This window comes from Corvus moneduloides, chromosome Z, assembly GCF_009650955.1.
Source record: "Corvus moneduloides isolate bCorMon1 chromosome Z, bCorMon1.pri, whole genome shotgun sequence".
Taxonomy (NCBI): domain Eukaryota; kingdom Metazoa; phylum Chordata; class Aves; order Passeriformes; family Corvidae; genus Corvus; species Corvus moneduloides.
Window position 1 is genome coordinate 23,791,492 of NC_045511.1, and position 276,469 is coordinate 24,067,960.

General features: G+C 38.6%; 4 protein-coding genes across 10 annotated transcripts; 3 read left to right on the forward strand and 1 right to left on the reverse strand.

The window, feature by feature from the left end:
• Positions 1-1,269: 1,269 nt before the first annotated feature.
• Positions 1,270-17,589, reverse strand: LOC116437845 (betaine--homocysteine S-methyltransferase 1). The gene is made up of 8 exons (XM_032096107.1): positions 17,498-17,589; positions 13,742-13,874; positions 9,776-9,894; positions 8,428-8,619; positions 7,683-7,830; positions 6,619-6,801; positions 2,755-2,983; positions 1,270-2,271 (listed from the first exon to the last, which is right to left on the reverse strand). The coding sequence occupies exons 1-8, from the start codon at positions 17,534-17,536 to the stop codon at positions 2,097-2,099; spliced, it is 1,218 nt and encodes a 405-aa protein (XP_031951998.1). The 5' UTR covers positions 17,537-17,589; the 3' UTR covers positions 1,270-2,096.
• Positions 17,569-58,743, forward strand: DMGDH (dimethylglycine dehydrogenase). The gene is given in 19 exon segments (XM_032096108.1): positions 17,569-17,604; positions 17,606-17,647; positions 17,649-17,725; positions 17,770-18,048; positions 19,903-20,068; positions 26,291-26,389; positions 27,659-27,823; positions 28,274-28,478; positions 34,823-35,071; positions 36,294-36,492; positions 39,858-40,027; positions 40,198-40,351; positions 41,230-41,395; positions 43,860-43,990; positions 45,400-45,617; positions 46,501-46,658; positions 47,754-47,813; positions 57,176-57,310; positions 57,979-58,743. Coding segments are annotated over 19 exon segments (2,925 nt in total). The 3' UTR covers positions 58,195-58,743.
• Positions 58,744-63,907: 5,164 nt separating this feature from the next.
• ARSB (arylsulfatase B) lies at positions 63,908-140,672 on the forward strand. Its single transcript, XM_032096609.1, has 8 exons — positions 63,908-64,192; positions 66,956-67,142; positions 69,372-69,562; positions 70,126-70,333; positions 95,465-95,708; positions 103,889-103,959; positions 127,692-127,820; positions 128,366-140,672. The coding sequence occupies exons 1-8, from the start codon at positions 63,908-63,910 to the stop codon at positions 128,629-128,631; spliced, it is 1,581 nt and encodes a 526-aa protein (XP_031952500.1). The 3' UTR covers positions 128,632-140,672.
• Positions 140,673-153,337: 12,665 nt separating this feature from the next.
• On the forward strand, positions 153,338-274,457 carry LHFPL2 (LHFPL tetraspan subfamily member 2). 7 transcript variants are annotated; one of them, XM_032096611.1, is made up of 5 exons: positions 153,338-153,533; positions 215,055-215,107; positions 223,951-224,100; positions 256,135-256,913; positions 270,020-274,457. In XM_032096611.1, exons 4-5 carry the CDS (start codon positions 256,484-256,486, stop codon positions 270,274-270,276), a joined length of 687 nt encoding a protein of 228 aa, XP_031952502.1. In that variant the 5' UTR covers positions 153,338-153,533; positions 215,055-215,107; positions 223,951-224,100; positions 256,135-256,483; the 3' UTR covers positions 270,277-274,457. The 7 variants fall into 7 exon arrangements, with proteins under 7 accessions (XP_031952502.1, XP_031952503.1, XP_031952504.1 ...); XM_032096612.1 differs by having other exon boundaries at positions 223,951-224,003; XM_032096613.1 differs by lacking the exon at positions 223,951-224,100.
• Positions 274,458-276,469: the final 2,012 nt, after the last annotated feature.

Consider the following 276,469-nt stretch of genomic DNA (forward strand, 5'->3'; position numbering starts at 1 on the left):
AAAGCACCCTGAACTTGTTGTCAGCCCACTGGCAATTCCTTTATAAGCCCAGCCTGTGATATGAATAAAACAGGGAATGTTTGTTTCACCCACCTTTGGCCAGCTCTCATTTTCCGTGTCTTCAAATGGCCTTTAAATATTTCTCATCATAGTGTGTTAAAATTAATCTTTTTCAAACTGGGTATCAAAAATTCAAAATAATATCTTCATAAATACCAGGTTCTTCAGTATTCTGTGTTGTGAAGTAATCCATTTCAATACAAATTTTTGCACATTATGACGGTTTCCAAAAAATCAGCCCAGCTACTTATATATTATATAGTTAGTGTATGATGGTCAAGCTGCATTCTATGCCACAAGAAGTCCCTAAACAGGTAATGATTGTTCAAAACACTTCTTTTCCAGTTGTAGCCTGTGTTTTAAGCCACCTAATCGTGTATGTTCTTAATGCTACATGCATTTTGGTGATCATCAAAGATCTGCTCTTCCTGTTTTACAGATTTTGCAATATTCCACTCTCTACAGAGGTAATGTTGAAAAGCATTTAGGAAGCAAAGGAGTTTATAAAGCGCATAAAGCATACTTACATGGATGCTTTCCAAATAATCTGCATTTTAAAATATCTACTATCTTGATTTGTCAACTTTTGGCTTTCAGGCAAAATTTCTAGCTAGCAAGTATTTTAATATGATATAAGCCTAGGGAAGGAAGGCTTATACCTGTCTGCCAATAACAGTCTGAAAAGGATACCTGAAGTTTCCCGTTGAAGTGTTGCATATTTGTTTCCTGAACTGCAGAATACCAACATGGATAGAAATAAGGAAATAGGCATATACATAAAAAGTAGTCAAACTAAATCTTTCAACACTAACTGTGAGAATGAGATTTTCATAAAGGTAGTTTACTTAATGTAGGATGGGTGGAAATTCATTCTAGAGAGAAATCTAAGTTGTGTAGTATTTCACAAAAATAAATGATGGAAATGTGTCCTTTATAAGTTCCAATATAGTGTTTTCCTATGAAAACCCTTCTCAACAGATCAGTGTACAAATTCCATGGGTTTTCTTAACTTGAATGGATTGATCTATTTCCTAACAGAGTTTTTTATTTATTAAAGCTAAGATTGTAGAGTGAATCAATCAGCTTAAAAAAAAAAAAAAAGGCATGTTGTACTACTCTTTTAAACAGGAGTTATATCTTAGAAACCTGTTTTTTTGCTATTTTAAGATAACCAAGTAATTAAAAAGAAATTTCCAGAAATCAGCTGCATCATTTGAAAATTGGCTTTTTACTGGGGTACAATAATTCTTTTTGAGGTCTTATGATTTAAGGTGTGAAGATAATACAATAATATTTCGTTATATTATTTTTAATTTATTTGACTTTTTTTTTTAATTGCAGAGTAATTTCTTAAGCCTTTCAGTCTCCAGAAGAGTAAATCTTCTGTACATGGTACCTTAAGACAAAAACTGAGTTACCTACCTGCCATTTTTCTTTTCTAAAAGTTCTCTGAACCTTTCCCCCCGCATATAAGACATTCCTGCAAGATCTCATTTTCCTTATGGTTTGATTGCAACTGCAAGATGTATTTTTCAGTTTACTTTTATTCTCTTGAAACCAAGAAAGTGACTACAAATAATTGGTGGCTTGTGTGTTCCTGCACTAGTTCTCAATAAATCTGGATGTCTGAGAAAGCTCCTGTAATACCAAACTGAAAACAGACTTGGAAGTTGAAGTCCATTGACACTGTATTTATAGATAGCTTTTTCTTTTTTCACAGGTGGGTTGAGCCAATTATGACTTTCCAAGTATTTCTGTTGTCTACCCAATTAATGGCACCTAGCTAACCAGAAGCTCAATTATTATGAGAATTCAAAATTACTTTTGACTGTGTATTGTTTAAACTATTTGTCTAGAGAAAGATTTTATTGTCAAAGTAAGACATATTTACTATGTAATCACATTCTTTCTGCATTTTGTCTCTTTCACTACATTTTAACTGATAAATCAACACAGTACTCATCTTCACAGATTTTCTGAAGCATGAGATGGTCAGTAGATAAATCATTGTAAGATTTACACAATTGCACAATTGATTAGAACTTCTTTTTCTGGAAAAGCTCCTTCAACTGTTGTTCAGTTGTTGCTTCTTTCTGTTGCATCAGCTCCTTGGCTCCTTTGGTCACTCCCCAGCCATCTGGCTTTGACATGGAAGGACAATATGGCCTGCCTGAAGCAGGCTTCAGATTCTCCCAGTATTCTTTTCTTGCCCTAAATAAAGAAATAAAAATTCAGGGTTTTTTTCCAGCACCTCAAAATATTGAAGGAAATGTGGCTTAAATAACAATTGCAAAGGGTCATCTAACTTGTAAAGATTGACATTATACATAGATACAGAAGTATGAATGAAAATATGCAATTAAATACTACATGCTTTAAAAGTATCTTTAAAAGTATCTTTCCACCTTTGAAAGGAATACTGTAAGCCAGCCACAAACTGGTTTACAAGACTCTGTCAGTTTTTCCTTTTCATTTTCATGAATTACATTCACAGATCCTCTACTTCTCCTTCACCCTTTTCCCTGCTCCTAGGTCAGCTTTAATTCTTTGAAATTATTAAAAATAAACCACATCATTGTAAACATAGAATGTTTACAGTGATATTTAGATGCCCACATCAGCTAAGCGTGTGCCCTGTGGAGCATTGTAAGCCTTTGCAAAAGGTGTGCTGGCTTCCAGGTCAGATATACGTACCTTGCTCTGACCCAGGGTTTGGTATGCATGCTCAGGTTATCACCCCAGCTACCATGTTTCTCAGAAGCTTCCGGCAAAAATCCCCTTTCAGGAGCCAACTCCTCAGCTATCGCTCGAATATGATATGGCTCAAATCCACAGCAGCCTCCAATGTAACGAATTCCTAAGTCATAGGCCTTTCTTGCATATTTCTGAATGTCCCATCTGGTTACAATTCTTGGCTCCAGACCTGCAAAGACATTAGTATCTTAAGTTTCCACCATGGTCCATTCCATTTTTATCCATTTTTTAGTAAGAAATCATGTTGTTGAAACACTTGCACACTGTTTGCAAAAGTGGTTGTAGGTGTAGATGTACGTGTTTGAACTGACTGACCTAGGATCAGGGATTCAAACTTTCACAAGGCTAGCTTTCAGGTTCTGCAGTGCTGGTAAGCACTGTTGGCTTTGCAAAACAGCACCTAGTATCTTCTAAGGCTGACCACATGCTTTCCATTCTGCCAGAGTTCTTAGCTGAAGAATTGGAATACTTTCAATGTTATGGCTGTATTTCCTAATAAACAATAAATACCTGGGAAATCTGATTACCACACACTAATCTGTGATAGGAGAAGGTATCAGCCTACCTGCAGAGGAATAATCCTGCTCATTATTCATCAGAAATGCTTATTACACTTTTTGTCTACGATCAGATACTGGCAGCCAGTTGTTTCAGCTGGGATCTTTAGCTATTTCTTAGTCCATCCCTTAGTCATAATTCCAGTCATGAGCAGCTTGCTGCCTCAAACCACCTCATTCCTTGTGGAAAGTTCTGTGTGTAGGTTAAGTTAGAATGCAATCTTTATTTTGAACCCTTCTCTCTGCTGCAGGTTGTGTTGAGCATTGTGATGGAGTAACAAGAGCTGAGAGAGTAGACTTGTGGAAGAAAAGGAATAGGAAGTGTAAACAGCAAAGAAAAGCACACCTCAAAGAGCTGGAGGCACAAGAGTGGCATAACTGGAAAGAAAAGAACAGGGACTGAAGAAGAAACTTTAAGAAATAAAAATACAGAAATAAAAGAATAAAAATCTTCCCACTTCTTAATGCACATGCACATCTGAAGGACATGAACCAGCATGATTATCAGGCAAGTGCAGCATCATGTCTGTACACTGAACACTCTGCTGGGCAAAGCAGCTGTGTTTGAGGTAGTAAGGCTCCAGCAACACAAAGACGAAGTAGGATTGAAGAATGTTACTATGTTCTGTCCCAAAAATGCCTAACATGCAAGAAGTTGATACAAAGCAGATATACTGTAAGTCCATTGTGTAGTTAAGAAACAGGATCAAAAATTAAAAAGCAGAAGGAAGACAATTAAATATTCTTAAACAGAAAATTATCGGTGTCAGAGGGAAAGACAGGACAAAGGAAAAGTAGGTGGACTAATATTGCATGGAAAACTTAGATTAAGCGTTTTAGAAAGCTGTTCAAATAAAAACAAGCTTTTGTACAGTGCTGCAGATATGACAGAAAGCACCAGAAGCACAAATTCATTATTTCCTTTTCTTCCATATATCATTAAAAAGCTAATGCAAAATTTATGCAAATTATCAACAGTAAGAATGCATCATTGTGCACTCAACTTAGACCTGTACAAGCAACTCTGTTCAGGGGAACAGTATAGATTGTTTCCCTGTCTTCTCTATCTCCCTGTCACAATCATGTGACCTGATGAATGAATTCATCTGATGGCAGATGAAGTGGCTAAGCCCCTGTCCATCATATTTGAAAACTTGTGAAAGTCCAGTGAAGTTCCCAGTGACTGGAGAAGGGAAAGCATAACCCATACTCTAAAAAAGGCAAAAAAGGAAAAGCCAGAGAAATACAGACCAGTCAGTCTTAAAATGCCCAGAAAAACCATGGATCAAATCCCCTGGAAACTGTGCTAAGGCACACAGAAAATAAGGATGTGATTGGTAGCAGCCAACATGGCGTTACTGAGGGCAAATCCTGCCTAAAAATTTGGCGGCCTCCTATGAGGGGGTTACAGCATTGGTGGAGAAGGGAAGATCAACTGCTGTTACTACCTTCCTGGACTTCTGCAAAGCATTTGATACTGTCCCACACAACATCCTTGTCTCTGAAGTGGAGAGACACCTTCCCAAAACCAACTAACATTTTATTTTCCATGTCTGTCAGTGCAACTTGGCTTTTTTTCTTGGCTTTATTCAGAATGAAATATCTCTAAGTTAACAGTTTTTGATGAGAAGAATTGTAACCTGCTCCTAGATTTGCCCCCTCGATATATCTGCTTTTGAGATAGTTAAGTATGCTCTCACTGACCAGGACATTTCTTTCTAAAATATTGTCCTTATTTAACTGGTGACATTTCAGAGAAATTGCAATAACACAGAAGAGAACACATATAAAAATAAATACTTCTGCCATCTAGATGCTGGAGTTTGTCAATACAACACACCTAACACTTTCCCAAAAACTTAGATCTTGTTGCCCTACACAGAGTTTATGTACTCTTCAGATACCTAAATATCTCTTTTGTTATTGCCTTCATGAAAATGGAGTAATTTGGTCGGTTTAACAATGATTTACCAAATAGATTATCTGCTGTCAAGCAATCGATTGGTGCTTCTGGGTTTTGAAAACACTCACAGAGCCAGACTTCATCAATTAATTATTCATGGCAATTCTGAATGCTGAGATGTCATACAGATTGCTTATAGCACACAAGCCAAGAACCATAACAAACTAAAGAGTGAATCCTTCCATTCACTTGATTGCCTACTGCATCTGTTTGATTTCTTTTTTTTCTGCTTGCAATCAGAGGAGCTATATGAAGGAATGAATAGGATAAATGAGTTCCTAACATTTTTAAACATCAGATATTTCCAGGACTCAGACGTCTTATTACCATTTAATGAATGCCTCAGGCTTATTCTTTATTCTCTTTCCTTCATTTATGTAAAGAGAGGAATCTAAAGGAAAACAACAAGCTTCCTGAAAATCACATATACTTCACAATTTTTTTGCTGCAAATTCAAATTGTGAATGTTTTAATACCATTTATTCTGATCTTGAAAAGAAGGGTGTATGATATCTGAAAATGAAAGAATTTTCTAATCAGCCTTAAAATGTTTAAGCTGATTTTGCCCTTATGTTAAAGGGATCCTTTACCTCTCACGTGAAAATAAGCACTAAATAGAGAAGCCTTATATACATATTAAATGGCTGAATCTTTCAGTTTTTGTAGAGTTTCCCCTGAGCATACATGTGATAGACTTCTTCTCCAAACTGCTAATTTGTTAGCAATGTTAAAGTCCCCTTTCTGCTTTCTCTCTAATCTCATGTACATTAGACAGCCACACTTACAATACTGAACTACTATGAGTGCAGTAATAATGTTCCTATATCCATTGTACTGCATTGTACATTAAATCCTTACATGGGTAAGCATAGGCCTTGTGGGATAGATGTCACAACCCAGAATAATGGTGTTTTTTTAGTACTTTTGCTGCTGTTCTTTGGACTGTTTACAGCTGTCCTGAACAAGGTTCTATAGCATGAGAAAGAACATTTTAAAAATAAATTTAGGTTGTGGCATTTTAAGTCTTTTCATCATAATTACACATTGAGTCACATGCTCTGATACTACCGAAGTATTCTCACTATGTGGATGATCTTTACTCCAATATTATATTTTAACCTGTCTGGAAAATGCCAGACAGGATAACTAGGACTCATCATACTGAATAAAAGGACACCTTGCAGTTCCAGCTGTACTATAATCTGGGGGGAAAAAAAAGCCAGGAACAATCAATAAAACAAAACCAACCAACCACCACCAACAAAAAAGATACTCTTGTCTTACCAAAGGGAAATTCCGGAAGATCAATAAAGCCCTGCTTTCCACAATCAGGTGTATGGAAAGCAAGTGGCTGGGACATCAGGTGGGCTTTCAGTTTAGCAGCCTGCAAGCCCTCTTTCATCAGCCTCACAGTTTCAAGAGAAGTTTCTGGATCAAAATGGCAGTTGACTCCAACTATAGAAGCACCTAGGAGGAGGAAAGTAACTTCAAGTCACAGCTCTCCAGGAAGTGGGAGATGAAAGTACTTAGCAACAGCACTCTAGAAGCAGTGCTATCCATCTTTACATCAGTGTTATGAAAACTAGGCAGCTGTGCTAGAGCCAGGCACACACAACCTCCTGAGGTTGATCATTCCATTTACATCTCAGCTGCACCCTTCTTTACCTTCCTAATGATGAATCACATCTTCTACCCTCTTACAGATGTTTTTTCTTACCAGTGTTTAATCAGTGAAGTCTGATTATGTATAGTCACACACGCAAATAAGTAGCAGGTTCTTAACACAAGTTCTACCTTTGGATTTCAACTGTAACTCAAAAAGGAAAAGAGAAGTTTGGAATAGATACGTAAACCCGTGTACCTTCACTCATCATGCCCTTGATTAATTTCTTCTGCCCTTCCCCTTGTCCTGTAGAAAATAGCCTTTTATAGGCAAAATTATTAATTTTTTCACCATCTTAATTCTCTCATCCTGAGCATGAACTGTGTGCAAAAACACTTCAGAAAAACATAAGCAGAGAATCAAAGGTGGCTTTGTGCTTGTGATTCTAGAATTTGGGGACAGGTCTGTAATGAAATTTGAGTAGGTTTAGGATTTTGCTGTATTCAGTATCAGTTGTGTCTGGCTATTGCTCCCACCCATTGCATACTGGTTATCAAGGATCTCATAGCTATATTTCCACATAATTTTTACTAGTAAAGTACATATAAAAACTTTTCTACAGAGTTAAAACTCATCAGATATGACTGGGAAGCTACCTCCTTGAGATATACATCTATTTATTTCAATGACTAAGGACTTTACTTTGTTCCATACTTTTAAAGGACACATTAAAGCAGATTCTTACCAGCCTTTACCAGCTGGACAGCACATTGTCCAGGGGACACTCCATGCATGTCTCCTTCTGGACCAATGCACATCGTAGCTGCAACTGGCTTTCCAGATTCTTTTAGAACTTCAACTGCCCAGACAGCCTCTTCAACATGTTCAAAATACTGAAAGAAATTAAAACTAGGCTATTTTGTTTCTCAGCAACGAAATATAAAAATATAAATCCAGACCCCAAATCCACCATCAATACAATAATTTTATTCTTTTCTGAATACTAACATATTCTTTTCTTTATACTAACATAATTCAATTGAGTTTACTGGCCACACAATTTAAAAAGGATTTCTAAAAGTGAATAAAAATAAATTAAAAATAATGATACTTTTGTTTCAGAATAAGAATGCCCATACCGGAGGTTAATCAAGGATTAACTGAAGAACTATTGTCAACTAGAGAAGTCATTTTAGGTTGCTTTCCACATATGGGAAGAAATAGGGATTAGTCAAGATCCCATTTACATTTCTTCTTTGTATCAGCACAGAATTTTACTTGACTGAGGTAGAAATTGAAGTTTCAAAGTCCTATTCTAGAGTACCTGTAGATGTTGGTGTACATCTAGAAAAATATCTGATACCATTGGGATACAAGCACAGCAGAAAATTTTAAAGGAGGTAGCAACATGTAGTTATAGACCCTAAATAGACATCTTCAAAGTTAATAGTGTGCCAGTTGAAGGCATGCGCTTATTTTTACAAATTTACCTCTGCAATTAGAAAGTCCACGTTCTTCTTCATAAAGACATCCAGTTGCTGTCGAAAGGCTGCTTTAACCTCTGTTTTATCCTTGCAGCTTAAGTAAGATGGTGTTTGACTGACTCCTCCAGCCACTAAAGCATCACCTTCATTAGCCACTTCTCTTGCAATGTCACAAGCAGCTTCATTAACTTTTTGGCACTGTGTGAATATAGATTCTGTTAGTTTTATCTTACAGAGGTATGCATGTAATTTCAGAGCACTATAAGGACAAAAATAGTCAAAAGTCAGAATGGTTTTTGTATTTTTTTACAATTTAAATTAAATTTAATTAAAATTAAATGGATTTTAAAGTAATATTGATTTGGAAGATATGTTTCTTTCAAACAGTAAAAAACAGGAAGGAAACTAATTTCTTGCCTCCTCTAAGTTATCATATTATCAAATACTACAAAATACATTACCTTTAATAGATCTTACACAAATAGCCTATAAAAAGCAAGTATTTGGTGTGAAGTGGAATTTCCTTTGCCTCTTAGAAAATGAGTTATTTACACCTAAGCATATACTTTCATTCTGAAAATTGTGGATGGAAAACAAAATATATGGGAATTACAATATTTTTTTAAAATGTATTTTAGTGTACTGATAAAGACCAGAAAAACCACTCAATGCCAAACCATCTAGTCTCAAAGGAACTATATAAAAATGTTTGGCCAGGAATTCCACCGGACCTTAGGCCTACATCTAGTAAACACGCCCAGCATCCGAAAATTCCTTTGTGTAGGGGGTAACAAAACACCAACATTGTACTTCTGTTGATGTAACAAATTACCTTCACATGAGGGAAGGGGAATATTGACTACAGTGTGTAGCTCCAATTCTTTTAGTTGCTACTCAATGAATATATGGCTCTAAGAAACATTTTGTTCTCATTAGCCACTCATTATTCTCTAGGATTCTTCACCATTTTTGCAGCTGAGTCATATCTCTGGAAGTTAAAGCACTTCTGTTTTTTCACTACTTGCTCTCTGTGCATGTAGTACTCCCTATAATCTTTGTATCAAAACTCCGGTAAACCCATCTCCTCAGATAAAAATATAGAAAAAATACTATGTGGTCATTCTCTTTCCTCTCTTCATCCTTGCCCCATTTTGTCTTTGATTTTTGTTTTGGTTTGGGTTTTTTTGTCACATCACCTTGCCTTTCTTGCTATTCCAAACTCTGTAATTGCATCGTCTCATTCTCTGGTCCTCAAAATAGCCAAAACTCTTATGACAAACTCGATAATGTTTCTGCCAAACCTTTTGAAATTAATCAACTTATTTTGTATCTCCATCAAAACTGTTTTACTCACACTTATTTTCTCAGCTACATAATTTCCCCTGTTCTCTAGTTTGTCCTCACTGGCATAAAAGGTGAAGGTCTGCAGAACATTGGCTCCAGCTCTGAGGAATTCCCGGTGAAGCTGACGAACTGCAAATTAAGATACAAAGTTATTACTGTGTTATCCTAAAATCCAATGTTTATTGATGAAATGTTACTGTAAAATAAGTGGCAATGTGTTTACTAGAAAACCCATTATGAGAAATTAGAAGCAGTACCCCAGTCTGCATAGAATTTCTTTCTTCTCACTCTCAAAACATTAGGTAGAAATTTTTCTCCTTAGTTCTTCTCTGCTAAGAATGACTGAAGATTTCCATTTAGTTTATCTACAGATTAATTTTTGCCTGCCACCTTGCCTATCCTCTCTTTTCTGCAGTCCTTCAGATCTCCCTGATATAGACCTTTATAGAGATTTTATAGCGATTTAGGAAGGGATAGCAAACATCTAACAAAAGAACATGAAAGCATAGCAAGGAACACCAGACAAAAGGTTCTTCAAATGAAAAAGCTGCCTTTTCTTAGCTTCTATACTATGAAGAAGAAAACAAGACAGTATCATGGCAATAAATTTAGGGACAAGATGATACTTATATGGAAGAATACAGTGTTTCATTGCCTCCTCTATTTTGCATTTTTGAGTTTTCTCCCCTGACAAAACTTTAAAAGAGCCTAGTCAGCCAAAACCAAAGCTCTATTTTGCTAAATACACCCTTAATTAGAAGATTTGTTGCTCCCGAAAAGTGACTCACATCAGAGAGTTAATTCTTTCTGTATGTCTGCACATGATGATTTTACTTCATAGACAACACTCTTTTTAAAGGAAAGGCTACCATTACTTTTAATAGACAAATTTCTTACATTAGGGCTTTGGGAAAGGGCTCTGTAATGGTAGTTGTGCCTTTCTGGCTGTAAGCAGTGCACTGCAATCACCACAGCAGGAACAGAATAGGAACTGTCAATTGATTTTATTATATACCCACAGAATAATAATTACAATAATTTCTGGAATGCTACTGGTCATGTAAAACAGAGTGAAATGCTCAGCAGCTTATAGCAAATACAGGAATAATTTATTCCCTAGGTACTGTACACAAGACACTTATTACCTAAACACACAATAACACAGCACTTTCTGTGGCAGAAGTTTATAAAAGTTTTCCTGAAATCCTAGTTTATCAAAACTCATTTGTCCACAGACACACTTTGTGTCACTAAGAAAATGTGCAAGTTTGTCATGACAATAAAAGTACTCCCTTATGCTGCAACACAGCTTTCTACACCAGAGAAGCTCAAGTAGCATTTTGTGTTGCTAGAATCAACCTGCATACATGCAAGATGTCTGCTTTCAGTGAAGGATCAATGTAGTGTCTCTTGCTTTTCTCTACTGGTACAGTATTTAATTTCTACTTGCAGTTGTGGGTAACTGCACAATGCTTCTCTTCTTACTACACAGGTGATTTAACACAGTGCTTCTTTGCCCAGCAGGCACAAAAATCTTTCCAGGAACATAGATTATAGTAGAGCTATGGTTCAAAAAGACCATGGAATCTGCCTGAACTCCTGGGATCAAATTTCATTTTCACAAAAATTTGTAGTGCAGGGAGTATTCTTTTACCTACATCATAGCAACAGGCTACTGATCCCAAATAAAAGGGCTGTCTCTGTATGTTTCTAATGTTCTGCAATTTTTATCCTCCTGAATGAGGAAGCATTAATGAAAACTGGTCAGGAAATAAGAAAAGGAAAAGAAGATCTACAAATATTTTCACAAATGCTCTATGACATTTGGATAGTAGACCATTCCTAGAAAAATGCCTGGGATTTGTGTGAACAGGGATGGTGATATAAGTACGAAAATGAAATACAATCTAACACGTATGATTAAGGAACTTCACACCCCAAAATACCAAGTATTTGAATAGGAGACATGGGTTAGCCTTTGAGGGAAACAATAGTGTTGTATCAGCCTGAATCTCATTCAACCTCAGGCAAATAGGTTTTACCAGTAGAATACATTGTTGCTTTTATCAAACTCACAGCACTATGCACTATCAAAACCCCAAACCACTCTGTAATTTACTTGTGTGACTTCCAGCATGTTAATGAAACTGTGTTTTCCTTCAGCATTTGAGAAGTGGGGATAACACTCACATATGAGGCTAAAACATTATTAATAATTTGATGCATTTTAGGAGACAGGTGTATAACACCAATTTTTCAATTAAATCCATCATGAGTTGGACATTTCATAAAAGACGCAGACATAAGCTGTGAGGAGATAGGGGCAATAAGCACCCATACATATGGCTTACTACAGAGCAATACAGAGCAATACCTGATCTGTCTCAGAAAGAAAATTTAGATCTCCTAATTTCTAAAATTATCAGTCTGGCAAATCTTCTCTTTGGTAATACAGTTAATGGCCTCAAACTCTCTTTTTTTTCTTTTAGTACTTGCTGCCTTCTCAGAACTTCCTTCCTTTTCCTCTCCTTATAAAGACAAGAAGCTGTGGTAGTTGTATGGTTTTTATACCCGCTGCCTCAGCCAGTTGCTCCTTGTGTTCTTTTACATCTGCTTTCAAAGTAACATGACCCTTGAGCAAGCAGGAGCAAAAAGCAGTAATGGAGGGAAAACAGCCCCACTGCACAAAAAGAAATGAACGCATTTACCCTGAAGGGTGTATTTATAAATAGCCTATAAGAGACGTGCAGAATGTCAAGGGCTTTTGAGGTGAAAAAAATAACAAGCAAAGGGGAAATAAAGAGCATGGGACAAGTGCTGTGAGTTGTAAGATGGAACATGCAGGGGCAGACAAAGGTAGACATGGAAAGAAATAGAGAGATGATGGAATGTCTCTTTGGGAGATGAGTCAACAAATTAGGTCATCAAACCTTAAACCTTTGCTGGAGCTCTGCATTATCTAAAGCTGCCTATAACCCTACATTAGGGATGCAAAGTGACACAAAAGTGACATTTGAAGGCTAAGAAGGATTAGGCTGAAGAAATAGGTAAAGTATACAAAATGAGGCAACAGAGAGAACTAAGATAGCTCTCCTTTCCCTCCTCTTCCTTCTTCTCCTGTATAGAAGAAAAAGACTAATTTGGAATGGCAAACACTTAGAACAAAGAAATTTTTTTCCCCAGGATATTCTGAATTGGCTTGTGGGATTAACTGCACATCATATTACTAGGGCAAATGCTTTCTTGTAATGAAGCATACATAAATGGATAATACCATCTGCTTCTGCACTATTTATGCTAAACACTATAATCTACACTGGAAGGCATAGAATGGTTGGTCATTTTTTCTCTGTCCACTTTAAGAGAGTTACTCCGTTAAATGTTTGCTGCAATTTTCAGATTCCTATCAGGTTTATAATTCCCCATTTTACAGTGGAGCCAGAAACATTTAATACTCCCATTATGATGTTTATTAAAAACTGCCATTTCTCTGAAAGAATTAATAAAAAAACTAATTTTGTTTATAAGATAAATTAATTACTAGAACAAAACAGATACTTAACTGCAGAATTCTTTTTCATGAGATATTTTAAATGACAAGCTTTAAATGATCAGCTCAAGGACAGACTGAACAAATCCATAACAGAGAAACCACTGAATGTTATTAAACACAAATATAACCACAACTGCATCAAAAAGTCCCTGGGATGCAAGTTATTGAAAACTGAGAGAGCATTCTGAAGAGGTATCACTAGATGTTTGCACTATTCATATTCTTACCCAGCCAACTTCCTTTGGCCAGTGTTAGTGCAAGTCCAAGGGGTAAGATGAGCAGGTTTTAGGCTGTTCTTAATATAATGCTACAGTGTCAAGAGACATTTGTATTTAAAAACCTACTGCAAGTTCCTATATATTTATTATTTAGCCAACCATGTTTACATTCACTACAGGAGTATCATTTCCCAGTAGAACTGACCTGCTTCTGGGTGTTCTACAGTTGCTTCAGGAGTCCAAGGCCCAGCTTTTACATATCCCCTCTTTTCAAGAGCAAAGACAAATCCCCCATCTCCAATCACAATTTCTCCAGCATCCAAGCGTTCTAGAATATCCTGGAGTAAGCAGGAGGGTAGGTTAATGATTACAGTTCTTCAGTTTGGTGGCCTTCCTTTGTCTTTGTTGCCACTTTCTGTATTTGCAAGGCAGACATAAATATCTGTGAGCTAGCAGAAATACTTTTGCCACAATAATAAAAAGTAATAAACTTCCTTCTTGAAATTCTAATTAAAGAATGGTAGGTGTGCTCTTTTGCAGCATAAGGCTTTAATATGTACATATATATTATGTGTAAGACTTCTCATTAGTCAATTATGTTGTATTCCAGAGATGTTGTATTCCAGAGATATTGTTCCCAGAACTTTAAGTCAATGGTCCAGTTCCATTCCTATAAAAATAAAATGCCATCTTAAATTCTCCTGTAAAATACATGGGAAACTTCTTAAAATGAAACACTAGTACCACTGATCTGTTTAGTAGCTCATCTACACTTTAGCTTCCAATGCCACCTTGACAGAACCTTACCATAGCACAAGCAGCTTGTGACACCAGATGGCACAACAGGCATCACAGAAAACTAAGCATGCAACAGTTTCCTACTAAACAAAAGGCATCTCAGAAAGCTGACTTGAATTTTCTGACAGTCTTTTCACAGGCCTGGGTTTGCTTACCCAGATTTACAAAAGAAAGAAAATCTTGTTCGTTCTGTACAGCCCTGAAGTGTTTTAGAGTGCCAAGTTAGAAACCTTACAGCACCCTGTGATTAACTGTGCTTCTGCCTTGAACTCCACATTAATGCAAGGAAAGTGTGGGTACGGGATAAGAATTAATCAAAGGTAAGACTGAACTTTCCATCCATAGTTTTCTTGATGGCATTGGCATTTCAATAGAAGAAATTTGAGGGAGTAGGAAAAAGAAAAGCTTTATGGACATAGAGTTGAGGGTGATTTTCATGCTGAGTGGAAGGTTTTTTTAACAATTAACCTTCAAACTTTACTAATTATCTTTCTTGATAATTTCCTATTCATTAATACAATTATCTCACGCCATATATCCAGCAAAGACAAAAGCTTATGACATCTGAGCACCATCCATTAGGCAGAATGAGAGTATGCCTTTCCAACAGTAAGGAGCACTGTGCCAGCTGTGCCAGTTTCAGTACCAAGCACAGCAATGTGAGGCCCCTTGGAGGCTGCAAAGCCTGGCTGAGAGCATCACCTACTTTGGCTGAGGCAGTGACATTGCAGCAAAATGGCAGGACTTGTCTGTACCATGCTGCTGGGCAGAGCTTTGCCAAGTGTTGGCCTGCAAATCTCTGCATCAGATTCCTTTGCACTCTATGGACTTGCCAAAATATTGACCCAATTAACTTTAACAAAGTGTGCGAGTTTTTATCTTTGTTTCCACAGAATCAGAGAGAAACAATTTTAGTGTAAATGTCAGGAGATTTTGTAAAGACTGTGCTTGCAATAAATGAACTTTCATTTGTAACAGAATGCCTCAAATGGCACCAGAGAAAAGCTCACTGGCTGAGTCCCTGCTTCCTCTGTCTGCCAAAGAATCTTTTGTAGGTGAAGCCTGCTCCAGAAATTTAATATGCAGAGAACAGGCATGCAGAGGAAAAAAAATCTTTAACATACAGGCAGCCTCAGCTGTTGCTTGTAAACTGGACATTAAGTAATAGACAAAATTGACATAATATATAGGTATTATATTTATTTTTGTACTATGTAGGTATTTAAATGTACTACAACAGAACTTTCTTTTAACAAGTCACTTCTAGGGTTTAACAGCAGTTTTTCTTCACAGTTCTGGGGTTTTTTGAAGTACATTTTGGTATAATCTTCACTTTTGACACACAGAAGTAACATAAGCCATGTTTGAATAGACCATGCCACCTGAATATATTGTGATATATTAAGCCTAGCATCAGGGTATCTAATGGCAGGAGAGATAAATACAAAGCACAAAATACTTAATAAAAACTTAGTTTGTCAGTTTATGCTGGATTCAAATGGAAATAACTTTTTTGCAAACTTTATTATAGGTCTGACATCTTCTCTTCATACATTTTTACTTTATTTACTTTGCAAAATACCACCGATTAAACCAGCATACAGCTAAGTGAAGTTCAGCATCAACACTGTTTTATTCAGAGACCTACACCCGTGTGCTCATGTCTAATCCAGATCAAAATTGTACTGTCAGGTGATCTGGTAGGAGACAAATCTGGTATTAAATTACAAGAAACAGTATGTGTAAAAAGCTATCCAATGCTTTTTTGAGCCGCCATTTCGCTGCTTTACATTTGCTACTATGAATGAAGTTGCACCACATAGTACATACACCTATATATGGAGAGCATGAGTGCAAATGCCTATATGAAGATATTCCTACTACCATCTTTAGGAGTGTAACTGTACTGTGTAACTGAAAAGCCTGCTTGATCCACCTGTAACCTACCTTTTCATCAGTGGAGAGAAAGCAAATCTCGAAACAACCATTCAGATCTCAAACCCCCAAGAGAAGTCCACTGTTTGTAGGGGGAATTTAAGACAGTTTTCTTCTGCTAGGTGTTGAAATTAGGTGGTATGTGTCAAAATATGTAAAGCAGAACAAATACCCCTCACCTTTTTCCTTTCTAACAAATCTACCTGGAAGACCCAGGAAGAGCTCATAGACTTCTTCCCATATCTTCCTGCTCTTTTGCTCTAGACTTATACACTACACATAAAAATGAGTAAAACCCATTCTGAGCAAGATGTGCCCTATTAATAGCAATAGCGTCCTTTAAACAAAAGACAGAATATGTGATTCTGCTGACCTTCTCAAGCAGCAGTGCAGGGTACCAGTTCTGATGTATGTCAGAGAGTACAACTTAGATATTGCTCATAGCTTTGCCTTAATGGCCTGAATGGCTGGTGCTTGGATAACTTTTTATACTGGCTTATTTCTTTAACTAAATGGGGGAACAGTGGCCATACATACACTGGAGTCTGGGTTGATATTATAAACACCGTTGCATCCAGTCATATTAATCAAGGGGTGAGCAATCTGGATCTTTTAAATAGAGTGGTCAGGATGCTGGAGACAGAAATCTTATCCAATAACAGCTTATCCTTAAAATATTTAAGATTTTAGTTTGCAGTGTGTTGCAAGTCCTGCTTAATTTGAGTATTGCATAATATTAAGCTAAATGGTTTTATACTCCACTGACTCCACTCTGTGTTCAGAGAAACAAAGATTCTCTGGGCTGTGACTGCGTTAAGATCAATCTAATTTATCTATCTCATATACCCAAATATCTTTAACGTCTCGATGCTGAACAGGTAAAATTATTTTTATGGCTTTATTTTAAGTTTTCACAAGGTCACCTTACCTGCAGAGATACCGAGTACCTTAGTAGGAGGTTAACCGGCGCGGTCGCGGGTCGTGCCAGTCAAGCAGCAGCTCCCCTGGAGAGCCCGCGGACAAGATCCCGCGGAGGCGGGAGAGGTGACCGGGAGCTCTGCCCTGTGCCAGGCTCCCGGCGCGGGGCTGCTCCCCCGCACTGCCCTGTCCCGCCGAGGCAGCGCCCGCCTGTGGCGGACGGCGGGGGGGACCGCGGCGGAGGCACCGCTCCGGTGCCCACGGGGAGCAGCGGCCGGGTCTGCGCGAGGGAGGGAGACGGGAGATTTACCCTTTTGCCTTGTTTCGCGGTCTTCCTGATCGGCAGCATCTTCCTCGCCCAAGGACGCTGGCTGCCCGGCTATGCCCCGACGGGTCGACGCGAAGCTCAGCTCGACGGGCTCTCCGGCTGCACGTTTATAGCCCGAGGAGGAGGCGGGACGCTGTGGGCAGCGCTGCGGGCGGCACCCCCGCCCGGCCCGGTCGCTGACCCCGCGGGGCGCATCGGCTCGGCGGGGGTGCCCCGCGCCCTGCCGCCGCCCCCGCCCGGCTCGAGGTCCGGAGGCGGCCGGTTGCCCCCCGGGCTGCCCCCCCGGCTGCCCCCTGCGCCAAGGGGCGGTCCGGCGCCCTCCTCCGGGAGGGCCGGGCTCGGCGGCGCAGGGACGGGACGGGACGGGACGGGACGGGACGCTGCGGAGAGCGGCGCGGAGCTAGCGCTCTCCATCCCTGCTGCGTGTGTAGGATGAGCGCGGTGCTGCGGGGAGCCCTGCGGCGGCTGCGGCCCCCGCGCCGGCCCGGGACCCTCGGTGCGGCTGCCCAGCGGCCCCTCGGCGCCCAGGGGCGGTGAGTGCGGGCCGGGCCGGGCGGAGGACGCGGGCAGAGGGGCTGGTCGCGGTAGCAGCCTTCCGCGCGTGGCTCCGCGCCGCCCGAAGGCGCGGCCCCCGGGCTGCTGCTGTCGGGGATGCGCAGAAAAGGCGATGGTGAGGGGAGCCAGCTCCGGCTCCCGGCCTGCAGCGGTCCACCATCGGCCGGACGGACCACCTGTGGCCAGCAGGTGCCTCCCTGCTCCGTGCATTGCTACGCCAAAGCCAGAACTAGCCCGGGGCGCACTGCTGACCTGGTGTAGAGAGGTCCCTTCTGTTGTTTTCTGGGCCATACCGATGAGCAAATAATGACCGGTTTTAACTGGCATCAACATCTGGGTGAACTGTGTAGTGCACCCCGGATTCTTGCCAGACTCCTGGGCAGGGGTTTGAAAAAGCCTGAAAGGCAGGTGAGGAGATATCAAATCCACAGCAAAATGAAGAATGAGGAAAGTCCTTATGCTTGACCTTGATTACCACGTGCCTCAAAATTCAGTAGAGGAGCTGGAGTAAGTGTTACACCTGGCTGTTAAACAGCTTACTGTTAACTTCAAAAATTAATAAGTAATCAGAAAAAAGAACGCGTGCAAGTATGTGGTGTACTAAAGACAGAAAACCTGTGGTGTCCTGTGCTCCCATTTATTTTACTTTTTATTTGTCACCACCTAGTATATAAATGTGGTGCATATTCCTCCTGCAGTAGCATTTAAAATGTCATAAGATCTCCATTCATGAAACATAAAACTAGTAGCTTTTATTTCCGAGTGGAAGAGGTAGAAGACTAGTTATACATTAGAAAGTCTGTTGCCAGAAAAGTTGAAAATGTACAAGGAGAGGAGAGATAAATTGAGCATTGATTAACTGTCATGAAGGGAAAGATACTGTGGTTTCACGGTAGTCAGTACTGCTACTGTAATAGTATGTCCTACCTTGTATCACATAAAAAAAAATTACTTTTTAAAAATTTTTGATAAATTTCCACATGTAGCTTGCTGTGGATGAGGCAGTAGAGAGGAGGATCAGCTGACTTGAAGGAGAATAGGGCTGCCTATGGCAGCAGTTCTGGTTTATGCTGGCCTTAAGTAGTTATGAGAGTACAGCGTGGCGTAGCAGGTGTGAGCCATTGACAAAAACGTGTTTCTATAATGTTTTGTGTTAAGCAAAGTAGGACATGTCAGCTCTGGGATTGGCTTAGTTGTTTAGACCATGGTGCAAGTAACACCAAGGTTGTTAATTCAATCTCTGCATGGGCCATTCAGTTAACAGTTGGACTCAATGATCATTGTGGGTACCTTCTAACTCAGAATATTCTGTGAATCTGTGAACATGTAAAATAAACAGAACATGAAAGTAAGTACCAAGCTTAATTCTTCGTGAATATGTACACTGGTGCAGTCTACTAACATTGGTTTTAGAAATTTATTAAGAAGCCTTACTGAATAGACTTTTTTAAAGACTTTTTGTTGCACATACTACACAGCACTTCGGAAAAGTCAGGTTTTGACACTGTCATTTTAGGCATCAGCTTCTTTTTGAGAAATAGGATCTACGTATAAAGGTATATTGGATAAATAATATTTAAAGTTGCAAGTGGAAGCAAACTTGTTCTGTTGCTGTTTTCTTTTTTTTATTACTATTGTTTACCTATTTGACCCTCAAAGAGCATATACTTTAAAAGTGGGTATGAGTGAACAGGTTAGGTTTTAAGCCAGGTGTGTAAACTCCCAAGCAGAAACCCACTTGTATTATGGTTGAAGCAATAAACAAAAGAGATGGGGAAAAGTGCAATTGCCTTTTTGTAACTGTCTGTAATATTATTTTATTTCTTTTTCAGTAAAGAAACCTCATCTCCTTCCTTAGGGAAAGACAGAGCAGACACGGTGGTCATCGGAGGTGGTTGTGTTGGTGTGAGTCTAGCCTATCACTTGGCTAAAGCTGGCTTGAAGGATGTTGTTCTGCTAGAAAAATCTGAGCTCACTGCTGGATCTACCTGGCATGCAGTAAGAAATGTTTTGTTCATCTCTCAAATTAACAGCAGTTTGTGTATATAATGGTGGTGGAAATTTCAGTACTTTTTTATTCCCCAGCTTTCTTTCCTGCTGGCATTACATAAAATCTTGGAGGAACAAAGGTAACAAATGTACACTGTGAGTTTCTTAAGCCTGAATATATCAGCATTCTAAGGAAAAGAACTAAAAAGGCATGCATGTAATAATGTCAGGGTAGCAGCACCTCCTTTAATAATGCTAAGCACATGGTCATAGTGGTGCACAATATGCATTTATGTAATTATGTATTTTCTCAATCTATATCTGGAGTAGATAATGTAACAAAAATAAATAAAGCTTGCTACAATAATACAATAATAGATGCTTTTTCCATTCATTTCCAGCTATTCTTAACTGAAATTGGGAGGTTGTTATCCATGTGTATAGCAACACAAAAGAGCAGAAACCCAGAAGTTTGATGTCTCTTGATCTACTCTGTTAATACAATAGAATATTTATGCAATACTCTACCTTTCAGGGACAAATTAAGGAGGATGACTCAGATGTATTATATTTTATTTGTATTCTCGTATTTCTCCCAGAGGAGGAAGTCTGAAGTCTGAAATGCTTCATCTTAGTGTAGATGTTTTGTGTGTTGGGGGCTTTTTGAAGGAACAATAGTAAATAATGAAATTAAAAAAAAATCACTGCCCGCAGCGTATAAGTCATATACTTCATTTTACTTGCTTTTTAATAAACAAAGCAAAAGAGAACATGCTGTATGTAGTAAGAAGAAGCAACATTCAGTAATTGCGTATCTTTTAGACAGTCATACAACAGTCCAGCAAACAGAGCAACACCACGCAAAGTGTCAGGCATCTTGTATTGAATCATAACTACAAAATACTCAAAGAGTACTTTGACGTAAGTACAGGAGTGAGGCACAGACTGAATTCTATTTAAATGCATACACAAAACAATATCTTTGTAAAAAACAATAAAAAATCCCCTAGTTTAGTAAGGAACCAGAATCACGAATGGGGTGTTGTTACTGAACGTTTCCTTTGTTCTTGTTGTTACACTTGCTCACCCTAACTTACTGCTCATAATAGTGTCAACCCTGCCTTCAGTACTTTTGCTCACACTTAGTGAGTGCAGCATTGGAGCCCTGAGTGAGACTCAGTTTCAAAGGTAAGGAGGGACCTGGAACTCAGCAGAGAAAATGCCTGCACTACCACAATTGAGAGGGCTGCCTCATGACACCTGTTAGAACAGAATTTGATGCGATTAACATAGCAAGACACCTAGTCATGGGCCATGTTAAAATGGATAACTTCATGATATACTGTCTCTTTTCATTAAACTCAGTATTAGAGGACTTCATCTGAAGATGAAAAAGATGATAAATCTGTTTCAGATAATTAGAAAGATCAAAACCGTGACCATCAGTCACAATTACATATATCTTGTTATACCAGATACTGTGTTTTTCTCACAGTGATACAGTACTAGATACAGATGACGCAGATACTGTTAAGACGTGAAATGGCATGTAGCACATTGTCTGCAGCCACAATGTTGAAAGTCTAGTTCAGATGTTGATGTTGCTGCGCTATACCACATTTTACCTCTTTCACCGTCCAGGAAGTCCTGCCAGAGCTCAGGACCATGTTTCAGATAGATCGTATTCCTGCTGATGTTGCTGCCAAAACTTTCTTTCACTTCTCAGGTCTGAGATAAATTTGGCTAAGTTTCGTGTGTGCTATTAAAACAGCACAAGTATCCACATTTTTATGTTACCAGTTATGAAAAGGTATAACAGAGCAAGTTATTATATGTTATGTTACACTTTTTCTTGCAACATGCAATTGATTTTGCTGCTGACAGTAAAGCACAGCACAAGACAAATAATGACTTGTTACAATTTGGTCAAACTTGCAAGAAGAATTTAGTATATAACAGTGTTGATAATATTTTCCTCCAGAAAGCTAATTTAATAATGGCATTAGTATAAAATCTGACACTGATTGAAATAGAACAAAACTGATACATAAGCATTTCAACATTTAAAAATTTCAACTATAAAAATGCTTTAAAGCATTTGTTTCAGTTCTCACAGCAAAGTGGCCATTCTTTAAATTATTTTTCCAGATCATGTTTACCTACAATAATAAAATCTCTTAGAAAAATAGAGTAAAGCCTAGAGAAAATCTCTTCAACTGCAAGAATGGTTGACTTTGAAATTCAGGAAAACATGTAGACACATTGGGAAGCCAGCTGGGCCAGAGTGAGTTCATGACTGAGTTCCAGAAAAAAACATGGTATACTGGAGATAGAGCGGGAAAAAGCTGAAAATGGGGCAATTTAGAAAAGTTACCTGAGCATGTGAAGAGGATGTTAGGAAAGCCAAAGCTCAGCTATATTTAAGATTTGTAAGGAAAATTTGGCAACAAGAACTGCTTCTACTGCCGCATTAATAGTAAAAGACTGAAAAATGAAAATAAGTAACTGTTGCTGAATGAGGTGAGTAATTCAGTCAGAGTGTACACTAATAAGGCCTCAGTGCCTTCTTGTCTCAGTTTTCTCTGACAGGGTTTCTCAGGCCTCAGGGTTAAAGGAGAAGAGTAACTACTGGCAGTGGATGAGGACCAAACCAGGGATTACTGGAGTTATTTGGCACATGCTCATACATAGGACCAGACAGGCTGCATCCAATAATACTGCTGATTCATTGCAAGGCTGCAGATGTATCACATTTGAAAGACTGTTGAAATTGGTGGAGGTGCCAAAGATTTTGAGAAGGGCGTATGTATGACTCTAAAAAGCCAAAGGACTGAATGGAGGAGCTAAAGGCCAGCTACCCATGGTTCAGTTCTTCAGAAAATCATGGAATGAGTCCCAGGTCCATAAAGGAGAAAAAATGTAATTTGGAACAAGATAAATTTGCCAAGAATAAATCACGTCAGATCGAATCTGATTGCTGTCTGTTATAAAATCATTGAATTCTTAGACAAAGGGAGATCAGTGGATATCACTTATAGATTTCAGCAAGACTTTAGACACCCTCTCCTATACTATCCATGTACTTACCTGAAGATGTTATGGTCTGTATGGCTGGACAACTAGAAAGTTAAAAGACTTTTTGCATGGCTGGGCTTAGAGGGTGCTGATGAATGGGTTATACTCTAAGCAAAGCCTGGAAATAAGTGGAGTGTTACAGGAATCTGTCCTGGGACCCATCTTTATCAGTAATTTGGAGTAGGTGATGAAGTACATGCTCATCCAAGTTTAAAGTTTACACCAAACTGACAGGAGTAGTCAATGCACTCAAGGGCAGGGCAGCCATGCTGAGGGATCTAGGCAGGCTGAAAGGATGAAAGGACAGTTTTATGGAATTTAACAAGGCCAAATGCAAAGTTCCATACTTAGCTAGGAAAGTAGAGCAGCCTCTGTCTTGGAAGACTCTCAGAGGCCAGGCTGGAAAAAATCTTGAGCGATGTGGTCTGATCTTGTAGCTGCCCCTGCTTTGAATATGAAATTTAAGAGAGATCTCCTGAGGACTCATCCAATCTTTTTGTTTCATTATAATTATAATTATTTTATTATTTTAATTTTTATATCGTGAAATCAGGTTATAGTTGTCTCCCAGCTGCACTCTTGAAATCAGAAACATTTGTTAGCTCAACCCAAAAGGCATCAAATGCTTTTAAAATTCTTTTCTTCACTTAAAAGTGTAAGAGATTGAAGTATTTATTAATTCCTGCAATTAAATACTCTTGAATATATATGGGCTTGTAGCTAAATTGCAAGTGATTTGTGGCTCATTTAGTTCAAAATGACTACATTAATAGTGACCACTAAAATGGAATTTCCTTACATCTGGAAGATACATTACTACATTTAGAAGAATAACAGAAGGCCAGAAAATGTTTACATTGCATAAATAAAAGAATACAGTAAAAGCAATATGAGGTAACAAGGTTTGCAGGTAGAAGTAAATTAATTACTCCTAGGCATTGTACATGGCTAAAGAAATTTAGATATTTCAAGGCTTATTTATTTCTTCATTCTGTACAGACTGAAAACAGTCCCTTAGAATGTATTTTTTGAGAAACAAACAAGTTTTAGCTAAAAATTCTTCAGTGAAACAGCCCTGGGGTTTAGTCTAAGGTAAGTAAAATAAATGTATTCACAATGTGAAGGCACACATATCAAAAGAGATAAAAATCACATTTAGTCAAATATCTGATCTTCAGCTGTGTCCTGTATGATGCTAATGATCCCATATGATAATAAGAAAAGAACAAGGAATATTTTTTCCAGACTATTAATTTAGTCCAGGGACTTCCTGAAAACAACATGCCTGCTTTGTGCTTGATGGGGCCCTTACTATGTATGAATCTCCCTCCTACAGGTTTGTGTGATCACTTCTTAAAATAAGACTGTTGAGGTAATGAGCATTGCCAAACATACTTAGAGTCAAATTTGTGAATAGAATATAGATAAAACTGGAAAATACGGTACTGACAAATGATTAATTTAACACTCTTTTCCATTGGATTATCTGGGCATTTCAGTAATCTAGTGCGCTATGATGTTGTAGATAAATTGAGATATCAGAAAGATAAAATTTGTAAGAACAAAGGTAGGAACAGCTTTCAACACCATGTCTAGCATCAAGACAAACAATCAGTAATGCCAGACAGTAATGACCCTTTTGCTACGAAGATACTGAGTACCTGTCATGTCAGTGAATATGATCTATGTTTTTTGATTGAAATAGTATTTTAGTGTAAGCTATTTGCTAAGGACAATTTGAAGCTAACTTTCTGAAGAAAAAGACAGTGTCTGAGATGTGAATCTGCACAAAGAAAGATGGGACAGAAGAGGTCATGTTTTGAAAGAATGAGGATGTGTGACCTAATTAATACCATATATATTAATATAATTATAGAGAATTGTAACATTTAATAGCTTTCTAGCACAGTCAAATTAGTTGGAATTAAAATATATCTTTAAAGACCACTAAATCTTGCTTTTGTTATTCATATGTTTGCAGGTATTCCACTAGCTTTAAAACACAGAACAGAGCTGATGCTTTAAAATTAAGGGTATTTAATGTTTATACATACTGGGCGACTTAGAAGGAAACAACCAAAACTTTGCAATGTGTGTCACTTTTTACCTATGAATTTCCTGATGTATTTTTTTTTCAGAATGGCAGTGAACTCAAAAGGTGGGCTCCAGTGTCCAGCTCCCATAATGGAAGCAGCCTTAATCTATGAATAAGATCTATTTTAGTTAGTACAAAATGCACTATGTGTATAAAATATTTAAATCCGTGCAGTTATCTTGAACACCTAGGGTAATTTTATATTTCTGCTGTCTCACTTGAAGAAGGGTTTTAGTGAGTTGACAAGTTCAGGACATACAAAGGCTTATGCTTAACTTCAGTAACGCACTTTAATTCTGTTTTTTTAAGGGCTAAATGTCTACAATTATGAATGTCATTAGGTTGGTGCAGCCATCTCTGTTGTAGGCAGGTGAATAGTTTCCTTAAATATTGGAGAGGCTGTAATAACTTCTTGATTTTACCTTTGCATGAATCTGAAAGAACTTGACAGATTTCTGAAGTCAAACCTAGTAAAGTGATGCACAAAATATATACAATAATTTCTTACACTACTTCTAAAATGCAACAATTGCTCTTTAACTGACACATGAGACAACTGTTGAGAATAGAAGAATATCATCTTCCTCTGCCCCCTGCTGCATACACCCCAGGAATGCAATAACTCTTGTGAAGATCTGGTCTTTCTGAAGATTTGGTTTCTTTCCTATCTCCATTTGTAAGAAGGAAAAGACCATACTACAGGACATTTAGAGTTAGTAATTTGATTTAGTTGATCAGAAATGAAGTTTGCATGTCTTTCAAAACATTTGAAGCTGTCAACTGTATAATTCAAGGAAGAAAGGGAATTATAGGAGAGAACAACTGCAACAGTATCATGGGTGGGCAAATTTGATGAGAAAAGACAGATGGAAAAACACCTGTGCAAAAACCAAAAATGGCATAAGTAGGGAAAGGACTTTATTTTTAATTTTGTAGCAGTTGGCTCTATCCACGTGTTGTTTTTCTTTATGGTATCTTGGCAGTTCCTTTTTAAATGACTCTTGGAAGGCAGGAAAGAACACTGCATTTCTAATCTATGTTGTTCCTATTTCTTATCTGAGGCTGGTTTAACTACTTATTTTCATCCTGGAATAAACCTGAAGAAAATCCATGCTTACAGCATCAAACTCTATGAGAAGCTGGAAGAAGAGACTGGACAGGTAATCCCCTTAACCTTTGAAGTGTTAATTCAGAGCAATACCAACTGCAGTAATAGTCTTACAAAAAAGTGTAGTTGATGAGGGTGTGAAGTAGGAGTATGTCCCTTTTTATTGAAATACATTCCTCTGCATGCCTAGTCACTACATTTTGTAGATAGTTTCCCAGATCCCTCTACAATTTAGGAAAATGGTGCTCATAAAACATCTCAAGACACAGCAGAGGGTCTGCAACTTTAACTTGATAAAGGAGCTAAAATAGCATCAGAAACCTGGAATGAATGGATTGATTATGATACATTCCTGCCTTAAATATGTCCGCTTAAAAATTCATGTGGTATGATGCTGTCTGTACTTGAGAAGATTGCTGCAATTCTTCCAGTCCCTTTCAGAGATGTATTTTTATTTAGTGACTTAAGGAACGGATATGCAGAGAAACACAGGGGTCATCTTTTTCATCTGGCATCTTGCAGCCATGTAGATTTAATTTACTAAACTTGTGCTTGCTTTGGATGGCAGCAGAAGTTGAATTAACCTCACTGTACTAGTCTACGAATTTTATATTCTTTTTAATATTTGTCATATATATGTATGACAGATATTTTTTGTATTTGTCATAAAATGCTTTTTTCTTCTTTCTGCTACTCAGCTAGATAAGGTGCCACATCAGATTATCATTGTGAGTTCCAGTAAAAGACTTATTCAGCGCTATTATTGTCCTGTGAGGTAACATAGAAAGGTGAAGAAAAGTAAGCATTCAGTGTCCAGCTCTGCAAGGATGTTTAATTTATTAAAAAGACAAAAAAGGCGAGTGGTATTTCATTGTGTTTATAAAGGCACTTAGTTAAATATATTCTGCAACATGTCAATAGGAAATTATGCAGATGATAGACTTTAAAATGAAGTATATTATACATACTTATTTTTGAGATGTGTCTGATTCTGGTTTTGAAAGTGAGTGAGTGCATATATCAAATATTAATTAGTTGTTAGTAAAAATGAATGTCTCATGGCATTCAATAGATGCTTCTTGCAACTGTTTTGAAGATAGTCTGCATTAACTTAGGAAGTTAATTTGGTAACTTCTTGAAAATTTGTTTTCTCTAGGAGTCTGTATCTAAGGCCTGTTTCTTCAAGGACCCCTAGCTTACTTGCATTTTTTTCAGTGATGTTAGTGGAAAAATTCCTGTAGAGTTCCCTTAGCACAGGAAAATACAAATATGGCAATCAGTAAAGGTTCTTTCAGTAATTTGCTGTTTCTCTTCGATTTAGCCTGTGGGGTTTCATCAGCCTGGCAGTATCAGAATTGCTTCAACCCCTACTAGGGTGGATGAATTCAAATACCAAATGACTCGTGCTGGTTGGCACCCAACAGAGCAATATCTAATCACACCTGAGAAAGTGCAAGAGCTATTTCCCTTATTGAACATGGATAAGGTAAAGAATCCAGTTTTATGAAATGTAACTTCCAATGCAATTAAATATTAGTCTATCAGATATATACATGGATGATCTCCTTTCTTTATACAAATTGTACAACAGATTGTTGTTTTTCAATGAAAAACAGATGTATCATAGCCTAAAGACAGAATGTTGTGAATTTTTAGTGCATACTGTACGTTAGAGTACATACTATTATTTACTATGTCTATAATACTGTAATATTAAAGCATTGCAACCTTTGCATGGGAGATCTGAGCAATTTTACTTGCATAGGCCATTGTTAAGTTGTGTAGAGGCTGATATTATCATATATTTTGAAAATTTTTTTTGACTTCTTAAAGTTTATTGTATTCAAGGAAGAAAGAAAGAACGTGTTTTTTAAAAATCAATCTAATTTTGGTAAATTTTACTTTCTTTCATTTGGGGTATTTTACCTCCACTTAGGTGTTAGCTGGCCTGTATAACCCTGGAGATGGTCACATTGATCCGTATTCTCTAACTATGGCCTTGGCTGCAGGAGCCAGAAAATACGGTGCTCAATTAAATTATCCTGTCCAAGTAACTAATCTGAACTCCCGATCAGATGGGACATGGGAAGTTGAAACTCCACTTGGAATAATTCAAGCAAAGAGAATTGTGAATACTGCAGGTAGGATTTAATATAAGCATTTGAGTGCTTTTCAGATTTACGAACTAGCTGACACAAAGCACCTGTACTGAATTGTGTGGCCTACATGTATAAGGAATATATATGTTTTTGAACATTCACTTGGTTTGTGATTTGCACATATTTCTTCACAGTATCGTGAAAATATAGCTCTTATATTAATTGCCCTTGAATGGGCTTTAAAAATATTTACTATGATTTGTCTCCAGCAGATAGTAATCAGACTGCCTTGTTAGGTTTTAGTAGTAAGAGACCTTGACTGGTCTACAGTAAGTTGTGTAGAAGAGAATCTACTGTCTAGAGTCACAGAATCGTAGAATATCCTGAGTTGTAAAAGACCCACAAGGATCATTGAGTCCAACAGGATATCCCCAAGAGTCACACTATGTGCTTGAGAGTGTTGTTCAAATGCTTTTTGAACTGTGGCAGGCTTGGTGCTGTGACCACTTCCCTGGGGAGCCTGTTCCAGTGTGCAATATGTGAACAGTCCATGCAGTCCTCTAAAATGTAATGAAACATACCTAGGGAGGGAGATGGAATGTACGAATGAAGTAGAAATATCTTCATTGTTTCTTCGAAGAAACTGAGGATTTGACCTTGCCTATCATACTGTTATCTTTGTCTAAGATTTAGCTCTATCCACATATCCTTGAAACTGAAGATTTTTTGTTGTCCTTTGAGTCATATTTTAAACACGTGCTTGGCTTAACATTTTTTGCATGTAATAAGAATTGCCTAACTCAAAGGAGCTTGTATTTACATATGCGAATGTTATTCTTCGTGTTAAAGAAACCAAACAGATGTTTCTGCTTCAAAGAGCTTTTGGTCAAGTGTCCTTTGGATCTGTGTTTATTTTCCTAAGCAACTTACTAGGTCTAGAAACCTGTATTCAATCTGAACTTATTCACTTATTTTTATGCTGCTTTGTACAAGCATAGAAAAATATATTAGTGGTGAAATGATTGGCAGGTCTTCTATGAAGCATGCTTACTGCTTCCTAGTAGAAGATTTTCTGTTTTCAATTACTTGAAAACATGTTGAATATTTACCATATAGATTAAAGTTTTGCTGACTCTGCCTCAAAATGGATCGTATCTGCATTTTTAGGGCATTAGTCCTGCATACCTCCCATCGCAGTGAATAATCAGGCTTCAGTTGCAGGCTGTGATGTCTCAAGTTGACTTTCTCCCTCAGATGGGACAAGTGAACCGAGAGCAAGAATATGTCTTTATAATTCTTTTCTGCATATTTGTGGTGGAACACGAAAAAAAAATAAAAGCACCTATTTCTAGTGCAAGGCAGATAAAATGAGGAAGTTAAGCGAGACAGGGATTCTTCTTGTTGGTGGGAGCAATACTGTGATTGACAATTGGAATTATGAGGGAATTGGACTGGAAGGGGAGTAGGTTGGGAGAGCAAAATGCCTTGGAAAGATTTCTGGAGGTGTTTAGGAGCCCTGGCAGCAAGTGGAATAGTTACATGCTACAGGACTGGCTGAATGAGGAAGCTCAAACCGGAAGGCAACGGCAGCAGTGGGGATAACACCAGGGACATAGTGGGAAGGTATCTGATATGTTTCATTAAGGAAACTGGAGCTAGGAGCTTTTCAGACAAAATGATTAGTAAGGATACTCAAGGAATAACCATTCTCACATACTCATGTATGTGAAACTGAGTGGAAAATGGAGCTGTTTAAGCATGAAAGACTGGTGTAATATGTAATAGCAAGGGAGGGGTAGATGGGAGTGGATCTGAAGGAAGAGAAGGCTGCTGGGGCAGAACTTGACAAATGAGGGAGACTGAGTAGCCACATGGTGACAAAATAGCTAAAGAAGGATGTAAGGACTGGAATAAGAGTAGTGTTCGAGATAGCAGAAAAAAAGAGAGAAATTGAGAGAGAGTGGGATAAAATGGCTGGACTGTCAGGGGATGTGCTTTACAGGTCTTTCTTTCAGAGTCTGGATATAGACAGCCCTGTGTTAAATCATTCCAGGCTTTCAGTAGAGACCTACTGGAAAACCCATTGAAAAGTGCACTTTCTTATTTTATGCCTTCCATACATAGGTTATCACCTGCTATTGCTATATGCCTCACTAAAATAACAAGGATCTGAGGCTCTAAGCTGGCTCATGAGTCCCACATAATGAATTTTGGAGAGAAAGAGGAGTTTAGTATGCTTTTTAGATGGCAATCTACCACATAAATAGGGAAACCAAATTTAAAAAATTTATATAGATCACAAAATCAGGCACTTGGAAAATGAGAGGTGTCAATATTTGATTGCCTTTGGACTGCCAGTTAATAGCTTTCAGGCATGAATTATGGAACAGCATTCAATTACAAAATCACAAGCTCTCTTACAAATATGATCCTTATGTCATTTGTTACACAGTGTGGATATATTGGTCTGGAAGTGATCCAAGATTATGAAATGGAAAGGCAGCTCTCTTGGCAATCAGACTTATTTAGGCCACAAACTTCTAGACACTCATTATTCCTAACTACTGGCTCTGCATCATATTGATGAAGTATCACAGACATAGTAATTTTCTTACATTTTTGTGGTGTAGTTATCTTTCTTTGGCTAATATATCAAGTTGATATTAGGCAGGGCATTCTGGTAAATGCTTTTCAGAACTTATTTGTAAATACTAGAATGCACCCTTGTGAACTTCTCATAATTTTTTTTTTTATTATTTAATAAGTTATTAAATCAACAATATATTTACATAATTTTCCTGTGTAGTTAACTGTTCAGCAAAATGAATATTTGAAGCACATACTGCTTAACATTCTAACTAATGATGTAAAATCAATACTGTATAACACCTCTTATAAATGTTTTCTCAGATAACATTCATTCTTTTTCTCAGCCTTGCCTCATTCCACTATGATCATGACTTGTATAATTTTAGGCTCATGTTGCAGAGAAAAATACATCAGAAGGTTCTTTACATTCCCTCTCCCGCTCCCTGCCTCACCCTGCAACTGACATCTGCTGCAGAACTGGAACAAACTAGTTTCAACCAATCTTTAGCTGTTGCTTATGTGAGATTTCCGTTTTAGAAGAAAGCAGATGCCTAATAAATAATCCCTGTCATGAAGTAACTATGCTGAGCCTGCTGAAATTATTTGCAGCCTATTTAAAATGGAATGTTTGATTAAAGCCTGCAAAAATAGTGAATTTGATTTATATATACAGAGTGGATGGGTGTATATAAGCATGTATTTTCAGACATGTACGAGCTGTATATACAACCATTTATATGTAAGTAGTGGTAGAAGATTGTCTTTTTCAAAACTAAGAAATAGTCAGATTACATACTTCAGCAGATATGCTAAGTAATACTAACACGAAATAGTTCAGCATCAGATGTTTGCAGTGTCTACAATTTAATCTTCTCAAATATCCTAGAGATATAATGTATGCCTTCATTTATCTCTACTATGTCTGATAGGACTTGACATCTGCTTCCAATTAGAATTTTGTTTCAGAAAATGTATTCTTCCTTTTGCCATATTTTTGTTCAAAAACCTTAAACAAATAAACTGTAATATTTTTCTTTTAGTATATGTCACCTTTTGATATTTTAAGCAATTAAAAAAGCAATTACTCTAAGTGTGACTTTTTTTAGAAGTACAGTACCGGAGATTTTATTTTAAACAAACTTAAACTATTCGTCTCTTACTTAAAAACATTTTAAAATTAGCTGTGTTTGTAATGTTATTCTGCAAATCTAATTGCTAAGAAATTTCTTCTTATTAAGAAAGAAACAAGGCTAAGTTTCAAAGACCTAATTTTCTGCTACTTCACCTTTTCCTCTCCTCTGTGGATCATTAGCTGACCTTACCTTAAAATAGTTTTATTCATAGGCGACATGGAAATGCCTAAATCAAAAGAAGTTCTCTAAAGACTTTTAGCCACGTGTGTTGTGTGTAATGAAGGAAACCCTTGCATAAGTGCTAGAAATGCTGATTCATTCAATTGTTTTCATTGTCTTCTGTATAGGAGAATATAAGTCATGTTTCAGTAGCCTTAAAGGATGTTTTTGATCACTCAATCTATATGATTATGGCATGATCATCCCTCTACCAATTTAACTGGCATAACAAGTGTTCTGGCAATTAGTCTTGTCCAAATGGTGAGGTGCCATAAAGAAGCAAAATGATAACTGCAACAGGTGCTGGTTTCTAGCATTGACAGGACAGGGGCTTTTAGCCGAACAGATCTCTTGAAAGTGATGCTGGATTTCCTCTGCTGCTTTGCCTTGGCTGGCTGTCAGTAATTGTTAAATGAGCCACCGCAGAAAACATTTTCCTTGGAAAAACTGTGGATGTTAGACCCTGAGGCTGGTTTGTAATATAAGAGACTGACAGCCATCCTGGCATGTGGGAATGGCACAAGGCCAGCACAGCCCAATTCAACTTTCCTAATTGTCCTGGCTTTACGCCATGCCAGAGGTGAGAGAATGTATTCCCCAGCCGGCTGCTCCCCATAGGACAGGGAGCCAAGCAGGGTAACTGCAGCTGGGGTCAGCCTGCAGTCCAGGCCTCCAGATGGACTTGTGGAGATGAGGCACAGCCAGATCTGTAGTGATGAAGCCCAGCTGAGGCCACAGTCAGAAACAGGCCTGGTGACGCTAATCGAGGTCAAATGGTGACCAGTAATCAACAGGCAGACTGTAGAGTTGAGACTGAGCTGAGGTCAAGCTGAGAAGTAGTCCACGAATCAAGGTCTGGATCAATGTATTCCATGGCCAGGCACAGGCATGGTTGTGACAGAGCTGTAAACAGGCACACGATCAAACCAGCTCAGACAGGTTCTAAAGGACCTGAGCTGACTTGGAATGGGACTCCTGTGCCCATGGGTATGGGTGGAAGTCCCAGCTGAAGCTATTCAGGATCATTTATACCTTTTGGTGCCCCCAGGGCACTGAGAAACTTTGACCAGGTCTTGGTGAGTATGTAATTGAAGAGAGAGGTAGGAGAATTTGGTTAAGACAAGTAAGCAGCAAAAAGAAAGAAAAGTTGCACATTAAGCTGGGCAGCATGAAGTGTATGTCCCAGGAGAAGGGACAGCTGTGTTAGGTAGAAAATCTTGCTGGAGATATTTTGTCTTAAGCAGTTTGGAGTCAGCTGGTTACACAGGAACCAGGCTGACCTGCCTTCTTTTGCTTGGTGTTGTATGGCACATAGCCTTTTACCTGGAAAGCCCTGCTACCTCTTCTTTGTCTTTCATTTTGTCTTCCTCCAACCCTCACTACCAGACTCCCCTGAAAATCTTATTTCATTGGATTTTCCCCTTTCACTCCCACACTTGAGACATCTGCTTCTTGATCTAAAAGTCCGGAGAGTGGGCCTGAGGGATATTCAAAGCATCTTAGAGCAGCAGCCATTCCAGCCAGTTGTACCTGTCTGATTCCCAAGTCTGTTATGTTCCAGCCTCACAGCAGATGTAAGCCATGATGCAGAGCCCAAACCAGTGCTTGGCAGTTAAGTGGCTTCCACTCTCTTCTTTCTGACACAGGTGCCTCACTAAGTGAATGTGCCTCACCAGCTTAACCTTAATAGAGGAGAATTAGGTCTTCATGGTAGGCATGAAGGATCTTGAGCCAGTTTCGGAGGCAGGGAAATTGTTGCTTGCATTTTCTGGTCACACTCTGTATCAGAACTTCTAATTGGATAGCTGTGGGAGAGCACACTTGACTATTCACCAATACAAACATAATAATGAATTGATTGCTGTGTGAGAGACATAATTAATGCAAGTCACATGATGCATGTGAAAGAGGAGAGAAACTCCAATTCTTGAGGTCAGCTGCCTGAAAAGTACTGCCTTAGTCTGTTGGGGTGTTAGGACTTGACTACTGTCTTGGTAAAGCATACTAGTTCATTTGGTTGATAGTAAGAGACTTGGTTAACACTTATGATGTGAATTAATTTATTCTGGTTTTTAAGTGTCTCTAACTTTGCTAGGAGTACCTTGCAGACCTACTTTGCTGAAATAAGCCATGGAGTTTGTGGGACTGTTAATTAAATTATCCTCTGAACTTTTAGAAGCCTAATTTATAATTTACCAATCATATTTTTAATATGTGTATACTATAATAATATATAGTAGTATAATTAGGGAAAAAGGCCATGGAATTATGGAGGGAAAAATATACTAGATAATATGAAAAGTAAAGTGAAAATTAGAAGTATGGGGAAAAAACTTGTCATACATAAAAGCACAATGTTTACTGGAAATACTTTACTGACATTTTCCATTCACTGAAATTAGAGCTTGAATATTTTTATTTTGGTTTTGTTTTCTTCTTCTCTAGGCTTCTGGGCCCGTGACATAGGCAAGATGATTGGCCTGCAGCACCCTCTCATACCTGTTCATCATCAGTATGTTGTGACATCAACTATCTCTGAAGTGAAAGCCCTAAAAACAGAATTGCCCGTGATTCGTGACTTAGAAGGGTCATATTATCTAAGGCAAGAAAGGGATGGTCTTTTATTTGGTCCATATGAAAGTGAGGAGAAGATGAAACTGCAGGAGTCATGGGTAACAAATGGAGTCCCACCAGGTGATTAAGAACATTACATCTTTAAACATAACAAGCACTAGCACACATTAAAATGTGCAGAAATCCCAGGCTGTCATGCTGCCTTATGTGATGGAAAATACAAAATATTTGCAGTGCATGATTGTAGTGCAAAAACTTTTTCCAAGGATAGTTGTAACTCTAATAATAAAAGATAATAAAAATACAAATGTAACAGAAGAAAAGCCTACTACAATGTAGTTTTAGCCTACTTCCTGAAGTGATGTTGTGTGTTGTGATTAGAGGCAGTCACCAAATCTGTGATATATAGCCCTTTTTGCCTGAACAGAGATTTTTCTAAGTTACAATTCTCTCCAGCATGCTGACAGGGGCTCTTTATTGTTACCCCAGAGATAATGTGGTTGTCAAATAGAAACAGCAAAGGAATATTCTTAGACAAAATGCTGTGCTTGGATATAAGTGCAACAGAGCTGTAGGTATGTCTAGAAGACAAAAATACCCTATGTCATACAGCTGCTTGCGCAAAAACGTTAGAAATTGTTGTGTTGTATCCAGGCTCCAGCTTTCCATTGACTTCCAGACAGAAAGTTATACTAAGTCATTATTGTTGCTGTTATTAAAAAACACAACATTTCCTAAGGTAGGGCAGTTAACGTGGTTCAGTTTTGGATAGCCCTGTCACAGCTTCCTGAACTTACTGTCTCCAGTAGCATCAAGTGCCTCTACAGAATAATCAGAATGGTCAGCCATGCTTAGAGCCCAGACTGAGGGGTGAAATATACCCAGAAATTCATATGGTTTCATGGAAATCATAAGCAGATACAGGAAGTTATCTTTTTTCCCCTCGTCAAATTACTGGCATATTGAGAAAAATACGTGGGCCTTATTAATGTAGAAGAAAGCTTCTATGTGTCTTCACTTCCTTTCTACTTCATTGTTGAATTGTCATGACCTTAGGGTTAAACAAATATGTATAAAGGATAGTATAATTGCAGTGACAAATAAACTTGATCCTGCAGGTAACTAGGGTTTAATGCACACCATTTTTCCTGTGTAGGATGGCAAAGGCCTGAACATATGCACTGATTATTCCCATAAAACTTTTATGTATATATAGATACCATAACTGTATTGAAAATGTATGTGTTCTCTGTGTAAGTAAGTATATATAATAAGAATATTGAAAATGTATGTGTTCTCTGTGTAAGTAAGTATATATAATAAGAGTCAAATATTTGTGCAGGTTTTGGAAAAGAACTCTTTGAGTCTGATTTAGACAGAATAATGGAGCATATTGAGGCTGCTATGGAAATGGTCCCCATTTTGAGAAAAGCGGACATCATAAACACAATTGCAGGTCCTATCACCTATTCTCCAGACATTCTTCCTATGGTGGGACCGCATCAGGGTGTCAGAAATTACTGGGTAGCTATTGGTTTTGGGTGAGTAAGTTCTTTGCAACAACTTTTGTCTGTCATATTGTTAAAATGGTAGTCAGCTCAAGCTTTGTGCATTTTTATGGGCTTGGGAGTTGTTTTGCACATATTTTTTGTTAAATGTAATTGGAACTAGTCTTAATAACCACAACCTGTATCATGTAAGCTCATCCTTCTCTCTTACTTCACTAGTCTCAGTAATTTTTTGTTTCCTCCTTTTAATCCGGAGGCCAATATCTGTGACATTTTTTGAAGCAACAAGAAATGGTAGTACTTTGTACTTTCTGTGCAGCAACTTAAAGTCACAAAAGTACTGAGTTTGAAAGTATACTTTCCAGTTAATTTTACTTCTTGCTTTGAATTACACTGTATTTAACAGTTGTTTGTTGCATGTAAAACTGGTTTCACTGAAGTGGGACAAAAATGAATGTGCAATATAGAGTTTTGTGTGAAGACTTGAAAGTGTATCAAATAGAAGACATTCCAGCATAGCATGTGACTGACTGCTCTAGTGATACAAATCCAGTGTATCTGACTGTTGAAAGTAGAGCAGAAAAATTACATTGCAGAGTATCGGAGGAAAGCAAGTAAAGAGGGCAGTGCAACAATAGAAATAACTGGTTTACTGATGTCGTTCTCCCACCTGGTATGGTGTTTTTCTTGAACGTGATTTACATCGTATTTATTATGGCTACACTGGAGTCAGTGGTGAAACACCCACATCTCTTTAATTGTCTTAGTTTGACCATTGATTCAGGATGGATAGAATGAACCAAATACAATTCCAAGCACGTTATTGAACACATTCTGTGTACATTGTTTTTCCAATTGCCTAATTTGCTGTTCAAAATCCAGCTCAGCTCTTTCCAGTTTTCTTTCATTCCAAACCAAACAAACCCTCAGATCATAAGATAAGGCAGTATCACTAACGTGCTTTCTGAGGCCCTCAAAATAAAAAAGCTTGGTAATTTTGCAATGATTCATTGTGAAAGGTATTCACCTTTGCTGCTTGGATTTAAAAAAAAATAATGTTATCTTTCAGTAACATTTGCAGAACTTATAGTTACAAAAGCGGTTTGCCTAGACCTTGTTCACCAAAAAGACTGTTTAAGTTCGTTGCTCTGTGGCTAGACTTTGGAGCATGTTTTTCTTTGTTGGTGTCAGTGGGAGCAGAATCAAATTCCATGTATAAAAAAACTGAAGACTAGTGTTACATGTTTAATTTTCTTTAAACAACTTGTTCTGGGAGTTTGATTAATCTCAAAATGTTTAGACACAGGTCACAGTTATGTGGCTGTCATTGGATTACTTTGTCTGCTTTTCAGGGACTTTTGACTCTCTGTTCTATGCTTCTGGGTCACTGCAGTGTTTCTACCAGTGTTGTAATTTTTTGTGTGCATTAGCAAATCCTTATCTCACAGTCAACTAGCAGGGACATTGTGACAGAGGACTTAGTGCTTTTAGATTAGAGGATTTTTATTATCTAAAATTAGCAGCTTGCTAGGCATTTTAACATGCAAAGAAGTTAAGTATAGTTCGCAGAGTTTGTAGTGCTATTTATTATTAAGGTTGCTCAATGCTTCTCATTTTTAGTTACTTATAGCTTTGAAAATATTAACAAGAGTAGTCTAGGATTTTATTCAGAAAACTTTAATTCAAAGCAGTGAAACCATTCCATAACCCGGGACAAAGACTCCAGAAAAGGGACCACAGTGTGCCGAAACTCAGATTTCCTAGGAATAGGAACGGAATGACTTGAAAGTGGGTAAGAAGGAATAGGAATGGAATGACTTGAAAGTGGATAAGAAGCAACGACTCATAAGTAAGACGCAGGAATGTGACAGGGACAATGGGAAGTTAATCTGTCAGGGATCGAAAGGAGAGAAGAAAAACTGGAGAAAAACAGTACATGTTCATTAAGGAAATTTTCTCTACATCATAAAAAGGCTGAGATTCCTACACTGTATCACTCTTTACAGCTACTTGTAATATCCTATCCCTGAAAAACATATTTCATTCTTGTGCAGCAGAATTGCAGTGGTTGTATTTACACAATCAGCTCCCTCTTGTCAGAGGTAAAGAGGGATTTGGGCACCCTGTGTAATGTAAAATCTTTGATAATGTAGGCCCAGCTAAGAGCACCAAAATCAATGGGTTGCTCAGTCAGTGCTGCAAAACTCTGCAGAATGCAGAGACCTCTCAGTCCAGTAGCAGGGCTGTACCTGTAGTAGCTGGGCAGCCTCCCCTGCACTCTCTTGCTCCTGGGGTTACCCTGTCATCAGCTCAGCAGTCCTCAGCTGAAGCTAGAAGTCCTCATTGTGTTTGGTTTGTCACTACTCACAATCACGCAGCGATCTCTTTGCTGTTCTCCTTTGCTTTTGGCTGCAGTGAAGGGCGCAGGCAGACTTGAACTGGCTAAGATTTCTTCTGGAGCTGTACTTGAAGGCATCATAAGCTTTCATGGTACCAAAACTTATACCCATGAATAACTAAAAGTTGCTTAATTGAATTAACACCAGCAACAGCTAACTCTTCTGTAGTGGCAGTTTACAAACACTCATCCTTCCTGCATCCACTGCACTGACAGAAGTTTGCGCTGAGTCTGAAGATTTGTGCTGAACTGCACTGTAGTGACTGTAGTTGGCAGAATTATTTCATGTACTCAATTTTTTATGTTTCTATTTTATTTAGATAAATAATTAAATAATGGATAAGATACCCTGTCAAAGTAATATCATTGATATTACGGATTCATTCTTCTTATGCATATGCATTAGAATTAAATGATTACTTCTTTTTTTTTTTCTTGGTGAGGTCCTTGCCTATTTTAACTGAAGAAATAGAATTCAGATTGCAAAGTTGATGACCAGGAATTTAAGTTGGTTTTAGCTTCATTATTCTGCATGAGTGTGTATGGTTTAATTGCTGCATGTTAATCTAAACTTGATTTGGAGCAACTGTTTCTTCAAGGATTTTTCTGTTGTGCTCATGGGAGCATTTCACAAACAACTAAGAATTAATTTTCACATCTCCTAGATGGAAAGATATTTTGGCAATTTTTTTTGAAGACATGGTGATATCATAGATGTATCAAAAAAAGTTTTAAATCATTTGGTAGTAATGATTATTTGTCATTAAACTGCAACTGCTGTACATTACCAATGACATTCTGCTGCTGATAGTGGAGATGTAGAAATATCCACTAATACAGTATTTAATCTTTGAAAATAAGACAAAACAGAGCAAATTTTTAAAAAAGCTTTTAAAATTTAAAATACTTTGAGGTCCATGTTGGTAGTATATGTTAGTACTGATTTTAAAAAGCAAAACATAAAAGACTTGTCAGTGCAGGATTTTTTCCTGTCTTTAAGGTATGGCATTATACATGCTGGTGGTATAGGAAAGTACCTCAGTGACTGGATCCTTGAGGGGGAACCTCCATTTGACCTGATAGAAGTAGATCCAAACCGCTATGGAAAGTGGACCACTACAGAATACACAGCAGCCAAAGCAAAAGAATCTTATGGCTTTAATAACATTGGTAAGAAGATATATTTTTAAATACATTTATGTCCTGAAGATGAATTGCAGCAAAGCCTCTATCTAGATTTCTCTGTTTATAGATGTGTTTTCTATCTTGGATGATGATCTTAGTATGCTATAGCTTTTGGTGATTTTTGTTTTGTTTTGTTTTTTTTTTTCTCACTCTAGTTGGTTACCCTAAAGAAGAAAGATTTGCTGGGAGACCAACAGAGAGAACCAGTGGGCTGTACGATTTGCTAAAGTCAAAATGTTCAATGGGATTTCATGCAGGATGGGAGCAACCTCATTGGTTCTACAAACCTGGAGATGAGACTGGATACAAGTAAATGAAAGACTACTTTTTTTTTCTCCCCTGAAAAATTTGCATGATAGCAACAGGCAGGCAATTTAAATTAAATGAGAAGCATGCATTTATCATTAATTTCAGGAACAGGTATCTATTAGATTGATGTTCCATTCTTGCTTTTTCCATTGTTTAGAATACATTTTATTCTGATAATGCAGACATTTCAAAACACACATGAAGGTATCTTGTAACTGTTCTAGGTTTGAGATACCAGGAAGCAACCTAGCTCAAGGAAGAGCTTGGAAAACAACTTGTTCATTATAAACGTGTGTTTTTCTCCATCTCTTACTATTTGACCAGCAGCACAGTATAATATTTTCTTGAAAAAGTTCATTCTTCTCTGTGTAAGTGTCTGGTGAGGAGGAGCCCTATCTTCTTTTGGTATTTTTTTCCCTTCTCTATGTCTGCCCACCTTGCCTGCATCAGGGAGTTTCCAGCAAATAAATATTTTCTATGGGGATATTGGAGCCTAATCTAAATGAGGCTCATAAAGGAATAAAGAGACACATTTTTCTGTTCAGAAATAAAGCCTTTGAGACCTTAAACTTACATAAATGATTCATCAACAAAGTATGCTTAAATTTACTCATGACAGACTTATTCTAACACTTGAACAGTTCAGTTTATTATACAAAGTGGCTGATATAGTATCAACCCATATCTTTCTGTGTTGTTAAAGGATTTTAATTATTAAGCTGTGTTAAACTAAGGAAAATATTGGGTAAGGTACCTACAATTAGAAAGTCTATCTCTTTTGGATGATTATTAAACTGAAAAAACTGAAGACTACATTTTGCTGAAAAGAGCACAAAATTTCTAAATTGTGTTTTATGTGTCTAAATGCTCTGTTTCAGACCCAGTTTTCGGCGCACAAATTGGTTTGACCCTGTGGGTCGTGAATATAAACAGGTTATGGAAAAAGTTGGTGTGATTGACCTGTCACCATTTGGCAAGTTTAAAGTAAAAGGCACAGATTCTGTTAAGCTACTTGATCATCTATTTGCAAATGTTGTTCCAAAGGTAAATGGGACAGTGGTAACTGTTGTAATCTAGAACTTAGACAAGATCTGTTTCAGATATGGAAAATGAAGCATAATATTATTCCCGTATATCTCAGATACCAAATACACAGATCCTTTGGAGAAGTTTCTGTGTCAGACGTATTGCACTCAGTTAAGAGCACACAAGTGGAGTTTATACTAGGGTACTACCTAGTACCTAGTAGTAGTTTATACACAGAAGTACCTTTTGGCAGAGATCATTGAATCAGAATGGATGAGGTTCGAAGGGACCTCTGGATATCATCTCGTCCAACCCGCTGTTGGACAAGCATCACATGGAACTCGTTGCTAGGAGTTTGTTCAGATGGCTTTTGAGTTAACTGGGCAACTGGTTCCTATGCTTAGCCACTTTATAGTAAAAAAAAGTTTCCTTATGCTCAGACAACCTCCTGTGTTTCAAATCTTCTCCTAAAAAGTGCAAGTGAATCTTACATGGAATTTTTTTACAGTAGAATAGCTTGGCAGCTGCCTGCCTAAATTGTGGCAGCTCGAGCAGCAGAGCGGAACAGTGGAAGGGGCTCTGACCATAGCTGAATGAATTCCCAAGGGAGCAGCTATGTTGGCTTTTTTAAAATGCAACCTATTGTTTTCCTCCACTCATATTGACTCTGCTTTACAGCTGGCTGCCTGGTGCAGGCGGGGTTGCAAATATTCAGGAGATTCTTCTTTCACCTCACATGTATCGTTTCTTCACGAGACGGCTGTTCCTAGATCCTCAGAGTATGATCCTGTTCTCAAAAATGGCATACCATGACAAACTACCCCGGGTTTCTCATTCTTGGTCTTAAAGTTTTGGTAGGGCTCCATGAATCCTTTTTATTTCCTGCTTTGTGAACCACTCTTCTGTAGTGTCTAACTTTAGAGATACACCCCAGCAAGTGACCCTGCGGTTCCAGGATGACTTGGGGTTGGTCGTTTCAGCACAGAATTTCTCTAAGTACTTGCAGTAGGTGATGGTTTTTGTTGCTTCAGACACCAAAGAGAGAAAACATAGGGAAACAACAAGTACACTGAGACTGTAGTTTTGAAGATAGAGAAGCTCTTCTGAAAGGTTAAAGTCAACTGAATGGGAAGGCACAAGATTGATATCCTAGGAGAAAGAAGAACTTGAATTGCCATGTAGTCATTTTTTACTGTATTAATTTTGTGATAACAATATAAATTGAAAGTTTGTCTTCAGTCTAGCTTGGGGTAGAGGCAGAGTAACTGCGTAATCAGTGGACATGGATAACACTTGCTGAATATATTTATGTGGTACAGGGAAATCCAGATTAAATAGGAAATTATGAGAACAGCCAAGTGCTTTCTATGGAGTTTAATCAGCTATGGTAAGGGAAAGTTAGGGGGCAAAGCAGAAGGTGCAGTTTATGAGTCCACTTAAAAATCCAGCCTTCGTAACAGTTGTTACTTAAGCTGCCTGATTTTTAGTACCATTCATGCTTGCCTCCATCATAAAATAATCCAGTGGAGTTACCAGAGATATACTTGTATTGCAACTGGACTGAGTGTGACCAGCATCAGGTCCTGAAAATTCAACTATATGCCTGTAATATGCCAGTAACTATGGCATAATTAATTAATGTAGTAAGACCTGAAAAATAATCTTAATATCAGAAATATTTTTCAGGTCTCTCTTCATTGTATGGAATCTGGCCACTGACAGGGTTATTCACAAGGTTCTGTGAAAGTAAAATGAAATAAAAGAGACTAAATTCTGCATCTGAAACCAGGCCAGCACAACAGCCATGGCACATTCATATTTCTGTTTCTATGGATGATATATGTATGAACATGTGTGTGTTTTATGGTCACTGCTAAGTAACTGTTACCTGAAATTTTGTCTCTAGGGACTTTTGTCTCTGATTCAAATGTGCAGAGATATAGATTCATAGTCAGCAACTACAAAAAACAGAAAAGCATATATAAATCAGGGCCACAAAAGCATAAGCCAGCTCAGTATTTCTCCCTTTATAGTAAGGGGAAAAGCGTATTTTATTCTCTTGGGACCTGAAAACCTTATTGACAGGATTGAAAAAGAATATTCATGTCAATTACATGGAGAATTTTTTATTTAGATGAAGGAAACAAACTAAAGTTGATTGAATTTGAATTGAAAATGCATTCTGAAAACAAATGTAGCTTAAGACTGCCTTGTGTAATGCATAATTAAGAAATATTTATAAAGGTCTTGATTTATCTTATTTTTAAAATTTCCATTTTTTCTATAAAGGAAGAAGTGAAGTTTGTACTCCAAAGCTTAAGATTGGCCAGCTGTGTATCTCTCCACTCCTATTCTGGCATAGCAGAGCAAACATTAAAAAATTGTTTTTTCAAATAAAGAAAAATAACCGTGTATTTAATGACGTTTAAGAATTCAAAGGTTTTATTTTGCATTCTTAATAATCACAAATTTTACTCTGTAGGTGGGTTCCACAAATATAAGCCATATGTTAACACCCAGAGGAAAAGTTTATGCTGAGCTAACCGTGTCTCAACTGTATCCTGGAGAATTCATGCTTGTAACTGGGTCAGGGTCAGAACTCCATGATCTGAGGTTAGTGTATTTTTTAATGCAGTAAGTACATAGTGCTATACAGTCACATTAGTACAGAAACATTTTTACTGAGTTCCAAATTCTCAATTATTACTCAACAACTTTTTCACAAAGTTCACGAGAGTTCTACTTCTTTATTGATTTTAGTTTCTTAGAAAGTTGGTTGACTTGAATTCCGAAGTATAAGCACTTGGATATTGGATTATCGCTGATGTAAAAAGATGGAGAACTTGCTAACAGTTATGTAATATACTTTGTTGGAGGCAGTTCTTGTTTTGTTGTTGAACCTGTTTTTCTTTGGCATTGTATGATGTAACACAGCACGGCTGTTCCTTTCTAGTGCGTTCTCTTACGCAAAAAAAAGAAAATTGGCTCTTAACAGGGATGACCCCAGAGGCACTGACCTGGCCCATACAGACAGGCAGTGCGGTCTTTGTGATACTGTGGTACTGTCTTCTGCTTTGGGCTCTGGGGTCACAGAGTGAAACAACAGAAAGAAAGAAAAAAGTAGAAGCAGTTGCAGGATGACTTCACAAAATAACTTTTCATAGATGAGCATTGGAATTGACATTTCTAGTGCTCGTCTTTACTGGAGGCTGCTGGCAAATCAGTTAATCAAAATGAATCAACACATTAAAGACTGAAATTCACTACCCTAACTGGCAAAGAATAATGTACTGTTTCATAGCAGCCTCACAGTAATCAGTAGGAACATTGCCACATTCAGGAAACAAATGGCAGAGCCAGATCTAATGTATTTAATTCTACAGATTTTCGGCAGTCCTGTTTGGTACTTGCTAGGCCTGAGATCTTATAATGCTGCTGAACAATGTAGTACTCTGTAAGATTTTTGAATATACCCATTTTATTTATTTTCTGAGCTTCCTGAAAGATAATTTGCAGCTGTTGTTTTGGATTAAATCCAAACTGAACTCGCTGCCAATACTTTAAATGTTGTATTCAGGAAGGAACAAACCTGCTTGTACATTTCTGTTGTCACAGCAATTTATTTAGAGACTTCCTATGTTCATCGTGTTTATTCCTTACTCTTTTTGTATCTTGACATTTTATTAACAGATTCTGGATCCAAAACCAAATCAGTCGTCATTGTAGGAGATCACTTATTTCTCTTACCTTAAAAATACTGTTCTACCCATTTAAATGCTGTTCTTTCCTGGCTGTATCTCAGATGCCTGTGTTCCTGTATCAGTGTCTCACCAGAAAACTCTTTTTAACATCAAGGTTGGATTTGTCTATCTAATGTAGCACATAGTTTTTTTGGTTTTGAGAGTGTGGGACTGGGAGCTGCTAGGGAAATGAACACTAACAATAAACAACTCCTAGTAAAATCTTACTAAATTCATTTTTTTCAAAAGAAGTGTAACATCGGTGTTGTGTTTTATGTTCAGATGGATAGAAGAGAAAGTAACAAGAGATGGATACAAAGTTGAAATAGAAAACATGACAGATGAGATGGGAGTACTTAGTGTAGCAGGTCCGTATGCACGGCAGGTCCTCCAGAAACTGACAAATGAAGATCTCAGTGACACTTCGTTTAAGTTTCTCCAGTGTAGACATCTGAAACTTTCCAATATTGCTGTTACTGCCATTAGGATATCTTACACAGGTAAGCAATAGAAAAAACATACACTTAAGAAAAGAGACAATGAATAAAATAATAAATGTCACTAAAATTATGTTGAAATCTAAGTCTCATCATGTATTCATAAGAAGTAGGTTTGTTACACTTTACATATAAGTATGGGTGGAATCACAGTACATTGATTTTCAAATGTGATATGGTCAGGGTCTGTGCTGAGTTTTCCCAAGACCTTTTTCTCTAGAAATACCCTATAGTGTAAATATTGATTTTGCAAAACAAAAGGCCAGTTCTGATAACCTCTTCAGTATTTGCTGCAAAACCAGCGTCAAGAATTGGTTTTGGTTTACTGTATATTAGTGTTTGTAATGTGCCTTGAAAATGTAATGCTGTAGTGCTTAATGTTTGGCTTTCCCAGTTACTTTTTACTTTTATTTCTTTTTACATCCATTTGGAGTGTAATAGACTGAATTCAGAGCATTCTGAAGCAGCTGAAGTCTTCGTAATTCATATTCTCTTTCTGTTGTGCTAAATACGTTACAATACACTCATTCTTATTTACATTCAGTTACATTTGCTGTTCACTTGCCAAGTCATCATCTGTTTATAATGTCCTTAATTTATCATTGTGACTTTGTTACATGACCTTTTCTTATCAGTTATTTTGATGGTTTTTTTACCCACAGTTTTCAGTTAACAGTTTAAATTTGAATAATAGTACCACTGCTTAAATGTAGGGAACAAATCCTCTGGTAGTTCTTGCTGGGAATTAGATTTGCTATATGATAGAATTGACTCTTCAGTGTGAATTAAGACAGCATTGACTCTCACTTTTGACCAAGGAAAGGAGTGTATTTATTAGGATCATTTAACTGAGCTGATAAAAATAATAATCTTGTTTGTGTAACAGGTGAATTGGGCTGGGAGCTCTACCATAGAAAGGAAGATTCTGTACCTCTTTACAGTGCAATCATGGAAGCTGGCCAAAAAGAGGGAATTGATAACTTTGGAACATATGCTCTAAATGCTTTAAGGCTGGAAAAAGGTTTCCGAGCCTGGGGAGCAGAGGTCAGGAAATAGAACTTCCTTATTATTCTTTCTGGAGGTTTGGGGTTTTTTGGAGGGGGCGAGTGTTGTGTTAGTGGGGTTGTTTATTTAATTTTTTTATTTTCTTGTGACTATGCAGCTTTTAGTCATAGTTAGCATAGCTGTTATTTGTACCAGTTTCTCAGTTTAGCATTAAAAGAAAATTTTCCTCAAGCAGGAAAAGCTGCTATAATTTTTACTGGTGATTTTCTAAAGACAACTGGGGTAGCCCATTGCATTGCTGGCAAAGAAACACTTATTTTGATTCACGGATGGTTTTCCCTCTTGTGTATAACAAAATTATGAGTGTTTTGCTGAGCTCTAGTGTTTTAAAATCAAAGGTTTGGCTGACAGGTTCTCAAAATGTTTTATTTCTGTAATAACTATGTCATGAGAGGCAAATTCTTTTTGCTTCAAAATGTATTTGGAACTTTTTCATTTCCCATTACCTTGTTCCTGCAGAATTTGCTCACTCATAATAAAGAATTACTCAGGGGGCCTAGGGAATTTTGGGGGAAATCAGTATAATTTCATTTTACATGAAACTTTTCCTTTGGAAATGAAAGAACTCAAGAGGTTGAAATGGTGGGAATTTAGGGGTCCTTTTGGTTTGCCATGTGCTAATTATTTTCATTCTTTCTTCAAGTGCTGCCTAACGAATTATTCTCCCTGCACCTCATGGGGAGGTGGTGAATGAAATTTGCTTTGTGTTTTATTTCCCTCTCCAGCTAAGCCACTCGGCTGTATTGTAAATGGTGTGCATACCTCAGTTACTCAGTCTTCTGAGGTTCCATTCTGCTTTGATGAAAAATCCTATTTCTTACTGAAATGTGTTTACTTTCCATATGGAAACTTAGATGACTGGTTTACACATCCATATGTTACATTGAGCGTGATAGTAGATACACTGAATCCCATATTGGAAGCTTGCTGGGTATTCAGACAGAAGTTGTGCATAGTGGAAGACTTTGACACAGGAGTAAATAGAAGGATGTATAAAATGAATAAATAAACCCCCCAAGCCAAGAGCTATGATGGTCCATCATGTATGGATGGTGAATTTGTATCTTTTAACAGATGAACTGTGACACTAATCCCTTGGAAGCTGGACTGGAATATTTTGTAAAGCTAAACAAGGTATGTCTTATTATTTTCAAAATGCTCTATTATGTCCAAGCTTATTCTTTAAGTGTTTGAACATGAAAAATGCCATTAGCTGGAAAGCAAAATAGATTTAGTAAATGAATGACACAACTATAATTATAATTACTTTATAAGTACCAACTTGTTTTAAAAAATCTTTCCCCATGTTTCTTGCTAACAAAATTATACATTAGATCAAGAAGTTGCAAATGCTAAATGTTGTCTATGTGATAAATAACTCTTTGTGATTTATTTTCAGAGAGAAATTTTAGTCATGTACTTTTTTAAACGTATAGTATATATATATATTTATATGTACATATATATATATACAGAAGTTGAACGAACCTGTTCATATTGTGAAAATATTCTACCTGTTTGTTCTTGTTAAAGCAGATATCTCTAGGATTTTTTTCCCTGGCTACCACTCTGGTACAACAATTACTGAAAAAACTATAATTTTTAGAACTGCTAGGGACAACTGATAACAGTAAGTTAAATATAAGTTAAACTAGTATATTGGTTAAAAGAATAATTAGTTGTTCTTGGAATTTTTGAAGAGGTCCTCTGCTCATAACTTGTTTTCACCTGATTTGAAGGCTAGAGAATGGAGCTAGTTGAATTTAACTGTGCAGTAAAAAAGAAAAGAAAGATGTTACTCTATCTCCTTTGATCAGCAAGCTCACTTTTCTTGTATTAATATTTTAGGAATTCAAATTCTGTTTTAGTCCAATAGATACAATAAATTGCTTGTATTTCTCTTTCCTGGTCCAAATGAATCACAAACCAAATGTCTAAACTCTGTCAAATAGAGACCTTTCCATGAAATACGATGAAATCATGTCCTGTGCGGATCTAAAGCCATCTGCTGCTATCTCCATCAACTCAAACAGCAGTTGGCTGCACAATGGATCTGAAATTTCTATCATGAAAATTCTGGTCCTAGAGATTTCAAGTGAGGTACCCTAAGTGATGGGTTATTTCTGACTTAATCTTTTGCTTCAATTTTTAATCTGTAAATTAAAGTATATGAGCGAGATGAAGAAGAAAATACGTTTGCAAAACATTTAAACTTGACAATGTTGTAATGTGATACAGTGACAAACTGTTATTATTTTTGCTTCTTTTATACCTGAAATGGTAATAAATTAGATAATAAATAGTCCTTGATATTTTTGCCATGTTATGTGGAGGCGCTGTAGAACTGATAAGAATCCCAAACTTTTAAGTTACAGCTCCACATAAAAAGCAAATCCTAAACTTTGCATAGGAAAGAATTATGGAAGCATGTTAAACTTAAAAGGATGCTTTTATATTATGAGACAACTTCACCAACCATAACAGGACGGTCCCAGGAAGGTGGTTTTCCTCTCACTGTTGAACCTGTCTATAGAAGGTAAATTTCTTCAACCTATGCAGGAGTGAGGCAGGGTGCTCCCAAGGATGTCAATGGCACTTCCTACATGTAGTGGAGTTACAGCTCTCTCTGCTGGGTAGTACAGTTTTGCCTTAATCAGAGGAAGTGACACATGCAAGGGAAATGCAGAATTTTATAGATTAGGATTAAGCTGCGTTTACCAATCAAGGCCTTTTCATTTTGAGGAGAGATTAGCAGGATTGCAAGGAATCAAGATAAAAGAAAAAATGTTACTATTACTTGTTTTTCTTTCCACTTCCTTTTGATACATCTGTTTGTTTTCCTTTTTTTCTCCCCCCCTTTCCTTCAGTGTAAATAGGAAAGCAGCCATAAGGAGGGAAAGCTGTTGCTTGCCAAGATATCCATGCAGATCATATGAAGGCATTAATGTGCAGGAAGCACTTGATTCTTTACTGCTCTGCACACTTCTCCTCATGGTTGAAATGCAGGGTTGGAGCAGTTCTCCAGAGCAGATACTCACATTGTAGACAAATGGGCATGAATGAATATCCTGCAGAAATGCAGGGTGTCAGCCTGAAACATTTGCCAGTTTTGCTAAACTAATGTGAAAAAGGAAATAATCAATGTTTTTTTATTGACTCAGATGAGGGCAGTTGTGACTGTATGTTGACGCTTCAGAGGTACCTGAGCTAATTCAGCTATTGGAAGCACTCTAAACACTGCAGCATGAAAAGCAGTGTGAGATTATTTACTCTGCTTCTTGGCAGTTTGAGTCCCAGTTCCATGCCTCTGGTTTTATTGCACCATTCTTTACAGGCCGCCGTGACTGAACACAAGCAAAATACTCCTTTGTTATCTGTTTCTATTGTTGTGGAAACTTTCCCCTCAAAAAGGGGCAAACGAGATAAAAACTACAAGCAATATATACTTAAATACTTCTTTTTGACATTTTGGTCTGTTCGGCTCCTCACAAGGATCATTCCTTTAAGCATGCGCCCCCAGCTGGGGAAAGTGCTGATTTCTGTGTAAATTAGAACCAAAAGGCACTGTTGAGTTAATTACTAGAGTGCTTCTTACTGTGCAACAAACAGCTGAAATAGCTCACAAAACTGTTGTGAAAAGACTTCAGCATCAGTGAATCTTGAGTGGTATGTCACAGAAAATGAAAACACTTTCTAAACAGATTAAAATGAATGAAGAGCCAGATGCCAGTGAAGGTAATACGATCAAAAAGAATTTTAATTTCTACAAGAGGACATTCAAATATCTGGGGAATATATATGAAGCAATGTAAAGTCCCCATAAAATCCTGGTAGTCTCTATGTTTAGAAAGCTTGGTATATAGATCATCTTCATGTACAAAAAGACTAGTAATTTTTTTGTGATGTATCATAGGAAAAACTTAAAAGCTTAAGCTGACTTTATTTTTCCTCACAGGGTATTAAATTATGACATGGCAATAAGTAAATCCATTTCAGCAGGGTTTCTGTGGCAACTTTCATTTTGTCAGTAAGTCTGAGGCATTGTTCTAGGTGGTTTCCTCTAGACTCTGCTTGATAATCCCTTTTCACTAATGTTAGTGTTAGTTGCTTCCTGCACAGATGATCAGGATGGGCTGCAGTTAAACTAAAGTGGAGGGACACTAACAGGATTAATTTATAATTTAGAGTATGAAATGCTTTCATAACTTCCCAACAAAATCCTGTCCAGTTTAGCAATGGGATTTTTAAAAATATCTGTTGTCTTTCTTCTGGCTGTTCAATTACATTTAGTAAGTTAGATAAATTGTTAGATAGCCTCATCTCATTAATAAGCACTCTGCTACTAAATATTCAATAGAGTCCTAATGTTAGTTACTGTGCCAGGAAATACACAGAATATCTTTTAAGAAGAAAATATGCAATTCTTTTTGGTCCACATCCAAGAATACTGTTCTGCACATTTGCACTTTCTCAGGTTTTTGAGTGCTCAAAGATGTAGCATATCACCTCTGAATGCTTAAAACAGCCTTATTTTCCTCCTGACTGCAATGGACCAGAAACCCTGTGAAACTTGATGTTAAAGGCCTTCATACCAGCTCACAGAAATTAATTTTTTTCAGAAGGATTTTTCTTGTGAATCCAATAATGACAACATTCCTGAAGAGCTCAAAGTCCGCAGTTGGCTGTTTGTGGGTTTGTGCTTGTGTTGCTATATCCAAGACTGCCATCTCCTGGTCACACTCTCTGCAGCAGCAGACTTGGGAACAGCACCGAAGCTTGGGAAGGGAGTGCAGTAGATGAAGGAAAGCCTTTGGAACTCTGCTCTAGGGTGCTCTTATAGACCAGGATCCGAGTAGTTAACCCATATTTCGTTTGTTTCCGCCAGGAGAAACTACTGCTTGCCAAGGCAGTGTTTCTTTGCCTCAGGCCTCTTCATGTACTGGGGCAGGTTTTTTGTTCTCAGTTCCAAACTTCTTTCCAGATTTTTCTATATACAGAATATTTTTTTTTCTTTTCTCCTTTCCTTGTACACTTATCACTAATTGCATTTCATCTCCTCCAACCCTGCTCAGTAACTGCCTGAATGTCCTTTTGAAAGCACACCTCTCAGGCTACAAGTGCTACCTCTTTTTCTCACCTTGACATCGGTGGTTTTTACTATGGCACCTGTTAGACACATGAGAATTTAATTGCTTTGGTATGCATTATGAATAGAAGTTTTGTCACGCCCGTCAGCTTCTTATAGGTGAGTGAATGACAAGATCCAGTCCTTGAGTATTGACCTAACCTCCAACATAACAATACGTAAGATATTATCTATCAGGAAACTAGGATGAGCAGTTCTAAGGATGTGTCTCCACCCTTTTATTCCTTTGATATCAGGTTTAGACTTACAGTTTTATGCCCTCCATTTTCTAGTCATTTGTTTCCGTCCTGGCCACTCTGCCAAAACTGTCCCTCAGTTGTTTAAGTCCAACTCGTGTTCCCATGGTCTTGGTGTGGAACAGCCTCAGCTTCAAGAATGCCTGTATCTCCCCCTGATTGCCATTGTCTGCCCTTGCTTCACTTCTCCAGCTTGCATCCCTTCGTTCTGAGAGGAATGACTACAACAGTGGTCACTGACCCCACTCCATAACCTGGAATAAGGTTGTGTTTCATGCCAGCTTTACTCCACACAAGAAAGGGAAGAGGAGGAAGAAAGAACAGAGGCTTTACTGAAGAAGGGATAGGGATAGGAAAAAGGATGGAGTGATGGATAGGAAATTTGGGATGGGGCATAGTATTTCCCCCTCCCACTTTCAATCCCCATTTATTATGCCTATAACATATTAATTGAGTGTACTTTTCCACCTAAATCCTGTCCCCATTCAAATTTAAGTTTAGGAGTGGAACCATATTCTATCATTACTTCATTTGGTGTCCAGAGGGTCAAAAACCAGAAGATTTATTCCATAAATTTACAGCTGAGGAAACATGTTAGAAAGGGTCTGCAAAGATTTTGTTATATGTATAAAATGCACATCTAGGTGACTCCCTGTCTGCTTATTGGGCCATGTAAAGGAATAAGCACGCACTAAGATAGGGATTTTGAGCCAAAATAATTCAGTAATTCATCAGTTGTTTGTATCATACCAATTTCCTACAGCTGACTGCATACAAGAAAGGCTTAGGTAGATTGAATGAAAGATGCATTGGTGCAGGTGCCATACATACAGACTGGCCATCTCCCTTACAAAACTCTTTTGTGCTGTGTAAGCTGTAGCTTTGATTTTCTACAGAAAAAGAAACTTGTCAAATATTTGCTGTCTGAGAAGAAAAATTGTCTTCATTTGTCAGGCTGGTGAGGCAGATATAATTTGGAGTGTTAACCTGAAATAATTAAAAAGCATCTAGCTAAGAAAATTTTCAAAATACTGTATAGAGGCTGTCTCCAGTGTGTTGTAACGTTATGGTTATAGCAGATCACAGCAGCTGTGCTGCCTTACTCAGTTGGGTGACTCTGTGTTCATAATTTGGTTCTATGCCCATAGTCCTAAGTGGTATACTGAATAAATTACAACCGTTCCTTGTTGAGAGAGTTGTATGTCTTCACTGCAAGTTGCTGTTGAACAAATACAGCATATTTCTTTTTAGATACTTCGACTTTATTCTGATAAACGGCACAGTCTAAAATTTTTTGACAGGTCTGTAGATAATTTCTATGCCTTTGCTTCCCTTAACTAGAAGAGGTTTTTACAGAGGATTGGAATTAGGATTGGGGTGCCATTGAAAGCCAGGTATATTTGAAACACAGTAAGTTAAACTCTTCCAGGTATTTCACTGTGAAAAAAGTCTCCTCATTGGTTATTGTCCTCTAAACTCTTTTTAAAAAACAGTGGGTTTATCTTGTGCTATCAAACACATGGCAACTAACACGAAGTAAAACCTGATAAGAAGGGTAAGGAAAATACATATATACAGCATGTTAATAGATGAAAATCAGTGGTATACCTTTAGCTATGTGCTATTTTAAAAATTTAGCTGATTTGTCTTTGTGATAGGATTTTCCATTTTAATATGTGTGTTATCTAACACACAAGTAAAAAGGAACAGCACATCTTTTTATCTGGTGAGCTGCACTCAAATTAAATGAAGCTAAGCAGTAGATATTGTCTTTATCTTTGGTGTCTAAGAACTGTTATTTTATGTGAAAACCATTACATCTGCCAAAACTTAATGTTTTGGGAACTCATGCCAAGACAATGGAATGTCTTCTGTATTTTAAGCTTAGCTTTGTAGGACTGTCTTTACTTCAACTAGTATAAACATTTTACATTTTTCCTACATGTCAAGTCTTTTTTTTTTAAACTCTGACAGTGAAGAGCAGCTTTAAATTTTGTATTTGTTCAAGGTTGGAATTGTTTAGTGTTTTCATTTATTTCTTCTCTTTTTCTTCTCGTTTTTGGGTTTGTTTTGGTTTTGTTTCTTTTAATATATATTCATTTATTGGATTATACTGGTTTAAATACGATGTTTCTTTTAATATATATTCATTTATTGGATTATACTGGTTTAAATACGATTTTTTTGCATTATATTTTGCATGACAAAATAAAACAAATGGAAGCAATATGCAAACTGACTGTTTTTCTCCTAGAAAGAGGAAGCAGTCGTTACCAAAATAGCCAGACTGAGGTTGAATGCGTCAGCTTCCAAATCCTGTCTTGATTGGAATGCACATACACTTAAAAAGAAAAAATGAATAATGGTGGAAATATATTAGTGTGCAATTGACATGGGTACCCAAGAACTATAAAAGAAGTAAACTGAATTAGTTGCATTCCTATTGTTGGAATTTAAGAAGGTGCTTTAAATATTTAAATATAAATATATATATATAAATAGATAGAGATATCTCTATCTATAGATATCTATACATATCTATAGATATAGATATATATCTCTATCTACAGATATCTATATATATCTATATACAGATATATATTTATCTATATCTATATCTATCTATCTATATCTATATCTACAGATGCCCTTTTTTTGCAGTCGTGCGTTATATATACACATGTATTTTCACACATACATTTTTAAGCATGTTCACACAGTGTTCCAGTATGTATGTATACGTGTTTATGTATCTATACATGTAGATCCACACATTTTTGCAGTGAATATAACTATAACTAACTATAACTGTAACTATAACTATATATATATATATATATATGAGAGGTGTATATTTTGATGAGTTTGAATTCTAGGTTACATCCTGGTTATTTTTCCAAGCCATCATTCTAATAAGACTAGAATATTCTTAACTTCAATGAATAGAAAATAACAAAGAACAAGCCCTTTACATTAAATCCCCGTATGCATCTTCAGTTAGCATAATAGCTATGTAGTGGTTTAATCCAGGTGGCCAAAAGCTCAGCCCAGTTAAAATTAATTGGGAAAGAATTAAATTTTGTATCTGTAACCAACAGGCAAAAAATGTCCACATTTAGACATATTCTAAAGCCTGCTAGCTGCTTGCTCTAGTGGTTTCCATACCTAGAATATATAAAGTTGCGTTTGAATACTTGTGTTTAGTTCCTCACAAGTTGTGTTCTATGCGGGTAAATACCTGATATTACATTTGCATGAATAGGAAGGAATTGATTCAGTGCTAAGTATCCCTGTGGAATGTTTCCTTCTTGGTATTTCTCTTTGTTATGCAAAGCATTTTAGTCTGTGAGTCATGCTGTGGTATACAGTCTTATTTGCACTTCTAATTGTAGGTATCCTACAGTTGCCGATATCATGTAGTAGAAAAGTGAGAGGGAACTACCAGTAGATGGTTATTGTCTGGTTTGAGATCTTTCCTTTATATTTTGTGCAGCATCTTGACATTATATTCTAAAATGAATCCTCACAGTTTTTTTTCTGATCTGAGCTGTGTTTCATGCCTTCTTTCCCCAAAGGGTGCCAGCTCTGATCCTTATGTACAGTATCTGCTTTATCCCCAGTTGAATCACCTTTATTTGCAGACTAACTGCTCCTTAACTGATTCATAAGCTGCTTTTCACAACTGCTTACAGAGCCTAGCCTTTCATGGTGCAAAATCTCTTCATCACTTCAGTAATTTCTTCTGAGCCTACAAACAGATTTATGTGAACCTGAAGAACTACAAGAACACGTGAACTAACAGTATAATATCTATTCCATGTACATGTTGCTTGTAATTCTCACAATGCAATAATTCTTTATTGACATTAAAGAACAGAAACAGTATTTTTGAAGACTTTAACAATATTTCATTTATTTTCCCTTAAACACTCATCAAATTAATATAATAACTGCTTCAGACCTAAGATCAACTGCCTTAAGATGGCTTTCACTGCTAGTGAATCAAAAGCTGAAAAGCTAGAGGACTTTGTAATTTCTGTTATGTTTCTGCCCATGGGGCAGGCTGGTGGGTGTCTGGTAATTTAGCTGAATACAGTTCTTTTGTTCTGTCTGATCTATGCCGTAGTAGCAAAAATGGACATTATGAAGAATTTCTTCATAGAAAGGGTTGTTAAGCATTGGAAGGGCCTGCCCAGGGAGGTGATGGACTCACCATCCCTGGAGATGTTCAAGAAACAACTGGACATGACACTTAGTGCTATGCTGTAGTTGACAAGGCAGTGATTGGTCAAAGAGCTTAGAGATCCTTTCCAACCTAAATGAGTCTGTGATAGAATCAGGCTAGTGGAATCAGCTCAATGGGATCAGATACAGTAAATACTGTCCTACATACCCTTGAGGGTTCAGAGAATTGCCAATGACTACCTCCATACTCGTCATACATTTGTGCAGTCTTCTTCTGGAAAAGAAGACTCTGAATGAGAATCTGCTTGTACTTTCTAAGCAGGCTGAAAAGGGGAACTCCAAACAATAGTAGTATTCTTTACAAAACATGCTGCATTATCCCACAAAATGGTAGATATGGGAAAAAACCATACCTACCTTAAAACAAGAATATGGAGTAAACTGCCAGCTGTGCAGCCTGGCAGAGACACTAAAATGAAATACTGACAGGTTACTGTCATAAGTTGATGATGGCACCAAAAGGCAGTGAGTTGACAGAGCAAGGCCCAGGCTGTAGGATCTGAGTATTGGAATTCATTTCTTGTCATAGTCACTGAAATGATGCACAATCTTCTGGCTTACAACCCTAACTGAGCAGGTAGTCTTGTAACACAGCTCACTACAAACATGTTTCTACTACGTTGGAATTATGGATATTAAAGGCTGAGATCTAGGAAAACTAATATATGAATAAAGTTACCAAGATATACCAGTATAAAAATACCAAGATACAAGATATACTATCTGCCAAAGATTTGATTTCATCTGTATTTCATACAAAATACTTAAGTGACAGGCAAATACATTGAGATACATTTAGATATTTATATCTCTAAAAATTTTGGAGAACCCAAATAAACATATATCATCATTATCTTGTATTATTTCAGGCAGCAGACTTTACAGGAAAACAAGCACTGAAGCAGATTAAAGAAAAGGGGCTCAAACGACGACTGGTATATCTCATCCTGGAAACAGATAATGTTGATCCAGAGGGAAACGAAAGTGTGTGGCACAATGGCAAGGCAAGGAAGGACTGTAGTTCATGTTACAAAAAATCAGTCTTAATTCTCCATGAACAGAATCTTTGTGTTTCAAGTGTGAATGCGTTATTTCTATTTTACTGGCACAGAACTATTTGAAGCTATGATAACCACTCTAATCTTCAAGCAAAAGTAAAGACTACCTAAATACCTACAGAGAAGATGTGAAATGATATCGAGTCTCTGAAACTAGGGTTGGAACAGAGACAAAGTATTGTCATCCGTTCTCTTTTCTGCAAGTTCACCATTGTCCTAAGAACACTTTCAATACCTAAAGTAAATGAAACAATAGTAAAGTTTGGGGCTCCACACCTCAGCACAGATAATGTGTTGAAATAGTCACTAGCAGTTACATTGTTATAGATAATAAACATATGCAAGTGTATTGTATATGTTTCAGTGACAACTTAACTGAACATAAAAAGAATAGGCTATTTTTTCAAGGAGCAAAATATTCCCAGTTTCAGATGGTGTTATTCTCTGTTGAGAATATTATTAACTGCACGACACACCTGAAACTTGCTTGATATCTGAAGTGTATAAACAAAACGTGAGACGTCTAGTTGTTTGGGTTGTTGGTTGGGGTTTAATTTTCAGAAAATCTTGCTGTGTCTTGAAAATAAATACAACTGGTTTGGGGTTTTTTTCAGGTTATTGGCAATACCACATCTGGATGTTTCAGTTACGGAGCTCAGCAGAGTCTAGCTTTTGCATATGTTCCCATGGAACTCAGCAAAGTTGGACAGAAATTGGAAGTTGAACTTTTAGGTAAAAATTATCCAGCAACCATTATACAAGAGCCACTGGTGCTGACTGAACCAACGAGAATGCGCCTTCAGAGAAAGGGTGAAAGTCCCAAAATATAAACACAGATGAAGATACAGAAAATTGTGCAGTAGAAAATAGTACCATTAATATGCATAAAATTACGATAATTAAATTACTTAGATTTGCAAATTACTAAATACAAGATCTTCAATGCCATACATGAGTGAGAAATTCCACGGCGTTACGTCCTACTTCCTTGTATGCGCTGTTCACATTAGAGAGCTGAGCAGAGTTATGAACCACTGTGTGCTCTGTTTCCCAGCAGCAAGCACTTGTGAGCAGAAAGTGGCAGAGAATGAGTACATCATTGATTCGGCTCGCTCCCACATTGGCTGTCAGATCTGCATTAATCCATACGAGAAAGGTGCTCTTGATAGTGTCCAATAGCAAATTACTCCCCCTCCCTCACACTAACAGTTCCTCCTTTGCCTGCCCTCGAGGTAAAGTAGCTTATCCTGCCTACTTTACAACATGAATAGCAAACTTAACATAAAATCATATTACTAGTTCTACACAGACTGCTTCATAAAGAATTGAAAGACATCCCACCATTAAAATAATAAAGGCATTATTAAAGGCAAACTGAATTCCTGGCATTTTTTCTCTGCGTGTCAGCCTGGCAGAAATTCTCACAGAAGACCAAAATCTAGTTCTTCTCAATGAAACAGTTGTAGGAAGCCCATTTTTCACTGCTTTACATAAATCCTCTGGCAGATTACATGTAATATCCTACAACAAACAGTAGGTTATAATTTGATTTCTGAACAAAGCTTAAATTACAGATTTACTGTATTAAATCTGAAGAGCTAGACTGGTGCCAAAGACGGTCACTTTTTCTTTACTGGTAATTATAGATTGAAGCAACAGTAAGAGCCATATATTATTACACAGAAATATTAACAATGAAAAAATACAATTAAAGTCAGAGCAAAGGAGCTTTATTGAGTGTTAAATATTCAATAACCCAAGTAAGCAGGATTGGGAGTGTGTATGATGGGAACACACTAAATTAATAAAACAGTCCTCTGGAATTCAATAATATGCTCAACAATTCTTCTGAATAACAATGTTAAAATTTCCAACTTAGTAATGCTCTCCTTTAAGCTATAGATAAATGTTTTCAAAGTATGTATGAGTCATGTCCAAAATGCACTTTCTTCGAGGGAGTTGGTGCTTCTAAATCTTCAGCAAAGAAGCAAATGTAGAAATAGTATATACCAGGAGAAACATAATTTGAGTAATGAACACTCACTCTTGATAAAGTAAGCTGACATTACATTGTGCTGTTTCAAATATCTTTTACAAAGCAGGTCAAAATTAAATACATGAGCTTTGCCAGTTTGCAGGTAGTACTATCTTGAATGAAAAATCCATTCAGAAATTATTCTCTGTTATACTTTCATGAGTGATTCGGTTCTATTATGCTGAACCATCAGATTGTTACTTTTTCTAAAGATAACATTATTTGTAATGAGGTGCTTAACCACTGTGTCTCTGAAAGTTAGGAAATCTGAAGATGCCAAATGGTTTTGCTTAGACTATGGAGGAAAAGAGCTATGCTTAGGAACACAGTTTTGAATTTCAGTATTTTCCAAGATTATGCAAATTCACTAGACACCACATCCTGGAGTGTAGTGCAACAGTTACTCTGAGACAGATTCACCTATACTTTCCTAATTAGCTTTGCTGTGCCAAAAGTGTTCCAACAATGCCTCTGTATCCCAGCCTGACAGTTACAATCAGGTTTGTAACTCCTTTTCTGACTCAGAAGAAAGATTAATACATCAACCAGATCAATCTGACTGCAGAAGGGACAGGCTTTCTGCAGCCTGAGCAAAGAGTAATGAATAGCAGATATAATTCCTACAGCCAAGTGAACTCAGAAGCTGTACCCTCCGTGAGCTTGTACTGCATTTCCAGCTGTAACCTCCCAACCCCATTACTCCATGTAGCTGATGCAGACCTCTCTCATTTTACAGTGTACTATTACACAGGCCCATACACTGATTTCTTTGTGGGTTTCTCACTGACAGCTCTTGTCACCCAAGTCTCACCAAGATCAAGCTTTGTCCAATTAGTGGAAGCTGTATGAGGAGTGGCTGAGGTCACAGCTTCCTCCTGAGGGACAGATACTGATCTCTTCTCTGTGGTAACTGGTGACAGAACCCAAGGGAACGGCCTGAAGCCTAGCTGGGGCAGGTTTAGGCTGGATATTAGGAAAAGGTTCTTCACCCATAGGGTTTTTGGGCACTGGAGCAGGTTCCTCAGGGAAATGGTCATGGCAACAAATTTGTCAGAGTTCAACGAGTGTTTGGACAACGCTTTCAGGCATGGAGTGTGATTCTTGGGGTTGTCCTGTGCAGGACCAGGAGTTGGCCTCAATGAGTCTTGTGGGTCCTTTCCAATTCAGCATATTCCATGATTCTAAGTTTCATTTAACTTCAAGATTTAGATAAGCTAACAATGTGTCATGATGTTTCTGGGACAAGGCAATATAAAGTTTATTTGCTGCAGCCAACTTACAAGACTAAAACAACTTCACTGACCACATATAAGGCAAATGGAGTATCTTGTTGCTCTCTGTTACTTCTGAAGAATGTCTGTGCTTTCTCTTTAGCAATGAATTCAGGAGCAGAGACATCAGATTTAGTTTTAAGCAAGGACAGCCAAGAATTAGAAGTGCTGTAGCTGATAGCCATGTTTGAAAGTGCTTCCTAGTTGACCTGGCTTCTTTTTTACTGCTCTGATACCCAAGTCAGCTTATTGATTATTCATCAGAACAGTTCAACATTGCATTCTGCACAGCACAGATAAATGAAACAATATCAAGACAAAGCTTTACAAATCGTGCCCACATAGAGGTTCACATACATAAGTCAAATTTTTAAGGTTATTTTTTAAAAAAAGTACCTAAACCTGAAGAAATGGGGAAATGTTCAGCAGCTATCGTAGTTTCCTGTCACTTCTTCTTTTCATTACAGATTGAGCTATGGTGTTGCCTAAACTTGTGCCAAGACGCAGCAAGAGGAAGTGAATAGAAGCAAGAATGTTTAAGTAGCACATCTGAGTTTCGAGAGAGCTTCTAACCAATCAAACAGAAATACCAGTGTAGAAAGACTGGCAGAGGCTACTTTACAGTCTTTCTCAACCTCATTAGCTAACAGAGGAGAAACAACTGCAATGAGGTGAAAAAATGACAGTTGGTCATCTAGGAAATTTTCTGAAATTCTCAGATCAGGTTATGTAAAAAGCAGTTTTCTCTGACACATTTTTTGTCATTTTCCTATATTTTTCCATCTCCAGAGTTTTTGCACACCAGAGTAGATGTTACTATTACCATTTGAATTTTTCTTCCTGGTGTGCATGTGCTATGTCAAAAAGTGTCCAATTCATGCTTTGTATGGCATGATAAATCCACACTGATACTGTAACCTTGTGTGTCACTCTAATGACTTCTTTACTCACTGATCCCAAAACAACATCCAAATTATTCAACCCCAAATTCAGAAAAGATAAACTGAAACATAAGAGACTGAGCATAGACCATTTCCTGGATTTATTCTTTTGATTCAAGAGAATACTGTCTGAGATAGTTTGTTCTGATTGGGATTCCAATTCCCTCAACTAGTAATAAAATAAAATTAAATTAACCCCCAAAATATTAGAAAATATGACAGGCAGAAATATCCAGACTGTGACTGTGCAGTATCTGCAGTATATATTCAAGACAGTTCAATTTAATGTTTTAACTATGGTCAGGCAACGAGATTATCCAGTTCTAGTGGAGCAGGATAACCAGTAACTCTTGACACTTCTCTACAAGGAAATATGAATTCAGCTACACTTGAACACTGTGATAACTTTGGAAGTATGAAAGGTGAAATGAAAGAATTTATGAATTATAGAAATTATGAACTTTGTTTCAAAATGTCCAGTTTCACCTGCACTGTGCAGATTTTTGAAGTACTTATTTTGAGAGAACAAAAAGGGTTTCTGTGGGAATGTGCTAACATTTGAATGAAACTTACCTGTAATAAAGACATGGAAGAAGTTAGAAAAATAAAGCGGTTCAGTGAGACATTTGAGACTGGTCATGGGATCTGAACCACAAAAAAACATAAATCAGAACTTTGCAGCTTTTGAACAGTGTGAATCACATTTCAAAAAAGAAAATACTACTCATAGTCACATACCAGTTTGTCAGTGATCCTGGAATTTACTTCAGAGAAAACTGACTTTAGGATAGTACTGTTGCTTCTTGTTCCAGTACTGACTGCAGACTGTAGTACATTCTCATTGTACAAAAAAAGCTGACATCACTCATCATAGCTGTTGTTTTCAAACCAGCAGGGAAATCTGTGGGATTTAAAAAAACCCAGCTTGGTAGCTTCATAGGCTTATCCACTAGACTTCAGTCATACAAACAGGAACTTTCTTTCTACAGAGACTTGTCAGGAAATAGTCAGGAGTCTAGTATACTCAATATTTGACTTTCTAACCAAGAAAAACAACTTTTAATGTGGACTGTTCTTTCACCTGTTACCAAATGGCTACATAAATTTGGGAATACACATATTTACCATTCCAGCTAAATGGGAAACATATGGGTATTTGTTCTTCCACTGGACATTGAAATACATGTGTATTCCATGGATGGACAAAATTGACCAGAGTTGACAGCTATTTCTGTCCTTTCACTCTCTTAGATGTTACATCAAGATTGTAACTAAGGTAGTGGTTGTTTGCAATATTGCTTTTGACGATTACATGGTTTGAAGAAACAACCCTGTTGACATTGCTATTTCTGTTTCTGTGTTACTTCACTTCCTTCTTATACTGTAACAGTCACAAGCATCATTTTACAGCCAGACCTCTATCTAGGCTTCTCATCCGAATGGGCAAAATGGAGAGAAAAAAGCACTGGGTTGCTCATGATTTTGCAGGGGGTTGGGGGCTGAAAAGGGAGGGAAGACACACAGGTCTCTCTCTTGTGTGTGTGTGTGTGTGTGTGTGTGTGTGTGCATGTGTGCGTGCTAGCAGCTGATGCTGACTGGAGAGTTTCTCCAACAGGAATAACTGCTGTTTCGCTCAGCTCAGCTGCATCTTCAGAGATGGTGGAAATTGTTTTTTCCCAGGCTGTCCTGCACATTGGCCAGCAGCAAGGCCATGTGTGTGTTGCAGCTGCCTCACTGTGCTTACATACAGAATAAGCTCTGTAGGCAGTACTGAAGATGGATGAGCTGCTGTGAAGGCAGAAGTATCAGTCCAGTTAATTTTACCACAATGCACTCTGTCCTGTCCTCATATGTTGTACTGACTTCCTTGAAACCATAGATGACTTGAGACACAGGCTTGCACATAGTTCCCTGGTGCCCCTGGGAAAGGCTCCAGGGTTTAAACCGGGTGTTTAATGTAGGAGTTGGAGAAAGACAAAATTAGAAGGGACCGCCAGCATCAGCGGGTTGCATACCTTGTCAACACCGGCAACACCTTAACGGCTTTTTTAAACTAATACCAAAACCCATGGGCGTAAAGCTGCACCACTGTCACCCTCGGCACGTGCTGCGACCCCCACCGCTGCGGGGACACAGCGGCATCCGAGCCCTCCCCTGCTCTGCCCCGGCACCGCCCCGGCACCGCCCCGGCACCGCCCCGGCACCGCCCCGGCACCGCCCCGGCACCGCCCCGTTCGCTCGGCGGGCGGAGCGCCGGCTGCGGGGCGGCCCCCGCGGCCCAGTTCCTGCTGGCGGGATGGCGCGGCGGGCGGGTGCGCTGTGGCCGTCTTTCGGCCGGCTGCTGTGCCTGTCCCTGTGCCTGCGTCTGCCCCTGCCCCTGTGCCTGGCGCGCCCTCCCGCCCCGCACCTCGTGCTGGTGCTGGCCGACGACCTGGGCTGGGGCGACGTGGGCTGGCACGGCTCTGCCATCCGCACGCCGCGGCTGGACGCGCTGGGCGCGGGCGGCGTGCGGCTGGAGCGCTACTACACCCAGCCGCTCTGCACGCCGTCCCGCAGCCAGCTCCTCTCGGGCCGCTACCAGGTAGGGCGGGCGCTCCACCCTCCCGCGCTACCGGGGATGCTGCGGCTGCTCCCTGCTTTTTTCTGGCCGTACCCCGTGTCGCTGGGGCTCCCTGGGTCTCTGTGCAGCTGCGCAGGGGAGAGGGCTGCGCTGTGGGTAACAGCTGCTCGGAAACGCAAACTTCGCTTTGTCTGCGAGCTCGGGAGTAAACTGAACATGGAATCAGTGCAGATCGTTCTGTGCCAGAAAAGCCGAGGTGCTCTCTGTGCTTCGGTTGTGTTAACAGGCACGGCAGCCTGTCGTGGGAGATATCCCTGCCCTAGTCATCTGACTCTTGGATATTTTTTCCACTGGACAGACGCACGGTCGAGACGCAGGCAGAAGCAGATCAGCACCATTTGTTCAGTTTTTGCAACATGTTTTCCAGTGCAGCGCTTAAATGCGTCACAAGCTGTACATTCACCTCCACCTGGTAGGAGGTGTAGATGTTCTGCTCCTCGATGGAGTACGCACAGCGTGATCATTAGTCTGGGTGACCAGATAGTTGGTACTCATTATTTAATTTTTTTTTTTTCCCCAGTTGCACAGGTATAAGATTTGGGTGTTATAATACTGGTATACTTCTACCTGTTCCCATCCTTTTTTGTGATTTTTGCAAAAACATGGGGAGTGGGGGGCAGGAAGAGCAGCATGGACAGAAGGAAGAAACTCACAAAGGGTTAAGTGTGTTTCAGAAACTTCCCCTCTCTCTCAAGAAGTCCTTCACATCCATGTTAACCGTAGTGATTTGCCAAAGAGACTGCTCTGAATAAAAGAAAATAAATGTCAATCCTGTATTAGTGGGTGCTCTCCCTTACCACAGGCAGGTTTTTCTCAGTGACACTTTTTCCAAGCAACATTTGTCCTGTTCCTGGAAACTCCCAAGAATTGAGTAATGATGAAAAGGAAGAAGCAATTTGCATTATCTTTACCAACTCTTTAAGTGTTCTGTTCAATAACCTAGAATACTTTTTTGTAGTGACTATTTTTAAAATACAGTTCATAATCTGAATGTGCTTTCTAAGACATGGGCCTCTGCTGCATCACATCTTAAAAGTGGACATTGAAAGTATCTATAGGTCAGTCTGGATTTAAATTCATCCCGTACATCTGGCTTGATAATTTAATGGTCTTTGTGATGAGTAAAATAATATTAGAAAATGGAAGTAATCTTTTTTTTTTTTTAATAGAGGATACCTTCTGTGCAGCAATAATTATGCAGTAAATAATTATATTATGCAGAAAATATGAGGGATTTTTTAAAAAATTGTTTTACCCATGGATATGATTAACAGTTGCTAAGAGACTTGAGAAAGTAACCTAAATCTGGTCGTCTCTGGAGGTGGAATTTTGGTAGCCACCTTGCAATCTGTATGAAAGAAAAGCAATAATACTGGTCTAAGATAGCTATATATTTTTAAATTATTGCTTCCTTCTCCTTTTTCTCATTTTCCAGATACAGTGCAAGAAATTACAATGCTTTGCTAGTTTGTGTCCTTCTGTATATTAATAATGTTTTCTGTAGTACAGCATTTAAAAATATTTTAAATATAGTTTTGTATATAATATAAAATTTATACTAAAATTTAATTTTTGGAACCTCCTTGTTCATAGAAAATGAGTAACTTGTAGGCCCTTTAGAAAAGGGCCTCCTTGCCCACTTGCCTAAGATTGGGGCTTATTTGTTTTAAAAGTCAGTTCAGAGAGTTGCTAAAGCAATGCTTTGAAAGCTAATCGTGCAGCTTGCTACACTGGTGTGCTTAGTGGAGTCATAAAATCTGGTGTCATCTGCTCCAGGGGGTCTTGGAGGCTTTGTGCTTTGACACACACACAGATTGCTAGAAACACTTAATATATAAACGAGATATTTGTACTTGTATACGTATGTTTGCAGGCCTAAGGTTTAGGGTATTGCCTTTTTGATTGTGGAGAAGACAGGGAAGTTGACAAAAGTCAGCTTATAGTATCAGTAACTGAGGAGGTTCCTTACATCCGACATCATATACTACTCGAAGTATTGTTGTCAGTCATGGTTTTGTAAAGAGATACGAAATTCACCACTTAGTGAGACTGGAAACTATTAAACTATTAAATGTCTGTTAATAAGAATTATTAAATGTCAGATCTAGGCAGTGTAAAGCTTGTGTCATCCTCATATCCAAATGCTTTTTATAGTGCTTGTACTCATTTAAAGCATGCAAATAAATATATAAATGTATATATAATATCCTTTTAGAAGAGTAATAGAAAAATAGTTTTCTTTTATTAGCCTTTCCTCCAGTGACTGTTCTCTGATACAGGCAAAAGCTTGGTAGCTTCACCTGCCATATGTGGTTTTGCCCATTTCAATCCCATTTAAAATTTCCCCCTCCATGTTGAGATGTCCTTAGCCTTCAAACAGACCGTAATGGTAATTCTTCCCTATTAGATTTCTAGCTAAAAGCATAAAAGGCTTTGGGTTTGTTTGTTTTGAGGTTGGCTTGTTTTGGGGCTTTTTAAAATTGTGCTTGATTTATGCCTGGGAAGATGTTAACTCTTGCAGTGCCATTTTCTTGTTTTCCTCCATGCAACTCCTGCCTTCCACCTGCAGCTTCCTCATCATCTTCAGTGCTACATCAGTAAAATGAAGAGCCCCTAAAACTAATGCTAACCTCTGATGCAGCTGTGTTTCTTTTTGGGCCTGCTTGTAAAATTCACCCATGGGGTGCACTGTAAGTGATCTCTCATGCTTCTTTTCTTTGCTAGATCCACACAGGCTTACAACACCAGATAATTTGGCCATGCCAGCCCAGCTGTCTGCCACTGGATGAGAAACTCCTCCCAGAGCTACTTCAAGAGGCGGGATATGTTACTCACATGGTGGGGAAGTGGCATTTAGGGATGTACAGAAAAGAATGCCTTCCAACCCGCAGAGGATTTGACACTTACTTTGGTAATGGTTTGATTTAACGTGGGCAATAAATGCAGTGTTAAAAAGGATGCCCCATTCTCGTAAGAACAGCAGATTTACTGTTAGTTTATAAGCAAAGCCATACCTGCGTGTGCATATTTCTGAATTATCACTGCTTAAAAAAATGATGATGCCTTAAATGTATGCTCAAGCTTTACAACTTATTGGGGAAAGTATTGGAATTACTGTGCCTCCAAGTAAGGTATTTCTCTCTTGCCATCTTGCCTCATCTCTTCCTCCTTCCCAGACTTACTTCTATTCCAAATTCTCTGTCTCCTACCTACAGCAGCCCAGGGGAATAGGGAATGGGGGCTACAGCCAGTTTGCGTAGCTTTGGTTTTCCAGAGCTGGTAATGAGATGGCGTGAAAGCCTCTATAAAGTAGTACCCAAAAACTCACAAGTTAGGAAGTCAAACTCTCAGACTAAACAATAGATTGTCCAAGTATGAGTGCATTACTTGCAGAGCAACTTGCAGCTACTCACTGTTTATTGTTCCTCGTGTGGTTTGGGCTCGTCCCAGTGTCAATTCCACATTTACTAGTTTTGCACAAGTGTCATGGCTGTTACGTTACTTGGGCTGTCTGCTCTGCATCTCATTCTGCACAGCTCAAAGAGGTCCATCTCCACTTGGTTGTTCTTAAGCCAATTTCCTTGAATGATGAATTTCAAAACAGTTCATTTCAATGCAGAAGTCTGTGTTGCTCTTGTCTAACCTCAGGCTTAGGTGAAGAGTGTAACTGTGTTACGTGTGTGCTTTTTATAAACTATGTTGGTCCAAACGTTAGGTGGGAAAAACTGTTCCCTTGGCTAGTCTGTCTCTTTTCCTTCTTCAGGGAGCTGATGGCCATGGTTTCACAATGGAATTAAGCTAATATGTGGTTAGAATATAACAGCTCATTTCTTAAACTCTTGTGCTTCCTCTCATCCGTTCATGGGAACTTGGGATCTTTTTGATGGCATAGGTGTGGATAGGCTGCTGTTACTTGTGAAATCTCACCCTGGGACTGAGCAGGCTCCTAATGCAGGAGCCTGAGGACAGGCTGGCTCTGGGTATGGTTGTTGGGTGGCCAATGTGACATTATTTTTCAGAGGATATAGCAGGATATAGCTTTTTAATCTCTTACAGTGTTCATGTGATTCCAGTAGGCATCGATTATGATTAGGGTCTTGATTCTGTGGCACACTTGATGCAGAGTCTCCCCTAGTGGGCATTCAAAATGGAAAAAATGCAACATGTGCCTCTGAGTACATTGATGTAAGCAGTCTGCACATAAAATCAGTTCATCTTTTGAAAGAATACCCATTTTTTCCTCCTAAAAATATAGTAGCCATTTATATTGTATTTAAGACAACTTCATTATTCTTTTACATTTGTTTTTGCAGAAATAAATAGCTGAAGCTGCTGAATAAAAATTCAAGTAAAGCTCTTCTGTCTTGGATTTTTGTCCCAAGTTTTTGTTTGCCGAACATAAGACTGTATTTTTTTCAGATTGATCTATTTTTTTCAGGATATTGGGGGAAAATTTTAAAATCTAATTTCAAGTGTAATTTTTGAGATTCAAGTCATTTGGAAAAGTTTTATCTGTGATTGCTAAAGCACGAGGGCTCTCAGTGCTTAACAGGGTAGCCCTAGGTAGGACCAAATCTACACATGTAGAATTTTTACTTCGTTCTTTTTGGATATCTCTAAATGATAGTGTCTTTCCTTCACCAGCTGGTGTCAGCAGTGGATCAGAAATTACCTTACAGCAGACCTCATGATTCATACTTGGGTGTTTATGAATAAGTGAATTTTAAAAATTCCAAACTTTCTAATAGAGATGGAAATCTTATGTCAAAATACAAACATACAAAATCGTAGCACCAAAAATCAGACTAGCACACGGCTAGATCCCTGCCTTTGGTCTCAGTGCATTAGTTTAATGCTAATGGATATCAAAGTATAAATAAGTCATTGAACTGCTTTCAAAATGTTTAATTTCTTTTGAAATTACTACTTGCATTAGCAATGAAAATCCTATGAGATATTAAATGTGGAGCTACTCAGACCTGTCAGGGGTGTCACTGTAGGTGGTCCAGGGTTGAACTAGTGTTTTAGCTTAAAACCATTAATGTTTTGATATTTATGTTTGACTTTTCTCCTCCTCCTGATGTATGTGTTTATGTGACACGATGTTGGCCTGCTCATTTGACATCTTTTCCTGTTCTAGGCTATCTCCTGGGCAGTGAGGATTATTATACTCATGACCGCTGCGTCCTCATCAAAGCAAGGAATGTGACGCGCTGTGCTCTGGACTTCCGAGATGGAGAAGAAGTTGCAACTGGATTTAAAAATGTGTACTCCACAAATTTGTTCACAGAAAGAGCTATAGATCTTATAGCCAGTCACAAAACTGAGAAGGTACAGTCAACAGCTGCTACTCTGATAACTTCAACATTAAAGAATGTTTTAAAAAATGTTAATGAAATATTAGTAGAGAAAGCTGTGTTTGGACTGTAATTCGGGGCTATTCAGTAAGTGCATAGAGCTAAATGTGAGAAGTAGCATTTGTAAAACTTGTCTTGTCTGCTGCCAAAATCAGTTTTGTCTGCATGGTCCTGGCCTGCTACTCTTCTCCATTTTTTTTATTATATTACAATTAATAATTTTTTAGAAATGGTTTAGCAAGTAGTTTGCACTTCTAAAAAGAGAAGGGAAGTTTAAGGGGAGAAGTTTAGTAGAAAGAAGTTGTCAGCAACTGTGTTATGTGGAAAAGCGACACCTGATGTTTTTCCACAGCTTTTCAAAAGTAATTTTTCGAACTTTCTTAGTTTATGTGCAGGGATTAGAAGATGTAGAAGTGTTAGAAGAAATCAAAATACACTACCTGCGCTGTTGATAAATCAGGTCTGCTTTTGCTGCAGTAAATTTTGCACTTACTACTTTATGTTCAACTAATTTCCATTCTGTCCCTTCCACCCCAGCCCCTCTTTCTCTATCTCGCCTTTCAGTCTGTGCATGAACCTCTCGAGGTCCCTGAAGAATACATGAAACCATATTCTTCCATAAAAGATGTAAAGAGGCGCCAGTATGCAGGGATGGTGACTCTTATGGATGAAGCAGTAGGAAATCTTACTGATGCTCTGAAAGCATACGGTCTTTGGGACAACACAGTTTTTGTTTTCTCTACTGGTAAGTTCCTTTAACTATTCTTTCAGTAATAACTTTGCTACAGCATCTGACAAGCTGACTACAGAGACATCTGGCCCCTCTGTCTTTCCTCCAGATATTTTTTAACTACAGAAGAGTGATGAAAGTTGAGCAGGACTTTGAGTCAGACAGCAGTTTCTTTCCCTGCTCTTAGGGCTTTCTCAAGCTTGACAAAAACAACTCTGAAGTAGTGTTTGTGCTGGTGGGGGATGCTCCTGGTGGAGTAAAAACAGCTTTGTAAAATCTGAGGAGGGCAGTGGAGTTAGAAGCATCTTACTTGACACTGCAGTTACTGTCGGAATCTGTCAGAATTGAATCCTTGCTGCGAGCTGTCTACAAATTTATTTGTTCTGAAGCTGTCTGTCCAGTCTGTGAATTGCCATGCGTTGCATGAAGCACAAACAGCCAGACAGCAAGCAGCTTGAAGCCAAAACTCTTTCTTTCTCTTGCTTTAAGGTGACATGTAATTTTTGTCTTTCTTGAAATATTTTCACTAGCATCTTACTCCCATGAAAGAAAGGTCTGTTAATAAAACAGCTGAAAATATGATGAGCAGTCTAGTCAGACAAATTACAGTCTAAGTTTTTGTATGTACAGGCACATGATTTGGTTTCTAGGTTATTAGAGTAATGCAAATAATACGTTGCAAAGCAGTCCCCTTTGTTTCCGAATTAAGAATGAAACAGAACCATTTTGAAATACAGCTGCTTGGCTGGGTTTCAGGAACATATTTGCTCTTGTCTGGTTGAAAGTGGGAAGTAGCCTTTCAATGCATACAGTTGTTCTTTTGTCCACACTTTACATATTAGGGCAGTCAAAATGGCAAATTAATTTTCTGTGAACACTTCAAAAAACAACAAAAACAACTAAAACAAACAAACAAAACCAAAACAAAGAACCAACCAAAATTTGATGAAAATGCACTGATATGTTTTGAGTTTAGCAGCTGCTTCCTATAGCACTCGGAATCTTGGAATTTCATTTTGAGTCCAGACCTGTTTGCCTTATGATGTTACATTTGTGTCCAGGTTTTGGCTCTAGCAGGATTCGATAACTCTTCTATGCCTGTTTCTGGTTGCAATGTTTTTATATTTAGAACTGTAAGTAAGCAAAGACATATGGAAAATGGTACCAGTATTTATTCCATATGGAAAAAATCCAGTCTTTGCTGATGGGGTCTTGGTAGAGTTATTTCAGTAATGTTTGTTCAGTACATTGTGGAATAAAACTAAATACATCTGAGCTAGAATTACAAGGTATGAGTGAATTAAAAAGACAAATTTGTTTTTTTCATTTATGAAGCATTTATTTTTCTGAACAGTGACAGTCTACCCTGTTCTTTAACAGTGATTATTTTACAATCAGTTGCAAGTATGTTTCAACAAGAGCCAAACAATCAGGAGAATCAAGTGTCTGCCCTATCAAATGGGACATATTTTGAGTTAATTGACAGTTTAAACTTCCAGGAGTTAAATTTAATATGACTAAAATGCGTAGAAATTGGACTAAGATCAGGCAGGACAGGAGCCAGTGATTTGGTTTTTTTCAGTGTTCTCTCTTTATTTCACGCAATTATTCTTCACAGACATAAAACATTGCATGCAATAAGGAAACAGTTTCAAAAACCAAATGTTGTAACCATAAAACATTTTAAAAAGGCCAAAAAAGGAAAAAAAGTGCCAAATTATTCAGTTTTTCTATATTTTGCTTAGTGCTTTTGCAGATGGTGTGTTTCAGAATGGACATTAGAGCATGGTTTAAAAGAAACATATGAGGGTCTGCAGTTGAGCATCACATGCAGAGAGCTGTGCTGCGTGAGATCTGCCTACACAGCTTTCAAGTCCTTTGGAACTGGGAGTCCTGATGTGCACTGGAAGCTGCAATATGAGCATATGATTATAGTATGATTTCTCTCCAGCTCTTGAGGACATGTCTGCTTGAAGAAGTCCCTCTCCCTGCCCCAAGTGCGGTTCTGGAACTAGGAGACCCTCTTTTTGCTTGGTGGGACACAGCAGGGGACACACACTTTTCTTTATGATCAGGAACTCTTGTCAAAGAAAGTTCTTCCTGTTTTGTGGGAGTAAGAATCAATTCAAGGATTTCAATGAGTACTGCAAGGGAGAATCTAGGGAATGATAAAGTTTATCCATAACTTTAATGAGAATGTTAAAGACACAAAATCATCATACTTGCCTAGAGATGGAAGATGCACCAGCATTTGGCGGTGCTGGTGGGTGAGAGGCTGGACATGACCCAGCCATGGGCACTCACAGCCCAGAGAGCCAAACGTGTCCTGGGCTGCATCCAAAGCAGCGCGGCCAGCAGGGCCAGGGAGGGGATTCTGCCCCTCTGCTCTGCTCTGCTGGGACCCCACCTGCAGTGCTGCATCCAGCTCTGAGGTCCCAGCACAGGAAGGACAGGGACCTGTTGGAGCAAGTCCAGGGCAGGGCCACAGATATTATCAGAGAGCTGGAGCACCATTGCTATTAGGACAGGCCCAGAGCGTTGGGATTGTTCAGCCTGGAGAAGAGAAGGCTCTGAAGAGACCTTACTGCAGCCTTTCAGTACTTAAAGTAGGCTTATAAAAAATATGAGGACAGAGTTTTTAACACGACCTGTTGTGACAGGACAAAAGGTGATAGTTTTAAACTGAAGTAGAACAGATTCAGATATTAGATATAAGGAAGATGTTTTTCATAATGAGGTTGGTGAAATACTGGGACAGATTGCCCAGAGAGGTGGTGGGTGTCCCATCTGTGGAAACATCCAAGGTCAGGTTGGATGGGGCACTAAATAACCTGGTCTAGTCAAAGACATCTGTGCTCATTGTAGGAGGGTTGGACTAGATGACTTTTAAAGGTCCTTTCAAAGGCAAATCATTCTAAGAGAAAAATTTTGTTAGCTATGTGGTTTGATAAAGGTGTTGTCGAAAGTCTGTAGAGCAAAAAGAAAACATTGCTTTTATGGTACATTTTACTAGATTCATTACTATTTCCTTTTTAGTTGCAGCCAAAATTCACCTTCCATGTTTGCATCTCTCTGTGCTTTTAAGGTCCTGCCCAAAGAATAATTTACAGATGGTCATTTAATATTTTGTGCTATAGCAAGTAGCATTGCATCAAACATGGTCTTCTGACTACTTCACTGTGAAGTGTTGACCTCAAACTGTAGATCTCTTTTTAGTGGGTGCAAATTGAAAGACTGTAGAATATGATGTAATCTTTGATCTTGTGGTAGGTTTTTTTTTATTATACTCTTTCATGTTTCTTTCTATTTGTTATGGCTTAAGAGGGATTGCCTTGCAAACATGCCAGTTGAAAAATGGAGATACTGCACATTTTGAAAGAGTGTTGTGAAATGTGTAGAAGAACTTCAGTTCCTCTTTAAAGTGGTCTGATGGAGATACCAGGGTAAAAATGTAACTTCATTATGTTTGATCATTAGCAAAATCTGACTCCATCAGTACGTCCTGTAAATCAACCCTCTGGTGTCTTTTTGAACAGATAAACAGGCTATTTCTACAAGTAAGTAAGAAAAAAGTGAGCAGGTTCGATGGTATGTGGTGTATCAAGTAGTAGCTTGAAAAGTCTTGAGTGGCTTGATATGAAATAGAATTTGCTTTTATGGAGTACTTTTTATACTGCTGATACAAGTAAGTCTGTGATCTGGTAAGATCTGGTGAGATCATTGATGAAAATGAAATCATTGCTTTTTTAAGCAAAACAGATGAAAATGAATGCAGCAGTGGTAGGTACCCATGGCCTTTTATCCACTTGAAATCAAAGAGAATGAGAGATAGGGTATATTTTTATTTTTAGCAATCATAGGAGTCTGTAACTTCCAATGTCCCTGAACAGGACCTCAATTTAAAATAAAGGTCATGAAAAGCATTAAAGGGTACAAATTTGCTTCAAAACTATTAACATGGGCTTAGAGTCCAAATTTTGCTTCAAATACAGAACTGCGATTTGAGGTAAGAAGTGGAGATTTGCTCTGAGTAAAATGTGATTACAGTTTCTGCAAGGTATTAAAATAAATTTTGGTGTAAATTTGCCAACATTAAAGCAAAGGAATATGACCCGTAATTTCAGTTCTGTATTAAAGCTACTATCCTTTGCTTCATTTAACTTTCAGCTTTTTATTAAACTAAACCACTGTGGAGCAACACTCCTTTCTTCCAGTATTTCTCTCTGTTTTAAAATGTGGATTAGCACTGTAGTGCCCGGTAGTTGCCATAAGAGGGCTTTGGAAAGCAAAACACGTGGAACTTTTCAATCCTTGGTTTATATTGCTAAGGGAAAACCACATAAATCCTTTCCATAATGGAGCATGTGACAGTGATGACTGTTTTCACTCCAAAAGATGGTCTTTTATCATTGTAGAATGATGATTAATAAGAGCACAGATTGTTTTGGACATCCTTACTGATGTTTGTACCGTTTGTATCATACCCCTAGGTTTTTTTTTCCCCCAAAATGTCATATTACCTTTTTTTTTTTTTTTTTTTTTGCATTCCAGCCAGCATATTGTGGCTTTTGGCTAATGAAATACTGGAATTCTTCTTTCCCTATTTCCAGTGCCTTCTTTGAGACTACGCATCTGACTTTCACTGAGTCCTTATGGGCATTTTTTTATCTTCTTGATATCTTTGATCACAAATGAACTCCTGCTCCTTCACTTTTGCTTGTAAGGGACTTCAGAGAGCCTTCTAATTGCAGATTGGCTGAGCCAGCTGAAGGACAGATTGGCTAGAGCAGTTATTCTCTGTGTGATGTCAGAGTGCTAATTTTGATGGTTGTGCTCTCAGATTTGTATATTACAGTCCTAAAGACTTGTTTTAATTGGTCTTTCAGAGGTTTCTGAGAGGTTTGGTGTGTTGCCAGTGAGGAAGATGTCTCGGCATCTATTGGCTGATCATCTGCTGCTTCCTGAGTGGGAATAAACACTGGTGCCTTAGCTGCAAGCACCTTTTGTCACACTAGTTTTTTGACTGTATCTATTCCCAAATATTATTTTTCTGTTTCTTATTTATTTAATCTCATTTTTATACAGGCAAAAGTTCTGACAGATCACTGTACTTGTATTGGTTAGAATTGTTACATGTCAATGACAGTGAAAGGTGCATGTGGTTGGTGTTTTGTACTCCAGTGCTGGCTTTTATTATTTTTTTTTCAGGTTTTTTCCATGTTAAAGTGTGGGTGATAAAATTTTTTAGAAATAAAAATACACCTTCTCTGTCGTATGATGCAGGTAATAGTAATGAGACTCGATTTTTAAGAATATGTTATCAAAGGTGGAAATGTTGTAGTGGAAATGGATTTAAAATCAATACTGAAAGATGTTGATAGTCAATATATTGACTCCCTCCCTGTCATTTTAAAATCCTATGAAAACTCAGAATGTTTTGTAGGAAATGTTTATTTATCTTCCTTTCCGTCTAGCATTAATCCCTCCTCACCCACCCGGCTTTTTCCATGCAAAACCTAACACTCCAAAGCCAAGTTCCTGAACAGGGAGTGACCTTGTGCCAGAGACATTTGCTTCTTCTTTGTCTTCGTGTTTAAAAACTCCATCATAAGTTGAATCTTGATTTTTTCTTCCTGTTTTTAGTGAATGCCAGTGCTTGAAGTGAAGTTCATTTGTAAATGAAACTTGGAAGTGAATTTTGCCCAGAATTTTGCAAGCTGGCCAGTTTTGTGTAAAGCTTTGATTTAAGCATGTTAATAGCTTTGATAGTAATTTTTTTCTTAGAATGAGATGATTGCTGAAAACAGCCCATTTCATATATTAACAATAATGTTTAATAATCTCCCACAGCTCCCAAAAGGTTGCCTTAAACTATGATTACTATTAAACGATACCAGTTTGTTCTCCATAATAGTGTTTGGGAAGCCTTTATTCTTTGTGTCAGAATTTTCTGCACCCAAAAAGTGGTCAGGTTCAGTTCTCCTGTCAGTGGGACAAATCCAAAGTTTTCCTGACAGTGTCTTGTCTAACTTGCTCACTGCAGACATATGAACAGCGTGTCAGGTTTTTTCTGTTGGTTTTGGGTTAAAATTTTCTTCCATGTTTCTGTCGTGTCTAGTGATGTGTGGCGTGTGCTAGTGTAGACCTTGACACAGCAGGGTCTGTAACTACTGAGACCTGTTTAATTACTGAGACTGCTCACAATGAAAGCACTCGACTGAAACTGTCTGTGCTAGGATTGCTGCTATCGTGAAAGCTGTACTGGAAAGCAAAAAAAAAAGAAAAAAAAGAAAATTTCAATGGGATGAAAAAGGGCATTGTTCATGCAGCTTTTGTAGGGTTGAGTCTGTAACTGCTGGAAGCTTGTGTATATCAAATGCATTTCTTTCTCCCATGAGATCAGTTTTCTTTTTTTTTTTTTCCAATTTTGAAGAAGTCAAGAAAATAAAGAGACAGTTCTGGTGAGTTGCAAAAAAACATAGAGGTTGATTTATATGAGCACAACTCGATAAAAGTTACTCTGTAAATGCTCAGTAAAGTTGTTCAGCAAATGGTGCTCTGATGCAGGAGAGGTATTATATTCCCTGATGGAAAAGAAAACCCCTATGGTTGTATTTAGAGCACAACAAGAACTACATTAGCAGAATTTGATGTTAGAAGGTCTAGTTTTCTATCGTCCCTCTAATTGAAAGGCTTTCAGCATTGCTTCTATGTCACATACACAAATAAATCTGTATCAAGCACTGAAATATAATAATGTATCAGCACTCTGAAGACAAAGTGGCATTTCTGCCATTGAACATTGAACCTTCAAGGTTATTCTTTCTGCTTTGAGTATACAACATCAGACTGAAGTATACAAGAGATGTTTTTTTGTTAGCTGGTCTTACCAAGTGATTTTGGTTCATTTTGTTGGAAATATGTGTTTTGTATTAGCCATCAGAGGGAGTGTGATTGGTCTTCTATCACACTTGTGGCACGACTGAAAAATGCAGCTACACATGGATCTTCCAGATGCAATGTGGGGAAGCAGGGAAGAACATGAGTTCAACTTAAGGGCAAAGTTATTCTCTAATTCATGCTGCGAGTCTCCTATCCAAAGTGTAGTCTCTGTTGTGTGTTCTGTACTCTTTTTTTTCTAATGAAACCTCAATGGGAGTTCTGCACTTGGAACATGTACAGAGTAAGCATTATTTATGCTCTGAAGATCAGAGGGGAGAAATTTTCTCCAAATGTGATCCTTTACCACTATTATTGACCGTGCTCTCTGTTTAACTGTGACTCACAACCATGAGCTTAAATCACACAAAGGAAGGTCTCTGAAGTCCTGTTCTGTGACCTAGACTTTCAGCAAGAATGTTGGAGGTCAAAAATGAGATGCATTTACAGAGCTGTGCATTGATGCTGGCTAATGTTTGCTCATATTGTGTCTGGCACTAGTAAGTGCTGTTTAATTCCCTTTCACATATGCAAAATTCACGCACAAAACTAAAAAAAGGTCAAAATAAACCCAACCAAAGCAAGCGCTAGCTGCCTGCTTGTTTTGTTGATATTGGCAACTGATTGTAGTTTACATTCAAAATTGTGTGCGAGTATTAGGCATGACCTATCAGTAGACGAGTAGACTTGTCTCCTGTTTATGTACCTCACTCCATTTTTAAATAGCATAATACATGTAATACATATTAAATGATGCATGGTGGTATCATGTCTGCTAAATAAAGGGTTTTAAATTGTTGAATCGCTCTTGCTTGTAGTTCCCATTCGTTGCTCTTTACCATTGTAAACTATTTGCTGCCCCCGTAATTTCAATAGTGTTTAAAACAAAATCGTACAAAGTCCAGATTTGCATTATGGAATGGAGATGTCAACACTTAATGTAAATGAAACTGTAGGAATTTGGCTCTTCTGCAGTATCCCCATCTGAAATAGGCGACAGGAGGAAAGGCCTTGGAATGGGGGTTTTGTCATACTTTCTATCTTTTTCACTGTCTGAGGTTGTTAACATGTTACTCCTTTTGTTTATTTTTAGTTGTATACTTCAAAATCTAATTTGTAGAAATATTGAAGGTAATGTGAGTTATTTTATTGACATGTTCTGTTTTCAGCAATACCAAGACAGTAACATTGTAAATTGGCTTCTTAAACTCTGTAAGTTACATATGAAATAATTTCGTAGTTAACTTTTAATATACTTTCCAGTTCTGATTCACTTGGATGGACCCTCATACTGACCTCCATGTGGTTCTGATTAAGTTTAAGAACATGATTGTTCCTAAAGCCCCAGCCCTTCAAAGGAGCATGAGATACATAACATGTAAAAAATATTTACAGAACTAAACTGCGGACAAATTGAATATGCCATCTTACTTCTGCCATCCTTTTCTGTATTTGTTACACTCATTATTGTTTAGTTGTAAATTAAGGGGACCTACATGGCTGCTAGTGTTCAAGGTTGAGTTGAATTTTATTTTTAAAATGCAGTATTACAATATCAGAGAGAAAAATTAAAATCTCAGTATTGGAAAAAAAAGCCAGAGTTTAATGAAGGAATCAAAGAAGCAATCTCATCTGTTGTCTAGTTTAGTGGCTTGTACACTTTTGGAACAGTGAGACAAAGATGATTGAAAAACCTGTCCTCAACCCATTATCCCTTGTAATTCATCATCTGTTAAGGGAATTGTGCTGCCTAGCTGGTGGTGGTACAGGGGTAGAATTGCTGTAAGATTCAGGATTAGAAGTGTGTTTTTGTTGTTGCTGTTTATGGTTTGTAAAACCTCTGAATGCATTAGCACAACAGAAGAAGGGGGAAAATGTCCCAAACTCATGAGAGTTTGAGTTTCTTTTTAAGCTTTGATCATTCTGAGCTGAGGTGTTGCACAGTGGAAATGTATGAGAAATGTGAGGAAAGGAGGAAATTAATTTTTTGGAATTAAGGAATTTAGTCTTCCATATTTTATTGGGACCTGGTGAGTATGGGTTTCTGTCCGTGTTCCTGATTGCCCATCTTAGTCTTCCAAATTGTGAAATGTCTTTTCCTGTGGGAAAGAAAGAGACTGTCTTCTAATTGGACTCTAGGAGTGGGCCCCTGCAGTGAGCAGAGGCATCTTCAACTAGATCAGGTTGCTCAGAGCTTTGTCTCCAGTCTGGCCTTGAATGTTTCCACAGATGGGACATCCACCACCTCTCTGAGCAGCCTGCCCCAGAGTTTCACCACCCTCATAATAAAAAATGTCTTCCTTATATCCAATCTAAATCTACTCTCTTTTAGTTTTAAAATCATCACCTCTTGTCCTGTCACAGCAGGCCATGGTTAAATGCCTGTTCCCACCTTTCTTCTAAACCCTCATAAAGTACTGGATGTTGCTCTAACATCTCCATGCAACCTTCTCTTCTCCAGACTGAACAGTTCCAACTTTCTCAGCCTTTCCTCATAGGGGATGTGCTCCAGTCATCTTATCAACTTCATGGCCTCCTCTGGACTCGCTCCAACATCTCCATGTCCTTCCCGTGCTGGGACCCCAGAGCTGGATGCAGCACTGCAGGTGGGGTCCCAGCAGAGCAGAGCAGAGGGGCAGAATCCCCTCCCTGGCCCTGCTGGCTGCGCTGCTTTGGATGCAGCCCAGGACACGTTTGGCTCTCTGGGCTGTGAGTGCCCATGGCTGGGTCATGTCCAGCCTCTCAGCCACCAGCACCCCCAAGTCCTTCTGGGCAGGGCTGCTCTGATCTGTCCATCCCCCAGCCTGTGCTGATACCAGGGTTGCTCTGACCCAGGTGCAGCACCTTGCACTTGGCCTTGTTAAACCTCATGAGATTCCCATGGGCCCTCTTCTACAGTTTGTCCAGGTCCCTCTGGAAGAGACTGCATCCCTCAAGTGTGTCAGCTGTGCCAGTCAGCTGAGTGTTGTCTGCAAATTTGCCAAGGGGGACTTGGTTCCACTGTCTGGATGTAGATCAGTGATGAATGGTGTCCCTCAGGGCTCTGTATGGGGACCAGTACTGATTAACAACCAGACATTGAGACATTGACCAATTCTCTGAATGTGACCATCCAGCCAATACATGATGCTCTGAGTGGCCCGCCCATCAAATCCATCTCTTCAGTTTGGAGAGAAGGATGTTCTGGGGGACTGTGTCAAAAGCTTTACAGAAGTCCAGATAAAGAACATCTGTAGCTTTTCCCTTGTCCAGTGGTGTTGTCACTTTGTTTAGAAGGCCATTTGGTTTATCACACAGGATTTGCCCTTCCTGCAGCCGTGCTGGCTGTCTCAAATCACCTCCCTGTCCTCCATGTGCCTTAGCACAGCCTCCAGGAGGATCTGTTCCATAATCTCCTAGGCACAGAGGTGAGGCTGACAGGCCAGTAGTTCCCAGGGTCCTCCTTTCTTCCCTTCTTAAAGATGAATACCATGTTTTCTATTTTCCAGTCACCTGGGACTTGCCCTGAGTGCCATGACTTTTCAAATGTCGTGGAGAGTGGGTTGGCAATGTTATCAGTCTCAGGACTCTGGGATGCATCTTGTCAGGTTCCATAGATTTATGTAAATTCCAGTTCCTCAGCTGGTCATGAACCTGATCTTCTCTCACAGTTCCTCCCCCAATCCCTTTTTTGTGGTCCATCTACTCAAGAGGTGTGAGAAAAGAGACTGCCAGTGAACACTGAGGCAAAGAAGTTGTTGAGTTCCTCACCCTTCTCTCATTCTTTGTTACCAGTTTGTCAGTCATATCCATTGCAGGGTTAAACTTACCCTGAGCTTTCTCTCCTGTCTGTAAAGCCGTTGTTGTTCTTTGCATCCCTTACCAAGGGATGCACAGCTCCAGCCATACCTTGATATATGCCTTGGACTGCATTCCTATACTCTTCCCAAAATACCTGTTCCTACTTCCACATTGTGGAATGCACTGCCTGTGCATTTTCTTCTTGCCCCGTAGTTTTACCAGCAGGTTGACTCAGCCATTGCCTGCCTTCCCTGATTTCTTATGCCTGGGGTTCGGGAGCTTTTGACCTCTATGGAAAATGTCCTTAAAGATCTGTCAGCTGTGTTCTGCTCTCTTCTCCTTGAGGGCGCTTCCTCAGGGGGTCCTACTGACCTTCTTGAAGAGCTGGAAGTTTGCTTCCCTAAAATTCAGGGTCCTGTCTTCACTCTTTGCCTGACCCATATCTCTCAGGACTGAGAACTTTACCAGTACATTATATTACAGAAGACCATACAAAAATATCAAAATGGAATTTCTTAGTTTTTTACAATTTTGTACTTCAGTATTTCTTCCATAGTTGTATAATAGAACTAAAGCAAATAGACTGAAGTTTGATATTTTATATAAATATATTTTTAGGTTTCATTTGTAACTGATAAATATTGTTTGAAACAGCACAGAACTGTCTGACACAAAGCTTTCATATTTATTTAGAAATATTGCTTCTCCAAGGGACTTTGTCAATCAGTGACAGCCCTGTAGAAGCACAGGGAAAATCAATCATTGATTCACTTGGGAAAGAAGCATGTAATGTTGTCTGGTCTGGGTTAAGAATTTGGAAGAAGTTGCAGGTGTTGTAAAACGGCCTTAGTCAAATGAGTAGTATCTGAAAAAGGTTATTTGAATCCCTGCTGAGATATTCTGGATCTGTTTTCCTTCCCTGCTTTTTCATTTTTTCATACATGTTAATATACACTATGGTTTAGTTAGTATATCTGTTTCATATATTTATGAATATTCCAAAGTATGCTGCTAGGCTAAAGTCTACAAAAGCATCTAAGAACTTCCAAGTAAAAGCTCTGTACAACTGTCCTTTCTTTCACTTTTCATTATTTCATGTTTTTCTTAAACATAGAATATAACGGATCAATGTTTGTGGGCAATACCAATTCAGTGTGCATTAAAAGAGTAAGATTTTCCCTCTCTGCCTTAATTAATGGGAGAATAAAACCAGCAGAATTTACTTAGGTGGTCAGAACATAAATGTACTGAATGCAAAGGAAGCCATACATTTTACAGATTTTTGAGTTAAAAATACCAGAAGAAACACTGAAATCCATAAGCATGTTATTAGGCAGTGGTTGCTAAGATGCACACAGGTGTATCAGATCATGTAAATGTCTGATGTGAAAATGGCTAGGAGAGCTCTTACCATAGTGTTCACTGCAGTTTTTTTCCTCCATTAGTACTAATGCTGGAACAAATAAGCTAATTTCCCCTCCTTTTGGAAGGTTCCTTGTTTGTTTTTTTCAGTTCTTTACAGCTTGGTCTTAATCATTCTTCTGCTTTCTCTATACCTCTTTATGCCCTTTTGAAATCTCTGTGTTTCTCTAGACACCTCCACATGCCTCCTATGACTGGAATATCTGTCTCTGAAAATACAGCATCTATCTTTACATTTCTCTTTAAGCAGGAAGAAACAGCCCTGTTTTTATCTGAACTTTGAGCACTGCTGCCGTGTGGAATGCTGCCTATGCTTGCTCTTACCTTTGACCTCCAATTGTGTTTTCTCAAGTTAAAATGCAGCCAGAGCTTTGTGTATGCTGAAGTGAGCTGACCCTGAATTCTGTATTAAGATTCCAGAGTTGCTTGAACTGGTTGGGAGAACCAGAAGTCTGCAGCAGTAATTTCACTTATATTTTAGAGTAAATGGCTTTAACCTACAACATGTAAAACCAAATAATGCAGCAAATGTAGTGTAGGTTTTTCAATACTGACTTCTTGTATTGTAGATGGTCCCCATGTTTAGGCTATGCGAAAGATTATTACTGATCAGTGCAGAGAGCTGGATGTATTGAAGCATTGTACTGCTTCTGGTGTCTTGCAAGAGTGTACTTTATCAAATCAACAATGAAATAGCATATGCTGACATCTGGTATGCAGAATTTAATGAGAGTTTTAATAGTTATACCTCTTTAAGTCTGCTTTACGTCTACTTCTTTCTATTTGCACTGAAGTATTGTAACAGGTTTTACAATCAAATAAGCATTTGTAACAAGTGGATATAAAGAAAGACATCCTCTGCATGTTTTTTTTCTGTTAAGTCCAAATTTTTTCAACAGTATTCTTCTGTTACTCATGGGGGTTAAAAACAAAAGGTGCACTCCATTACTTTTCTCTGTAAAGTTGTACATAGTTGCAGTTCTGACTGCAGAGGATATGAATTGATACCTGCCTACTTGAATGTATCACACATTCTGCTGCCATCAAGGTGTGTTCCAGTGATTTCAAAGGATTGAAAAAGCAAAGATTTTGTTTAAAACAATTTAGTAATTACATTTTACTGGCCTCAAATGGTTTGCATTGACTAGGAGAGAGAAACTACTGCTGACCATCCGTTACAGTTCATTAGAAAGTCGAAGGTACCAGGAAGAATACAATGGCAAAAAAAAACCCAAACCCAACAACAACAAAAAAAAACAACCAAAAAAAAAAAAACCCAACCAAAAAAAACCCACCCACCTAAAAGGAAAAATGCATGCCTCAGGAGGAAGAATAGCTGTGTAGACAGTGATGCTGATGTGTGGGGCTAAGGTTAGGGGTTTTTTTCTGCCCACAGGTGCCTCCTTTCACAGGTGATTGCCCCTGAGGTCTCTCAGCTGCTCAGGACCTGCATGTGGCTTCCTGTGGTTCCCTCCAAGTGACCTTGGGTAGCTTAAACATTTTAAACAGTTACAGTGGTTTCGATTTATTAATCTAGATAATTTTGACAAAACTGTGTGAAGAGTAAACATAATCATAACAGCCTCTTTTAGGGATTGTTGACCTCTTGTGTGATCTGAGAGGTTTTAATTACCTCGATTCTTTGGATTAGTTTGGTCAGAGCCTTCCTGTAGCCTAAGGCAAATGAGAAGATAAGCTTTGGGAAAACATGGACCTAAAGACCTTGCCTAGTTTAATGGGTCACGTATTCCATAATCCTGAGAGAAATCTGAAGTAGGATTTAGTAAAACTCCCCTGCTAAAGTGGGAGTAGAGGGAAAATGTGACTTCTGGACTCACATATATGAGTCAAGTAGTGGTTTTTCATGAGGGCAGAAGTCCTTTGCGAGGAAGATAAACCTGCAGCTGTAAATGTGGAGATTAGGGGAGCTCACCACTTAAGATTCCACCATCAACTCTAGTCACCCCACGTTTGCAGTGACCTACCCCTTTGACTGAATACTTCTTAATGCAGGGTTGGACTAAGCAGGCTGAGGAAGGATCATGTGGGTGGTTTGGTCAATGATATAAATGAGATGATAAATTCTGATTGTTGGTGGCATCAGGGATATCAAGCAATAGTGGAGAAATTCATTTGGCAAACACAGGTTGAATCACAAAGTAGATGTGCTTTATGGCTTTAATATCACTAAATTAGATAAGAAATTTGCAGAGGGAAGAAGGCAAGATGTCTTCTGAGAATGGTAGGATTAGCCTGTTTCTGAAGTATGGGTGTACTGTGAATCATTTGACCATCCAGGGCTAAAGTTCTGTTTGTAATGAAATACTGTCTTTGAGCAGAGGACTCTGTTAGTGCATTACGGGGTTTTCTGCTTCTTTCCCGCTTTCAGGAATGGAAAAGGAAATAAAAAAATTAACCTATAAAGGATAAAGTTTCCAGGGTAAATGTTCTAGGGAATCATCTTTAGGCACAAACCCATTAAAACTATAATGCCCACAAAGAGCAAAATATGCAATTTGACTGTTCCTTTGAAGTCTACAGTTGTTTCTGTTGCACATATAAGCAACTCCACTTTAAAATCTCTCAGAGTTATAGTGTATAATTGAATGTGGTCTGTACGGCTAGATGTTGCCAAGAGGAGAGATTTCACAATTTCAGGATTCAGGAAATATGATCAAAAGTGGCCAAAAGTTCAAGGACGATGATATTGGAGAAAGGCGGGAACTTGCCAAGAGGAAATTGCTGGTGACCTTACTGAACTAGCATGGTGCAGGCAGATTGCAGAGGTTTAAACATGGGATTACTTAAAGAGGGCATGTTTTGGCATGTAGCTGGGGGTAAAAAATCACAAAGTTGGAATAAAATAATCATTAATGAGTTAAAAGTTCTGTATTTAAGTGTTCCTTCTTGTCACTCACTTGAATTGGTGTGCCAAAATGAAGGAGGGGAGAGTATTAGGCACAACACTAAACACTAGGTTTCTTTCTGTTTTTATGAGAGCAGAGGTTCAGTTTTGTCCAGCTTAACATCCTTTTCTTAGGTTCAGCAGTATGTTATTCAGCCATTGTTACTTGTAACCAAGCAAAGGTGTTAAAGAAATAAATAACAAGCAAAAAATTATTCTGAAACACTCATTCAGCAAATAGGTTATCTGTCATTTCCCTGCCTGGAAAACATAATCCGCTGCTAAAAAACAGATTTATGCAAACTGGTTAAAAACACTACTTAGATTATTAAAGAGAACAGATATTATTTATTTAAACTTCCATTACTTTCCATTATGTGTGTTTCTCTGTCACCATATTAACTTTAAAAATAACCCCTTTCCTCCCCTGTAGTCTTTGTTGCATTCAGCAAAAGCTGGGGTGGCTGTTGGGAATGCCTTAGACAATGCTGGATGTACCTACGCAAGACTGTTGCATTTCCACCTTGTTAATTAACTTACCTGTTTCCTTTCATCTTAACCTCTAGGGGAATGAAACACCCTACAGCAAACAAAACAGTTACAACTGATAACAAAACAATTAGCCTTTTTCATCCCCCCTGTGAGACCAGTGTTCTAAAGAATATTATTTTCTTTACTCTTTGGAGTAAAGATTTTAAGTTTTTGTGGTTTATGTGCTTGGTGTGAGAATTAGCTTACGGACACATATTTCTTCCTAAGGTGCATGCTGCACTTTTTTAAAATGTCCCCTGCGTTAAGTAATAACTGAAGACTTTTGTTTCGTTTTTGTATTTTTATGCCAGCAGGTATGTGTTTGTTTCTGGTAGTGAACTCAGTCAATATATTCTGGGTATAGCTAGGGCCCCAAGTGATTAAGAACTCAAATAAAAGTGATGTAAAAAACAGATGTAAATCTGTCCAATGGCCGGAATCAAGTCATTGTTTGCACTGTGTAAAACCATTACATGTGTCTAAACTTAAGAAGAAAGAAAAGACATCTGGCTTATAGAGGGTGAAATATAAAAGTGGTAGACACACAGGAGGGGTTGGGTTACCACTCGATGACCAAGGATCGGCTGTAATATTCCTTACATGAAGTAGTGGCCCTGCCACTCCTGCTTTTAAGAGTGGACTTCTAAATTCCTTGCAGTGAGGTTTCCGCTGTTCCTGGCCTGCTTGGAGAGTTTTGTCATGGGGCAGTTTTCCCTGTCTGCAGGTGGTAGTGTTGGAAGGTGCCCATCTGCACCACCTTCCTGTGTGCAGGCTTGGTTGGACTGTGTGCAGCCCTCTTCTTCCTCCCCAGCCTTTCTCCCAAAACCTTTCCCAGCTGTATCCTGATGTGCTAAACTGCTTAAATTAACTCCAGATTGCTCTGTTTATTGTCTGCCAGAGGAGTGACAGAAGGCAATCAGAGCAGCTTCCTCTCAAATAAACTCCAAAAAAGAGGGGATACAGGATATTAGGATGGAAAATATGGGTTCTGGGAAGAACCCTGAGGCTCTAATGCCTGTATATTAGATCATTTGTCTCTGCTGTTTGCATTTTAATTCTAAGTTTTGGCAACTTCATATCCCTGGAAGTGGGTTTTTGGATTGTTTTTTCTTTTTTCTTTTTCTTTTTTTGCTTTCAAAAGAAAACAAAATGGGTGTTAGGTCAAAGTAGTCATTTTTTCCTTCCCCCTCAAATGACACTGGAGAAAAGTGAAATAATGATTCCCTGAGGTTGTCAGCCTCCTTGCAGGCCATGTGCACCTCAGTGCCTCTGCTTCATGTGAAGTCAGTGACCTCTTTTCTTGTATATGACTCTGATCAGCAATAAATGTAAAACTAGTTTTCCACCAGCTGCTCTCTTCACGGTTGGGATAGCATCCTCTTTTCTTACCTTACAGCTTGAAGCCTAAAATACAGATGTAGCAGGTCTGAGGTCAGATATTTTCCATATATCTGAAGGTGTGGATGCATTGGTTTTGTCTGGTCGCTGCTTAAAAGGAGTATCTGTAAGCACAGTTAACAGCAGCCCTCTTCCTGCTTTTTTCCTTCCAAAAGCTGATATAAATGTGCCTCCTAATATCCATAATATTATTTGGATAATAGCACTACGTTTGTTCTAAGAGTCATGCTGTTTCCAGAAGCAGAGGAAGAAACCCAAATGTATTCAAAATAAACTTCCGAATGCTTTTACTGAATAAAAGCACCTAGGTGCTGCCAGCTATTGGACAGTCTCTGCACTAAGAAAATTTAATGCATAAAATTCAGTGCTTTGCAGCATACTTTTGGTCATATGTCAGCCCTATCCTGTCCTCCTGTTATTATTGTCTGTCTACCATATGGACATATCTCTTCTGTTTGGTAGGGAGAGAGGGGGGATGCACTTGGAAACTAAACATCCTTCTGAGTTATTTATTTTAAATGCAATGAGGGAATGTATAGGAGGGATTCTGTTCCATTTAGCAAAGAGAAACCACCTTAGTTTCACTCTTCACAAAGTCATTAATGTATTAATCAGAAGCAAGAAACTGGAATGGGGGTTATAATTGACCCCATTTTCCCTTCAAACTTTTTATGCATATATTTCATGCTAAGTGACATACAGTTCATGGCTTTAGGGTGTTAGCAGCCTTTAGTTTCAGGAGTAGCAGAAGCTTAAAAGGTTTTTTCTCCTTATTTTGAAGATGCTTTAATTTGATAATATATTGAAATACCCTGCATTAGAAAATAAATTGAAGTTGTTTTTTTCTTCTGGTCTGTACTCACTTTAAAAATAGTGTGGCTTTAGACAAGGCTTTCAAGCAGAGTTTGGCATGGTTTACATATCAGACAGATGTGTGCTAGATCAGCTTACTGCAGGGGCCCTTGAGAAATCAAAGAGCATGGGAGTTTTCTCTTGCAACTTCTGATAGATTCATCAATTCAAAAAAGACTAGGAGCTAAATAACAGGTGGAAAACAGTAAAAAGAGCTGGGGCATGCCGATGTTGTACTGGAGGTACGTAAGGACTATTTGGCAAGTGTTTTGTAACTGTTTTCAGGCAAAAGGAGACCTGGGTGTTGGTAGCCAGGAGCCAGAAATGTTTTACTAGATCTTTAGAGACTCTAATGGTTGGTTAAAGTTATCATGAGTACATAACAAATACTGAACTGATTTATAATATCTAATTGTATTTATATAATCCCAGATACTTAAAGTTTTCTTGTTTCTTTGCCCTTGCACATTTATTATTTCTAATTATTTATTTGGGCTGTGTTCTGAATAGGATAGAAAACTGTTTTCATAGTCAAAGATTTCAAAGATTTTCTTGGCACACAGCACTTCATTGCACTTGATTTCTCTCTTTTTTTTTTTTTTTTCTTTTGTTGACTGATTCCTAATCAGTCAAATTGTAAATGTTGGTTGGTTATTTCTTTCTCTGTGGATATATGAGTTAGATGCATACAGATGTATTAAATTTTGGATAGCTATTTTAAAAAACAAATGTAGGTATCCAAGAAGTATTTAAGTTTGTAAACCTCATTAACATAATACATTTGACATGTTTAATTTTGTATGTGAGTGTGTGTGTGATATCAAGCACTTTTGGTCCTCTGTTACTTACTGCTAAAATTTGTTCATGCAAAATTTATTGTGCTCTGAGGTATACAGAGAAAAACAGTTCAGAAATACTTACCCTATTGGATTGCTGTGCTGAAAGGATCTTTTTCTCTTAAGACTGTTCCTTTTCTTGTAGGAATTAATTAATTGCTATTGTATTTTCTAAAGTTATTGTCATAAAGATTTTCCATATCACTCTTTGTTCTATAAATGCCAAAACCAGTTGTAAAATTTACCTTGAGGATTGAGATTATTAGGACATATACTTAGATTTACAGTTCTGATACTGTAATCAAGGTTGTGTAATATGTATCACAAACTTAAACATACATCATCTCAGCAGAATGAAAGGTGTAGACTAAATAGAAGTTAAGGCAGTTTATGCAAATGATGCATATGTTTGTGAGGTATTCCTACTATCTAAAACAAGTAGTCAGCAAGAGTTATTTTTTTTTCCCCTTGCTAAGGAGACTTACAGGTAGCTCTTTATTACTTGAACTAAGAAAATGCAAACTAAAGGGAACCACTGGAGTGAAAACTGCTTAATAACAGCACCAAATACAGTCCTGAATGAATCTTTGGAGAAATTCCAGGAAGCTCTCTCGGAAGAGCTTGTCTAGAACAATTTGCCAGGCACGTCAATGGGACTGTGGGGTGTAGCTCAGTTGTGGTTGAAAGAAGAATGCAGCAACCTGAGTGGTCACAAGGGAAACAAAAAAAGTATGCTCTGGTAGGAAGAAAAATAAAATTCACTTTTCTGTAGTGTAGTTGAAACAAGGCCTGGTCTGTTGGAACAAAATAGGTAGCTGTACAAGAAGGCACATTGTTTCTTTTGGAAAAAAAAAGAACCAAAAAGTTTTAATGTACTATTTACCATTTTTAATCTACACACTTAAGCCCTATCTAAGACTTGACAAAAAGAACCAGCAAGGAAAATCTTTAGATGAAGACTAATTTCTGGCCTATTTGCCAGAAAATAGTACTTCTAAACCATTGATGTGAGGCAGGATTGTGATCAAAACCTGCTAAGATAGTGTGAGCAGGCAGTAGAAGTCAGGAGAAAGTTGATTGGTCCACATGTCCACATGATGGAGAAGCTAGGGTGTTGTCCATGCTGTACTTAGGTGGCCTTTGGAAACTTCTATTATAGTGTTTTGCCCACTACCCAAAAAATAAAACGTAAGGGTCTCTTTATAGCTTTTTTAATAAGTTTTTCGTTCCACTGCATAGACAAGAACTTTTTTTTTTTTTTTTTTAATGCGAACAACTGGGGGAGATTCAGCTTGCTTTCTTACAGAGCTGGCCTTACACAGTATTACAGTACTTGTTTCCATTTAATTTCTTTTCCTAAAAATAATTTTTAAGCCCAATGATCAGTCTAAACTGAATTTCTCAGAGAAGTGGGCTCTGATGCTTGAAGTTTTAACAAATCTATTAATGCTATTAGTATTGCCCCCGAGTTTGGTAACTACTGTGGATTTGTCTTGGCAATGAATGCATGCAGGCAAGAGATATTTATGATCCTGGGAAGGACATTTGTCAGAGTTTGTTCTTAAATCAACACCTTTGCCTTTTTATAGTTTTCTACTGTCTAGTGAGGTATAAATCCCAAATGAAGCTTTCCCCAGAGTTGTGAGCATCTATTTCCAATGTAGATTTTCTTCATAGTACAAAGCAGACTGTTGCTTCAGTTCCAGGGTAATTCTGTAAGAAAGTGAGTCTATGCAAAGATGTAAATCCATGCTTCATTAATTATTGCACTCAGAATTGTTTTATTGCTGTTTTTTATTGTCCATCTCTTCTTTAAAGAATTCTTAGTCATTAAACTGCTTACTAGTTGCATGCATCCTACATCACTCTATATATACACTGCGCTATTCAAAATGTTTGGCAGCTGGCAACTCTTCAGAGTAGTATTTGGGAGAAACAGAAGGGCCTCTCTGTTTAGTTTTGTTTATTGATTCCTTTAAAAACTCCTGCAAAACATCTCTTACAGTTTAGAAATTACGGCTTTAGCAAATTAAGCTCTTTCACATGTATGTGACAATAAATATTAGTTAAAAAAGCAGATGTTTGTGGGAAGAACATTTGCCTTCATTTTTAAAGTTGTATTGTATACACAAGACACACAAGCTTTACTTTGCATCTATTTTTCTTATGTTTAAAGGTTTTTATTAAATAAATGTTTTAAAATAATTCTTCGTCTTAATTATTTTTAATAAGAGAACCACAGTAGTTCTAAAGACAATCACCCACGTTTTAAGAACTGGTTATATTCTCTGACTTTCTGTGTCAAAAAATATATCCTATTTTCACCCAAATTGTTTTGAGATGGAGGTACTTTGCAATGTTCTTTTTTTTTTCAGCTTGTTCCATCAAGACTGATGTCAGCTTTGATGGAAACTACCTTTTAAAGCAGCCAGGATGCTTCTGTTGTTCTCCTTTATTCTCTTGTTTTGTCATTTACCCAGCATATATGTGCTGTGCATTTTTTCATTTTTGCTGGTAGCACCTGCTACAAATTCTGTTTCAGCCCATTCTTCTATTAGTGAGACTATCTCTTTCCCACATTTTCCTTTGTTGCCACAAATTTCACCTTGTAGAAGAAAATTCCATGAGAATGGAAATAAAGCATCTAGGTACACCCCTTCTTAAAATAAGACATAATAAGAGTGATTAATGATGTGAGAAAATAAGGGTAGCTAAACATCTCTCAAAGCAAGCCAAGCCAGGCAAGCAACAAAGCCCTTTAAAAATGTGTGATGCTTCCATTCAAGAAAGCAAACAAAGCTGCATAAGTTAGCTAGGTAATGCTTATGCCAATGGGCATAATTTCTAGATACAGCCTTATTCTCTCCCCTTTCATCCTTTCTTTGGGGACAAGAGCTGGTTAATTTTATGATTTTTTAATACACCTAGTATGTTGTGGGTACTGCTGTAGTCTAAATTATATGGATATAATTGCAAAAATTATTCTTACAGATGAGGAACATATGCTCACTACATCTTCCACACTATTTCAGTATTTTTAATGAAAATCGTATTTGATTTTTGTCTCCAGCAAAGAGAGAATGAAGTAGCATGCCTGGGGGAGGCTTCTGTTTTAAGCTGAAGTAGCAAGGCTGAAACTTTGATATTGAGCAGTGTTACAAACCAGGGCCACAAGGTGTAGGTAGCTTGGTTCCAAAAGCTTTGTTCTGGAGACTGTCTTCTGACATTAGGTATTAGGATAAATCATGCAGAGAAACAGTTACAAAAATATATGATAAATAGTTCAGAAAATATTGTTTTGAAATGGGTTTAGAATTGGATATGAAGCCAGTGTAGAATATGAAGGAACAATGACTCCATTTGTCTCATACCTAAGTGGATTTTAATTGTGTGTTTTAACTACTGGGAGTTTCCACATGGACTTTGGAATTTGTTCCATGTTTGACATACTTGGGTAAAATAGCATAAGGAGTTAGTGAGGAATAACTTACTTGGGAGAACATGAGAATGGTTGTACTTCCACAGATGAAGGATCTGTCTAGCCAGGCACCCCCTCACTATGGCAATTCTTGGTGGCATGTGTCTAGGAAACTTTTGTGAAAACTTGCAAATCTTCAGCAGTTTGTGGCTGAAAAAACTCCTGAGACTGAGGTGATGTGTTTTCACGTGGGAGCTATAAATTACTTTTTTGTCTTTAACTTCCTCAGTGGCTTTCTGAACCCATGCAGGCTTTTAGCATCAATGTATACATCCACAGCTCTTGACTTAGAGGAAATGTAGCTGAACACGCACATACACAGCTGGTGCCCATCTTCTTTCTTGCTGTCCAGACATAGTCCTGAAGGTAAAACCAACCAGAATAGCAGTTACAGTCCTGAGTGGACTTTCTGCCAGGTCTGTACTCCATGAAATCAGTGGCTTCTTGTTTATTCCCTCTCTCCCTTTATTATTTAGTGGTTAGCTAAATATTTTATTGATAGAGATTCCATTATGGTCTTTCATTGTTAGTTAACCAACTCCTCTTTAACAAATTGTTGGTATTTGAAGTCCCCAATAACGTTTCAGACCATGTGGAAGGTGTTGTGTACATACGAACTGCTGGTGACACATCAGTTATGTTCTGCCTACCTAGAAAGGAAACAAACTTCAATAATCAAAACAGAAACCATCCTTTTCCCTCCTTCAACACTTTTGTGGTAATTCAGTAAAGAAATTATGCAGGAAGGACCACTTGAACATGAATTCCTGAGGAAGGAAAAAGTGGTGTTCTAGTAATGTGAGAATGAGAAGTCAAATGAGGGGGATGAGCCTTGTTTCATATGCCAGTTTTTTTTTCATTTGCATATCAGATCAGCTATCAAAACAAGATTTTTTTTCCCCTTTCTTTTAAACTTGGGGTGCTATGTCTGAATGCTGATACAAGACACAAGTTCTTTCAGGATGTGTGTTAGATAGACTCCTTGTATCAGGGAATTTAATGTGTAATAAAACTGGCAGAATGTGAATGTCTTTACAGAAAGCAAGGAAAAAGTATCATAAGGATGTGACTGTAACTCGAGAAGTGCACACTTCCCTCTCTCTATTCTTCAGAAATACCACCTACTTCTATAATTTCCTTGTTGCTTTGTTGCTGATAATCAGGAATTAAAAAAACCCTCATGTGCTGCTATTAAACTGATATGGATAGTGAGTAGTCTGTGGTACAAAGGAGGTATGTAACATATTTAAGTTCTGATTTCTCTGCATGTCCAAACTGTGCTGTAATACAGTGTAGATAAGATGCCTTTTATTCTAAAGACACCAAAGGTTAAAAGCTGCTGAAAGCTCTGTCCCTTGAGTATCTCTGACAGGAATTCCTGTTTACATTATGAGTAGAAGGAATTGTTGAAACTGATTTTTTTTTTTTGTTGTTGTAACCAGCAACTGTTTTAAGTTCTCAGATCTCAGAGCTCAACACTGTTGTGTGAGAAATGATGATAGAGCTCTTGATTCATTTCCTTTTAATCCAAAAATGCAGGACACCTGGGCATCCCAACTGGAAGCTAGTTGGGCCACAGGACATTTAACTCTTTTCAGATAATTCTGTTTTTGCCAAGTGCTTCATTTAGCTTAGGCTTGACGTTTCAAAGTCTTCACGAATATCCCTGGTTTATTCCTTTGTAGAACAAAAATGGTCTTCTGTGTGAAGCAGAAAGATGTGGGGGTTACATTGATCCCTAATTAAACACAGAGTCACACACAGAATAAGCTGAATTGCAAGGGATTTGGAAGGGACCCACAAGGACCATTGACTCCAGCCTCTGGCCCTGCACAGGACCATCCCCAAGGATCACACCATGTGCCCAAGGGTATTGTCCAAATGCTTCTTGAACTCTTGCCAACCAGAAAGAAGATAATTTTGTTCTGGTTACAGTAAAGTTCTTCTGTAAGGTGTTGGACTTCTTGTTTCTACCCTCAAATTCATGTTTTTTAATCAGAAAATACAGTATGAACATGTCAAATTACACTGAATGTCAGTTCAGCAATTACTATTTGAAATAATTTTAACCTCATTAAAATAGAGGATAATTATGCTTAACAGAATTGCCAGCAATGACTCTTCTGAGAACATTTCAGTAGGTTTGAACAAGAACAATTGTGTAACAGTACTGAAAGTAACTTCAGAGGATCATGACTGTTAACTTCAAGGATCTGGGTTTTATTCTAAGCATGGAAGCTTGGTCAGAGAGTTAAAAAGAAAAGAATTCCATGAGCTATCTGTAATTCACATAGATATTTCTGTAGTCAGGATTCAATTTTTTCTGTAGCCATCTTATACACTATTCTCACCAAACAATAAATTCAATTTCTGAATCACTTCAGTTATGTTAACTAGTTTCAATTCATTTTATTAGGGCTATCTCCTTCTGCCTGAGAAACGCAGTTTTGTCTAACCTTATATATCAATGTTGCTGCCTAAAAATTTGGAAAAAAACCTGCTTTTAAACTAGGTGTGCAAGTATTGTCCTGAGACTGGAGTAACAGGTTTCCATTTTAAGGATACTGTACTGCCTTGGAAACCAGTGTATTCTGAGTACTAATAATGGCATTGATAGCAAATCTTCTTGTGGTCTTTAAATTAGTTGAAACTAAATTTTTGAAGACTTTGGTTCTGGAAGCTTTGGATACCTAATGGTACTTTGAATCACAGTCAGAAGACGTTCTTAGCACAGTCTTTCTCAATTGTTGTCTTCTAGTATGGTATTGTTTCTGCCTAGCAGTAACTTTTCACTGATAAAATTTGTAGGTATTAAAATGTAACAAATGTTTGTTACTTGGCCCAGAATGTTAGACCTCGTATAAACACTTAACAGCACTATGCGAGTACTTGCATGGCACACCTGTATTGTGAAAATATTTTTTCAAATGGATGAATAGGTGTTGTGGGGAGGATTGTTCTGTTTCTTTCTTACCAAGAATTCCTTTTGTTTATTTGTTTTTCAGATAATGGAGGACAAACTTTAGCAGGTGGAAATAACTGGCCACTGAGAGGGAGAAAATGGACTCTCTGGGAAGGAGGAGTGAGAGGTGTAGGCTTTGTTGCAAGTCCTTTGCTGAAACAAAAAGGTGTGGAAAGTCATGAACTCATCCATATCTCTGACTGGCTGCCAACCCTGGTGCACCTTGCTGGAGGACATACCAATGGCACTAAGCCTTTGGATGGCTTTGATGTTTGGAAAGCTATCAGGTAAACTTGCATGTCAAATCATCAAGTCATCATTCTGGTATGAGAAGAATTTAATCAGCCCAGGAAACAGAACTGGAATGGGGAGGGAAATATCACCTGTTCCTTTCCCAAAATAAAGGGAAGGTATAAATGCAGTTAACCATGCTATCCATGAGAGAATTATCCAGGTTGCAAATTAATCCTGGTCACAGATGCAAAGCCTCCATACAGCTTTAAGTTGGTATTTCAAAGTTTTCAGTATGAACACAACAGCAAGCAAGCATGGTATAATTTTTCAAGAACACTCTGTGATCCTGAAGTATGTTAACTGATTTTGCATAGCATGAGGTATGAGTTGGTAAATTTTATCGACCAAACCCTGCTCGCTACAAAGCTCAGTCAGGTATGTCTGCCATATGGGTCTGGAATTGGACACGTGGGAAATCTATGCAGACATTAAACTCACTGAACATGGATTCCACTTTGATGGTTTGTTAGCTCAGTACAGGACTTGTCAGGCTGGCTCAATGTGTAACCATTTGCACAGACCCATGTCATGCTGTCCAGTGTCTCAAGCCTGTGAGATGAGCTACAAAGTAGACCTGACCTGCTTCTTGAAAATTGTGTTGTTGTGAGTGATTCAAGCAAACTGGAATATTCAAAAGCACAGTGCAGACATGCTTAGAAGACTGGAAAAAAGACGCAGCATAGCTCCAGCTAGGTTATTTCGGTATTCTTTTATTCCACTAAGATGGATTAAAAAGTCCTTAAAACCTTAGTTTCTCCTGAATTTGAAAGTTCTGTGACCAACCTTTGGTTTTGCAAAAATTGCAATGGTTTAAATTCCTTTGTTACTTCCTTTTCTGTGCCGCATGTAATGTGTTCACTGATAGGGCTTATCTTCATAGAAGTTATATTTATTTTAGTAGGTCTTCAAGTGTAGTTTTAATTCACATAAGAATAATGTAGGATTGACATTTCAATACTACTAAAGCAGACTAAAAGGACTAACAATTCTATTTCCTACATGCCATTCAGTTGAGGATTAGTGTTCTGTTTCTTTTGGTAGTCTTTGTGCTGTTTTTATAGTGGGTAGACTATACTGCATTATGTGTGTTGTCACCTTTTGTCCCTTTCTTTTTTGTGTGTGTCTTAGTATCCTAGACTGTGAATTGCAAGAGTTAAATGCAATTCCTAAACAAGCATGAGCAGGAGTGCTTGTCTGGGTTAGGGACTGAGATGAGAAACTGAGAGTTAGAGTAGGCAGAATTGAACCTATGTGCCCATCCATGGTTAGCACTGTAAAGACCTTGGAACAAACAACAAAGAGAGAAAACCAAACCCACCCCCCCACACCTCCCCAGAACTAAAACCCGTATCCTGAGTTCAGAATTGTTTTGTCTATACCTGTAGCATTACCTGTTTGACTCTGGTAAGCTTGATTTCATTCTTAGTGCTGCCTGGGTTTCTGAGGAGCTAAGGGGTGGTTTCCTGTAGTAGCTGAAGTTTACAGGAGCCTGATGGCCTTGTGCCCAGGTGTACTGTATGGCTCTCTTCCAAGTGGAAGGAGATAACGATAGGTATACTTGAGGCCAAGGATCATTAACTGCCAGGAAGGAATGGAGACTCCCATCCAGCCAGAAAAAGTAAAATGTTTTACTTGTCAGTCTTCCTGTGGGAAAACTTAGCATCAGCAAGATTCAGAGTACACCTAAACCATAGACTTTTCTTCCAGCTACCATTAGAATTCCTGCCTACTTCAGATTCGGTTTCAACCATGTATTTTTTGCAATGGATTGATCTTCTCAGATCAGGTTACTTCAGCAGGAGAGTTGTTGGGAAGGAGAGGTACAGCAGTGCCAGCACGCTGCCGACATTTACATTTCTCTCTTTGTAAAGGGAATAATGCAATGTTTGCTGGCACTGCCAGGAACAGGTGACTACCAGTGTTTCCGGGTGTGTTAAACAGAGGGCCTCTGTCTGGACAGGTAACAAGTCAGGTTTTCTAATTGTTAGGCTGTTCCTTGGTTGACCTTGCAGCCAAAATGTCAAATTTCACATGATTTTCCTCTATAATCAGGATAAATGAGTGTATTAAATTTCATTACCATAATTCAAAAGGTCACTTGAATATTGGATAGTAAACAATGAAGGCACGGTGCCCTTTTGGTGATATCTGATGAAAAGTTCAAATATGTTGTTTTTCTGAGACTGAGTGGCTCATAATGAGTGAAATTATGACTTTCTAATATTCTAACTCATTCGAAAAAAGGAAATTAATCACTGTGTTACATCTATATTTTTTTCAGTACAGTCTAATATAGATTGAGGCATAAGCTTCTTGTGATTTTGTCTTTGGGGAGGGATGGGGGAGGAAGAACTTTTATCCTGAGCCTGCTGTTTCTTATGTGTGTAATCAAAAGGGAAAATAGCATAAATTTGAAACCTTGATTTAGATATTCAAAAGAATATGTGGGATGGTGCAGGTCTTCTCAGAAGTCACAAAAATATTGAATCTATTTCAGATATCTGTCTACTAATGATCAGTATTTAAAAGATGGGTTCTTAATACAATATTTAGGTAATAACATAAAATATAATAATATAATATTTTATAATAAATACTATACTACTGAAAATATGTATAAATGTAATATACTATAGAAATATGATTATATATGCAATACACAGAAATTTAACATAAATTTTTAAATCCTAAGTATAAATTCTGAAATTCTAGACCAAAATGAACTTTCTATCATGACTTTAAATGACTGGTAGTCCAAATTAGGAATAACATTACCATGACACCTATAATGTTAAGTAGTATAAAGAAATGCTGAGAGTCACATACCCAAGTGTTCCTTTCATGCCTCCTCTATTTAATTTTGACCTGAAAAAACAGAAGACATTTAATGGTTAGGAGGAAATAGCAGGAAAAGATGATGTTCAGAAGCACATTTCTTGTAGACCAAAATATCTTCTTTTGCATTCTTTTTGGTTAGCTATACTCTATTCTTCTTTCATGCAGTGCATGAAACTGAGGAAACACAGTGTTTATGTTCTCACAGTGTGAACTCAGGTTAAAATTTGTATGATACTTAAAAGCTCTTTGACAGGGATTTTAACTCAAAAGCTTGTCTGCTGCTTCCAAATCCATCTGCTGACCCATTACTATTTCAACACTCTATCAATGAGAGACCTAATAAAAGAGGAATGGGTTTTTATTTACAATAGAAACTGAAATAGAGCAGGTTTTGCTCACATACTCACTGCCTGACAGTCTTACCAAGAGGTGTGTGTCTAGGAAGTTTGCCCAGCCAGACACAGGGGCAGAGAATTTCAAGACATCCACCTGGCATCCTGACACCAGGATGTTTGTGAACACATAATGGGCCCAGCATCTATTGCTGCAGTGCAAAGGTCCAGGGATGCCATGTGTGAAGTCCTTCAAGCTTCTTTTGTGTTCTTCTTCAGTTGGTAACTGCACAGGTTGTGTTCTGTGTTCCGGTTGTGCCTGTTTGTATCCTTCTGATGCTGTGTCTATGTCTTGCGCCGCCTCTGTGAGTCCCTGAGGGCCATCACTGCTTTGTCTAGAGATGTCCCTGTCCAGTGGAACTGGCCTCCATGTGCTGGGGTTTTGCTGACGTGCTAGTCTGGATTGTCATTAACGTGGGCTGTTACAAGAGCCCTTTCCCTGCTCTCGTGTTCGTACTGTTGTCTCCACACATGGATTTTACTAGTCTTTCTCCATGCATACCAATCTTGGGTTATTTTTCTGTGCAAAATTTTGTTGCAGCATATAATTAAACCCATGCTAACTAATTTTTATTCTCCTCCAAGTACCTTTGATGTCTCTTGCTTATTTTTGAAAATAGCTTAGCGTAGTATCACTGTGTCAACCTATTTTTGGATAGCTATCAGATCTTTCTAATCTCAGATATCAACATTTTCAACATTTTATAAAGGTTCATAAATAGATAATAAATCATGGTAGATTTCCCTTTTTTTATTGCCTTAGATTATCATGGGTAAGACTACAATATAGCTCTAAAACTATGTACATATTACAAATTATTTCTGAAAATACAGTGATAGTATCACAGATATATTTTACAAAAATAGCAATTGAGAATAGCAAGAACAATACTAAAATGCAACCAGTCAAGGAGTCTAAATTTTACTGCATATTTCCAAGTAAGTATCTCAAAAGGCACCGGCATTTTTAAGAAACATCTGTTCCCCAGATGCTTACTACTCTATTGAAATCGAGACACTAGGCGAAATAGTTTTTCTTACATAAAAATTTGCTTTGGTTGATACTTTTTTTTTGGATACATCTTGATTTTCAGTACTGAATATCTAGCATGTCCATGCTCAAAGTATTTTATTTTGCATTAACAGAAAAATTGAATGGTAGACCACATGAAGCAGTATGATAGGCACTGAGAGATTCAGGATAAAATACAGTACAAATAACTATTATTTTGTCAAAGCTTATTAAGCAGAGAGTTTAAGGTTTTACGCATCTGTTTTGTAGGGAAACTTTCATTTTTATATTTTTGTAATGTTGGAAATATCATAATTGATTGGGTGAAGTAAATGAAATAAGATCAGCTTGTGTTCTGTACTGAATGGGTACATTTGTTTTAGGAATCAAGCACCTGTTTAAAAAAAATTGTCATTGTTGTGTTATAAATTAACACAGAGGAAAGAGCAGTCTAAAGCTGAGAGTACTGTTTATTTGCAGCACATCTGAAATAATTATTTTAGGAAAGCATTACAAGTAAGACCCAGAGAAATATGACAAGGTCATAAAGGCTCAGATTTTGCTTAGTGACACTGCGATTGTTTTTGTGCAAGACAAACATACTTACCCTGATAAACCTTGGATTTCTTTCCAAGGACACCTTTTGGCTGTCTAACAACAGCAAAAGTGAAAGATTGCATGTAGATCTTTGTGCTCGCTAAGGGATAATAGATCTTTCTGTGTGTTTTAAGTACTTTCCAAATCGGAAGATAAAGCAACGTTCTCAGCATGAACTAGCTGATTCTCATACCAACACTGAAGTTAGGCCATATGCTTTCATTAAGCAGTTCTTACATAGAGGACTGTTTTGAAAAACAGCAGCTTTTAACAGCTTAATTCTATAATTAAGACATATCTTAATTACTCTACCATCAGACATGGTAGAATAATAACCAGACAATATAAAATGTTCCTTATGTTTAGGGGGAGGGATGATGTATTAGGGTATTGAAGTCTAAAAATAAATATTCTAAAATTAGAGCATTGTAAGATATGGTTACACAGGCAGTTACTAAAATACAAAGGCAGGTTTCCCACAGAGTATTATTGCTTTGTTATTGTAGGTCTGTTGGCTAGACTATATTCCTGATGCAAAATACCCTTGCAGAACATCTGCCAAGGTGAATCTGTAGTTGAGTCCGTGTCTCTGTGGAGTTTTGTAAAAGGGAAGGAGGGCAGAGTTAAGGTGCTTCCAGGGAGTTTCCTATTTGTTCTCCCCAGAGCGTTGTTTCTGTTTTCCTGATGTCTTTTGCTATGAGACAGATGTTTTTTTCAACATACAGCGCCAAATTCTTTGGCTATTGTTTTGTGATATATGCTGGTTGTAAACGTCCATGCTCTGCACAATAGAAATTACTGGAGTAACACTCAAACTGAAATCAGCAGCTCAGTACCGTGTAATTAAGCTCTACACAGCTTAATGCAGTGATGCCATAAGCTTCGGGGAGTATATCTCATGACTACAAATAAATCACACCTCCAAGGTACTGATACCATATTCTATCCCACAACAAAAATTGATTCAATAATAATGACAACTGTAGCATGAAAAAATTACATTAATACAAGTGTAATCTTCCTTTTTTGTGTTCTATCAACTGTAATGTAAATAGCCATATTTAGTGTAGAATATCCACTGTCCACGTTAAAAGCTATAAAGAAAGTTACCTTCAGTGATATAGGAATACTAGTCTGCTTGAACACTATGAATACACTTGGTATAATCACAGACTCATATGGAATCATAGAATAGGCTGGTTGGAAGGGACCTTTAAAGGTCATCTAGGCCAACCCTCCTGCTTTAGACAGGGACGTCTTCAACTAGATTGGTTGCTTTGAGCCCTGTTCACCTGACCTTGAATATTTCCAAGGATGGATCATCTACCACCTCTCTGGGCAACCCGTCCCAGTGTTTCACCACCCTTATCATAAAAAATCTCTTTCTTATATCCAATCTAAATCAACTGTCCATTGGTGTAAAACCATCACCCCTTGTCCTGTCACAACAGGCCCTACTAAAAAGTTTGTCCCCACCTTTCTTGTAGGCCCCCATTAAGTACTGAAAGGCTGCTGTGAGGGCTGCTCAGAGCCACTTCTTCTCCAGGCTGAACAAACCCAACTCTCAGCCTGTCCTAAAAGGGGAGGTGCTCCAGCCCTCTCATCATCTCCGTGACCACCTCTGGACTCGCTCCAACATCTCCATGTCCTTCCTGTGCTGGGACCCCAGAGCTGGATGCAGCACTGCAGGTGGGGTCCCAGCAGAGCAGAGCAGAGGGGCAGAATCCCCTCTCTGGCCCTGCTGGTCACACAGCACTGTGTGAATACTGAGTGTGTCTGTATGAATATTGAATCTATAAAGATGAAAAGTAAATAGCAGTAAGTTACTTAATTCTTTTGTATTTGACTCTGGTGGAAGATAGTGGATTACTTAGCATAACTCTGGTGCTTTCATTCTTTTAAAATACACTGAAACATGTAGATACAGCTCAGAAATTGCAAGAAAACCTTCCCAGACAGTTATTGCAGAGTCAATCACAGGCTATAAATTTGAATCCTAGTTTAACTTTTGCTAGCTGGTTCTTGTTATTGTTACCTATGAACAGATGGTGAAAGGCACACTTGACCACAGCTGTCAATGGAGCACATAGAGACAGAGTTTATTAAATCTAAGATGAAATATGTTTAAATAAGGCCAAACATTCTTTAATTAAGGGTGTGACTACTATAGATACCGGGGGGTGGGCACTTAACCTTTCACCCACATTTTGGGAGGAACGTTTTTGTGGCAATTCCTATACCTTGAATTACCAACACTGTAGTTTAATTAATGTAATTACTCTGTATTAATTACAATACTATATTACCTGAACACATTTAGTTTTTTAGTTCTTCTTAAGTTCTGTACTCACTTAAAATGTAACATCCAGAAATGGTTTTAGAACTGCAATAGAAAAGTATTATTTTAATTGTTTGTTACTGGAAATTTTAAATTACAAGTAAATATTGTTTAATACTATTTTTTATATATTAAAATAACTGTAATGTTTTAGGTCTTCACTGAGGTTTATGTTACCTGATTTTTTTATTCTTGGTGTTAAGAAGTTTAGGGGCCCTGGTTGAATTTTTGTGCCTTAAGTTAAGCTCTTTAATGAAAGAAAAAACACGTTGAATTATTTGGAAATTCCTGAAAGGATGTATTTAGGTTCAATGTCAAATAATAAATTGTTGTTGTGTCTTCATGTAGCCAAGGTTCTTTCTAATTATGTCTTCCTACTCATGTTGCCCTTTATAAGGAGTAAATTTCCTTTACTCAGTTTTTTAGGTCTGGGATTTACTTAGCTAAGAAAATTTGTGAGTGAGTTCAGAGGCTTATTCCACACCATCTCTATGTAGTGAATGTTTAGAAAAAGAAGGGTGATTTTTTTTAACACAGTGAGATTCAAAGTATCTATACAATCCTGGTGACCGCAATTAGAAATCAAAGGTGGGGTTTTTTTGGGGTAGCAATGCCTGTGGTGTTTTTTGACCCAGCCATAACGCTTCCAGCACTTGCTCAGGTATGCAGAGAGCACAGCAAGTGCCATGCCAGCTTATGCTGCGAAATTTGACTCTTAAAGTTGATTGCTGTAAAACCCTGCTTAGGTAAAGACAATTCTGTACTCTGTAAACTTATGAATAATCCAAATAAACACCACTGAAGTTCGGGAAAACTTGTAGGGGCAGAAGTTGTTGCTGCTCAGCCGGAAAGGAGCGTTCAGATTAAAATTGATAATAATCAATTTACAGTTATGAGCTCACTCTATTAAGAAGACAAAAAGCCTTAAAATAAAGGATGCAGAATCCTAATGAGCTGTAGAAGGTAATTAACATTTCCTTTTGAAATCTCTCTTAGCGAAGGAAGACCTTCTCCCAGAGTGGAACTGCTGCATAACATAGACCCCATGTTTGTGGATGACTTCCCATGTGAGTATGCTCAAGATTTTATTAAACATACAGTTTGTCTTCTAAGCATTTCCTGTCTTCCGTAAGTGAAGTATTTTCTTCTAGGTGAAACAAAATACAGTAGGATGCCTTTTGCTTTTAAGTAAATAGCTTTAAAATACAGAAACGTCATTCCCTGGATAGTGTAAGTACTTCAACATGATCTACATGGGCTTCCTATTTCAGAGAGCTCTGAAACACTGCTGAGTAATAAATAAAGTGCTTTGGGACATGGAAATGTTGAGGAGTAGCTGTGTGCCTGAGGTGCACAGGGAGGCACACTGCCAGCAACCCTTTCCAAACCCTCTCTCCAGAGTTCCAAATGAGCTGCTCGTCCTCATGCATCTTGATACAGCCGTATAATATGACCTTGCAAATGGAAAGCTTGAGTTTGTGAGGAGCTGAGAAGTTCCAAGCCTTGTGATTGCTTTTGTTCCATAATCATGTGGGTTGGATCCTTAATGCCACAATCACATGAATTGGAGCTGAAGTTTGCTAATTCTATAGCCCTTTTTGAGTGCCATCTGTTTTATGATTCAATATTGCTAGTTTGCTAAGGACTACAAACTTTTAAGGCAGATGTTTTTTTCATACAGAATGTTGGAACAGGTCCCTTCCAGTGTTTTTATAGCATTTCTGTATTTCATTATATAAAGAAGTAAATCCAGGCAGAGAAGAAGTAGTGCAATGGAGACAGTGATCTGTCGCCTGCAAGACAAATACATGTTGTGCTGCAATAACTGGCTGAAAATGGGTAAGGTGGCCTTTTGCAATGCACATCTGGTTCTGTGATGCTTTTCTGAGAAGGAGCAGCATTGCGCCTATCTAGTGCTGGGCAGCACTGCTTGCAGATAATTCCTACATACTGATTGAATTAAGGTGTAGCTACTCCAATTTCCCTTCAAAAATGTCAGTGAGTCATAGCATTCCTGTACGATGTTGTGGCCTGGCGAGGTATTCTCAGGCATACTTCGGACACCATCTTTTCCTTGTGGGAATGGCCTGTGATAGAGCTCAGCAGAGGTGTTTGAGTCGACAGATTCCTGGAGTAAGCAGAAGGGGGACAAGCAAAGGAGGTTTTCAGGAACCTGAGCTCTTTGGAAATACGGCCTCAAATCTCTTGCATGATGCCATGCTCTGATTGTTCACTGTTTGCTACATACATCATGTCCTTAGTTTTTGTGTGCATTGCATGAAATGTGAGCAAGAAGCGGGTCTGGGACTCAAGAAACTGTAGTAGGTGGAACTCTTGTGCTGGATGATACGCAGCTTTTAAGAATCATGAACAGAAGAAGTTATATGCATGCCTGTAAATTTACTATGTTTTTATGTACCTTTTCAAAACTGCAGTAATTAAAAACAAAAACTTAACTCTTCTTACATAATGTTCTTGTGCACCATACAGGGTTTCCCTGTCTCTTCTCAGCAAAAGCCTATTCTTTTGGCAAATTACTTTGTGCCTCCTAGTGAAATTATGCTTTGTCACATAAGGATTAAGATTTCTATTTAGCAGCCTGAGTTATTAGGAGTAATTGTATATGTATGTAAGTCAGCTGATTTCTACTTAGTGTCTGTTTTTCATTTATTGAAACTGAGTAATAAGTTTAGAGTTAACATCTAGAAAAATTATACTGGTGTATCTATTGTGGATAGGTTAGAGAGACACAAAACTTGGAATGTACAAGTACAAGTACATACAAGATTTTCAGTAGTCATGTTTTGTTGGTTTTTTTTTTTTTAAAAAAGCATCTTAAACTGTCCATGCAATCTTCTTGTCACCAAGATGATAAACTGTATCACTGTGGAGTCCTGCTCTTTCCTTGACTGTTTATTGTTCCCATATCCTAACTGTTTTGACATCAGAGTACTCTTTCGCCTATGGTGCTAAAACACGTTTGCAGGTTTTGCTGGGTTCTTTCTAAGCTCCTATGTAACCTTTTACCTTCTTTATGCACATTTTGCTGTTGTCCTAGTCTACTATCATCACCTAAACCATCTTGTGTCAGATGAGGTATTCCTATTAAACTGATGTTTTCTTTTTTTGTAGAAATTTGAATTAGAAAGAGAAATAATAACTGGAAGATAAGATTAGCCAAATCTTTGAGTTTGCAGAGTTGTTCCTAACTGTGGAACAGCAGTTAGGCAACTAAATCTCAAGATTCTGTTAAACATAACAAAAAAAGGACTTTTCAGGTTGTTGTAGGCAATCAGGTGAGAAGACAGTGCTGTTGTAGTTGGGCACATGTAGAGCATTAAGTTACTATTTTACTCACTCAGGGCAGGTTCAGTGTTCCCGAACTCTTGAGTGGTTTTGCCTGTAATGTATACATTCTTTCACCATAATATATTTTTATTTAATGGATGCATTTATCTTCATCTCTATCAGAATAAACTGATTATATAGATATGTTTAGTAGCGTGAATGATGGGATGTCTCATGTAATTAACAGGGTTTTTAAACTGAAATAGGAGAACTGATCTTTGTTCTGTTCAGATTTTTTACACCAAAATAAGCACTCCTCCTAGGAAGAATCTGTGCAAAAGACATTAATTAGTTTAGTGATGAGTCCACTGTTACAGCCAAGTTTTCAACAGAATGTTAAAGTAATAAGACATGGTGCATTGATTACAGAGCTAACAACACCTCTGCTGCTGTAATCTGTTAGACCTGACCTTGGGCTGTGTGTTTACCACTTGTGGGGTAATATCACATAACTTTGCAGCTTCTCAGACTGAGTGCTGCTTTCTGATCTCTGGACATCAATCGGGGTTACTCCAGCAGATCTGATTAATCTACTGATCATCATCTACTTACCTTTTTTCAGGACCTGATGTCCAGTGGCAAATACTGTAGCCCTGCAGTAGTCTTTTATCAAAGTACTGCACTTCTCCTATTGTTAATTCTAAACAGCACAAGAGGGAAAACACTGTAAATTAGTTTGCCCACCATTCCATTTTACAAAAAAGTGCTCAGGTCTTATTTCACTGACTACTTCAAGTAAATCATCTTCTCTCTCAGAAGAGATACTCTTTTCATTCAAATATAAACTTTCCATGTGGTCTGACACACATGGGCAGTGTTTTAAACTGGAATTCTTCATATTTCATCTTTAGTGCTAAGAAAAGTGTTCCTCTCCCTGGCTGCAGACCTTGCCTACAGCCTCGTTCTGACCTGTGCCAGCCCAGTGGAGTGGTTGGGGTTAAAAACAAGCTTTTCTCTCAACAAACTGATCTGGTTTGTGGTGCAGACTTATAACAATTGTACTTGTGTAAGAGCAGACAGTGGAATGAAAACCTAGGGTGGGATCTCCAAAACTAGGATGAGAAGAGGGGTGGGTTGTGGTCTTTGGGGGTTGCAAGCTACTGCCAAGATGGCCAGCCTGTCCTCTCCCTTTCCTCCGTCCTTCCTCCTTCACTTGTGTTAGATGTAGAAATCCCATGGTGACAAGATGATTCTTCTGCCAGATCAGCTTTCAGACTGTTTTGGGTAGCCAGGCAAAAGAGGAGGAAAGATTTCTACCACATCAGTGGGCTGAATCAACCTGCCCTGGAGCTGTGTTACTGGGAGCAGGGGATCACTGTGTGGTTGGTGGCAGATGGCGGGTCTGGCCACAGGACTCACCAGCTAAGATCAGTTCTGACCATGTTGGGAGCCTCAGCCAGAGGCAGTAGTTCCGTGGAGTTTAAGCTAGTAGGCTGGTGCTGCTACCACAGAGGATATCCTGCCTCCCACAATGCCCCACCACTGATCCCCTTTCTCATGGGTCACCAAAACTACTCACAGAGCTGGGCTATGAACCAGGTCAGGATACTGGTTCAGGTTTTAATAAGCCTTTTTTTCCCCGCCCAGATGTATGCTGGATAGCCAAGCGCTCATTTTGGCACAAAGAATGGGACTAGGAGTTTTGGGGGACAGGTGAGACTGATTCTCTTGGCTCTGAAATTAAACCCTGAGGTTTCTGTTTCATGATACATGATGAAGTAATCCAACAGGTTTCTGCTGGGGATGTGCTTTACTTTCTTCCCTCCCCATTCCCAGCCACATGATCCTAATGCTTATTTTGCATTCATTTTGGCAGTCTCTGGATACCTGTGTGAACCGATCCAACTTGCTAGCCTGGTTTCCTCTGTCATGTGGAATCCGCACATTGGGGGGGGTTGATGGATGCCAGTGGCAACCCAAGGCAGGGGGAAGGAGGCTGTGTGGTTGTAAGAGGGGAGGCAGAGGGAGCGGCAACCTTCCTAGTGCTGTCTGGCTGTTTTTGGAACCAGAACCCTGGAGGGAAGGAGTGGGAAGCCACATCTTCTGGTTAACCTTGCTGTGCTATACCAGTTTGGTGAGCTCTCAGATGGAGCTGGATCCACTCAGAGGCGATTGCTCCTCTCCCTCCTTGCTAAAAGCCATTGCTTTTGTCTTTCTGGTTGTTTCTTCCTCACACTCTTGATTGTTTTCTGAAGTGATTAATGTGTGTCTCAATTGCTTGGTCTCAGTGTAGATTTGTAGTTTATTAGAGAGTTTACAATTATGTGAATTTGCTATGAAAAATCTACTGTTTTTCAGGTTTGGGTCTGAAACATCCACATTTTCTGTTAGGTTTAAGGATTCAGTAGTAAAATAAGAAAATTAAAAACAGAAAGCTAAAATTACGTTGAGCGTATAATTTTCTCTGTACTGTATAGGTTAAGAAAGCACAAATAAAATGCATGAAGTAACTTAAAAATTGCATTAAGTCAAAAAATCTGATTTACATACATTTGAAGAGAAAAGAAACAAAATTGCTTTGCCCCGTTTTCATTACTGTGTCTTTAAAAATAAAAAAATAGCCAAGTTGTTGATGGTTTGGCAGCTGTGCAGATGACATCAGCTCTTCCATTGTGAAAGATCCTGCTGTCTTTTAAACAGCCTTATGGCATTTCATCAAGTTTTGGTGATTCAGCTAAATTAAAACCCAACTGGTTTTAAGTCTCAATTCCCCTAACTGCTAAACCAAACTTATTTCTGACCACAGTCATTTCTAGGTGGCCTGTCTTGAAGCAGTATTGAAACTTTATATCCCACAGAAGGCAATTTTATTTTGAGAATCAGAGCTAAAAGAGATGCTGAAAGGAAATGTACCCTTTAATTCAGAGTTGTTAATCAGAATCTGTCAGTACACACTGTATTAGTTTTAATCTGACTTGCTAAATTCATTAATGAATTTAGTGACTTTCACAAAATCTTGTAGACGACACTTGTAGCATCACTTCCTCTTCAAAAAGAACTTGAATTTCTTTAAATTAGAAAGATGTATTCAAAATAAATATGTTTTGGGTGGGGCTGGCTTGGGCTGAAAAAAACTTTTACCTTCATTTAAAATTCCAAACTTAACCATAAACTAAAACTTCAAAGGCATAATAACATTGTAGATTACTAATTGTAGTCAGTTTATTTGGAAGATATATCTATTCAGAGGCAGACATCCAAGACAGAGAACTTGTAAAAACATTTTGTGATATTTCTCCAAACTTTTATTTGCCTAGAGCAAAATCAATCAAATTTTACATTACTCTCCTTGACATTTGAAAGAAGGCATTACCTCATATATTGCACTTTTAATTGCCAAAATAAATGATTGCTTATAACGGGCTAGATCTGCTATATGCAGAATGAACATATGATATATTACAATAGAGAAACCTTTCCTGTTCTGGGACTGATGTGTCATTCATGGGCATTAAAATTGCATTATAATGGCTGTAGCATTATATATTATATCCATGCATATACCAAAATGATTCATCTTGATTAAGGAATAGACACTCTAGACTCCTCTAGGTCCCATTTATTGCTTATTTTGCCTATGTAAAAGATGATTCCTGAGACTTTGTAGGACAGAAATTACTTCGTCCCCGGTTCTATTACTGATGATCTATCTTGTTTAGAATTATTTAACAAAAAGGTTAAAAAAAAGAAGAAAAAAGTGGGAAAAAATCTGTCATAATGGAGTTATTCAGTAGCAGCAGAAGATGCGTGAATGAGTGTGCTGGGTGGGCATTGAATGGGATAAATATACTCCATGTCTGTGATAGGCATAAGACCCAGAGTCTACTCTCGAGTCAAAACTGCAGAAAATTGACCAGTATGGTCAGCTGACTGAGCTTACGTAGCGACAGCTGGAATGGGAGAATGGTCAAGAACGGACCAAAACAGGTATGTTCTTTGCTTCTCCAAATTACCATTTTTCTGCAAAATTATACATATGCATGCTGGCCTTCTGGACCCTATCATCTTCCCATTTCAAGAATACCATAAATTACAATGACCCCCTGTAAGTTTGTAAGGCGGGATTTGCCGACATTGGACCCTGGATCCCAGTGCATGTCATGCTGACCTGCAGTTTTGGGCGGAGCTCAGCTCCACTCCTTAGTGGGCGGCTGCTGTTCCAGCTAGCTCTTCTGCCATTCACATCAGAGATTAAGTGGTGTTTTTCTTCTGACTGTCAGCTGTATGAGTTTCTACGGTGTAGCTCTTGCTGTAAGGAAGTTTGGACTGTGGTTCTGCATTGCCTTGGCTCGTAGCCCATCTGCGTCTCAGTGTGAACCATCCATCCCTGCAGTACTTAATAGTAGAGGATTGCATGTTTGGTGAGCCTCATAAATACTAATCCCCATGTTTCCTTTGGGATGTAGATAATCTCTTCTAGAATTTAGAAATGTTAGGTCACTTGATTAAGTGTGTAATGCAAGTGTCATGATGGGAATCCAGAAATCCCTCTATACTGCTTTTTTATTCTTCATTGTATTCTATAATTATTTGAACATAACGCTAGCATTTTATATTTTTTTGCAGGTCTTGACTGTAAATAGTAGATTACATTTTTCAAATGAGATATCTCTGAGCCATAAACCTGAAAAATTTTAATTGTGCACAGGTTGTTAGAGTTGCTGTTCAGTTCTCCTTACCTTCAACATTGCCTCGTTACAGTGATGCAGATGGGGTTTAGGTGTTTCACATACAAGGCCATCACAACATGACGTATCTTCAATAATTCATAAGTTGCATTGCAATCAGTTAAAATTTGTTTCCTGGGAAAAGTAAGATTTTGTTTTCTGTTTTTCTTATTTTCCCATTGGGAGTGAAAGTCTAACATTTCTTTTTGCTGTCTCTCTTCTTGTGATGTTTAACATTGTAGGCTGTAATATTAAGTTTGCTCTTATTTAGAATAACTTCAATTTTTTCATTCTGTAGTTGTGTAAGAATGTAGTAACCTGGATAAACACTTCACCCAGTTGATGTGCACAGGGATTTTTTGCTGCCCTCAGTGATTCTGGATTGAACTCAATTGTTTTTGTGGTGGGGTATTTTTGAAAAGAAATAATATGTTGCAAAAAAAGAAGGTGAATACTTCAAATGTCTACTCTTCTTGAAATTAAGCAGAGTATGTATTTTGAAAGGTAGGAGACTGAATATGATATTCTAATTCATTCTAATCCTTTCCTTTGGAATCAAACATTAATATGATAAAACTGACATTAGAAGGAATAATACTAGATCTGTATGTTTGTAGCATTTAACTAAGTGAATTAAGATAGATGAGCTTCACTGTTTAAGTTTGTGTACAGCACAGCCCTACACCTTGTCAACATGATGGCAGAAGTTACAGTATCTCAGGGCTCATCTGCTTCTTAAGATCAGTATTCTGTTCATTCTCTCAAGGTTAAGGTCAAGGCTATTCCTCAAATGTTTTTATTTTAATAAAATAAGAGAAAGACTCAGAGTTTGGTAGAAAACTCATTATTGCCATGAAGCAGCAAAAGGTCACAAAATGTCTTTCCTCAGTGAAGTAGCAAAACCCCTTATTTCTTCGGTAATTCATTGTCACAGTATAGGTTGGAAAAGCCCTTGACATTTCCAGAGTTTCCTTGTTGAGGTGAAATAATTGCTCTACACATCATGGTTCAAAAAAAGAGAAATCAGTACAAAATACATTTATGCAAAGGCCTTGTGAGCTCACAGAGCCATCTGCATTTCAAAATGGCTGTAACAAGATGGTTCTTTCTTCTGGCTTATTTTTGTGAACTTTCACACTAATTAAGGCATCAGAGCTACACATACTTGTGCAACTTCAGAAATGTACCTTATAAATGGGATAAGCCAATATAAAAGTTCTATTTCTGTAACTGAAATAGAAAAGTTACTTTCTACTGTCTAGTACTGACTAATGAGCTATCTTCCAGAAAACACTGTAGAATATGTATTTTATTCACTATAAACATGAAGTAAAAATTGTTGGTTTTAGAAGAATGAGCAGAAAAGCAAAAATGAATTGACTTTATCCGAGTGAAGACGTAGAAGTGTCGATGGAAGAAGGTGCCTTGTGTGACTTTAAGCCTTTTCAAAAAATGTGCAAGACTTTCTCTCTGGTGAGGAGAATTGTCTATCTGCTGTAGTACAGACTATCACCTAAAACAGGAATCCACAGCACTGCAGCAGGCCTAGAAATAGCCATGAAGGACTTGTTCAGCTCTCACATTGACAGTTTGTTTGTTACTGTGAAGAGGGAAAATGATAATTAAACAGTGCTATTCAAAGCTACCTTGTAATTTCGAGCTTTGATTTCTATGAGATTTTTTGTCTTTGGTGCTTCATAGGAAGACAAAAGTCTAAGAAGCACTAAATAATGTTATGATTAAAGGTTTGTTAATGTACAACAAGCAATGTCTACACAAAACCAGTCTGTTCCCAAGCAAGATACTCTTATATATTATTTCCTTAAAACAGTCTAAATTACCTGCTGGGGCTTTGATATTTAGCTTTTTCCCTATGTTTATGAAGACTCTAAAATATATGCATTTTCTGAAACATTCAGTAGGCTCTAAATTTTGGCTTTATTGTGGATGATGGTGACTGTGAATGTTAAGATAAATATCCATAACATTTTTTCCTGCCTGTTTCTCCATCTCTTCCCATTTCTCCATCTCTTCCCAAGATTTCACTCATATAAGTGCTAATTCAGAGACAATACAATGAAGTTGGTTCAAATCATATATCCCACAAAAGAATATATCCCAAGAAAGAATAGTCTATGCATTTATAACATTATCCATTATAATCAGGAAATTAAAAACAATCCCTGCATTTTTGTGAAAGATACTCTAGTTTCATTTTTGCAGTTCATTGACTGAGATTTACTGAAGTTCAGCAGTTATCAATAAAAGCGTCAAGATAATTTGCTGAGTATCAAACTGATCGTGGTGAGACTGGCATTTTTAACCAGAGCTGATTGTACTTCAGTTGACTGAGCTGTGTGCTGGAGGGGAACAGAATCAGTTGCTGGAGGAATATGAATTGTATTCATGCCAGGAAAACAGTATGCTCTTTGCCAAAGCAATAGGGAGAAATTCTTAAAACTCCTTCTAGAGTTTGCTTTTTCCTGTGCATTTCTTGATGAAAACTAAGTGACAGGATGCTGCATAGAATCAAGACTAGCAAAAGGTAATTCTTGTCATGAAGTTTCCATTGTGTAAAATGCTAAAAATAAACTTGCAGTATAGCACCAACATATTTATAGTACATCAGTGTGAAACACAGTGCAAAATTTTCTGTTTATGGTCAAGTGAGAATTTTGTTTGGGGAATCCTTTTCTACTTGTATTGAAGACTTTTTCTGCTTCTGTAGTTATAGAGGAGAGAAAGTTATAAATGGAGACTTGTAGATCTATTGAGAACAGCCATGTGTTTCCATGCTGTTAACAAACAAATGTAGCATTTTAAAAGACCTTATGTTTATAAATAGAAAATATGTAAGATCCAAGTGTATCTCCTAACTGTAAAAAATATTAGCTGTAACTTTTGTCCTTTAGCTCTTTTATTTCTCAATAAATTTTTCTTTGAAAATACAGTCTTATCTTGCAGGTGAGTAGTTGATTCATCTGAGTGGTTTAAGATTTTAGGGACTGTATAAATTATATTACTACATTAGAGATAGTCCAGATTTTCGATGCTTATAAGACTTGATTTAATAGTCATCAGTGGAAATGAAACATGTAGTACTTTCACTGCTCTCGATATTGTAACCACTGTGGTCTAGGGTATATAATAAAAACTTCAATCATGTTCAATGTATTATTTCCTGTAGAAATACAGCTTTTTACTGGCTAGGCTCGTAGTTCAATGCCTTAGAAAGCCTTGGGCAGCCTAGAGAGGTAGCACGGGCAATCCAGCATTTCAGTAGCTCTAAGAGCAGCAATAGTAGCTGCAAAGCTGATACCACCAGCAGAAGCAAAGAGGGAGAAATACAGCTTTTGGTTGCCAATTCCTGCAATTAGAAGCTTTCAAATAGAAACAGAGACAAGACGTTCACAGAAAGGGTGCAAGCCAAAGAGGCCGGGCCCCCTCTTGGTCCTTTCTTTTATTGGGAGAAGGGGAAAGGGGAGGACTGGGGGCGTACCCAGGGTGACCGGCCAATGAGACACTGCTAAAGAGTCTGAGTTACATTTGGTTTTGCCCGCGCTTGGAACAAAGGGCTTCAGAGCACATGACAGAGGCAAGTCCTGGCTTGTCTTGGGGAGGGGGAAGGGAAGCTCGGAACAGGCAGCGACAATTTCCTGAAATTTAGAAGGAAAAAAAATCTCATGTTCAAGTAAAGCATCATGTTGGTGCTTAATCAAAAACGTAAAGGAAAGAAAATTCAAACAGAATGAAAATCCATTGTCATTTCTGACACAGTCTGTCAGATCCATACTACTTTTATTCTGTGTGCAGATGGACAGTGTGGGCAGTACCATTTTCCAATTGCTGAATTGGCCTCCACTAGGAGTGGTGTATTCTGGAAGCTGTTTCTCTCTTCTTATGTTGCCTCATTAAACTTTCCTGCAACCTTTTCTGTTTTCCCCAGATCCAGGTACTTAAAAATGGGGAAATACCAAAGGAAATCTGTATTTTTTTTATTTACAATTCTGGTTTTTATGGTATAATGTAGAGACCTGGGATTGAATGTATTTATAGACTGTCTGCAAGTCAAACTATAGGCCAGATCACTTGCAAATGAAAAACATGCTGTGCCTACAGAATGTTTTGGATCTTGAATGCTAGAAGAACACATATATCATTGAAGTAGATTTACAGGATAGTAGAAAATTAAGAATTTATTACAAATGGTGTACCCACTAACTTTCCTTACTTTCTTATATAAATTGAAAATTTTATGTACAAATTTGGTGTTAGTGGAAATCAAAATTACCCAAACCCATGTGGATACCCCATTACTTCTTTTCTGTGTTGTCATTCAAAATATTTGTATGTATTATGTGATGTGAAATGTAAAGTACGGACTTGCACAGAGTTGGGGAGAAATCTCTCATGAAAGATGGGAGGTCACTGTTCAAAACTGTTTGTAACAAACAGAGTAACTCAGTTGGTTAGTGCTTTTGGTGTGGCCTGAGAATTTCCTCAGGGAGGAAACTATTGGACAGTTGGAAAAATGCTGTTGGAGGAAAGTTCAGAAGATGTGGTTGTGGGAAGCAGTGCTGACCACAAAGAAAAGTTACTGGGTGGCTTCCTGAGTTTTACTGCAGTGAAATTATGGTTCATTTCTTGACTTTGTGTTCCCCTTTGTGGCTCCACTTAAAGGATCAAGTGTTTGGGTACCCGTTACCTGAAGTGTGCCTTAGTTCTGCTGTTTCAGTGCTGGAGGGAAGTATGTTTTAAGTAAACACTTTCTAGATTTTCTAGAACTTCAGAGCATAGGGACATTGGTTTTGGAGCAGGGAAAATGTAGAATTCATTTATATCTGTTCATTCATAAGGCTCAGTCTTTGGTATAATTCATGGCACTGTGTGTTCTTATTTTCTTAAACTCTTTCTTCTGAGAATTGGTAAATAATGTATTGGCGCTTTTGTTTTGATTTTAGAATCACTTTTATTTGAGGAGTTGATTAAAGCTTATGTGTTTTTGCCAGAAGTGATTGCTGTAAATGCAAATGTGGAAGCCTTTCATAGGACGGTTTTGTGGAAAACACATTGTGTCCACTGAACTGTATGGATAAAGAGGAATTTAGCTTCATTTATTTGATTAAGAGGAGTTGGTAGGGTGTAAATTCCTTGTTTATTACTGCTGATGCTTAACCAGTCTGAACCAGAGCCCACTGGAATTAATGGAATGGTTCCCATTTGTTTAAGGGTAAGTCTTTCAAGCCCTAACAGACTTCCCGCTGTTCCACAGTTGAGCATTAGTAAGGCACAGGAGCCTGCCAATCATGCAGGATTTGTGTGTGTGCACGTGGTGAGATTTCTAAGAGGCTGAATACTGCTGTCATGAGGGTAATTTTTATGTGGAATTTCATAATATATAAGAAAGTGTGTGATTTTTTTTTTAACCTATACTTCTGCTATTGTAGCACAAAAATGGGGTAAGATGATTAGAAGGAGTCTGCATTGCCTGTTAGGAAAGTAATCACTTGTGATTTTTTTAACTGCTTGGGTTTTCTTTTTTCTCTCTACTGGCCCACGTGTAAATAAAATTTTTAAATCTTGATAATAGCATCAAATAACTTAGCTAAGAACAGAAGTTTTTATTTTAATGGAAGCTGTAGGAGAATAATTCAATTACCATTTTTCTGACAATACATACAAGGTGGTGAATACAATAGGAATTTATTAGATGATTAAAATAGTATGTTGATTTTAAAGATGGTAATGAAAAGTAAAGATGGTAAAGATGGTCTCTTTCTGTTTGGGTTTCATATGTAAGTGGTTTTTGGTTCACCAGTCCCAGACTTCTGTCTGGGGATCTCCTCTGTGGTTTTTATAGACTACTAATCAGATCACAAGAGGCAGGGAGGCATAGGCATCACCTTACTATGAAAATAATACTCATTACTTCTTGTTGGTTCTAAGTCCTAGTGGAAGTAGTGTCCGTGGTTTGGTTCAACTATTAAGCAGAATTCTACTCTGCAACACATATGGAGTTGTTCTCTCTCTAATAAAAAAACATTTTTACAAAATAAGGAAACTTTGTTGAATGTCAGTACTAGTTTGAAAACAAACTAGCAGGAGATTCCAAGTCAGAACTACAGTTTAATAGGAAAATTAAAGTAAAGGCAGAAAACACTGGCTCAAACTGACAGAGTCAGGATACAACCCTGTCGGTCAGGGTGGTGGTAGCAGTCCAACTAAATGGTGGCTGCAGTCCTCTTTGAAGTGATAGATATGGTTCTGTTGAAGCTGTGGTCCTGTTGAAAGGTCTGGTCTTCCTCTGAAGGTCCAGTGGTGGCTATGTAGCTCTTGTCCTCTGGGAACCCAGTAGGTAAGGGCTGCTTGTGCTGTTCCAAACCTCAGATTATATCCAGGTAGGAATGCTCGGTTCCTCCCCCTGGGTGGAGCATCTCACAATGGGATGATGTCATTTTATGAGTCATGCAGTGAGGCCTTGATAGCTCATTAGGGGAGATAGCCCCCAGAGGGAGTTACCAGGGATGAGTTATGGAGAGGATAAAGAACACTGCCCCATTTATCTTAACAGCTTACATAGGTCACAATGGAATACATACCTTTTGGTTACATCTTACATTGTAACCTAAGACAATGTCTAAGCAGAATTTGAACATCTAATTTATCCCCTTGAGACTTACCATTGCCAGGTGACACTGCCTTTTGAAAGCCTGTCTGCCAAGAGTGAGAGTCTTCAGTGAGTTGACAGCCGGTATGCACAAGATTGAATTATTTTAAATGCAATATCTTTTTTTGAACATGTGTATAAGTGCCACTTCGTTTCCTCAAGCTGCCTCCCAGCAAGCACTAGTTTCTGCAGTTCAGTAGTTTCTTGCTGTCTGGCTGTGTAGTGCAGCCTTGTAATAGCTGTGTCTCTTGCTCTGAGGGTGTGTCTGACAGAACCACATGATGGGTGCCTCTTGTCACACCTGTAGCTCTGTGTTCCTTCAGCCTCTGTTATCAAAGATAAGTCTGAAAACATGAGCACTTGCACTGATCCTCCCAAGAGTCTCTGCATACAAGCAGGACTTCATTACGTTGCTGTCTTGGTGACAGCTGTGCTTATGTTGTGCTTACTGATAAAATCCAATCTCTTTTATCACCTTTATAACCTGCTGTTAAGGGTGCCAGAGGAGTGGCAGCTCAGAGAGGTGTCCTAGCTGTTCTGATAGCTGAGATGCAATTAAAAGATTTTACAAAGTGATAGAATAACATGGATATTTTCTATGAAGCATCTCTGGTGTGATTAAAAGAAAAAAGCCACTCCATTTTGTTCGGAGAACATAGTCTAGTCCTGTTGGAAGATGGCCATTCCAAGCCAAAGCAGACAACTGACTTCTTAAGTAAAGAATTTATGTCTCACTCAGTGTTTCAGTTTGAGTTTTTCTCACTGTGGCTACATGGTTTGCAGTAGTGCTGCTCTACATTGTAGGTGATGTCTAGTTGGGTCAGGTGGAGGCTGTAGTCACACTGAAAAATACTAAAAACTACCTAGGTCATGGGATTTCACTCAAGATACCTCCCGAGGTGTGTGTAGTAAGTTCAGAGTACTCAAAGTATTTAGCGTGCATGTTTAAATGATATGTCCCCTGTCATTTAAGGTTTTGTTCATATGATTGCATTTGGCCAATGTCACACAGGATGGGAGGGAGTGAAAACAGCCTGGTCCCTGGAGTTCCGTAGAAAATGCAAATTTAATTAAATAGAATGTACATCTAGCAAAGGAGTTTTATTCACAAGGGATTGCATACCACCTAAACTTGCAACTGTACTTCCTCAGTCTTGTTTTTGAGATGGGAAGACCAAAACTACAGTTTTCCAGTGGCACGGGGCTTTTTGCTTTGTTAACAAGTCCTTTTCTAATAATTCCTTCCTTCAGTTCTCTTTTTGTACAACGCAGACATAATTCTGAAAAAGCATCAGCTCAATCTGTCATGATCCCAGGGTTTCACTCTTGGTTATGAGTGACACAAAGGCCATAATTTTATATGTTTATATGACTTTCAGATTATTTTTTCACACATGCATCAGTTTACCTGCATCTATGTTAAATATCACTGACTATTTTAGTGCCTACTACTCAGCTTCATACAGGCCTTCTGTCGTTCTTCATAGCCAGCTTTAAATAACTTGTCATCATTCACAGACTCTGTTACCTCACTGTTCATTCCCTTTTCCAGGTCATTTAGAATATGTTCAACAGTAGAGTTACCAGCACAAATTCCTTTAGGAGTCAAAACTGGTTTTGTTTCCTATTTTTTTAGATGCTTTTCTATCCCCGTGAGGATCTTTCTCTCTTTCCCTATCATTGATTAGTTTCTTGACCTATGTGGCCATGTGGTATGAGAAGTAACCTTTTTTCTATGTGGATCCTGTTATGTGTTATTAAAGTACTGGAGTGGAGTAACCAAATAAGTGTTGCATAGCCAGACAAAATTTATACAGAAATACAAGTCTTAAACTACAGAGAAAAATGTTGGTTAATAAGAAAATATCTAGGGAATCTCTTTGTGCAGTATACATTACAAACTGCAAGGCTTCAAGCTATTGAGATATCCTTTGTACTATGTCCACACACTTGTGTCACAAGAAATGCTGGTGATATTCCTACTTGGGCTGAATGTGCTTTACACCTGCAAAGCAGTGGCACTTGTTTACTGTTTGTTTCAGATGCACTTCTAATTTGGACTGCAAAGAGTGTGAGGCATCTAACATCTTAATTCATGCTGGGTTTTGTGGCTTTTCTTAATACATACTTTTCAGTCTTTTCTGTCAAGCAGGTTGCAATTAAGGTTGGAGCTTTTTGTGATTATATTTACCCTGTCATACAGCTGCTACATTATATTATCAGAAATAGAAGTTTAACTCTAGAGAATGTGATATTTTTCATTTTTTCCTTTGGGAAATATACTGAAAAGGTAGATAACTTCTAACATCCTTGTTTTGCAGATGAAGAATGGTGGAAGCTTCATTTGCTTCTGTTTTCCTTAAATGACACTGATTATATGCAGCTGCTTTCAAAAGAATGTTTTTGCTACTGTATAGGATATTGGAAAATTGTAGGCATGGCCACTGTGATACTCACTTAGCTGTTCAGATTACTTTTTGGTCAGGCTCTGTCTCCCAAATAAGTAATAAATTAACGTTCCTTTGTCTTTCTCCAAAACTATTCCTCAGTACCCAATACTGCCTCCCCACATGCTTGTATTGTAGACCACAGTGTACAGAAATACAGCATGCTTCAAGCAACATCGTTTTGGATGCTTTAAGTTTTGTGGTCAGGACCTTGGTAAATGGCATGTTAGAGAGAACTGTGTACTCTTTGATCTCTCACCAGCCAAGAAAACTTGTTCTCAACATGGGTCATTTTCATCATCGTAATCATACACTGAAAGCAGAATATTTTATTTTTAGATGTACTGTCTATTTATGTTGCCACACTTGAAGTTTCTACCAATTGCTTGAGTTAGTCTCCGTGAATGAAAGAAGAAGAGCTAGAGGAATGAGAAGAGTAATTGATCTATGTTTATTAAATTTTCAAAATACAACGAATAATGATATGGAATATGTATAGTCCTTCTTTTAAATCCCAGCTGAACATTTACACTTTATTTAGTTTATCTTCCTTCTTACAGTTAAAAATTAGATAGCAAAGTTTAAATGAGTACACTTTTATGAAACTAATTATTTAATAAAATGTGTCCACAAATTTGTCTTTTAGATTAATTTAAAGAGCAAGCCTTTCTTTAAAAGGCAGGTTCAGACTGTACCCTTTATTTTCTTTAACTTGCGAATTTGCACAATGTGGGTGTGGACTATCCTTAACCTTTTTTTACAAGTAACGGTTGCATGGTACTTGAACTATTTGCTTTGCAAAGTAAAAAGCAAAGGATTGAAGTGAATCATAGGAAATATTTGCAAAGAAGCTTACAGGTCTGAATTTTCCAGCCTTCATACCAAGTGTTGCAGGGACTTTTTGCTGTTGTCTGCACTATTTTTAGGAGAACTTTTTTCCTAGTATTTGCCCTTAATTGAATATTAAATATTGTAGAGGTTATCAGTGAAACTGTTGGAAACATCATAAGACAGACAGATAAACAAAGTGGATTTATAGTCTCCATGCAGGAAGATGAGTAGAGAGCTTTTGACAGACATCTAAATCTGTAAAATGCAGTAAAACTGGATCAACCCTTCTTTTCTTCTATTACCATGTAGCATTACAGGCATCAAAGGATCGTGAAGTTGTTTTGGTTTGCAGCAGTAGTAGAAGGATTTAAAAGGTTTTGAGTTGTACAGAAAATAAATGGATTTTCAGACATTTTTGTGGTTTTCCTGGTGGTCAGATAAATTAGTATTTTTTAATTTTTGGTAAGTTTTTGGTAGGTAACTAGGACTGTATAAGCCAAGGAACAGATGATTGATTCTCAAGCATACATTGATCAGCAGGATAGAAATACGAAAAAATTTTACTTCCTGTTTTCCACCTCTGGAAATCATTGCCCAGTTGGATTGATGAACTAATGAGTTAAGCAGAAGGCTGCTGTAAGTGTATGCAAAAATATGTAGGAAGACAGTTCTTCCTCTAGAAGAGCTACCCACCTAACATAAACAATGTTTTAAATCAGGAGGACACATGGGATACTGAATGAGGTCAGAGAGCTTTTTTGAAAGGCGAGGAGGAATAAAACAGGGCTAAGCACATTGCAGCATTTTTTATGATCTCCCCTATGCTTAGGAAGTGAAGCGAAAGAACAGACTGCTGGGCAAAGTAAGCAGTTTTGGTTTATCTTTTCTGTTTTATGTTGAATCTTCTGTTATTAACGACTTCTCAGAACACACTTCAGTATGGCAAAACCTGTAATCTTGTAACATTTCTGTAAATTGTAAGGGGTTTTTTTAAGTTCAAAATTGTATGAAATAATGTGGGTGTCAGATTCTCATTTCAAGGTGAATTCGTTATTTCAATTACTTTCCTCTTGGTTTATGCTCTGGTGTAAGTGAAAAAACAGCCCTAAGGAAATAACTGACTTGTCTGCACAAACTGATCTGTGCGTTGGAAGTCATTGCTAATACAAATTAATGTTACCACTGCTTTATTCTACCCTTCCTTTAAAGAATAGCGCTCAAAGTATACCAGAGGGTATGCTAGAAATGACTCATGGTGTTCATGGATTTGTGAAATCATAGTTCAACCTGAATCTGAATCATATATACATAGAGAGGAGGGGAACCAAGCTGGTGGAAGAATTTAAGTGCAAGGCTTGGGATGAGTGGCCGAGGTCACTTGGTTTGCTCAGCTTGGAGAAAGCTGAGGAGTGACCTCAGGGCAGCCTACAACTTCCTCAAGGGGGAAAGCAGAGGGGCTCATCCCCTCTTTCTGTGACTGCTGACTGGGCATGAGGAGATGGAATGAAACTGCATCAGAAGAAGTTCACTTTGGGCTTTACAAAAAGGTTCTTCACTGAAACAGGCTCCCCAGGGAGTGTTACAAGCCTGCCAGAGCTCAAGGAGCATCTGGACAACCCTCTTGGTCATATGGTTTAGTTTTGGGTAATCCTGTGAGGAGCAGAGAGTTGGAGTCTATGATCCACATAGATATGCTATGGTGCTATGATTCTAGACTTAGTTTTTGTGGAAGTTTTAACCCTTTCAGTTCAGTGCTTACAGGGATTACTCTAATGAAAGTAATCTACTTCGATATAGCACTTCCTTTTGTAAATTTTTTATTTGCCTCTCCCGAACTGAAAGTAATTTGGTAACACATCTTGTGTAAGACCACACCAAAAATCTGTCCAGTTCATTGTTCTGAGAGTAGCAGTTGTGTAGGACAGAGTATACGAGGGCAAACACATTAAATACACTTCTCATGTGTGGCCCCCACAGCCTGCTCCTAATCTTTAGGTTGTGATTTTGGAAATAAGAATTCTTGATGGATTTTTCTTCCACTTTTTGAATCCTTTTATTACTCAACCTGCATAAAATTTTGGCACCCACAGCATTCCATGTAAAGGAATTCCACACTTGAGTTTGGTTTGTAATAAGGAAGTATATACTATCATGTATTTTCAGTACATGACATCTTAATTTATTCAATGCCCTTATTAGAAAAGAATTGTTGTTCATTACTCAGTTTCCTGTGGCCACACAATTTCTTCGACCTCTGTCCTTTCTCTCATCAATTGTCCATTTTTTAGGATAAAGAGTCCTATTTACTTAGTCATTCTTCACATGGAAGTTGTTCATAGCTTTAATCTTCCTTGCCTCATGTCTTTGTATCTTGCTTGGCTTTTCTGTGTCTGTTTTGTAACATGGGAACCAAAACTGCGTAGTACACTATGTGAGGCACAAGAAGGACCTTGGTGGTGGCATTGTGTCCCGTTCATTGCCAATTTTAATATTGGGATTGCTTTGCTGAACAGCCTCTGGGCATTACGTGTTCATTACAACTTCACAAACACTTCCCTAAATACCAATAGCTAGTACAGAACACATTCTTTTGTGTATGTGGAGTCTTGGCTTTTCCCCGCCATGTTCATTACTTTCCCTTTTGTTGTACTTAAATTTGTGCACTGGCAAGACTTAATGCACTGAAAGATTGTTCACTCTTCCTGAAAAGTCCAGGATATTCTCTGGTCAACAGCCAGGATATGTACTTATGTACTTATCCAGTAGTCAATTTTCCAACATCCTGCTATGTTAATGACATTGGCCTTCGGAAAAATCAGATTTCTTGAAGGTGCAAATCAGCTATTGAAAATTACATAGGACTTTTCATCCTAGTTTGAAATATGGATGTGTATAGAAGCCGTGTATGATAGTAGAAGTAAAAGAACTAAGCTGAGGTTTCCATAAGGGGCAAAGGGCCAGACTTCTAAAGTATTTAAATAATAAACTACTTTTGTGGGTAGCGAGAGTTGGCCACCTCAGTTCCTTTAAAAATCTGATCCTGAAACCATTTTTCAGGCTGTCAAAGGATTTCTTGAACTATGCTATGAACTCCAAAGTCACTTACCAAGGGCAACGGCTTCTGAGGGACCTAGCTTTTTCTTTAGAGATACAAAAGCTATTTGAATACTGTTTGGTGACCTAGAACTCCAACCAAAACTCTAAAATCTTTCAACAAATTCATTTTAACATTAAATATTTGAAAATAAATATCTGAATAAAAGGTCATTGTTTTCTTAACTAATACGAGTTTTATCATTTCCCAAGAGACTACCTAAAAAAGAAATATAGAAACTGGTGAGGCTCCAAAGTTGGGGTTCAGGAAACAGTGGCTTCTGTTTGACAATAATAAAGTTCATGACAAAGGCTGTGGGATTTTCTTTCAATGTGGAAATAAAGCTTTATTTCATTAGCTGCTGATACACTGATCCAACGGCAAAAAAAGTAAAATGTTTAGCCTCTACACAAGCAAAAGCATCACATTTTTTGTATATAAGTCTGTAAGGAGACTATGCAGACCTATGAAGGCAGGCTTGATTACAGAACTTAATAAAAGGCATCTGTCCTTTGATTGCTGAATTAGTCCACAGGGCAGTTCTTACTGTCAACCATAATGGAAAAAGAAGAAATAAAAAACTCCCCCATAATACAGAACAAATGCAGAAAAAACCTGCTTAGATGCAGTGGAAGTGAACATTTTGTCTTGAAAAGGAAACAAAACCAATATGACTTCTTCAGTCTGTGAAATCAGAAAAGAGATCTCTCTAAAATTTATATTGCAAGGGAGAAGAGAGCCCAGGAATTTTGCATTTCACCTGCAGCAGCAAAAGCTGAAGGCAGAGGTAGAAACTCACCAGCTGGGCTGAAGAGAGGGAGGAAAATGGGTAAATGCAGGGGGAAGAATATCTGAGCTTAAGCTGCAAGTCATAGGATGGAAAGAAAAGAATTCATATCAAGCAAAATTTTTGTTTATCTTAGTTCTGTATCTGGTGCTTATGTAATGTAATAAACCAACAGTACTGTCACTATCCTTGTAGAGAGCATTCCAACAAGCATCATCCGTTTTCCATGACCAGTACATCTGATGAAAGTTGACCTGTACTGTCTGGAAAGCAATGCACTTCTCTGAATAATAGACAGTACATTTCCTTGGCACAAAACAAATGCTTGCAATGGGTGAATTAACATGACTGACAGAATTCTGTTCATAACAGCTCAATATGAGGGAATTTATCAATTTCTCTTCAAAAAATTATGCCAAAAGATAATATTTCACCAAACAACTTCAACTTTATGCTCTGGTAAAAGCATTTTTTCATTTAGTAATCTAGTTTTGTTACCTGGACCAGATCAGAGTTTTTAAAAATTGTTCTATCTTCTTGAATCTTATTTTAAGTCTCATACATGGCATTCTAAGGATATTTTGTAAAGTATATCTAAAAATACAATCTTTCATACCATTTATTTGAAGTATTTAAAATAGTTTATCTTGTGTAATGTTATGGCTTCACATACCCTATGTAGCTGAGCAATCAGAAGTATATTCTTCATGCTAAACTTTAAAATTGGAAATGCAGGCTCACATAGTTTTATATTTAGACCAAGCCTTGATATTGTAGTTTTGAGACATAAGGTTTAGAAAGCATGATTCTTTTTTTGACCTGCTGAATGTCTTTCATTGTGCTTAAGAAAGTAGATGGCAAAGAGGAGTCGTCAAGGAGGAGTAGCAGAACAGAGTAACACATAACACAGTGATGTTGTAAAGTAAGTAGTATTAATCTTTAAACTATTTCATATTTTCTACGGACATCACGTGGCTGTATGAGGATTTCTCTCCCAGAAGAGATTCTGCTTGGATTACTTACAAGGTTTCCCTTGGTTTTGTAGGGGTTTGAGGTTTATTTTCTTTTTTAGGTCAGCTTCAGTGCTCCTTGATCTAAGATGAGCTGAGTCCTCCCCAGTTTGTGTATGCATACTCCAAATGAGTAGCCCCTTTTATATCCTTATTAATCTGGTAACATTACACAAGTCTGATGTAGATAGGGAACTTGGGTTGATGCCATGAAGATTTATGCCTTTTCTTTTATACCCCTGTTATACCTTTTTTACAATTTCTGTATTCCTGGTGCTTTTTGCCTACATTCTTGGACTTGTTTGTCAAGCTGAGAGACTAAACATTTTAGAAGCTTCGTAGTTAGGGATCAGTGTGCCCCAGACCCCAAGGTCCTCTCCAGGACACATTCTGTAAACCAAGATAGAACCATCCAGGGGAAGGTTCCTTGGGGAGGGGGGTCTCACTCGAGCCTCTCATTGGGGAATCTTTGATAGATATGCTAATTAGTAAAACCTATAATGTTATACCCAATGTTGGGGGGGAAGAAGAGAGACACAGAGACACGGACACAGAGATAGACTCAGCGGGGTGTATTTCGATGCATATGACCTAGACGTGTACACCTAAGGATCCTTAAAATAAATACCAAGGTAAAATCCCTTTTCCCCTTCTAACCGTGTATGACTCTTGATTTTGAGACCAGGAAAAGGCATCAGGGTATGCACAAATCTGTTTATTAGAGAAAATCAACTCAAATTGTAAAGTCCAGTAAGAAAATAGAAGCTTTGCAACTCCTTCATAAAAAATAGAGAAATTGTGTCCTAGCATTTCCTTTCCCAACTTTCTGTTCTTTCCATTAGATATGTATTTGCCTCACTGTGTTGTGCAGAATTTACTCTTTTTAGAAATATCTAGTTCTGCTTCCTATTGGCTCTTACACGATCATCGTACATCATTTCATGAATTCTCATCTGAAAATCTGTCAGCTGAGTCCTTCAGAGTCCCTAAAGTGATTGAAAACCATCTCTTGAAAGAAGCTAGAAAATCAACATTGATTTCTCTCCATCTTTTAATGCGTCTCCTAGTCTGATTGAAGTTGCCTTCTGGTAGTCATTGGTAAACTGTTGTCAGCTGATACAGTTAATATAAAACTTCTGGGTTTTAGGTCTTGAACTCCTACCTTATTTATGAAAGCTCACCTGGAAGTTGGTTTGGATGCTCCTGGGATGCCCATCTGACTCACTTCCTCGCTGTTGGTTTCAATAACAAACTGGTTTCCTAATCATCCCTGGTCAATGCATTTTAATTTTTTTTCCTGAGCTCCCTCCTAGAAGGAGCTTCGGGTTTCCTTTTGAGAGGCAATGTGAACAGAGTTGACATTTCAGTCTTCTGTAGTATCTGAATATGGGGCCACATCATACACAGCTCCTCCAAAGACAGTATGAAGATATGCCACAGAAGAAGCTTGCTGACCAGATGTGTACCTTCATAAACACAGCCAGCTCAGCTCAGAGAGACAGCTCTCTGATGTTGATACAGGTCAGAACCTGGGGCTCATTCTCTGTAGTGACCTAAGAGAATTGATAGTAGTAGCACTGACTCAGGAGATCTTTCGATCCTGTATTCCTACCTGGAAAAAGATACGGGTACTTGTGTGACCAAGTCCAATCTTGAGCATTCTTAATACAGGTATATGAGATACACATATAATATCTGTGTACAGAATGAGTCCAGTTACCTGGCCTCAGCTGTGACACTTTCCACTGGTAAGTTCTTAAAATGCGGTTCAAGCTCAGAGTTAAATACATCCGTTGAATCATAGCACAGATCTTTGCACATATATACAACAAATTGTTTATCCAGTGCAGAAAAACAAATGGATGATACTGCTTTATTTTCCAGCAGAGTTCTAAAAATTGCGCCATGAATATGCAACATACCTAACTTTGTTTACTGTTTGATTAAGGTCTTGGCATTGACAAGAGGACATCTTTACCACAGAGCAATTCTTCTCCATGGGATGATACACTTTTCAATATATCCATGCATGCAGCAATACGACATGGCAAATGGAAGTTACTAACTGGTTATCCAGGTAACAAAATAACTCCTTTTTGTACAGTGTATCCTATCTCCTATTCACCACAAACTCAGTTTAATTTTGTTTCATGTATTTTAATTTCTTTTAGTAATTCTGCTAACTTCTTAGGTTTTTGACCACATGCAAAGATCTAGAATGAGCACTTATAAAACCCAAACTATTTCATTTTCCGAATATTTTGTCTACAAATTACTTTAACTGTAGTGAAAAAGCTGTCATAGAATATCTCAAGTTGGAAGGGACCCATAAGGATCATAGAATTCAAGAAGAAGGTGCATTAAATTATTTGATATGAAATAAAGTTACATGGAATTTTGAATCCCAGTGGTGCAGCTTTTTTTGCATAAATAAGACTCCTATTTAGGTAACCCTGGACTAGAGAAACTCTGGTGCAGGGCTAGAGTTAAGGTGTGCAGCAACAGTCACTGCCCAGGGGTTTGTCAAGAGACTAGTGAATTCATCAGTTACAGCAAAACTCTGTGTCTCCACACTGCTGCTCTGTCTCAGAATTGACCCTTGGTCTGTTCCTGTTTCCATAGGCTGCAGTCATTGGTTCCCTCCACCGTCTTTGTTCAGTGAGTCACAGATTCAATCGTCTGATCCATCAACAAAGAGACTTTGGCTGTTTGATATTATTCATGATCCTGAAGAGAAAAATGATGTGTCTGAAAAGTATCCTCATGTGGTGGAAAAACTACTTGCTCGGCTTCAGTATTATTACAAACGTTCAGTGCCCGTGTTCTACCCTGATGAGGATCCTGACTGTGATCCAGCAGCAACTGGGGCTTGGGGTCCGTGGGCATAGTGCACACAGCTTTGCATCCTGCAAAAAAACCTCTGTAGCAGAGTCTGGTTTATGGACTCAGAGTCCTAGTCAGGTATTTTGTACTTTCTTTATATTGAACTATTGCTAATTGTGAGCTTATTCTTTGAATAATTCAGTATTTCTTATTCTTGATATAGTGGGAATCTTATTTCAGTCTTTTCCCACTCTTCTGTTCTGAAAAATTATATGTGAAATGTTAGTAAAAGTATATATATATTTTAATATTCTTTGTCTGGAATATACTTTTAGTTCAGAAGATAAACATTGGCTCTTTCCTTGAAGGAAATTGAAAGGAACTGAATTCCTTGAAAGGAATCATGGCAGCAGGGACATCCAAAATTAATCAGTCTTGTTGAATATACTGTGTTCTGGTTTCATGTTTGTCCGGAAGACAAATTCTATTGAAAGCTATTACATATCTGTATTGGCATAATAATTTTTGCCTTTAACGTGTACTTCCCTCCAGAAAAGGGATGAGTAAAAAAAGAAAACCTCATAAAAACAACAAAATCTCTATTTCTTTTTCACTCTTAATGTATCAAACTGGAGTAGAGAGCGATGGTCAACTGGAGTGCAGGGCTGTCAGGTAGAGGGATCTTGACAGGTCGAAGATATGGGTGAATAAAGATTTCATGAAGTTCAACAATTGCAGAGTCTTCCACTTGGGGTGGAGTAGCTGCATTCAAGAGTACGTGCTGGCCCATGACCAGAGGGAAAGCATTTTTGTGGGGAAAAAAATCTAGGCATTCTTCTGGACAATAGTTAGGACAAGAGTTGCTATTTTCTCTCTATGTGAAGAAGACCAACCACATGTTGTTCCATATAAGCAAGAATGTAGCCAGCTCTTAGGGGAAGTCTTAATTCCCCTCTATCAGCACTAGAGCATTTTAAACTTCCCTATACAGGAAAAATATTCACCAGTTGGAGTTAGTTCAGTGGAGAACTATGAATATGATCACGGGGAGAATAAAGGAACTGGTTAGTTTATGGCGGTGAGGAAAAGAGGAGTTGCTATCTTCAGCTACCTAATGTGAGAGTATAGAGAAGAGGAAGCCAGAATCTTCTCAGAGATGCACAAAGATGAAAAGCACACAGAGGACATGTGGAGTTCCAATGCAATATAAAGAAAGGGAAAAAAAATCACACCATGAGTTTAGTTAAATATGGGAAATGTGAGACTCTAGCAACCCTAATCTTGGAGATGTTCAGTCTTTGGCTGGACAAGATTCTGAACAATTCTATTTTTGAAGTGGGATCAGATTTGAAGTTTGCTTGGTTTGGTAGAGGTGGTGAGACCAGTGAACTCCAAAGGCCCCTTTCTGCAGGAATTACTCAACAATTCTGTGATGAACAAAACCTTACTTTTATTACCTGCCTGGTAAGCACCCTTTCTTCTCCTATTTTGTTTCTTTATTACCATAGTGGAGTCTGTTTTCATCCTGAAGTAGGCTCTGAGCCATGATGAAACCAAGCCAAACAACATTTCTCAGTTACTCATCAAATTGATGCAAGATAACCTGCCAGCTCTCTATTAGTGTCTCAAGCCCTGAGTTCTGGTACTGCTTCACAGTGTCCTTGGCTACGTTCTCAGGATGCAGAACTCAATCTGTCATCATCTCCAGAAAGAAGGCATCTAATTGCCTTTTCCCTGGCTCTGGGACCAACTCATATGAATTGCAATAAAATTTTGTACAACTTCCCAGTTTTCTCTTGGGAGTCTTGTGCTAATTGTTAGCAAACAGATAAATGAAAAGAAAGGCTTGATAAAATTTGTGCATTTTTTTTAAAAAATAGATGAAGCCTGAAAAAAAGATGAAACAAGAAAACTGAAAATGCTTACGCTTTCTGATACAGCTGATTCTCCACTACATTGTCTTAAATCTACTCTTAAATGCTTGTCTTTTCTACCTTTGGTGCTTTTTCTACAAGTAGAAGTGAAGCTAAAGGTCTCCAGAAGCCTGTTCAGCTTTTTATCTTGCTCTCAAAGTGCTTCATGTTTCTCTCACTCCTTTGTCACTTCTGCTCCTTTATGTCAGTATTTTTTTCTATTCTGTTTCATTCACTATCTTCAGCCTTGGAGCCAAGGAAAGAAGAAAAGTGGTTTCAGAGAAAGTAATTATTGTATAATAGACAATATATATATTCTGTGCAGTTTAATTGGGTATATTCCTCCTATTTCAATTTCCTTCTCCATTCATCCATCAGTGGCTGAAAGCTAATCCATGCAGCTGGATATGACCAGGCAAGCTCTTCAGATTGTTCCTCACCTTCTAAATAATCACTCAGAGCCTCAAAGACTAGTTTTCTCTTCGATTGGATTGCACAACCTTTCCACTGGGGCCCTGGGCATAGTGCCCAGCCTTACAATACTTTCTAAGCTGTTGGTATTCACGCAATCATGCATTTCCACATGGGAGAATCATCTGATTGTTACCTGCCTCCAGGTAGTTTGTATTTTCATTGGTAAAATACATCTGCTGTGACAGAAGCTCCTACTATGGTTAGCAACTTTCATATGAGCTAATACATTTAAAATACTAAATTAAAAACATTATATGTTCTGTAGAAGTAGTGTCCAAACTGGTACCTGATCATGTCTCCTTCCATTCCATAAAACACATTTAAGCTTTTCTTTCTGTTGTGTGGCTCTTCACCCAGTTCCTGCTAACACACAGCTCGTACAAATTATGTGCTGTGTGTTGGGACCAGTGCCGTGAGATCCAAGTGGGAGCAGCACACAGGCAGCCCACAGGAAGGGCGCAGGTTATTATGAAGCCACTACTTGTCTGCTGCAGCCGTAGTCCTTCCTACTGATTGTCAGTTCCTTCAGAATCCACTAATTTACGGAAATCATGTAGACCAAACTTTCAAGCTGGAAGGTGTAAATATGACAGCTTGCCCCAAACATCTCTGAAGCATATCTAACATCAGCCAGTCTGCTGAGGTTTTTGTGCTTCCTGGTGAGATACATGGGAGGCCTGTACTGTGACAGAGGAGAAAGGATGAGCACTTTCATCAGCAGCTCTGGGAGTATTTTGCTTATAACTTTTAAGTTATGGCTTAGACAACTTGTGAATTAAAAACCTCATGAATTAAGGAGTGAATTAGTGAATTCCCATGTTAGTCTTATTTGTATGAAAGGGGTTGAGCCTTTGTTGGATGTGCGTGTTTCCTTTCCTAATGAGCTCATAAAATAATTTACAGACTATGTTGTCCTGTAAATTAGAGAGATCCAATCGGACTACGACAATCTTGGCTTCAGAGCACAGCAGCATTTCACCTTTGAGATTTTGAAGATTCTTTCTGATAACTGAGGCTCAGACTGTTATTTGCTGATCACATCAAGGGAGACAAAGTGTAAACAATAAAACCTTTTTATAAGCTATTGCATCATGTTGATGAAGCTTGCATTTTCCTTCAGTAGCACCAGAAAAACCTTTACTGCAGTTCCCTTTTCTAACTGTTGCAATCAGTTTATTTTACACGGATACAATGATTTATGTTAGTTATTAATTTATCTGTTTAGTGCAACTGTGAATTCCATATTCTAATTGTAGCATGCAGTTAGTAACATGGTCTAGAGTAGGGGATTCTGAAAGAGTAGGGTGTTAAATTACCTTTTGTGACCTTTAGATTTACTATTTTTGTATGTGTCATAATGATGCATGTTGTCCTTCAAATGTCTTTTGGAGACAAATCATCCAAAGAGCAGAAGTTCCATCAGTTCTCATTAATTCAGAATGTGTTTGTTTGGTTTATTTGTGCAATCAAGTGCAAATGGAGATATTGACAGCCATTCCCCAGTATGTAAGGCAAGAAGATCCAAGGAATTTATGTTACTCTCTTTTTCGGTAGTGCACGTTTATTTAGTGCCCTGTGTACACATACAGACATGTAGGATTAGAAGGCTAACTGTTCTTAGTCAGTATCCCATGTAACATTGTAGTTTAGAGTAGGCATTACAAGATCGTGGTTGCCACAATAACAAGGGACCGGACTTGGAGGTGGGGGAAATTTCTGCCCTACATTCCTGTGTGTCCTTCAGCTTTCAGCACTTATATTACATGAGGAAAGATGTTGCCTTACCCACAGAAGTGGAAACTTCTGTTAATGATATTTTTAACTGGCTTTTTTATGCTGATACCTAGTTTAATGGAAAAGAGAAAAACATCACCTAAGTTGTAAAAGCTCACGTAATTAATGACATTGACTCCCATCAGTGTCAGCTCCTTGGCTAAAGTTAGAAAATATTTTAAAATGTGTAATTTTAATTTCAGAGGTAAGCAGGGCTTTTATGTCTTCTCTTTTCTCTATGTCCTGCAAGCTGCATTTTAATGTCTTGCTGATATTCTAATTTATGTAATTCATTTACTAGGAAGAGACTGTGACGTATCATTGTCTCACACGAGTGTTTAATTCACCCTCTGTTACCTCTTGTTGTATTTTAAAATCCAAAGATTCGTTATTTTCTCAGCTACAGTAGACAAAATAATTTATTTTATTTTTTATTTTCTAATTATTTTCCATGGGTGGTCCTTCATAAACCATTTTAATTGAACTGGGTTAGGGAAAAAAACATCTGGCTGACACGTTTAGATTGGCATCTGCAAAGAGTTGTAAGCTGTTCAGTTGCTTCGAATTGGGAAATAGAGAATTCTTTGTATGTTTTGTGGTTACTTGAGTAACATTCAAAAATGCAAGTATTTTGAACTCTAAATAAAACTTCATTTCATCCCTTTCCAATTTAAGATTCATTCTTAATCTAGCAAACATCTGAGCATTATGAATTCAAAAGTCCTAATCTTTATGCATTAGAAATTATTTAAGCTTCAGAAAAGTAACCAAGTTTAGGAGGAATGCTGACACTGGCTACTCGTTTTGCATTGCTTACTTGTAAAAAAGATGTACACAGTCAAGGAAGGGATGATTTTATAAGCAAAACAGAAGATCTGAATCTTTCTTGAGTCAAAGGCCCTATATTCAGCCTGAAAATAATTTGTCCAATTTTCCTAAGGTTGATAAATAGGTCATGGATAAACATCTGAGTTTAATCCTCTTTGGAATATCTGAACAGAAGAACCCAGAGTTTAAACACTTGTGGTCTGTGTGGATTTGAAGCTCCACTACCAGTCCCTGTTGGCCTCTGTGAATTTGCCTCTCATCTTACTTTCTGACAAAGTGGTTTAGACTACTAGCAATATTCCCAAAGGTGTTGCATGCTTTCTTTAAGAAACAGTAAATGAGCATGAGGTTACAGGGAATCCTGTTAAACCTATGGCACCCTGTTGCAGACTTACCGAAGGGTCCTGATGGGGGGAGAAATGGTGACAGAGCCACTGATAGGGCTCCTATCCATGTGTGATGGAGTTTGGCACACTGGGACATGCAGTCCATATGTGTAGCCATGTTTGTCATCCTAGGGCCAGGGACACCCAAATGACAGAGGCAACTGAATCACAAAACACGTAAGTCAAAGTCAAAATGAAAGATTACTTGACAAATAAAAAATATACAATGTCAAGCATTACCAGGGGATCCAGAATCTAGGCATAGGTTAGGGCTGTCCTGAATGTAGGAACAGCAAACCATTTCCAAGATGTAGCAGTTATTAAGGGAGAATTTGTTTTCCTACCTACATGCTCCTTTGGCAGCCCACCGCAGGCCCCACTCGAGCTGGACCCCGAGGCTGTGTGTCTCTCATAACATTGACCTTAGCTCTGGCATGATGGAGGGGTCAGAGGACCATTTCTCCAGTTCAGCCCTGCCCTTGGCAGTCCCTTTGGAGCCCCACCCTAAGTAGACCCATAGGTTTCATGTCTGTCTAACTATAAATAAGCTGAGATTCTGAGATTTGTAATGTGGAACTAGCGCTTTTGCTAAGAGAAGAGGGAAAAAACCTGCCAATTTTAAGTTTGAGGAGGTTAAGCAATTTTTTTGCCAGCAGGTTTCCAGCTGAATGTTTTAACTCTTTCCGCTTACTGTCTTTATCAGCTGCAGGCAGTGGACTCAATCTTGTTTCAAGCTGGTTTATTATGTGGGAGGATCCTGGTTGAATATACAGTGTAAAGAATTCCCTGGGGTCCCAAGCTACTGCTTCTGAATCCAGTGCTCTCCTGTCTTCTTCCAGTGCCTTACAATTCATGTATGAGCTCATCTACATCGAGCAGAACTGCTGCAAGGAACAGTAAAAACTTACTTTGGCACAGAGCAGTCAGAATGAGTCAGCCATCCAACCATGGACAGGATCAGTGACGGCCCTTGTGATAATTGCATACTGTGGTTAGCAGAGGCAGAGGATGATGCAGTACTTCTTGTTGTGTTAGTGTTCCCTCCTGAGAGTGTTGTTTTTGTGGGGTGGAGTGCAGAGATACTGGAAAGTTTGGCGATATATCTGCTGGCAAGTTTCAAAAAAGTGACTTCTGGCTGCCATCATCAAAGCAGTTACCGGATGTTGATCCCCTAATCCTGGCTAAACTCAATAGCAATAAAGGCAGTTATATTTTTTCTGCAGGACTATAGTTAGAAAAAAAGTATAGTCAGAATAGCTAGATTTGGATCTAAGGAATGCAGTGTTTATTTGGACGAATCTTCAAAAGCCACAACAAGGTACTGCACCAAAGCCACAGTTCTGGACTGCCAGATTTTGGCATTCAGGACAGTGATAAAAATAAAAGATCCCTGTCTTTCTTTTCTGTTATGCATTCTTGCTATTTCTTCAAGCAAACAAGGAGTCAGAACACAGTGAATACACGTACAAACAAAGTAAGCTGTGTTTGGTATTCAGCAATGCTTATTGAGTAATTTTGGGCATAGAGCCCGTGGTAATGAATGGAAAACTTTGATCAGGACATCTGTGGCCTGCCCAAATCATTTCATGGGACCTGCAAATCTGCCAGAAACATCACTCCATGGCCCTATTAACCAGGGATGTTGAAGTCTTTCTTGATTGTGTACATTCTCCAAGCACACTCATGAAGTAGGAGTCATTGATTTTTACTGGATAGAAAACTCAGAAATGGCTTATTCAAGGACGTCTGAGCCCTTAAGTTTACCCTTCAACATTTATCCTGCTTCACTGGGAAAAAACTTTAATGAGTCTGTCTGGATGATGAAAAGATGAATGTTGAGAGCATTGAGTCAGAGGGTGGACTTAACTTCTAGCAAACATACTCTCAGTTCCAGCTTAACTGTACTTAACTCCCAGTAACAAATAGTTTGGGGTCTTTTTTATCTATAGATTATAGTCAGGGCAATTCTGTGATTCCAAACTGTTTTCTTGATATTGCTCATCAGTGTGCAGTTTTCCAGGAGAACAGTCAGTTCCGGGAGAGGATCATAATTTCTTCCCGTCTTCCCTTGTGTATGTGGTAAGAGGAGCCTTTTTTAAAAGGCTGTGAACATTGTAACTGCCAGCCCAAGAGCAAGCACTGCTGCCCTGTAGGTGGCCCCTATAGATGTACTGAATTTTTACTTTAATTTTTGTCCCTTTTGCTTTGTTTTGAAATACTCTGTTTTACAAGTTGTACTTGATGGATAAAGCACTGTCTGAAATAATCCCAAAGTGGCTATTAGTCTGGTCTAGTCATACCCTGCAGCCCCAGCAGTGACATGTTGTAGAAACAAAGTCATTCTGCCTTTTCAGTTCTGTTTTGACTTTACTCTATAGTGAAGAGAGTATGGTCATGGTATATTAAACAACTGGATAAGAGCAGCATATACATTAACATTAATCTGCTTCTAACTAAAGCTCCAAAACTAATATAGTGGAGAAGCCTGGCTAGGAATTTACTGACAGTTTTCTTTTGCCATAAATTCAGCATTAGAAAAAAAATCCTGAACAGCTGAAATGGCATAGCCTTTGGCTGAGTAAAAAATAGACATTTTTATAATATCAAAGGAGACTTAGGAAAATACCCCATCTGGATTTTGAAAAACATAGGAGGGAACGGAGTAGAACAATTGCATTTCTGTTTATATTTGCCGTAGAAAGTAGCCCACTGTGAAGAAACATTTAGGAATGTGAATGATTGAGAGATTGTCTCTTAGAGGCAGCAGGTATAAGATGTCTGAAATTCCTTTGAGTTATAATTGCTTGTTAACAACAGGATTTTTTGGTAATTATTTCTGCCCACAGTACACAAGAATTTAATGTACACTGCTTTATGTGGAGAAGTTTTTAGAATTCACCTTTTTCTGTATTTACTTTGTGATAAAGAAAAAGCCATGGTATATGGAAAAGAAATTTTAAAAGGAATTTTTAAAAATTATTATTCCAACACCATAAAATGGAGAGAATTTTCTTACGAAAATAGGAGTTTCTATGCAAATGTTTATGCTGTTCATAGCATTAAATGCAATTGCAAGAATCCATCTTCCTGGCTATAAAAATTGAGTGTAGTGTTAAGAGGCAAGTTACTCACAAATACCATTAGGATTTTTGTACTATGCAGTGAATGATGCAGTTTATATTTAACTTGTGACTAAACATGTATTATATGTGCGGAACTAATCCAAACCCCAAATCTAAACAAAGCAAGCTCCTACATTGTGTAGGTTTGTTGTACTTCTAAGTTTTGTATTTTGGGTCTTTGATTCTAAATACCAATATTGAAGTACTTAGTATCTATTTTTTCAGAAGCAGTGAGGATGCTGAGACCCTGCTATCTCAACACTGTTTAACAACAATTCTTTTCAGAGGCTATAGCAGTGTAAGCGTCATAAGCTGCAAGCAAAAGCTGAAACAGTCAACTATCCATCAACTATCTGACAACAGTCACTATCCATCCTTTTACTTAATGATGTTTAATGACATTTGATTGATGACATGTTCAAATGAAGTAATGGCCTCTTTTTGAATGGAAATGCTGGTTTTATCTATAGTTTATTTCCATTGTGCTTTTCATAAATGCACTGCTGATGCATGAGAATGCAAGAAAAGATTTAGGAACACTTGGTTTAATCCTAAATTATCCAGGTAATAAATGACTATAATGCACTGATAATCATCAAAATTCTAGATGTAGCAGAGATCTGCCACTGCTTGGGTCCATAACTCTTAGCCCCAAATGCACACACAACTGCAGTGCCCTTGGAGCATTGTTTCCTTCCACTCCTGTCTTAGGAGCTGATTACTGCATAGATCTCTCTGTATTGTCAAAGCGAAAGCAGAATAATTCCACGCAAGGCCATAGCTTCAAGTGAATGCAGTGCTCATGAAAGATCTTTGCCCATGAGCTGCAGTCAGAAGATTCTGAATTAATTCATGATTAATTAATGTCCATGTGTCTTAGTTGCCCATATGAAAAGATGGAGAGGACAGGGTATTGTGAGAAATACAGATAGGGCTGTGCTTGGAAAAGCTTTGTTTGAGGTGTTGGTCACTCAGCCCCCAAGTGCAGTCATGGTTCCAGTTTGTTTTATGAGCTGGCCCAGTCAAGCTGTAGAGCAGAATTAAATTTATCGTATTTATCATAGAAACCAAAATCATTGTTTTAGTTCAGGGAAAACTCATTTATTATTTTTCACTGATTAAGTTGTATTTGTAGTGGAATCATCGCTTACTTTGAACAGTAATCTGAAAATATGATAAAATGACAACTGTTACTCTATATCACTGCTGGAAGAGGAGAAAGTTACTCTCTCAGCTAATAACTCTCAGTTTTTAAATCTATGCATATTGCAAACATTCTGTTCTTATTTAATGTTGTTTTAGTTAAACATTGTGTGTTTATCTTTAAAATAAATGTTATCTAGATATGACTCCAGAGAAAGTTACCAAACATACATTTATGAATCAAATTTCAGTCTCTAAACAGACCTGCCAAACAGACCTTAGGAGCTATCATTAATAAAATTTACTGCATTGAAGATGTTATGATCTCCATTTTCTCATCCTTCTGCTTGAAGACCTAGAAATGAAAGTATTTTTAAGAAAGAATAAATTATAGCTATAAACCCTGGAAAGAAATATGCTTAAGATAGAATTTTCTTTTGGTAGACCCATAATAAAGCCCATAGGGACAGAGAGTCCAGTAAATCTGGTAGATTTCTACATTTTTTAAGTAGGTCCATATTTAACTTTACATTACTGCTTAGAAATAAAGTTCCAAAAAGCTGTACCAGTGGCTACTGTTCTTTCCCTTAGGGTCTGAACAAGGAAATCCAATGTTTTCTGGTCAGCAGTAGGAATTCCACTTTGTAATCTGACACTCTTCATTCCTCTCCTCTCAAAGGCAGTAAACCAAAAAATTAAAGGCAGAACAGATTTTCAAATCGTGTAGCATTTGTAAATCCTCACGCACATTTAATGATTTGTTGGCATGTACAAATGGAAAGCTTCATGACCTGGCCTTTCTCTTGTCAGTTCCTGCTCTCATCACATTGTCTAGTTATGCACGTTTCACTGAGAATTCATGTTTTTGCATTTCTCTGATTTCAGCCCTATTGTTCCAAACTCATGAAGAATAAAAAGTCATAGAAGAGCCAAGACCTTGTATTAGGAGGCTGATACAGCTCGACTGTAGCCAACAGAGCTATGCTAATTCATGCCAATAGGTATGCAGTGATTAGAAGGATATTAGTCCCTTTTTTTCTATTTTTTAATGTCTGGTCTCTAGCAAGCATGTGGTGGTGGCCTGCTTCTGCATATGTATGCAGTGGTAACACTTGGATCTTTTCATGCTCTGAGTAACTCAACTCTAGTCAGTCTGTAATTTCTTTCTGACAGACTCATTATTTCTCTGCCGATGGTATGGTTATGGTTAAGGGCAGCTGTACAATTTAAAAACACAATTTTTCTGTAAGCACAGTATGTCTGTTCAAGCACACTTCTGTCCTAACAGCGCATGAGCCTGCTGATCCAATGACCATGGCTGCACCAGTTGCAGAATATGGTTGTAAGACACTTGATAGAACAAACATTTTGACACACAGCTTTACTTGTTGCTATCATCTCTGTTTATTTGTCTTTGTGTGATGGATATGTATTTTTTACAATAGTAATTGCAAAGTCTCTGGACTCTGGACTAGGAAAATTATCTAGTTGCTTTGGCTGCTTGTTCTCATTAAGGATTTGTTCAAGTTCATGCTGGTGCCAGAGTGCCCTCTGACTTCATTGGAAGACCTCAGCGCTATTTGAAAAAAATCAGATTATTTGCAAGCATGATACGAACTGCAAACTCAGTTGGAACTGTGTAAACTTCTGTAAGATTTGTTTGTAGTAGGAACAAGTGTAGTAAGGAGAGCAGTTAGGAAATCTCTGGTTGCTCTTCTCTGTGCTTTCAATATATGTGCTGTGCTTTGTCCGCATGTATTGAACTTCCTTAGTCACTTCTGTGACTAATCTGTAAGAGATGCTTTTGAAGAGATACATATTTTTGGAACATTTCTTAAAACTATGATATTTGCTGGACTTTCAGAAGAAATTTTGAGAAGTTCATTCCTGCAGCTGGTGCAAATTTCTGGGTAAATAATAGCAAGGTTTTGGTGAATTCTACACTTTGAGTTTCAGTACATCCCTATAGCTGACACCTCTGGTATATGACTTTTAGGTTGGATCCATACCCAAACAGTAACAGAAATTATTAATGTAAATTAGAAAAATAAAAACCTGTACATTTCTGTATGTTTACTGTAAGGATGTTGCAACAGTAAATTCCAGAACAGTGATATTTTTCATTGTCACTCTTAGTGAATTGTGTACATCTGAAGTTTATGCATTGCCTACAAAGCGGAGAGGGATTTAGAAGAGAATGCATTTACTACATTTACTGCACCCTGTTCTTCATAGATCCAACACCTCAGAATTTCTGCACACCATCTTGAAATTAGCTGCTGGGAGGAAGGAACACTAGCAACACTGTTAAGGAAGTGCAGTCTCAGGCTCTGCACTCCCTTAATTAGAAGCCTGAGACTCATGGTTAATGGTGATTAATGTTCCGTTATATTTTGCTAGTTTCTTCCTTGTGGGAAGACATCACATAAAGCTGAAGTACTTTCAAATAAATGTTGATATTAATTAATTTCTTTTTAAAAGAAAAGTTATTTCTAAATCTGTTTCTGACAAATCAAGAATAAAATTCGTCAGAGAGTGTATCATTTAACTAAACCTGACAAACATAACTGCACCTAACTGTTGTAGCTGCTTCTTTTTCCCACACTGTTGTTTTATTTTTTTAAACTTCAAAGTCTCCAAATTCCTCCTGATTGATGCACTGATATTTTAACAATGTCTTTGTTGTGTACTGCAATCAGACAAGTGCTAATACCCTTGAGGAATCTGGCAGGACTGTGGGAATCTTGCAGCCATAATTGCATCTCTATCGTAAATGTGATGATATTGGCAACTTCAGATGAGTTAACAGAATGTGCTGTTGTTGAGGGTGATACCAACTTTCCTCATTGACTTACGAGTGTAAAGGTCATTCATTTATGCATTCTTTGCTGTCTCTGGTATGGAGTTTTTTAGTGCAGCTCTGGAAGATGTTAGAGACATAAATGCCTGCTGTATTTAAACAAAGAAAGACTGTAATCAGGGGAAAAGAGAACAGGAAATCCTAATTACATAGTCAACATAAAATTACTAGCATGGTGAATCATAATCAGTGACATTGAATTTTAATGTTATTGTTAAAATTAAAGTTTATTAGTTTGAAAATTATGAGAAAAATAAAACGATATAAAGATACTGAATATACTTCAACTTGCTGTACAACCATGTTACCCCAAGCCTTGGATTTACATATTCAGTTATTTAGAAGTTATTCTAGTTGAACACTTTAATATGTTTGTTTTTCTTTAGCAGGTTCTAAATGCAGAATAATTCCACTGAAAACTAATTTTTGGGGCGAAGGACATTGCAGAGGATTCACTCATGCCTAAATATGTAACCTCCTTGTATTTATTCAGTTTTTGGATCTGTGCTTCAAGCCATGGTTATCACTTGTCCAAATTCCGGTACAGACCATCCACTTCTCTGGTAATAAATATGGTTTCCCCAAATATAGGGAAAAGAACCACTTGATTTTATTCATGTGAGTTACTCCGCATTTCTTCTTTCTCTGTATTTACATGAGAAAAAGTAAAATACCTGTCATTTAAATGATCTAATAGACTTGCAAAATATTTATTCACTGGATTTTACTTTTTATGACCAGACTATGAAGAATAAAATAGTGTTTCCTCTTTGGTTGTTTTCTAAAGAGAGAGTGATTCACTTATTATGTTTAGAATAGTACTAATGGAGGTTCAGGGCCACTATCATTCTTTAATTAATGTGACAGATGAGAGATAAAAAGGTGCTCCTTATTTGTTTTAACTGCATGTACTCTGGGCTTCCTGAAGACCACTTGGCCTACAATCACTTTAAGAAATACTATGATTTGGCTCTGAGTCAGATGTGTTGATTGAAATCAGATAGCCAAACCCACAAGAATCTTGTTAGAAATAGTGACTGTTCCAAAAAAGTGAATCTAGAAGACTGGCATACACACAGTAAGTAGAGGACACACATAAAAGCTCTGCATATATCCTTAACTTCAGGTTTTATTAATTTTGCTGCTGTTACATCACTGGGAAAACATGAGCAGTTTGCCATACAAGGCTGGGGTTTTTTGTTTGCTGTTTCAAGGCCAGAGTATATATTCTGCATATTAACAGTGACTTCAATCCTAATTTTCAGAGTCAGAACTTGGTCAGAAAGTGCTTAATGGGACTATTTCTTAATGACCTTGCACCTTTCCTTTCTTCCTGCAGCACTAGAAATGACTGTGTACTGTGTCCTGGACATGCTGTGAATTCCCCAACAGAACATGGTGCATCACTCCTTCAAAACAAAGAGGTGTAATTCTTAGTTTACTAAATATACTTAACAATTTTCCTCTTTAGGATTTTCTCCAAGTGCTCCAATTGCTGCAACAATTCATAACCAAATGGGACTCCCAGGGAAGATCATCAACTGAATTAGTTTTGATGTTGAGATATGACTTGTGGTTACTTGTTATTCAGTGACTTTGCAAATGTACCCACCAGTTTCTTGTGTAACCGTCCCTTGACTACCTGTTCCGGTTTGGCCAAATTTAGAAATATATATATATACTCTGAGAGAAGGCACAACCACCCCTCCCCCCACCAGGTTCGGGAAAAAAATAAATTTTCCTCGAAGGAAAGTGAAGAAGATAAAACTATTTAACAAGCACACGGGAAAGGAAAATAATGTTAAATGGTAAAATCTTTCGCTGTAGAGGAAAAACCTGAGAAAGTGTTCGAGTCCTCCCTTTGGTCTCCTCGGAGCTGGGGCTTGGGCCGGGGCCAGGCCCTCTGTGCCCGGTGAAAAGTCCTCCCGATGTGCTCTGATGTTACAGCAATCAGGCAGTCCAGTAGAAAAGGGAGAAAATCCGAAATTCCAGAGAAGGAAAAGTTCAGCTCTCAGCCTCTCTCCAGAGAACAAGGAACTGCAAAAAAACTGGCCAAAAGCTGACTGGAAAAGCTGCCAGCCGGGTGCTTCCTCGCTCCCCCCTGCCCCAGCTGAAAAAAAAAAAACCTGCTATCTTTATGTGACCTTGAACAAGTTTCAAACTGCTTTGAGAAAGTTTTGCTCAGTTTTTTCTTCCCCCTCTCAGGCTCAGTTCAGAGGCATAGAAAGGCCAATAATTAATTTCTGGGCATAGGCAGCGATATGGGATACACATCATAAGGTCACCCCAAGACACTACCACATAAGAAAAGGCTAGAAAAAAAAATGTGAAGAGAAGTAGTACTAGTTGAAATTTGTGATTTAATTAAAATGTACTCACCTACCAAAACCCCATGTTTTAAAGGTTTCTGTGGGATAGTTACCCAGCCTTATTTCTGCATGGTGGCCACCACAGTATTATTTTGTGAGCTAGTGTTGATGTAATGTATAATTATTGAATTTGGCTATCATACCAAGTTCTAATGTGTAGGTAATAGCTAAGTAAGATCTTATACACTGAAATAGCAATTTCTTTTATTTTGGCTTTGGAAGTTGGAATTTCTTTATTCACTACACCTCTTTGCAGATATTTTGGTAGTGCAGGAAAAGCATGCAGTAATAACTATGCAATACTCTTGGTCAATATGTGCCTTATTTTTCTCCACAATTAGATTCTTCCTTTCTCTTTCCTCTTAAGTAGCCCTATAACTATCATCATTAACAATGTTTACTTTTAATCAGTTGTGGTATTATAATTCTCAGTTCTTATTTATTTTTCCTTATTATTTACAATCATTGCAATGTCCTTGCAATATCAGTATCATTTGCATCTAAATGCAAATAGTTTGTTTCCAAGCTATTGTTTTGATTCCATCTTATCTGTTCAAATAAGGAAAGCATGTATTCCTTGGACTAATCACAGTAGTGTTTCATTAATGTTATCTCCAACTAATTATTTTGTGTTATAATATAGATCATTCATCACTTCTTAAACAGCTAATTTAATTGTTTCAGAGATGAAAAACATAAAAATGCAATTCAAAGTTTCCTACTTACACACAACATTGTTAAAGATGAACTGTAACTTAATGTGTGAGAGAATGTCTGAGAAATAAAAGGCTGTTGTTGTGCTTTTAAGTGTGTGATCCAAGGCATCTGTCTTTAACAAGGATAGATGTTGTGGAAACAAGTTTTATGCTGTAGTCAGAACTGACCATTGGCAGGGAGTAAGATTATTTATTTTGCAGAGAGACAAGGTAATTGACATATCAGAAGACAGGGTTATCACTGAACACACACAAACCAATGGCATAGAAGAGAAATTACATACTTTATAGGGAGATGGTGAAGTATTTGCAGTGTAGATAACTGTAAGGGCTGTGAGAAAGAAAGATCATTTTCCATGAGAGCCATCAAACCATTTAAAGACAGGGATTCAAATTCTGAGTTTTTATGATGGGATCAATAGAATCCTGAGTTAAAGATCCCAGCAAATCTCTCATGCTAATATATGCAGATATGCACCTAAAGGGTAAATGAGCAGTAAGGTGAAAGGAAGTATTATAAAAATGCCAGTCTTTAATTAAAGGGAAAGCTAAGACTTGTGAGAAATATGTATTTTAGCATAGGGCTGGATCCCTAAAGAAATTTAGCATCCTGTTGTCCAGAATCCTCAATCTCTAGACCAACAAAAGCTCCTAAATAGGGCTTGTCTATTTACATTGGGGCTGATTTTCACATTCTTGTGAAGTTGATATAGGGATACCATATCAAACAAAGTCATTGATTCAGATTTCAGTGAATAATTGAAGAAAGACAATTCTTCCTACAGGGAAATACCGTAAGTCCTAATTATCAAGCTCCTTCAGTGGGGTTTTTTTCTGTCATTAAATTTAGAGCTTGTTTTAGCCAGCATTCTGGTCAACATAAGTCTTTACTGATAAAACCTTGTAAGCTCAATTACATGGAATTTAAAGCGAAAATGCTAGAGGAAGTTTTTGTATCTTAATAATACATACAAGCTATTATTAAGCTGAAATACAGAGTATTACTTTACAGAAATGCCATTTTATAATGAAAAGGCACAATACTTTCAAAGAAGCTTCATGCAGCACTACGATCTTTCTGAAGACATTTCTGTGTGTTATGTAAAGAGAAAGGGTTTATCGCATTTGTTTGGCATTACAGTCTTCTCCAAAAAAGAATGTAATTACTTTGACATTAAGAGCTTCAGGTACTGGAACAACTGTGAGTGTACTTACACAGATTTGGTGTTTCTTAATAGATTCCTTTTTGAGCTCTGAACAGGTTCTGAGGTTATATGTTTTCTGCTAAGTAGGGTACAATTAGCAAGTTTGTTTTCTGGTTTTAAGCCAGTAGTGGCTCACTCTTCAGGGCTTGTTCAGTGTATATTCTTTGAAAGCATCTAATATTAAGGCTCACTTAAGTTTAGTGTTGTATGCTGCAATGAACAATGAAATCTGATTTCAAAACTGTTGGAGTTTTTTAAGAATTGTGGTTAAACCTCTTTGTGCATTTTACATTCTTTTTTTTCTGCTTAAATTCAGAACACATGGCCTTTTCCTGAGGAAGTTAACATCATAACATTCTGTAATTTGCCCAGTTACAAGGAAATTGCTACATTGTAATTGTTAGTTCGTAATTGTGATTAGTGATGGACAAAGAAAAGCCTACTGGTGTCAGTCAGTATATAGGCTATATGAAAAATACATGCTTCAACCTTAAAAAGTATTTTTCCAATTTACAAATCTTTTCTTTTAGCAAGATCCAGGTTTCCCCAGGTTATGTAGACTGTATGTGATACTCCACATTAAAACAGCATCCCCAAATTATTGTCAGTATGTACATGCATATCTTTTGTTCTTTGGAAGAGATGTGCAGTTGTGCGCCTCCAGGCTGCTTAGGACATCTGAATCTCTTTAATCTGACACATGTCAGATTAGTGCTTTTGTGAGGCCATAAACATGAACATGATGTAGCCCCACAGGATGTGTTAATGCTGTTAGAGGCTTTTTTTCAGAGAGTATGTCTGACTTGTGACATTATAATTTAAAATTCATATTTGATGGGTATTTCATGTATTCTATAGCTAAAACTGTCTCAAGGTTTGGTGGTTTTTTAAATTATATATTATGTGCTAACTATCTTCTGAAAAAATTAAATACATTCTCCTAATAGAGATGTTGCTGTACAATATGTCCTCCAAAGTTTAGGGGTTATCTTAATTTTGAGTGTATTGGAATAACTTGTAGCAAGGTCCAAGCAGATGGGAAAAGAGTTACTTCTCAGGAAGCTTAAATTTAAACACAGAACAACTCTTTTTGTATTTTGTTTTTGTTTTTAGTTTATTTTCAGAGTTCTGGATAAACCGAGATATATAGTGCTAGACTGCATGCTGTCCAATTTGGCTTTATAATCAATAAGCCTCAAAACAGAAAGTAAAGGCTTCTGAGGGAGAAACAACAATCAAGTTTGAAAGTGTGATTCAAGACAGTATGGTTTACCAGCAGGATACCATCCTTCTTTTACACTGGAAATAGAAAGCTCATTTAACCTACTTTGGAGACAGATGTGACCATTTCATAATATCCATATTAGAAGTGGGAAGAGTTTCTATATTTGCGGTCAGAGCAGGAAAGGAAAACAGTGAAACTAGAGCTACGTGAGACAAGACAGGGAAAGGATTTCCAAAATACCCTACAATACTGTATGACAGATGGCTGAGAAGATGATGAGGATAGACTACTAATTCAAACTCCTGAGCTGGAAGGCATAACTATAACTTCTGTAAGGACAGTTTTATCGGAGTGCTAGGTGTAGCAATGTGATTGTCTACAGGATAAACAAAGCAAACAGGAATCCAACAAAAACCAAACCAAACCACACCAAAACAAAGGGGAGCCCAACGAAAAACAATCTGCATCGTTATTTGTTCCTTCTTTTGAATCCTGGCAGATCACTGATCCATGGTCAGTGTGTACAATCCTGAGCATCCAGATAAGCATAAAATATGTTAGGAATCCACTTCCTATCCTTGAATGTGGGGAATGTGTGGAAATTAGCTCAAAACCAGCACAAGCTGCCAGCAGGAGTAGTAGGTGTTTATAACTGCTCTGATTTGTGCTGCTCTGCTTCTCCACTGACATGATGTGGTGCCTAGGAAACTTTAGTGTAATCATGGCTGAATTATTCCTAAGTCAGGATTGCTTGGGATGCCCATTTTAATTTTGAAAAAAGTTTCAAGTAGTTATTATAGAACTAGGAATATGGAGTAACAACACTGTTTCACTGAATTTCTTTGGATAGTTTGGGTGAATCTTCCCAATTCTTAAGTAATTTCTTCAAGTTTTAAATTGCTTTGAAAAACTTGGCAATGTTATAATCTTTAAGATTTATCTCTAATGATGTTAACACTGATGAATAAAACATTAAACATTTTTGAGATATATAATTCCTAGAAATATCACTAGGCTATTTCCTTTTACAATTTGTAAGGCAGCCAGTGGAACTGTAGGATATTTTGGAAAAAGTCCTAGAAAATGCCTCATTTGTGGATAAATAAGCTAGCAGTTGAAGAAGGTATCAGAGTTGCTTTTTTTCAACTGGATACATGAATTGATAGAGTAATTTCAAATATTTTATGCATAGTAGCCTGCACAGTCATTTCAATGCATATGTTTTCTCCTGAGGACATTAGATTAGCAAGCTGGTTATTAATGTGAGAAATTTCAATAGGTGAATATTATATGTAAACCCCAGCCTCTTTAATTATTTATACCTAATGGATGTCTTGGTTTGTTCAGTAGAAAGGATACTGTTAATTTAAATTCCCATTAATTACTGCATCAAAGTGCACTTTAAAATATTCTCTGTCCTAAAGAGCCAAATTATGGGAAAGGAGATAAAACAGCTGTTACTGCTGTTGTGTCAGGCAGCATTTATTTGGCTAGACAGCTTTTTTTTACATAGTTGTACATACATATTAGTTACAATAATATGTGTTTCAAAAATACAGATTAGACACAGTGATAAATCTGAATCCCTTCAGTGAGCCTGAGTGTCTGCATTCAATTACAGCCTTCTTAAAATACAGTGGTAGATTCTTCTATTGTACCATACTGGCAGAGTCCCAAATTGGTTTAACAGTTAGTGTCCCCAAAACACCAAGCTTGGTTCAGAGCTGGAATGTGAGACCTCAGAATACTCAGGCAGGGTCAACAGATATCTCTTGACACTCACCACAGGCCTTTGTCCCTTCTCATGTTGCTTTCTTTTTAAAGGTCTCAGACTCTGAGACACTGTTTTAACTGACCTTATTTTTTCAATTTGTTTTTATTTTGATGAATGCCTGCTGCTGCCTTGCATTGGTCTGTATGTCTGGAAGAGTGTTTTCTTCATCGCTTTCCCACGGAAACTCAAGCAGCCCTGTCCTTTGTCCCTTTCACTTACTCTTCGTATCTAAATAGATCATTAAACTAGCTTTCCTGAGTCACCCTTGACTTCTTTCTCCTGTAGAGATGAAGTCTCAAGATGTGTCTCTGGACACATTGAAATTAAGTAACCAGTTCAAATTCAGTGTGGTTAAAAACAGCTCCCAGTCTTTCCTTCCAAAGCTTCTTCCCATTTCCTTTCTCTCTGCAGACATCTCTGTGTTTTCTGCTACTCAGCACTGACCTTTCCCTAGACCATTACATTCAGGTAAGTCTAGATACTGTACATTGATTTTGTATGTAATAACTTCGAGATAGTAATTTTTCTTTATCTATGGCTACAGTTCTCACATGAACTTTATTTTTGGCCTGAGCTATAAAATTCCTTTCCTCTGAAATCTATCAATTCAATATAGTATTGCTGTTACCCACTGTGGATGCTCTTGCCGCTTTTTTTATTATCTACCAACATGAGGTGCTAATTTTGAATGATCTTTTTAGCTTAACCACAGCCTCTTCTCGTTTTTCGTTTGCTCCTGAAGTGTCCGGTATGAACAGATGGGTTTCCCCATTCTTCAAATGTCTTCTTTTTTATTGTCCCTACTGTCACCAGCTATACAGTAGAGAGATCAAATTCTTCTCTGTAACACCATATACTGGTTGACACTAGAGCAATGAACTACTGAAAAATTAGATGTCATAACTAAGTGCTTACAGAAACTGAAATTTCTGAAGCTGCAAACAAAACCAAGTGTTACTTGAGAAAGATGCATTCTGTTGAAGATTTATTTCAGCTGATGTTTTACATCTTACTTTTCTTTGGGGTAGAAGAACAAAAAACCCACAATAAAATAACACCCATGTTCCAACTCAATTTCCTCTCACTTTTCCAGAGCTAAGTCCTCCCTTTTATATATTTCCTACCATCTTCTGCCTCTTTAACTCCTCTTTTTCCATTTTCATTGGAGTTCTTGGGACAAGTTCCGAATGTATCATTTTCTTTAACATATTTTTCTCCAAAAAAAATTCTTCCCTGTGTGTTTCTGTAGTCAAATCATTCATTTGAATAGAATATTAAAATTTATTCCATTCCTCCACAGTGAGAAGATTTTGGAACAGCAGCCACTTAAAAAATAAAACCAAAATACCAACAACAAAAAAGCAAGAGATAATTAAATGCAATGAGGGAACAAATGTAGTATGAATATGTCTGAAGCTTTAAAAGTTGAGATTGACTTGCCATTTAGTCCAACTGCTTCTAATTGCAGTATGCACACATGATATTCACTTTGTTCATTTTTAGCTTTTTGTAGGCTCTATATAGAAATTTTTGTATCTTCTCCAATATTTTTAATAGTTTCCAGTGACTGTTCACAGGCTAAGTGAGAACTTCATTTTGAGCCAAATAGTGTCTGTTCTTCTTTCCAACCTGTATGTTATTTGCTATTTGGATGTCATAGTCTCTTTGGTTGTACTTTCTGCTATCCTGTTTTGTCTGCCCTTTCTATATTCTATTCTTACAACCTTCAGAGAATGTTTTCTGGGCCACATCCAAGGCTGTATTTGTTCAGGTGAACTTCAGAAAATTTCAGGGTAAAATAATCCTTCATTCTAACAGTCCATAGAGAATTTAAATCGATCAATCAAAATGAGGTCAGGTGTTACTATCTGGGGTTATAAGTAAACCAATATTTAGGGAGGGAAACTGTCTAAACAAATTATTGCCTGTGAAGTTAATACTTGGAAAGCTCTATGAGCAAGAGGAAAAAACATTGTATCATCTTTTTCATCTCATATATTACTTAATCCAAAGTGTGCTTGTTTGACGTCTCTGTTTCCTGTTTGGGTAATGCATATGTGCTAAATTCTGATGATGAGTTATTTGTTTGTGCAGTTGGGCTTAAGATAAGCAAAATAAAAATGTTTAGAGCTGTACATCAAGCCAAGATAGTAATTAGTCAGCATTAAAACCCCCCTGCTTTGATAGAAGGAAACACCAAGTTCCTCACACCAATTCCAAATAAAGAAGTGTTCAAATTAAGAAAATCATATGATATGCTTAGATCTGCCTGGGTTGCAATCCTTGGCCTTCAGACCGCATCAGGGGATTTCAGCATGCTGCTTCCTATGTCCTTCTGAAAACTGCCTGCTTGTGGCTGTTGAAGTTGCAGACTTTTTCAGCCCCACAACCTGATGCACTGAGCTTGCCCCACAAGTTTCTGCATCCAGGGTAGTATGGTAAAAAGTATCTGTAACACTATGTGCTGTGGACCAGACAGGCTGCAATGGGGTGAGACTATCTGTTAGCCCAAATCAAAATGTTCTAAGGCATGGTTGCCTCTTGTGTGACATGCAATACTGTGAGTCTGTAACAAGTTTCTTAAAAATTTATCATAGTGTTCCATGGTTTATCATTTGCTTATTATCAGATATCATCATTCCCATTAGTAATTACTTTATCCAGTGGCTAAGCCTGCACATTACCACTAACTGCAGCTAGCAGCATTGTGTAATTGTTCCTACTGTGTATTTTTAAATAGCAAACAATTTTTCAACAATTAATGGTGGAGGAAGAAAAGGCTGCTGCTGCCACTGGATCCCCTACTGCAGCAACCATCACAAGATCAATCTTTATATCCAATCTGTTAATTGCTGTGAGACTTACTTGTGGTTTGGACACATGTGGGTATCTATGTTTAAAAGCTGACTTCATAGATGAAAATAGGAATGCTTTATTAATTATTTTCTTTCACTCCCGGTACACCTTATTAAATCAATTAACATTTCACTTTATCTTTTTAAAAGTTAATAGATACATCTTTTTAAGAGTTAATAGTGAGAAAACTGATGTTTGCTACATGCATATTTGCAATGCAGACTTTATACATTTTTTCACATTATTGATGTAGTATCATGGTTCTATCTTTTTGAAATGGCATGGACTATGTATCTATTTCAGAGAAAAAAACTATCCTAAAGTATCAGACCCATGTATTGTGGGTATTAGCTCAAAGTGCACTCCAAAACTGGAATGCAAGAGGCCTCATAGCTTTTTGAAAACTAATATGACTACTACATTAATTTTGTGTTATCGAATAATGTTGTCAGTGTGCTATTCGTGTGAAGTCTCTAGGGTTAAAATATTCTTTAAAGAGATGTTTATTTTTGCACAGACCTATTGAGTTGTCTCCTATTGTATGTTAAAGTAGCTGCTCTCAGAGGTCACAGAGAGTTCAGCTTTACAAAGACACCCTTATTTTGTAGAAAATGAATTTTCAGACTCTCTAATGGGAACATTCAAAAATGTCTCTAATAAAACTTTTTTTAGAATGTTTCATTTGGTGACTTGTCCAGAAAGAGGAAAAGTAATGTAAGGATACAAGTTTGGACAATAATCAGACATGAAAGCATATGCTCTGTTTTCAGTAAGTGTAGAGAGTTCCATATATTTTTAATGTTTCTGCCATAGGAACATAATTCTTGGAGTTTTGTATTTGTTTTTTCTTCCTCAACCTATGTACTTGGGAAAACATTTACTGACTTTTGGTTTTCTGAGCAGCAGACACAAATTATAAAAGCACAGAACCAGCAACTGGGTCCAGTCAGATGGGCTGTGCTCTTGCACAGTTGAAGACTTTGGAGTCCCAAGCAGTCAGCAGGATCAGCCTGCACTGATTCCTCTGTATCATGACAGTAGAAGGATAAATCAGTCCAAAGCCATAGCTTCGAGTAAATGCGGTGTTTGTGAAAGATATCATTCTGATAGCAGTGACAAAAGAGCTCCTTACTTTTTCCCAAGAGGACAGCATTAGCTGCAGCAAATCAGGTTTTGCACTGGTGTAGCACTTCATTTATGTCTCTGAGATACTCAGAATGATTTATCTTATTGACTAACTTAGCAACTGGTTTTGTCTATTCCAACAGGCAGTTCCAATCTAGCAAGTGAAGCCGACTGAGATGAGCTGTATGAAGTTAGACACCTGTCATCCACTTAAAACGATCAGCATATTACACAAGGGTGCAACAGTGGGGGATAGCAGAGGCATGCAGAGACATGTCCAAGCCTAAACCTTAATTTTCCCTGCAGATGCTTTAAATGAGTGTCACTGCTTGTAAACATGTATGTGCTTGACATTAGACATCTCAAGATACTTTAAAAACTGCAAAGTTCTGGAAAAGCCTGGGTCATCAGAATGTTGCTTTGAAACTGGAAGAGTGTTAAATATAATTTTGAAGGGAGATCGGTGGGAAAATATTTGTTCTGAGGGGGAAAAGTTCGAAAACAGAAGCATTGTAGGCTTTTTTAGACATTTTGTTGCTATGTAAATAGTATTTCCGAAGGTCTACACCAAGAGGAGTTTTTGGAGACAGGAGTTGCTGTTTACCATTCCTGCTTTCCATTCAGTGCATCCACTATGGCTAGGTCTGGTGGGGCAGACTGTGATGCGAAGTACGATAGGCTATACCGGGCCTGGCACTGCCAGTCGTGCAGCTCAGTCCGTTCTGAGCCTGTCTGTCGGACGGGGCTGATGGAGAACCCTTGGTTATTCGAACGCCAGGATGGCGGGGCACTGGTTATTTGGGCTATTTCCAGAGACTCTGTCCCCAGCTGTGACAGTGACCAGGGCACACCAGCCCGCCCATGGCCGCGGTGCCTCCCTGTCCTGGCCCGGCTGCCGCCCGGCCGCGCTCCAGGCGCTCCCCGCGGCCGACGGTGTGGGAGCGGGGGACGTCAGTGTGAGGGGGCCGGTCCTGGGCAGGGCAGGGCGCCCGCGTCCCGTCCCTCCCCGCCCCTTGCCGCGGCTCCCTCCCTCCGGCTGGGGGCGGCCGGGTCGGCCCTCGCCGGGATCCCATTCCTCCTCCATCGGTGGTGCATGGTCGCGGCGAGAGCGGAGGAGGACGAGCCCGGCGGGGCGCGGGCCGGAGGCGGCGGCTAGAGCGGAGCGCCAGCGCGGAGGAGCCTCCTGTGCCCGGCAGAGGTGAAGCGGAGGCCCCGCTGAAGTTGTGCAGGGTTGGGAGGACGGGAGGGAGGACGGGGACCGCTGGCTGCGCTTCCATTCATTGCCCGAGCGGCGGCCGGGCTGCTGCTCCCCCCGGGCCAGGGCTGTAGCCTCAGGGACAGGCCGGGGAACAGCCGCGGCGGGACGCGGCACGGCGCGGAGGTGGCGGCAGGGACGGGGCTGTGGCGCCGGCGAGAACCGCCCGGCAACCGCCGGGGCAGCGGCGGAGCGGGAGGGCACCCGGGCGCCTTGCCCGCGCCCGCCGGGCTGCCTCCTTCCCTCGCTCCCTCCTGCCGCGCTCCCGCCCTCCCGTCCTGACGAGCAGCCGCTCCCGGCAGGACGCGGCTCTCCCCGGGCAGCGGGCGGGGGTCCGCGGCGCCCTGGCCGCGCTCCGCGCACACGTCCGGCACCGCAGGGCGGCGGGCCGGCCGCGCTCCCTCCGCGCCGTAAGGAGCCGGGCGGGGCCGGTGCGGGCACCGCCCGTCGGGGGGCCCCGGTCATCTTCGTGCGGGACGGGCAGCGGGGGTAGCGGGAGCCAGGCTGCCCCCGGCGGGGGCACCTGCAGACTCTCCTCGGGGGGATGGGAGGGCGGGGGCTTCTCGACTCTCCACGAGCTGCCTCGGGGAGCGAGGTTTCAAAACTCACCTAGGTGCCTTCACATCTCTGACGAGTTCTTCATACCCGTCGTGTTTCTGGGACCAGTTTTTGAGGGAGGGATGTGTGTGTCCGTGTGTCTGTGAGAGTATTTTGGTTTTTAGGACCCTTCAGGGAAGGGAAGGAAGTAGGTGATACGGGTTACCGGTGCACGTTTTTTGGTAGTTTAGGTGTCACTCCAAAGGCACTCAGTAACACACCAGAGAGATTGGATCCCGTAATTCAGAAGTTGTGGGCGCACTGGAGAAACATCAAGTAAAACAGCATGGGCTGGCAGTGCTGTGTCCAGACAAGTGCACACACTCCCAGTACCTGGTGGCAGAGCAGCAGCATTGCACCATCATTGTAAGTTTACACCAAGCCAGAACTAAGCAGACGAGACACTACGAATGTGTGCATCCTAATGAGAGATATATTAATAAGGATAAGTGAGCACAGTTACAAAGCTCCAGCTGACCTAATCCAGAAGAAAATATTATATATGTTAATTACAAGATTGGGCTTTCTTAGGGAAACATTCTTAGGCACCATTACAGATCCCTTAAAGAAGATGTCTGCTTGGTCCCAGTCCTGCAGTGGGTTCTGGCTGTTCAAGCTCATACCTGTAAGTGACCCTGTTGTTTTCATGGGTTTGCTTTGGTCACAGAAACCTTATGGTACTTTTGGTAAGTCATAGAGGCCTAAATTTATGCTGTGCACAAAGAGTTGCTAATTAGGAAATGTCAGTGACATTCCACTTTATTTTTCTGAATAAAACATACTACAAAAATATAATCCAAATTAAGCCCTAGGACTTTCTTGAGTATTTTATCCATGTTCATGCATTGTTAGGTCAGGGTGTAGGCAGACTGTTAAGGCAGTTGTTAATGAGAGGTTTTTATCTCAGACACAGTTTCATGGGACCATTGCTCAGTTTTTCAATGCATATGCCTGTTGCAGCCACTCCAGCTTTAATCACATTGCTGTTTTCTTCACAGGATTTCTCCCTCTGAGTCATGGAGTGGGTTTAATCAGTATGTAGGAAATTGCCCACTTTATCTTTTTTTTTGGTTAATCATCTGTTTTTATTAAGCATTCTGGGAAATGTTTGCGTGATGATATACCCGCACATCAGGCAAGTAGTAGTAGTGTGTCATTTTCTTTTATGACTATGAATCTCTGGGAATGGATGTACCATTGCTGTGTAAGAATGTTACAGTTAGTTTTGTTACTTATTTAATCAAAACATATTTCTTCCACATCTTCCAAGACACTCTTGATTGTGCTGGGCTGCAAACTTAGGATCAGAAGTCCTGCTGGCAGAGACTGAAAGGAAGCCAATAATTGCCATGATCCTTTTTCGTGTTCTAGCTTGTAGCTGTGAAAATTGCTTGTGGTGTTCTGTAATACAGAAGGACAATGACTTATTAACTGCTACATGTTATTGCATCAGCAGAACCTGACTGAGCTGCAGGTGACTGTAGAGTTGGCAACCAGGCAAGAAACCCAGTATTTTATTTTGCATAGGGTGTAGACATTGCTGTTTCAATAATAATTACATTAAAATGAGGATTCATTATTTCATTATTTTGCGGAGGGGTTTGGAGAACAGAATTATTATTCATCAAAATTTGTGTTTCCAGAACATTATACTTTGTTAGACATTTAGTATGCATTGGAGGGCTCCCCAGTAAAAGAGAAGTGGTGGTTGTGACAAGGGGATGTGTTGAATACAGGATGGTAGATCCTAGCTAATGTAAGATTTCTGGTTATTCACTATGGGCAGAAAACCAGTTTCTAGAAATTTTACCCTCAGCATCTTAAACCCAACTTGTTACAAGACAAAAAGGAAAGAATCTCTCCACACAGGAATAGCCCCTGGTGAAGCTGGTGTTTTCCTCAGAGCTATTTATTGAAGCTTGAAGTGGGAGGGTGAGGATGGCTGCTCTGCTGTCCCTAATTGTCCTCACCTCCTATGCACACACGCATGTTCATGCCCAGGTACAAGCACACACAGCTCCTCTTGTTGGCTGACCCTTCGCACCATCCACCCTGCAGGGAGGAGAGCAGAGCTCAGCTTCTGAACTGCTGGTGGCAAGAAGAGAAGCCGTTTTATGTCCCCATTCTGTCCCTGTGAACAAGGGCTTTCTGTGTCTTCCCTTGTGCCGCCTTCCTCTGTGTTTTCTTTGCCTCCTTTCCCTCACAAGAGTTCCCATTTCTCTGCTTTCTGCCTAGGGGATCAATCATTTGGGGGTGTCAGCATTTTGAACTCATTTGGGAACAAGGGTAGAGGTGGCAAGCAGTTGGAAGGTGTTACTGGCTCTCAGAGCCCTTTTTTGATGCAAAGACAATTGCTGGTGTGATCGTAGTTGACAAGTCTGTTAAAATAATACCAAAGACTTTTGCTTTGATTATTTCTCCCTTCTGGCTTTCCAACTTTCTTGAAAATTGACAGGATTCTCCTGAGTTGTGGTGCCTAAAATCTGCCCTAGGAAAATGGAACTAACAGGATATATTCTTCCAAAATCACTGTCCTATATAGAGATGAATGGGAATAAAGCTGAATGTAGGGCATTCGTAAAGCCAAGATTAAAAAAAGTGTTGTTATCCCTTGCCTTTTAAAATTGCTCAGGAGATGTGGTCAGATACTGTGAAAGCTGTCTAAACAAGTTCTATTCTTTTACTGTCTTTTAAGTAAAGTGATATTTTCATGTTATACTGCTGACAGAAGGTGATGCATTTTGGAAAATAATGCAGACCTGAGGTCTTAATTTCTTTTTAATTTGCCTTTGTTTCTCCTAACAACTCTAGGAGGTGAGACATTAACTGTGGATAAGTATTTCAACATCAGTTAATCAGAGAGTAATCAATTTTCCTAGAAGTATTTTCCTAAAAGATATTTTTGTGGAAGGTAATTCCAAAGAAAACTAAATGCACAATGGAAAAGTAATTAAATTATAAATTTGCTGCAATGGCAGATGACTGCAAATGTACCCAATCTATGTGAGTGGGTCCAGAATGTATCTGAAATTCTGAACGATGGCAATATATATAACAGTTGGACAGTTACAGTATCCATGGCTGACCATAAATAAATCACAGCAAATGATATTTAGAGACTCTTGTGCTGTTCACATAATCAATAGGTTCCAGTTTCTGATTCACTGATGTAAGTAATTTAAAAAAATCAAACAAAAAACCAAGAAAAGCATGGTCTGTTGCTAAAGATTAGTTTCTCCAGTTTTTGTTACCTTCTGGTTCTCATAATCATACTGTCTTTTTCAGCTTGGAGCTCTATAGTAAAGTTAGATGTGGGGTCTTCAAAGAAGAATCCAGAATATTTAAGACATTGCTGCATGAGAGGAATGCTGCAGCAATTTGTTCCCTAAAACATTTCTTATGTATTTTGGTTTAGATGTTGTTGGTTGGGGTTTCTTTAAAGTTTCTCTGAAGCCCATGGTGAAAACACAGGAACTAAATGATAAACCATGAGAATGAAATACTATAAAAAGAGGAAACAATGTCTTGGAGAAAGCATCATTTTATGTTGCAGCCAGTGAGAGTACTATAAGAAATGAACCCAGACACACAAGGAGGGCTTATTTTAGCTGATTTCAAATTTTTCCATTTTCACCTTTAACAGCTTCTAGTGCTGAGAAACAATCAATTGAAGCAATATTGCTGAATCAGCTGTACAGTCTCCTTTGTCATTGGTGTCACTGCTCTATTTCAAATTTATTTGTCTTAATACTGTCATCTTAAAGACCATGAAGGTATTTTTGGATTGATGTGTTCTACGTGGTATCTAACATCTTACTGGTGAATATGTCTTGGATTTTAATTACACATTCAGAAGTAGCTTTAGAGTTCACTAAGTGATCTTCATGCTTGCTGACACCTGACATTGCATATGTTGTATGCCTTCTTGTACATAATTTCTGACAATTCACCAGTAAGTATTTATGTTGTCATTCTGTTCCAGATTAATAGCAGTAAGTTTTGTAGATAAAATAATATACTATGCTTTAATAGTGCAATTGATACTTACCTTAAAGTTTGACTGTAAGTCGTCAACCTTTTCATTTTGCAGAACTCCTTTTGATCCCAAGTAGGTTTTTCTGTTAAGGGTGCTTTAGGAGAAAATCCTGTGAGTTTACTGCTGGTAGAAATGGTCAGTATGGTAACTGTAGCAATGATAACTGGAGCCTGGTCTAAACTGAATGTTGCATTGCTTTATTAAAAGTGATACAGTTTTTAAATCAGCTTCATGTGAGCAGTGTGACTTCTCAGGGTGGTTGAGACTTTGGGTAGCTGTGACAGAACTTTCTTGGTTCAGCTTTCTGGCATAATCCCTTAAATCTGTTTGGAAAGAATCACCTGTGATATGGGAATATAAATTCAGTCTGTTTATTTGATCTTCTGTTAAGATTGCAGATAGGGTGCCAGTTGGTGCCATCTGTGTTTATAGATTTTGCAAGAGTATTCACTGGGAGATTATGTGGAAGCCAAATCAGTTTACATACATCAGTGAATTGCAGCTTGCAAGGCTTGTGTCTGGGATCATTGTAAACAGGTTTTTCAGACTTTTCATTGAAGTTTCATTTGTCAAAACCTGACCTCATCACTGAAGTGTGTGGTGGTGATAAAGCACCAGTGTTGTATGTTGGTAGATACACTTGACTTTAATGGTTATGTACTCTTGTTTGTCTCTTAGCATGTGCATATTGCTTCGATACATCATCTGCAGATAGTAAGTTTGTGGAGGGAAGGCTGTACCAAAAATACTTTCATATAAAGGGGTTTTTTATTAAATGTTTAATAAGTCATATATATGTATACAATGCTGTAAATACAGTTACTGTTCCTGCAGTTAAAGTACCTGTAGAAGAGAAGATGCTGCAGATGAGAGTACATTCATTCTGTCAGATATTAGGAGTTTAGTGATGTTCTGGTTTCAGCTGAGTTAGTTATTTTGCTTCATAGTAGCTGGTATAGTGCTGTGTTTTGGGTTTAGTATGAGACTGATGTTGAGAACACACTGATGTTTTCGTTGTTGCTGAGCTGTAGTCACACCAGGTCAAGGACTTTTCAGCTTCTCGTGCTCTGATAGCAAGTAGACTGGGGTGAACAAGAAGTTGGAAGGAGATGCAGCCAGGATAGCTGGCCACAACTGACTACAGGAATGTTCCACACCAAGTAGCATTGTGCTCAGCAATAAAGCTGGGGGAAGAGGAAGAATGGGTTTGCGCTGATGGTGTTTGTCTTCCCAAGTCACTGTTACCTGTGATGGAGCGCTGCTCTACTGGTGATGAATGAACGCTGGCCTGCCCATGTGAAGCACTGATTGAATTCCTAGTTTTGCTTTGCTTGTGTGCAGTGTGCATGGCTTTTGCTTTACCTATTGAAGTGTCTGTTAAAGTGTCTGTATTTAACCCATGAGTTTTATAATTTTTACTGTTCTGATTCTCTCCCCCATCCCCATGAGGGAGAGTGAGTGACGGTCATGACAACTAAAGCAATATTTGTATAGAATATCTAGACGGAATTCTTCATGTGCAAAGAACAGCAGCATCTTTCTGCACAACTGTTTAGTACTGATGAATAATACCTACTGAATTATGCTTGAAATATAAATATTGAAGAATATCTTGTGCAAATACACTAGTTCTTGTAGCCTTCGATGAAACTTATTTCAGAAAATAAGGCAGTAGGTATACATGGTCATCTTGACAATTTTGGCAATTGTAACTCTGTTTCATAATAGCCACCTGATAAAACCTGAATGTCATTCTGCACAGGCAGGTCTGAGTAATTTAAAGTTTACAAGAAAATTTTAAATGCAAGCTGTAGTCTAAATATGGCAATGTATTCTTTTATTTTGCATGTTGAAAATAGTAGCCTATATTTTAATTTTATATTCAGTCATATTTGTGGATATGCTTCTGTGCTCTTAGAAAATTGTTTTAAGTTCAACATAAGTGGTGGGAGAAATTTGGCATAATAGTAAAAGTTTCATGAGTTCTTACATCTCTTCGCTCTCTCTCTCTGCATTGATTTTTCTCAGGCTAGTTTTTTCTGGTATGGTTTACCTTTGAGAAGTTAACAAAGGTCTCATTTTTCTCTGTTTTAGGGGCTTTTTAAGCTACTAATAGACATAGTACAAAATAGCTGGTGTGTAAGATACTCCACAGACTGCCCAGCTGATTGTGCTGCTGAGATGGCAGATCATTTAGCAGAGGTATCCAGTTTGCAGAAATGTGCATGAGGTTCGTGTTGGCATACATGTTTATTCAATCATTAGTCATGATCATGACTGCATAAAATCAGTGCAATTACGTTCAACCAATTGTTACATCTAAGTGGCCCAGACCACATTCCATGGCAGCCCTGACAGCTTGAATTAGAGCTTGCCTTTTATCGCAGCCGAATTTGGAGTACAGAAATATCCAGCCTTTCTTGAGCTTGGTTAGTGCAAGAATGGTACATGTTAATGTGAAAGAGTAAAAGTCCAGTTTAAACCAGAGTTTTAGGAATGTTATAAATTTTTGGTGCTTGACCAGCCCGGATCAACAGTTTACCTTATTTTTCTGTTGCTCATTGCATGCCTTGCACAGTAGATAAACAATCTCTAATGGTGCATTGGGACTGTCTCACATACTCATGTGCACTGTATTCTGCACACTATGCCTCTGCTTCCCGATCAGATTTAAAGAATGTCTAGGCAAGGTCAGAGAATAGAAGTCTAGATTTTCAGCAAAACGTCTCAAGCTCTTGGCTGGTGCTCCCTCATTCTTTCCACAGGCTCCTTGGATTTGGGCAAGGAAAGAGTCTCAATAAATACTTGTGAGCAGGTTGTAGCTTCTTTTTTAATGGGGCAATCAACCCTGTAGCTCCCTTTAACCCCTCCTTTTTTATTTTGTTGTTGTTAAATCACTGAGAAGAAGAGGTTCTGCCTTACATCCCAAGAAGATCATACAAAGATAGGACTAGAAGAGACCTTATGGTGTCATCTACCCCATTCTTCTGCCTCAGATTAGGGTCATTCATATATGTCATCTGTGACTTGTTCTAAGGCACTCAGTGCTCTCCCTTACATCATCAGGACATGTGAAAATTTTCTTTTTGTGTTATCCAATTCACACCTTTCCTGTAGTAATTTAATACCATAATTGCTCCTCCTACATCTGTCTAGGACAAAGCAAGTAATTATTTTTTGTATATTGTGTTTCACTAACTATGGTAGCCTGCTGTTTTTCACCTCACAGGTGCTGGGTTGTGTACACCAGTTATTTTTGTTGCTTTTCTTTGGGTTACCTTTCGTTACTTCACATCTATGTTGTTTGTACAGTTAAAAATATGTTTGTCTTGACACTTTAATGATGTAGAGTAAAACAGAATGGGATCCTCTTCATACTTAATGACATGATGAAGATCTTCTTTTCATCACTGTGACACTCTTTCAGTGGTTAAATTGGTGAGGAGAAGAGACAACTGGGATGTGATGATACTTTTATAAAAACATGAATGGCATGGCAAGGGGCTTAGGGATAAGTTGTTCATTTTCTCTCCCAGTACAAGAACTAATGAGCATGAATATGAAACTAGCAGGTGTTGGGTTTGGAAAAGCAAAAAGAGGGTTTTGTCATGCACATATATTAAGCTGTGTAACTCCACAAGATGTTGTGGATACTGAAAATTTATACCAATTTGAAGTGAAACTGGACAATATTAATGGAAAAAAGAGTCTGTAAGGGATTATTAAATACATAAGCATAACCTCTGGCTTTGAAAGTCCCTGAGCTGCAAATTATTGGAGACAAGTGTATTTGGGGAAAGTATGACTAAACGATTACACTATTCTTATGCTCTTCCCCAGACATCTCCTTTTGGCTGCTCCTGGAGACAGAGATACTGGGTAGAAGATTTGACCTGGCATAATTTTAGATTTGTCCTTTTAAATTTTAAAAACTCAAGACACATTTTTCTATGAGTTAACAGCTCAGGGTAGCATCTGCAACCCTTGTACTTTTTAGACCAAAAGCCTTCAATCCATTTTCTGTATAATTTAAGACAGAAGTACTTTCTTAATAAAACACAAAGATTACCATGAACATTTGTCTCCTGCCAGTTGGCGTCAACTGCAAATTATGTTTCATTTCAGTCATGCTAAACTGCCAGATGAGATAATACATATTGTCTCATTTAGGCAATCTAAGCAGCTATGTATGTAATCCTGACTTATTTTCTCCTACGTGTGTGTGAAATTGTATTTAATATGAAAGTTTTTCGGTTTTTTGCCCATCTCTCTTCTACTGTAGATACATTTTAACTGCTTACATGAACACATGCTACGTGAGATTCCCTGTAGAGTTAGAGAAAAGACTGAAAGTGTTTAAGTCTCTGATGGGGACAGAGCATTATAGAGGGAGGAGAATGTTGTGTTATTCTTTACCCTACAGACACTTATTTACTTGATTTAGATTGTTGATTCAGTGGTACATCTTTAGGGCACTTGTCAGCTGATCAAAACCCACAACCACACAATGCAAATGTCTCACGTAAACATAACTTTTCATCCCCAGTTTTAATGTTAACCTTACACTAGTAGGTTTTCTGTTCTGTCAGATATTGTTCATCTCTCTGTGACTCTGACAATACCCAAACAGATATTGTTTGTACTTTTTCAGCTGATGTGAAGTCGGCATGAATGCAGCATCCTGAACTCAGGCAGACTTGGCAGAAATGTGCTTCTGTCTGCACTTGCTTGGGCTTAAATTTGTATTGCATGGTGATCATACAGAATAGTAATGCACCAAATGGTAATCTGGCATTAATGAAGACACAGCCATGTGTTGTACATGCCTTTTTTACTCTTCTGTCATGTTTAACACATTTTGGCTGGCTTTTCCAAAGTGAGTATGGGAGTTAAATTAACAGTGCTTTTCCCTCCAGACTCTATCTGTAGGCTTCTTCATGTTGTACCCCATAAAAGTTTCCTCTATTCTTGTAATACCAAATAAACAATTTTATGTTCCTCTTCTCACTGGTTTGGGGCATGAGGGAAAGCAATTTTGCCAGGAGGTGGAAAGCCTGTGCAGTGATTACAGTGGCAGTGAATGTGTTTTATACCAGGTATTAGGCTGTTCTGTGTTACTGGTGGTTGAGTTCCCAGATTTATCCTGTGCTGCTGCAGTGGAGTCTGGGTTGAAGAGGCAAGGATTGTGCAGGTGTTAGGAAGCTCCTTCCTGAGCCTCTGTAGTCTGTAACTACAACTGCTGTTGGGGTAAATTGATCATGCTTAAACTCCATACAGTTTGCTTCACATACCAGAGTGGGCTTTATTTGAAGTGTGTGGCTTTGGAGGTGGGGAAGGAAAGGCAACATTTCGGTTTGTGTAGGTGAGGCTGTTGAAGTTTGTTGTAAGTAACTGTGAGTGCTGTTTTGTTATTATTGGGATGTTTGTATATAGTAACTACTTTGATCTCTACACACCAAGTGAACATTAATTAATGTTACTACAGCAAAGTTGTTTTCTGACTGCCTTAAGAATAGACTGTAGGAAACCCTAGAAGGATTCTTTTGCTCAAGTATCATCATTTGATACCTGCAAATATTTGGACTGATGATGTATTTGCATATGGCAAATAGAATTCTCTTCGCTGAAGGATTATTAAAGCTGTGCCAAATTAAATTAGTTACAGTCAACAGCATCACAGCTGGGTATTTTGGAATTGATAAAGCAAACTATTCTGTTTAGGCAGTTAAGTTTTCCAGCTCTTCTGTTGGACTAAAACACCTCTTCAGTATGGACAGAGGAAGATTCAGCTGTCTTTAACTGATTATAATTACAAGTGTGCCAGGTAACATGAAGCTACTCTTTAGATATCTGACTGTCTTTTAGCTGAAGAATAATGCAAAGTTCTTTGCCAGAGATTCAGGTATTCAAGAAGCTCATACTTTATATGTGATCTGTGAAAACAGTTAGCAAAAAAATAATAACCTTTTTAATGGTTTTTCTCCATTTAGCCTTTTGCTATTGAGTTATGCTGAAAAAAAAAAGAAAAAAAAAGAAAAAAAAAAAAAGAAAAAAAAAGAAAAATGGCATTGTATCTAGGTAGCTATCACAATTGATTGATCGTTCATTGACCTCAGATATTTATTGAGTAATTTTTTTTTCCCAGTGAGGATGAAGAGTTTGGATTTGATTCAAACAAACCAAATAATTTGGAAAACAAATATCTCTCTTTACAATGTACCTTCTTTTACTGGAAGGACTGAACAAAGACTGATCAATATCAGTACTATGATCACTCAGTTGTGTTCTTCTGTATCTGATAAAGTGAAATGCTATTTAGAAGCACTGGCTAATTAAAATCCAGTACATCAGACTTCTGTCTGTCTGGACTGAGGCATAATTTGTCAGCTGAAGAGAGGAGTATATGCAGTATATGTATAGCCATAGCCATCTTTGCAAATGTGTAACATACTCCACATGATGTCCAAAGGTCTTCAGATGTTACGGCTCATATGAGGAAGGTGTTGGTCTGATAATTGAGGAAAGAGCAATTATAGTGTATGGTAAAGTGGTTTGTGGTCTGGAGGGAAACAAAATTATCTACTTTTTTTTGGTGGGCTGTCTTAGACCATTAGGTGTCCTTCCTCAGTCAAATTCTCAGAAGTGTGAATTTCTTTTGTAGAAAGCAGGAGTTTGTTTCCTGTGGTTTTCTGCATAGCCTCAGAAGCTCAGAACATCACTATGTATCTTCTTATTTAGAGAGAAAGCAGGTATGGTCAAACATTTGGTTTTTTCTAAAGGAACTGTAATTTGTAAGAATAACAAAAAAACCATTACATTAAATAGGAACAAATAAGCACTGGCTTACTATACAGAGATGTTTAGAGAAGTCCTGTGCTTGGGGCACTGTAGTCATAAATAGAGGAGAAGGCAGAAGGTCCAAGTGACAGTGCAAGGGTGGATATTAGGGCTCAACAGATGGGCTCCAAAATCTGGGCTCCTCCTGGCAAAACCTGCAGATCTCTCACCCCAGTGGTCCGCCTTTGTGAGCTTCCTTGCTCAGGACAGGGAGTATTCTGTTGTCTTTGGACAACATCTTGATTTTGCTTGAGAGAAGCAAAGAGTATATCTCCTAATTTGTGTTTATCTCATTGCCTGATGATAGAAATAGTCTGTGTGCTGTCTTGCAGTGAAGCTGGTGTCCTGCTTAAAGAATAATAAATATGTCCACCTACCTCGTCTGTCTGCTGCTCACAAATGACAACTTGATAATGTCTCTTTGCTGTACACCACTGTTCTGGTTTTGCATATAACTCCTCGTAGCTCTGAATTTAACTAGCTCAAATTGTGTGTTTCTGTTGTTTTAACATGTGCATGCTGTTACTCCATTAATGGTTTAGTAATGTAGTAATAGTCTTTGTGAACCAGGAGAGGAATGGAAGTTGCTGCTCAGCATTGTCCTTAGTGAGTAGAGGCTAATTTTAAGCTTTGAATCTTAATTTTTCCATGCATACTTTATTTTAGTTGTTTCCATTTGTGTGTGTGTTTTCATTTGACCAAGATAAAGATTTAAAGTGGAAAACTACTATATATGGCTGTAGTCAGCATAAACCTGTTTATGCTTCAGAAGCTTAATTTTTTTTTTCTGTTTTCTTCCTCCTTTTTTCTTTGAAGTTCAGATATCCTCACAGTGGAATAAGTGATTCAGTAGTTGGTCCATCCCCGTGGATTATGGATCTGTTGAGAGCCAAGTTTTTGAATAGCTCCTATGTAATCTATCTTATTTTGAAGACAGGGTACCTTTGTTTTTCAGAAAGGGCAGACATACCTAACCTGTCAGCCAGCTGGAGGAGAAGCAGCTGTTGAATGAAAAATTTCATATTCCTTCTTCTGTCATTTAACATGATCAGGAAGTAGTTGGTTTTCCTTTTCCTTTGCATGTAGGTTTCCTTTGCATTGTAGGCTGGCACAATATGATCCATACCCACTTTTGTGATTGCTGACCGTGACTCAGAGAGCTTTGTAATTCTGAGGGCTTTTGCACCTTGAAGTTGTAAAAAGTCAATGAAGCAGCCAACAGAAGATTTGGTCTAAAAATCATTTTGTTTCTCCTGTTGAATTGGATTATTGGGAGTTCAAGCCTGTGAAGAGGCCTGTAGCTGTTCCTGCATCCTCAAATGCCACTGGGATAGCTGGCATTGAGTCTGGCAATGGTAATAGTTCTTGAGGTACTGGTAACCATTTGGTGAATGCCTCTCTCTCGTTTTCTGGCCATACGTAAGGGATCTGAGCATTGCCCCGGGTGGGTGAATTGCTTCATCACTAATATGTGTGACTTTCTGGAGGGAGTGTGTGGTCTAAGAGACCTCACAGATTTCCTGGACATGGCCCATACTGTAGTTGTGTCTGTTATTTATTATATCCTTTCAGAAACAGAAGATAAACTACTTTCCCTAATGGCTATGTTTTTTCATATGCTTAAATGAGTTTCTGCCTGTAGGGGGGTGATATTTTGGCTTCTTTTCACTTATTTTTCTGTGTACTAGTGTTTTTGCACAGCTCAGCTGTAAGATTGACCACCTACACGTTGGTTTGTTCCAACACAAGATACATAGCTGTTTAAATCTGTGAACAGTTAAATTTTTAAACATGTGTACTGTCTGGAAAATAGTATAAAAGCAAATGGTTGTGTGCTGCAGTTTTTATGATATTTAATATTTACAAGAACATGATTGTTTGTTACATTGGTAACTTTTGAGATGTATTTTGAGTCTCACAAAAAATCAGTCGTAATTTTATTTGATTGGACTTGTGAAAAAAGTAGTGTTTGACCATAACTGGCATGCAAAACAACTAATACATGATTTTTTAGGACAGAAATCGATGAAGAAAATATCATCAGATATAGACATCGTAGTATCATCCTTCTTTCAGCATTAAGTAAATTAAGTAAGAGGAAGAAGTTTATTGAGTTTTAACTTGAAATATGTTATTTAATACTATGCAGCTACGCAGTTTAAACTAAAAAGAAAATGGGTCTGAAAAACCTAAAAACTGTTAAAAAACTAGGAAAATACCTAAGATCTGAGTTTGAGGTAGTAATGAAAAAAGATGAGTTCCCATTGTATGCAAAAATACTCCAGGGGCCAAGAAAGGGGAGGAAAGAAAAAGTGTTTCTTTCCTGTTCCATAAACACTTCTTTGGCCTGGAGTACATTTACATTTGTTTGAAATGTAGGCATTTCAAGGTACCTGTTATGAAGAGTTGTTGATGGACTCACAGGAATTAAGAAGAAAGTGTCAAAAGGATCAAAGGGTTGGTGGGATGATTTATGAGGAAAACAAAACTACTCTTAATGGCCTTTTTGAATAGTGGTGAAATTAGGTCAAAGAAGCAAGGTGATAATGAAATGAAGAAAATGTGGGCTGTGTGTCAGTGTTACTTTTTATGTTGAAATAATTTTCTCTGGAACTGTTTCCTATCAAATACCAAAAATTGCATTAGTCAGAAACAATAAAATTAAATAGGATGCTTTGTTCAGAAAGCAATGCTGTAATGAACAGTCTTGCATTAACCTAGACTGAACAGACTGTTTATCCCTATCTCCAGTTTCTGAGAACCATTTGTGGGGTTTGTTTTGGTTTTAGATGAACTTTAGCTTCATTAGTGCTAAAGTTCATTAGTTCTTGAACTTGTGTTAGAAGTCATAATGGAAATATTTGCTGAATATTGATTTTAATATGCAGAATCTACTTAGATGTGTAGGTTTATGGTTAACCCTTTCATTCTCTATGTCTGAGAAACTTTCATGTGTGATGCTGTCAAGACATGGTTCATGTAATCATTCCCTGGAAATTTTAAATGTAACCAATAGGCAATGAAGTACATCAAACAAAACAAACAAATATGACTTCTGCTTCAAAAAATAGGGATGTGTTAATACAAAGTTTTTTGAACAAGAGGAATAGCTGAGCTATTTCCATTCCTTTTCCAAAACCTCATAACTATATCTCTTATGAATTAATGAGTATTGCTCACAATAGTTCACAGATAACTCAGTGACCAACTGAGTTTGTAGTCATACAGTCTCCTGGTGTTTCCTTAAGGGGTGGGTTGGCACGCTGCCAGGAAGTGTGGTTTATTAAATTAATTATCTATGGTAAATGCTAATTTTGAAGTTATGAGGCACTCGCTTACTTCATAATTTTAGGAAGCTTTCTGTGATTCTGTCTGCTTTCATTTATAGTTTTGCATTTACAGTTGGTACTTTAGAAAGATGAATGTTGCCCCAAAAACGAACACAATTAAAAGTTCTAAAAGCAAAGTTAGCTCATTCCTTTTTACGGTTACTTTATTCATTGCATTGTTGAACTCCTAGGCTTTTAAATTGCATGAGTGGTTAGAGTGGGTTGACTTTTAAAGAAGCAATCAAATCCTCAACTTATCCATATTCTAGCGTGGCTGCTACTGAGAAAAAGTGCTTCTAAGAAACCTCAGTATTCTGAAACATAACTGAGGGATATTGTTTTGCAATTAAGAAAGCATGTACAGTATCAGTTGGTCTTTCATTTATAGCTAGGGATTTTTTTAATGTGGAAATTTAAAGCACATTCTGTGAACTAACAGTTTTATTTTAAAACAGACTCCAACAGTGTCTTTGTTTTCCTCTTATAAACAGATGATGCAAAATTGGATTTAAAATTGGATTTTCCTTTGTTTTGATAGGAACAGAATAGCAGAAAAGTCAGTTTCTTGATAAAATTTCAAATACTGATTTTTGTATTGAAATTATGCCTGTTAAATGGAGCATCTGTCTTGTTTCAGCTGAAATGAAGATAATTGCTTCAAAAGAGTGCATGTTCACTTTGGTACTTTGAATTTTTTATGTCTCCTACTCCTGTGAGTTCCTCAGAGTCTGTATTTATTATTCTTTTAGTCAAGTAATAAAGCTTATGTTAACCATTTGAGAAAGAAATGGGTGTAGATAATAGTGAAAGGAGAGAGATATGTACTCAAGAGATCTGTTACAGTTCGGGGATTTTTTTGTTGTTGCTGTTATTTTGTTGTGTTTGGGGTTTTTTTTATGTTTTGTTTTGGGGGTTTTTTTGGGTTGGGTTTTTTTTTGTTTTTTATGGGAGTTTGTATGGGTTTTTTGTTAGTTTCAGCTTTTGGGGGGGTTTGGTTGGGGTTTTTTGGTTTGTTTTGGTTTTTTTGGGTGTTTGTTTGTTTGTTTGGGGTTTTTTAATGGTCGATCTGACTTTGGTAGAAGGAGAACGTTCTGAGTCTGCATGTCAGAAGCTTTGGAGAGTGTGTCCAGTACAGGGAGGTTGTCTTGAGGTACCAAGTGAACAGGGCATATTTTTCAGTCACTTACAGAAGCCTAGTTCTATTTCTAGAACTAGTTCATTTAACTAACTTATTTATGTATTTAATATAGCATTGAAGACACAAATTCCAGTTCTTAAAACATGGTAAGCCTATATAACAGATACACCATGGACTGTCTGAGATACCCTTTCAGATGTTTTCAGGAGAACTGCAGTCATTATGGTGATAGGACACAGTTTTCATTTTGGGTTTTAAAAAGCAAAAAGGAACTGGAGCATGTTAAATAATGCTATGAGCATTCTATCTACTTCTCATTCTCTTCAGGAAGGATTATTTTTTAATGTTGTCTGGAACTTCTTTTTTTAAGGCCATAATGCAGTGTTGAGTTCCTGCTGATGAGAGTTCTGGGGTTTTTCTAAACTTATTTCAGAAGATGACTGACACTTAAAAGATGTAATCTTCCTTTCCTATATAAAACTCTGCTTACTGACACTTTAGGAAAATACCAGCATCAATTATAATATGAACTGATGCTGAAAATTTTAATAACTAGGAATAGCTATAGACAGCCTGTAGCTATATATTTATGCTTCAAGTTTATGTGAATCTTTTGATCTAAAATGGAAAAAAATTACTTTTCTGAAAAGTGTTGAAAGACAGATGACCCATTTGGCAGTGATGGTGTTGCAGTACCATAGAGATCTGACTTAAGTTTAGAGGTATTATGAAGGGTAAAAGGGGATGAATTGAAATGTATGGTTTCCACCCATCAAAATTATGCATGATATATATGCTTAGGATCACATAGATGAGAAGAAATTAGTTCTGCATGTGCAGAAATGGAAATTGTAAGCTGGAAATTTAATTAAAAACCCCAATCTGGAGTAGCTGATGTAGTCACAGTTAAAGCCCTTTTCCAACTGCTCCATGCCCATTTTCAATTGTCTTAAAATTCTGAAAGAATATCCAATTTTTTGTAAATTATTTGAGAGCATAGATTTGCCAGAGGACTTGTGGGTCCCAAAGTATGGTCTTTAGTTGTTGAATGCAGCCATATAGTAGGTTTTTAATTTTAAGAGCTTTGCAGACTGTCTCTGCTCAGCATGACACAACTCAGAGTGCTTCCCAGCGCCACCTATTAAACTTCAGATGTCTGTTCATTTCTAGGATACACGGCATATATGTATTAAATCTGAAATTACAAAAATAGTAGTTTGGTTTTTACATTAATCATTTGCGGTTTAATTTATTTGGGGAGGATAATAATCAGTGCTCTCAGAACTTAGTCCCTTCCTATTTCACCTCACAGGTGACTTCAATCTTTGGGTACTGAGGAGTCAGCTACAAATCTTTGGGAGAAGTCAAGACTCTGCCCCTTGAGTTTGATTGTCCTGATCATTGTGCTTGGGGCTATTGAGTTTTTTCTATAAAGAAGCAAATTGAACTGCACATGACAGTTTGTGCATTAATACGAATGGTATAACTGTAAATGAGAGAGCAAAACCAACAAGAAATTTATAATTAGTGTTGTTTGGTATTTGGAAGAGACACTGTAGCTCTTATCACAAATCTGTAACAAAACAGACTCCAGTCCAGTAACAACACCCATAAACAAAATCCATTAAAATCGCCAAGGCCAAAGAAAGTGCATTCAGAAAATTTGGAAAAGCTGTGCAGTAAGTTCTCTGTTCTGTTAATGCTATTTACATCCCCATCCTCACCACTTTTCCCAGCAATTTTTTTTTTTTTTTCTTCTGGAGAAGTTTCAGAGACTAGAATATGACATAAGTGTTCTGTCTCTAGTTTATTAGATTACATGTGATGACTTAATGTTGTACAATGGATTTATAGGCTGGATCTGTGTTTTGTTATGGACTGCTGGGGGAGGAGAGGTTAGGAAGACAGCTGAATGTACGGATGTACAGATATGTGAGTGGACTGTGCTGTCAGCCCTGAATAGAGTGCCGTCGCTGCCTGAGAAGGTAAGAGCAGATTGATGGTAGCAGACAGTGATATACTAGGAATGGTCACTGGTACCATCACTGGTAGTTTCAGCCCTGACCTTCTGCGTCAAGTTGTGGTAGGCAGCAATATTTTGCTCCTCAAGCAGTGGGTACTACCTGGAAAACCACACTGTTCTTCCTCCAGGGAAAAGATGCTGGGTGGACTGGATAGAAATGCTGGGAAAAGCCAGGCTTTGTATATGACACTGGGCTGTCTTTGATGGGATTGAGTTAATAGGCAGTAGAATAAGTGTATAAAACTATGGTGACAGTTACAGGTTTGTGGGAAAATTTATCTGATGAAATTTTCTAGATTTTTTTTTATGTGAAGTGACAATTTCAATTGATAGATAAAGATGTGTAATAGGCTTAGGTGAAGTACTTAACCTTTCAACAACCATTTTTGTTCACAAAGTAAACCAAAGCAAAATCAAAGTATCAGCTTTGACCTGGCTAACTAACAGGTGCCTAATGTAACCTTAAATATGGAGTTGTTGTTGTTTAGCTGGATTTGCAGATAAGCTGCTCTCTCTTCACTGATCATTTTATTGGTGGCAAAAATCACATTACCCATATAACCCTCTGGAGAATCACAAAACCAGAGCTTGCAAGGCCCTAAAGGACTGCTGTGGTCAGGCAGCCTGACTTTCTGGGCAGTGAAGGCATTATATATTTCTGGATTAATTCTCGTTTAACTTGCAGCATAAAAAGAGTGTTTAAAAATCACCAGTGATGGAAAAAGTCAATGCTTTCCCTGCCAATGACATACAGCAGGTAGTGGAATGACAAATAACAGAAAGAGATGGTGATGTGGACAGATTGGAAATTCTGAAGGCAAAATCATCCTGATGAGAAATATGAATAACTCCATGGGCATGTCATGTGGAAATGTGGCAACTCTGAATAGAGGGTCACAGCAGATAATCAGCTCAACATAAATTGTCAACATAGCAGGATAAGAGGAAAGACCTGTCACAATTCCTGAGTATAAAAATGAGGTGCTCTGCCTAGGAGTAGAGTTTATATCATGTATTTGGCACTGATACAACTGCTACTGGAATAACCTGCTAATGTCAAGGTATCAAAGATGATGCTGACTGTGACCAGAGAAGAGCCAGAAAAATCTGTAGTGAACTGAGATAGGGTGTCAGTAGGAAAGTTAAGGTCAATGCTAGAATCAAGATTACAGTTCCCCCCGCGCCCCCCCGCCCCTTCCTCCCCTCCCTGAAAAATAAATTGTAGTTCAACACTTAATTATTTCAGGGAAGTCATATGGCTTAAGTTACATAGCAGCTCTGCCTTTCTAGTTCCATGAGGTGTGAATCAGTTTCATAGAACCATAGAATACTTTGAGTTGGAACTTACTTTTAAAGGTCACCTAGCCCAAGCCCCCTACAATGGGCAGGGACATCTTCAAATAGATCAGTTTGCTCAAAGACTGATATTAAATGTTTCCAGCGATGGGGCACCCATCACCTCTCTGGACAACCTGCTCCAGTGTTCCACCACCCTCACTGTAAACCTGAATTTGCCCTTTTTCTAGTTTAAAGCCGTTGCCCCTTGTCCTGTCACTACATGCCCTTGTAAAAATCCCTCTCCAGCTTTCTTGTAGGCCCCCTTTAGATACTGGAAGGTGCTATGAAGTATCCCTGGAGCCTTGTCATCTCTTGGCTGAAAAACCCTAATCTCTCACCTGTCCTCATAGGAGAGATGCTCCAGCCCTCTCATCACTTTTGTGGCCTCCTCTGGACTCACTCCAACATCTCCATGTCCTTCCTGTGCTGGCACCCCAGAGCTGGATGCAGCACTGCAGGTGGGGTCTCAGCAGAGCAGAGGGGCAGAATCCCCTCCCTGGCCCTGCTGCTCACGCTGCTTTGGATGCAGCCAAATGGTTGGTGTTCTGCACTGCAAATGCACACTGCCTGATCACGTCCAACTTTTCATCCACTGACACCCCCAAGTCCTTCTGGGCAGGGCTGCTCTGATCTGTCCATCCCCCAGCCTGCGTTGATACCAGGGTTGCTCTGACCCAGGTGCAGGAGCCTTTTCACTTGTTGGTCAGAAGATTAGCTGTGTTTCTAGCTGTGTGTGTTTGCATAGAGGCCAGAAGCCAATGGCTTTCATGTGTCTGATTTTGGCTAATCTGTATACCATACAGTACTTGTGAACACTGTCCCTTGAGAGGTTGCCCTTTGAAGTGCAAAACGTTCTGATTAAAAAAAAAACAAGGAAAAAAGGTTCTTGAAATTGGTTGAAATTACAACACTGCTGTCATGTCAGCAGGGTCACCTGCGCTTTCCACCTGGCTTTACTTTCTGCCCTTGTTAGCTTGTGGGATAGTCCCTCCTGCAGTGCAGTCACCTCCACATCAATGCAGTTACTGCCACATTTAGCTGGTCAGATGGACTCTACCACTGCTTACCTTGCCAGCAACCAGTGGCCTAGGGTTTCTGCCCATTCACAAGTTTGAATGCTTTTCTGGAGGCCTCTTCTGTATGAAATAATATGTTCTTGAAATAATGCAATCTTGAAGATTCCCAGCATAAGTGAGAATGTTCATAAATCCAAATAATTTTTCTAGATATATTACTCTTCAATAATAAATTGTGGTAGCTAGGGGACTGCATTATTTATAACTGCCATGTCTTATTTCCAGGCTGAAATACCAACATATGTATTTGATTTCTTTAGAGAAAAGAAGATACCTTCCCAGCCGTGATACACAACTCCTTCAGAGAGAAGGAGAGAGAACTTTTTTTGAGCTTTCATCATTGTCATTCCATTGTATGTTAATTACAGGTGTTAGTTTTGGCATGATTTCATTGGCTGAGCACTTGCCATGTTACCAGGGCTTGATTTGATTTTTGTCTTGTCTTTCTAGCATGACTTCTGCTGTTCCACAAAAAAACCCTGAAGCATATCACACAACCCAAAAAAGCAATTAAAATTTTTGTCCTTTTTCCCTTCCCTGAAAAATTAGTTTAGTTTGACTGTTGCCATACGGAGCAACACAGAGTCCCCAGGCAAGTGCAAAGAAGAGCCCCTTTATTGCAAAAACCTGGTGTTTTTAAGCAGTGAGTCGGTTATCAGTTACATAGTTTTAAGGCATAACAAACATAATTCAACCAACCACCATACACCAAGATGTGAGCACGCGACACTTATATAACATGTTTTTCTACCCCTAATTCAGCAGTGTCTCTTTCCCACAATCCTTTTCTACTTAGCCAAGGTAACAGGCTTGAGCCATGATTTTACAAAGGCAACAAGGCCTTCATTTTATAAGATTTTACCTATATGCAACAGTTTAACATGCCTTATAGTATAGTAAAAGAAAAACAAACCTTGATCTGTTAAGTGCTTTGAAAAAAATGCTGTGTACTGAGATACGCTATGAAATAAAATGTTTGTAGTTCACTGATTTAAACGTTTGGATACTTAGTTTAAAAAATAGATACTATAATGCTTTACTAGCTGATGTAACCAATTTCAGATGTTAAAAAAAGAAAATCATGCCTTAGCATATAGACTTACCATTATTTTCCAAAAAATATAGTTTGAAAATAGGGTAAAAATACAAAATGAAGTAAAAATGCTGGAAATATAAAGCAAGGTCTAATTTTAGTTCATGTAGCGATTTTTCAGTCTGAGTGTGCAATGGCTTTTACCTAATGAGAAAAGGAGTAAATAATCAGTTCTTTCTAGCAATTAACTGATTTGCCTGCAGGATGATAATTAAAATGAGTCATGCATGTAAAAGGAAACTGAATCTTTCCCTTGACTCATTTTTCTTCTATTAATTTACTTTCAGAATGGTGTGCTTTAAAATTCTGCCAGAAATTGATATACAAGTGTATTCAGTCATAAAAGGGCTGGGTGCAGCTTCAGAGCAACTCCATGTTTGAAAACCATGTACAGCTGAAAAATTTGCCACCTGATTCATGTTACATGATCTTAGAGCCTACGATGTTTGTAGAGTCAGTAGAGAGAACCAGAGATCTCCAAGGGAGTGATGAGTCTTGCAGGATTAGCCCATGGACAGTGTTGCTGCTCATCTCCTGCCTACTTCTGGCGTGGTGCTGCCTGGGCATCTCTACCAACATGGGATCCTCTCCTGAGGATATGTAGGTAGAAGAACTGTGCCTGCCCTGTAGTCTCATAGCATACTGGTTAAAGAGGTAGTACCATAGCCTCCCTTTGCCTGTCAGCAGGGGTGTTTCCACTGAAAATGGATGATGTGTGTTCCCATCTCTCTGCAGGCTGGGGAACCTCCCAGGTGCTGTGTCCTCACCACCAGGTCACAGAATTGTCAGAAAGAGAGGAGTTGGAGGAATTTCCCATCTTGCTGAAGCTGACCTGCTCATTTTGAGAGTAAGAGAGTCAGGAGGAAGGAGAAAATGCTTGAAAGAAGCTGATTTTGTGAGACTTTTTAGCTGGTGCCTGCAGTTAGGAGTTGGGATTTACCATTTCTGATCCCTTTGCTTAGGAGCATGACTGGTTCTAGGAAACTTCTTAAAAGCATGAAAAATATATGAAACTACAGAGAGTCTGGGGAATGTGAAGCATGACAGCCATCTCATGTTTAATCAGAACTTTTTTTTTTTACTTGCATCTGGTGATGAGGGCTGGTGTTAGGTTTCTGACACAGAAAAGACCTGACTGCTGAGCTGGCAGTGCCGTGGGGCAGGCAGGCAGGCAGGCTGGCTGCTGCACCATTGTCTCATTAGACCTGTATTTCAGAAACCAACTGCCTCCCAGTTCTACAGCGTGAGCAACTTGATGTTAACTTTGCACACTGAATTATCAGCTGTGTTAGAAATTCCACTCACAGTATCACCAGAAGAAGAGAGTTAAGTGTTATTTGCTAGTGTATTTTGGAAGTATGTCATGTGATGCATCCCTTGTTTATCACTATGATACATTCTTCATATTTAAGGTTTGATTATCTCCAGGAAGCTGAAAACCAATGGCTCCAGTAAAAAGCAGTGGAAGATGTACTGCTTGCTATACCTGACTGCTTTTTATCATAGATCAAAGGGAAAAAAAATCTTGGTTTTTTTTAATGTGCTGGGATTAAAGGTAAAATTCAGCTATTCTCTAGCATATCTTTTGCTTTTGGTGCTTGCTTAAAAATCTTTACTTGGAGCTGTGCTAGTATATGTTACTCCTTCCAAAGAGACTTGCAGAAATGATCTTTTTTTTAAGTTTTGCTTTCTAGAATTGGTATTCCTCTCTTGAAGAAATATAAGAAAAGCCTCGGCTTTTTGCTAGTTGAGGAAATGAGATTTGTACGGAAGTGGAGTTCAGATGTTTGACCAGGTGATTTCTTTCAGAGATTTTTTTTGTTAGGTATGATTGCAAAGACTTTAATTGAGAAAATTAGTTAAAATTAGTCTCTTGGATCATGAAGAATCAGAAATAGAATTCAGACCACCAGGTTCCCAGTTATAATTAATGTAAATCTTAAAATAACTTGCTTCTGTGTAAAGTTGCTATTGGCTAGTGGCTATTGTATGTATTTCCAGATCAAAAGAAATGAGCTGTAAATAGGGGTTTTTTTAGTAACTGGATTATACTTTGTGAGCACTGTAAATGTTAATGTTTAAACACACTGAATCAAAGGGTTAACTTCTCTTAAGTGATCACTCAGACTGGTTAAATATTTTGCCAATTAAGAAGCAGCAGATTTTATCTGACCTACTAGAGTGGGTGGGATTGTTAAAGCTTAATCATTTATAAGCTACATTTGATGTAAGGGGCTAATTTTTACTGACCGAACTCTTGGGTTTAACAGATTTTTTTTCTGAAATACAGTGGGATCTAATTTTATTTCATGTTGTTGTCAGAGAAGTGTTGTGGGGTTTTTTGTTTGTTTGTCTTCTGCTTTGCGAAACATTGAAAATACTCTAAGTTACCAATGCAGGTAACTAAACATCCATGGAGCTTTACTTATTAGAGATACAGATGACAGATGCACAGACACAAATACACATGTCTTGGAAGTGCATTCATTTGACATAAAGCCAGCTCTTTTGTGGATGGGTTTAAAATTTGGACCATCTTCAAGACTGTTTCAAATTTCTCCTGTAGTTACTGAAAACTCAGCTTCACTGTATGCAATAGGCAAATGGTATACTGGCCACATGAGGATTAATTAAAAGTATGGGCCTGTCAGATTTTTTCTGCAACACCTGTAAAAGGAGTTGCACATGTAGAGGAAAGCAAGAAAGAAGAGTCAGATTAATTTTTTTTTTTTTTTTTTTTTTTTTTTTTTTTTTTTTTTTTTTTTTTTTTTTTTTTTTTTTAGTTTTATTTTGTAAGGAGGCTGGCTGTATCTAGAAAGGAAAGGAAAAAGAAACATTTTTCTGGGACAGTAAGTCCTGCTTGGTTGGGTAGGAGCAAAGAAGTGGGCTACACTAAAGATATACAGAATAGCCTTTTCTTCTTTGTTTTTTCCCATTCATTTGGGGTATTGATCAAATAAAAGGAACATAAGAATGCCTTCTGACTAAGTGAACTAAAACATCCCATCATTTCCTAAAGGACCCAGTGTGGGCAGATTTCAGGAAGCTTGATGTAGTCAACAAAGGGCCAATGACCTGTTCTTCGATAAGCTGTGGCCGGTATGGCATGTACACTGCTGGATGGAATGCTTTAATATGCCTGTTTTTCTGTGCATACATTTTTGTTACTCCTAGAATTGCACGAATCTCTATGTCTTTAGCTCATCTATTAGAAGGACTATTCTGTCTCTTATTACCAGCTTGCACTAAATTCGTGGTAACTGGGTGCTGTTCTTGAAAGCTTGGAAAATCTCAAAGGGTAATGGGTTTTGTTGATTCGAGTTGTTTGGGTTTTCTTCTGACATCTCCACCATCGTAAGAGATGAGCTTGCCAATTCTCTTGCTACTAAAGACACATGCAAATGAAATCTTATCTGAAAGAAGACTTCCTTATCTAGATTGGAACAGGAGGTTCCTCCTCTGTCACAGTTTACTCTGTTACCACTTAGAAAGATAAAGGTTGTTTTCCAGTAATGTCCAGCTCATGATGTTTTTTGTCAGGAGACAATTTAGCTTCAGCGGGTATTCACCCTTGCAAGTAGTGAAGCTTGAGTATCAAGTTTATCCTGACGTCATTTTAACACTCTCTTTTATGTAGGAGTATTCAGATGGTATATAATTTTTTCAGACAACAGATAGTATTTTTTTATTTGCTTTTTTGGTCACCTGACCATTGAAAACCTTTTCTGATTTTCAAAACAGTGGTGCGTAGACAAATTTTTTTAAGGTTACTGTCCCTCTAGATTTAAAAATCAGAGGAAGGAAGTGTTGTATCTCTTGGCGCACTTCAAGTGATCAGATGTGTGTGCTCAGATATGGTCAGATAAATTTGTTTGTTAAATGATGGATAAGTTTAGGCCATTTAAATTCCTGTTGTTTATTTAAGTTTTTAGTTCTAAACTTCTGTTTAAAACACATACAGCATTCTAGGAGTTGTCAGTTAAAATAAACTGCAAGCTAATATAATAATATAATAAGCAAGCTAGTAACATTTTTAGGTAGGTCTCTCCTAAATCTGAAAGAGTTTATCTTCTGCCATGACTGCAGAAAGCTGTAACATGAGCAATTACCAAGGTGAGTGCTTGTGCAGTACTGCAGTCCTAATAGAAAGCAGAGATGTCTGGAGTAATCAGAAAAAAATAATGTGTGGGCCTAACTCCAGTCAAATGACATTTAAAAAATATTACAGATGAGGCAAATTAGAGATGTTCTAAAATCCCAGAGATGGGCAACCTTTCCAATGGCATTCAAGGAGGGCAGTATGGGGGGTGACCCAGTGTCTTGATTCCCCAAAATTGAGGGAGGGCATAGCCTGGCTCTGCTTCTGACCAGCCCTGCTCTCCCCCTCTCCCAGACTAACTCAAGAGAAAAAGAGCTCGGGTTTAGGGTGGTCTGTCATGTTGATGTAAAGGAGGGAAGGAGATGGGACTGACTGGCCAGGTATAGGGCAGAGTGAAGGGAGGGGGAGGAGGGGAAGCCCTCTCTCATGTTCCTTTTTGGTTGGCAAAAAACTTCAAACCAGTTCAGCTGCTCCTGGAGCTGCAGCCATGGGGTTACAGGCAGGTCTCCTGCTTCTACGAAATGCTTTCATTTTGTGTGCAAAAGGAGCTACTCATCATTTGGATCAAAAGAGGTCAGTGGATACAGGAGACTATAAGACATATGAGAGTTTTAGGAACAGATCTCAGGCTTGGCTGCCTCTAAGGGTATGACATGACTGATACCACGAAACTGGTGTTGTTCTGCTTCAGATCAAAGCTTTGCAGTCTTCTCCCCATCTTATTTCTAATTCCAGATAATTGAGGACAAGCACAGCAGGACACTGTCTGTCTGACACATCTAAATAAACTCTTATTGCAGAGATTCCTGTTCAAAGCATTCCGCCTTTTCCCTCCCCAGTGGTTGTGTTTCACAGATGGAAGGAAGCCATTTTGTTTTCACAACTTCTGTTATTGCTGTTTGATTCTCCCCTGGGTATCTCTTTTTCCAGGATTACAGTAGCAGTAATGTTAGTTTTGGAAAGAGGAAAATAAACTGGTCTGTTCCTGGAAATCGAAGTAGTGCTTTATACAAAGAGGAGAGACATTTTGCTGTGGCCCTTGTACACAGTACTCTGGATTGAGGAGTGACTGGCAGACGTGGCAATGGCCACGCTAAGATGAATGTTTCCAGGTACAAGGCAGTGCCCTAGAAAAACATAAATGGAAGAACACAGTTGTCAGCAGTGAGGAGTTAAGTGCTATCACAGAAACAAAGCCTACTTGTCCTGAGATCTATCAAAATATGTGCTGTTTTGCAGAGACAGACTGGTTGAGGTTGAGTTACTGGTCTGGTTGCTCTAGATGTCTCCTTTCTGGGTCCTCATCTCCTGTTGGGTTCATGCACTTCTGCATCTGTAGGCTGTAAAGAGCAATTTCTGTTTGAAGGAATTTTCTGAGGCAAAGGGCATTCAAGGGTCTGCTTCATTTACGTGCTGCTCACTGAGGTGTCACACTGCCCCTGCCTGCAGGAATACCAGCAATGTGCCGGTGGGATCATCTGTACTTGCTGTGAAAGCTGCAGTTATGCCTGACTTGCAGAGCAGTCCCTGTTTCACTGGAATCAGTTTCCCGTTGCTTTGTGAACTGTCCATGCATTCCTTGTGTTTACCTGAAGGAAGATGGACCAGTGCTTGTGTGACAGTGCTGGCGGGCAGAGCAGCTCTCACAGCTGGGAGAAAGTACATAGCAGAGTCCTGCCTATGTGTTTGTGATCAGTCTCTTTGCATCTGGAAACTGCTAGTAATAATCCCATTCTGCCAGCCAGTACGTGAGGACACAGTGGGAACTGTTGGGGTTGTTTTGATTTTCTTTTTTGTCATTTAAGTCTGCATTTTTAAAAACTTTCAGTGATCGTCTGTGATGGAACAAAAGATAGAACTGGGAGAGGGGCCCTGACACTGTTTTTAAACTTTTCTGTCTGGAGAACTGCTTGCTCTTGGGTTTATTTAACAAAACACAGAGGCTTTGCAAATGCACCTTGGCAGAGAGAGTTTCCTGGTCAATAGCAGGCTTCCATCTGGGTTTGTGTGGATTTAAAAGGAGTGTTTTGATGATGTAGTCTGTTGGTGAGCTAGGCTCCAGAAAGATGTCAACAAGTGTTGTACTGGTGTATGTAAAGTCCAGCAGTTACATACCATGTTAAACATGTGAAGCATAACCTTAATGGCTTTTTATGAGACTTTGGGGCAAAAATATGATGATATTCTATTGATGATATTAACACATGCAGGAGAAGTATTCTCTGCAAGGATCCCAGCATTAAATGGTTCCTTAAGGCACAAATTTTTTTCCAGCCCTGCAATTTATAGATTGTGACTTAATTTCTCCCAACACTATGTTAAAATGTCTTGCTGCATTATGAGGCTTACCGCATCTCCAGTGTGAGGTTTTGTTTGAATTTAAGAACTTTCCTAGGAAAAAGAATTGTTTCTTTTTCATGAAACTATTCCCTATAACTCTCATGGCCATTCACTGTCTTGTATTAATTTGAAAATTGTTCCTCCTTCATGGTATTTCCTTAGGAATTTTCAACCCTGAACAGTTGTACAACTCAAGTAAGGATCTAGCTGTCTGTCAAGTCATAGTTAAGTATTGTGTGCTTTTATTTTTCAGTCTTTGTCCTTACTACTGCAGATGTTACAGGTATATCTAAAATATCTGAGGGAGCACAGTAAAGTAAGAAAAGCAGAGGGGAGATGGATGCTCATTTACAGTGTGCTGTATGTCCAGTCTCTGCTCTGCTCTGCTTCCTGGAGAAGCAGACTTTTCCTGACTCTGGTCTGTTTCCTGAAGGCACAGGTCCCATTCTAATCGATCTGTGGACCTTGGTGGAAGGAAAAAAGGAAAGCTCCAATGTTTACCAGAATGTTTACTTTGTTTTCTTTACAGAATAACTGTGCATTGACTAAGTCAGTTTAATTAACCTTGCTAAGAAATGGAAACTGACATTCTAGAGTTTGAATTTGTTAGTACATAGAACATAGCCTATTTTGCAGAATGAGAAATTAGTTGATGCATGCTTAATATAATCTGTTGTTTAGGAAACCACCTCTTAATGGAAAATACAGGGGTTATATACTATAACACAGCTTGACAAAAAGTGGGCATGTACAAGGAAAAGGACAACCATATTAACAGATTTGGATACAAGTGAAAAGCAGGTATTTTAGACTTAGTTTTCCTTTGTGGCAGGTTTAACTGTTGTTCTGTTCCTTAATGGTGAGGAATTCAATTTGATGTTACCTTTTGACTTTTCCAGCTGCACTCTTACTCCTGCTTAATTTGTGCTGTTCATTGTCTCAAGATGTTCCAAGCTTCAATACAGATAAGAAAGCAAACAACCCCTGCCATCCAAAAACTAAACTAAAACAAAGCCCGTCTAAAAGAGTTTTCATTGCAATTTTTTCCCTACTGTGGCATCCATAATCTGTCTTGATATTTGAGAGATCTTTATTCAAGTTTTAAATACTGCTTCTACCCAAGGACCTTTAAAGGAGTAAGAGTTGGTGTATGCTTAACTGCCTTTGCCAGTTGGGTGGGACTTTCCATCTTTGTGGAAAGTTACAAGAAAAGGAATTTGCATTATAGTTTCAAAATCATATTGATTTTACTAAGGAGAACTGTACATCCAGTGCCTGTAAAATTTCCAGAAATATCTGAGAGACACAGCTAAATTTTTGGAGCAAAAACTTGGAATTTGGATGTTGTATAAAGCGTACCTTCTATCAATCATATGCATATACATCCTTTCTAGCTTCATCTTTGGAATATTTTATTCTTGTTCCTTCCCAAGCTTCTTTATTTTTCTTTCCTTTCCTGGACTGTTACCTTTTTCTGTCTGTGAGGTCCTTAAAGAAGAAATGCAGATGATACTGTTCTTGAACAAAAAACAGTGAGCTAGTACGGTGTAACATGTCAGCCTTCATCTTGTCAAGTTACATAATATTTGAGGATCTTTTGCTTCATTTTGGGTTTGCTTAATTTTAAATTCCAGCATGGACTTCTGAAGGTACACCAAAGTGTAGGTTTTCAGTGTGCCCTCAGTTACTAGAAGTCAAACATTTCAGAAGCTCATTCTCGATGAAGCAAACTTCACAGTAGGATACCGACACTATCCTGTTGTTTAAAATGACTCATTTGTTTGCTTCTGGAAAATGTGGGAACTGTGAAGCAGCCAGTGTTGCAAATTTTCTGTAATCAAAACCCAGTGAGACTCATCAGGAAAAACTTCCACCATATACTACTGAAACAAAAGTTTATCAGATGGGCCTAGTGAGATTATTTTTAGATATGTAAATTGGTTGAATGTTACCAGTAACACTTTTTCTTAATTGAACTGCAACCAATGCTATGTCAATTTTTGCTGCATAGCCACTCAAAGATTAGAGTGTTTTACAAGTAATTCTTTTTTTGTCTATAACTTTTGTTTTCAAGATCTACAGATATGAAATAAATTATTTTAAAAAATCAAAGTGGATTTTTTTTTCAACAGTTGAGAAGAAAATGCAGAATGCTGTTAAACATTCATGGAGAAGATAATTGAAGGCTGTTAAGCAAAGCTCTAGAAAAATCATTCTACAATACAGGCACAGTCTTTATGTCAAACTTTGTGGATAACCTACTTTTAAAATAAGCCCCAAGAGTAGAAAAATTGCAGATTAAAGAATATACTTCTGTGTCTTAGGTTCTATTGCTTCTGAAGTGTGATTTTCCCAAAGCTCTGCAGAGGTTACAAGTAGTAAAGTGACAGTGTCTTGGTTGCTATGAAAAAAATGAGGAATTTGAAAATACAGAAACAAGAAAGAAGCATTTGATCCTGGTGTTACACAGGAACATCTGTCTGGAGTTTCAAAGGCAGCTAGCTATCAGCTATGGCAGATTTTCTGTCTGGCTGTGTAAGGATTGTGTGAGCTTGTTGTGTCTATACTGAAGCTGCTATTGTTCTCCTGCTGTGAAATGTCAGATGGACATGTCTGTCCTGGGAGATCTGCGACTTTTGGCTGACTCGTAGTTTCTGAATCCATGCATAATAGAGCTTGCTATAGTCCTTCGAGAGGGAAGAAAAACAAAAATAGAAAAAAAATCCAATGAAACATATGGTGCCAGGCTGTATTGTGAAATAATGGAAAGTAAATTCCTTTCTTCTTTTTGAAGGCAGATAAGTTGTTTTTCCTGAATGGGAGCTATCCACTTTTGCTTTATTTTTGTAGGGATGTAACATATCTGATGCATATATATGTATATATTTTTCTTTGCCTCAGATAAAACAAGTTATGGTGGTTTTCTGGTGTAGTCACATAAACAACCAGTACAAACACATGGAATCCTGAAAAGAACAGTGATGAACGAGGCTAAATTGGTTGAGATATGCAGAAGGCATGGTGCCCAATTCAGGAATACATGTTTTGTTTTCTAATGACATGAATTAACATGTCATTAGAAACATGTTAATTAGTTTTCTGATTACATGAGTTTGTCTTAATATGTAGCATAAGTGTATGTTAATTGGGTAATAAATATGTTTTATGGTTCTGAATATGGTTTATCTGACAAAATCTTACTAAAAACGTTAATCTCTATTCAGCTCAGGTAAATGTGTTTTTGTCTCGAAATAAATGGTCCTAGAATTAGAAAAAGGAGATGGAATTACCCCTGGTTTTTGGACATCTGTTGGGAAAATACAACAGAATTAATTTGGGTCACAGTTACGATGTAAAACTAGATGCTGATGCTTCTTCTTCAGTTTGCCATTGTTTAATACAAACACGGGCATTTTTGCTTCTCTGATGTTTGCTCTGCAAGTTTGTGAATTGTTAAGGTCTGCTAAGACAATCTGATAGCCAAGTTATGCACCACTGTAATTGTTTAAACTGGGAGCTGTAAACCATCCTTCTAGACTGAAGGATCTGTGTAAACGAAGGGCTTGTTTAAGTCCTGTATAAAGAAATATATAATGAAGAATTATGTATTGTAGAAGGGGAAAACATGGAATGTGCTGTGGATTGGCATAATTTTTCTTTTCCGGAATGTTTTGTTGTCATGTGAATAGAAAGTGCATATTTTTAAAACAGTAGAAAGACAACAATTTAGTTGAATATTTGGCTTGCCTTTCCTCATGCTGTACTTCAGGCTGATATGTTACAGCTCATATCTCTGTTACCTTTAGTTCCTTACTGGATGGGCCAGGATGAGGCAGTGTGATGTGTATCTCTTCCATGAACACACAGCAGTCTATCAGTGGAAGTGTGTTGCTCCTGATCAAAGGATCACTCAGAAGAGGCCAGTCAGTACCTCTTTCTTTTTCTTGTACTAGTAGGAGACTGTGCAATCCAATTTCTTCAACTGCCATGTTCTGTGAAAAGTGATTTCTTTCTGCTAATACGTAACTTTAAAAATCAAAAACAATAGTTCAACTCAGTGCGCTGTAACTGAAGTACAGTGTAGATACTATAACCTTGATCCTATTCAGTAAAATTTTGATCCACATCACAATGGAAGGATTTCTGCTTACCTAAATTGATGTCTGCCAGTGTGAATTGAGAATCCTTGTCAGCTGTGTTTCTGGATGACTCATATGTCATGTTAAAGACATAGTTGATTTCAGCCAACTCCTTGCTGAATGGTAAGGTATAATAGCTACCACTGACCAAAAAAAAAAATCAAAGTACAAATTTAGGAAATTAAATGTGGACAACATGGACATTTGTCAGGAATAAGGATTAAGAAATTATCTGAACCAGTCCTCCTTCATCCGTGTATGTTATTGTGTTTTTCTTTAGCGTGTTAGTATTCGTTTCAGTTCTAAATGTGTTTTGGGTAAGTCTTAACTGTTCTAGTGATATGCTGTCTGATGAGATACATCACTGTATTGGCAACACACAGAAGATGTAGGGCCTTGTACCTGCTCCGGTCTCATGTATGCATCGAACACAGCAAACTGAAATTGTGCAGAAACTCTGCACAAGTGGTATCATAGGCCCAAAGCTTATCAAGCGAAAAGAACAAACATAGATATTTTATTGGTGAATGGGATACTGGTGAAAGGAGGCACTCTACTACTATACTTCTTGGGCTTAGGAGGTTTGAAGCTACACTATGTGTGTTAACTCAGCATCTGTAGTGTCAGTAAGCACTGCTGGAGAATGGAACCAGAGGGCATAAATGCTAGAAATTGTATGTGTTAACTGGAGAACTAGTTTTTTATTGGTGTCTCTTGCTCTTGGTTTTCTTTTTCTTTAAAAAACTTCCTTCTCTTTAGTTTTTCTTCTATGAAAAAAAAAAAGAGGGGAAGAGAGAGAGAGCACCTTTTTGATATGCCTAGGTTAGTGTGACCTTTTATAATTGAATTATTTAAATTAGTGCACATACGATAGGGTGGTTCCTGGCAGTACCATTAGGTCACTTTAACTGATCATGCATTAAAACAGCATGCATTAATGGAATCATGTCTTTGTTGTGTGCTAAATCCAGTGTGTAGCCTACCTTCTAGGTAACTTGACATTTCGATTTACTTCAAGGCAGGTACAGAAAGAAAGATTGCCTTCTTGCTATTCCTGCTGCATTCCCTGTGTCTTGACAGGCTGTTAGAATGGCTTGTGTCTTTCCTGTCGCTGACAGGGAGAGCTGCCTCCCAGTTTCATGGAGAATTTCTTACCTACAGGCCTGTTCAGGCACTCACATTTTGGGAAAAACTGACAGAAAAGTGACTGTGCTGACTGCAATTGAGAGCCAACAGGGGATTTCCATTGGTACAATGCCCTCCTACTATAGCAGTAAGGAATACCTTGGACCAGAACAGTGGAGACACCAGCTTCCTGCACTTTCCCAGCAGTGTAGCTGAAGGCAATACCTGAATAGATCTTCACTTACAAAACCTGCCCAAAGGGGTTTAGTAAGTTTTTCACAACAGTTTTTTTAAACTTCTAAACTTTAAACTTTTAAACAGGCTTTTGAAGCTAAGCAACAAGGTTAGTGGTTTAGACTACTTTTTTACTATCTTCATTTAAAGAAAAAAACCCAAACAACCAACCACAAACATGGACTGCCTGAGGGGCTATCAGTGCTTCAAACTAGTGTGGTTTTGGTTGGTTTTTGTTTGGTGGGGGTTTTTTTTTTAATCTAGATGGTCAGGAGTCAATCTTACCAAGGTCCACTTCTCATCGTTTTTCTCTCTCCTATTTAAGGTCTTGCGTGATCAACTTAATGTTTTTCCTTCACTGATTTTAATAGCTTACTGTGCTCAGATAAGAACTGGAAGATTGCTAAAATGAAAACTCAACATTATAATTTACCTCTTTGTCAGCTACTCTGGTCCAAATATTCAGAGACTCTTTGAAAGAACAGGAGAGTCTTCAGAAGACTGGGTAAGGGCAAATGTAAACCTGTGCTCCCTACTTCTTTCTTTTTTAAAAAAATATATAAATATATATACTTTGAAGGTGCTGGGGAACATGAAGGGAATTGTAAGCCAGTCAATAAAACCTGAAGGAAGAAAGAAATTGCAACTTGGTCAGTGAAATCTTAATCCTTGCACATTTTTTAAACAAGTTATTAAACAATTGCTTTATAAGCACGTCTGGAATAATAAAATTGATAAGCAACCAGTATAGATTTATCAAGAGCCAACTGTGTCAGGCAATTTTTATTTCCTTCCTTGGTAGTATAGCTAGCCTAGCAGATAGAAGATGAGTGTTAGATAGACGAGGTATCTTGACTTCTTTTTTGTGCAGTGACTGTGTGTGATATTCTTGACTCTCTCATACATCACTCATAGAAAATAGTGGAGAATTCCACATGAAACCATTGTAAAATGAACACGCAAGTGGTTGAGAAAAGGTCTACAAGTGTCATTAATGGTTTACTGATGACTGAGAAGGCATTTCAGAGGGGTCCAGTATATCTTCTGGTTTTGTTCTGTATTATTATTAGGTAATTTGCTAGTAGAACACAGAGGATATAGTAAATGATTATCAAGCTATGGTCTGCAGACCCTGTGAATCCACTTGTTGCTTATAAGAAGTCATGACATGTAAGTAACAAAAGCAAGCCTATTATCAGTTGGCCCAAATTCACTACACAATGTCTTATGCCTCAACTGGAAAATTTAAATGGATCTCAAATGGGAAAAAGGATGGTTGAAAAGCAGTTGCTTTGACAATTTGGAGAGACAGTCCAAACACAATGAGGTGAGCGCATGTTTTGCCTACTTGCGGGAAGAGGAATAAAAACTTAAAGTAGTCTAGCCAGTGAGAACGTGGAGTTTACAGCTGAAGGACAAGTACGCATGTTTATACATCTGAGATACATAAATAAGGAAAGCTGCATGTAAAGGGACATAGCTGTTATTTTCTGTTTAGCACTGATGAGGTCTCAGGTAGAGTACTGCACACAGCAGCTGTAAGTGCTGCCTAATACCTGGTGTCTACTATGTGATTTATCCCTTTACCTATTCTCAATAACTCATTTCATTTTGTTTATTAGAAGGGACAGGTTCTCACAGGTCACATAATGGGAGATAAGGAGTCTCAGTGGCAGTAGGCATCTGAGTCATGCTAGTTTTCCAGGCTGAAGTGTTATTGTCATTTCTGATGGCTATTGAGCATAGCAGTGAATAGAATCTGGGCAGCAAACTCTGTCCAAAACAACAAAATCCTATTTCTTTATGAAAAGGTGATGACAAAATTAAATCTAGATTGGTGTACAGTCTTCCCCATGGAAAAGATATCAGATTTAGTATCAGCCTCATCTTTAGAAAAAGTTTTGAAAAATTCCTCTGTACTTAATTCTTCTTGCTTTACCTCTCATACAATAAATAACCCTACCACTAAATAAACCCCTGAAACACCCCCAAATCCTACCCCGTTGCCATGTAACTGGACTTGATTGGCTGGTTTACCAATATTCAGATACATCTGAAGGGACTGTTGGTCCTCATGGAAGTTGAGTAGTTAACCAGATTAAAAGCAACATTTAATACACGAAGGGAACAGAAGTCTTGGCCTAAATGACTTCTTTCTCCTTATACTGAGATTTGTGTACTGTGCTGGGGCGTTCCTCGTATACAAGGTCCACCTGTCCAGTCTTAATTGCCACTGAATTTAAAAAGCTTTCTAAAAGTCTCTTTGTTGAATACAGCCTTGGCTTTTAAAAATGGTTGTACCTAATTCATTTTCCTGTTTGGGAGTTGGCTGTGGATCATGGCTTTTTTCCCAGTAGCAAATAGAATCACATGTATGAGAGAAGCAAAATAATTTCTCTTATTTGTGATTTTTGTTTCTCACAATAATTATACATAACTCTGTCTAAATCTGTTGTGTCTTACATTATATAATGCTGTTCACAGAAATAGTGATTAATGCTGTTTGTAAACTGGGAGAGAATTAAGAGTCTAATGTCTGCATACATTTTGTGCCTGTTGGTTTGTTGGCCGTCATCTGGTATTTGGCGTATTTTCCTTAATTTCATGAGAACAGACAGCTAGGCATGTTCCAGTCAGGCCAAGTGTCCATTTAGTTTCATACTCTTTCTAAAGGCAGCTAGTAAACATGCTTAGGGAGAAAAATGTAAGAAATGCATGAAGTATATGTAGTAATTCTTTCCCATGGTTAGGTCCCTTAATTAGTGGTTTAGGAGCTTCCTTAGCTCTAAAAAGGTTGAACCCGAGCATTTGTATTTTAAATAACCAGCAGTGGGTCTATCATTCAAGAATTTAGTTATTTTTTGTGCATTATGTGTGTCCAGTGTCTTGCTGCAATGATTCCATAATTAAGGTGAACATTGTGAAGAAAAAGCATTTCCTAATTTGTTACAGATCTATCATTTTACTAACCTGCCCACTAGATTTTGTTGTGAGAAATGGATCCTTGTTGACTTTTCCAATCATCAGTCATTCTGTCAACCTCATGTACACTTCTGCTTGGTGATTTTTCTTTGCTGAAGACTTCCAGCCACTTTGGGCTTGGAAGGTTTGCCAGTCTTTTGACAAAAGAGTCAATCTCACAACACTGTGTAAGCACCACCATCCACTTGGTGGCCGAAGTGCTGAATTTTTTTAGTTTGTTATCAGTAAAACTGAGCGAAGATTTCTTTAATTAACTAAGATTCTATGAATTATGTGTTAGATGACATATATAAATTAAGGAGGAATGAGATTGTAGATCTGAAAATGATGATAATTTCCACAAGTAGTATAATGCTGAAGTTTCTCCATTTGTGTGTTGTACATAGTCACTAATGGTGGCTACTGTTATTTGATGAAAGTTATTTCCACAGGAATTTTTTGGTGCCAAAAGCACTTGTAATAACTGTGTTTTTATGGTTTCTCCCTTTATTTTTATGTAAAAATTTGAGAATAATGAAGGCAATCTTATTATAGCATCTTACTTTGTTTGAAAGGCATGTTGACAAGCAGCTGGCAGGGCAGAGATACAAATTCAGTTAGATAAATTTCATTTAAATAGGAACAAAATTACTCTAGAATTAAGGAAACCCCAAACACTTGCTTTTCATTCCAAAGAACGTAGTCCATTTTCCTGATCAGGAACTGGATCTGAACTGTGACCAGTCTGTTGAGCCTGTAAAAGGATTATCTCCAGGTGTCCTGGCTGTCCAGCTGTGCCTCTTTTTTTGCCCATTGGCCAGCATATGGGCCTGTCTGTGGTTTATCAAATGCCCTGTTACCCCCTGTTCAGCTGTGCCACACCTTTATGGCCTTGTGCGAAGGAGTGAGTGTATTTGGCATGCAGTGGTGGGAAGGGCACTCCGGGTGTATGTTGTGGCAGGTTTGGTTCATGCATTAGTACTGCACAGTGCAGAGGGTTATGGAAAAAGGAGCAGTGGGAAGGGCTGGACACGCAGCACTGCTGAGTGTGAGTGTGTTGAGCATGAGGCATTGGGTGCTCGGGGAAAGTTCATCAGAAAGACTGTTGGGACATGGTGGCAAAGTGTCTGAGTCCCCTTTAGTTTTTCACTTCTGTCTTAGGAGGAAACTGCATAATTCTGTGGTATTAAGGGGTAAGGAGCATGCATAGCACAGAGACCATCCTGCCAGTGTAATTTGTGCAGTCCTGATGCAAGGCATTGTCCTGGGTTTCTGGGCTGGGATCTGTAGGTGCTTCTTTCTCTATGTAATTTTTTTGTTCAGTTGATTGATTTCAGCCATGAACAGAAAGACAGAGTTCTCAAAGTTTGATCAACTGTGAAGCCCAAGTCTGACAACACTAAGCTTCATTAGTAGCAGAGCTCATGGATCTGCTTGCTTTAATTAGTTTTCCATAGCTGAGGAATTCTTTGCCGTTTAAGGGTTTATTTCAGATGCAAGTTTTCCATTAGCAGACAAACACTGTCAATTTTAACTAAAATAATTCAGACTTCACTCCTCTAAAACTCGGTACAATAGCTTGCTTTGTTTTGTATGATTTCTTCACACATTGTATTAGGAGCTTTAGTGGTGAAAAGGATTGGATGCATGACTCATCCATCCCTGCTAGGCTGCATGAAAGATATGTGTATTGTGCAGTTTGCAACTCCAGGCTAGAAGTTACAAGTTTGTTCTGACGCTGTGATGGTCTATAATGTGCAAACGTGGAGCTGCACACCTTGAAGAACTTTGGGGAAAGACTGCCAGAGAGCAGAATAGGCCAGGTTGGCAGGCAAAAGATGGGACAAATACGTGGCCTGCTGTGAAAAACTAAACTTAAAGCCAAGGGAAAATGTTTTGCGGGTCTTTTCCTCTACACATTTATCAATGTTGTTTTGAGTTACAGAAGTCAAAAACAAATGACGAGTTTTGGCAGGTATGCTAATGCTTTTTAGCCTAGTGATCGTAAATGATGAGCTAAAATGTGGGGTTTTTTTATTAAATAGCTTGTATTATTATCTAGTAATTCACACTGTGTTCAAGTTAAAGTATTACAATCGATTGGCTCTTCTCTGTTTTAAATTGTAAAATGTTCCTTTTCTTTGGAAACAGAGAATTTTGACTGACAAGGTCTATAAGCCTTTAATGTAGTAAATTATTTAAGTTTTCTTTGTGTTTCAAAATTAACTTGTTCTCCATTAGCCAGTAATAGCTTAAAGTTACTCGCACATAAGCAGGAGCAGTTGAATTAAAGCAGTGTTTAGCACTTTAAAAAATTTACTTATCATACATAACATTTTTGTTGTTGCTTTAGAAGTTGGGTTATTTTTTGTGTAGCCAAGTGATTGTGTATTATAATTTTATACTTGTTTTGCTGTTGATAAATACCAGTCAAAGAGCAGTGGTTTGGGTGGGGGGATCTCTGTAGCCTTCTTTCTAGGCATTGTTCCAAAGTACACAGCTAAAATACTTCATAGGTTTTGTTTAGGGCAGGGCCTTTAATGGGAAGATCACTGCTGAGTCTTTTGATGCAATTTTGCAAATACTTGATGCTTGTTCTTTCCTTCAAACTCAACATGACATTTCAGCAGTGGAGTTGGCTGTTAAAAATACTTAACTTGTCCTGCATACTGTGCTTTAAAGAGGATCAGAGAGCCTGTCAATTTTTTTCTGAACATGTGATGCTTGTGGAGAAGTCTGGTAGTGAGAGAAAGAGGAGAGTATATGAGAACTAATTGTGTAGAAGGCTCAAGGTATCATCTTACTACAATAAATGTGAAGTGGAGAACTTCCTTTGGATGGTTTGGGTAAGGTTGTACCCTGATCTGCTCCTCAGTGCCCATGACTGAAATTTATGATGCATGGTAGATGCCTTTAGGCAGAGAATGAGCAGTCAGCTTTTCATTAATTTGTAACAGAGAGATTGGTGGGAACGTTGTTGCATGCTGTGGAGAGCTTGCAGTGAATTCCTTCAATGTTAAGCAAGCTAAAAATAATTCTCTAGAAAATGTATGCTTTAGCTAAGCCCTTTATTTTCTGAACATACATTTGAATAGGGATTAAAACTATGTAATGAAAGTGAAAAGAGCAACACATATCCTCCCTCTCTTTATTGTAATCTTGAAACTATTAAGCTTTTGAATACACTTAAGTAAAGATTTAAAATTGATCAGTAGTGTTTGTATAGCATTGGGGAATTTGTCTATGTGCAATCTAAAGATTATGTTAGAAAACTTACAGTTTTATAAGCTCTTTGTATATTTGTAACTATTTTTACATCCCCTTTCTGTATATTGATTCTACGAGGGGACTTGGGTGGAAGAGCTGGCCCATCTGTCTGCAAGTAGGTGACTTGCTGAATCCAGTGGCTCCCAGTGGCCAGAGTGAAGGAAGAATTGCACCCTGGATAAAACCAGTTTTCTTTGCTGCTGTTTGGAGACATAAAGTTTCCAGAAATTTTAGTTTCCACAGGAAAGGGAGCAAAGATAAGAGCCATTGGTACAGCCCTTTAAAAACTGTGGTGGAATGGGTCATGGAGGGTGAGATGCCAGAGTGGAGAGAGAGAGAAGAGCTGTTGGAAGGAGCAGAGATGTAGCTGAGGGGCAAAACACTGCTGGAGGAGGCTGGTTGCAAGCAGAATGAAAGCTTCGAAAAAGCAAGCACTGCTTGCATGTGAGGAATCTTGGCTATACATTAATTTCTTGATCTGGTCACTAGGTATATTCAGGTATGGGAGAGCCACAGGCAACATATGTGTATAGTCTATAATATTTCTGTGAAAATAGAATGTGTTTGTATTGTTTTTAAAGTAAATTTTTAAAATATAAATCTGTATGTCTCTTCCTTGCCTCAGGGAACAAAGATGTTAAAAGCTGGAGGAAATTGCATAGATGTGTTTCAGCCTCTGCATCTCCTTGAGGAGTAAATGGTCCATGGCAAGGATGCTGAGGGGAAGAAACCTGTTCCCCATGATGATCTCACACTTTACTGGCTTGGAAGGGAAGCCAGAACTGTACCCCTTTGCTGAAAAGAAATTACTGCATAATTGTTTTGCAAAGGAAAAGGGAACAAAAAGTATTACTGGAGTATTAGGATGCTGTTCTGCTCCCCACCTGTGTGGCAAATAAATCATATGGGGAACTTGGCTGTGAAGGTGTGTTTCTGTCCTTGCTTCAAGGTGGTTCAAATTGTCCCACCTCTCCTGGCCGGAGGGGCTGGAGCTGGCTGGTTGTCAGCATGTGGCCATGCTCTCTGGTCCTGCTGAAGCTGTGCCAGTGCACAGCTGGGAACTCAGCCCTCTTATGTGGTGGGGAAAGGGATGTTGGCCCTGGTATCGTTACCAGCACAGAAGGAGAACAGAGTGGAGATCTCCTCTCTGTTGCAGAGATAGTTCTTATGGCCTTAAACACTGAACAGTGACAAAGCTCTCTGTGGGTCTCATCTTGATTTAAACATTTGCTTTTTGTATTTGTAATGGGGGGGATGTGAGACAGGAAATTGCTGCAAGCTGACCTAGTATCATGAATTTAACCTGGTATGTGTGTCCATGAAAGGATATGCATTAGCTTACTGTTCTTAAACCATTTTTACTTTGCTAGCCTAGTTTCCCAGGGCGAAGTATACTTTTGAAATCACTGTGGTAGCTGGTTGTGATTGGTTTTGGTGGCTGCTGTATAGTTTGTGTCTGCACTTAGGAAGAAAGAAGATGAAAATAATTGGTGTGAAGGTAAACTGCATAACATATAAAATGAACTCTATGCACATCAGAACATCTCAGCTAGATAGATTTTCATGGTGTTAGGTATGTGAATAGAGTTGCTGTCACTCACCTGGCTGAGAGTCTGGCAAACAGAAATCCTTAACTTTTTTTGGTGTAATACCCAGAAATAACAAAAACGCATTTATCAGAAAAACCCTTTCTTAAAATTCAAGCAGGAAACAAATGGAAATCCTATTAACATTGTGTTGAACCAGGAAAATACTCTTAATTTACAGATATTGTTTTGACTGAATACAGGAATTTATTTGTTTTGTAAAAGGCAGTAGAAGTACTTAATTTAAAAACTGTTCGGGGCAATGTAAGCATATTACTTACCTGAAACACTTCAACGAAGGAAGTGTTTCCTTCCTGCTTTCCTAGGAATTAATGTTTTACTTTTAGTAGTAGTAATTTACAAAACCTGTACAATAAGCAGTATAAACTGTAAGGGACTAAAGGGGTTTATTTGCTCTTCCTCATGAGGAGTGTCTTTCATCTCTTTACTGCACACAGCCTCATTGCAAAAGAGGTGTATTTTTCTGTATGAAAAAACACTAGTAGCAATTTCATGTTTTGTTACTCTCAGGCAGTAGCTTTAAGCATCAGTTCCTACAATTTATTACTTATGTTAATGGTGGCTTAAAAGCCATACTTGACTGCTGTGTGAATATGGCACAGCAAGATGCCATGAAAGCTTTTTTTTTGTTTTGTAGGAATATTAAAAATTTATTTTTGCCCTATTGTTGGCCTCACGGCTTTCCTGCGCAAATCTCAAAGTTGTTTTATTTTTCTGCTGGAAGTGTTAAGCATAATTATCATCTTACGCTGAGTTTTATAACAAAGACTTTTGTTTTATAATCTAGACAAAAGCATTCCGTTTGTTTTATACAGACATTCACAAAATAAGTAATTAAGGAGAAGGATTGTTGCTTCTCTTACCTTTATGAGTAACTAAAGCACATTCTCCCACTGCCACTGTATTTTTCCCTCCCATTCTATTTTTTTTTTAATAATTTTCTAAATGCTAAGTAACCTTATGTCATTTCCGCTTTAGATAATCTCTGCCACAAATTGAAAAATATTAGTCCAAAGTTAATTCAAAAGAATTTTTAAACAAGGTTGTCTTTTCATACAGACAGAAAAATGGGAGTAGCCTATCAAGCTAGGACAAGGTTCCCAAAGAAATGGATGTTTCCCATAGAGCTGAAAGGAAAAATTAATAGAATTTTTGTCTGTGAACAGACTGTTGGTATGGAGATGAGTTGTTTGGCCACAGGCTGTTTAGTACTGCACGTTAGATTTCACCTGTCTGAAAGGCATTTTTGCATTTGTATCCAACCAGTTCATTGCTATTCAGAAGCTCTTTGTCCTGTCTGCATACTATTGGATCACTGTTCAGGTCTGAAGATCCAGAATATCCTCCAGGGTCATCATCAGACAACACCTATTGGGCTCTTTGTTGTTTTCACTCTTCAGCAGTTTATTGTCTTGGCAATTTAGTTCTTTGAACGTGAGCAGACATTAAACAAAACTAGAAAATTCTCAGTAAGCATGGTTTTGCCTTTCAGCCAGACTGTGGTGCTGCAATAAAGTCTTTGACCAAAAAAAGGCATACCAGAGTAGTAGTTTCTTGAATGTTCAGTGGTAGGTAGTTAGTACAATTGGTTCAGTTAAAGATTTAAATGAACTAAAATTCAATGAAAAGAATTTTGGCTGCAATGCTATGAAAAACCTGAAAATTATAAATACTTATTTTAATGAAGAACCTGCTTATTGTAGCCTAACATTAAACTATTATTTTAAATAAATATATTTTTACAAAGGCTCCACACAGCTTCTGATTTTGAAGATGCAGAAAGAGGTTTCTGTTTTCCTTGTTCATTAGTAGCAGCTACCTCTGAATTTCATTTTTGCTAACTGATAATTGTAGGCAACATATTTTAACAAGCCCAATGTGATATGTGTCTTAATATTACTCAAAGTATGAAAACCTCCCTATGTATGACTAAAGGATAGGTGAAACTACATCCATAGCCTCATAGGTTCTTTAGTTCTGGTCCACTTTAATGGACCTTTAATATTGTGAGAAGGAATGACTGAGGAATCCAAAGTGATCCGGAAGAACCTTCCCTGATTAGGCTTTTGTGAAACCACATACAAATATTTTTGGAGCTTGATTGAATTGTGATCACAGAAACATTACGTGTTATTTAGAAAGACAATAATGTTGATGATTAGAGAAAATGAAATAGAATTTAGTTAATTAATCTTTGATTCTAGTCATTAAAACAATACTTGTTTCAGGAGCAAGATGCTATTGATTGAGTCTGTGGGTAGCTATTATATTTGGCGCAAAGATTTGAGAGCCAAGGTTAACAGCAATGTATGCTGTCATCTCATCCAAAACTACTTGTCTTTCATTAAAAGCAAACCATTTAGGCTATAAGAATTAAAAAACCACAAAATGAAACTCTCTTTTTAGATATACAGCCTTTTAGAAGAACATGTGTTGCAGGTAACAATGCGCATACTATCTGTAACCTGATGTAAAAGATATTAATTCACACTAATATCTGAGAGCAATGTTACAAATGCGTGGAATATACGCCTAGAAATTAACAGTATGTAGTTTCTGTGGCTCTTTTTAATGTTCAGTTGAATTTTGAGTTAAAAATAATCTTTCATCAATGTACTTATAACTAGTGTCTCTCTAAAACCACTTTCAGCATCTAAAGTATTTTTAACAGGAATATCATAGAATGATTTGGGTTGGAAGGGTCCTTTAAAAATCATATATTTCCAACCCCCCTCCCATGGTCAGGGACACTTTTCACTAGACCAGGTTGCTGAAAGCACCATCCCTGAACACTTCCAGGAATGGGACATTCACAACCTCTCTAAGCAACCTGTTCCACTGCCTCACCACCTTCACAGGAAAGAATTTCTTTCTAACATCTAATCTAAACTTCTTCTCTTTTAGTTTAATACCATTCCCCTTGTCCTATCACTATGTGTCTGTGTAAAAAGTCACTCTCCCTCTTTTTTATAAGCCCCCCATAAGTGCTGAAATATTGTAAATATACAGTATTCAGAAGACGAAGGACAGATACTGTTAAATGACTGAATTTTTTTAAGTAGCATTTCCTCTGGATGAAATTTGTTTCCAGAAAATGGGAAAAAGTTGCAGAAACTTGGCAGTGTTTATTCTAACATACTGGTATCCTTTCCGGGCATTCAGTGTTTGTGAAGACTATCCTGCCTATGACTTGTAAAGACACATAGTTTCTGTTAGTGAAAACTGTCTTCCTGCTACGTGCAGCTCATGTTTCTGATGTCCCTCCTCAATCCTCATCCTCTGGTAGAGGCCACAAAGATGTTGAGAGGCCTGGAGCATCTCTCCTACAAGGAGCTGAGCCTGTTTAGTTTAGGGAAGATTAGACTACGAGGGGTTCTCCTCAATGCATATAAGTATCTCAATGGTGGGTGCCAGGAGGATGGTGCCAGACTCTTTTCAGTGGTGCCCAGATACTGGACAAGGAACAATGGCAGTAAACACAAGAATTTCCACCTCAGTATGAAGAATAACTTCTTTACATTGAGAGTGGCCCACTTTGGCAGGGAGGTTGGACAAGATGATCTCCCGAGGTGCCTTCCATCTCTAACTATTTTGTGGTTCTGTGATTTTTGTGCATGCATCATTGTACGTAAACCAAGAGTTTTGTCATGTGATGAATTTATTTTCGGCTGTGCTTCTGGATTAGTCTCTATAACAACCTGCTCCTTCCTTTCAAATCAAAAAATGAAATTTATGAATCCCAACTCTCTGAGATATGTTACTGACCTTGATTCATAATTTGGAAGATGAAAACAGCTTTTAGGATCATAATGGTGGGCGCCCTGGCAATTAAAAAGATGTTTAATATTTTTTGAGACTTCATCTTATTTAAGACTCTATATAGACGAATAGCAGTTCTGTCTGATTTCTGGTGACCAAAATGAACCCCATCTTTGAGAGCTATCATTTTCTGTTTCTTTAAATAACTGGATGAAGCTCCTGTAAATCTGTGGTCTGTTTCAGAAAGCCTGGGATAAGGCTTTTTAACACAAGTCGATTCCATGTTTTGTACCCTTGGACATTGGGCTGATGTGCTAATGGAAGACATTTTGAGTTTCGAAGAAACTGAAGATGCCATTTTGCACAAGCAAGCAATTTTTCAAAGTAGTAGTCCATTCTCAAAAAAAGAAAATTAGAATAACTAGCCTTGCTGTTGCTCAGTTTACTTATTGTCATAGTAGAAGTGAAGGTGGTGTTGAGCATTTGACAAGTTCCTCAGTATATGTGGTAGAATAGCATGTCCTTCTGTATTGGGTACCTGTCATCTTGTGTAGTTACGAAAAGGGGAATTGGTTCAGCTTTGCACATCAATGCTTCTTTGATACAAATTCTCCATTGATTTTTCTTCATTGTTACCCAGGTATTGGTATGGAGTAAAATTAAGTTCCAAATCACTGTCTTCCCTCCTGTAAAGTAAAACCAAACTTTTTTCTTGGTTCCCATTTTATTTCCTCAATTTGCTCTTTATTGTTTTGTGTTCGTCCCTTCTTACTTCATAGGAGTCATTAAATAGCTGCTGTGATTTTTTAAGAAGGTATGAAGGGACTTTAATAGGAATTTCTTTTCTGTCTCAGGATGCTAAAATCAATTTGGTGGCTGCATGTTATGGTGTTCTTCCTCCCTCCCCCACTGATGGAAACATGAGTGGTTTAATCTAGCCCCAAATTGCTGTACGGAAACCCTTTGCTCTTAAGTCAGAAAACTCAGTGCAAGTCTGTGAATCATTTTATGAAAACACTGGATCGAGTTTCAAGCTTCGAGTCCCTGCTGATACATTACATTCTTCAAGGTATTGGCAGGGAAGAAGCAGGGGACCTTTCTTTAGCTAGATAAATAGGAGAAGTGTCAACTCCAGATGCCTGAGGGAGAGACTCCAGACAAACTTTTAGTACAATTACAGAAGGACAAAGTGGAAGAGACCCATGGGACTCGTATGTGTATTGAATTTCATTTAGCTTTTTGGTCACAATGGAGAAAAGTTGTACACAGTATTTAAAGTGGATATGCTTGTAGTCTTTTTGTGTATAAATGTGGGGATGAGGTGCTTCTTTTCTGTTGGTTTTTTTTCACATATGCATGTATATGTTATATGTATGCTGTAGTATTTTAGGAAATGGTGTTGGCAGAGGGTACTCAAGCTAAAAAACCAGGATTACCTCTCTTTCAGTGCCCACAGCACATGGAAGAAGAGTCAAGTCCCTTCCTTGGGACATTTCCCAACAGCTGAAGTAAGTGGACTTGCATGAGAGTGGTGCATAACTCAGCAGCATGGATGCTTAGCTTTGGTGCTGTCCTGACATCAGCAGGATTGTATGTGCAGGAGGGAATTTTGTTTGTTCACCTGATACTCTCTGCAGACAGTTAATGACTTCTCTGATCTTCACTTGCCTCAGAAAGCCTTCAGTGATTCTTTACATAAAGACATTTAAAACCATAGAATAAAACTCAAAGTCATTATTGTTTACGGTTTGCTGATGGGCATGGTAATCGTTATCTGCATAACCTGCCCACTTTTTCTGTAAAAATAAGGATATTTGTTGTATTTTAATCTTTAGCCAAGCCATATTGCTTATCCTTTTAATGTTGCAGTGACTTGAATTCAGATATGTTAGGAACATTTCTTGAAAGTACAATGCTGTCTAATCACATGCTCTGCATTATAAATCTTGCCTTTCTGATGCTCTCTAAGTTACGTAATGAAAATGAAAATTTATAATTAAAATATGCAGTGCATCCTCTCTGTGCCTTTTGATTTATGGAATTGGTTATTGTATGCCTTTTAAATGGATGTCTTAATTAAGTAGTGTCAGCAATTTTGTTGAACAGAATACTTTTAGTACCCATCACTGTCCTTTTCTGTAGAAGATAGACATTTTTTTTGCTTATCTGAATAGTTTCTTTTTACCTAAATTATATGAATTCTGTTATTTTGACTTGATTTCTTCTGCACTTTTAATCTGTTTTTATTTTAGGTGATTTCTCTGTTTCTCATTCTTGTTCTTCATCTCTTCATCCTCTATAACACACTGGCCACATGGGACTACCCAGGTTTAACCTGGTGTCCACTGGCACCAGTACTGGGGAGTATGTGTGTGCATATATGTATATATGTGTGTGTAACAGAGCTAACAGCGCTACTTATTTTACAAATAAAATGTTATGAATTTGTTTGGTAGGTTGGGATTTTTTTTTTTTTTTTTTGAGTTTCTGTTTTCATCCATATTTTTAATCTTAATGATTGTGGAGAAAAGTTTGAAGACACCTTTTCCAATGTGAGGTAATTCCATATCTCAGACATGTGCCAATTTAAGAAAACACTGAGTATTTGGAAGTTTGCAGTACCGTGGTAGCACTTCGCAGCAGTATCTGGTTTCTTTGACTGACTAATCAGTTTGGTGTGGCTGAACTGAAATTTTGTTCCTTCTTTGAGGCATTCTCATATATAGCTAAGTAATAGTTCACAAAATAACAGAATATTCTGAGTTGCAAGGGACCCACAAGGATCATCAAGTCCAGCTCTTAAGTGAATGGCCCATAAGGGCATCAAATGCACAACCTTCATGTTAGTGCCGTGCTCTAACCAATTGAGCTAATCTTGGTGGCTTACTTTAATCCCAGAATTAATTTTTTTTTTTTTAATAGTGTCTTTCATCTACCCTGGGCCCTCCCTGTGAATTTTTCTCAATCAATGTAACTCTTGAGCTTGTTATATGTGGAGGTCAGATGAAGGTCCAAGGCGATAACGTAAGACCATAATAAAATAGTTAGAAGTATCTGGTAAGAGCCAAACAGAGCAAATTTGAACTGATATTTTCATAGTTTCTACTGCTCTTCATCTTGAGGACTTACTGGAGGAAGCACTTGTTATGTTTAATGGCTAATCAGTGAATCGTTTCTTCTGTAATTTGTTCTTTCTCTAGCAAATGGGGAATTAAGCATCCAGAGCAAACTGTGGCAGATTTCTTCAGTATGACTGCTTCTTGCATAGAAAAAGTGCTTTCTTGAGCCTAACATTTCCCGGTATGCTTTAATGCTGTCTGCACTTGTATTGGCAAATACAGTGAACAGTTGCTATCTAGTCTTCCTTTATGTGCTTACCTCTATTTTCTAGAGATCAAAAGAAAATGCATCTGTATCAGTTAAATCTATGATCTGTTCAACAGATGCTGACTGCCACACTGTTATAGCCTCGAACATTCTCTCGCTAATACAGTGCTCCATGACACAACAACGTATTTTGTGTGCTGTAGTTCTGCAGGAATTTGCCATTTCTGCATAACTTTTAAAAGTTACCTGGTAGAAATGATGACCTTTAGGAAGAAAGTCTGGATTTTGCTTTGCCTTTTTAGTTAAAGGGGATGACTTCTTAAGCATGTATTAATCATTTCCATCTGAGAGCATCTTATTTTTTTATCTTAGTTAGAAAAGCAACAAAAACATTCAGAAAAAAAAGCTTCTTAGACTCATGGTGTTTTGCACTTTGGGATACTATTACACATGCTTACGATTATCTACTCTGCAAACAATTGTCAGAAAACTTCATCTGTTTTCCAAGTCCCACAGCAGAACAGATGTGGAATTAAGTTTCAAACAATGTACTGTTAATCACTTACATGTGGACACAAAATTAACTGGAGCTCAGTGGGAACTGATTGGATGCTTTGTTAGTTGAGCATGGAGTGGAGAATTTGCATTGTTGTTAGTCTTCATTCTCTGAACAGTCCTTTGAAAATGGTACTAATACATGAACAAGACAAGAGTCTGTTTCAGGTATTTAACTCTTTCTAGAGAGCCAAAACCTTAGGGGACCACCTGAATGGAGCTGGACTATATTATGTGGATGAATATGAAAGAGAGATTGCATATATATGTGTAATTTTCATTTATTTGAGAGCTCTTTTGATGCTGTAAAGGATATTGAGAAGTAGCTGCATATCATTTGTGTGCTTTCAGAAACAATTACTTAAACCAGTCAGCTTTGCCTCTAGGAGATTTAAAGTCAATGTTCAATTCCTGGAAAACCATAAGAAAGCAATTATGTCAGAAAATCTACTCATGTTGTGTTCTAAATCTCAGCCTTCATTGGAAAAATCACTTCAAAGACAGCTCAAATACAACTACTTCAGAAAGCTAGTTTTGGGGGAGAAAGGGTTACTACCTGGGGACTCTGGAACTTGGAACTTCAACTTTACAGAGTTATTATTATGGATCAGTGCATTAGATGGTCACTGAGACCTAAGGAATTGTTGGATTCTTGTTCTTGGAAATATTTTTTCCAACTTGATAAGAAAGCTCATGGAAAAAGAGATATTGATACTTGCTCCTTGTGTGATTGCCCTCTGAGGTATGTATAGGTCTAGAAAAATAATACCTACTCAACAGAATCTGCATTTTCTGCTGCTGTCAAATTGAAAATGTTGTTAAAATGTCTAGATTACACATATGTGATTATTTTCAGTTACTTGATCCCATGTAGCCTGGAAATAATTTGTCTTCCTGAATCTTCAAAATATAAAAGGCAATGGGTGTGTGAAGAGAGAATCTAACAAATTTATTGCTTCTTAAGTCTGATGAACTTGATTAAGCAGACAAGATTATGTCATATTCCAGGGTTTATAGTAGTTTCTTGAAAGTTTTTAAACTCCCATAGATGTTTAGCCTTATATTATATTGAAAGGTTAAAAAGGCTATGAACTCAGCTGCGTGTGGTTTTTGGCTTGAAAATAAGAGTGGCCCCCAAAACTTCAATGGGGCATGAGGAGATTAGTAATGATGCATTTTCCTGCCTCCCACAGAGTTTTCCATCTAACTGCCTCATTGGCTGTTCCTTAACTTCTCGCCTTCACCTTCATCATTATGTTTATTCTGGTAGTAAGCAAATGGCCAAAGCTAATTAAAATGTTAATTCCTACTAAGATAGCAAAACACAGTGTTTTGAGAGACGGAGAGAACAGAAGGAACTTTCAGAAATGTTTGTTATGTTCCAGGGACATGTTGTCTCTTAGCTTGACTTTTGGAGAGATTTGTGAAGGTTATAGCAGAGTTTATGTATTTTTAAACAAATCTTTCATATGGATTTCCTGGGGCTGTTTTGCTTGTGCTCTGTGAAGTGACCAATTTCTTCCTTTTCTTTGTTTTTGGGGAGGTCTGCTTGACCTTAAGTTTTCATGTTTTCTTTCAAAATAACTTTTTTTAATGGATATTATTTTGTTTATATGCTTTGCAGAAAAAAAAGAGATAACATTCAAAATAAATATCTTTATACCCCCATATCTTGTTTTTTAGTCTTTGTCTAGAATGACATAAATGGCTAAGTATTTAATGTTCTTTAAACATGACTTTGTGAATGTGGTTGATGTAGACATTGTGTGCATTATCAAGACTTAATAAATACAGTTGTCTTCTGCTTTTAATAATCAAAAGTATGGGGTACGGATAGTAGGTCTGTATGGTACCAGTAGAACTCAAATGAGAAACTGCATTTTTGATGAGTAATACTTTGAGAATATTTTAAATGGGTTTAGATTGCATGTCTTGGTTTTAACAGAGGGGTTTGGGCAGCTTCAAACTGTTTAATATGCTTTTTCTGAGAGGTGAGTGGGAGGTATGCTAATATACTTTTTAAAAGATCTCTGGATGAGAGGGCCTTTGTAAGGGAGTTTGTTCCCTTGTTATGCTTGTGTGGTTCTTCCCCATATTATGTTTTGTTAATTCATTAATTTTGTGAATTTGTTTCACCGTGTCATCAGCCTCTGACAAAAAACTAGAAAGCTTTCTTACCTCTGCTCTATTTCTTGAATGGTTGTTGTCGCAATCTTGTTCTTTCAGATGGTCAAGAACTTATATCTCAATTTTACTCAGAAATGGATGCTAAATAATAATTTTTTAAATATTTAGAGGAGATTAAAGGATATTTAGAACTTCTTACAAAATGCATACTGTGACAGTCTTTGAAGGGGACATTATTGACTTCAGGAAAAACTAAACCTGGATTTTCTGTTTCTTGTATTGCCAGAACATTTCTGAAAAGATTGTTTCTCTAGCAGTGTTTAAATAAATCTGCTTCAGAAAAAGCTTAAAATGACAAAAATTTAGAAGGCATAGAAAAGCATCACTGTGGTATACAAAACCACAATTAACGTATTTTTTAGTTGCTGTTCAATTCCCACCAACCCCAGGGCTAGTTAATTCTTCCATCTGCAGATTAAATATGCTCCTTAACTCTTACCAAAGCGTGGCCAGCTCATTTCCTCTTCCTTGGGTTAGCATCACAGGAGTGCCTCTGTGGGTTTGTAAGCTCCAGCTGGAAAAGCATGGTCGATGGAGATGGCTTAGGACTTTTGGAGGCCTGCAGAGACTGCAGGGTTTTCTCCAGAGCTGGAAAACTCGGCAGATGGGACTTAAGTAAGGATTTTCATTTCTGTAATGTGATTTTACTGAAATGCTTAACAAAGGCACATGTAATGTTGCTTAGTCTCATCTTTATTTAGTTTTCCTTACGCTGGGTTTGGGTTTTGGATTTTGGGTTTTGTTTTTTTACAAGACTGAGGAAGGGTTCGGAAACATGAGCTGTAGAAGAGCTGAATACAATTTAATGTGCTCTATGTAATATTTTTAGCTTTGAATTAAGGTCTTGAGTGCATGATAGGCCTGCTAGGTGGAAATGTCTAGATAATACTGGCAGAAAGAAGTTTGCTTTGAGGTCAAAGTGAATGGCTTAAACTCAAGATTTTGTCATTTAGCAAAATCATTGCATGAAACACTGAAATCTTTCAGGATTAGAAAGCAATTTTTCAGTGGTAGAAGGTCACAGGTTGTACCTCTGGGTGCTTTATTTTGATAAAATACTGTCTATGTGTCTATTTTTATTGCTTCAATGTAGATGAAAGCTGTGAAGAAGGCATGGAAGTTAGTTCAATGTAGAATATATGCATAGAGTAAACAATTTTGTTTTCCTGACACCATAGAGAAGTTTGAATTTCTATTTTGAGGACTCTTAACAGCTTGTTGGTGTCTTAGTAAGTTGGGCCCTCATTCTTTGGTTGGTTGCTTTGTTAGATATCTTGTCTCAAATGTAAAGAAAGTTCAAGTGTTATGGCAGGCCTGTGTTTATTTGGGAGGGAGAGAAAGATTGTGTTTAAGCAATTTTTTTTTTGTTTTTATTTAGAGTGAAACCACAAAGCAAACAGGTTCCTAATTCAGTCCTAATTCTGTTCATAATGCAGCATTACTGGAAAATGCAGGAATGTTATCAGGCAATTTGGACATTTTAAGGAGTGTTTCATTGATTTGTAATAGTCACATCACCATGATGTACTCTGACTACAACTTTGGCTGGAGAAGGAGGTGTGAGATTGAAAACCAAACAAACTCTGCAGCTGTTGGTTTAAAAAGCATGTGTGGGTGGGTAAGATAGAAGTCTTTTTACTCCAGTATACCATAATGGGATAGCTCTGCAGCTTTCAGCAACAGTCTCGAGATGTACTGATTAAATAAAAAAAAATTATTAATTGTTTATGACGTAACAGAACTCCACAGTTGCCATCTCTAGACCTTCAGGAAAAGATAACTGAGTTGCCTCCCTTGGAGACATTCTCTTCCACTTCTGCCAGAAGACAGCTTTGTTTGTAAACTTTGGATTTTGCAGGCCGATGTGCGGTAATCTGGGAGCAATAATTCAAATGCTAATAATACTCATCAAAAGTTGTTATTTATTAAGCCAGCTGACATTTAAGAAGAATAGCCTGAGCTTGCCAAGTGATTCTAGCTCATTGCTGAGGAGCATGCTACTGGTTAGAGCATTTGATTAGCAACCCCATGTCAGGGCTCCAGGGCACTCATGGGCCTCAGCCTCCTCTGGGTCCTTCCCATGTTCTTACCTGGGGGCCCAGAAGTCTGTTTCAGCCCAGCCTGGTGCCATCAGTCCATGTTGGAGCTGTGTTGCCAATGTGCCTGTTCCAGTCCTCTGCTGCTGTGGTGTTGACCTGGAGCCTGCCTGTGTCCGATGGTCACTGGGCTGCCCATGGGACCTGTTCCTCTCATCATCTGCGCGCAGGCAACGGGTTGCTGAGAGGTGCTGGCCCCAGGGTGAAGCTGCTTTCTGAATCACTTCTTGTCTAGTTCTTCTCTGTGGTGGCCACTTAGAGCAGCTTTATGGCCAAAATGGAGCCAAGGAATTTTAGTGTCTGTAGATGTACATAGTAGAGATACTTCTGCAAAGCTTGGGCTGCCTTGAGTTGGCAGAGGGCTGCACGGAGCAAGACTGAAGCACTGGCTGTGGTGTAACTCATGGAGCAGCTGTGGAAGTTTTGTAGTCCCTGTGACACAGAGATGTGACTTAAGAAGCATGTTGTAAAGTGAACTTGTTAAGTGCTTTTACACTGCTTTTAAAGTAAACAATTTATGTCCTTTTATCCTCGTGGATAATGCTAAAGATAAGAGCTCCCACTGATTTCAGTGAATGTGAGGTTGGATTCATGGCTGATGTTCTATATTATTAACTTCAAATAAAGATTTATGCTTAGCTAAAACAAACCTTAGAAGCTAAAGTAAATTTTAGAGAATAACTTTACTAAAACTAAATTTGCATACTTTTGCTTTAGTGGGTAATGACTGGCTTGTTTAAGAAATGTAATTTGATTCATTTACCACGCAGGTGTTATTGTATTAGTTAACAGGCTAAGAGGGTTCTTTCATTTGCAGTGCAGGTCTCTTAATGCTTCTGTATTTATTCTGCTTAGTTTTGTGAGAATTGCTAGAATTATAAAAATTATTATTTGGTTTAAACATTTTAATGATGTATAAAAGTATGCTGTGCTGCTTTCTTAGTTGAGGTCGTGCAGTGGGAAAACTGTCATTAAGAGCAGGGATCAGTGTATTAGAAGTACATCTGGCTTTTATTAAGTGTAAACTTCAGGACAGGTGCATTTGGGGGAAATATTTTTGTAGTATAACAATTTTTTTTATTCTGTTCTCACTGAAATAGCTTGTAAATTAAGTTGTTCTATATGACTCTCTTGAATTTGCGTCAAATTACATACAAATAGATATGTAGCATGATCTTCTAGACTGAACAAATAGGTAGATAATACAAAAAGAAAAAATGGATTTTTTTTTTAATATGTTTGTGTGAAACAGAGAAGAATGAGCCTGAGAAGAAATGTTAAAAATATCTGTTGTATATATTGAGTTGTTAGCTTCCTATGATGTTTAAGCATTGTAATTAATTTAAAGGGTGATTTTATTTGTGAGGGGCTTTTTTAATTTACTATCAATATATTCCTAAAGAAAGTACTTTCCCCTTCTTGTTTTGCTGTTATTTCTGAAGTTAGCCTTAATGATGCCTATGAAATACTAATTTCTTTTTTCATTTCATGTTGTTCTGCATTGATAGCAAAAGACAAAGAACCCATTGAATGCATTATTTCTATTCATAGTGACATAATTGGTCATACAAACCTTCTTGAAGTAAGTAAATATTTCTTTGATTTCAGTACTTGCTGTTATATAATACATGGAAGTATTGCACAGTAGTATATCTGAAGAAAAAGCTACTTGAAAAGGATGTTTTAAGATACAGCAGATATATCTGCATTCTTTTTTATTGTATTTGTGCTGGGGAGCCTAAGTATACCCACTTCCTATTGTGTACAAAGACAGGGTATGTGACATGGGAATGTTACCAAACCTATTGTGTTCTCTTAGCAGTGTCCAGTCTGATTCTCCTGTTGACTGTAAATAAGAAAACTTTAAATCAAAGGCTCTGCTTGTTACAGAGACTCCTTCTCCCTTAGTTGTGCTGAGACAATTATCCCTTGCAAATTAGAAAGATGAAGGATGAAGAAGTAGTGTTTCCACCTTTTTTGGAGGGCTGGGGCTGATGCAACCAAACTTACAGCCAGCTGAGTAGAAAGGAAGAAACAGATTTCATGTATTTTTGCCAGCTGTTATAGAAATCTGTCTGAGCTATTGCAAAATTTGTAAGAGCTCCTTAGAGAAGGAATGAGAGCATACATGTGTTTTTCCCATTCTGATTTGTTTAGGAGGATTTGACCTTCTGCAGTGTAAAGGAGGTGTACACTGCCTGTGTGGTGACAGGGTAGTGGAAGGTGTGGGGACTTTCTTCTTGTTAGCTTTGTCACAAATATGGTGACAAAAAGGAGACTTTTTAAATATAATACTTATTTTCCTCTTTTTTCAAAGTTTTAGGGTTTTTTTCGTTTTTGTGTGCATGTGAGGAAGACAACTGCTGTGCCTTTGGCAGGTGGATGGCTCTGTGAGAGAGAGGCTTTCCTAGACCTTCCTCTGTGGGCTGATCCTCTCTTACCCTGCCTGTACTACTCTTGTTTAGGGAGCTCAGACTCCAAGCAAGGAAATTTTCCTTAAAAGCACCACCTAATGGACTATTCAGACAATTAGGTTTGTTTACATGTACTTAAAATTGATGCTGCATTTTTTGTTACTTGAGTTTAAAGAAAACAATTTGGTCTTTTTCGTTCTTGAAAATAGTCTCTTCCTCTGCTAACACTGCTGTATTTTCATTGCCATGCTAACTGTTTTTGAGACAGAAAAGCTGAAGTAATTACAGCTACTTGGTCCAGTCAGTTGGGAGTTTTTGGTGTTGTTTCCTTTTTTTTCCCCTGAAGGAATAGTCTGTGTGCCTGGAATTCAGAGGTCATTTTAAGCTGTGCTTGACTTTGCAGTGCTTCTAGTACACTTTCCTTTGTCCTCAGAAGCACACTTTGTTGAAAGTTCTGCACCAGCTTTTCTGTTGTTAAACCATCTTCATCGAGGCCGAATTATCTCTCTTTGTACAAGTGAACTGACCTTCTGACTCACTTTGTTCTTTTATGTAAGGGGAGGTTCTTCATATGTCTTGTCCTGATGAATGTATAAAAATGCAGGATTTGCTATTACTGTGTGCAGTTCTGTATTTCAGTATTGCTGAATCAACCTAACCTTACTTTTATCACCTTAATTTGTTACTTTTTGGTAGTGGGGATTCAAAACTGGATTACCTGTTCAAGATGTGTATTTCTGAAGTGCTGGCTGAAGGTGAATAATAGCTTATTAGTGGGATCTTAGCCTGGAAACATATCCCAGGATATTCTTGGCCTTCCTTGTTGCCAAGGCTAACAGTTGGCTCATGTTTAGACCACTTTCTGCCCAGACCACTACCTCTGTTTCTGGGTAGCCGGTGCCCAGTCTGTCTAAGGGATTAGTCCATCTCAGGTACAGGAATTAGTGTTTCTCCTTGCTTAATTCCATGAAATTATGTGGCAGTAGTTTAGAGGTGCATTTTTGGGATGTAGTGGTTCAGGCTTAGGAACTTCTGGAGTTCTTCCTAACCCATACCTGATTTTAAAGTGTTATTTTAAGTTGCCACGGAATATACAAGTAATCCTAAATGTATTTTCAGATCTTGGTATACTTTATTAGTAAAATAGAGGAAGAGAAAGATTTGATTTTGTGCGTGCTTAGTTTATGTGTTACTGCTTCATAGAATCACAAGATCACAGAATGAGAGAATGGTTTGGGTTGGAAGGGATCTCAAAGGAAGGGATCTTCCGGCCTCCTGTTATGGGCAGGGACATCTTCTACAAGGCAAGGTTTCTCAAAGCCCCATCCAACTTCGCCTTGGAAACTTCAGGGATGAGTCATCCACAACTTCTCTGGGTAACCTGTTTCAGTGCCTCACCACCGTCACAGTGAATTTCTTCCTTACATCTAATCTAAACCTGCCCTCTTCCAGTCTAAAGCCGCTACCCCCTGTTCTATCACTACATGCTCTTGTAAAAAGTCATTCTCTTGCTTTCTTTTAGGCCCTCTTCAGGTACTGGAAGGCTGCTAGGAGATCACAGAATGGGTCATGTTGGAAAGAACCAGCCACAGTGGGTCCTGTGGTCCAACCTCCCTGCTCAAGCAGGGACATCCTAGAGTACATGGCACAAGAATGTGTCCAGGCAGTTCTTAAATATCTCCAGTGAGGGAGACTCCACTACCTCTCTGGGCAATCTGTTTTAGTGCTCAGCCAGCCACAGAGTAAAGAAGTTCTTCCTCATGTTCAGGTGGAATTTCCTGTGTATCAGTTTCTGCCCATTGCCTCTGGTTCTACTGCTTGGCACCACTGAAAAGAGCCTGGTCCATCCACTTGGCACTTCCCCTTCAGATACTTGTATACATTGATGGGGTCCCCTCTCAGGCATCTCTTCTTAAGGCTGAACAGGCCCAGCTCCCTCAGCCTATCCAGCACTCAGGGGTATTGGCCACTCCTCCCAGTTTGTATCATTGGTGAATTTGCTGAGCAGGCGTCTGTCCCTTCATGCAAGTCATGGATGAACAAGTTGGACGGTTAAGCATTGAACCTTGGGAGACACCACTAGGGACAAGCCTGCAACTAGACCCTGTGCCACTGATTTTGGCCCTCTGGGATCTGCTGTTCAGCCAGTTCTCAATCCACCTCACTGTCCACTCATCCAGCCCACAGCCCTGAGTTTGTCTGAGTGTATCTACTGAAGTCGAAGTAGACAATATCCACTGCTCTCGCCTCATCCATCCAGGTGGTGGTTTCATTAAAGATGGCAATCAGGTTGGTCAAGGAGAATTTAACTGAGTGAATCCATGCTGACTATTCCTGATCACCCATGGGAACAGAGATAGCCTTCTGAATGAGGTGCTCCATCACCCTTCCAGGAGGCTGACTGGCTGGTAGTTCCCTGGGTCCTCATTCTTTCCCTTGTTGGACACTAGGTTGACATTTGCTTTCTTTCCTTGTGAGCAGCCTAGCAGCTGTGTCTGCCAGCTCGCTCAGCACTAGTGGATGCATCCTGTCAGGACCTGTGGACTTGTGGATGTCAAGTTTGCCTAGGTGGTCCCTAACCCTATCTTCCTTGACCAAGGGAAAGTCTTCACTCCAATATTGCTTTACCCTGGTCTCCTGGGTCAGAGAATTCTGAGGGGCTGGTCTTGTCAGTGAAGACTAAAGCTAAGAAGACCCTCAGTAAATCTGGCTTCTCTTCATTCTCTGTTACCAGGGTCCCTCCCTCCATTTGGTAACAGGACCACATTATTCTTATTTTTCTTTTCTTATTGATATATTTGAAGAAGCCCTTCTTGTTGTCTTTGACATCCTTGGCCAGATTTAATTCCAGGTGGGCCTTGGCTTTCCTTGTGTCATTTCTACTTACTCTGACAGCCTCTCTATATTCTTTACAAATGGCCAGATCCTGCTTCCATCTCCTGTATATTTCCTGCTTATGCTTGAGGAATGACAGGAGTTCCTTGTTTATCCATGCAGGTCTCTAGCCCCATTTGCCCGCTTTCTTGCTCATCAGGATGCTTCATTCTTGAGCCTGGAGGAAGATCAACTGTCTTTGACCCCTATTTCCTGCAAAGCCTGTTCCCATGGGATTCTTCCAATAAGATTCCCAAAATCCATGGTTGCAATCTTACTTGCTACCCTGCTTCCTCCTCACCAGATATACTGAACTTCACAATCTCATGGTCACTGCAGCCAAGGCTGCCCCCAGCCTTCACACCTGCAACAAAGCCTTCCCTACTTGTTAGTATGAGGTTGAGCAGCACACCATTCCTTGTGGGATCCCCCACTACCTGTGACAGGCACTTGCCATCAGTGTTTTCCAGGAATCTCCTGAACTGTTTTGTGCTTTACTGTGATGCTTCTCCAGCAGATGTCAGGGTAATTAAAGTACCCCACAAGAACCAGAGTCTGTGACACTGACGGTACTCCCAGCTGTCTGTAGAAGGCCTCATCTTCTTCTTCCTCCTGATCAGGTGGCCTATAGGAAACACCCTGGAGCCTTCTCTTCTCCAGGCTGAAGAACTCCAACTCACTCAGCCTGTCCTCACAGTCAGTGTGCTCCAGCCCTCCTCTGGACTCAGTTCAGCAGAACTGGTGCTGGGGGCACCAGAGCTGGATACAGCATTGCAGGTGGGGCTTCACAAGAACAGAGTAGATAAGGAGTGTAACTTCCCTCTTCTCCTGGCCACACTGCTTTGGATGCAGTCCAGGATATGATTGGCTTTCTGGGCTTCAAGTGCCGGGTCATATAAAGCCCACCAACAGCCCCAGTTCATTCTCCTCAGGACTTCCCTCAATCCACTCTCCACCCAGATTATACTTGTGCTTGGGATTGCTCTGTTCCATGTACAAGACCTAAAACTTGGCCTTGTTGAGCTTGGTGAGGTTTGCACAGGCCCTCCTCTCAAGCCTGTCAAGTTACCTCTGGATAGCATCCCTTCCCTCTGGTGTCTTGACCACACCACGCAGCCTGGTGTCATCACCAAACTTGCTGAGGGTGTGCTCAATCCCACTGTCCATGTGCCTGGCAAAGATGTTAGATAGTTGTGGTCCCAACACCAACATCTGAGGAACACCACCGGCACTGGTCTCTACTTGGACATGAGCCATTGACTGCAACTCTTTGACTGCAACCATCTAGCCAATTCCTTATCCACTGAGTGGTCTATCTGTCAAATCCCTGTCTCTCCAATCTAGAGACAAGGATGTTCTGCAGGACAGTATCAAATACTTTGCACAAGTCCAAGTACGTGACATCAGTTGCTCTTCCCTTACCTACAGCACTGTAATCTCATCGTAGAAGGCCACCCTTCATGAAGGCATAATTTGCCCTTCATGAAGCCGTGTTGGCTGTCACCAATCACCTCCTTATTTTCCATGTGCCTTAGCATAGTTTCCAGGAAGATCCACTCCATGGTCTTGGTGGGCACAGAGGTGAGAATGACTGACCCGTAGTCTTACTCTTTTTTCCCCTTCCTAAAAATGGAAGTTATAATTCCCCTTTTCCAGTCAATGGGAACTTCACCAGACTGCTGCAACTTCTCAAATATGGTGGATAATGGCCTGTTTCCTCAGAATGCATCTCATCAAGTCCAATGGACTTGTGCACCATTAGGTCCCATGAACTTGTGCACTTTCAGTTCCTGAGGATGGTAGCAAACCTGATCTTGTCCTGCAGTGGGTAGTTACTCTCTCAGCCTTTCCTCAGAAGAGAAATACTCCAGACCCCTAATCATAACCCTGCAGTCTATAGCTTCCTCACAAGATGAAATGGGCAAGTGTTGATCTCTTTTCTCTGCTTATCATTGATATGACATAAGAAAAGGGCATGAAGCTGTGTTTCCTGGATATCAGGAAAAGGTTCTTCACTCCAAGGTTGGTTGGGAAGTGGAACAGGCTCCCCAGAGAAGTGGTCACAACACCAAGCCTGACAGAGTTCAAGAAGTGTTTGAACAATGCTCTCAGGCATATGGAGTGATTTTGGGGGTTATCCTGTGCAGAGCCAGGAGCTGGACTCTACTTGTGGGTTCTTTCCAACTCAGGATGTTTTATGATCCTATGATGATCTTTGCAGTACTTCACTGGACCCTCTCCAGTAGTTCCATGTCTTTCTTAGCCTTCTGCGATTCAGGCAGTGTAGCTGGAGCACTTGCCAGTGAAAACCGAGGCAAAAAAGTCATAGAGTACCTCAGCCTTCTGTATGTCTCAGGTAACCACACCTCCTGTTTCCTTCCAGAGAGGGACAACATTTTCCCTAGTCTTGCTTTTATGACCAACATATCTGTAGAAGCTTTTCTTGTTGTCCTTGATGTTGCTGGCCAGGTTTAATTCTATCAGGGCTTTAGCTTTCCTAGCCTTTTCCCTGGCATCTCAGATGTTCTCTCTGTATTCTTTTCAACCTACCTCTCCTAGCTTCTGCCCTTTTCTGCTCGTCTGCCCATGAGCTCCTTGTTCATCCATGCAGGCCTCCTGGCATTTCTGCCTGACTTCCTTGTTGTTGGGATGCATCATTCCTGAGCTTGGAGGAGGTGATCCTTGAGTATTAGTGAGTTTTCTTGGGCCTTTCTCCCATCCAGGGTTTTGCCCCATGGTACTTTACCAAACAGATCCCTGAAGAGTCTAAAGTCTGCTGTCATGAAGTCAGGGCTTTGTGCTTTTTCTTAATGCCTTCATGGTTGGAGTGATGTCTAGAATGCTGCGTTTCTGGCCAAGCAGAAGGGGCCTGGTAGTGAGATGTTACCCATGTGCATATAATCTCTTACAAGCAACATTTTTACCATTCCAGCCACCAGCACTAATCATGAATGTTGTTTTGATGTTTTTGGCTGTGTACCTTTCTTACATTTTACATCAATTATTTCTCTAGGTATTGCCAGGCATCTGAAGTGGTTGACTAAGACCTAAGTATTTGGGACAGTGGTGAGTAAAGAAAATTTTGATTATATTTTCTGTGTTTTCACATGCTGTCTGACTCTGAAGTTTTACTACTGTATGAAGGGTGAAAGATGTTCAGTAGGTTATACCTTTTGAATGTTTTCTTCTGAGCACCAAGTTCCTGTTCAGAGCATTCAGACAACATTTTTAAGCAGAGATTTTAAGAAGAAGAAGAGGAGGTAGTCTCATTAACTGCTTTTAATAAGTGAAGCTTCCTCCTCACATCACCCTGACCTTGAGAAAACTTAAAATATTTCAAGTAACAGTTCAATCTGTACTTATTGAAGTGGTAACTTGAACCTTTTTGTTAAAATAATGATGCCTGACTTTTCAGAATATTGCAATTTTATACACTGAGCAGTTATAAAATGCGATATCATTCTAAAATACATGGACACCTGAAGTAAGTTAATAAATTGCTGTGAGCTGAGTTTTTTCTTTCTTTAAATTGCAAACTTTGTTCATGGTTTCTTTCTTTAAATTGCAAACTGTGGTATCCTTTGTAAAGTTAAATTATGTTCCTGATCCCCTATGCTTATTGCTGATTCTTTGCATTGTGTGTGCCAAATATGTATCATTTTGACTAGAGAAGAATGCAAGAAGGATCTAAGGAAGAACTTAAAAAATTTCAAATACCTTAAAAAGTGAGTTTTGTAATCCTTTTATAAATATATATTTTCACTTCCCTGTCTGTAGGTGTAGGCTGTCAAAGAGAGCCTTATAAATGCAGAGATAAACTCAGTGTTACTTGTACTTAATAATCGTAGAACAGAAGAGAATCATAGAATCATTAAGGTTGGAAAAGACCTCCAAAATCATTGAGTCCAACCTTTGATGAAACACCACCATATCAACTAAGGACATGAAGTGCCACATCCAGTTTTTTTCTTAAACATTTCCAGGGATGGTGACACTATCACTTCCCTGCAGAACCCATTCCAGTGCTTAACCACCCTTTAAGTGAAAAAATCCTTCCTATGTCCAACCCGAACCTTCCCTTGGTGCAGTTTAAAGCCATTTCTTCTTGTCCTGTTGCTGGCTGCCTGGGAAAAGAGGCCAATGGAAGAAGAGTATAATAATATTTTCAAAAATCAACTGCATTTTCTTTCCAAGAGAGAGTTATTTGGAGCAATGTAATATTTCTAGTTCTCTGGTTTCCATGGCAGAGCCAGTTTACATGAAAAATTTAGTATTTAAGTGATTTTGTTTGATTTCAGTGCTGTTGACAGCAAATGTTTAGAGCCCATGTATTTTGGTCCATGTGCTGTTGACTTTGGTGACCAAAGCAGTGAGAAACCTTTGCCTTGTTTCTTAATTATTTTTTGCTTTAATGGCCTCATAAAATTATGTTTGTTCTCCATTTCTAAAAATAGCATTCAGTTAAAACCTTGAAGGAATCTATCAGTTTAGAATATTTGCATTCATGTAGGTCTATATTTACTATGTCCTCTCTACTTCTGTTTGTATTTCACTAAGAAAAGTAGATAAGTGAATTTAAAGTTTGTCAGTTAGTTTTGGATAATTATCTTTTGCCTACATTTTAATCTATCCCTGTGCTTCTATCCTCCACTGCCTGACAATTATCAGGACTAAACTGCTGTATCCATGTTATCATCAGTGCACAAACGGAATGAGAGCATTATAGACAGTTCATGTATCTTTACTCAACAAAAAATACTCAATAAAAATTCTTTTTTACAGCATCTTTTTTGATGCTGTTTAAGAACCTGATAGTTAAGAATTAAAGAGACTGTTGTTAAATTAAAATTGCTTTTTGGGTAGTACAGATAATATAACTTACTTTATAATAATGTGCCTCAGACCAGCTAAGAGGGGAGCCCTATGACACTTAGCAACAGAACAGAAACACTAGCATTAGCATTAATAACCAAACTTAAAAAACAACTTGAGTGAGTGTTAGCAGCAGCAGGTGGGAAGCCAGTGTACAGGCTTAAGTGTAGTGGTGTTGGTAAAATTGCACAATTGATAAGATACGCTCTGTGAAGATCTAATATGATGAAAAGAAAATTGAAATTATAACTTTTCTTTCATAACAGTATGTAAATAATGTACATGTTTACAACATATATATAAATAATGTAGTCTCTCTCTAGATGCACTGATGAGCATAGCAAAGTCAAGTTGTCTGTGTTTTATTCAAAGGCATTGGATAATTTCTCTTGGGGAAACATTTGAAAATAGTTAAGCACTTATTTACATAAAAATTTTCACTTCAGTTGTAGCAAAATAATTAATAATATTGTAACTGGAAGCAATAAATAAACAACAAAGATAAAACTTTAAAGGATCAAATTACCTTCTGCTAATCTCTTAATGAAATCTTTGGTATTTTGCTTACTCTTTCCTCTTGTTTTTCTCCCCAAAGTTTCAATGACATTATAAGAGCATTCACATACTTCCTCACGTGTGTGTGCTCCTTTTGTTGTGATATAAGTAGGATAGAAGCTTATAATGCCTTTTCTAATAAACATGAAATATAGACTCTGAAATTGTATTAGGCAAGAAAGCACCAGTTATGTTAGTTTTCCATATAATATTAACCAAGAAGTGATTGCTTAATGCAGGGGTGCTAAGATCCTTTCAGTACCTCAGATCACAGGTCATGGTGATCCACACTCTGGTGAAATGACTTAGCAAAAGCATATGCTGTGCCAGATGCCGGTGTTGGACATCTCTGGAAAACAGCAAGTGTTAATGTGCTTGGGGAATGTTATCCTCAGGACTCTGATGGGTGATCATGAGGTCATTGAAGACATGGAGGTTTGATCCCCTCTTTTAATAGCTGAAGTTTCACTGGCCACTTGCTGGTATTTTTGACAGAGGTTGATGAAAGGTGCAGTTCTTGGACCATGGACTTCGGTCATCCCAGCTACTCTGGAACCTGTCAGCTGATGTGCCATATATTCTTCTGTGTTTCGTGAAAAGAAATGTTTTGTCTAGCTAGTCCTGTTCCTCTTCAGGTAATAAAACTTACCTAACTTTCCTGGATAGGATCCTTGCTGTGCTTTAGGCCTTGGAAACAACTGGGAGAAATCAAGATGAAGGAAAGCAAGCAGAGTGTCTTTGTTTAGGTCTTTCCTTGTGATGTGATAACCATCAGAGGAAGGAAAGCCGTGGTTTGCTCAAGATGTTCTAACTGTCATCTGTGGGCTGAAGTTTGCTTCATGATGGTATTTTGTGACTTCAGGAATCATATTCTGTGTTTCTGGTTAAGTCCTGCCATATCTTAAGCCTGAAATAGGAAACTTGTTAATAGTTCGGAGGTGACCAAAGGGTCTCTCTCTCTGTGTGAAATCCGTGTAGTTAAGAGCAGAATACAGATGGGGAGAGGGAATTGATTCTGGGGATTTGTGTTTGATTTGGGATATATGGTCCTATTTATATCAATACAGTTTTGTACTATGTACATAACAGCACAGAGACAGGGTGGGGTTTTACTTTTAGAAGCAAAAAATGGATATGTAACCAGTGTTGTTGGGTTTATTTGGTTTTGTTAAATCTCCTTTCTGTGTCTGTGCTTTGCCTTTTCTGTTTTATTTTTCATGTAGTTCATCTTGGTTTAGTCCTTCTTTGGAGAACTTTAAGATGATCTAAACGTACTAATCCCAAATTGGACCTCACTTCCATTTAATAGAAACAAAAACTAACTGGATTTTTTTTTCCATTTTCTTTCCTTTTGTCTGTCATTAGAGGGGAGAAAGGATGTGTTACTGAGTCAGAAAAATATTGTGATTTCAAGTTCTTTCCTTGAGAAGGCACTGGGTACTTTCAGATGGTGTAAACCGCATTGTACTGATAATTTGCTTATGGAGTAGCAAATACAATGGTTAATTTTAGTGTTATTTTTTCTGGAACCTAGTGCGGTTCTTGGCACGGAGATGCCATACCACAAGCAGTAAGGAAATAGCAATTGCTGCTATAGGAAGAAGTGCGGTGTAGTGCATAGAGCAGCCTGTATTGACTCCTGCGTTTGACTTCTGCCTCTGTTATTAACCTGCTACGTGGTATTAGGAAAGTTAATGAATTTCTTACTCCTCTTGTTGACTTATATTGCAAGGCCTTTTGTCCACGTATTGAGCCTCAGTTCATGTCAGTGTGCTTTGGTGCCTGTGGAGTCCTTCACTTGCTGTAGTATTACAATTTTTACTTGCAGAGTTTCTCATTAGTTCGCAGAAACTCACTGTATTATGTGGAATCCTGAAGACACTTGAACAGTTATTCTACAAGAAGAAAGCTAGTAATAGTTTCCAGAGCATGGTTTAATATTGCATCTGGTCTTGTGCAACTGCAGGCTGATGCCAAAAGGGATACTTCAGCCTGTTCTTTCCCTCTCTTGCAACAGCCCCCAGTCCCAAGGTGAGTTCAAGGTAAGCATCTGATTCGGAAAAAAAACCCCAACTGCTTGGGAAGGAAAACTAAATCAGGACACTATGCTGGCCTGGCGGGACCTGTGGATAAGAAATTATTAGATGTAACAAAACGGACAAAGGCATAATAAGCAGCTGGAAGTAGGTGGGGAGAGTAGTACCGTTTCTTTCACCAACAGGTAATAAATACACCAGATGAGACATAGCATGGAAACCTAGGCTTATTAAGAGCTGCATTTTACAACCATATTCTGCACACAGCAGAAGAGTGTCTTGCAGTGGATGTGACAGCCCAGCTACAGTTCTGCTGATGTTAGTTGCTGATACTAGGTGTTCTTCACTAAAAGTATATTTTTCTAATCCAGCTTTTTAATTGCCTTTTTTTTTTCTAAAGTAACAGTCATCTTTGTTATCCACATTATGATTTCAAGGCATATTTCTGATGCCTAAATATAACCTTTTATTTAATTCTAAATTATACTAAAGTCCACTTAACCCTGCAAATTGAGAGACAGGAATTGCTCTTGATGTGATAGTTTCTATAGACCTTTTATTCATAATTTCCCCTTTAAACTCTGTCAAGAAACTTGATTCATCCTTGAAAATTACTTGCATTATTGGAGTTGACTCTTTGAAGGGCATTCTTCACTACTGCCCTTTCTCTTAAAAATGTATACAAGAGATTAGATTGGCTTCTTTGATCTTACTTTCTTTGTGAGCCTCATGTAATAAGATCTTGTGTTGAAGGACCTGTATTTTCTTCCCCACTCACCATAAATTTCCATGAAACAAAAAAGGGTGAACAGGACTGAGGAAGAGACACACAAAATATTAATATGACTTTGGAAAATGTACTGACTAACTTTAATCAAGGAGCCTTTACACACAGTCCACACACACTTGCGAGGACATGAATGTTTCCTGTCAGTTGCATTTATGGGTGAGGTTGCCGAGTGTAAGGGAACAACAGTTCAGCAGCAAAAAAGCAAGTGTGCCTCTGAGAATGCTGCAGCCCAGCAGGGACCCTGGCTCTCAAACCGTCTGTGAAATTGACCTAGCCAATGATGTTGCTGAAATTTCACATCTGTTGTTTCTTACTGCCCACTTCTTTGGCAACGACGACTCTTCATTTTTTCCATTATAGGCAGCTGCTGGAACTAGAAAGAGCTTGAGCTCATTTTCAGATGTGCTATATAGACTACGTTTTACCTTTCTTTCCTTCCCACCCCCCCTCCTTTCTTCTACCACATACTGCAGCACACTGACTTGTTTCCAAAGTGTAGGATCTGTGAGTTGCATGCTCAACATGTGTCTGAAGATAAGCAGATGTGTTACTCTTGTGCATACAAATAATTTTTTTTTAAATGTGGCCATCATAATGTCTGGGAAAAGAGATATTCTTAACAAGAAACTGTCAGTGAAAGGAGAAATCTATATACATTGTGTCAGGACTCACCAACATTATCATTGAAACCTGCTTTCAACCCTGGCTGACTAGACTTACTTTATGAAGAAAGTAAGTGCACAGAGCTCAGTGGTGGAGCCAGGTACTTTATTACCAACTAGAACTGAACTGTTTTAAATAAAGAATTTCTTTTGCATTTCTTGAGGCTGTCTAACCATTTTTCTTCAATGTCCCAGAGAGGAATTCTCTTACATCTTTCTGGCCCTTTCTATATTAAATTATTGGAGCTCTTAGATTACTTCCCAAAGCTATTAAGTGGAGGAAGGTATTACAGCCTCTAAGCAAGCTGGAAAATAACCTGCTGATGGCTGTTCAAATTTTTGAGTCTAAAACTGTGGAATCAAAACGTAAGAATACAATATATTTTTTTCCCTGATAATTTATGCAGGCAGACCATGGAAAAAGCATTCAGTGATAGTTACAAACTGAGAACTGGCCAGCCTAACGAGCAAAGGTTGCTGGCTGAACTTGTTACCAGGGAACCACCAGCATTCCTTCACTGATTTTTAAATCAGCATGAGATGATAGAGATATGGCTTAATCAAGGACATCTACTAATACATGTAGTAAGGTATCCCTGACAGCTGAGTGCTGTGATCTGATCGTGCTGCTGCAGTTCTGCACAGGTGCAGTGCTTCCCTCAGAACAGCAGTCACAGATCCCTGCTAGGTAATGCAGAAGGACTTGGGACAAAGACTATGCAACAGTGAGAGAATATTATTGACTTTCAGTGGCATGGAATGGATGGGAGGAATGGGTGGGAAGGGATGAGGTAACATATCTGACCCAAAGGTGGGTCAATCTTATGCTATATATGCCTCCTAAAATACTTCAAGATGCCCATGAAAAATACCTTTAAAATTAGTATTTTATTATTTCTAAATATTTAAATGCTTTTCTGGTGACATATAGTTTAAGTGCCTGATAGAATTCTGTATTGCTGTAATTGAAAAAAATTGCTATACCAAATGTAGGCTGATTATTTTCTTTGATTCTACACTTTTTACATCTCTTTAAATCCATTTTTTTCCTAAAGCAAAACAGTTTTGTCTGCTTGTTGAAGGTTGCCATTGTCCTTTATCGGATGTGTTTTTAATCCACTTCTTTCAGAAATCATGCAGGAAGTTAAATATTTTCATAAAGATTCTTTTGGCGGTAAAATTTAATGCAGTAGACAGTGAAAAAATTTATAGTCTCTAAAGATTTATGGATTTTATTAAATGAGGGAAAAATCTTTCCCTGCAGATAATTTTTTTTTTCATGTATTGGAAAAGTTGAATCTGAGAAGAACAAAAAGAAACTCTATGCTAGGGAGGTTGAAAACATGCCTTGAAATCCCACTAGTTTTCCAGGTAGTGTTGAGCATATTTCTCTGTGGAAATTGGCTACTACTCACATTTCTCCTGAAACTGTCAAATCTGTTAGAAGTATGATAATAAAATACTCTTGGATGGGCATATGACAAGACAACATTATACTTAATGCAATTAAAGCATTCTCTAGGTCTGCCTCCCTGGCATTCTCATGGATGGTTATCGAGTTCTTTTTATTTGTTACTATAATTTTTTAATGATTATTTTCCTGGCAGCTGGAGGGACTCTTCCTCAGAGTTACTACTAGCATACTAATGCTTGTGTAATATAGAGGGGATGCTGCTTTGTCTGCATGTGAAATAATCTAAGTGAATCAAAAGAAAATGGACCAGATGCCATGACTCTCACTTGGGAAGTCTTTATCCCATTTATTTTTACTTCTTTCAATCACCAATCTATGTGTATAATTCCTTCTTATTAAAGAAAATGCGTGAACCGTAATAGCACACTTTAGTTTGTGCTACATTTCAGAAATTATTTCAAAAATTCATCACTTCTGTTTTAGGATGGTGCTCAGCTAACAGTGATAAAATAGGAATTAGGATTAGCTGTGCAAAGTCATATCTTTTAGCATATTTTGTGACAGTCTAAATGACTGCCGTGTTCTTTTTTCCAAATGTGTCTGGAGGCACAGCTCAAAACATTAAACCTATGGAAAGCCTGTCTGGAGGTTTGTGTGTTCCCAGGTACTTGAGTATCCTTAGAAGTAATCTGGTTACATTGGCACACATCTAATATTTTAACCTATTAAAGCATCAAATAGCTCTACATACCATGAGCAACCTTCTAATGTTGCCCGAGTTCAATTCAAAATGACTAAAGTGTAATTATGATATGTTTGAAGTGTATTGCAATCATCAGAGAAAATAAATTGTTTCTTGGCTGAGACCATTTGTCATAGTCTAAGGAAACATCCAGAAAGGGGAAAAAAAAGGGTTTTCAGATACATAGATCTCCTTCAATAATACTCTGTAAAAGTGAGAAGTTTCTGCATTCACTTCTGAGTACTAAGTCTCAACTTCTCTGTTAAAAGCATTTCTGTTTTTAAAGTTGACTTCGTGGAGTTTCACAAAGATTGATGAAAATTAGAGCAACAGATTAAGAAAGGGATGAATAGCAAGCAAAAGAGTTAAAAAAATAAAAGCCAGTAGCTAGAGAGCAAAGAAACAAAGGTTGAAAGCTTAAGTCTCTGTCTCCCACAAAATAAATAACAGTTGTTGTTCTTCCCACACCCAAAGATGGGAGCTAGTAAACCTTCAGGTGTCCAAGTGTGAGGCACATAAAGTGCTAGACTCTTGAAGGAGCTTCTCAGGAACTTCTAAGGGTTGTGATGGTGTCGCCTCAGTTCAGCATTGTGCCCAGCTGCTGAATACTAGGGTAGAAAGTATAGCAGAGAGCACAGAGCAAAAACACTTTTGAGAAGAGTTTCATTACGTCATTTTAAAACTAGACTGTAGAAAGGACAAGAAATAAGCTTTATTAATCTGGTGCACTGGAAGAAAACCGCAGGGCTAGCTTGCTTTCTTGGAATGTAAGATGTGATGTTCATGCTTAGACATCTGCAAAACTTATGACAAAGTTTTTATTCCTTTTCTTCTGTAGGTTGATGATACCGAGGATATTACAGCTCCTACCCTGCAAACCCTTATTCACATGTAAGAAAATTCCTTTTGAGGGTGACAATCTGCTGTGAGCACACAGAGATATTCTGAAGTGTCTGTGGGAAAGGCACCAGGGCTGATACTGAGCTGGGTATTACTTTGTTCCATTTTCACTTCTTCTTTAGGGGAAAAAAACGTTATTTCTACTTGAAATCCACAGAAGTGTTTTGCATAAGTAAAGAGCTCAGTTCCTTCAGCTGTTGCTTTACTTCCCATTTGAAAAAATATTTTTAATCTAAAGAAGTACTTTGATTCCATTTTTTTCCATTTTTATTACATGCTAATCAAAAACTGTCAGCTTTATAATATATCATGCAAAAATTCTGTTTACTCTTTGAATGAGTTGTTCAATCCATCTTTGCCGTGACCAGTCACATTTTTCTCTAACTGTTGTATTTGATGACTAGAGAAACTGGGCAGCCTTTGTCCCCCTTTATGATTGCTGTTGTGACAGAGCAGCTGATCAGTGTGTTGAGCTCAGTCCACTTGCTGTGGCCATCAGCTTCATCTGAGGTTTGTTCCTGTTCTTACAGTTTAGTAACTGAATTTTGGTGAGAGCCCTTGAGTAAGGTGCAGTCCATTTGTTCTGCTAACAGCCCAGCTGTGGATATATAAAATCCCCTTTCCCTGTTGCTCCTTGCAACAACCGGTTTAATTGTTATGGGCTCATAGGAACCAATTAGATTAACAGATGTTAAAGGGAGCCAGTTTCAGGTCTTGGTGGGAAGCAGTAATTTGAGAAGCCTTGTGTAAGGGCTTGCTAACACCTAGGTGCAGAGTCTCTGGGTTTGAGGCTGTGGGTGCCATGAAAATTGCATCACTTTTCTCCTGTTTGCTGAGGCCAGATGGGGATGTTTGTAAGAATAGCAGCCAGAGCACATTCTTACTTATTTTGGTAAAAGGCAGCATATTCTAGAAGCTCATCGTTGGTTTTGTCACAGATTTCCTATGCTTCATTAAGTTCTGTTGAACACTTATGTCCATGCTTGCTTGAATGTGTCTTGTGGAGAGAGTTTATTTTGGGATCTTTTTGGTTTTCCATGTTAAATGGCAAGTTAGTTAAAATATAAAATAGCCTAACAATTTGATGTGACAGAGATCTGTTAGTTCATCTACTTAATCCATGGCTGATTCGGAATTTCTTCCTGCTGGGTGCAACCTGAGAGAAAGTTTTAGTACTTCCAGTGTTGGAAATGAGGACAGGAGAAGTTTTCTTTATTGTTCATCTACTGACTTAAATTGTTTTGGTCAGTGCTGCAATAGCAGGATCTGCTCTCAGCAATGGGTCAGAGTTGCAGATGTTCATGTGGATATTGAAAGGCAATTTGTTTATGGCTTTTCAAAAACTAAGTAAGCATTGCACGGATATTCAGAGGAGTTGAATTTTAAAATATATAAGTATGTCTTCACTTGTATGTTTTCCCTCTCACCTTCTGATTTATAAAGTGTTGATTCTTACATGCCCACTTGCACCTTGAAAGCATTTGAATGGCTTTGAAATCATAGAACAGAATAAGAGCTTTTAACAACCAAGGCCCAGTCACTATTGTTTACTTACTGATAGTACTCATTAATTTTATTTGGTTGGTAAAAGAAAAAATAACCCAACCATAAGATTTAGCTTCATCTATGTCCCTCCAGTTTTTGGCTTGTTCCAGCTTATATGTGGGTGGAATGGCATACCATCACTATCAAAAGCTGTCCGATAAATAAATACTTGTTTTCCTCTGTAAGGAAAAAAATGGGAGTTCTTTCATTAGTGAAATTTTCACACAGCAAAGAGGACACATTGGAATTCATGTATGTGGATCTTGGTGCACATTCACTCAGAAATTACCATTAACAGAGGAAAAGCACTTTTGTAACTATGTCTTGGTTTTGTTTTGCCAGAATTTGATAAAAAATAGTCTAGCATATGACCAAGGGTGTCGCCTGCATGCTTAGTGTCTTGATGCATATATGTAAGCTGACAGATTCCTCTCTGTCTCACCACAGTAATGAAATTGTAAAATGTAATTATGGGCACCGTGGCTGAAGCTCCTAAATGTGTGACTCAAGGAAAACACTAGATATGACTCATGATAAAATCACAAGATCTGGAAATCATTTGAGCTCACTTGGTTTCAATAGGTATTGGCTATAGTTGCACATTTCTTTGCAGGATCATGCTTGTAGGTTCAGCTAGCAGCATATTTTTGTGGTATTATCCATGCTAATAAAAAGGAAATTAATAACACTGGGAACTGTGCAGTGGTATGTTGAGGATGGAACTTTGTTTTCTGTGCCAGCTGATGAAATAGTATTGATTTAAGTAACTATACCCATATTTCACAAAGGGACTATATAAGTTTGACTTCATATTTGCAAAACATAATATATTAAATAATGTGACACAGAACTTTACAGTTTGATTCATTGGAAGCTAATGTATTATAAAACATAATGTGTTTAATAACAGGATTACTTTCCAAAATAGGTCCATAAAGCTGGACTTTTGATATTCCTATGAATATTTACGATCTTATCCACAAGAAACAGAAGTCAGAATAGCAGACTCTTGGGTGAAGAGAAAATGAGACCATTTTCCACCTGAGTTTAATCTATAGATCAGTTCCATATTCTCAGCTGTTTGTGTATGTTAGTCCCATTTCCTAACTGGCGAAGAGTGCAGTGATGCAGTGTCTATTGTATAGATCCAGCAATTTGCAGCATGCCTAAATCACTGAGAATTATATGAAGTTATGTATTTTGTCAGATTTTCCAACCAGGGTGGCCTAATCCACCCAGTTTTTTAGACATTTTTAAAATGTTGGCAATGTTCAAACTTGGAATAATCAGCATAACTGTAAGAGTTGTTACATGATCCACCTGGATTTAATCCTTGAAGTGAGAAACAGCTGTGGCTTTTTCAAGAGCTATTCATACGGTGTTTGTGTGCATGCAATTAAGTTTGAACAAGGAAGGGTATCTCCATATCTATTGTAACACGGGTACACATCTGTCCAGTGTTCACTGAATGTAGGTGTAAAACTCCAGTTGGCTTCAGTGAGAGTTACTTCACCTTTAACAGTGGAGTTATGTTGAAACACCTCATGCTGAAAGGGTCCTCTAGAACTTCACAGAATTTGGCATGTTATTTGAAAAATCCTGCAAAAAGATTGTTCCTAGAACACTATTAAGTAGCTTTATTTCTTTCACCTCATTATATTTGAGACTTTTTTTTCCACCTCTGGAGTCTGTAAATCACAGGGTTAAAAGAGGCTCAGAGAGAAATTAATGGCTAACAGATATTAGCCATGTATGTTTCAGAAGTCTTGGAGAAGAAGAGAGCAAGAGATAGAGAATAGTAGATAAAACATTAAACCTTTTGTCATTACCCTAATTATTTTTGGAACAAAAGCAGTATTCATCTTTGGGACATGAGTGTATTAAGATGGAAAAAATCTGTTGAATCCTTTGTGAATGGCTCATATTCTCCTACTTTTTAATTTATAAATAGTTTGCAACTCACAGCTTAAGTTGTTAATATTCTGTGACTTGAGGATCAAGAAAAATACCTATTCAGACTGAACTCTGTCTCTCAAAGCCTTAACAGTCTGATATTTGTATTACATAGTCTAGAACAAAGTCTGTTGAGTAAAACATTTATCATTTGATCTAAATTTATTATAACAGAATAGGTGTTTTTGCCATGGAAAAGTTATTTAAACAGTGATGGAATGGAGTCAGTTTGCTGAAGTGTGATGAACTACATGCCGCAGTAAGGAACATATTATTTTAATTAAATGGATGCACAAGTCTTTGTGATCTTATTATTCTGATCAGCTCTTGATAAAGATCTAGACAGAGTTTTCCAGTTGCTAAAGCATTTTTCTGACTTGTGTGTGATGGCTTGCACAATAAGGGTTGACAGCAGCTATACTGGTAAACATACTGGCTTTATAATTTTCATAAAATAAGAGGCATTGTCCCAGATCATTATCACTACCTTTAGTTCTTAAATGTTACCATTAGTGTTACTTACTACTGGATAGTAGTTATATCTGTTAGTTATAGCTGAGCAGAATAGCCTGCTTGCTCCTTTCAAAGGGTAAATTGAACTGTGCCCCTTTGTTCCAAGGCAGAACTCAGCTTTTGGTACACAGCAGTTCTTGGTAAGTGACTTGTCCTTTCTAAAGTAGAAAAGGCTAAGGGGAGCTATAGTTTTGCAAGAGGAAAAAATAAAAACTTGAGATGCTAAATCACACAGACATATGGTAAGTTGTATGCAGTATATTGAATATTAGTGAATCAAGATCAGATTCCTGTCCTTTCTTTGCTGAGTGGAAAGCCTTCCTACAGCTATATTCAGAGAAAGGAATTTCGTGCTGCTTAACTTCTCCTTCTTTTCAGCCACTGTAGGAATATACTCCGGAGTTTGCAGTGTTGTAGAAACTGTAAATTATGTAGCTCCTGTCACTGCAGTATTCTAGCACAGTATTTTGTTTACCCATAGCTGCCACCTTGGAAATGCAGAGTTGCTTCATGCCATTCTTTGTTGTTCTAAGCCAACATTTACATGTTATAAAAAATAATTAGTATTCAAACATTAATTTTACGTCTGAGAGACAATTTGTAATTCTCTCTCTAAAAAGAGGGTACTACTGTACCTTTAGGGAGAGCAACCACTTTGGCTGTGGTGATGTATGACTGAAGTGGGGACAGTGAAGTTTGATCTGTAAGTTACAAGATGTTCTTCCTGAAAGAGAGTTATGGGTTTGTTGGTTTTTCTCATCCCAGGATTAATAAGAAAACACTAGCTGTTTGCAGAGTCTGTTGTTCTCAGGTTCGAAGTCTTACTGCTATCCTCCTCACATCTTCAAGATGACTTTTAGCTCAAAAAAGGAAAGAAAATAGAGAGGTGCAGAGCAGATGGGAGGCTGATGGATAAGCTCCTATAGCAACAGTTTGAATGTTGGTCAATAACAAGTATGCCATGCTTGTTTGGAAAAGGATATTGGGCCAACACTGTTTTGAAATGTGCTTTTATCAAATCTCTTTCTAACTTAGTAAAGTATTCTCCAGAATAGTTTGCAATTGTTTCAACTTGCCATTTACCAGCTGATGCTACCTGATAACAAGCCGATGAAGAATTTTCTGTGAACTTTCTTAAAACCTGAAACTTTATGAAATCAGTATTTTTCATAGGTCTGTATTACAGACTTTGACAAGAATGGAATTGCTGGCACAAACTGGACAGATTAGTTTGCTCTGAAACAGCGAACAAAGCTGGACACATTTCAGCCAAAAGTCGAGAGTTCTGTCCATGTTCATGCATACTAGGTAAAGATTTTTAAAATCTTGTCTTTGTTTAATATAATTAACTGTCGTGATGGAGGAAAGTTCGAATGATTTCTCTTCCCCATATAGACTATATCTTTTAGCTGTAGTGCATGAAGAGTTTCCTTGTTTTGCTTTGTTTTACATACTTTTGGGTTGGTTTTGTTTTGGGTGGATTTTTTTTCTTTCTTTTTTTTTTTTCCTTCAATGCAGAATTAAACATTTTTTCCAGGAATGGACAATAGCTGTCTAACAGACAAAAATACATTGCATACTAATGCTAGAAATCACTAGAAATACTTGGAAAAAACCTTCCTGCTATGTTGGTTAGGAAAGTGGGTCATCTGCATGTTTCATTACTGTGGTTTGATTTATATTGCCTAATTGCAGCTAGATTTTCAGGGCTTTAGAAGTATTCATTCCATTAGGAAAAAAACAGTAGTTCTTTGTTTAAAGAAACATTTCTGGTGGGAGGTAAGAAAGTCTGTAAATACACACACCTGTTTTGTGTGTGTACATCTTTGCAAAATTTTCACTGAAATATAAGTGCCTGTTGTATCCAGGGCCATTGTGGGTTGCTGGCTGGAAACAATTTGAGTTCTTGAATAAAAGCAGCATACACTGAAGCTGGATTCCTCAGTACAGTCTGTTTTGTTTGGTTTTATTTTAATTAATTTTTTTTAAGAAAGAATGTCTGCACATTAATTCTTCAATAGGAGTGGGAAAATATTAGATAAATTTGATAAAGGGACCTGGCAGGGTTTCATTTTATAACAAAACATGGCTTGAAAGTTTGGGGGTGTGAATCATATCTTAGTGTCTCTTTTTTGTTTAAATTACTTTTTTGGAAAACAAACTAGATGAGTTTGCTTGAGGGCAGTGTAGGATAGGATGGACAGAAAAATGTTCAAGTTTATGGTGGTGTGAATTTTCATTAAATTTTTGTGTGTGGAGTTCTGTATCTCATTTGTACTGTCAGACCTTATGGATAATGTCTCCTCAAAGCTGATGGGCATTAATGTCAGGCCAAGCCTTAGCTCCTCATTTTGGACATACTGGTAACATATGAACAGCACTAGGAGGAGGCAATGCAGTGGCTTGACCAATGCTGCTGAGCATCCAGGACTGTCTTTGGTATGTGAAAGTGGTGATTTTTGATCTGGGATCTTCTGCAGTACTTTTATTTGGTATGCTGTTGTTGTGCATATTTATGTTGGGGCAGAAAATCTGTTCTGTTGTGTGCAGCTCCTCTGCAGATATCAGAAATAAAATTTTGAGAAAAGAGAAATTTTTAGATCATCTTACTTCTGTAAACTTCCTGGTTGTTTGTATTAATTTTGGAGGAGACATCTGGAAACCCTGGCTCCAAAATGTTAAAACTCAGCAGGCAGCTATTAGTAAACATACAGAGGAACATCTGCAGCAGCTGCAGCATGAGTTTCTGTGCCTTTCCTCAAGACCTAGCTTCAATGACAACTTCTCTTACAAGCTATCTATTAAGACTTTGATGTAGAAGAGAAGAGAAGCAGATGTAAGATATGATCCTTCTGAGTTACTGGTGGGTATTACAATACGACAGAGATGCAAGTGGCTTAGCAGCTGTTTCCAGTTAGCCATGACTTCTTGTGTAACTTGGTGGTGATGCTTTAATCCAGGGATGGAAGAGTATGGGTTTCTCTTCCACTAATACAATGTAAATATTTGCACAGGAGAAAAACAATTATGCAGAGCATTATTCAGTAAGGCTGTGGGTCCCAAACACAGAATCACACTGATTATCTTAAAAAAAAAAAAAGAAAAAAACAATTGAAAATTTTGTAAGGCTAGGTGATTACATATGCTATCTTCATGATCATTTCCAGGCCATTAATATCTTTATATTCTATTATTTCATCCACTTGAATGTTTTCTGTTTTCACCGTACATTCTCCCATCTTCAGATAATAAATAATGACAAAATAATTACATAATTTTCCTTTGTTCTTCCAATGCCAGGCAAAATGGAGACATTTGCTTCTTTTATTTGTAGTTAAGTGTTATCGATCTCAACTGTGGAAGGGAAGAACAACCAACAGGACAGGCAGGCTGAGTGACAGGGTGAGCTTCCACAGCTGCTCCAGCTGACAGCATTCATGCAATGAGTTTTGCAAATAGTCGGGTCTACCAGTAGCAGCAGAGCTTTTGTTTGGAGGAAAAGGTACATGATTACAAAGAACTGACACCTTTGCATAGAGATTGAGAAAGTTTATCACTGGTTTTCTGGAAGTTAATGCAGGGTCTCTTTGAAAGAGGAGATAGGGCAGTGGAAGTTTATTTCTTCCTAGAGATGTGTTGATAGTGAGACAGATGGGTGTCTGTGACACAAAGTGTTAAGAGCATGCACTGGAAAAACATTAACTACTTGCTTTGTCTTGCTACCACTGTGGTTCAGGGGTCCATTTTATGATTATACTGGTAGACCAAGGTCAAATACACCCCTACAGAAGCACATGATAACTTGTATGGTCTTGTTTTTTAAAGGACCTCTGAACTGGATCTGTGTTATTCTGCTCTATTTATTTGTTAAAATGTTCTCATACTAGCTATTGAAGGAGGCAATTTAAAGCTTTGATGAGCATGGCAAATCTCTTCCTTTTGTCAGGACTGACTTTTGGGCTTTAAATGCAATTTTCATCAACTTGTAAGACAGCGTAAAGTAAATTTAAATTAAGCTTGCATCCTTCCCACTTAAACAGAAACTTCCTACTGAAAACAAATCTGACTTCAGGCATCAGCTTCTTGTGTGAGGACTTATCTTTGACTTGCCAAAAGATTGTCTTAAAAGATGTAAAAAGTTTTCCCTTGCTCTTAGGATGACAGCAACAACAGTGACAAATGGAGAGGCTGTAGATTGCTCTTCATGGGGGAGAGGTGAGTGACAGGGGAGGGAAAGGATACAAGTATCCTTTCTTTTTTCTTTGCCAAATATTATATTAACTGTATAGAAAGAACCTAGACAGAAATTGAAAGGTATGAATTAAAATGGCAATGAAACAGAACAGGAAAATCAATTCAATCCACACCTGAGAAGCTTAATTTTTTTTTTTTTTTTTTTTTTGGAGGACAGCTACCAACAGAGTGAATTAATGTTGAACTTAAAGGTCATTAAAAGGTTCTTTAGTAAGGTGTGTCATAGCTGAATAGAAGTTACTAAACTGCAGAAGAAATTTTTTTTTTCAAATTGCTGTACATATTTTTCCAATGTGATTTTCTTTTAACTCTATGGGATTAGAGAGTATATTTTCTCTATATATTCTAATGTAAGTAGTGCAGTACTCTTGGAATTGAATAAATTTTAAATATTATTTTCAAATTTTTTTCAAACATTTGTCAGCTCTAGTTGATGGCTACAGTTGAAGAATAATGGATTGCTTTCAGCTTTGTGAATGGTGTTTTTCAGAAAGTGGATGTTAGAAGCATTGAAATTCAAATTGCAGGCTCCTCATAGCAAGAAGCACCTTTCTCTCAATGGGTTGTTTGTGTTTTGGGTTTTTTTAAGTAGCCCACTGTAATCTTTAATCCTGCAGAACAGGGATTCATTGCTGTGGACACAAAACTCAGGCACATTTGTATATTTATTATGTAAGTAAGGAGAATTTTAAAAGAAGCATATTCTTATAGTCTACTATGTGAATAATGTTTGTATTACAAAAACAAAAGTAAGGAAGGATGTTTTACTTTCTTTACTGTCAGAGGCTTCTGTTAAGGAGAATGAGGTGGCTGGCTGAGGAAATATCCCAAACAGACTGTGAAAATGCTTACTTTTGCGTAGGACCTTCCTCTGTTTGTGCATGCTAATGCATTATCCTGGGACTTTGGGCGTCAAATGGCAGCTTCACCCACCTCAGAGCATTTCCCATATTGGCATTTACTATGCACTCTTCTTGCCAATTAGCTCTACCCTACGCAAGCCCCTTTATTGCTTTCAAAGTTCTTTTGCTAACTCAATTCTTCAGCGTCTGTTACACTGTGAAAGGCCCTGAAGGGCTGACATCTGTCTTTTGCCTGTGTGACTAAAACAGGATTTGTGCTAGAGAACCTTAACATGTGGCTTAAGTAAGAGAATATTCCATCAATAACCACTTTTTTCCATTTTGGTATTCTATTTTCAATCTCCATGGCTGAATCAGTGCTAAAGCTTTTACAAAATCTGCCTGGCAGTATAATTTATGATTAGACCTGAGGGGTGAAGGCTAGCTCAGCAGTGTATTTCACATAAACAAGTGCTTAGAGTTGTGGGAAAGGCAATTTCTCTGGCACACAGGCAGTGTAGGACATTTTCAAAGCCTAGACACAAGACAATGCAAAAGAATATCAAAGGAGGGAATATTTCATGCTCTGACTTGTAATTTTAATTGTTTTGGGGTTTTTGTTGTTCTCACATGCCAAGTTAGCAGCAAAAGCTTGCTATTCTTTTACCTGCGTTTTGAGGATCTTGTATAATGCATCTAAATCCAGCTTCCTGAGAAGAAATGCTTGCTTTTGGACTGTCTGAATTCTTTTAGGAAGAGAAACTACTTTTTTGTCTCAGCAGCGTGGTGTAGTAAGTGGTTTAAACCCAAATCCATGTCAGATACTTTTTTGACAGGTTTGAAATCTAAAAAATGGCTGACTGTGCTCCTTCCTATAAAGTATTCTGGGGAGTGGGTTGAACAGGTTAAATCCAGGTTTTTCAGTATCAACTGTAAACTCTCACAAAACTTTCAAATCTATATTCAGTATTGTTAGATTAGGTTTAAAACCTATTTTGTCAGTAATGAGTACATTCATTTTCCCCATGAAGAATAGGAATACTTGGTTGTCTGATTGTCCTGGACAATTCTTAAGATAAGCATGGACCAAAAGGAACATTCTGCTAAGTTTATGTGTCCTTCCCTCTCTGACCTCTAATTTTTTTTGTTGAAATATGTTGCTGGAGGTTATTTCCTTAGAATTTCAATTCTTGAATCAAACTTCTGGGCATCTGATTTAGAATATGGTAGGACTTCCAAACTACCCAGGAAATATTATCACAATAGCAAAATCTTGTCATGACAAAATGCATCTGCTAATGAGTAATTAGTACTGAAAATAAACAGCAGTTGAACTGAATACATCATTACCCATGTGGAACTGGAGCCATATGATGAACACATTTTAAATCTCTATTTTGTCCAAATAGGCCATGAAATATCTACTTCAGACTCTTGAACTGAAGTAATTTTTTCTTATCCCTTTACTTCTCCATCTAACACTTTCAAAGGACTTTGTTTTCAGCTCACATTAACACAATGGGGTTTTAGGTTGAAAATACCTGGGAAACTTAGTTCAGATGTTTTACCAAAAAATTTTGAGTTTTGTCTCACATAGATTTTTATTGTGTGTTTCACAACTGAGTCCATAAATAAATTTGCACAGTCTGCAATTTAATCAAGTCTAATCTTTCCCCAGCACTCACAGGAACTGCCAGTGATACAAACATTTAGGAATTCTAATTGTATATACAGTGTTACCTAAATCCTTTCATCTCTCTCAGAGAAATTCTTTCCTGTCTGTTACCTGGAAACCAAATTACTGAAGTTCGTATCTGCTGTTCATGAAGAGAAAAAGGAAAATGTAATTTTTTTTTTTTAAACTACAATTTTATTAGTGCACTTCTTATTAATTGATGGGAACTGAGTCTTGTTGCTTTCTTTGCTGTGTGTACCTATAGATATCTTACAGATGTACCTTATTTTTCTATGTGATACACACTTGCAACATTTTTAAACTAAATATTTATTGCAATTGGAGTGTTTAATATATATGTTAACACTGATTACCGATTATGTAAAACTCTGCAAGGACACATTTGGTGTTCAGGATTAGTATACCCAACTCACATGAGTGAGTGTAAAGGTGTTTTCAATTAAGCATGTAATATTAAAGGTACTCAGCACCCGACAGTCTAGAAAGAGATGGAGTTTCTCAAAAAGTGCATTCCATCTCTGAGGAGCTCAGAGAAACCTTCACCAAAGGCCTCCTGTCATTAATCCTATGCTGGGAAGTCATATCTGATGTTCTGATTTCAAAAGCATCTTGCAATAAAATCAATATATTGAAGATAAGAACAACAGTCTGGAACAAAGTAGATTGCTGGAACTGGATAAGTAAACCAACTGGAAGCCCATTCTTTGAGAGCTTACTTGGACAGTGTGTGCATATTTAGTTTTTTTAATGTGCATCTGTAGCTGTAGTTTCTAACTGTTGAGCTCCCATGAGGAAATGAGCTCTGAGACAGGACTTGGAGGATAGTCATGGTAGATGAGGTCAGGAAAAGACCTCAGGCCAAAAAAGCCCTGAACGCAGCACAAGAGGAATGTGATGCAATAATCTTTGATTCTTGCTGCAGACTGCTCAGTGTGTGGTGGGGTTTTTGTTGCTTTTCCTTTTTTTCCCAAGTACACAAGTCTAACCTGTCAGCTGGTGTGATGAATGGTGCTAGTCTGTAGCTGGAGAGTGGTGTGGCAAGCCCTTCCCTGCTTCAGGACACTTCATGCTGTAGATCTGTGATGCAGACCCAGCTCTGTCCAGAAGGACTGTGGGGCAGGGAGAGGCCACAGCCAGACTTGTCTCTCTGTGAAATAAGGAGTGACCTGCAGGGACTCATTTGGAAAGCTGAGTTGTGCACATCTTTCTGCATTCTCAGGATAATCAGCAGCTTCACGATTACAATTAGCATCCTTGCTCCAAGCCCATGGCATGAGGAAAGCTGTTCTCCCCAGGTCTCTCTGAAACTTTGGGGGGTTTTGCCTAGCACTCTCCGAGCGGTGTTTTGGGGACCACAGGCTTCTTGTGTGACTCCGGCTGCTCACAGCAGCCCAACTGCTCAGTGTCAGAGCCAAACAAAGGCTGGACTGTTCAGTGCAGGGGCAGATGTGCTGCTTCTCAGGCCACACGCTGCAACACTTTTCAAACACAAGCGTTGCAGCTGGGAGCTGGATCACCCTATCCCTTTTTTGAGGTGGGTTTAAATGCTTATTTATTTATTTATTTAAACTGCAAGGATTGCCAGAATTTGGCATTATGGTGGGGTTGGCAGGCTGTTGTGAATGAAAAAATAGGAAGAGAACTCTTCAAAACTTTGTCTGGAGTGTAGTGTTTGAGAATGGGTGTAGTTGTAATGTCGAGTAAAGGAGGAAGAACTTTCAGTGAAAACAGAAGAATTATTTTTCTAGTTTTAATCTTGAAGTGGATGGGCTGCCCCTGGATACAATTGGACCAGTGTGATTGAACTACAGAAAAATAAGAGTGATTGCATAAAACTATATTGTTTTCCAACCAATAGATACAAGCTAAATAATAAATATGAGATCTTTGTGGATAATATACTGCACACCAGCCTATGAGTCACTGAAGCATTGCTAAAGTGAAATCATTCCAGCATGTGACTTGACTTGTGACTGTGAATGAAGAAATATCAATAGTTTTGACATGTTTTCTGAAAGAAGCTTCTTTTTCTAGGGGCCCCAATCAGTGGGGAGATTTAAGCAATTGTTATGTCACACTGTAACTTTTGTAATAATGTCCTTCAACTTGTGATGGTGAAGGCCTTTATCTGAAAAGAAGTGGGAGGTCTTGGTCTTGCTTTCATCCCTGCTGCTCCCTGGGGTGTGGTCATGCCGCCTTCCTACTGCCAGCTGGGGTGCTTTTCATCTTCACTAGGAGCCAGTTCTGTTTGCTCACTGGGAAAATGCCTGTGTGCTTCCCTCCTGGTTTTCTTTCCTACCCTTCTCTTCCGGATTAACTCTTTGCTGGGCTGTCAGATTCAGTCACCTCATGGAGGAATCCAGTGGCTACCACAATGGTAAAGAGAAGAAGGAAAATATTTCAGGGAATGGGAAGAAAAGGATGATGTTTGGTCTCCTGCTAGGCTAGCTTCACTGTAGCATCTAAGTTCACTCTTCGCAATGTATATGTGGACATTGTAAAGTACTGATTCAGAACAAGGAACAAGGGAGCTTTAAGAATGCTGTCATGAAGAGTTTTAAAATGTAAGGAAATGCCAGACTTGAGGGTACTTGGTGCAAAATAAATTCTGTACCCTTCTAGGTGCTTTCCATCTGTTACTGTTAACACCCATTTGCTATCACTGAGTAAGCTGGTTGGGGTGCCTCCTGGAGAGACCTTATCTGTTTTGTGTATCAGCAAATTCTGTCTCTCTGAACCAGACTGTCAATCTTCTTCCAGCTCACTTCATTCCTTCAGCCCACCCAGTCTCCAGATGTGGTGTGGCTGTTGTTATTTTTTGTGTGTGTGCTTGGTGTGTTCTTTTTTTGGGATTAGTTTGTAAAGTTCTTTCACTGTTTCTTTCTAAAGCATCCCCCCAGCATGGCCCTTTGCATAGCTCAGCCACTGGCAGGAGAGGGAAAAGCACTCTCTGTCTTCAGCTTTGATTTCATCCCTGATCTGACATGGTGCACAGTTGATTGAAATCACGTATTGTCCCCTAGGGAGGGTGACTGCTCTGCTAGTCTGGTCAGGACTCCAGCTTGACAGAAAGGTATGCAAAGTGAGGATGCAGACTATGGCGATTCAAGTCACTGGGCAAACTTATGAAAGGCTTCCAGCTGCCAAATCAGGGTAGATGTGCACCCCTCTGTGTCATGAACCATCTGATGGACTAGAAGATTTTATCCACTCTTATGAAGTTTTTTTTCTTGAAGAAAAGGTCACCAAAAGCTTTTAATGCTGAAAAATATATCTTCTTTTTCTAGAACATATAAATTGTTTGGCTGAAACTTGTGCAAAAAAATTCAGCCTCAGGCAGGCATCTGCTGTGGAAAGTCTCAGCCCAAACTGCTATTTTGGCAAAGTTGTAAGCAATGAAAATACATTTTAAGAGTGGAAAGTGTTGAACAATCTCTGTACTAAGGCAGAACTTACATTTTGGTGGATAAAGGGAACCTGTGATGGAGTTTGAGGCTGAACTGCAACAACTTTCATTCCCCTTTCCTGTAAGGGGATGCCCTTACCCAACTTGAAATTCTCTAACAAGCAACTGCGTCAATTGAACATTTTTCTAACACTTACATTGTTACTTTATGCAGCCTTAGCTGTTACCAAAGGGAATGTGGAGAAGCTCTGAGCTAACGTATCTAAAACTTGAGAAAAAAGTAACCTTGGATTGTGATGGCATACAAAGGTTTTCTTGCAGGTTCCTGCAGCGCAGTGCAAATGTCGTCAGGAAGCCAAGCAGTAGATTTTGTTACAGGACCTAGTTTTATAATTAGTTCTGGATCATTTTGAGCGTATGCATCACCTGGGCTGGAAGTTACTGCAAACCCCCTTGGGTGTCTTGCATCTGCATCCCAGAGGAGGTGTTCAAGAAACACAGCAACTGCCCTGCACATCCTGTTTTGATTTGGTTGATTTATTGTCCTGTAATTTATAGACTGGCCATGTGAAGGGCATGAATCTCGAGTTTGACTGATTGCACTGTAAAAGAAGGCTCTTTTCAGTTCACCCTGAAATTCTTACCACATTTCTGTCCAGCCATTCAAGCTTGCCCCAGCCACAGCTGCTTTCATAGCTCTTGCTGAAACTTGAAACTGGAAGAAAGGTAGAGAAAATCGTTATACAGATTTTTTTGGTGGTAAGCCTACCCAGAATTTTTTCTGTTCTATTATGTTTTCTTATGGCTCTATTTAGTACTGCAGTTATTTTTACAACTACCCTAATAGGCTTCTGTTTTGTGTTTAAGGTCAAAATTGTTTGTTGGACAAAACATTAATCTATGAAGGGTTTATGCACTGATTGTGAACTAGAACTCTATTTCTAGGGTCCTAGTTATATCACTTCAGTTAATATCATATCTAGTACTTTATATGAATTCAGGCTTCTTGTATCTTCCCTCCCATCACATTTTTAAGACCTCTGGCTATTCTTGTTGCTGTCCTCTGATCTCTTTTGTCATGTCTACATATTTTGCTGAAATGTAAATCAAAAAGCTGGATGCATTGGAAGTGCGTGTAATCACCACTTTCTGTGTTTTGGTAGGAGTACTAACACATCTTTGAATTAGAACATTCTGGTTTTGCTTTTGTCATCTTGTCATTCTTTTGGCTGCTACTCAGTTGTGACCCATTTTACATTTACTTCCTTTTCTATAGTACTGCTAGCTGTTCTTCAGTCTGTACTTATATACCTAACTTCTCGTTCTTGCTGTGAGCCCTGATTGAATGTTGTCTTTTTTGATTTCATGCTACTTTATGTTGTACTTTCAGGAAATAACTAAGTAGAGTTCTGCTGTGTCTGCTCCAATTGTTTTTAAAAAATAAAAACATCATTCACCATCCCCTTTCTGACAGGGAGAAAATGGAACAGTTTTGATGTAGGGTTCATTCTGATCCCATCCCCCTGCCAGACCCCCCTTGCCCCACTCCCACCCCCCTCTTTTTTCCATTGGCAGAAAAATTCCAGATCTCTCTTTCTGCAATTCTCTGGACATCTGAGCACATACATACATTCTTGAGATATAGCAAAAGATTATCTCCTTCTCATGTACTATTTCTATCTGAGAAAGCAGCATAGCTCTTTCAAAGTGCATCAGTATCCTATGAGCCCTTTTCCTTATCCTCAGTTAATCTCATTGGTGTTAGTTAATTCATAGCCCTTGATATACACCAAGGCTTCAAGTTCATTGTGTTTATGATATGCAGTCACTATAGGCAGATCCAATTACTGACTTCTATTTCAATAAATTAAATTCCTCTACATGAATGCCTCTTGAATTTCTCTACTAAAGATCATGCCTGCCATACAGTGAAAGGTTGTAAGGGTTACCTTTGATGTAATCAGTTTTAGCTTACTCTGTTTTCTTAATTGTCTTTTTGAAATGCAGTTTTGGAAAGCCCCTAATTGTTTGTATTTTTTGATAGCTGCTTGGTGGACTTAGTGTAAACTACTGTCTGAGCTCACAATATGGCAACACAGCACAAGAGTTTTTTTGACATAGGTAGTCTTCTAGCGTTAACAGTGTATGTAGGCAATGTGAATATGATGTAAGCATGGGTTTTAACTGTGAAGAGAAAGAACAAGCAGCCCTGCTTTTTGGAGAGGGTTGGTGCTCAGCCGTGTTGGCTTCAAAACACTGAAGTCAGGATGCGTCAGATATGCATTCATTCTCAACTAAGTTTCTCCATTACCTGTTTTCTTTAAGAAGCTATTTCCCAGTGATTTCACATTGCATGTTTATTCTTCTGAACTTTTAAAAGGTCACTCATCATTTCAAGGGCTCTCTCCGATGATTAGTAATGCGAGTCTCACTTCCTGAATACCAGCCGATCTAAGTGAAAACATAGTAACTGAGTCACTTTGTTATTTTGTTTCCAAGATTACAGTTGTAGATGCCTGTTAAGTGTCCAAAGAAGCTTTTATTCCTGTGGTCAAATAGCAAGGCAGGCCTCATGGAAGTGATGAGTTCATAAACTGTTGGCAATTAAGTTAAAAATTTTTAATTAATCTGAATATTTACAACATCCTGTGAAGTCTTTCTCTGCAGGAGAAAAAAAAAAATCTATGCAAACATATTTACCATTTTAAAAGTTTTGCTGTAGTCGAGAAGTCTGATATGTCTACAGCCTTGGTGTTGTGTATTACTTTCTTCTGGGAACTGAATTCAGACAATGTCACTAACCAGAGGGATTTGTGTCTTAATATTCTGGTGGGTACATGAAAGCATTTTACCAGTTCAAAGATCAGTATCATAGTCTGTATTTGTTTTGTGTTTAAGTCACTTTTTTTTAACTAGGAGCTAAATAATATTACACATGAATATATCTATATATCTGGAGAATATATCTAACAATTTTTTTCAAAGTAAAACCAAATACACAACCCCATCACTCCACCTCAGAGAGCATTGCCTGAATTTTGTTGTTGGAAACAAATGGGCCTCAATTTCTTGCTTTCATGGCAGGGGGAAAAAGTGGGTGGGATGTATTCTCCTTTTTCTGTCTAGCTTTTACAGAACATCAGTTTGACAGCATCCATAACACTTTGTGTATTGGAATAACAGTTTCTCCCTGAGAAACTGTGGTGGAGCATGACTTTGAATTAATTTTGATGTGTTTTAGTATTGTCAGACTTAAAAATCTGTTCTATGCTTAATTTTATCAAATTAAACATGAATATTTTTTTAAAACTATGTTCTTTGTATGCTACCTCACTTCATCAACCAAGGTATAGTATATTCTTACAATCACATGCTTTTCAAAAATGTGCAGTATCCCCAGTTTTTCACTATTAATGCAAACACAACTTACATCTACCAAGACAGAGATGGAGAAAAGGCAAATTGATGTTTTCTCTGTTAATTGTTTGCATCCTTCATTTGTCTTATAAAGGAATTGCTTGTTCATGCACGGTAAGTGTACATAAGTACACTGCCAACAAACCCAAATGAATGCTTTTTTCCTCTGCTGTCTTAGAAAGCAGATGAGGAAATGGACAAGTCATCATTATTTTTCTCAGTGCAGTGCTGCTAGACGCTTGTTTTTGGATGGTTTCAAAACCAAGCTTAGGGTAATTCCAGCTTTCTGAGCACTATTAGTATTTGCTCATCATGATCTTCAGGGCATGACTCTGCAGAGTGAAGGGAAACTTCTGTTAACCCTAGCAGCTCTTGAAAGCTATGATCCCTCAGTTACAAGACTTTCAATGGTAGCTTTAGGAAACTGGGTTATTTGAACTTTGATTGCGGGATGATGTATCCAGATTTAGCATAACGCAAGTTGTCTTCAGCAGCGTACTTCTGTGCATTTTTTCATTGTATTTTCAGGAGGCAAAATATAATTTAAATTGCACAGAGGGATCACTGCCTGCTTGAAGACCCTTCTTGGTCTTCTCCTCCCAAAGAAATAGTATTTTAAACTTTGGCGTTTAACATGTCATTCTAAAGAAGCAGTCCATTAAAAGGTTAGACTTACTTCCATAATCTCATGTTCCTCATGATTTTAAGGGAATTGCTTATGAGAGTTCATAGGTTTCCTGTTTCGTGGTCTTAGTTAAGTAAGGGTTGATTCTTTTACCCTCCAGCACTACATTCTTCAATATTGAAATGTTACTGCTGTTTGATAAATTTCAGTCTTTTATATTAAACTTCTTATTACAACTTCCCCAAGAGTTTTTAAAGGTTAAGCAGTGACTGACCATTCTTTTGCACACATTTAAATTATCTGCCATTCTTTTACAGCTTCTTATAAAATTCAGCATCACTTTTCCTAGGTCATCATTTAACATTTGTATTACAAGACTTCTGGTAACGTCACTTTTTGTGCTGGTGAGTGCTGAAAAGAATCTGTAAGATGCTAGGACACCTTTTTGTGTCAGACCTTCCCCAGCTCAGGCAGACTTTATTTTTGCTCCAGTGTTGTCAAGATGTGGTGGTGCTGCTGAGCTGGCCTGCTGGGTTTTCTTGGGGAATGGCACAGGCTTTCTGAGTTGGCTGTAAGCAGCGAGAGTCTTGGAGTATGAACGAGCTATCAGTCTCCACACAGGCACAGTAGAATGTCCAACTTTCCTATTGTTCCTCTTCATATTGTAGCACACTGTTATTGTCTCTGATTACAGTAAAACTGCACTGACCTTCCCTTATGCATGCAGCTTTCCTGTACAGGTTATTGTAACAGCCTGTGTTTTCATTCCCATAGTGTGCTTTGTTCCACCATGCTCTTCCTCTCACCAGCTGGTTCCTATTTATTTATTTTCTTTTAAACTGTATTTGCATAAAGAAATGGATGTTTTACTGTTGCTTTGCTTCCTCACCACTTGCAACTGCTCCAGATTTATTTTTAGTATTTCACCTTATCTCTTCCTTGCATTTGCTTGTGGTTTAAGTACTTTCTGCTTATTGTTTCTTTTTATAGCTTCCTGTGGAAAAAAAAACCCTTAAACAAAAATATGAGTTTGAAAACAAGGGAGAGGATTGTTTTATTAGGTATGACTGTGACCAGCATACTAATTTTACATTTCAGACACACACATCTGATCTAACCTAACCTGTCATGTTTGTTTGTTTGACAACAAACCAACCAACTAGACCATTTGTATATGATCTTGTTGTAACAGGTCATAAAAAAGCCAAAATTTGGTACACAGAAGTTTTTCCACATTTGGGGAAAGGAGCTATGTGCATTTTTGTTCTTTCAGCATATTTTATTGCAGTTTCTACTGTTTAAAGCCCTCTTGCATACAAGACAGTGTCTGTGGAATACAGAGGATTGGGGTGTGCACATCCTGCAAGTGGTATTTGGTTGCAGTGCAGTGCTACTGTACAACTTCTGCAGTTTCTTATTTCAGCCTGCAGCTGGGAGACAAGCTACTGAGCATATTCTAGGTAAAAGGACTAAGACTCTTGAGAATTTTTCTGATAATTTGTTAAACACCCTGCAGTGAATACTGATGCTCTTCTTTTGTAACTCTCTGTATTTTATAAAAGCATTGGAGAGTTCAATACCGCTACAAGGTCACACTGCCAAGGTCATGATCATGATGAGCAAATACAAATACTGCTTATAGGGCAGGAATCGCCCTAAGTTTGGTTTTGAAACTGTACAAAAATAAGTAATATTAATAAACACCATACTAAGAAAGAAGAATAAAAAATGATAACTTTGCCATCTAATATCTTCTGCTTTCTATGTTCCCTTTCACTAAATAGGATAGCAGATTTTGATTGTAGTAAAAAAGGAACAAAGTAGTTCTTTCCTTTTTTTGGAAAAAACATGCACAGTAAACAAATGTGAGTGTTCTTGAAGCCAATGACACACACCTTGAACACAGAGGAACACAACTGCCACCACTTGTGGCATCTCCTGCACCAATTTGTCTCTTCCAGTCCAGAGAAAATGGAATTTTCTGTGAATTTTGGTGAAAGATAAGCAATTTTTTCTTGTGCTCTATCCAGAATTACCCAGACAGCATTGTAAAATAATGCTGCAAAACAGGCATCACCTGCTGTGCAGATGACTCCAGCAACAAAGCCAGTGGTGACAGCTTCACCATCAAAGACTGGTACATGCTGAGTTTTTCCAAACAGAAAGGCAAGCAGCTGATGTGGATCTCAGCCCTACGAGAACCTGCAAGGGCACAGAGCACAAATTGCAGATGTGAGAAGACAGCCTGCTGCCAGGAGGCTGCTGCAGCACTGCTGGCAGCTCTGACCTGGCTGTTCACATGTACCAACTGGCCTTTGGGCGCATCCCCAGGACCATCTGCTTGAAGAGCCTCTCACTTCTGTCTTACAACAAAGCCTTCTTTCTAGGAGAGCTACTGAGGAATCTAGATTTTGCAACAGCAGTTACATCATCTCAAGCAAATTGGTATTTTCACAGCTCAATTCAGATGAGATCATTACCCAAATGATGAGTCAGTCCCGTTAAATCTTTTGTTCTGGCTGTGCTGCAAATAGACCAGGCTGCACCAAAAAGCTTTGAGAGCTTTTTTCTGTTACTCCTGCCGTTGTGAAAGCTCAGGGAAAAAGTGATCACACAAGCAAGGACTCAGACGCTTCATTCAGCCTTGTTGAGTTTTGGTTTTTACCTTGGTAATTTCTGGTTTACCCTAGTAAAGTGAATGCAGTGTACACCAACCAGTGTATTCTTGGAATTTATCCTATGCAAAACACCAGATGGATGAATTAAATTGTAAAAGGTAAACAATATCCCAAAAGAAACAATCCCTTATTTTTACTAAAGATGGCATTCACTGAACACAGATTAATGAATTTTATTTCCTGTTTCCTGTAGAATTGTATTCTCTGACATAAAGATAAAAAGGGGAGCCTGTTGTGCCATTTTGGCACAAGAGATGACAAGCTGATGATCTGCAAGTGTTGTAGACACTGCTCATCCAACGGTGCTTGGAGACTTGCAGGGCACTGGATGTGCATTGAAGCTGGTTTTCTTCCTGTTTGATTTATTCAGTGGATTATGGAATTTGTTACAGTTTTAGGTTTTTTTCTTAGAGCTGTGAGATGATAACTTTTGAAGTTTACCTTTAATGTAAGTATTTTTACTGGTTAACTATAAATAAAATAAGAATTTTATCATCCTTAATCTTTTATCTGTCCAAATAGATAAATCTCCTGATTTGACTTTTATTCGGGAAGAGTGTAGTTATTTCATAAGGATATAATGTTTCCAAGATTTTTTGTTACATATATATATATATACACACAAGAGAAAACTTCAGCTGTGTCAGATAGCAAAGCAAGATTTTACACATTGTTGGAGATCTGAAGTTTAATAATGGGTAGCAGTCATTGGAAAACATTTCAGTACATTAGGCAATGCTTCACTAGAAAAAAACTTCAAAAATTCCCCCCCAGCCTGTTTTATAGATTATAGTGTTGGTCTTTCTGCCTGCATGTTTTTGTCGTCTCTATGTTTAAGTAGTCTATTTTGATTTGTTTTCTTTATTTTCTCTCCCTTGATGCTTTGGACATGTCATAACTCTGTTGCTCAAAAGTGAGAGAACATTGGGCTAAGCATCTTGGAAAAAAACCAAGCAAACCAAAAACCAGAGAAAATATGGTTTGTTCAATATTCTGGTTTGGCTAAAATGGTTTTGCTTATTTGATTGCATTATCTGAACTTTTAATTCTGCAATCTTAACATAACCAAATAGACAAACACTGGCAAAAGAGTATGTCCTGTTCACCTGAGATAAAAGTAAATACTCAAGTAGGAAGTTTGTTCCAGGTTGGGGATTCTGAGTAAAATTCTGATAAGTTTAAGTGCATGTCTAGTCTGAATGACCATATTTTTTTTCAACTTTTTACATGCTATTAATGATTTATTCAAATTTAATTATTTTTGCCTCTGATAAAATAAGTTTGTTTTTAGGAGAGCATTTATTAGGAAACAGAAGATAAAATTTACCATTTGCAACCATTTGTTTTGAAGAACCAGTTAATGCTAGTAATAGTCATTATCAACATACAGAATGCAGTGAGTGCACTGTTTAGAATTGGTTTGAAACAGCAGTTTCTATGATGGACAGTTAATGAAGCTGTTTCTTGTACCATACTTTTAATTTCGCCATGAAGTTCTATGCTTACATAGAACTTGAAGTGCTACAAGGAGATCTAATAGATAATGTTATATGTAAAGATAATTTTCAGAATTCAGTTAAACGTTTGAAACTTACAGAGCAGACGGATTTCCATAACGCTTGTAGTACGCAGGGACTTTTTTCTTAGTGATAGCTATCTGTCTATGCCTTGGGAGATCTTCAGATATGCAGGTTTGATTTTGATTCATTTGCATTTCCCAATGGGAAAGACATAATGAAGAACTTTCCACCTTTTGGCAACAGTACAATCCGACGTCACCCTCCCACTAGTCTGTAGACTGCATTTGCTTTCAAAAGCATTAATGTTGCTGAAAACTGAAAGCAACTAACCAACCCAGTACATAAAAAGGTGGTCTGCTGTGAAGGAAGTCCACTCCCTACAACCTAGTGGGACCTGTGAATATCTGTAGCTTCATCCTCTTCAATGAGGTACATATGTGGGAAATCATCCCCTAAAGATGTTACAAGTAAATTTATGTTCTTCTCTGAAGTACAAGTGGGAAAAGCTAGTCATAGAGGTAAGTGTGTTTCTTTGGAGGTGAATTTCTTTGCAGCTATTGTGCAATGTTGCTGTGGGAATTGCCTATTTCAGCAGTGAATACTGTAGGAAAAAATCACAGTTTAACTAAGCCATTTCTCAGTGAGCAGAAAATCAAAGTCACTATTGGAAATGTGACCATGTCCATGGTCCGCCTTTGTGGAGAAGGAAAAGTACATCAGCATGTGGTGTGTCAGGGCTAGAAATTCAAAGTGACACAGGAATAGCTGAGGTTTGTGTTCAAAGGATGACAAGAAAAGTGTTTGGCACGGTGCGTGACTCTGCAGAGTATATTAAATCCACAAAGTTTTAGGGTTTCTAGTGGCAGCATTTAGGTTCAGTTCCCAGTATTGCTGCAGATTTTGTTACATGAGTGAGGAACATCTCATCCGGAGGACTGGGATGGTTATTTATACCTTCTTCCTTTTGTTTTACCTGTGTATTTATATGGCAGTAAGGTGGATCATTACCAGACCTATATGCATATCCCCACACAGGTCCAGTTTTAGTTTGCACCATTAAGTGCTTCTGTGACACAAACCACATGATATCAGAGACAGAGGCATCACAGCATTTTCAGAGAAAGTCAAGCCGAGAAAGATGCACTTTTTTCCCCCTCTACAAACATTCATTTTCGTGGTTGTACACATTTTAAGGACAGAAAAGGACTGTTAACATTATCTAGTCTAGCAAGTCAAATTGAAATAAAACAAGCCAGAATTTTGCACATGGCTCAGCTTCTTGCAGTATCTCCAATCTTGGCTTTAGAATTAAACCCAGTTGCTGAAATAAATCATCTGTTTATTTTTGCTTCTTGCTCTAAAATGGGGTTTCCAGAATTTCAGTTATTAGTCTAGATTTTTCCAAGCTCTTTGCAGTGAGCTTCCATTTTAGAGATCCCAACTGAACACAACATTCCTGTAATTATTGATAAATGAAATATGCAGTACTGAAAATATTTCAGTTCTTCTCTCTTTGGCCACAGTCAAGAGGTTATCCATTAATAACAACTAAAGCTCATATTCAGCAGATGTGCACACAGATATGCCAGTTTCTGAGTACATTGCCTTTTCCTGGATAAGGGGTTTCTCGTGCACTCTTTTCAAGTTTACTATTATATGTGGTGCCTAGATACTTCAGACATCCTTGCCAGTATAGAAACACGGCAACTCTGATCCATGACAACCCTTTTCAGTTACTTGAGCTACCACTGGTTCTCCTCAGTTCAAGTACAATGAAAAGTCACAGTAAGGGTGTTCCTGTAATGTACACAAGTTTTATGTATTACTGTGCTGAGCTGCTTGTCTGTATTGATTATTTCTGAAGAATGTTTTACTTTCAGTTTGCATTAAGAAGAAGAAAAATGATTACATACATTTTGAGACAAGAAAGGTTCTCCATCTCAACACTCACTGGTATCATAGCAGGTAGCTTGCTGTGCAAAGATCCTGTTATGCCAAAAGTTTGTTCTTTCCTTGCTGTGTGAGTGTTACACATCATGAACCTGGGAGCAGTCGATACCTGTGAGGTGTCTTTCTCTTTAGTGGCATTCTGGAAGGACTGACGTACAAGATTGTTTACAGGCATTTGCAGTGAGTAACAGTGCAAACACCTCTGGGTCCTTCCGCTCTCAAAGGTCAGTCCTCGGGTCTACAGCCTCAGATGTTGTCTCAGCTGAAGAATGACCCACCCCTGGCTGTTCAGACAGGCTGCAGAGCCATAACCTTTGTGGTTGCTCTGCTAACAGAGCCACAAATGTGAAAGGAGATACTGCAATGGCTTCCTTTTGGGAATTAACTGAAGTGATGTTTTCCTTGATTCAAGGAACCAAGACTGTCTGCAGGGCTGTCTGCTTTGGCAAGGGCAAATGAAGAGCCCAATATGGTATCCCATGTTGGCCTAACTTCAATAGGCACATCCCATAGGTCCTTTCTCTTAGGCTTGTTTGTCTAAAACAGCTTCTCTTCCCTCCAGTTTGAGAGGCTGTTCCTTCCTAAACAATCCTCAGATCTTTGATCTGCTGTGTTTGTTAGGCTTTTCCTGAGCTAGTATTGTCTTTTTAGTAAGCAATTCCCTAGTTTGCTGAGAAGTGTCACAACTGAGTCATTCTTTCCTTTCCTGCCTGTTTTTCTCACTAGTCTCATATTACACAATAACCAACATATTAGTATAATAAATATCTTAATACAATATTAATAAATTATTAAGAGTAGTTCCAAATCTGTCACAATGAACTCATGGGAGTGAACTGTTTTTTACAACAAGCACAGATTCCAAGTGTTTTTGTTCTGATGCTCTAGCTTATGCATACACTATTAAATATTTAAATAGCCATAGTCTGGCTCCCTTTTAAAGTAAAAATCCTTTATATAAAAATAGCAAGGATTTGTTACTACCAAATATTAGTAGTTCCTTCCTTCTGACTTCCCATTTTCCTCCTAACCTCCTTTTTTTTTCTGATCAGGCTCCTTTAGAAGCTGTAGTTAGGAGTTGTAAGAAGTAATCACAACACAATGAATATTTGAGTCTGCTTGACAGGTGTGATAATGTAGGTAACCAAAAAAGGGGGCTTCAGCTGAGACTTTTGAAGATTAAGACTTCTGTGAGCTAGTGAGAAATCAAAGTAGGAAAGGAAACTCATGATTCTGCTCCCAGTTGGTAAATTCCTGAGCAGTTAGACTATCACTAATTGTAGCCAAGATTGCTCCCTTAGTGATGATTTTTGATGTGATGTGTAGTTTTCTCCTGAGAAGCAACAATAGAAATACTACACATTAGCTTTTCTTAACATTGTAGGCTTTAATAAATTTTGGAATTACAGAGGATTTCAAGTAAATTTTCAAAACACAATGTAATGGCTGCAGAGTTAAGGAATTTTGTAAGTCAATAAATACAGAGCAATGGAACAAATCTCCAGCTTGAGAGGTTGTGGTTCAGAGGCAATGATGGAAATCTGAGTTAGCTTGATCCCTTCTTAGTGGGGGCGGGCAATAAGCAAAGTTTTGTCTGGATAAGGAAAGAGGGAAATGAATTCTGTGTTTAAACCTCCCCTGCAGTTGGTCTGAAAATTTGGAAACTTTCATTCTTGTAGTGATTTCTCAGTGATGTATTGACCCCATTAAAGTCAGTGGGAGTTTTGCCATGGCTTTTAATGAGGTCAGAAAAAGAATAGTACATTTCAACTGCTCTTTTTTTAAAAGTTGGAAAGAAGTTTTATATTTGTTTCTTTTACAGTGATGTATTCTAGAAACAAATCCACCTGTAATTAGATGGCATACTCCACATCATTTGCAAGATGGAATGGGATAAACATCATGTCTAGCTTCAGGAGACCAACAGTCACTGTCAGAATTCTTTTATTTTGTTCTATATATTTATTTTTCACTTATTGTTGTACATAATATTTGGGCACATGAGGGATAGTTTAATTTAAATTTTACATCTACATTCCTTTGGTAGGGAGAGGCTGAAGTAAACAGGGCAGTTCAAAGGACAGACAAGGAAATAGAAATTTGATTAGCATACTTCGGTGAGTTTTGGCTACTTTGAAAAATATTTTAGTTTTCCATTTCACATCTTACATTGTGCCAGCAGGAACATCATCATAAGTCTACATTCCTTCCATTACCAGTGAAATTAATCTGCTTAGTCTGATGTGTTTTCAACCACCTGCCACAATAATGCACTCATTAATATACCCGTGCAGGTTTAGAATGGTCAAATATTCATGAGATATGCAAATGTTCACTCTAATTCAAAAGTGGAGACTTATCAAAACTTTGCTCTTTGTTCTTCAACTAAAAAGGTCTGCTCTGGAATGTTGTTTAGGTAGGCAATAATTTGATGAAAATACGTAGGTCAATGGAGAATCCTTTGCTTATTCTCTGCTATTTGTCTGAAGTTGTGCAACCACTTCAGCTTTAAAGAACCTTCTCCTGTTTTGTTATCTGACACTGAGTGTTTTTGATGACTTTGAAATGTGTTATATTTAAAAAAACAAAGGAAAGACACAACGAAGTGTCCTTCCCTCTTTTTGGTCCAGGTGCTTCCTGTGGTGAGTATACAGTGCTTATCAGAAACCAGTGCCAGCAGAGCCCCTTGTGGTCTGCACAGAGAGCCTGCACCAAACTTTTTGGGACAGCTGGTCTTTCCTTAAGTACTAATCCTTGTCCCTGTTCTCTTGTGACAGAGGAATGTGATGATTGTACCTTTTCTTACGTTTGCAAGTCACCTCTAATTGTGTGGGGTAGAAATGCAGAGGTGCACCTTTCTATCTCCTGAGAAATGCTGCTTGGTATCCACTCCACTACTTTGAAGACTGATTGGATGTTGGCAGAAACCTGCCATCTCCTCCTGAACAGCAGTTCCTGTAAGAATGGTGAGAGGACCAAGTGGGAGGAGAATTTTATTTACCAACATTTATCACTTATCCAGGAAATGAACCATATCTAGTGCTCATACCACACAGTCTTAAGTGCCGTCCCTCTTACCTCAGTGGTTTGATGGCTGCCTCATTCTGCCAGGCAGGGTGAGCTCACAATTGAATAGTTTGCTTGTCCAATAACACCTAAGGATGGAAGCTTCTTAAAGTGGGAGCTCCTGTCAACCTGAGTGGGGGTCAGCTTGAGGTAATTGAGTCTTAGTGTGTGAGCCTCTTTCTGTTTGTTTTAAATAGTGGGTCAACACCAACACAAATAGGAGCCACTTCCACTCTCATAGTTCAAAGCATATTGAGAGAGTTTATAACTGCTAATGAACAACATTCCAGAGAAAGCAGTACCCAAGCTTCCAAGATTTGCACATTTTGGGTTATGAGATGCTCAAGCTTGTGTATTGTAAACAAGGTTTAGAAACTCCTCCATGTAGTTGTACTTTGGACCCCAACAAACTTTAGAAGAAAATGTCTAACTGTGCTTGGATTTATTTTATAAACTGGGATGGCTTCAGCAGTCTGTGTGGCCTTCCATTCAGCTGTTTGCTTAAGCCAAGCCAAAAGCCACTTATCTAAAGATGATTTATTCTCACTCTTGAGCTGACAGAACTGGGCTGGAAAGGGCAAAAGCTGAATCATAAGCCGCTGACTTTAGTCAAATCGTAAGGGGAGCATGAAGGACTGGTCATAACATTGTTCTGCAAGGTACTTGTGGTGCTCTTGTACACTGCTTGTGTGATACCTTTTTAAAATAAACAGCTGTGGTATGTGATTGACTCAGATTTGAACTTTGCAGCTGTTCTTTTCTATCTATGGCTGGTATGCCAAAGCAAAACCCTGCAGCTCAACATCTTTAAAATCAAAACCTTAATTCAAATATTATAATTTGGATCAGCTTCTCACTTTCTGGTTTTGGCAGTAAGCAAAATGGAGGCAATTTTGTTTCTTTATCTAGTTCAGAAAAATAGATGTTGTTTATATACTTTGAATATAGACGTACTGTGTAGTAAAAGGCAACAGTTGAGTAGTCCTAGCTAGAGATGTGAAAGTATGACTGGAGGCAGTGTATCTGGCTGTCAAAATTGAATCTGAAGAGAAAGAAAGTTTTAGCAATGTTTTACGTTGGTTTGATTTGTTAGATTAAAACAGCCAAAAGAATTTTGCGTTTGAGAACTCTTATTCTCTTTGGATGTTTTGAGGATCTGATGTTTTCGTTGACATCTATTCACCATGTTAGACATCACTTAATGCAGTGAGCATGAGCAGGGTTCTGGTAGCCAGGTAAATGAAGCTGAAGGTTTAGTTTTGACCCATCCAAGAGCTGTGCTGTCGAGACAAGGAATGTGGATTAAATGGTGGGCCAGAATGGCACTGCCAAGACCCTCGTGCTGCCATGGTGTGTGGCTCAAATGAGCACTTGCTGTGCCGGGCTGTTTCCAAGCATGGATGGCCTCCTTCCACACCAGTGTTGTTGAATGTAACAGTAAAAATAGGGGGAGGCCCAAATGAGTACAGGGTGAGGCTACTTTTTGTAATCTGCTTCTTCAGCGAGAATTACTTTGAATGAGTTAATACCAAAAGATTTTTGGGTTAAAGAACCACTGTGTATTTTGAATTTGGGTTGTCAAAGCAAATATTTTGACAGTCGGTCAGAAGTGGATACTGAGTGGCATGCCGTGAAGAACATACGGTTCTGTCATGGAAAAAACTTGTTGAGGGATGGGAAACTGAGAGGAGGAATAAACAGCTAGTTTTCAGCCTTGCAAGGGCCTGGTTTGAGTTTCTGCTGAGCAAAAATAATAAAAAAAAAAGCAGGGGGTGAGCAGAGAGAAGCTTCATGAAGCACAGTTGTTTAGCACAGCCTGTAGCTGGAAAGGCTTCCATGTATGGCACAGACATATTGTTGGAGCTGCATGAGAGATGGTTAGGTTCATTGCGAAAGCCACAGAGGGGAGGAGGTTGTTGGAAGGAGAAGAGGGAAGAGGTTCTTGGGGAGAAAAGGTTAGCTACATAAATGTGACTGAACTGGAACTTGTCTTCAGTACTTAATCGACAATCTTTCTTCACTAAGTCTCAGAAAGAAATGCCTCTGCCCCTCCTCTGGGCTCACCATCCTACTGTATATGTTTTTGTCTGCCTGACAAAAAGGACTTGTAGGTGAATGGTACTCTCATTTCAGCACCTCACTAGTGCAACAAAAAGCTTATGCAGAAGTTCTCCCGTGGATAAGGGTACATTGGCATGTGTATTGGCTCTTGGTATGTTTTGCACCAGAATAAAGCACTCGTTACCTCAGAAAAGCTGAATTGTACAGATTTTATTCAAAACTAGAGTATTTTCAGTTGAGCTGTAGTTCTCAATGACATCTACTACCTAACTTTTAGATGCTGCAAAGTTTCCCTTAGCTACACAACAGGGAAGTGAACTCCTGAGATTTGACATGACCTCCATGTCAGCTTAGACCGGCTATTTTGCTCATGCAGTGACTTTTCTGGAGATACTGTCTTAAAATCTTCCTGTGATTTATTGTGCTTACATTTCAGTTGGGAAAGAACCCCATGGTCTTTTCTTCTAGTACAGCATCACATGTTTGTTATCAGTGATACGTTTTTATGGCTGCCAGTGTTCATCTAGAATTTCCACCTACCTAAGTAAATACGAACTTTGTTTTCATCTGTGTTCCATAAACGGTGTTTTATATTCAGCAGTACAGAGTCAGCAGTAACAGCCATTATGGGTGTTCAGCTCTTATGTCCCTTCCACCTCACTGAAAAGCCTTGAATTACAAAGATGAGGAGTTCATATGGGTGCAATTCTTGCAGAAAAATACAGATTTGAGAGCTTTTTGGAGCATCTTTCAGAAAAATAAAGATATTTTCAATTAAATTCTCTTTAATCACATAGATGACATCAGAAGAATGTAGATTTGTAGTGGACATTTCCTACATTCCAATCATTATTTAAAGTGGAACTACTGGGCAAATTAAGTTTCTTTGGCAGACTGACACTTCAGCTCTCTGTTATTACAAAGGGTGTATTCAAGTCATTAGTACATCAGGTTGCTTGAAAACTTAATGCTCACTGCCCTCCCGCCCCCCCCAAAAAAAGGAAATTAGTGGAACTGTTTTCCCAGTATGACTAAAAGCCCTTTTTTAAGGCAATGCCAAAACGCTGAACTACAGGAGACAAATTCTGTTATTGCCACATCAGCTTTAAGCCTCTTACACCGAAAGAATCTGCAGATCTAGGTGATTCACTACAACTAGTACAGGGGGGAGTAGAAATTGCTGGATGAAATGTTGAATGTGTGAAGCTGTGTGTGTGTGTTTCATTTTGCATTCAGTGGGACTAATACTTAACCACCCAACTCAGAACTCCTAAGAAATTAAATACCAACTCCATGACAAATCTAAAAACAATAGTGGAGATTACTCTTTTTCTGGCTTCTGGTGACTGCAGCAGCCCAGCAGTGAGGTCCAGATCTGGTTCTTGACTCTTGCCTCCAGTTCAATGTCGGTATTTGGGGTTTTGTGAAGAAGACTTGGAAGTGCTACATTTTCATCATGGAGGGGGTAGGTAACATGAGGGCATTTCCTGCTCCCACTCTGCCTTCAGGCAACACAGTTTCAGTTCAAGAGCAGAGGCGTGTGCAATGACCTGTTTGTTATTTTGAGGCCAATATTTGGATAGGAGTTGGAAGTATAGTGATCTCTGCCTCTTGTACTAAGATAAGTGTAACTCTGGGAATGTCATCAGCCACTGTTGAAAGGCACTGCTATGGCTTGGGGAAAGCCCTGGGGAGCATTTTGCTGCAGTCAACAGTTCTGTGGAAGAGGGGAATTGAGGGGAGTTAGGAAGCTCAAGGCTGACCAGCAACCCCTCTCACTGCGGCTTTTGGCCACTTGGCAGTCGCTTTTCCACAGATTCCTGTTTACAATGGCATAAGTCACCAGAAGCTGCCAGTGTTGGATGAGTTCAGGATGCAGTTCATGATGAGGTGTGTGACATACTTGCAGGCAGATTGTTTTCCTGAAACACTGGTGCAAACCTTGATCCCACACCCAGGGAGGCACCACTCCTCGCAAAATCCAGGCTTCAAAGGGGTCACCACATCACAGGGTGAGCTGTCTGCAACTGTAATCTTGTTCACCTCCTCTTGAGGCGGGGTTGGCTAAGGTGCAGTCAGCAGAAACCCGGAAGGTTGGAACAAGGTTTCTTCGTTGCCCCTTGCACCTAGGTGCCCACAGCGTGTGGAGCTGTCTTCAGCCTCCGTCCCAAAGGCGGGCTGTGCTGCCTCCCCAAAGTGAAGGCAGGAGCTGCACATCTGTGAAACTGCTTAAACGTGTCCAAACATTTTGCTGGGTGACTGCCAGCACCCTTGGTAATTTGGACCAGAAGAAGATGATGGGGGTGTGGTGGTAGGAGTGGGTGGGACCGCTGGGTGTGTTACTCAGACCTTTGCTCACAAAGTGTTTGACAAACAGCCACCGTGGGAGAGGGCACAGCAGATACTGTAAGTATTGGCAGTGGGGGGAGATTAATGTCTCCCCTGTAACAAATCAGGGAGGTTTCCAGCAGGCTCTGTTTGACCAGCCCTTGTTAGAGCTTTGTATGTTGGTGTAAATCTGCACCAGATCTTGGTTTGTTGTGGGGATGGAAATGACTTTTTTCTTACTGCTGATGTGTTTTCTCTTTTCTTGTAGGTGTGTGATGTCGAACAGTGGGCAGTCCTTGTAGCCACCCCCACCAGCCAGCAGTGTCATGTGCCAGTATGAATATTAAGAAAGAAAAGCATACTTCATAGCTCATCATCCCCAAAAGAAAAAAGGAGGAACTAAACAGAGAGAACAAATGATTGCACTGCTTTCAAAACTTGGGGCTGTTCACTTTTTCTCCTGAGAAGCTTCATCTCAGCCTTTGTGAGAGAGTTGAGTAAATAGAGCAGCCACAGTGATTTTCTTAGGGTTCTTTTTTCCTTTTTTAATTTAATTTTTTCTCTCTTGTGCCTGGATTTTAAGAGTACTGCACTGATCACAAGCCCTGGACATCAATATGTGTCATGTCATTGTAACGTGTCGGTCGATGCTGTGGACTCTCCTGAGTATCGTGGTGGCTTTCGCAGAGCTCATTGCCTTCATGAGTGCAGACTGGCTGATTGGCAAAGCAAAGCCTTCAAGCTCCGAGGATGTGGACAACAGAACGGGGGGGTCGCAGGAGCCCTACCACCCAACACTGGGCATCTACGGGCGCTGCACCAGGATCTCCCACATGCAGTTCTCTAGACGAGACACACTTTGTGGTCCTTACGCTGAAAACTTCAGTGAGATTGCCAGTGGGTTCTGGCAGGCAACTGCTATTTTCCTAGCCATGGGAATCATGATTCTCTGCACCGTGGCATTTGTGTCTGTCTTTACTATGTGTGTGCAGAGTATTATGAAGAAAAGCATTTTTAATGTCTGTGGGCTACTACAAGGGATTGCAGGTATGTGCACTTTGAGAGCAACTAAAATTTTTATTTTGGGGGTAATTCAGAAGAAGAAATACAACAATTCTGGCCTGCCTGCAGGCAGACTGCATTAGGCAGACCCAAAGCAGTTCTATATGCTGGTGTTTATTCAAACGTAACTGAAATTTATAGCTACACAGCGTGTAATACATTGACATTGGCAGCAGAATTGCAGCCTGATGTGTGCCAAAATGAACTGACCAGCATTGCTTTTGTTTGCTGTTCATTTTTTTCCTCTGTTTGAGTTTCTTTCAGTTACAAAAGCTTCTCTCCTTTGCTACCAGCAGAGAACAAAGTTAATACTCATATTTAAGGCAGTCTATCTCCCTCTCAATACTTTAGTAATTTTTCCATGGACTGAAGGCAGTTCCCTCAGTGTCTCAGAGGCTTCACAACTGTGGTGAGAGTAAATACCACCCCAGGGCTAAGAACTGGTTGAAGTCACACACCCAGTTCCTCCAGCATTTCATGCTAAGCAGCCTCGTTCAAAGCTGTGAGTTTAACAAGTGATACCTTGAGATAAACCTTCCCTTTAGCCAGCTTATTGTTCAGCTGCAGTTACACAGCCCAGTGAGCTTGTCTTTTCACTATCCAAGGGTCAGCTGTGCTTTGCCTGAAAAGATGATTTTGTTCTAGAGATTTGGTGTTTCTGCTTAAACCCGTAGATTTTACAGAGATTAAATGATTTAGTAAACCAACCCTGAACAGCCTTAGTTAGAGAAATATTCATTTTTCTGTACTTGCCAGTGAGCTATGGGGAAAACCTGTCTTATACACAGGTTTTCATCTTTTGTGCTCTCTGTGTTTGTGGTCATCTGGAGGAGGAGAGTGATCTTTTGCCCTGCCTCTGGCAGCCCTCAGAGACCTGTGAGGAGGGAGAGAATCAGCAGGGCCACCTCCTCTTTCTCTCTTGGTGGTGCTCTTAAGCAGATGGTTTCAATTCACAAAATTATTTAAATACAACAAAAATTAGGTTTTAACTTGTTTTGCTCTAAATATGAATCCAGCTTTCCCCCTTCTCACCTCCACTGAGGTGGTCAAACATCTCTGTGATGGCTATACCTAAACAGGAGATGTAATGATAGATACTCAGACCTTTATCTGAAGCTGGATGGTTTCATTTGCTTAGTTGAGACCTAACATAATCTTATTCTAAATACGCATGGGAAAGTAGGTGAAAACTGACTTTACTGCCTGCTGCAACCCCCTAGAGCCAGCGTTACATGCCAGGGACTGGCTGATGCTGGCTCCTGAAGCACTACCTCGGTGGCTCTCACCATTGTCTACTCCATTTGTCTTCAGTATAGAAGTGTAACACTTATTTCATGTCACCCACAATGTGAGGTTTGTGCTTCTGGAGCAGAATTAGGTCCCTAGATTGGCTAAAGATGCTTCTGTTCATATGATGGCATACAATTAGCATGTCAGGGTCCTTTAGATGAACATGACAGGTTTTGCTGTAGTCACTCCTGGTATACAGAATTTGCCAGAAGCAGTGTGACAAGGCAGCAGCTTGGCAGTGCAGATTAAGTCAGGGGAAGTTGTTAGTTTCTTGCTTTCTTACTCTATACTTCAGAAATAATCCATGAGTATTTTTCCAGGAGATGCACTTACTGCTTGTTTTCTTTTGAAAGGGTATTTGTATGGGAGAGATTGCTTAGTAGCATAAATAGATCTTCGGCATGTCAGGTTTGGGTCTTTTGAAAAGATAACTTTACTTACAACTCGGATACCATCTCCAAATACCTAGTCTATCACCTAGGATTAGCAGGTAGTAGGTACTGGTGTCTTAGAATAGCATTCTGGAGACCATGCTTTTGTGAGAAAATACATGGTAAGACTGTTTTATGTTTTATTATCAATCCAGCTGTACACATAATGGGACTTGCAGCCTAAAACATTGAACAATACAATTGACAAAGCATTTCTTATGTGTTAGGGCATAGATCAGTCCTTCTTGAGTTGTAGTGAGCATGGAAGCACTTCCCTTCTTACAATTCAGACAAATGACACATCATGAAACTGGGTAGGAGAGAGGTCACCTTACTGAAACCTTGCTATGAGAAGTACGCCTGCCAATATTTACAGCCAGGCATCTCATGGCTCACAACTCATTTTCTTAAGATTAGTTTTATTGGGTCCACTGCTACTTTTGTGCCATTAGCATTACAGCATCTGCTAACTTAGTTGCAATTATTTTCCTTATGACTAATGGTGGCTGCTAATTTCAACTTTCTCAGTTCCTGAGTTTTGAAAAATGCTTAAGCAAGCTGCTCAAGAGGGACTGTTGTCAGCATGGCTAATTCATACAGGGATTATGATAGATAAACTGATGCCCTGACCAGAGAACAAGATATAACCCTGCCTTAATAATTTTAAGCATAACATCGTTCTTTCAAATGTGAACAATTGTGTTTTTAATAAGCATAGGAGAAGAATTCACAAAATAATTTTGTTAATCAGCCTGTATCAGTCCCATATTTGCAAGTATGTCAAACATCTCCTTTTCAAAGATGAGATGCACACATGGTAGAGTCATCTACAGGAACTCAGGATCTTGCAGACTTAATCTCATTTAAAATCTCTCTATCTTTGCAGTAGAGATTTAATATAATTAAAAACTTACAACAACATCATTTATTCCTGGAATTCATCACGACAAAACAATAACAGACACCGGATATATCTTCCCAGTCTAGCAAGACTGGTTGTGGATGATGCCTACGGTGAAATTACAGAACAGAAAGCAACATCTTTTCTGTTATGGCACTTGCACAAATGTGCAAACTCTCATTTAGATCAACAGGAGGAAGCCATGCACATATGTAGACTATGGGGATTTTTTAAAATTATTTTTGTGGCAGAAAATGAGAAATACAAAGCCGTAAAGGAAAAAAAGATGGCTCTTGTTTAAACTCCTGTAATTCCTTTGTTACAGAGCAAGAACTTCTACCACTTACTTTCAGACTGCAGTGCCTTTCATTCTGCAGCTGTAGAAACAGTAATCAGTAGCCCTGGTTTTGGAGATGTTTAAGGATTGTTCCATCTGGATAAGCATCTTTTCTCTGCATTAGAGAGTGCAGAGAACAGAGATGTGTAATTGAATAGATAATTACTATCCAGCAGCAAGAAGACTTTCATTTGTGTTTCTTTTTAGGGAAAGTATTCTACTTTTAATCTGTGAATCACTTGAAATACAGATGCTAGAGGAGGAAGGATATTATTACATGCTAAATGACAAGAATCAATTCAAAGTAAATTTTCACAGTAGTCATGTAGCTGTAGGAAGTAAATAATTGGTGATCCCCTACTGACATACGTTGGTATGTCTGCAGTGTAGTTGCGTATGTATTTACGAATCTTATTTGGGCTTCTGTACTTCACTTTGTTGCTAAGTAATATAATATAAACATAACCTAGCCTCAAAGGAGGGCGAAGAGAGCTTAGGACAGAGCCTAAACCAGGTTCGGCTTCCATCTCTGGTAGTTTCCTTTATGAAGTTCATAATCAACAACTTGGCTTCTTTTATTGGCCTCTGCCATAGCTGGGCAGACAGAACCCCTTCCCCACAGCCAGTGCTGCCTGACTTGCAGCTGAGCCACAATGCACCAGCAGCACCCTGCCTGCACACCCGGGGAGGAAGCTAAATTAGCTGCACCAATATTATCTCAACCACAGAGCTTGAGCAAGCCCCTGTGTTTTTTTGTGGGGAGATTAGAGCCTGCAAAGGCTTTGGGGAGAGCAGTGGGGAAAGGGAGCTGACATGTCAGGAAGGCTAATGGGTTTGGGAGTTCAGGTTTTTTTACTGGTGTTTTGCCATGCTGGAGCAGGGCTGCCTTGCCAGGCACATTTACCAAAAGAAGATAAAATAGTTCCACTTCTCTAAAGTCTTTCTGGGATGCTGATGGCTTCATCTGGAAGGCTTCTCATGGGTCACTCCCTTCCTCTGTTCACTGTCCACTGTCTGCTAGCTCAAATGGGGCTTGATTAAACTGTTTCCTGACAGAAGCATGGGGGAAAAAAGCATGTAAAAATTGGGTTGCATCAGTCAGAAGACCAGCTGTGTCCCAGGTGCACACCAAAGAGTGTCTCTGGTTTATTCAGGTGAATGCATGGATGCATTTTGCTGTCGTGTGGCTTAGCTGGCTGTGTCACTGGCAGCTGCATCTTTAACAGGTAGGTGTCCAGTCAGCTGAAGCAGAGGTTTGTGTTTTCAAAGGCTGCTGCAGGCAGGCCAGAGAGCATTAAGCTCCCTTGGAAACTTAGTTGAAGCCTGTCTGCTTGGGCCCAGCTGCTGCAGCTTTGGGCCTCCCTCTGTCACCCCAGCAGTTTCTCCTCCAGCATTGCTGGGGAATGACTCAGCTTCTTCTTTTCCAGGGTCTGATAGGCTTTTTTTTCCCCCTGACACTTGCCCTGCTCAGTCCCAAGCAATGATAGCTCTCCCACAGTACTTTTTCTTCTCAGGTGTCTCACAAGCTCTCCTGCATTCTTTCTTCTGACCTTTTAATGATTTCCCTCTATGACTGTCCCTGTTTTCTCCTTTTCTCGGTGTCTCAGAGGGTTCCTCCATCAGAAGTTGTTGCAGTACCTGGCAATAGTTCAGTTCCAGGAGTGCAGCTTTACCCTCAAATGCAAGGAAACTTCTCTGCAGTTTTCTACAATGAAGAGGTGAAATTGATTTTCAAGCCAGCTGTGTGTGTAACAGTCTATCTTTGCTGCTGAAAGAGTTTGTTTTATGTCTCTTGGGCTGAGTTGTTGTTCAGCCTGTTACACTTGCTTGGCATTGTTTTCATTTTGGGAGGCTGGGTGATAAGGAAGATGGCCTGAGCAGAGTGTGATAGGAGCCATCTGAAGGGGACAAGGATCTGGAGCTGCTTGTGGGGTGGGTGAAGTAGGATCCAGCCACACAGGGTGGGCTTGTATTGTGTGCAGCCATGGGACTGCAGAGTCCTGGCTGCTGGAAGGTAAGGAGGCCAGTGAGTTGCGGAGGAGGAAGCTGAGGAGGAAGCGGGAGGTCAGCCAGGCCTTTCATCATAGAGGGGAGAAAAAGCAGGAGACACAAGTTGAGGTAGAAGGAGCATGAGGCATCTAGAGCTCTTCCATGCTCAGAGCGTAACGCAAAAAGTATTGGTAGTTGGAGCATAGTTTAGGACATTCTTTTATAGGTGGCATCACCCTGTACAAAAGCAGTACAAAAGAGAAAGAGACAAACTGGTGAGTAAGGAAGAAATCACCTTGTGAGCTCACATAGCCTGCAGACAATGGAAGCTGTTGCATGGCCAGGGACCCAAGCAGCAGGAGAGCAGAGCAAGAGTTGGTTTTGCCCTTGAAGGCAAGGAAGCTTCTTGTTTGTCTTTCTAAAATGCAGAGCATGCATTTTTCAAAAAGCATATTTCCTCTTTGGATTCAGCTCAGAGTTCTTCTTTTCTGATGCCAGAATTCTGAATACTTGGGGTGGGAAGAAAGTAAAAAGGGAGGGGAGAGGGATTTCTGATGGAAATCGTGACAGTCTGAACTGCTTTTGCTGTCTGCGGTATAGTGCTTCCTGTAACCTATATGGCCCAATGCCAGCATGATATCTAATACACACTTGGCTGCTGAAAGTTCAAGCAAAGGGGACTGTTGTCTTGGAATATGCCAGGGAAGGAAAACTGAGTTCAAGTGCTAAATTGCTATTGAGCCTGAAGGAGAGCATTAGTAACTTCAAAGAAATAAAATGAAGATTTCAGTGTTCTGTTAGATTCAGTTGTCAACTCATCTCCTGCGCTATCAAGGTAGGTACTTGGAAACCAGTAGACATGCAGCAGATTAAAATTAATAGAAAAATAAACAAAAATGTCAGGTTTTCAGTGATCAAGTTTGGCAGCTGATTATCTTGGCAAGCATAAATCTCTTCCAACAAACAGTGCTTAATGTGAGAGAGACTCTCATGCTACCCACTGAGAAACATTTTACTGTGCCACATGTGCACACTGAGGTCTCTTACTTCCACCAGCACAGGTGAGATGCTGAGCACTTCTTTACACCCCTGCCCTGGTGATGTGGGAAAGAGTGCTGGTGACCCCAAGAGGCCATGGGGATGTCAGGAGGGGCACAAGGGCTCTGTTTCTGTCAGAGTTTTCATTCCAGGCCTTCAGAGCCAAGACAGATGCTGCTGTTTGTATATAGATTGCAAACACAAGGAAAATATTTAAACTTAGCAAATGCTGTGTTCTCACTCAAACACAAGAAAAAAAGATGAAAAGAGCTCTTTTGAGAAAGGGGGCTAACTTTTGCTTATCTTCTGTCTTTGGTGTTCCTGATGTGGTGGTGAGGAAATACGTGGATTTGAGTTTTTTTTCCTTACCCAGTGCAGATGCCTTGCACTCTGCTGCTGCATAGCTCATGAAGCCACATGAAATTCTCCCCTTCCTGCATCTTCATTTGCCTTTTCCTTCAGGCTGATTCCTCTGCAGCTCCTCTCCCCAGCCCCCAAAGTGAGGTTTTGTTTGTACTACAGGATCAGTATTGAGGAAAGGTAAGGCCGTGAAAGAAGTAAGCTGCAGCCCTTTTACCTCTGCTTAAGCTAAGGCAGGTTGTTGTTTTGGCCTCCCTTACTGAGCTATGGTCATATTTCATTCCCTTTCTGCTAATCCTGCATAAGTGATTGGTGGTTTGGAGGGCATGGCACTCATTAGTTGAACAGCAGTGGAAAAGGTTATGGTGAGTGGTAGGAAATATACTGGGTCTTCCCCTCTGCTTCTTTCAAATAATCTTTCATGGACAGAATATTTGGTATGGCCTTTCCTTCCCTGATTCAGGAACCTCCTGGATTTACCACCCACAACTGAATTTCTCATTTAGCAGCGCTGACTTGAGTCTTTTATTGGGTCGTCCTAGATTAAAAACACTCAATGCTTTATTGGGTTTTAAGGTAAAATGTGAGAGGTGGCTGTGCCTGATCAATGGCCCTGTGAGAGGAGAGTCTTTGTTTACCTCTGTACTGCTGAAACTTGTGTACATTTGGGATTTCCCCTGTAAGGTTCTTTATCTTGACTTAGTTGCTGGGTTGACAGCCACCACACAGGAGCCCCCAGAGTGTGGTGAGTTCACACGGCTGACAGCCAGCAAAGAGGCAGCAGTGTAATTTCAGGGCTTGGGACTGATTTTACTTCGAGTCTGCACATTTTCTTTCCTCCCAACTAATGGGTACTCTCACCACATACATAAAAATTATTAAAAGCTAATGGTGAATTTGCCCTCCCCTCTCTTAAAAACAGCAGTCTGCAGGCTCACACGTTGCTTCAGAGAAGTCTAAGCAGTAAGGTCATACCAATATAAAAAACGACCCCCAAATTCCCCACATCAAGATAATAAACTGAGTTGTTTTGTGGGTTTTTTTGGGGGGTAGTTAAACATAATGGTTGAGTGTCCTACAGGTAGTCCCCTACACTGTATTCCTACCTCTGTTTCCAGATCACAACAGCACTAATGTCATCAGATGTTTGCATAGGTTTGGTTATGAATAAGTATCTTCGACTTGCATAATACATGGAAAAAGAAACATGAGAGTAGGGACCTTATCCTCTTCCTCAGCTTGGAGAAGGCAGTGGTCAGGGAACAACTTTTTCTTCTGGTAACTGCATGCCCTTATAGTACCCTGAGACTTTCTAAAGGGAAAAAAATCCGAGCGGCTTTTGAGCCATCAGCTGGTTATAGTTTTAAGCTACTAATTCTCCTGCCTCAGCTTAGGATATCCCAAGTACACTGAAATCTATATATGTGAGCGGCCATCTGCAGTGATTGTAGGTATGAAGGTATAGACCTTGCTTCAGTGCATTGCCTGCTGGCAGCCCTCCCCGCCTCAACAGCCATGCTTCCAACTTACCCCAAAACACATTGGCCTGTGTTATCTTGCACCAACTGAAGTGTCCAGGTAAGCTTTTAAAGCACTGACCTTCTTAACGTTGTGAATTTTTCTTTTGTTTCTTATGCAGCATTTCCAAGTGGGCCAGAGGCCATTTCCAATGCACTAGGGCATGCAAAGTCTCCCCTTTCCTTCTGGACAAAGACCTACTTGCCTCTGGTCAGCTGCTTGTGTTTGGTGGGTCTGGCAGCCATCCAAGGGGGCTGAAAAGCAACTTCAGAGGCAGGTCTGGGGCCCTGTGCTGTGTGTACTGTAAGCAGTGTTCCATTCAGCATCTCACCCTTTTCCTATAGTCAGTGTGGAGTGCTAGAAGCACCATGTCAGCCGGCCTGAGCCCACCTCTTGAGCTCTCATCTGGTTATAATGGTATTACTGAATCACTTCACGGGCTGAAGGTGTCTGTTGTGCAGCTGCCAAGTAGGAGGTTGTCCCTTCCCCTGTCTGTCAGCGGGCAAAGTGATCAAAAGTGCATGAGTGGTAACCTGGTAGCATCCCTGCTGGGTTTGTCAGGGAAAATTTGCATATGGGAAAGCCTACTTGGCTTAAGCTAGAGTAGTACATTGGACAGAAATTTAACACATGAAATGGCTCAGGTAGCATATTGATGCATGTGCAAATGTGAGCAATAAAGGCAGGGTGCCTGGCTGATGCAGTGTCTCTGGACTGATTCTTAATCTCCTGTGGTTTTGCAGAAGATGAAAACAATCAAGATCGATGCCACTGGGGATGCAGCCCACCTACACTGCACTGCAAAGCTAGTCCCTCGCTGCTTTTACCCTTTTACCCTTTTTCTCTTCCTCTCAAAATGATGCTGCTCAGTTGTGCTGCTCCATAGGAGCCTGGTGCAGTGCCACCTCATTGATCACGGCTGCTTAATTTCCTGTTTCTTCAGCAGTATTTAAAAGCTTCTTTTACTATTTTGCTAGGAAATGAGTAGATAGTTTCAGGCTTTGCAATGGAAATTGGCTTTGTTAGTATATGCTCTTGTTTAATATGGCACAACAACAGCTGCACAGGAGACTGTCAAAACTAAATAGCATGCCTTCACTTGGCTAAACTACCCTCTGCCTACCTCCTGTCTCAAGGGTTGCTTCCAAGGAAGAAAAAAAGGTTTTCCTCAGATCTGACCCCAGCATATAACATGACATAAAAACATCCACAACGAAAGGCTGATCTGTTGGTTTTCCACAACGTTGACCTGGCAGCACTGCTGCAGTGTATAAAAACCAGGAGGAGCAATAGCTTGCTGCAGCTGCAGGCCCTTGAAAGGGGACAAGTTCTTGGTGCACAAATACAAAAAGTCTTCTCCTATAGGGAAAGCATTAATGAACTGTCTTCTGAAACGTTGCACAGTCATGCAGTCTGCTATATTGATGTTCTCGGCATGCTGTAAAGTTTTGCTTTGGTTTTTTAAGAGAAAGGAGTTGCTTTTACACCATTTAAGTAAAGAATGCCTGATGGTTAATTGGCTGCTGTAGTCAGGAGATATGTAGTAATCTAATAATAACATTAAAATCTAAATCTCATAAAGGCTTCTTTTTGAAAGCAAGTAATTAGGGCCTGATAATAAAAGGTTATGTGGCCAAATTGCCTTCAGTGAAAGATGTAAAAATGTTCTCTACTGACAGAACTTACACTAAAGAGTTATAGATGAGGTGTCTGGGTAAAAAGTCATTTGAATAGTTTTCTGTTGTCATTCCTAGGCATCTGGCAACACTGTGTGACATTCTTTCAAGCCTCTGTTTTGAGGATTCCTAAGAGGAAAAGTAACTGAGAACTGGCAACAACCAACAAAAAGGAAAATGTATTTTTGAAAAATTATCATACTGATTTCAGTAAGTGGGATAGTGCTAATTAAAAAGTAGGAACAACAATATGTGTACAGCAGATGCTGCAGTCTCAGCAGTGCAGGTGTGCCCAGAGAGGTGGTTAAATCTAGAACACGGCAAGCATGAGCCCTGTGAGCCTGTAGAGGAGCACAGTGGAAAACAGCTTGTAATGTTTTCAGAGTGAATTTGTTTCTCCCAGCAAGGTGAACAAAGAGCAATAATTCCACAGGTAGATTGGCTTTGAATTAAAACTAATTTATTGTTCAGCAGCATGAAGAACTGAAAATATTCATTGCAGAAAACTTCTTCAGACAGAGCACTCAATTTTTATTATCTGTTCTTTTTCTTGAATATTGGCTTCTTTTCAAAGACACAGGCATGAGCAAAAACTAATTTATTAAGAAAAATAAATCTCTATCATTAATATTTACAGTCCTCCTGCCAGCTATGTCTCAAGGCAAACCGTCAACAGAAGATAGTTTTTCTCCTTCTTGTCCCTCTGCATCCATGTTTCCAGGAGCAGTGGGGGTTCTTTTTGAGGGGTGTCTGACTGCAGTAGTTGAACAGTTAAGTGCTTCGGTTTGCTGGCTTCTATTTCAGACAATTTAGGCAATGGTTTGCACTGTTGGTAGGAGCATCATCTGCCTGTTTTGTTCAAGCTTTAGGAGTCATTGAGATGGGCTCTGTGACTGTCTCTTCTGAGGGTAGCAGGAGGCAAAGCTCCTCTTTAATTGAACATTCCTTTCTGGGTGGATCGGGAGAGTCAGGAAGGGACCCTGCTCAGCTCAGCCATTGCTCTGGATATCGGAGATTTGAATATGTGATGAGAGGTCTGTGCCTCTCCACTTGCTGTTAGCATGAATCAAAGGAGTGTCTTTCTGCTGTGGGTATGTTGAATTGACTTAATGGAATCATCTTTATTTACTTTCCCTGTCAAGCAGGAACCAGTTATTAATGAAATAAGAAATTACGTTAAATATTAGAAGTAAGGCTAAGAGGCTCATGAGAAGCTTTCTGTCTGCACTGAAATGGAGTAGTAGCAAGGAGGTTTGGTAGTGAAAATACTACTTTTTTTTTTTTTAGTTTTATTATGCTGGTCCAGTATAGGAGTTACAAAGACCTGTTCTTCCTGTCTATCTATAGCTATCTGAAATCAGGTACATACTTGACTGTATTCAAATCCATAGTCAAGGCTTTCCTCCAGATTTTGTTCTCATCTGTGAGAAAACAGCTGAAGTTTATCAAATTATGGTCTTTTATAGTATTTATTAGATTTATATATCCAGGAATTTTCTGTACTTTTTAAAAAAAGTCTAAGTCAGTGAAGTCCTGATGACTACATCCGGCAGCAATGCTGTGCCTTTTGGAAGCCTGAGTTTTGGGTAATGGCTTTTCAGCTTGGGGGATACATTCCATTAACCAATAGCTTTCAGGAGTTTCTCAGTGCTCTAGTTCTGATAAAAACTGATGGATGTATCTTCTTGGTCCTGCTTGTGACACTCAGCCATAAGACAGGTTTGCTGTTAAACACAAGATGTCTAGGTTTGTGAGTGATGGAGTGGTAAGCTTAAAAAACTTCTGTGTTGGCAGCAGCGATGCTGGCATTTCAGATTCGGCTTCTTAATTCAGTGATGGTGATTTTTACCTACCAAAGGGCTTGTGATCATAAGAGAGAGCAGCAACTGGCCCATACCAATGTGCAGTCAGAAAGATACATAGAGTGGTCATGCCAGCTGCGCAAAACAGGAAACTAGTGATGAATAGAGGAGAAGGAACTGCTAGTGTTTAGTCTGAAACGGCAGCAGGGCTCAGCAGGATGAATGCACAGCTTATCCAGGTCTGTCCAAGATAAAGCAATACTTTATACTTAATGTATTTGGCCAACCAGCCAGGAAACACTGCATAAAATTTGTCATTGGTTCTTAAATGTAAGCAGTGATGAAATCCCTCCACAGAGAATGGATATCACTCACTAATGGATTTTGCCGCCCCAAAGAGTAATGACATTTAGGTCATTCATGCCCATGGTGTTGTGTCATTATTAGAAAAACGCTGGAGGAAGGACTTTCTTTTGTGAAATGTCTGGCATTCACAGACATTAATTTTAGACAGTTGGATGATGGTTTTTGCATTTTGTGTAAATTAACTGCTTACTAGCTAGGACCCACCTTTTCACTGTTGGTGAGGAAAATTTCATGCATCAGGCTGAATTTCTTTAAAAAAAAATTAAGGAACCTTAACATACTGCAGAGAAGTCTAACTGCTAGTCTAACTTAATGGAAGGAGATGTAAAGTCTTTAAACCTGTTCTTGATTATTCCTATAATCTCTTGATTATAGGAAAGAAAAAAAGACTGGTTTTAGTGCACAACTACTTCTAAAAGGTGACAGCACTTTTAGCAGCTGTTTTCATCAGGATACCAGGTTAAATAAAGGGCTCTAAAGTGCAGGAAAAGTTAATCAGAAATATTTATGGGATCTGGAAGGCTATATTCATTTTCTGGATAAACTGGTTGTGTTGAAACAAAAGCTATTTTTCATAATTTTCCTGTTCTTCTAAGTAAAATTTTAAGGTAAACAGAAAACAAATTTTGATACCTGTGATACCTATGTTTAGCTCCTTCCTACATTCCTTGTGAGAGGGAGGTATGCATTCAATTCATTTTGATTTTTTTAGTACCCATAAGAAAGCACTGTAGCCACTAGCGTATTGGACATTTTGATTAAGTCTCCTTTCTTTGTGCAAAGACACAGGCGTGCAGAGACACTAATGTGACTTTCAATTTCCTTAATGAAGCCCTTCACTGCTTAGATGGTCTTCATAGAGAAAACTATGAATATGAGAGACAATCACATGGGCAAAACATCTACTCTGAGCTTTTCACTTCCAGCCTGAGGCACAGCAGAGTGTTTGGGCAGTTTAGCAAGATGGGGAGTTGAGGCTTTTGCTCCTGGCATCACTAGAAAAGTGCTTTCCTTCTGAAGGAGTCACCTGCCTGTTTGGAGGATCCCAGGGTTATGTATGCAGTAGCTGTGGGTACTTGGATCTGTTTGTTTGAGGCTGACTCCAGAATCCCTCTGTTATGAGAGCAGCTTACTGAACTGGCAGTATTATTCTTCTGCTATCCTTTCACAACATAAATCACAGGGTAGCTTCAAATTTAGTTAAAAGACTGCTTGGCATATACTAGGGAACAATCAGTAAAGGAAGGTAGGATGGATGAGATGGCAGTTTTCTCCTAATCCTGGTAATTACAAGTATTAGTGACCATGATAACCATTACTAGATGTGCTGCATTTAGTGTCAAACTGAATGTTTGTTAAACTTATTTCTGTTTTTATTTCTAGGGCTCTTCCTTATCTTAGGCTTGATACTTTACCCTGCAGGTTGGGGATGCCAGAAGGCAATAAGCTATTGTGGACCTTATGCTTCTGCTTACAAACTAGGAGACTGCTCCTTGGGCTGGGCTTTCTACACAGCTATCGGCGGCACTGTTCTGACGTTCATCTGTGCAGTCTTCTCGGCGCAAGCTGAAATAGCCACATCCAGTGACAAAGTGCAAGAAGAAATAGAAGAAGGAAAAAACCTTATCTGCCTCCTTTAACTCCAGTGGGGAAAAATACCAGCACCTGGATCTTTATCTGCTTTCCATTGACTGGACAAGCAGATCCATTTACATGTTTTTACCATTTGTGTGATTGAGCCCCATGCATTCCAGCCCTGAACTACTGAAAGGGTCTTTCTTACTTGCTGGGCAATGAGGATCAGAGAAAGGATCCCAAGAAAGCAGAATGTAAATACTTGGGGATATTTTAGTTTCATTCTGTGATCAGGACACAGTGGAATATATTAATCCAACTGGGGATGTGAGTAATCACGTGTATATAGCAGGAATGTTGTTGTTAAAACTGACAAATTCTGATTGATTGGATTGCCTAACCCACCTTGGTCACTTTGAAGAATTGGGTTTAAAATAATAAAAGCCAGCACATTTTTTTTATTTTCTTAAGCAAAAGAGAAGCCTATTTTAATGAGGCTTTGTTTCCAAGGGCTCCCCTCACTGGTGAATATTTCTTCACCATCATCACCTGGTTTGGTACCATTTTCATGGAGGTGCTTTTTGGTACTGAACTTCCTAGAAGTATAGTGCCTTCTTGGATATTAACTGTATGTTGGAGAGAGCAAAGCTGACGTTTACACCAATCTTTCGGCATTTAGAAAGTTAAGTTTCTGCCAGGTTTCTCTCTCTTGAAACTTACAAGCACAAGGTGTGTGCCACTTGTTAGTTACTTAGCAGGTAAATATTTTTTCCACTGACTAGACAGAGAAGCTGTTGTTAGACTGGCTCTCACCTGATTCAGATAAAACTGAAATATTTCTACAGTCTTTATTAAAACTTCTGAAATCCTAAGCGGACAACAGCTCCCCACAGCACCAGCCTTACCTGGGCTGCAGCCTCTCCTACAGCTGTGGATCTCACATTGTACTTCAACAGTATTACTTTTTCTCTTTCACGTCAGTGAAACATCATTCCCAGTCTACATATCAATCTGTCTCATGACCCAGATGCACATGAGACTTTAGGAAATTTAAATTTTTCAGGAAACCTTGACAAATTCCATGTGGCTGGGAAGATTTTTTTCCTTTTTTTTTTCCTTTTTTTTTTTTGGTGTGTGTAGTAGTAGACCTTTTTCCAACTAATACAGCAGAAATTAAACAGACCTTGCCACAAATGACTTTTTTTTTCTCAAAGCCAGCTGGTTGTGTTATTTGTGATGTTGTCTCACTTACTAGAACTACTTCTGATATCAAGTTTGTAAGGTGTTTGAAAAAACAAAGGAATGATACAACTGTGCCATAGGAGCATTGGGGATAATTCATCTGAGAAGTAGTGCTAATGAAATACTAGGTGAATTTTAGATTCCTCTTCTTACTTCTTCTTAATTTAACATCATCCAATGACAGTGTTGCTTCACTGTGTTACACAGAGCAGAGATTCTTGGTTTTGCCTGGTCAGTCCCTTAAAATGGGCCATTAGTTATTAAAAAAATCATTGTTACTGTCCAGGTAGGTAGCTGCTTTCAAGGCACTGCTGAAGTCCTTCACAACACAAGAGCTGTTCAGCAGTCCCGACGGCAGGCCTGGGGCAGCCTCGAGGACGGGTGAACAGTTGTGGAGCAGGGACCCCCATCCAGCGCCTGCTGCCACTATGGACACAGAGCAGCTCCCAGCCCGCACCTCTGTGCCCACGCCATGGCACCTACAGCCCACACGTGGACAGAAATACAGGTGACCATTGAGACACAGTGCAACAAGGTCAACTTTTGCCTGCATTCAAAAAGGGATTGTTTTAATCTAGCCTCTTCTTGCATTCACCTGCTCCTGTAACCCACATCCACCATCTTCTATTTTTAAACGGGTAACTCACTTATTTTTTAAATATTGAATTCAAATCCCCTCCAAAAGTTACGGTCTGGGACCAACTACCTGCACAAATCAAGATTTTAATAAAGCAAAATTACCAGCACAAAGTGGTACCTGAGGATGAAAATCACAGCCCACACACCCTGTCCACACCTGTGTTTGTCTCACTGGCTTTGCACACCCCCCCACACCTGAAGGACATGCACTGGGCTTGTACCTGGGGTCCAGCAAGGCTTCCTCCAGGCATCCCTCCTGAGCCCCTGCTGGGGCCTGCACTGGACCTGGGCCACCAGCTCAGCTCTGCCCTGCCCTGGGGGGCCCTGCAGTTGGGGAACAGGGGGCAAGCAGTTGTATGAGTACCATATAAACCAGCTAAAATTAATTACTAAGTAGATGTACAGTTTTAGATTTCTTAGGTGGGTAGCAATCCAATGTCCAGGTCACCACTGCCAACAAGTCTTGACACAATATTAGGGTGACAAATGCTGCTTTGGCTTGAGCACTTGATTAGTTAGTTCTTACAAAGGTAGAGAGGGCATACACCACTCTGGCAGAGAAGTAAACAATGAGCAACCTTCATTCATGTTACTAGCTGACCTCTGCTGTGAGCCACATGACGCTTAAAAAAATCTCAATAGTACATTTTGTTTGGTTTAGTTTGGTATTTTTAAGTACAAAGGAGATATTTTCAGTGGCACATTTTGCTTTTATTTGTATTCATAACCAAGAAGAATCAGCTTTTCTGCTTGTTGCTGGTATATTATCAGCTTGCTCTGCAACAGCATAATCAACTAACGCAAGAATATCCATGTTCATCACATAGCACAGATAGAAGACAGGCTGGGAAGAAATACAGAGGAAAAACAATCAGAATTTCTTTTCTCAGGGTTCTGTTTTTCTAGCAAGTGATAAGGTGGTATATATTGTGGATTTTTAATTTTTTCTCCTGGATGAGGTTTTCAGGTGCAGGGTGCACTCAGTAAATTTCACAGCTGTTTAAATTGCTCCTGAAGCTCACCTCAGCAGTAGCTTTCAAAGGCACTTTGGGAAAAAAAAAGAAAAATCAGCTTAAAGCTACTTTAATTGATTTCATGAGGAGGCTGTAGAGTGTAACTGCTTCTTAATGTACATGCACTGCATAGGATCTAGAGGAATTTGCTGTGGATTCTTTAAAACCTGTGTGCCAATTACTTCAGTTTAACTTTTTTTTTGTGGTATTGAAGATTTCTTCAAACATCTGTGGTTTCATCAACTTCTTAAACTTATATTCAATAAAGTGCCATAGACCTTTTTTTTAATTGTAGCATATTTAAATATATATATATATATACACAGACTTGTGTGAGATGTGCAATACAAGGAATGGGTTTTGTGGGGTTTTTTTGGTTGTTGTTTTTTTAAAATTTTAGTTTTTGCTTTTAAACAAGTGAATTGAAAAGGGACTTCCCAGGTGAGAAGTGGCTGGAGTTCGGTGGTGTGTGTATATAGAGTAATGCAATAAAATCACTGATGTTGAAGATCAATACAAAAGTAGTAACAACAGCCTGAAGATTTAACAAAAGTATCTTCTAGACTGATTTGAATTACTCAGATCTATGTAATACACTTCCAGTGTGAAGCTGTGTCCATCTCTGGCCAACAACACTCTAAAAGCTGAAAAGGCTCAGCAAGGTTTCTTAGTGTGCTTTATTTGTAATGTGGCACTGCAAAAAACATTGCTACTGAGCTATTTCTGGGTTGCCTATATCACCTTTGTATCTATTTTACTCAATAAAGTTCTCTGGATTCTGAGATTTTTTTTTTCAGCTAAATCATTTCCATTTTTCATTTTAACCCCCCCACTGAAGTTTCCCATGTCCTAGTGGAAATGGAGAGGAGTTCAGGCCTTCCTTGACAGCCATGGGCACTGGTGCCCAGAGTACAGCAGAAGCAGAGCATAGCAGCAATGCATACACAGCTCCTCGGTATAGGAAGGGCGGCTGCAGCGATCCAGCTAGAATAGGTTTTGAGCCATGGTTTATTTGTGGTACTGTTTTTCTGTCCTTGACTCACCACTATGTACATTTGCTAGCATGAATGATGTACCTAATGTCTTCTCTTTAATCTAAATTTCAATTAAATGTGAGTTTTTGAACTTTTAACAGGAGTCTGACTACCTTAATACAAGCATATTGGACAAGTTGAGCCAAGCTGAGCTTCAATTGTAGCTTTAATAGCATTTAAGGTCCCAGTCCAATGATGTATTTCAGATTCCCATCTGACTTCAAAAATTATTACTGCTTACTGATCAAAAGTATGTCATCTGAAATTGTAACTATGTGTTATACAATACAGTTGCATTAAAGAGACTTTCTAATTGAATACAGGTCTGACAAATGTGTTTCATTTTGCAACTAAAGCACTGCATTTCCTTTCTCATGAAAAGAGGTAGTAACAGTTGTAAAACAAATATTGCTTCATCACACACAGACTTTTAAAATGGTGTTTGCCACAGTGTGTTTTAGCTTTCAGCTGTGACAAGACAAACACTAGAGAAAGGTTACAAAGCCAGTCTATGGCAGAACCAGGAACAAGGCTTTCAGCAGTTTAAAGAAAAGTCAGCATGTCACTTATTTCTCAGTTGTGATGGCCCACTTCTATTAAATTTATATATAATTAATTACATATAGTTTCATTACACTTCTAACAGTTCCTAAACTTCCAAGAAGTAGCTCTTGGTTAAAACTTGGAACATTTAGAAACCTACAGTTCAGAAGTTAGGGGACAGGTGCCACTGAATGTACCACTACCACAGTCAATACATGAACTTCAAAACAGGCATAGACAGAACATTTATTCTACAAATATAAAATACTGCTTAAAGAAATTATGAAGTATTGATTTGAATAGCTAAAATTCAAATAGCTAAAATTACCTTCCTTCTTCAGTAAAGCTAATGGAGTTGGCAATAGAGAGCACAAAGTTCCAGTCTCCAATTGTGTGTATTGTTACAGATTTCTGTCCTAGTAACTTGTTCTCCAAGCTCCAGCTGGATTTTGAATAGTGGTGCAATCACAAAGTGAATGTCTGCTACCAGTATCAGAGTGACAGGAATACAAAGATGTTGTCTTCTGCAATTCACTGAAAGCTTGTTTTCAAATAGATGCCTTTTATTTGGAGTATCTTCCTATCGGTGAAATTCTGAGAGCATAGGAATCAATATCTGTAACTGGCTTAAGGTACAACTCATATGTGGTGGGATCAGTAACTTGGTCTGACCAAGGCAAAGGAAAAAGAATTCCAAATTTAATGACATAGGTCGTAGGCTGGAGTCAATGATCTCAGGAGTGTTTTAGGTCTTTTCCAACCTAATCGATTCTGTGTTTCTGTATTCTAACTACTTCCAATTGCTCTCTTACCTTGGACAAAAAGTGTAACCCCACTGTCCAATCCAGGATATGCATTTTTTCTTTTAAAACATCATGCAGTCCTCTAAAAAGAACATCATGCATTCCTCTAAAAAAATACAGGCACAACAAAGACAACAGCTCTGCACTGAAAAACAGCAACCATGCTTTGGCATGTGTGCAATGACTACTGCTCAGACATATGTAATTGTTTAATTAGGCTATAAACATGATAAAATCTACTTTCAGCATTGTCAGCTGAAACAGTGGCAGAGCAGGTGATACCACAGAGGCACCAGTGGTCAGAGGCAGCTGTTCTGTACAGTGGTCTGGGCTCCAGTCAGTGTAGCCTACCCAACTCCAGCCGTACAGAGTTGCAGAGCAAAAAAACCGAGTGCAGGGTCACAAGTAACTGAGGCAAGCCTGTGTTCCAGGCCTGCACCAGCCCTGTTTTTGCTAATACAGCCTCAAACTTTATCAATAAAAATCAGTCCCAAACATTTTTCACCTCTCCAGCTGGAAGTTTCCCTTCCTGAAATATGGATATAAAGAAGTAAAACCTGATATTCTCAACACTCAAAGAGCAGCTCCCCTGTATTGAAGTATTTTCCTGCCCATCTGAGTGTAACGTAACAGGAACATGAAGGAGCACTCACTAAAAGCAGGATGGTACACTTATTTTCACATATATATAATACATAAATATGTAAATATACACACACACACAGACACACAGTCAACAGGAAGCTCCAAGTGTATTGAGAGACAATATAACAGATGCACTGAAAGCACAACTGTTCAATGTAATCACTTTCATCCAACAAAAAGCTCATTTTAGTTGAGCTGTATATACTTTAATTAAACTGCTGGACGATATTTTTTTTTCCAAAACAAAATGTATGGCAGCATGAGCCACAAGTCATACTCCTTTTTTCTTTTCCTCTCAGTATCAATGACACAGTATCTAGTTTAATTCTTGTATAAAGT

Excerpts from the sequence above, each read along its gene's own strand:
- LOC116437845 (XM_032096107.1), bottom strand. The coding sequence starts at position 17,536 with ATGCTGCCGATCAGGAAGACCGCGAAACAAGGCAAAAGG. Across the intron at positions 7,831-8,427 it reads TGGACTTTCTAATTGCAGAG|TATTTTGAACATGTTGAAGA; the intron begins GTAAATTTGTAA and ends AATTTCTTTCAG. Across the intron at positions 2,984-6,618 it reads TCTTCCGGAATTTCCCTTTG|GTCTGGAGCCAAGAATTGTA; the intron begins GTAAGACAAGAG and ends ATGTCTTTGCAG.
- ARSB (XM_032096609.1), top strand. The coding sequence starts at position 63,908 with ATGGCGCGGCGGGCGGGTGCGCTGTGGCCGTCTTTCGGCCGGCTGCTG. Across the intron at positions 67,143-69,371 it reads AGGATTTGACACTTACTTTG|GCTATCTCCTGGGCAGTGAG; the intron begins GTAATGGTTTGA and ends TTCCTGTTCTAG. Across the intron at positions 127,821-128,365 it reads GTTACTAACTGGTTATCCAG|GCTGCAGTCATTGGTTCCCT; the intron begins GTAACAAAATAA and ends CTGTTTCCATAG.
- LHFPL2 (XM_032096611.1), top strand. The coding sequence starts at position 256,484 with ATGTGTCATGTCATTGTAACGTGTCGGTCGATGCTGTGGACTCTCCTG. Across the intron at positions 256,914-270,019 it reads GCTACTACAAGGGATTGCAG|GGCTCTTCCTTATCTTAGGC; the intron begins GTATGTGCACTT and ends TTTTATTTCTAG.